At 41.6% G+C, this 269,724-nt stretch overlaps 6 protein-coding genes and 3 long non-coding RNA genes across 11 annotated transcripts in view; 8 read left to right on the top strand and 1 right to left on the bottom strand.

The window, feature by feature from the left end:
• Positions 1–7,279, top strand: part of insig2 (insulin induced gene 2) — a 12,561-nt gene extending 5,282 nt beyond the window's left edge. Inside the window, exons 3-6 of the mRNA XM_079880621.1 lie at positions 1–65; positions 4,889–5,055; positions 5,649–5,748; positions 6,969–7,279. The exon at positions 1–65 is cut by the window's left edge and continues 60 nt beyond it. Of these exons, the coding sequence (XP_079736747.1) occupies positions 1–65; positions 4,889–5,055; positions 5,649–5,748; positions 6,969–7,010 (374 nt within the window). The 3' untranslated portion in view covers positions 7,011–7,279. The remainder of the gene's footprint in view (positions 66–4,888; positions 5,056–5,648; positions 5,749–6,968) is intronic.
• Positions 7,280–38,658: 31,379 nt separating this feature from the next.
• Positions 38,659–57,895, top strand: LOC307164155 (E3 ubiquitin/ISG15 ligase TRIM25-like). Its single transcript, XM_079880616.1, has 4 exons — positions 38,659–39,320; positions 56,496–56,652; positions 56,803–56,850; positions 57,090–57,895. The coding sequence occupies exons 1-4, from the start codon at positions 38,748–38,750 to the stop codon at positions 57,665–57,667; spliced, it is 1,356 nt and encodes a 451-aa protein (XP_079736742.1). The 5' UTR covers positions 38,659–38,747; the 3' UTR covers positions 57,668–57,895.
• A 42,357-nt stretch (positions 57,896–100,252) lies between these two features.
• LOC307164149 (tripartite motif-containing protein 16-like) lies at positions 100,253–110,445 on the top strand. 3 transcript variants are annotated; one of them, XM_079880608.1, is made up of 7 exons: positions 100,268–100,908; positions 101,164–101,259; positions 101,347–101,580; positions 108,933–109,092; positions 109,240–109,287; positions 109,527–109,949; positions 110,086–110,445. In XM_079880608.1, the coding sequence occupies exons 1-7, from the start codon at positions 100,336–100,338 to the stop codon at positions 110,124–110,126; spliced, it is 1,575 nt and encodes a 524-aa protein (XP_079736734.1). In that variant the 5' UTR covers positions 100,268–100,335; the 3' UTR covers positions 110,127–110,445. The 3 variants fall into 3 exon arrangements, with proteins under 3 accessions (XP_079736732.1, XP_079736734.1, XP_079736733.1); XM_079880607.1 differs by having other exon boundaries at positions 100,284–100,908; positions 109,527–110,003; XM_079880606.1 differs by having other exon boundaries at positions 100,253–100,908; positions 109,527–110,445.
• Positions 110,446–133,351: 22,906 nt separating this feature from the next.
• Positions 133,352–245,984, bottom strand: LOC307164168. The gene is made up of 3 exons (XR_013822230.1): positions 245,940–245,984; positions 243,926–243,973; positions 133,352–133,420 (listed from the first exon to the last, which is right to left on the bottom strand). It is a non-coding gene; the product is annotated as an uncharacterized lncRNA (long non-coding RNA).
• LOC307164156 (tripartite motif-containing protein 16-like) lies at positions 135,946–158,655 on the top strand. The gene is made up of 6 exons (XM_079880617.1): positions 135,946–136,521; positions 136,824–136,919; positions 137,007–137,240; positions 157,344–157,503; positions 157,654–157,701; positions 157,941–158,655. Exons 1-6 carry the CDS (start codon positions 135,949–135,951, stop codon positions 158,543–158,545), a joined length of 1,716 nt encoding a protein of 571 aa, XP_079736743.1. The 5' UTR covers positions 135,946–135,948; the 3' UTR covers positions 158,546–158,655.
• LOC307164166 lies at positions 170,615–171,186 on the top strand. Its single transcript, XR_013822228.1, has 3 exons — positions 170,615–170,695; positions 170,784–170,905; positions 171,026–171,186. It is a non-coding gene; the product is annotated as an uncharacterized lncRNA (long non-coding RNA).
• Positions 175,320–176,787, top strand: LOC307164164. The gene is made up of 6 exons (XR_013822226.1): positions 175,320–175,382; positions 175,490–175,578; positions 175,884–175,992; positions 176,178–176,294; positions 176,384–176,468; positions 176,542–176,787. It is a non-coding gene; the product is annotated as an uncharacterized lncRNA (long non-coding RNA).
• LOC307164150 (tripartite motif-containing protein 16-like) lies at positions 203,675–218,175 on the top strand. The gene is made up of 6 exons (XM_079880609.1): positions 203,675–204,316; positions 204,609–204,704; positions 204,792–205,025; positions 216,745–216,904; positions 217,055–217,102; positions 217,344–218,175. Exons 1-6 carry the CDS (start codon positions 203,744–203,746, stop codon positions 217,946–217,948), a joined length of 1,716 nt encoding a protein of 571 aa, XP_079736735.1. The 5' UTR covers positions 203,675–203,743; the 3' UTR covers positions 217,949–218,175.
• A 17,870-nt stretch (positions 245,985–263,854) lies between the features above and the next one.
• Positions 263,855–269,457, top strand: LOC307164153 (E3 ubiquitin/ISG15 ligase TRIM25-like). The gene is made up of 6 exons (XM_079880614.1): positions 263,855–264,490; positions 264,750–264,845; positions 264,933–265,166; positions 268,109–268,268; positions 268,419–268,466; positions 268,706–269,457. The coding sequence occupies exons 1-6, from the start codon at positions 263,918–263,920 to the stop codon at positions 269,227–269,229; spliced, it is 1,635 nt and encodes a 544-aa protein (XP_079736740.1). The 5' UTR covers positions 263,855–263,917; the 3' UTR covers positions 269,230–269,457.
• Positions 269,458–269,724: the final 267 nt, after the last annotated feature.

The following is a 269,724-nucleotide window of genomic DNA, read 5'->3' as shown; positions in this document are numbered from 1 at the left end:
AGAGGGAGTGGTCGAACGTCATGCGCTGTGTGGCCGTGTTCGTGGGCATCAATCATGCCAGTGCTGTATCCTTCTCTCACAACATCTCACTCTTCTCATGCCTGACCTCCTGTAACAGTCGTTCTGGCCAGCTGTTCAACTGTTATCCAGTCTGTCTTAGGCAAAATGTTACGCAAGTAGCGACAGATCGTTTCTTCCATATTGTGACGTACATCCGAGTGAAACGGATTATCGGACCAATCAGAGCAGAGTAGACCAATCACAGCAGACTGGGTCATCTGACCAATCAGAGCAGAGTAGACCAATCACAACACACTGGGTCATCTGACCAATCAGAGCAGAGTAGACCAATCACAACAGACTGGGTCATCTGACCAATCAGAGCAGAGTAGACCAATCACAGCAGACTGGGTCATCTGACCAATCAGAGCAGAGTAGACCAATCACAACACACTGGGTCATCTGACCAATCAGAGCAGAGTAGACCAATCACAACAGACTGGGTCATCTGACCAATCAGCAGAGTAGACCAATCACAACAGACTGGGTCATCTGACCAATCAGAGCAGAGTAGACCAATCACAACACACTGGGTCATCTGACCAATCAGAGCAGAGTAGACCAATCACAACAGACTGGGTCATCTGACCAATCAGAGCAGAGTAGACCAATCACAACAGACTGGGTCATCTGACCAATCAGAGCAGAGTAGACCAATCACAACACACTGGGTCATCTGACCAATCAGAGCAGAGTAGACCAATCACAACAGACTGGGTCATGTGACCAATCAGAGCAGAGTAGACCAATCACAACAGACTGGGTCATCTGACCAATCAGAGCAGAGTAGACCAATCACAACAGACTGGGCCATCAGACTAATCAGAGCAGAGTAGACCAATCACAACAGACTGGGTCATCTGACCAATCAGAGCAGAGTAGACCAATCACAACAGACTGGGTCATCTGACCAATCAGAGCAGAGTAGACCAATCACAACACACTGGGTCATCTGACCAATCAGAGCAGAGTAGACCAATCACAACAGACTGGGTCATCTGACCAATCAGAGCAGAGTAGACCAATCACAACAGACTGGGCCATCAGACCAATCAGAGCAGAGTAGACCAATCACAACAGACTGGGTCATCTGACCAATCAGAGCAGAGTAGACCAATCACAACAGACTGGGCCATCAGACTAATCAGAGCAGAGTAGACCAATCACAACAGACTGGGTCATCTGACCAATCAGAGCAGAGTAGACCAATCACAACAGACTGGGTCATCTGACCAGTCAGAGCAGAGTAGACCAATCACAACAGACTGGGTCATCTGACCAATCAGAGCAGAGTAGACCAATCACAACAGACTGGGTCATCTGACCAATCAGAGCAGAGTAGACCAATCACAACAGACTGGGTCATCTGACCAGTCAGAGCAGAGTAGACCAATCACAACAGACTGGGTCATCTGACCAATCAGAGCAGAGCAGACCAATCACAGCAGACTGGGTCATCTGACCAATCAGAGCAGAGTAGACCAATCACAACACACTGGGTCATCTGACCAATCAGAGCAGAGTAGACCAATCACAACAGACTGGGTCATCTGACCAATCAGCAGAGTAGACCAATCACAACAGACTGGGTCATCTGACCAATCAGAGCAGAGTAGACCAATCACAACAGACTGGGTCATCTGACCAATCAGAGCAGAGTAGACCAATCACAACAGACTGGGTCATCTGACCAATCAGAGCAGAGTAGACCAATCACAACAGACTGGGTCATCTGACCAATCAGAGCAGAGTAGACCAATCACAACAGACTGGGTCATCTGACCAATCAGAGCAGAGTAGACCAATCACAACACACTGGGTCATCTGACCAATCAGAGCAGAGTAGACCAATCACAACAGACTGGGTCATCTGACCAATCAGAGCAGAGTAGACCAATCACAACAGACTGGGCCATCAGACTAATCAGAGCAGAGTAGACCAATCACAACAGACTGGGTCATCTGACCAATCAGAGCAGAGTAGACCAATCACAACAGACTGGGCCGTCAGACTAATCAGAGCAGAGTAGACCAATCACAACAGACTGGGTCATCTGACCAATCAGAGCAGAGTAGACCAATCACAACAGACTGGGTCATCTGACCAATCAGAGCAGAGTAGACCAATCACAACAGACTGGGCCATCAGACTAATCAGAGCAGAGTAGACCAATCACAACAGACTGGGTCATCTGACCAATCAGAGCAGAGTAGACCAATCACAACAGACTGGGCCATCAGACTAATCAGAGCAGAGTAGACCAATCACAACAGACTGGGTCATCTGACCAGTCAGAGCAGAGTAGACCAATCACAACAGACTGGGTCATCTGACCAATCAGAGCAGAGTAGACCAATCACAACAGACTGGGTCATCTGACCAATCAGAGCAGAGTAGACCAATCACAACAGACTGGGTCATCTGACCAGTCAGAGCAGAGTAGACCAATCACAACAGACTGGGTCATCTGACCAATCAGAGCAGAGCAGACCAATCACAGCAGACTGGGTCATCTGACCAATCAGAGCAGAGTAGACCAATCACAACACACTGGGTCATCTGACCAATCAGAGCAGAGTAGACCAATCACAACAGACTGGGTCATCTGACCAATCAGCAGAGTAGACCAATCACAACAGACTGGGTCATCTGACCAATCAGAGCAGAGTAGACCAATCACAACAGACTGGGTCATCTGACCAATCAGAGCAGAGTAGACCAATCACAACAGACTGGGTCATCTGACCAATCAGAGCAGAGTAGACCAATCACAACAGACTGGGTCATCTGACCAATCAGAGCAGAGTAGACCAATCACAACAGACTGGGCCATCAGACTAATCAGAGCAGAGTAGACCAATCACAACAGACTGGGCCATCTGACCAATCAGAGCAGAGCAGACCAATCACAACAGACTGGGCCATCAGACTAATCAGAGCAGAGTAGACCAATCACAACAGACTGGGTCATCTGACCAATCAGAGCAGAGTAGACCAATCACAACAGACTGGGTCATGTGACCAATCAGAGCAGAGTAGACCAATCACAACAGACTGGGTCATCTGACCAATCAGAGCAGAGTAGACCAATCACAACAGACTGGGCCATCAGACTAATCAGAGCAGAGTAGACCAATCACAACAGACTGGGTCATCTGACCAATCAGAGCAGAGTAGACCAATCACAACACACTGGGTCATCTGACCAATCAGAGCAGAGTAGACCAATCACAACAGACTGGGTCATCTGACCAATCAGAGCAGAGTAGACCAATCACAACAGACTGGGCCATCAGACTAATCAGAGCAGAGTAGACCAATCACAACAGACTGGGTCATCTGACCAATCAGAGCAGAGTAGACCAATCACAACAGACTGGGCCATCAGACTAATCAGAGCAGAGTAGACCAATCACAACAGACTGGGTCATCTGACCAATCAGAGCAGAGTAGACCAATCACAACAGACTGGGCCATCAGACTAATCAGAGCAGAGTAGACCAATCACAACAGACTGGGTCATCTGACCAATCAGAGCAGAGTAGACCAATCACAACAGACTGGGTCATCTGACCAGTCAGAGCAGAGTAGACCAATCACAACAGACTGGGTCATCTGACCAATCAGAGCAGAGTAGACCAATCACAACAGACTGGGTCATCTGACCAGTCAGAGCAGAGTAGACCAATCACAACAGACTGGGTCATCTGACCAATCAGAGCAGAGCAGACCAATCACAACAAACTGGGTCATCTGACCAATCAGAGCAGAGCAGACCAATCACAACAGACTGGGTCATCTGACCAATCAGAGCAGAGTAGACCAATCACAACAGACTGGGTCATCTGACCAATCAGAGCAGAGTAGACCAATCACAACACACTGGGTCATCTGACCAATCAGAGCAGAGTAGACCAATCACAACAGACTGGGTCATCTGACCAATCAGAGCAGAGTAGACCAATCACAACAGACTGGGTCATCAGACTAATCAGAGCAGAGTAGACCAATCACAACAGACTGGGTCATCTGACCAATCAGAGCAGAGTAGACCAATCACAACAGACTGGGTCATCTGACCAATCAGAGCAGAGTAGACCAATCACAACAGACTGGGTCATCTGACCAATCAGAGCAGAGTAGACCAATCACAACACACTGGGTCATCTGACCAATCAGAGCAGAGTAGACCAATCACAACAGACTGGGTCATCTGACCAATCAGAGCAGAGTAGACCAATCACAACAGACTGGGTCATCTGACCAATCAGAGCTGAGTAGACCAATCACAACAGACTGGGCCATCTGACCAATCAGAGCAGAGTAGACCAATCACAACAGACTGGGTCATCTGACCAATCAGAGCAGAGTAAGCTCCCAGAAAGGAGGGGTTTAGAGACTGAATCCGCAATCAAACTGTTTCAGACACTGAGGAAAGAGCTGATGCTGCAGTGGATCTAAACCTGCTAAACAAAATTAGGAGACTTTAAAATATCAGGGAACTTTAGGCTTCAACAAGTCTTTCTTTAAAAAAAAACATTTTCTCTAAAAGTTTTAGTTGGAATAAATAATACACAATGATGTGAAAGTGGAGTAGTAGCGAGTAGATGAGTTTACATGTTTCGACAGTTGTTAGCAAACGCCTGAAGTGAAAGCTTTTACTGTTGTGTCGTTTATTTCTTAGAATAAAGTGTGAAAATATCTTGATATGGTTCATATTTAACCAAAATCCCATTCAAAAGCCAGTTGACTTCAGGCGTTTGATCGCTGCAGCTGTGATGACAGCGTTGTTGTGCGAACCGTTCTCTTTAACTCAGTGTCCGACAGAAGGTGGACTTCGTGAATAACGTGCAGCTGTCGCTGACTCTGGCTGCGCTGTCCGTGGGCCTGTGGTGGACCTTCGACCGCTCTCGCAGCGGGTTCGGCCTCGGTGTCGTCATCGCCACACTCGCCACTCTCGCCACTCAGCTGCTGGTTTACAACGGCGTCTTTCAGTGAGTGCCACCCTCATACAGCCAATCACAGAAGGCAGAACTAGCTCACTTCAGAATTAACATTTCCTGATCATTTACTCTCACCCACGCCATCCAAGATGTTCATGACTGTCTTTCTTCAGTCGAAAAGAAATGAAGGTTTTTGAGGAAAACGTTCCAGGATTTTCTCCATATAGTGTCTTCAATGGGGTCCAACGGGTCGACGGCCCAAAAGTGAGTTCAGTGCAGCTTCAAAGTCTCGACACGATCCAGCCGAGGAATAAGAGTCTTATCTAGACAAACCAGCGGACATTTTAGAAAAAAATATATAAATTTATATACTTTTAACCACAAATGCTAGTCATGCTAGTCATGAACATCTTGGATGCCGTGGGGGAGAGTAAATTATCAGGACATTTTATTTCTGAAGTGAACTACTTCCACACCAACAGACACAACGCTCTGTTTATTATGAGAGCGCACATCTATGGTTTTATCATTCATCAGGACTAGATTATTATCAGGTTTCAGCTTTTGTAATTCTGTATTGTGATTGTACTTTGAATAAGCGTGCAGCCTTTACACACAGACCTGTATGTTGTGTGTGTGTTTAGATACACCTCTCCTGACTTCCTCTACATCCGGTCCTGGCTGCCCTGTATCTTCTTCGCAGGAGTGATAACTGTGGGGAATATCGGACGACAGCTCGCTCTGGTAAACTCTCGTAATCTGCTCTAAACCACAGTCAACCGAACACTGTGTGTGTGTGTGTGTGTGTGTGTGTGTGTGTGTGTGTGTGAGTGTGAGTGTGAGTGTGTGTGTGTGTGATCAGCAAGATTTCACACTGCTGTCAGAAAGACTGGACGCATTACATTGATCAAAAGAGACAGTAAAGGCACACATCATAATATTACAAGAGATTTTTGAAGTAAATTTCTTTGTATTCATCAAAAAAAAATTGGTTTTCACAGAAATATGGATCAGCACAACTGTTTTCAACATTGATAATAATGAGAAATGTTTCTTGAGCATCAAATCATCATATTAGAGTGATTTCTGAAGGATCATGTGACACTGAAGACTGGAGTAATGATGCTGAACATTCAGCTTTGATCACAGGAATAAACTACACTTTACTATATATTCACATAGAAAACAGCTGATTTACATTGGAATAATATTTCACAATATTACTGTATTTTTGATCAAATAACTGCAGCATTGGTGAGCAGAAGAGCACACTGTGTTGGGGAAAGTTAGTTAGTCCAGTTTCACAGACAGGGCTTAGATTAAGCCAGAATTAGGCCTTTGTTCAGTCAGGACATTTAAGTAGCTTTAATAATCGTGCCTTAGAGAATAACATTACTGATGTCTGTCTTGAGACTAAACAATAACTGACATATGTTACCATATATCCCTCTCAGTTAAAACAGCTCAAACATGCATTTTAGTCTGAGACTGAGTGTGAAACCGGCGGTCCGAATATTAATATAATAATTCCTGACTTCTAGAGCGATGTGTGTCAAACAAAAGCTCTTCTAACATCACTGACTGTACAGTGCGTGTGTGTCGGCGACTGCGTTACGGAGAAGAGGGAGAATTTGAACTCACTAGTTTCAAAATGTTTACTCAAATTAATTAAACTCAAAAGAAATGTGCATTTCTTTTATTTTTTTAAAAGTGACTCAAATATTAATATGGACATTTGATTTCATAATGCATGTTACTTGTAATGCGTTTTGAGTATATAAGGGAAGGTTAATAAGTCTTCATTATTTTTTTATTTTTTTACAAAAGAATGTATCAAATGCAAATGATTAGATGCATTACTCAATTTTGGAAGCTCTTAAAATTGTGAAATGGCCTGTTTTTTCCCCGTCTGCTGCTTTTGAAACTAAGCATTGCATTGATTTGTGTCTCTGTATGTCCTGCAGTACGAGTACAAAGTCAGTCAGGAAAAGACTCATCAGGACTGAGGAGAATCCTCTGCACACACAGCAAAGCCAGGAGAAGCAGCGAGGCGTCGACGGGACAGAGCGACCCGGCACTGAGGAGCCACAGTGTTATGATGATCCACCGTTCACCTCCTCAGACGTCAGCTTCTCCACGTGTGTGTGTGTGTGTGTGAGACAGTCTCGAACACACCGGCTGCACCAGCGCTGAGATGTGCCAAACGGACTGTGATTGGTCAAACCGCAGGACTGTCCTCATGACTGCAGGTGTGAGACGGACAATATGTTGACTGAATATTTAGACACGTTACACACACTCAATCAGAGAATATGATTTTCCTACTGTTGATCCTCTGTGACGAGACATCTGGACACAACACCACCATCGCATCTCATTCATCAGATCTCAAATGAGTAACATGAATGATTCTGAGGGGGAATCTCTCATCTGTCACACATCACAGGACCTCCGCTGGCTCGTATCCAGCACTAGTGGGCGTCAGAGCATCACCATATTCAGCTGGGGAGGGAATTAATGTTCAAAAAGGTGTTTATTACAACTTCAGTACTTTAATGTGATGCATTCCTCGTAATAGCCTGATCATTCCCTGCTAGACCCAAACATCTCCTCAGTTTGGACTGAAAGACACATCCTTACACACAGAAATCACTTACTGTATATAAACGCCCGTTTCGGCTTCAGAATAAAAACAAAATTATTTTTAATGACATTACATTGATTATTACCTAAGCCTTAAAATTAGTGCTGGCCAACAATTAATCACATCCAAAATAAAAGTTTGTGTTTACATAATATATGTGTGTGTACTGTGTATAATTATTTTGTATATGATACACACACATGCATGAATATATTTAAGTATATATAATATAAATGTATATACATGCAAGTATTTCTTAAATATATACATGCATATGTGTGTATTTAAATACAAAATAATTATACACAGTACACACACATATACTGTACATTATGTAAGCACAAACATTTATTTTGGATGTGATTAATGGTTGGCCAGCACTCATTAAAACGAGATGAGCTGGAGCTGGAGGTGAACGGCTGGGACAGGCACTAATTAAGGGAGTTTTTTTGTATTATCTTTCCTCTTTTTATTTGCGAGGACATTTTATGAAATATTGAGTAGGATGCAGAGTAAGTGGGATCAACATATTTTAATAAGTGTTTGTTTACAATGATCTTTTACAGCTGAAATAATTGTATAGAACAAGAGTAATTGCGGTTCATCCGTGGCCGTCAGAAACTGCATGTTTTCTCATGCTTTGGCGATCACTTGATCCATGATTTGTATTTTACCACATTTACTGTTTTTTGAAGTTGAAGTCACATGTTTGTTATCTGCATTATTAAAAGAGACTTTCTTTGAAATTAATTTGTGTGTTTAATATTATAATAATGTTTCTTTTGTATCGCAAAAGAAAATAAAGTTTTGCAAAACAAAAATAAAGTTTTGAGCAAAGAAAAAATGTTTTGCTCAAAAAAATAAAGAATGGCAACGGGGGAAAAAAGTATATATATAAAAAAAAAGATTTGCAAAATAAAATAAAGTACTGCAAATAGAAAGATATAATTAATTGCAAAAATCAATGACAGCTGCAATCCTATTTTATCTCTGCAACATATTTTCCATACTCACACCTACTAAGTTATTTGCAACGCTGCTTTTATTCTGCGTTTCAGTCAAGCGTGTTAAGGTATTTACCTTACTTGTGGAAAACAAAAACTAAACTAAACAAAAAAACCTCTTTGAGCGATGAAGTGGAGTGCCATCGTTCAGCCTCAACTTGGTCAAGTAAGCTCGGGCTTCAGTCATAAAACCTAACGTGTCTTCCCAGTTGCGGAAACCTAGTGGAGCCTTGAAGCCTCCCGCACGTGGGTTTTTGCTGTTCATAATGTCAAACAATCTGTCAATCACCTTTAACACAAATATTCCTCATTACAGCTGGTTATGATTTACAGTTCAAAGATCTATAGAAGGTAGACCTGTTAGGATAGAGCAGATGTTAGCAGTTGGTTGCTTGTTCAGGAGAATGACAGGATATAACAACTCTGCATTGGGGAAAACACACACTCGACCATACCTAACAGGGTCTTCGTTTTTCCGTCTCTGTAGCATGTCTAACAGCGATGTGTTTAACCCAGGCTCAGCATCTGTTACAAAGCAATAAACAGAACACATATTGACATCAGTTTCATCTATTTCTGACAAATGTGAAGTTGTAGAAAATATTATATTTACTTTAGAAGAGTGTGAGGATGTGGGAGTGGTATCTTCATGGTTTCCCTCAAGTAAGTGTATGCTTTAGGTCCATGCAAATGCAGCGTTAAAGCAAATTCCCTTTGAGCAGGAGTGAAGGCTAGCCTGGGTTTCCCCATACTGCCTTGAGCAGCGCGATTTTATTCACGCTGCAAGGTAGTCTGGACACCATGGACTAATTTTTCCCCTGAAATAGGGAACCAATCACAGAACGGGGAGGGAGCAGGAAGACGATGACGAAGTATATGCGACACACCGAAGCAGTTTGTTTATCTATGGATCCAACATGACAGACGTAAAAATATATGCATATTTTTAGGAACACATCTACAAAAATATGCCTGTATTTCAAGTTGATAAAATAATTTAAAATCCACATCAGTTTATTTGTGCCGACGCGCCACGCCCTCCCAGGATCTATAACGTTACCAAGGCTACTTCCACTTTTAAAAATGCATCACAACCGCGCGCGCGCGTTCTGCTTGCAGTCGTCGAGATAGATGCTGAGGAGTTGAAGAAAAGAATAGCTAGTGGAGATTGTAAAGTTGTCGACAATACGTCATCAAAAATCAAGTCTAGTGTGTGGGAGAAATTTGGAGTTATCTGAAGAAAATATTGTGAAAGGCTTTGCTGCAAACATTTTCGTGTTGGATAGCCGCAAATGTGGAACTTCATCCCTGAGGAAGCACGCAGATAACAAAGCCGTTCTATCGAACGGTATTTTTCATATTTAACACTGTTAAGTATGTGTGGTGTGCAGGGTGTGTTTGAACCCAAAATTGTCAGATGTAGGCTAGACGAAATTGTGTGGCATATAACGTTAGTGGTGTAGCCGCGTCTGTTCGATTTGTGTGGTAACGTTAGCCATGTTCTTCATGTATCGGCCTTTTGACAGCTTCGGCTGAAGTTGTCCTTAATGGTCATGTAATAACTTCTGTATGACCTGGCAATAAAAATGTTTGTAAGTGTGTCTATAATGTGATAGTCTAAACTGATTTTATTTCGGGTGCGGGTCGGGTGTCGGTTCTATTTTAAGCGGGTCGGTGCAGATTTTTATTAGTGCTGCTGTTGGAAAACGGGTCGGGTGCGGATTTACAAAATCGGACCCGTGCAGGACTCTCTGGTGTACACATAAATCTCTGACCCATCGTCGTCTTCTTCGTTGAATATCTGTCGCTCTACATACGTCATCTGGTATAATTTGAAATGATTGGCTATGAGCTACGTACAGGCGCATTTGATAGACATTCGTAGCGCCCAATAAACGGCTCTGGGCATTCGTAAACCACGCCTCAAATACGAGAAAATGAACATGTAGTTTCCAGACCACGTCTCAAAGAGAAAGTGGTCTGACGTTAGCCAGGCTAAGTGAAGGCATGGTCGTGCTTGAACAGTTCAACTAGAAGGTCTGGAAGGTTCAGGGAAATAATAATTTAATAATAATAAAATTATAGTTTCACAGAGACATATTTCAGATTGATTTAGGCCTAGTCCACACGGACACGGGTATTTTTATAACCGGAGTTTTTCCTCCTGCGTTTTAAAAAAAAATCCCGTCCACACATGCTCGGTTTAAAAGAAATCTCCGCCTACATGAAAATGCAAAAAACACGCTATCATGCGTTGTCAAGAGCATGCCACACCAGCAGGCGGCGATCGTTAAGCCACATTGGCCAATCAGAAGCCTGAATCAGAAGCAAAAACCCCGGTTTTACTGTCTACACGACAACACTGCAACCGGCGTTTCTGAAAATCCTCACCCTGGCAGGGGTTTTCAAAAATGTGCGGTTTCAGCAGAGAATGTCTAATATGGCGAGAAGTTTCACTCTCACTACACTTCCGGCTTCTGAACTGGTTGCAGTTCCTCTCTGATTCCATATGAGGGCGCTCACAGGACGAGTGCAGAATGAATGGAGGTCAATGGCGCTATACCAATAAAAATCCACTTTTCTCAGGATATAATTTTTGTCTAGTAATTTGAATGTTGTATTCGAAAGGAGATGCAAATAAATTACACATTGCTGGGTGTTAGATTTTTTAGAGTCACTTATTTGCTTTTAAAAAGTCTTTTAAAGTGTCAATGACGTCATATACATGTACGACCAGAGATACTGCTTCACGGCAATCCTTCAGTCACTTTGGTGCTTTCGCGCTCTGCACTTTCTTTTCTCTCGAGGCATCGACAACACAGCTGACACAGGTAAACACACGTGCTAGAAGAGTTTTTGTTTTGTTTGTTTCTGGTCCCGCTGCGGATGACACGATGCCATCAAGCGGTATCTCTGGTCGTAATCAGTCCTTCACTGACCAATCAGCGTTCATTAGCAGAATGCTAGCGTGTTATGGGCAACAACAACTCAACCTGTAAGAAATCGAAAGGACATAAGTACTCGTTCATTCAACTTTCGACTTAAAACCCATGTTGAACTTGCAAAATCTACAATCAGATTTGAGATTTATCAACGGCAATCGGGTGAAAGAGACACATTTAGCCGTCTAGCCCCATTGACTCCCATTCATTTTGCACTCATGGCGATCGCCCCCAGTGGAACTCTGGTGGTACTACAACCAAAATTCGGTACAATAGGAGTTAATAGGGAGTGGCCAGGCTCTCCGTAGACGGGCTCTGGTTTCAGTGACCTGAGACTGCGTTTCCGTGTGGACGAACGGCCGAACCGCGTAAAAAAAGTCACGGTTATAAAAATACCCGTGTCCGTGTGGACAAGGCCTTAGAGACAACTTGATCATATGCATTGTTTTTTTCTATGATCAACAGAAAAACATTTCACAGGTAACAATATTGAGACAGCAATCAAACTGTGTGAGATGAGACATACTACTACAACAGGGCTCCAGACTAACTTTTTTGTATTGGTTGCACTGGTGTGCCAAACTTGTTTTATTTAGATGCACCAGCACAAAATTTAGGTGCACCCAAATTTGATGTAAAAGTTTGTAATCAGTTGTGTAGCTTATTTCTGAACAGTAAGCCTAAATGAACTAAATTCCATAGCCTAGGCAGGTTAGCAACACAAACTTGAGAGGTGCAATACAGCAAATCAACTTAACTTGTTGCTGCAAGGCACGCAGCTGCAGGTTAAAAATTGTAGTTGTACCGATAAAATTGGTCGCACTCTAGAGCCCTGTACACAATTATAAATGCTACACATGCAAAAGAGAGAGGGAGAATCGAGTCAGCCAACCAGAGTAGAAATTCAGCTTTTGCTCCAGTTCCTCCATCAGCATCTTGTTATTTTTCAAATCCTCCAACAAGGAGCCCAGTCTTCTTTTTTCTTCTTTCCCTGTCCTTCGCATTTCTCAAGTCCCGTTGTAACTTCTTCACGTTCTCCTGAGACACAGCCAACTTCTCTTTTGCTTTAACTGGGTCAAAGGCATACTGATGATCCTGAAAAATATTTACAAACTCAGTAACTTCAAACATGTATCCTAACTTCTGAAAATGTCACTCACTGTTACATCCACCAAACATCCAAAGGTGTTAAAATAATTTTACCTACTAAGATTGACTGATCAAAGAGGTCTGGGCCCGTATCCCTAAAGAATTTTTGTGCAAAAAGTGGCTCCTAGCGGCCAAATTCTAAGAAAATTCTCAGAGTCATGACGTTTTCTTAGAATTTCCCCTAAAAGTGACACGAAAATCCCAGTTAATATAAAAGCTATTCCTCAAGATTCCTAGCGCTTAAAAGGGCTCCTAAGGCGAGATCTGCTAAGAGCAGGGAAGAGGACTTTTAGTGGCTTAGGAGTTCCCCTAAGCAGCTGCACAAAATGGCCAACAGAGGAGGCAGGAGAGATGTCCTGCAAACACTGGATGACAGGGAATTATTGAGACGCTACAGATTGGATCGTGCAGGAATCATGTTTGTTATTTTATTTGTTAACAAGCCTTCATAAATAGACCAGCCAGCAATCACAGACATTGATAAAAGCTGAGCCGTGTTACCCTCGTTAAGACCACACTGAGTTGTAACGTTGCAATTTCTACTTCATTAAGGACAGCCCTTTGATGTAGGCCATCTTGTTTTCAATGGGGTCCATATGGGAGTGAAAGTACAAAATATGCCAGCTAGGATATTAATATGAGCAAATAAGACACGAATCATTATTTGAACAGGGTGTAATGAGCTTAAGTTTTCACATATTTTAGATTCTAATGTTAGGCTATAACCCCTACAGCTTACTATTCATTTTCAAGATATTTTCTTGAATGTGAAATATTAATTACAAGTACAGTCTGCATAAGATTAGAGTGTATAATTATGTTTATTGATTTGAGGGTACATCCTTTGCTCATTATCACCAAAAGTTAATTTTCATCAAACTTGTAGGATCAACCAATCACAGCTTTTGAAATGATGACTCATACCTAGCAACGGGGTCAACCACACCTCCCCACTAAGATAGGATTTTCCATCCATTCCTTGCTCAGAGTTCACTGAAAATGTTCTGGAATCACTTCTAAGCTAAAACTCCTGGCAAGGAATTTTTAGGTTAAGTTAGGAGCTCTCTGAGAGGATTCTCAGAATCTTTAGGGATACGGGCCCTGGTCTTTCAACCCCCCTGACAGGTGTTTTGGACCATGGGTGTGGAGATTCTTCAGTTGCTTTGTTTGACGTTCTGCTTGACCTGGATGAACTAGGCTGTTGGGGAAAACAGCCTAGTTTTCTAGCAAAACGTAAATGGTCCCACTCATCGTCTTAATCATACGCTAGATTTAATTATATCACATGGAGCCGATCCAACCGATATAGATATTATACCGCAAAGTGATGAAGTCACTGACCATTACATGGTCACTTGCATACTACGTACCGCTGAAATTTGTCATGTTGCGCCGCGTTATCGACCAGGCAGAACAATCCTTCCAACAACTATTGATCATTTTTCAAATAGCTTACCTGATCTATCTCAGCTGCTCAGTGAACCCAAACAAACAGATGAACTAGAGGAAATGACTAGCACTATGAGCACCATTTTCTCTAGTACATTAGACATCGTTGCACCAATTAGATTAAAAAAGGTTAGAGAGAAAACTAAAGCACCATGGTACAACAGTGTTACGCATGTTCTAAAGAGAGAAACTCGTAATTTAGAGCGTAAATGGAAACAAACTAATCTAGAGGTCTTTAGAATCGCGTGGAAAGACAGTATGTCACGTTATAAAAAGGCCCTTAAAAGCAGCCAGGGCTGAGCATCTCCGCAAACTAATAGAAAACAACCAAAATAATCCTAGGTTTTTATTTAACACCGTCGCTAGACTAACAAATAAACAGACGTTACCGGAGCAAAATATTCCGTTACAGTGTAGTAGTAATGATTTTATGAATTTCTTCACTGAGAAAATAGAAAGCATCAGAAACACAATTGTAAATGTACAATCTTTAATGGTGTCTTATGATTCAGCCTCAATTATCACCCCGCAAGAACAATTACAGTGCTTTACAACTATAGGACAGGAAGAGCTAAATAAACTTATCATTGCATCTAAACCAACAACGTGTTTATTAGATCCAATACCAACTAAACTACTGAAACAAGTGTTACCTGTAGTGAAAGAGCCTCTTCTCAATATTATTAACTCGTCTTTATCTTTAGGTCATGTTCCAAGAATATTCAAGTTGGCAGTTATAAAACCTCTCATTAAGAAACCACAATTAGATCATAATAACCTAGCAAATTACAGACCCATTTCAAATCTTCCATTTATGTCAAAAATACTAGAAAAAGTTGTGTCCGCTCAACTGTGCTCTTTCTTGCAAGAAAATGATATCTATGAAAAGTTTCAGTCTGGATTCAGGCCGCATCATAGCACTGAAACTGCGCTCGTTAAAATCACAAATGATTTACTTTTAGCTTCTGACCAAGGCTGTATCTCAATATTAGTTTTACTCGATCTTAGTGCTGCGTTCGATACTATAGATCACACAATACTCTTAGACCGACTACAAAACTACACTGGTGTTCAAGGACAAGCATTAAGCTGGTTCAGATCATACTTATCAGACCGTTACCATTTTGTCTGCGTAAATGGGGAAAAATCGAAGATAATGTCAGTAAACTACGGTGTACCGCAAGGATCTGTGTTAGGCCCTCTGCTATTCTCAATATATATGCTGCCACTTGGAAATATTATAAGGAAACATGGAATTAATTTCCACTGTTATGCTGATGACACTCAATTATATATTTCATCACGACCAGATGAAAACGCTAAATTATCTAAATTAACAGAGTGTGTTAAAGATATAAAATACTGGATGACATGTAATTTTCTGCTATTAAATTCAGATAAAACGGAGGTATTACTTATTAGTCCAAAAAACTGCCCACAAAACCTCTTACAATACAACTTTAATTTAGAAGGGTGTCCTGTTACTTTATCCACTACAGTAAAAGACCTGGGTGTTATATTAGACCGCAACTTGTCTTTTGAAAATCATATTTCATATGTTACAAGAACAGCCTTTTTCCACCTTAGAAACATTGCTAAGCTACGTAATATGCTATCTGTTTCTGATGCAGAAAAGCTAGTTCATGCATTCATGACCTCGAGACTAGATTACTGTAATGCTTTATTAGCTGGTTGTCCTGCATCCTCAATAAACAAGCTACAGTTAGTCCAAAATGCCGCCGCTAGAGTTCTTACTAGATCAAGAAAATACGATCATATAACACCAATTTTATCATCACTACATTGGTTACCTATAAAGTTCCGTATCAATTACAAAGTATTGCTACTGACCTATAAAGCCCTAAATGGTTTAGCTCCCGTGTATTTAACGGAACTTCTATCGCCCTACAATCCATCGCGCTCTTTAAGATCACTAAATTCGAGGCTTCTGGTCATTCCTAGGATATCTAAGTCCACTAAAGGAGGGAGAGCGTTTTCACATTTAGCTCCTAAACTGTGGAATGGCCTTCCTGATATTGTTCGAGGCTCAGACTCGCTGTCCCAGTTTAAAACTAGATTAAATACGCATCTCTTCAGCCAGGCATTCACATAATACTTACATTTTATACTACAGTTGAATCAGATTGAATGCATTAATATTATGAACAGCAGCTACGCTAATTATTTCCCATATGCTTTTCTGTTGTTATCTCGGGACGCTAGTCCCGAGGTAAATACAGATCGTCAGCTCCAGTTTGTATCCAGCCTCTCATGGAAACTACAGATTCTCCAACACCCGTGCAGAGACGACTCGGCGCCTGTGAAGAGACGACTCGACGCTGGCTATGTTTATGCCCTAAATCAATACATGATTAACTAACTGTATTTCTCTATGTACATTTCTGAAATGCACTTTCTGTAAAGCTGCTTTGAAACAATATGTATTGTGAAAAGCGCTATACAAATAAATTTGAATTGAATTGAAAAAAAGGGAAATTGTTTGAGCTTATATGAACACGTAATCAATTACAAAATGTTGTGTTAAAAAAACTGCTGTGACAAACTTTTGAAAGATGATCAGGAAAATTATAAATGGATGGGGTCGCTCCTTGCCGTAAACGGATGGTCTGTCCAGTCCTGTCAAAATCTTCAGGCCGAAAATGACAGCTGCACAGTAAGGTGCGGTCTTTTGGCTCGAAGCCCTCTCTCCTGAGTGCTATTGTCCATAACTGACGTCTCTGTTTATCACTTGGGAATCTACAAACAAAACAAATCCATAAGCGTAGTAGAGCGCTAGCTCGAAATAGACGGAGACTGAACTCGGCCACACAGCGCCAGTCGGAGAAACTATTGAGTAGAGACCAAAACAACTGTCCACATTTCCAACATCTTACGATCATATTACATTGATATAAATACATTCTGTTCATTGTCGGGTTTCCTAACTGTCAAAAACGAATGGGTAACTAGCTAGCTAACTAGCATGGATTAGCTGCGGTCGTTAACCAAGGACTGAAACAAACCAACGTAAGTTAACCAGAAATATAATTTCGTATCATTCAATATCATAAAACACATTCTTTTTAGATTTCTTTCGTGTGAACATCCATACGCAGCACAAAAGTCCGGCATCATTCATATCGATTCAAAGTACAGGCGGAGATAGCATCGTTTGAGTGTTACCTAGCTACTTCCTATGACAAGACCCCTGTTCCAAGATGGCGGCGGTTTTGACGCATGCTTAGAACCCCAATGGGACATCTAGTGTATATATCTATGCAAATACAGAACGGAAAGAACCCGGATGTGCGTCAGTATATTCGGTCCGTGCATTCGGTCTTAAAGTGACAGCAGCCTAATATTCCTGCTATTGTCTGTGTCATTAGTGATGATAAAATAAAAATCATCATCATCATCATCATCATCTACCATGTTGGAGAGAAAAGAAGACAGTGAGGGGAGCAGTCAGAAGGAAAGTAGGATAAGTGTGTGTGAAGTGTGAGTCCAAGCAGATCTCCTCCTGCGAGAGCCAGACCAAAGGTTATGAGCACCCCTGACAATAATGCAATCAATGCATCAGATGTATAGGACTATATACATCTATATTTCAGACGATAGACGTGCACGTGATTGAGGTGCGTCTGTGTGCTTCAGTGAAAACAGAGCGCTGATTAATTAAACTGATGGTTTTATTGCACACCTTCCAGCCAATCAGAATCCAGTATTCAGGGTATAATGAACTTCAATCAGGGTGGGTCATGCTCATGATAGAGCGCCACCTGATTTAACAAATATTATTATAGTTTTATTATATTAAAAGCACAATACAGGGAAATAGTTGACCTTCAGAGAGCAGATGTATGATTATGATTATAAACTGTAGTTAATAATACATTAATAGACTATATAGTGAGTTCTTAAATCATTGTCACTGTAATAAACAAAGTGTTATTGTTTAATTAGCTCATACATAAATAGTTCAATAATGCATTGTTAACATCTTATTAACTGTAAATAGTTCTCTCTTTAGATTAGGTCATGGAATATTGGAAAATGTCATTAATTGAGTGCTTTAAACCAACCTTTATTAGACATTAATTGTATTATTTTTAAGTGTTCATTTACAAATACAGTAAGCATATCCCCAAAGCTAAACATATCTACTTAAAAATAAATAAATGAATCCATGAAATAGCCTAATGCTGTCAAGATGAATTACATACAAATACAGTTTGTACAGTATAAAACTCAAGATTTCAATGGAAAGTCCCTAAAACATGGAAACCCAATCAATGTGTGTGTGTGTGTGTGTGTGTGTGTGTGTGTGTGTGTGTGTGTGTGTGTGCCTTTCTGTGGTGTGTGTGTGTGTGTGTGTGTGTGTATATATATCTCTCTGTGTGTGTTGATTTAATGGGTGATGTTCAGCATCACTGGTTCCTCCATATCTCAGTAACACTGCTGTAATCCCAGTTTAATGGATTTAACCGTGTGTGTGTGTGTGTGTGTGTGTGTGTCAGTCAGTCTGTGTGTGGTCCCATGCAACTGCTCACAGCCTGAACAACCACTCTCCACGGACAGTTATCTGGCAGAAATATGACTGCTGCCTCACACACACACACACACACACACACACACACACACACACACACACACACACACACACACCCTGGCTCGCTCTGTAAAGGTTAATGCAGAAGACCTGCTTTGCGCTCGAGTTAATCCATTCTTCTCAGTTTAAGAGTGTGTGAAGCACGTGTGAACCAGTGCATTTACTCACACAGCTGTTTGCCGTTTATCTCTCCTCGTGACTTCTGAATTCATTCAAACTAGATTTTCATCTTTAGTTTTTTACCAGTTTGAACACTGAATGATAAATGGATGAATTATTTTGTGCAACAACAATGCATTTGCCAATATGTTTGGACAGTTGCTTTTTGCGACCCCTTTTTTTTCTTTCTCAGGGTGGGTTTAATTTTAAATATCTTAAAGCATCAGTTCAGCCAAATATTCTGTCATCAATCACTCAAGCTCATGTCCTTCCAAACCCTTAAGATTCCGTTTGTCCTTAAAACACAAATAAAGATATTTTTAATATTCTGGTAGGATTTAAAATAGTCCATGAAACCAAAGACTTTGAGGCCTCAAAAAGTGCATAAAGACGTTGTAAAAGTATCCTGTATGAATGCAGCGGTTTAAAGGGGTGGTATAATGCCCCCTTTTACAATATAAGTGTAAAATAAGTCTCTGTTGTCCCAGTGTGGGACAGGTGTGTATGAGTGTGTATGTGAAGTTTTAGCTCAAAATACCCCACAGATATTTTTGTACAGCATGGGAGTGCACCTGAGACCCGCAGTGACGGATTAATTGACGGCTGCTGTCAGACTCTAAAATGGAGAGTGACTGGAGTGACGCAAGTAGCTTTGCAACAGAGCTGTCATTTGAAGTCGAGGATTTTTCTCTCCCACCTTCACCTGAAGTGGAGGAGGGTGAATTGTCTGTGGACACAGGGCAAGAGCCATATCAATTCGAGTCGCTGGTTCAAACTGCGGTCTCCCACATCGCGATCGGCATCCGACGATGTTAGCAAAGCAGCCGCGCAAGTGAGAATGGCCATTGCCTGAGTGGTAAAACATTAGCATTATGGCTAAATTAGGCTAATGTGTAACAAGTTAGCTCAAAGGGGAAATATTAATAATAACTCATAACTTTTTATGATTAATGATTAAAATTTGGGTCAGTTATTTGAATTAACTTGCTGTAGCTAAATTAACATTTCAATCAATTAATCAGTTCGTCCAACAAACTCTTTTGTTGACAATCAACCTGTAGAAGCAGCAGTAGAGGCCAGAAGAAGAGAGAGGGTCACTGTGGATTTGTCTCTAATAAAGCCTGAGAAATGCCCCACCTCTCCGGGTTTGCTTGACCAATGAGAAGGGTGGAATTTCCAAGCGGGAACTTTCCTCTGTGGTTGATTTATGAATCTTTGTTCTAAGCGTGCTCATTTGCATGTGCAGCTGGATTGGTTTCTGATGATGAAACTAAGAAAGATTCTTGTAATACTAATATGTTGTGCAGCTATCAGCATATCATGTACACAATCATTTCTTCAAAGTACCAATTTAAAGAGACCAAACATGGTATCGGTGAGGTTACATTGACCTTTGTTTCTATAATAAAATACATAGTATCAAAGAGATAATAGTTTTAAAAGATAATAGTACTAAAAGACACAACACAAGACAGTAAATAATTCACAAAATGTTCTGGGATGCATGTTAATTTCATGTTAATCAGTTCATCGATACATGAATGCAGGAGAGTCTGTTCTAATATCTGTTAGGTCTTGTGGCAGAAGCCCTGTTCACATTGCTAAGAGTCATAAAACCAACTTATCTGATCGTGGTCATGGTAACTAAGACCTTCTTGCCTTGTTTGGGGGTATGGGGCCACAGATCCCAGAGTGAGTTTTAAATATAATTTGTTAAACTATACAAATACTTGTGTTTGACTTGTCAGTCGTTACAAATGCTCATAGCAAATACTAACGAACTATCAAAAATTTAAAACCCATGCATTTAGGTTAATTTTGGTATGATTTAGTGTTAATAATTAAGTGAAAAACAGAGATTTCAATTCTCCTTATTATTACAAATTACAAATTATTCTGTCTCAACAGGCGCACCTGTGGGCACTGCAGCTCACAGTCCCTGGTAGAGAATGTTTGTTGTAGGGAGATATACCCAAGGTATAGCTATGAAATATGACAAGACCAGAGTGTTAAAGGACAATTCTGGCGCAACATGAACCTAGGGGTTAATAACACATGGGTACCGAGTTGACCGTTCTCTGGGATGTGTTTTCATGCTAATCGAATGTACCCAGTTTTAGCCACTGATTAGCTTATAACGCAAGTATATAGGGCAGAGAGTAAGTAAAAAGAAATCGCTAGTTAATACCACTAACGAGACTCAAAATAGCCCCACACTAACACAGTAGCATAATGAGGGTCCCTACGTGCAAACCGAAGCATTGAGAACTTTGTAAGTGTAAAGACAGTTTAATAAGAAGATACTTTATAAAGACAGTACACTTCACGTATACAGGCAGGCACAATCTTTGGAAAACAGTCTCGACCAGTCGAACCACGAACGCCGTGCTAAGTGAGCTGGTCGATAGGAATTACGTTTGTGAAATCTCATGTGCTCTGTGCTTTCTTCCGTAAACAACGGACCATATGAGATTCCAAGTCACAGTTAAGCTCACTTAGCACCGCGTTCGTGGTTCGACTGGTCGAGACTGTTTTCCAAAGATTGTGCCTGCCTGTATACGCAAAGTGTACTGTCTTTATAAAGTATCTTCTTATTAAACTGTCTGTGGTCGCAGACCAATAAAGGTGATTGACCACACTCTTTCTCCACAGCCCCACGTGTTGCAGTCCCTTACCTTTACTAAGGGCATCCATTTTTTTACCAAGCCCTGAACACATAAAGAATAATAAAAATAATTACTGTAATCAGTGTTTCCCGCAGAACTCTATAGACCAAGGTGGTGGACTAACATTCAGTATAGGCTATGTGATAAAAAAAGAAATTTATGTGATAAATTAACCTTTTTGGGGCATCTTAAAAAGTCTTCCCGGATAATTGTCTACTACTTTAACTGAAAAAAAAAATCTGTTTGAAATACTGGTACTGTTTTCGTTCTATTCAAAATACTAAACTTTTCCCATATGCCAAGGGTCGAAGAAGTGTCTAATGTCCTTTTTTTGCTCCCTCATAAATTTCTGTACCCCTGTGTGACGGTCAGTCACCAAAGACTGGACCACAACACCTCTTTCCTCAAGAAGAGACAGGCTTCTTTCAAATCCCTCCTTCTCCATCCGTTGGCTGTTTCCAACTTCATTGCTCTGCAAACACAAACAAATACTTTAGATCAATGCACAGTATCTAGTAATTCACATAACAAAATATTTTCATTGTGTAGTTGTTTACCTGGACTAGTTGGATGTCTATGACCCTATTGGCTTTGAGGTCCATCATGGTGTAGCCATATTTTGCTGAATGTCCTACAACTGTGTTATTTGCACTTTAGTCAACAAAGCCTGACAGCAGGCTATATATATATAATTAATGAGTTATTTATTACCAGGTGAATCAGCTCTCATGTCCCCACCAAGAGTCACAGCCCCATCAGCAATGGCATTTTCAATAACGTCATCCTGCTCAATCTTCCACTGACAGTTTATGGTTGGGATAAGGAGCTTGGCCTGATGTTGTGGAAGCACGGCTCAGAGATCCCCTGGATTTTGAAGGCATCCAAGAACTAAAGAAAAAAAATACATCTTCATATAATGACCTGAGGGGTCACGTGCAAATATGACAGCGCTATGTTATTATCTCTCACCTTCAATATCTGGCAAAATGATGAGCCAGTAAACAGAAGAGCTGCACAGAGCTGTAGGTTTCCCGCTGGTATATTGTTTACCATTGGCTGGCTCGACCAATCACTGGAGTACTCGCAGTAAGCACAGTGCTGTTTGACATGGAGAAGTGGCCTGGGTGGCTGCACAAATTAATAATAGATTTGTTATCAATAAGCAGCGAAAGTACAAAACAAAATTATATAATCTTGACTATATGATGAAACATTCAAAAGCTCCATAATATTCAAAATCACCTTTGCTTCTCCTCATGGGCTTCATGTTAGCCTGCACACCTGCAGATCTGGAGCTGACTGGTTCAGTCTGGCACCCAATTTCTCTGGTCATCACAAAAATTGTGTTATGGTTTACAATTAAAATCTTATATTCAGTCATTTCTAGAGATTTTAAAATGTTTATAAATACTATTGGTTAATTAACTAACTCACAAACTTCTGAGGTAATTTTCTCCAGGATTATTATTAGGCCTACTATTATGCTATTATTATTCCTCACAGCGTCGCTGTAAAGACGATGTAAAGTATATGAATCTGATGAGTTTTATCGAGTTGATGTCAATAGCGCGCGCTCTCTGTAGGCATATTCATATTTTGTCGCTATGGGAAAAAATCCAGCAAAATGCGTCAGTGCGTTTGTCGACCCCAGAGGATTAACTTTAGCCTAACCATAAATTGTGATTATATATATGCTCACTCACATCAAGACGCTGCTGCGGTGGTGGAGTCCATGCAGGAGGAGCAGCGTTTGGCACTGCGTCGCTTTTCAGCGTGAGCTGTGTGGAGAAGCCCATGTCCACCTCTATTGTGTTGGTGAAGCAATCCCGCGTAAAATGCAGGTTGCACACTTGAGCTCTAGGCGGGAATTCACGGTCTTCCAGGCCAAGTGCATGCAACCACTGGCGCCTAATTTCCAAGTCTGCTGGAAAGCTATGCAGTTCAGAAGTGCTGTTGCAACCAGCAACACTACACCTACATACCCTCCTGACCACTGTACTAAATACAGATAAATCTACGCTAACTTAAAGCTATAATAACTGATGCAATACTATGCTACTAACTAACTATGCTTCTAACAATACTACACTAACAACTATGCTAATTAACTACCTAGGCTACAAGAAATCATCTAAATGCTATGCTAAATAGATGCTAAAATACGCTATCCTGATCATTTTCGATACTCACAATTCCAACTCCTGACTCGCTACAGTGTTTTTGACGAAACAATGTTTTTATACTGCCAAGGGCGTGGTGAGCTCGTACTGCTTACATAACGCAGTACCGCAACATCCAATAGGAAAATTCAACTGCAGTAGCCACCATTCAACCTGAGGAGGGCAGCAGTCAGACATTTTTACACCATATAATGTAGAATTAAAACACTTTATACCCAAATGTCAAATTTCAAGTTACTTGAATCAATAAACAGCACTAATAAAGCCCCAGTCTTACAGATCATTAACTAAAAAAAGTTGGTTTAGGGTTTAGTTACCCTTTAAAGTTGTCCCTTTTTGAGGGTCAGTAAAAACGCGTTGTGTCGTGTGTGTCCCTTTAAATGCAAATAAACTGCAAGCACAGAGGGCGGAGCTTCAACAGCTCCTGTGTGAGTGGGTGTTAGCAGCTCCGATTACCTCATGCAGACAAGCACTAAAATGTCAGAAACGGTTCTGCCTTTTATGTTTAAATGAATCGGACAAAGATGGACAGACTCAAGAAGAAGTGACAACATGTAGAAGCAACAGGACGTTTCTGAATGGTTACCCTGCAAACAAGCCTGCACTGGCCCTTTACGGGCCCACTTAGGGCTAGCCTAAGGGCCCCCAGCGGGCTGCCAGCGCAGGGCCCATGAGAATTTGCTCATTGGCAAAACGTTGGCCCCTTAGCGCTGGCCCTGCATGGGCAGCCCTCACTTAGCCCCCAGGAAGCCCTCACTAAGCCCACACAGGGCCCGCACTATTAATCTACAACAATAAATCTGTATCACTATAAATACTTTTTAGTAGTTGATAAATTTATGTTGCTGATGTGGAGTTAACTATCTTCAAGTCTTTGATTAGCATATTCCGTCATGATAATCTATAAAATCGCTCGTGTGTGAACTGTTGTAATAGGGCTGCACAATTAATCAAATTTCTAATTGCGATTACGATTACGGATGCCACGATTACAAAAGAAAATCCACTCTGCTTGTGTGTGTTTAGAGCATGTTAAGTTATGAGAGGCAAATCACAACTACTTAAGAAAACCCAGCACAATTGGAACTACCAGGCAGTGACGTAAGTGTACGCTGAAATAAGAAGTCTTTCACCTCAGAAAAACAGACATTCCTTTCCTGTCAAATGTTATAGGCTACTGTGCTCGTAGCGCACACTCTTCATTTGCACGTGCAAATGCGGCGGCGCGCACTGTGTATTGCTTCACTGTATATAAAGTGCAAAGGAAACTATGAGCATGCAACTTCGTTACGTTGTAAATTAGTAAGTCATGAAATAAGAGTAAAATACCAATAAATCACGTTAATGGTACGTCGTGTGTTAGCTGTCGTGTATTTTCATTCTATTCGCTTAGGAGCAGTTTCCATGTTTCATTAACTGTTCTTGTTAGTATTGTGTATTCACCATGGTAACTGTCATTTCCATATTAACCCCAAAATGCTACTTTATTTTCACTTTGTGTTATTTTTTATATTTATAAATGACTGTGGTGGCTCATACTAACATTGTATTAACAAAAACTAGTTTGGGACTGCTATTTAATAGCTTTAGCATAGGCCTAATGTTAACTTATTAGTAGTTTTTATTAGTTTATTCTCATAATTTATGTGTATGTTAAGTAAAGGGGGACAGTACAGTGTGTGTGTGTGTGTGTGTGTGTGTGTGTGTGTGTGTGTGTGTTGTAGTGGATTTTTCCCTAAACCCTGACTATCTAGCGCAGTAGCGGTTTTTGGCACGGGCGGAAAAAAAAAAAGAATAATTTGCGCCGCAAACCAGTTTTCTATTATCTATCATTTCACTGTGTGGGGAATTGGCAAATTTGCACCCCCTGCAGCTGCAGGCGCCCCTGCTTGCTGAGATGATGCCGTGCACAGAAGCTGTTTGTTTGAGAAGGGGAAAGGAGGGGGGCGCGGAGGCGCGATCGCGGATGACAGTTCACCTCTGGGTCTCTTCCAAATGGAACGGACAAGAGGGGGGAACGGGGGATCCATATAGTTATCTAAGTAAGTGACACCTCGACTTTCTTTCAAATAACGCACATTTTATTCATAATATTATAAATACAGGCCTCTATATTTCCTGCACATTTTTGTTTTTCTGAATTGTCTGAATGGCTAATAAAAATAGGTAATACAAAACGATTACTTGGTCACCACCACCAAGGTGAATTGGTTTAGTCTTGACTTCTGGTCGTGACTCGTCGTGAGTGACAGTTGTTATGGGGGGGATCAGGGGAAATCTGTTGATTCATTGTCGATGTCGATGTCGAGTGCCAAATAAGAGATGGACAAGAAAGGTCAAAGCCATCAGGTGCCCAATTTAGAAACGAGCGAAAGATAAAGTATGCAACTATGTTTTCTCTGTATGATTACGGTATCCATGTCATGAATGAAGGGGCAATATTAATTGGTGGGTATAACTCTTATTTGTTAGCCTTTTTGCTATGATTCTAGCTATGCTTAACAATAATTCGGTTTTAACTCAAACATGAGATCTAATTTCACCATAATATTGTGCTTTGCAACAAAACTGTTACAAGTTCAGTTATTACACTGCAAAAAATGCTTTTCTTACTTAGTATTTTTTTCTTGTTTCCAGTCCAAATATCAAACATTTCTTACATAAAGATGCATAACGTTATTTTACTAAAGTAGGAAAATGACATAAGATATTAAGTCTTGTTTTCTAGGGAAATAAATAATAATTGGGGGGGGGGGGGGGGGGGGGGGGGCTCGAAAGGGGGTCTCGCCCAGGGTGTAATTCAATGTAGAACCGCCACTGATCTAGCGTCTACAAATCGACACTTAATAAATAAATCTGTTGCGTCTACTGATCGACACAGAGCGTCTACAAATCTACACTTAAATTATACTCTAGCTCAGTGGTCTCAAACTCAATTCCTGGAGGGCCACAGCTCTGCACAGTTTAGCTCCAACCAGCTCCAACTCACACCTGCAAGGAAGTTTCTAGTAATCCTGAAGACCTTGATTAGCTGGATCAGGTGTGTTTGATTAGGGTTGGAGCAAAACTGTGCAGAGCTGTGGCCCTCCAGGAATTGAGTTTGAGATCACTGCATACCAGAAACGTACATTATCTGTCCTTGAATTGTTACAGTGAATAAAAAAGTATTTCATCCAAAAATTTCTAAAACTGGCTCATAGTTTATTTCTGTGAGTTGTTCTGTAAAGGAATATGTCATTCATTAGGTTCTCAGATATTTTTTTCTTTATTAAAAACACTTTTGAAAATTACAAATCCTGTCAATGTCCTTGTCCTCAGCCAAATTGGAGCTACAGTTTTCATAGTTTTAATATGCTACAAACTGTTATTTAGAAAAAAAACTCCATCAATAACAAGTTTAAGCTGTTATCATTCACATCAACTGATCAAAAACATGAAATTATATATAAATTCTACAAATAAATTCTATTTTACAACTGTCCCCATGTTTTGGTCAGTCCTGTCACGTTTACATAAAACTCTACATAAAATGTGTGAAATACGCCTTTAGGGTATCACTCAGAGGAAGTGACGTCATTTGACCCAGGTGAAGCTTACATTGATCAAGGCTGAATTCTGTAATTGAACTGTATGATTTTAAGCTTGTTTTTGTATGTTTTTTTTAGGAAGACGAGCTAAAGGGTCAGGCCCTGTCACGGTAAAATATTCCAGATTATATTCCATTTAAACATGTCTAAAAAGGTTACTGAAATTCCTTGCTTGCATGTTAACAGTTTTTATGCTAGCATGCTAGCAGGCTGAGTAATGGCAGTTTAAAATGGACAACCGTCAGGCCCTGTCACATCAGGCCCTGTCACATTCCTTACAAATTAATGTTATTGTTCTTTTTTATTACATTTATTGCATATATTATGTATTTAATGCATGCAATAGTAAAATGAAGGCCCAGGTGCTTGATTTTTATACAACTGTGGCCATGGAAGTGGTTTAAACACCTGAATTCAATTATTTGGAGGGCTGTCCCAATACTTTTGCCAATATTGTGTATGTCCTTGGCTGAATTTTACCATAGTCTAATATTACATTAACATTAAAATTATAATAATAATTTAAAAATGAAATGCCAATCAAAGCTTAAATAAAGAACACAAAACATAACTTTTTATGCATCATCAAAATCCATAAAGTCAGTCCTGTCACGCCATGGTCAGTCCTGTCACACAGGAAATTATGACAAACGTGTACTATTTGAGGAAATATTAATTAATTAATCTCTTTAACTGTGTAGATGAAGGTGGGGGTATATATCCACTACAATGTTTTTGTAAAAATCTCCTATGTAAAGGTAGTTATTTTACAACTTTATGAGTGCCTGTGCGGGTATTCTGTGATTTTGTGTACTACAGTTGACCGAAAAGTTACTTATATTTCTTAAAGGAATTATAATACCATGTTAGATACAATCAGGGACATGTGATCAATAAGAAAATGCTATTTGTATCAAAGAAATTCATTAGGAAACCATTCTAACATATACAAATTTGTCTGTGACAGGGCCTGACATTTTAGGGGTGAAATGCGTATAAAAATGTATTTTATTCAATCATAAAAACATGCTGAGATGGCATGATATGTGTTTCTCATAGTTTAACATGTCCTCCATATGACTCAACGTTCAGATTTAAGAAAAATATATTTTCCCCCCAAGATTTTTTATAAGTGGAAATGTACGTTTCTGGTAGAATGTCCCCTTTGCGTCTTCCGTCGACAACTGGCTGAGTCTCTTACTCTAACTTCTTGCTTCCCTAAACTGACCTGCTGCGCAGCAGTAATAACAGACAGACATCAGCAAATGTCTTCTAAATGCTTTAATAATGGCCGGGAGAGTCTTCGAGCAGTTCTCAGAGAAACTCTCCCAAGAAGAATCAAGGTCGGAGGATCTCAGACAAATTCCTAAGTTTGGTCTTTTAATACCACTGTCTCAATTAAACGTGTTGCGTTCATATTCTGTGCTCATCTGCCTTTTTGTAGTATGCATTATTAGCATTGTGTTTACTGAGTTTGATAATATCGTTTATTTCTTTTAATATCAGTCAGAGAATGTCTAATATAAATATCCGTAGACGGGCTCTGTATCAGTCTAATGCATTGCATTAAGCCATGTTAGCGTTTCAGTGCACGCGGGTTTCGTGACATCATCGAAGTCCCATTTCATTGGCTAGGTGCCAACCAATAAAACGGCTCCTTTGACCCCCCCCCCCCCCGCTCCTCCCGCCCCCCTTTCTCTCTCACCGCCTCTGAGTTTCAAGTGCACAAGTTAGTTTTGCACCTGATATATCGCGAAAAGAGTAGCAAAAGTCAAGGCGCGAAATTTGAAATTGTAGTGACAGATTTGAGAAGATGCAAGTGCCAATTTGAGGTTGTACTGCGAATTTGAATGTTAGAAGAAGTGCAAATTTGTATTACAAGTTTGTGTCGGTCGTTGTATCTTTGTCAATGGCATTTTACACATTTGTGACTACTTGTCTGCAGCTTCAAATTCAGAATACAGGTTTGTGACTATTGTCTGCGAGTGCAAATCTCAGCGTTCAAGTTCAGATTTTTATTTTACAGGTTTTCACATCGGAGCTGTGAGTGTAAATGTTCATGTACAAGTACGAATATTTATTGTACAAGTTCTCAAATTCACATCTACGTGCTCTCGAGTTTTGCTACTGATTTACCTTCATAAATAAATAGCAAAAAGTCATAGCTGAGACAATGTGATCAATAAGAAAATGCTATTTGTATCAAAGAAATTCATTAGGAAACCATTCTAACATATAAAAATTTGTCTGTGACAGGGCCTGACATTTTAGGGGTGAAATGCGTATAAAAATGTATTTTATTCAATCATAAAAACATGCTGAGATGGCATGATATGTGTTTCTCATAGTTTAACATGTCCTCCATATGACTCAACGTTCAGATTTAAGAAAAATATATTTTCCCCCCAAGATTTTTTATAAGTGGAAATGTACGTTTCTGGTAGAATGTCCCCTTTGCGTCTTCCGTCGACAACTGGCTGAGTCTCTTACTCTAACTTCTTGCTTCCCTAAACTGACCTGCTGCGCAGCAGTAATAACAGACAGACATCAGCAAATGTCTTCTAAATGCTTTAATAATGGCCGGGAGAGTCTTCGAGCAGTTCTCAGAGAAACTCTCCCAAGAAGAATCAAGGTCGGAGGATCTCAGACAAATTCCATTGAGAAATCCCACAATGCACAAGAATACCACAGTTTTTATAGTATAGAGGTATGGCATAAATGTCAGGCTGCATTACATAATTTCCCCACTATTTGATTGGTTCTTCATATGCAAACCCCTCTGTTACTAGGTAAAGCAAACTTTGTTTTAATGATGACTTCATTTGTTAATCACAAGATTCTAACAGACTGTCTAGTTTAATTTCCCAAACTTTGTTATTTTTACACACACATACTCACTCACAAAAAGTTTTCCATTGGTTGTGTACAGTACATCCTGTTCCATTAAGGTTAGATGTTAGAAATATGGTTAGTTTAATATACAGTCTAAAATTTCTACGACAGTGTTAACAATTTTTGTGTAAACATGTATTATAATATATATATATATATATATATATATATATATATATATATATATATATATTCAGTGTAAATTGTGATAATCGTAATTAATAATCGCAATTACAATTTCAAGGGAATAATCGGCAATTATGATTTTTGTCATAATCGTGCAGCCCTATGTTGTAAGATGCATACAGAGTGACATGATATTGCATTTGTGTTAATGACTGTATTGCATGTGAAAAGACGGATGCGACAGCTTGAGCAGACTCACAAATGTGCTCGACTATAACAACTCTTCCTCTTCTCAACATGGACTTTACCCCCGGGAGCCTGAGAACTTTACAATATGTAAAGTTCCCGGGTGCGGGGTTTATGTAAATTTTAGGGTTGGTGATGTCACTAACCCAGGAGGAATGTTGTGTTGTCCCTACCAGCCATTTGTTGTAGTCCTTAAAAAATGATTTCTTTAAAAGCAAATATCTTCCTTTGCTTTGAACTTTGAGCGTTGTAACTTTGCAGATGTTGTTTATGCTCAAACAGCAACATTACACACTAATCACCCCTTTAAAATACTATTGAAGTAGCTCCTTTTTAGGTACTAAATCATCATCGGAGGCTGACATGCTGCTCTTACTCTCAGACAGGTGTTGTTGTTGTGCGCGCTTGGTAACATAAATACGGCATGCGTTATCACGTCGCTATGTCATTGATATCGCGATATTACACTTTTTTTTATCATGTAAAAATTTATACCGGTGTTATCGTGGATGGTATGATATGGCACACCCCAGTAAGCAGATATAGCCGCCACATACACCTTTAAGATGGAAGGAGATAATCCAGCAGAGAAACGTTCTTGCAAATAATCAAGTATTGAACCAACGGGGCAGTTGACTGGATCCAATTGACATTCTCTACACCAAGAAGAGAATAGTCTCCACTTCAGTGTAAACAGTCTTCTCGTGGAGGGAGCTCTGGACTGGAGTATGGTCTCCACAACCTCAGTCTAGAGACCAAGTTCTATGAGCTGGGCCCCCTCAGGGGTCAGGCCCACAGTTTCCACAACTATGGGCGAGGGTGATCAATCGTGCCCCCTGCTTGGGACAATAAGTCCCTCCTGATCGGAATCTCCATCGGAGAGCCATCTAGAAGGGACACCAGGTCTGAGAACCAAACTCGGGCCGGCCAGTACAGGGCTACTAATAGTAGACGGGCCCTGTACCGGCGAACCCTCTCCAGAACTCCCGGGAGCAGAGATATCGGAGGAAAAGCATACAAGTGTAGCCTGGGCCACACCTGAACCATCTCCCCAGGGGAGCTGGATGTGTGAGGGAGAACCACATGGGATAGTGAGTTGTCTCTGAAGATGCAAATGGGTCTACTTGTGCTTGACCAAATTTCTCCCATAGGAGCTTCACCGCCTCGGGGTGAAGTCTCCATTCCCCGGGCCTCAGCCTCAACTTTATATATACTGCCCTGAGAGACATTAATTTCCTTTGGGCCCACAGGAGGATCTGGTGAGCCAGTTTGCATAAGTGACTTGACCTCAGACCCCCCTGATGGTTAATGTAAGAGACCACCGATGTGTTGTCCATGCAGACAAGCACATGATGGCTCCTCAGGTCTGGGAGGAAGTGTTTGAGAGCTTGAAACACCGCCATCATTTTTAGCCGATTTATGTGCCAAGAAAGTAGAAGGTCCAGCCACAGTCCTTGCACCAAGCGACCACTTATGATCGCCCCCAACCTGTGAGGGAAGCATCTGTCGTTAGCGTTACACTGCAACAAGAAGCCCCCAACACTGGGCCTTGGGCAAGGAAACAATGTTTTTCTTCCTCATGACTAAGGCACGTAGGCATTGCCGTGTGACCTTGATCATGCGAAACGGATTTCCCCTCGGAGCAAACCCCTTGGTTCTGAGCCACCACTGCAGGGGTCTCATGTACAGGAGGCCAAAAGTTATTACGTTGGACGCAGCTGTCATTAGACCCAACAGTCTCTGAAACTGTTTCACAGTGAGTGACTGGCCTAGTTTTACCCCATTTATGGCTGAGACAGAGCATCAATGCTATACGAACAGGGGAAAGTTGTGCCTGCCTCTTTGAATCCCAAACCATGCCTAGAAACGTGGTTGTTTGAGCTGGAAGGAGCACACTCTGCTTGGTGTTGAGCCTCAGTCCAAACTTTCTCATGTGAGACAGAACGACATCTCGATGCCGAACAGCCATCTGCTCGGATTGAGCTAAAATCAACCAGTCGTCGATATAAGTCAACATGCGAATGCCCTGGAGTCTCAGTGGAGCCAGAGCTGCATCCACGCATTTTTTGAAAGTGCAAGGTGATAAACCTAGGCCGAAGAACCCGAAATGGTAGGCATCGCCCCCGAAAGCGAACCTAAAGAACTTCCTGTGATGAGGATGGATGGCTACATGGAAGTACCCATCCTTCAAATTTATCGTAACAAACCAGTCCTTGGACTGAATCTGTGACACAATCTGTTTGAGTGTAAGCATTTTGAACTTAAGTTTCTGAACCCTGTGGTTTAGTTGACGCAGGTCTAGAATAGGACGCAGCCCTTCTTTGGAACAGTGAAGTAACGGCTGTAAAACCCTGACTCCCTGCTGGGAGGATGAACCCTTTCTATAGCCTCCTTTCACAGAAGATTCTATACTTCTTGCTCCATAACCAAAGCCTGCTCGGGGTCCACCACCGTAGGGAGGACCCCTAGAAATCTGTGCGGACGAGAACCAAACTGAATTCTGTAACTTTTTTCTATTGTGAGCAGGACCCAATGAGATATATTTAGCAGTTTTTTCCATGCTTCCAGAAAATCTGCTAATGGGACCAGCCTCTCGAGACTGGCCTCTGGTATTGGTCGAACAGCCACCTCTGCGCCCTGAAACGGCGAACCGGCAGGGAACAACTGAACTGGCAGCACTGCGGCCCTAGAGGGTGCCGAAGAGAAACGGGCACCGTGTAATGAAGTGGAATCTGTTTCAGGACTTCTTCTTAGTCGAAGCCTTCTTTGAGATGTGGACAGTCCCCAGATCTTGTCTATCTTTCGAAAGTTTCGACTGCGACCGCCACCCAGACCCCCCTGATTGTTGAGGAGCCCAAGTGGTGACTCTTTGCTTTTGTTGCACTCTATGGGACCATCAGCAAGGAAGAATTTTTTTAAATGCCGCTGCTTGTTTCTCCGCCCCCTGAAACCTCTCAACAACATTATTTACTGAATCGCCGAAGAGGGCAGAAGGCGAGAGCGGAGCGTTCCATAACTGTACGTACACACCGCCGCCGACTTGAGCTGCAAAGAAGCTCTGGCCGCCCTGTCAAGGACGCTTGTCAAATAGTATGGGGAAGCTTGTTGGTGCTTTGGCCTCTCTGACGTAGCAGCATTCTATGTTCGATCATGGGAGAAGAGAAGTGTCACACCATGAAATGTAAACAGAAAAAACAAGCAATACATTGACACTAGAAACCTTTTATAACGAAAGCATTTTTATAACCGTTTGGTCGGGAAAAAAAGAATAATTAGCTATTATTATTATCATTATTATTTGCATTAGTTCGCGAATCGGACGTGTAGCCTATGGCATGCGTTGTGCAATTATCTCGGCAGTTTAGGATATCGCACAAGATTTGTCAACACAGAAAACATTTCATCACTGGAGAGTTTTTTTTCAACACCATCGTATCAATTGATTTTGATTATTATGCATGAGGGAGAAAGAGCAAGACAGCGCTCGTGTTGTTTGAAGACGGTGAAGGTGAGTGTGCGCATGGCCAGGGCTCTTTCTCTCTGCTCGTTCTATATATGCCCTGTCAAGCGCGCCCTGTTAAACTGACAGGACTTAAAAACACATGCAAATGATAAACTTTCACTCTATGATGGTTAAACTGTGCAATTAATCCGCTTAAATGATACATCGTGCAACCCTACTGGCAAGACAGAGACAAATTTGAGTATCTATCAGTACTAGTTAAAAATATTATAAATCATCAGCATGCACTTCAACAACTCACCGGAGACATCAACTATCCCAGCTATTTTATCCCATGCCTCGTTCTTTTGTAACTGGTCCCTATATGCAAACAATGTCATATTATAAATGATAGGAAACCCAGCAACAGCAAATTGGCTTCTCCTCCAATTTCTCGGAGCTAATGTTTTGGTAGGAACGAAAGTTTACATCGCATGTTTCTCCGGAATCAGCCAGCGCGAAGGACTTCTATATTCCGATTGGTTGCTGGCATTTTGCCGCTGCTTGCCGCTGAACATTAACTGCTCAAGTCGGCGGCGGTGTGTACGTACAGTAAGAGACAAATCTGTAGCACACAATTCTTGAATTGCATCAGCGCTTACTTCCTCACTTTCATCTAGGTCCCTTAGCATGTCAGCCTGATATGCTTGTGTCACAGGTCGGGATGGGCCGAACCAGGCTACACCCACCCCTAGACCAAGAACACTTTGAGGAGCGTGCCAGAGACGAGACCAGAGACAGAGGATAAAGAGTAACAATTTTATTGAGAATAAAATAATTGATAATCCTAATCTAAAAGTCTTCTTCTCTCCCTCGTCCAGGGAGGATCCAAGGCGGGGCAAAGCAGACACGACCTTCCCCACAGGCGGCGATTCCCAGTGAGGAGTACTGGACAGGTAAGTAGTGGACAGGTGAGTTCCTCACAGGTAGGTAGATGATCCAAGCTTCCTTTCCTCTTTCACGTGAGGGGGACAGTTCCCAGCAGTCAATAATGGGCAGGTAAGTATCTTACAGTAAATACGTTGTCAACGTTCCTTCTCTCAAGCTGGTATCAGGTGCACAGTGGGAGGTAATGGACGGGTGAGTTCTCCGATGAGCGGATGGTCAAAGCTTCCTCTCCTCTTTCACGTGGGGGACAATTCACAGCAGTCGATAATGGGCAGGTAAGTATCTTACGGTAAGTAGGTTGACCGAGCTCCTTCTTCCACGCTGGTATCAGGTTCACAATGGGAGGTGGTGAACAGGTGAGTTCTCCGATGAGCGGATGGTCAAAGCTTCCTCTCCTCTTTCACGTGGGGGACAGTTCACAGCAGTCGATAACGTGTAGGTAGGTATCTTACGGTACGTAGGTTGACCGAGCTCCTGCTTCCAAGCTGGTATCCGGTTCACAATGGGAGGTGGTGAACAGGTGAGTTCTCCGATGAGCAGATGGTCAAAGCTTCCTCTCCTCTTTCACGTGGGGGACAGTTCACAGCAGTCGATAATGTGCAGGTAGGTATCTTACGGTAAGTAGGTTGACCGAGCTCCTTCTTCCAAGCTGGTATCAGGTTCACAATGGGAGGTGGTGAACAGGTGAGTTCTCCGATGAGCGGATGGTCAAAGCTTCCTCTCCTCTTTCACGTGGGGGAAAGTTCACAGCAGTCGATAATGTGCAGGTAGGTATCTTACGGTAAGTAGGTTGACCGAGCTCCTTCTTCCAAGCTGGTATCAGGTTCACAATGGGAGGTGGTGAACAGGTGAGTTCTCCGATGAGCGGATGGTCAAGCTTCTTCTCCTCTTCTACACCAAGGGCGATTACCACGGTAAGAAGTGGACAGGTAGAACTGCAACAGGTCCTCCGTAAACACCGTACGAGACTTCCCCTAGGGCAGAAGGGGGCAAGCTCAGGAGCGGTGTACAACTCCCACGGATGTCTTGGGAGGGCGAGTACTTCGCACCCTACAGGTGGACTTCAGGGCTGTAGCGGACTCACGGTCACAGGTAGAACGGCTCACGTGTGTCGTAGGAAAGACGGGGACTTCACACCATACAGGTGGCTTCAGGGCTGTAGCGAACTCACAGTCACAGACTGAGCTGGGCTTTCTCTAGGGCAGACAGAATCATAACTTCACACAGCAGTATAGTGTTTCTCACATGTGTCGTGGGGAAGACAGGAACTTCACACCGTCCAGGTGGGCTTCAAAGCTGTAGCGGACTCACAGTCACAGACTGAACTGGGCTTTCTATGTGTCGTGGGGAAGACAGGAACTTCACACCGTACAGGTGGGCTTCAAGGCTGTAGCGGACTCACAGTCACAGACTGACCTGGGCTTTCTATGTGTCGTGGGGAAGACAGGAACTTCACACCGTACAGGTGGGCTTCAGGGCTGTAGCGGACTCACAGTCACAGACTGAACTGGGCTTTCTCCTGGGTCTCGATCTAAAGAGCGAAGGATCGGCGGTGTGAGGAAGGAAGTTCTAAACACTTCTTCATAGGCATGAACTGGATTCGCTTCACCATCCGAACGGAAGGAGGAGATAAGAACGGCAGAGAATCAGTTTAATTCACTCAGTGTTATTCATACAGCGCACTCCAAGCACTTCAACCCACATCTATCTCAGTATCAAGCGTGCAATAGGAGATTCAATAATCAATTACTTATCTTCACTCTCCCATCCAGACGATGTACTTTCCTCTTTCCCTCTCTCTCTCCGTCTTCAATTCCTCATACACACGATATTCCTTTTTCCTCGCAACAAGCCCTCAACGACACACTTCAGAGAACACTTCCCAACAGGAACAAGTCACATCCAAGCGGGGGAAAAAAACACCACAAGCAGGGGAAGAACAACGCTCACTTTCTCTTCCTCTGACTTTTTATACTCTCATGAGCTAGCGTGGCCCCATCCAAACGCTCAGCGCACATTACCCACACCTGCTGTCAATCCGCCACTAGGTTACCATAGCGACAGGCACTCACTCAGGCTTTGGGACGGTGTTTCGCTTCCCAAATCTCAGCGGGGACATTTCTCTAGCAGGGATAGTCCCGGGCTTATTTGTCACCCCGTGACACTTGCAATATATACACATTGTATGCAAACATGCTGCAGCCTGACCTGCTGCCGAACTCACTTTACCCACCAGCGTCAATGTAGCTTTGAGAGGCTTGGTGGGTAATGTCTGGGACTTTAGTGATGATACAGACTCAGGAGAGAGATAGCTCGCAAGCGTCTCTTCAGCTCGAGGCACATAAACATGTTGTTTTGTTTCAGCCCTGTGATATTACTATAGCTTGACGTTTGAGGGCTGAAAACACAATATGAGACCGGTTTCTTCCACATTTCAACACCTCAGTGTGGAGATAGGGAAAAAAACAGCAGTCCCCGACGAGGAGGCTGTGATCTGGATGGTAAACGTTTATCCAGCAGGCATTCTTTTGTACTTCCTTCTTTTTCGGCTGGCCAATCGATATTTAATTTAGCTACAGCACGAGTCACAACCTCCATAATCTCCTCATAAGCTGGGGTATGAGGTGGTGAATCCTCAATATCCCCTGCATCAATGCTTACAACATCCAGATCCTCAGAACTGGATAACTGTAGCACTGGTGCCTCACCCCGAGGAGATAAAACTGCAGCGGGTGCTTCTTCCTGAGATAAAGCACTGGATCTGGCAGGTGAAGGCTGAGATATATCGGTCTCAAACCCCTCTGTCAGAACCATTTGCGAACCCCATGATGAGCATGGTTTGAGATCCGAACCATGAGGAACGAGAGCCGAACCGTCCTCCTCAAAGAATGATCGGCGGGAGTGGAGTGTCCTCACAGACAGCTTCTCACAATGCTCACAGTCAGCCCCCTCGAGAACTGACTGGGCATGATCCATTTCCAAACAATCAACACAAAGATCGTGTGTATCCTCACCCATAAGGAAACAAGGGCAGGGAAAAGCACACTTCTTAAACCGCTGCTTGTTCACCATAATATATATATATATATATATATATATAAATATGTGTGTGTGTGTGTGTGTGTAACTGCAGTGCCAATCCAACACTAAATAGACAGAAACAGTATCACAGACAGCGCTTGCTGAGGACACAGAAGCTAGTGTGGTCTGTTTCTGGGTATGCTTTATAGTTTCCTGGTCCGTGATGTCACCCACCTATGATATCTCATCACACCATTGGCCTAATTTCACACGGGCTTCATGATGCAATCACGCAGGGGCGTTCCCACAGAGTCTCGACGCAGCAATATTTGAGGTAATCGGTTACATAAACCCGTAAATTCAAAGAAACAAATTCATAAAACTCGAAACAATTAAACAATTCAGATAACTAATTTGTTTAATTGAAATTTACCCTTCTCAAACCAATTCATTATTTTGAGCATTAGGGTTTACAGTGAATGTTTTTGTATTTATTGTTGTAGAATCTGAACTCAGCAGGAATGAGGCTTTGTGAGGGTTTATAGACTTGATAAACCATCAAGTGCATTTTGCACACGTCACTCAAACACAGAAACAGGAAGCAGGAAGAGTTTGTGAAAGAGAAACTAAAGTGTAGTTGAGCTGTTGTGTGTTTGTGTCTCAGTATTCGTGCAGTAAAATGGCAGAAGCCAGATTTTCTCAGGATGAGTTCATATGTCCAGTGTGTCTGGATCTCCTGAAGGATCCAGTGACCACTTCATGTGGACACAGTTACTGTAAGATCTGTATTACAGGCTGCTGGGATCAGGAGGATCAGAAGAGAGTCTACAGCTGCCCTCAGTGCAGACAGACCTTCAGGCCAAGACCTGCTTTAGCTAAAAACACCATGCTGGCTGAAGTGGTGGAGAAACTGGAGAAGACTAAACTTCCTGCGGACTGTTATGCTGGAGCTGGAGATGTGCAGTGTGACGTCTGTACTGGAAGAAAACACAAAGCCGTCAAGTCCTGTCTGGTGTGTCTGATCTCTTACTGTCAAAGCCACCTTGAACAACATGAGAGTTTGTTTAAAGGAAAGAGACACAATTTGACTGATGCCACTGGACGACTGCAGGAGATGATCTGCCAAACACATGATAAACTCCTTGAGGTTTTCTGTCGCACTGACCAGAAGTTTATATGCTTGCTGTGTTTGATGGACGGTCATAAAAACCACGACACTGTATCGGCTGCAGCACAGAGGACAGAGAAACAGGTATGAAACTACACACCGATTAAATAATGCTGACACTATTTATATTGGCACCATATGATCAGAAAACATAATTTACACTGCAGACGTCACAGAAGTGAAAAGCAACTGCAAGTGAACTTTCATATTTTCACATTATCTTAACAGAGAATATGGTGAAAATCGTATACACCTATCAACGCAAACTTTTTTGAAAAAAAAAAAAAAACTCTTCACATGATGATATAGTGACATTATAAAGTGCCATCTGTGTTATTGGTTTGTGCTGCAGAAGCAGCTGAAGGAGACGCAGAGGTCGTTCCAGCAGAGAGAGAAAGATTGCCCCATTGAAGTCAACAGGGTGCAAATTTTAAAAAGAGGATAACACGGTGTAGGCAACACCGATTTTTGTCGTTGTTCTCTGTACTGACGGCACTCCAAATTGACAAAAAAATTAGCTCAATGTTAAAATTGACCGGAGTTCTCCTTTAAAGGGAATGGGAGATGAGACTCTGATTGGTTTATTGCACGTTACGCCCAAAACACACCCATTACTCATTAAGAGAATAGGGACGACCCTTTTAGACCATGCACCGGGAGCGCCGACCATTTTTCCCGTCGTTAAACTAGCAAAAGTGGATTCGGACACGCTCTAAGTGCACTTGCGCCATGCGCTTTAGACCATGAGCTTAGATCGTTAAAATAGGGCCCATAATGTATTGGAGTTAAATGATGACAGAGTTGATCAAACGATAAAAGCTTGATCATCAAGGTATTCTTTTTGTAACAGACCTTTAAGAAATTGAATAGCTTCTCCCACTCTACAAATCAATGCTCTAACTGCAGAAATGAAAGTAATAACTCATTTTTTGATGACGGTAAAAAGTAGCAGTGCACCGGTGATGACTTGAGCTCATCAGTCCACAGTAACCAGGGTCTAAAATAGCACTATTGTGGCATTGACCACACAAAACATACAGTAGTGGCCAGAAGTAATATGTGGAGGGGATTTCTTTTTAAATGACCCTACAAGTTTGCTTAAACTATCAAATTATGAGAATTTTTTAAAAATATATTTATATTTTTTAAATAGTTTAAAATATGAGGGAAGAAACACTAAACTTAGTGAAGGTATTTATCTGACAAAATAATTTCAAGTCAAGTCATCTTTATTTGTTATAGTGCTTTTTACAATACAGATTGTTTCAAAGCGGCTTTATATTGATTACAGGAAAATAATGCAACAAAGTTAGTTTTGGCTGTACAGCAGATCTAGAAGAAAAGAGTGTCATTGTCCAGCTTAAGTGAATTCAGTGTTGATTCATTTCCACTGTAAAAATCATTAGTTATCTATTTAGTTCATTTATCTATACAGCCGCTCTGGAGAAAACAGTGATGTCATCGTCCAGCTCAGTTCAGTTCTCAGACAACGGTGTCAATGCAGGCAGATCAATAATATTGATGAATATTAAGTGACAAAAAAGGCAAACTACAGCTACAGGTTTTAGAAAAACTAACATGCTCACAGAAAATAAATGCATCATACATTGAGTGCAACATAGTCAGTTGTTAATATTTCATCGTCCTCTCTTGTTTTTCCATGTTGTGGCAGGGCGGGGTTAGATCCCGCCCTAGTAAGTGTTGTCATCTAAGTGATGGGCGTGAGCGCCCATTGGCGGCCGTCCCTGGCCTATTTAAGGTGGAGTTCAGGCCACCTGGGTATGCGTCATTGTTACGATCGCCTCTGTTTGTGTGCGCGTGCAGCTCTGCGGGAGGTATGTACCTAGCTGTTTGGCTAATGTTGCTGCTAGCGCACATGCACTAGTAAAGTGGTTATGTATCTGTTTTAGCTAGGTTATGGCTGGGACTGGTGTGACCTTGCTTTTTGGTGCAGGCTGTCTTTCACCACAGCTCATGTGTATGATCGGATGGAGCAGCTGTACATTTGTGAGTTTCCTATCATGAACGAAGCTGTGAGTAACTGAGTTATCTGTGGGTCTAGCGATCGACTTCTGGGTATGTATATCTAACCACTTGAGCATTATGAGATTGGGTGTTTTTAATTCATAAACTTTTTATCTTTAGTGCATCAATCCGCTCGTGAGCAGTTCGTCTCGGTGGACTGTGAAGCAAATGCTTCCCAGACAACGCTGTTAGGCTGCACTGTTTGTTCTGCTGCCATTTATTCTACGGTGTGACCGTTTTTTAAAATATTTTTTTCTGATACGTCCTTGTGATTTGGTTGTCTTCTGTATTGTTATAGCTTATGCTAATGCTGGTGGTAGAGGTCATAGATATCATATAAAGGCTAGATGTCTTAAGGCGGAGTCACTTCCGGCATCACCGGCGGCCATCTTAGGACAGGGCTCTGTGAATTAAGGTGAGTGAGCAGCACGCACACAAATCCTCTTATCTCGCTGAAATCTGGACAGATTTACAAACGGTTTGGTTTCTTACAAACGTTATTAACGTGGCTATAATTCTGAATGCTTAAACATTTTGAACATAATTATTCATATGTATGCAGTATAATAGCTACATCTCTGACGTTTATAACAAACCAAACCGTTTGAAAATCGGTAGAAAATTGAGCAAGTTATGGTTATTTAAAAGTACATGCACCATGTTATGAGTGAGCGAGCACCCTGTCGTAAGATGGCCGCCGTGTGCGGATGTCGAGCTCCATTGGCCAGCAGCGCGGACGAGACATCTAGCCTTTATATGATATCTATGGTAGAGGTGTAGAGTGGCTAACTATGGTCTCGGTGTTGTCACTTAAACGCGAGCCAGTTAATGGATATGATTAGCCCCACCTGTTGTTATATCACCACCAGCAGTTTGTGTGTTTCTTTTGGTCCAGGTTTTTCCTGGCGACTAGGGAAAAGTGAGTAATATCCTGCACCTGAGAAAACCAACTGTTTTGTTTAATGTTTTGATTTTTCTATTTTTATTTACTAATTACTTTTGGATGTGTTTTGTGTTTTAATTAGGTGGAAGCCCGAATAATTGGGTGTTCATTTGTATTATTTGATTTATTTTGTTGTTCTGTCTGTTATAAAAAGAACTGCTTCATCATTTGGCCAATAATTTGCCAATAGGGCTTGGGCGTCGTGACGTCATACTTGGCGTGGCGGCCATGTTGATGGCCTCGCGAATGTAAACATACAGCAAGTCGAACGAGGAGAAGCAGAGTTGGGAGAAAGAAAAAAGATGTTAAAATCCCGAAAAGGATGTGGAATTTACGGGGATACGTTAAATAGAGAAGCCAGGGACCAGTATGTGGACAAAATCGGCAAAAAAAAGTGTAGTTAGTAGCTGTCAAACCTCCCGTTTTTTCCGGGTTTCACACGTATTTGAGCTCTTTTCCCGCTGTCTTCCCGTTTTAGTATTTTCCTATAAAATATCCCGAAAAAGGACAATTTCAACATTCATCTTTCTGTTGCTATCCCTCTGCAAAACTGCAGCATTAACTAAGCGAGTTGTGAAGCTAGGTCTAACGTGACTTTGCTTACAGATTGGCGTGAAATCGTGCTCTCACAACAACCACGCTGTTATCTTAAAAAGGCCAATATCACGCTAAGGTTGCCTTCAAGTAAGCAAAACGATGCTTTGAAAACATCTGTTTTTCTGGAAGGGCAAGGGGGTAGCAACAGGACAACAGTACAGAGACTGACAGGTCCGATGGAAGGGCTAACATTAATGTTATGATAGTAAGTTATTAAAATACGGGATATTTTACAGGAAAATTTGTCCACATAACTTACTGGTCCCTGGTTTCCCTATTTAACGTATCCCCGTAAATTCCACATCCTTTTCGGGATTTTAACATCTTTTTTCTTTCTCCCAACTCTGCTTCTCCTCGTTCGACTTGCTGTATGTTTACATTCGCAAGGCCATCAACATGTCCGCCACGCCAAGTATGACGTCACGACGCCCAAGCCCTATTGTTGATCCTCGTAGGTTGAACTTACTTTACTATGTTTTGTTAGAATGTGTGCGTGTCTGTTGGTCAATTGTGATTTTATATATTGTGTTTTCTTGTCCCTTTCTGAAGCTGAAGGCCTCCGGTGTGGGGAGGCTAGCTGCCTTTGTCCTTTTGGTGGTGGTGTCTCCTTCACTAAGTGTTTTTGCCCTTGGCACCTGCGTTTCCATCACTTAGCGAGTGTGAGCGTGTTTGTGTGGAGTAGAGTTTGGAGAGTGGTGTGGTTTTAGGATACTCACTGCCCAGCTAGCCACCCTACCGGTAAGCCTCAGCTTGAACGTTTTTTTGTTTTCTTTATTTCGTTTGGTACACACCATAGTGGTGTAAACTCTTGCCCTGAGTCAATTTTTTACATTTTAAATTATTGTTGTGAAAATAAAGTATTTTTGTATTCAGATCCACGTCTCTTGTCCTCTGTGGTAGCGAACCTGTGTGTTCTTGTGAAATTTCCCCGTTCAGTGAAACTTGGTGGCGTAGTCTGCTCTTTATTCTGCTATACTTTTCTCATAAGTGTAACTTTTGCCCTTCCACCACCTCGCCACAATGTGTTCATAATTTCTTTGTATGACAGCCTGGCTAAAAATTACGTCTGTACAATTTGGCATGTTTCATTGTGTTATCACAAATAAACAGCTGACTTTAAGCACAATATGCTTACAAAATCTTTAACACGTTTTAATACTATTTGAATAAAGGGTCAATCTGTCAGTTTTCTTTTGACTTTTGGCCACTACTGCAGTTCATTGACTTTCCAAATGATCTTCAAATCTTGCAGCAAAATCAAGCCACTTTTATGAGGATTTCGGGCTTTTGATGTAACTCATGTTCGCATAATTGATCCAACTGTAACAGGAACCAGGGTATCCGGGTACTTTCTCAAAGTTCAGGAACTTTCAGGGCTGGGACTTTGGCGCTGAACATGCTGATTGGTGGAGTTCATGACGCATTTTGATTGGTTGACTCCATGCAGCATTTTTATTTCAACCACCATTTTTTAAAACAAACAGTTTGCTATTCGAATCAACAATGTAGATTAAAAAATATGACCGGTGGACCACCGAGGTTCAGGCTTTATTGAGCTTAAAATTCAGAGGATGAAATCCAGCGGGAACAGTAAGTAGTGCGCAGTCCTACATCACTGGACTATTTGCCTAATCTTCACGGTACTTTAGACCGCGGTGGAAACATAGACAGCAACAGGTCTGGGGGAAAAAGTTCCAGGGAAAAATTGTTCCGGGTAATTTCGGTGGAAACACGGCTTTATATAAATAAGTTGTTTCTTAAAGGGATACTTCAGGATTTAGCATTAAGCTTTGTATTAGTAGAAAACCTGTAGTATTTTCAAATTACCGTGCTTTCCACCCTCATATCCCCCTGAGACGAGAGATTTGTATTTTTTTTGTATGGAAAAAATCTTCCGATGACGTCAAAATCGTCATTTCATCAGAGGATTTTTTGGCCAGAGGCTAAAGACTACAGCCTGTAGAAGGCGTTAGATCCGCATGTTGTCAACCCGCCCATAGAGGGATCTCACTCACAGAATGTACACATAGTTCAGCCGTCTTTCTTTGGAAGCTAAGGTAGAAGGCTCTTGTTCTGTGGAGAAAGCTGAGTAGTAGGGGTTAACATCCTCTTTTTTCCGGACATGTCCGGCCGTCGAGATCGTCCAAAATGTCCGGGATTCGGCTTTTGCTTTCTACAGTTGCCATTCATTGATTACATGCACACCTTTTTGTTTCAATCTAACTGAATTCATTCCGATTGGTGAATCTGAATGTAGTGTTTACATGAACGCTAAACAAGTGATCGGTTGATGTTTGTTTTAACATTGCTAAGAAAATTCCCGCTCCTCCGTGAGAGATACGAGACCGGTGCGTCATCAGTAATCGGTCATCAGTAATCACGCCACCGGCCTCGCGCCGTTCTCCCGCGCCCCTCAGCCTCGTCCTGCTCGCTCGCCACAGTAAACATAATGAATGAATGCCGACTGTAGAACGCAAAAGCCGAATCCCGGACATTTTGGGCGATCTCGAAATCTCGGGCAGAGCAGACTCACTAGTAGCCTAGCCTTGTTTTAAACTGAGCTCTCTTACCGGTAGGCGTGGCTTGGGAGTGGCCTCCTAGGGCAGCGAAGGAGGCCACGATCTCCTCATCATTCGCTGCCCGATCACTGATAGAAAACCTCGCTCTGTATTCAATTTCACTCCATGTCAAAATGAATTCAGTGTGCTTTTAAATAAAGCTAATCTCTAGACACACGATGTGTTCAACGAAAAATAAATGGACGATGTTTAGAATAAAATGAGAAATGTTATATTATTGCATTTAATAATACAATTATTGTTTCTTCACTTTTAATAATGCAACAGTAGCCTATTATTTTTTCAATGAAACTTAAAGTGCTTTATTAAAAGTTATATTACCCTAAATCCAAGCATTTATTAAAGTATTGTTCACGTTTCATAGTAAATTAAATTAACAAAGTAAAAAATATCACATATTAATGCCTTTCCATCACACAAATATGAATTTAGCAAAGTTTGCCCTTTAATTCTGTGAATAAAACAAAGGCTTTAATGACATTCCCATTAAAGAATGTAATTTAACTTTTTAGAGTTCAATTTACATTAATCATATTAATCATATTAACATGATAATTCTATATTGATTATGATTATGATATGATTATGATTAGAGAGATGTTGGTATATTACTGACCTCTCGATTTTATTTCCACATTTAAATGAATCACTTTTGTGTTTTCTGGATTTTTATTTTTTATTATTTGGTTTATTCTGCCAATTTATTTTTTAAATATATAATTTCAAAACACACTAAATTTGTATTTCTAATTAAAATCATGTATTGACTTCCTGTGACGTTATGGTAGTGGCGGCAGCCTGATTTTTAAGCTCCAGGGGGAGAATTCGAAAAAACTAGCCAAACCTTAAGTAGCCTATACCTCTTATTTTCGGTAAAAATCACTCACAATAATTAACCGAAATGACCAGCAGTCGAAAAGACACAGAGAAGAAGGGCAAACCATCGAAAAAAGACGAACAACAGAATCCAAAGGACGAGGGAGAAGAGAACATAGCGGCAGTGCTAGCCGAGTTGCGCATACTAAGAAAGGAGCACGCTGAAGCCTCTAAAGACACCAACGATTCCTTAGCAAGAGTAGAATTTTTTTCTTTCCCTTTTTTTTTTCTCTCTCTCTTTTTTCTATTCCTTTGGCGTTGGCAATAGACCCTTTTACAGTTGGTAAACATGGTGACGTATTTGTGTGGGCGGGGCTTAGCTGGAGGCAGAAAGATCCCTCTGGCCGCTTCATTAACGCTAGTTTGCAAGTTTTGTTAGCTTGTTTTTTAACAATGACTGTAGAAAATCCGATTTTGTCTTAATGTGCAAGGTCACTGACTGTCCAGGACCGCGATTGTTATTTGCTAAAGTTAATTTTAACGGATGGAACCAGGCCGTACACGCTCAGTCAATGGACGATCTGACAGGATTAACGTTAACACTACCTCCGGTTGAGTGGCCTGACTTCTACACCTACCCGATAGAGAAACCGAGGGTAAAGAGAAACTGAGGGCATATATATATTTAGATGCCTATAACTATGTGCTGAATTGTCATGTAAAGACTTGTGTGGTACGATCCGCAGTTCTGCCTAGCCAGCGCCAAGAAGACGACAATGTAAAGAGTGACACTACGGTGCAATTTTAATGATATGAATATTTTCTAGAAATAAAAATTTCAGATACAGCATACTCATTTTTCATCGATTCTTGCACCCAACAACACAACAAGATGACATTTAATAATAAAATTAATAATTTAAGCTCCTTATTATGTAGCCGAATCTGTGCTGGTTTGTATTGGCCGCCTCCAGTTTTCCGTTTGTTTTGCCTCCAGCTAGCGCCGTGACGTAACTGTGACGTTGGCGCAAAAGGGGTCTATAGGCCATATTACAGGCGACTTATCAGCGTAGGCTATAGAGCTGGTAAGTCCCGCCCATCCGTAAAACCCCAAGTGGACCTCTAGGTTGAAAAATCGTCAATGCAAGTGAATGGGAGAAAATAATTATTTTCTGGTCCCGTTTGAATTGTGCCATGAATGTGAACATATGTTGTCTGTGAATTTTTTTATATAATTTTTCATGTTACGAGTTTGACAGTATATGGTATGATTCTTCGGCTAGCAGTTGTGGAAAAGACATAACGAGAAAGACTACATGTCGCCTATGTGACGTCACCCCATAAAGTTGACTTACCCGTGGTTTTCGCCAACCTCAACGATTTTGTCCTCTCCCTGAAAGAAGGCGGTGAAGTGCACCAAAGACACAGTCATGTTTAGCGGGATCCGTGAGCTAGTGTCCATGTGCGAGTGGTGGTGACGTTGCAAACGCATCGAAAGCAGCGAAGAGTTGTAGTCCACAAAGTGCTCTCACACAAAGTCTAACCGTATCAAACTTCTACCCGCTAAATTGTAGCATTCTTTACACGAAAAATTATATAAAAAATTCACAGACAACATATGTTCACATTCATGGCACAATTCAAACGGGACCAGAAAATAATTATTTTCTCCCATTCACTTGCATTGACGATTTTTCAACCTAGAGGTCCAGTGGGGTTAGCGGAAGGGGCGGGACTTACCAGCTCTATAGTTGCAACAGCACTGTGTGCACATCCTCGGAGAGACCGGTCACAACTCTCCATTCTTGTTGAGACTGAGTTTATGCTTGTTAGAACAGTCGGGTTTTTGGAAGTTTTTTTTTTTCTTGTTCTAGTTGTGTGTTCTTGTTCTCCACAATGGTGGATGTTATATGTAATTCTAATGGTGTTCACACCAAACACGAAGTGTATATTCGTATCGCGTTACTCGCTCTAGATTACTCGCGGGATGTTTTTCGCGTCACACGCGAATTTTCCGCTCGAGTTGAAATTTTTCAACTTGCGCGGAAGACGCGATTGAGGCGATTATCGAGCTTTCGCGGCAAACGCGTCGCCCAATTCCGGTCATTCGCGCCGCCCGAAGATTTCAGTTTCTTCTCAAATGTGCACAATAGCTATTCAAGGATTGATTTCTTCTGTCTCCCTCAACAATACATGTATAAAGTAACAGACTGTTTCATCGAACCTATAACTCTGAGTGATCATGCACCTATTGTGCTGAAAATAGATCTAGGCATGCACTCTTTTTTTTCAGATATTGGAGGCTAAACGTATCACTGCTAAATAAGTCAGAAATAGTAGAAGATTTAAATAAAACCCTAAAAGAATATTTTGAGATCAATGATAATGGCGAAAGCAGTTATAAGATGGAAAATCATACAAATATGCGACAATTAAACCTGGAAAATAAAATAAAGCTTTTAGAGACCCAACACAAATCTACAAGAACGAGCAACATTGCTACAGAATTTAGGGAGACAAGAAAAGCTTTGAACAAACTCCTGTCATATAAAGCGGAAGGGGCTTTAAGATTTTCCAAACAGAGGTAATACGAGATGGGGAATAAAGCTAGTCGCCTTCTAGCATTTCAACTTCGCAAAGCTCAAGCTAATCATACTGTCTCTAAGATCTGTCACCCTACATTGAGTAGAACAGTATCTCAACCCAAAGAAGTAGCAGATGCCTTTGCATCATTCTACCAAAACTTATACAAAGAACCCAGATTACAAACATCAGGAAAGGATGCTGATACCTTCCTGACTGCTTTAAATCTCCCCACACTATCAGAGGAAGCATCAATACAAATGATAACACCAATTACAGAAACAGAAATAAGAGATGCTATAAAAAGATTAAAAAGCAACAAATATCCAGGAGTCGATGGGCTTCCTGGAGAATTTTACAAATGCTTCATAAATGACCTAGTGCCCATACTAACCAAGGTGTTTAGATACTCCCTATAGAACAACCCTCCGGAGACATGGTCACAGGCCACTATATCTGTGATTCATAAAGAAGGGAAGGACCCAACGCTCTGTGAGGGATACAGACCAGTGATGCGCGGGTTGATCCAAAATGAGCGGGTGCCTGCGGTCACCCGCGGTTACCCGCGGTTAAGAGTCATCCACAAATATTTTTAATGATATTCAGGTCGCGGTCGGTCGGGTCGTTTGAAATAAAGATGCCAATTAAACCTTTGTAATTTATATAGTACTAAACACAATTTTCTATGAACTATAGGCCTACACTTTTATGACGCACGAGCTCAGTCTGCAGGTAGAGATGGAGGCAAGTGAAAAGGTGAAGACTAGGGAGTGGAAGCTCCGCAAATACACAAATGTTGTGCTTGTGAGAGCTTCAATTGGGCATCCACGTGGCGAAATAGCCTAAGCCTACTAATACAAGTGGGAAATCCTTATTTACCTTTTGAATGTTGAGCGTTAACTTTTGAATAAATCCTGACGCGGGACAAAATGCCCGATTTCCCAACACGTTGAACTGAGCAATGCCATTGTACCATTTTAATAGGCTACTTTTAAACGAGTATAGCTCAGTAATGTCAGTTTTATGTATTTTCTGAGAGGGGGCGGGATTTTTGTTGGAAAAGTCGGGGGAGAGACGCACACTTCGATTAGACTGGATAAACACATGCAGCATCTTAATTGTTACGAAAATGAAACGAAATAAATGAATAATTCAAGCCTTTATTACATAACACTAGGCTATATCATACAGCACCCCTAGTTCCTATATGTCTATGGCCCAATGACGCTACGATGAGCATTTACTACTTTTAAAAAATGCAGGTCAGGAAGCGGGTCGGGTACAATATTTTCTTTTCTTTTTTGCGGTCCGAGTTGCGGGCGGGTTAGTTGAAAACGTCGGTCGGGTACGGGTTGTTTATACATTGACCCGCGCATCACTGATACAGACCTATCAGCTTGATATGCAACGATCAGAAAATACTGTCAAGTATTCTAGCACAGAGAGTTCAAAGACATATTACTACTCTGATTAAGCCAGATCAAACAGGATTTATTCCTAACAGACAGGGTGCTAACAATATAAGAAGAACCCTAAACATCATTACTTGCACTAAAAGAGACAAGCAAACATCAATGTTAATAAGCTTTGATGCACAGAAAGCATTTGACACTGTAAATTGGGACTTTCTGTACAAAACACTATCTGTAATGGGATTCCATCCAAAATTTGTAAATTGGGTCAGAGTTATTTACAGAAATCTCGTGTCTCGTGTCAGAGTAAACGGATGCTGTTCTGAGTTCTTTGACCTACAGAGGGGGGTGAGGCAAGGTGTAACGGTCACCAGCTGGAGTGCCTTTGAAAGCCACCAGAGGGCACTCCACACCAGACTAATGGTGTTCACACCAAACACGAAGTGTATATTCCCATCGCGTTACTGGATTTCTCCCTGTCTGCTGCCTGCCTGTGTTACCACTGCCTTGATCTCTGTCTCTGATTGTTTGCTGCCTGCCTTGACCTTTTGCCTGGTATTACTACGATTTAGCCCTGTCTTCACTAGGGATGGGTACCGAAACCCAGTATTAAACGGGCCCCGGTGCTGAATTTTGAAATACCGCTGGATCGATAAGCTCGGACGTTATCGGTTCTGCTGTCGGTACTGGAGAAATTAAGAAAGTGCTATTGCTATTAAGAAATTATTATCTTGCAAATTTAATCTCGCCAGCCACTTCTATATATAATAATATTGAACTATTTGACTGTGATGCATTTTTGCTAGAGAGAGAGAGAGAGAGAGAGAGAGAGAGAGAGAGAGAGAGAGAGCGATCTTTCACGTGGAGCGACGGCGCGCACAACACAACAGCCCTGCTTAATGACTGACGATGAGGACAGAACTAAACATTCAAACGGTTAGGCTACACTTTAGATCTTTGATATTAAACTAATTTTATTTTAGATTTAGATTTTGGCTTCCAATGATTATAAAAAAGATATTTGATGTATAACCATTAAAAACTAAAGCCGCATTCTCTCCAGCGCAGCTTCCTTCCCTTCACAGCGGTGCGCTGTCATTTCTCCCTAAAACCCAAACGTAACTTCAGAATCTGCATGATCGGTGATTGTTGTAAAATGTAGTCTATACTGTTGCTAAACTGCGGGACGCGTTTGATAATAAAAGGCTATTAAAAGTACAAAAATTGAGCAAGAGACGCTGTTCCAAATGCGGCGCGCGCTCCGAAACACACCGCAACGAGACAAGCAACGTATATTTTGGGCTTCGTGTGCGCATCTAAACGATCAAATATACACAAAAATATGTCAAAATGGCCGTCTTGGAGATTCACTTAAACAGTTTATTCACTTAAATACAGTTTATGTCTTAAATGAGCGTAAATAGTTGGGAGAAAATATTGGCTTAATGATTAGATCTGCATTTGGTCTTAAAGAGGCAGCAGTCTAATAAGCCTGCTGACGATTGCTCCATTAATGTGTATCAAACAACAAAAGGCAAAGAGAAAATCAGTCGCAGCTCTTGAATGAATAATTTTGGCTTTTATAAGCTTTAATCTATCTATGATAAACTATGCAGTGTTATTTTACATCTGACTTTATTAGATGTCTTTTTAGCCCATATTACTCCTGAACAGTAATGTCAGTAGACATTACTGAAATTAAAGCACTGGGTATATAATTTGTATATTTGTTTTATTATATACTTTTTTTTTTGTTTGACCAAGTTTGTTTTTGGTGTCCTATGTCTTCTGTATATAAAGCACAAAAGCCTGCACCCTTCTGCATAACATGCATGTTTTATTTGTTTTGTTAAAGCATTGCTTTTTCTTTTGCTATAGATATTTATTTTACATTTCAAAATTTAAAGCAATATTAATTATGTTCTAAATTATTTTTTTCCTTTTTTTTCATATAACAAAAAGAACCGATAAGAATACCGTTAAAGTACCGGATCGATAAGGAGTATCGGTAAGAGTAGTAATACCGTTAAAACCTTAACGATACCCATCCCTAGTCTTCACTGCTGTATCTGCTGGTTCCGACCATTGCCTGTTTGATTACTCTGATCAATAAATCACACTGCATATGGATCTCTCTGACTCGGATGCTTCATAACAGAAGACTTCGCCACACACCAATATCCAGCAGCGATGACCACCATGAATCCAGCAGCACAGATTATGTGTCTCCGTCAGGGAGACCGGCCCATAGAGGAGTACGTGAGAGACTTTATTGAGCTGGCACCTTTGGCATTTTTCGATGAAGTATGCCTAATGATATTTTTTCCGTGGAGGACTATCCGAGCCGTTCAGCTCCCTTATGCCACTTCATCACCCTGGCTGGAATCTTCAACAGTATATAATCCATGCTCTTTTGCTGGCCGGTTCACTTCACGTCAGCCCTGCCGAGCCCGAGCCTCTTCTTGTCGGCCCTGCCGAGCCTGAGCTTCTCCTCGTCAGTCCTGCCGAGTCTGCGCTCCACGTCACTTCTGCCGATCCAGAGACTGTTCACGTCACTTCTGCCGATCCAGAGACTGTTCACATCACATCTGCTGATCTAGAGACGGTTCACGTCATGTCTGCCGATCCAGAGACTGTTCACGTCACGTCTGCCGATCCAGAGACTGTTCACGTCACGCCCGCCGAGCCAGTGCCTCCGGACAAGATGGCCGCCGCCGAACCAGTGTTTCAGGACAAGATGGTCTCCGCCGAGCCAGTGTCTCCGGACAAGATGGCCGCCGCCGAGCCAGTGTCTCAGGACAAGATGTTCTCCGCCGAGCCAGTGTCTCAGGACAAGATTGTCGCCGCCGAGCCAGTGTCTCCGGACGAGATGGCCGCTGCCACGTCGCCTAAGCCCTCAGCAGAGATGGCCGCCGACACGCCTGATCCTGAGCCCTCAGCAGAGATAGCCGCTGCCACGGTGTCTGTTCCTGAGCTGGTGTCTGTTCTAGAGATGCGCGGATGGGCTATTATTTCATCCGCAACCGCATCACAAAACTCATCATCCGTCCGCCATCCATCCGCACCACGTTTTTGACCATTTTTCAAAACCGCACCCGCCCGCCATCCGCTGAATGTATACATATATTTTTCATTTGATTGGTTCATTTGATTGGTTCAACCGCCCGCCACCCGTCCGAATTTAATTAAAATATTATTTTTCGTCACGTCATCCGCCCAATCCGCGGTTTATCCGCGGAATCCGCGGCTGTAACCGCCAACCGCGCATCTCTAGTCTGTTCCTGTTCCTGAGCTGGTGTCTGTTTCTGTTCCTGAGTCGGTGTCTGTTCCTGTCCCTGAGCCGGTGTCTGTCCCCGTTCCTGAGCCGGTGTCTGTCCCCGTTCCTGAGCCGGTGTCTGTCCCCGTTCCTGAGCCGGTGTCTGTCCCCGTTCCTGAGCCGGTGTCTGTCCCCGTTCCTGAGCCGGTGTCTGTCCCCGTTCCTGAGCCGGTGTCTGTCCCCGTTCCTGAGCCGGTGTCTGTCCCCGTTCCTGAGCCGGTGTCTGTCCCCGTTCCTGAGCCGGTGTCTGTCCCCGTTCCTGAGCCGGTGTCTGTCCCCGTTCCTGAGCCGGTGTCTGTCCCCATTCCTGAACCGGTGTCTGTTCCTGAGCCATGGTCACCTGCAGGGTCGTCTCCTCCCTGGCCGCCTGAAGGGTCGTCTCCTCCCTGGCCGCCTGAAGGGTCGTCTCCTCCCTGGCCGCCCGAAGGGTCGTCTCCTCCCTGGCCGCCCGAAGGGTCGTGTCCGCCTTGGCCGCCCGAAGGGTCGTCTCCGCCCTGGCCGCCCGAAGGGTCGTCTCCGCCCTGGCCGCCCGAAGGGTCGTCTCCGCCCTGGCCGCCCGAAGGGTCGTCTACGCCCTGGCCGCCCGAAGGGTCGTCTACGCCCTGGCCGCCCGAAGGGTCGTCTCCGCCCTGGCCGCCCGAAGGGTCGTCTCCACCCTGGTCGCCTGCACAGCCTTATCCGCCCTGGTCGCCTGCACAGCCTGATCCGCCCTGGCCTCCCGTCTTGCCGCAGTCTCCAGGTCCTCTTCCGCTCCATGGGCCTGGCCCTCCATCCTGCCCCCGGGTCCACCTCCCTCCTGGACAATTATTATTATTATTATTATTTTTTTAAGAGCGTCTGTAAGCCGCTCCTTTGAGGGGGGGCTATGTAACGGTCACCAGCTGGAGTGCCTTTGAAAGCCACCAGAGGGCAATCCACACCAGACTATCATATTCACTCATCAGACTACATTTCCCATCCTGCATCTACCTGGACTGATTACTCCATACACTTGCACTGCATTACACACCTGCACCTAATGATCAAACACCCATTTAAGCCACACTCACACAACACTCGGGGCGAAGTCTTGTTTTACTGTTGTGAACTTTACTGAGCATTTATTCCCGTGGACTGTCTGTTTGTTTTTGACTTTGCCCGTTTCTGGATTTCTCCCTGTCTGCTGCCTGCCTGCGTTACCACTGCCTTGATCTCTGTCTCTGATTGTTTGCTGCCTGCATTGACCTTTTGCCTGGTATTACTACGATTTAGCCCTGTCTTCACTGCTGTATCTGCTGGTTCTGACCATTGCCTGTTTGATTACTCTGATCAATAAATCACACTGCTATAAATATTGAACCCCTGGCAGCATCTATAAGACAGAATGAGGAAATAAAAGGCATAAAAGACATGGGAAATAAGGAGCACAAGGTATCTCTTTATGCAGACGATATCCTGACCTATATAAGGGATCCAGTTCTTTCTGTCCCTGCACTGCTAGACACCTTAAAGAAATATGGAGAACTCTCTGGTTATCAAATCAATCAATCAAAGTCAGAGGCAATGATGTTAGTTGGACATTGGCCAATCCAATTATCAGAAAGGCTTGATTTCCACTGGTCTCAGGGATTCAGATATTTGAGAATTATTATAACGACAGACCTATCAAAACTGTTTAAAGCCAACAACGGGAAATTGACGGGCCACATAAAAGCGGACCTTACAAGATGGGAAATTTTGCCACTCTCCCTGATAGGACGAATATAAACTATAAGAATGAACATTTTACCTAGGTTGCTTTTTCTCTTCCAATCCCTACCTATCTATGTTCCTGCCTCCACCTCTACTATATTAGATAAATGGTTATCCAAGTTTATTTGGCAAGGCAAATTTAAATTTGCCCAGACTTAAATTTAAAAGACTACTCTGCCCAAAGGAAAATGGAGGCCTGGACTTGACTAGTCTGAAAACATATTATTGGGCAGCCCAACTCAGATCAATGGTTGCTTGGATGTCCCAAGACACTGACACTGTATGGGTTGGAATGGAGCAGAGTGAATGCCAAAATTTGCCATTAGATTAAATCCCATTCCTAAACCAAGACATATGGGTGAAAAAGAAGATTGCTAATGTATGGAGTAAAAACACCCTAAAAATATGGTCAATTGTGAGGAAAAAATTACAACTACCCAAGACTATTTCCAGAGCTATAATGATAGCAAACAACTGTGAGCTCTCCCCAGCTAGGCTGGACAAAGGATTCCTGAAGTGGAAAGAAAGGGGTCTAGTTGTATTGGACCAGCTGTTTGACGGAGCAGTCCTGAAATCATTTGATCAGCTAAAAGAGAAATATGATTTACCAAACCAAGACTTCTTTAGGTACTTACAAATTAGACATTACTTGCAAAACCATCAAGAATGGGAAAAGCTGAATTGTAATATGCAGAATTGTATTTTTTTTTTTTTTTTTTTCATAGGGATTTGTGCATGCACATTTGTGCACACTTTTATGTTGTGTATTCTCATTTTCTTTTCTTCTCTGAATATCATATATTTTCCTTACTTTTATTATTATTTTATTTATTTATTTATCTTAATACATTGGCCATTTGCAAATGTGTTATGGTTAGGATGAGAGATGTCTGTGGACTGCTGTTCTGTTTGTGGACTTGCCCGTGGCACCTTGCTGTACAATCAAAAAGTTCATTTGTGACACTGTATGACTGCACTTCATAAAATAAAAAAAATAAAATAAAAATCATGTATTTATCAAGCTAATATTGAGCTTAAATTGATTTCCTAGGAAGTTCACATATAGTGTAAATGGCAAACACTAGAACTTGTGTCTCTAATGTCACATAATGAATATGAGAAGAATGAAGCTGATGCTGTGAAAGTGCTGGATTGAGGAGAGTTACTAAAGATCAGCAAGAGCCGCACAAATCTGACAGTAGAGCAGGTTATTGATTAAGTGTGGAGGTGATGAGCTTTGATTTCTGTTTTCTCTAGAGTTTCCAGTCTCTCTCAGCTCCTCCTGAATCTACAGACGTAAACGACAATCCCTTCAGTTCTCTCTCCTCTTTTGATGGCGTGAGAGAATCTGCCCATCAGCTGAGAGACAAACTGGAGGATTTCTGCAAAGAGGAGATGAAGATCTCTGACAGAGGTAAAGTCCTGGAGATTCTGCTCTCAGAAATGATCCTCCATCATCTCGGATCATGTAGAAGATCATATTAGAAACGTCTTAGGAACGGATGCAGGGATCATTTTCTCTTGACATGATAATCACACTCTTCATGTCTGTTGATTTCCACAGTCACTTTCTCCAACATTGTTCCCAGGACCAGGAACGACTTCCTACAATGTAAGTCACTGAGAAAACAAGCAGAAAAACTCACCGAGTGTGTTCATGTTCTTCCTGGAGAAGTGAAAGAAAACATGACAGAAGAGTTTCAGAGTTGATCATGTAAATGATGATTTGCTCAGGATATCTGGTAAACTGTACTGAGACACTGATGATATATTGAACATGAAGAGTTCAGATACATTAAAAGATCAGACAGATTCATAATTCCTGATTCTGATGTGTTTTATCTCCATCAGATTCCCATCAGCTCAATCTGGATCTGAACACAGTGAATAAACATCTCTGTCTGTCTGACAGGAACAGAGTGATTACTTGCACTTACCCAAAGCTTCAGTCATATCCTGATCATCCAGACAGATTTGATAATGTGTGGCAGGTGTTGTGTAGAGAGAGTGTGTGTGGATGCTGTTACTGGGAGATTGAGTGGAGTGAGATTAATGTGTGTATATCAGTGTCATATAAGAGCATCAGCAGGAAGGGACGGGGTATAGAGTGTGGGTTTGGACGTAATGATCAGTCCTGGAGTTTGTTATGCTCTTCCTCCAGGTATTATTTCATACACAATAACATAGAGACTAAACTCCCTGTGAAGCCCATCAGCAGTAGAACAGGAGTGTGTGTGGATCACAGTAGAACAGAAGTGTGTGTGGATCACAGTAGAATAGGAGTGTATGTGGATCACAGTGCAGGAACTCTGTCCTTCTTCAGCGTCTCTGACACGATGAGCCTCATCCACACAGTCCAGACCACATTCACTAAACTGCTCTATCCTGGGTTTGGGGTTTATAGTGGATCATCAGTGAAACTGTGTTGATGAATCAGGATAGATTGTAGAGAGATTCTACCCATAACACTTTGAGCTGCATGATAAATCATAAATGCTGAGATGTTATAGAGTCTCTTACTTTCTCTTTATTACATTAATACTACAGCTGAGCTTCTGTCAGTGAAATAACATGTTCAGATTATGGTTGAGTAAGTGCTGAGCTTGAAGATGATATAATATTCTCTGCTAAACTCAATAAAAACATTTTGTCTCATTATTTCTTATGTGTGCCTTGTGTATATGTGTGTGTATATGTATATGCGCATATGTATTGTTTTATGGTGCACAATTTTTGAACACCTTTTACCTAATTTTGATTATTATCAGGTTAGTAAGGTTAAAGTCAAATCTGTCCTAAATCATAAGCATCTGAATGTTCATACTTACAGTAAATAGGTCACAGAAGACTTCTCCATGTTCAGTTCAGCTCAATCTTGGAGACTTTTGGCAGGTGAACTTTTTAGTTTCAGTGAAATATATTTGTATTAACTACAGATTAAAAAGTTTACATACATTTTACATTTAGTCATTTAGCAGACGCTTTTGTCCAAAGCGACTTACAAATTAGGACTACTAGGGGTGTCGCAATATACCGGTGTTGACGGTAATCGTGATATTCAAAGCATGAAATATCGACATTGTGTTAATTTAAAGTGTGACAATATACCGGTATTGGCGATAACCACAATGTTTAAAATGAATAGGACTCTTATGATAACATGACACGTAAATACTCCAGGGCCAGTACCTGGTTGACCTCTCAGGTGTCTGTATTGCACCCGCGGACACCTATCAAATAAGAAGACGACACAGCGCTCGCCCGCGCCCGCACAGCTAGAGTGAAACACGAGTCCGAAAAAAGTAAGCTCGCCAGTATTCTTCAGAGTTCTTCAGCTTCAAAGAAAACGGCATCTTAAAGGGGGTCGCACACCGGATGAGAAGCGCAGTGCGGTTCTATTCGGCGTCTGTCCGCGGCGCCCAGCAACGGCTCAGGACCTTGTTCAAAATCCTGTCGCAACACAGAGCGCCATTTACATCGTTTTATATTAAATTTACATTATAGTTGTCTCAAATAATCGTAAATGACCTCACCCTGTGCTGCAATATACATTTAATTTTACATTCATTTACAGAAATCAGCTGCTTGAATGAAAATTGCTGATGTTATTATCGGATTTTCAGGTGATATTCTCAATTCATTCAGTTAACGGATGCTCTGAGGTAAAGTGTTCAGATCACAGACTCAGCAACTATTGTATTTAATTGTACAGTACAATCATAACATTGTACAGACATTATCTTAATTTCATAATGTCCTTAAACATACGAATATTGCTGGCCATAAACTGACAAAGTGCCCGTCCGGTGTGCGATACCTCGAATTGTCCTACACGCGACATGGCAGAATGTGTAGCCATCAACCTTTTTACCCATCTCCGTGTCCATCATCCTGCAGATTACGCCATTTTACAGAGAGTAAATTGCTATTATTTTACTAGTCATGGAATGGGAAACGTGACATTAACTGTTAACAGGTGGTGTGTTCATATATTTAATAAAGGGTGATTATTAAGAACCCCGTTTTCTTTACTCATCTTATTTTTGTATTTGCACTTGATTTTTTTTTGTTCAAATCTGCTATCTGCATGACTTTATTGGCGCCGGCGCAACAATAGGTTTAAGAGCTTTTCAGTTCTTCAGGAAACCTTCAGACAGTGTTTCGCTTCAGTTTGAAACCAGATAAACTTCACATGCTTGTCTTCCTTCAAAAAAATGTTCCATAGATTGAGTACGCAAAAAGTAAAAATGCATGTGCCTTGTGTTTATAAGTATCCTTATGCTTGTTGGGTAAAAAAAGAAAAACTATATAAACAAAGTAAAAATTAATTTGACTGATAACTTCCACTGATTTTGTGGCTCTCTGTGATGGAACCACGAGACGTCGCTCGTTGGCCGATCGTAGGCTTCTGGTAGGGATGTAGGCTTGTAGGAGCGAGTGGAAGTAGGAGGGAGCGAGTGGAAGTAGGAGGGAGCTGAGCCTGTGATAGATCTGTAAGCAAGCGTCAATGCCTTGAACTTGATGCGAGCAGCGAGAGGTAGCCAGTGCAGTGAGATGAACAGAGGAGTGACGTGGACCCTCTTGGGCTCATTGAAGACAAGACGAGCTGCAGCATTCTGAATCATTTGTAGAGGTTTAGTTGCACATGATGGAAGTCCAGCCAGAAGAGCATTGCAGTAGTCAAGCCTAGAGATGACCAGGGCCTGGACGAGAAGTTGTGTTGCATGCTCAGTTAGGAAAGGCCTGATCTTCCTGATGTTGTGCAGTGCACACCTGCATGATCGAGCTGTCTTTAAGATGTGATCTGTGAAGGTCAGCTGGTCATCAAATGTTACTCCAAGATTTCTGACCGACCTTGATGGGGTGATTGATGATGAATCTAGCTGGATAGTGAAGTCGTGCTGTAGAGATGGATTGGCAGGGGTGACGAGAAGCTCAGTCTTTGCCAGGTTGAGCTGCAGGTGATGTTCCTTCATCCATGCCGAGATGTCCGCCAGACAGCCTGAGATCCGTGCAGCTACTGTGGGATCATCTGGATGAAATGAGAGGAAGAGCTGTGTGTCATCAGCATAGCAGTGGTAGGAGAAACCATGTACCTGTATGATGTGTCCCAGTGATGTGGTGTAGATGGAGAAGAGGAGGGGACCAAGAACTGAACCCTGAGGAACCCCTGTGGTCAGTTGATGTGCTCTGGATACCTCGCCTCTCCATGCGACCCTGAAGGACCTACCTGTGAGATAGGACTCAAACCAGAGGAGTGAAGTTCCTGTGATGCCCAGTGATGAGAGGCTGGACATAAGGATCTGATGATTCACAGTGTCGAAGGCAGCAGATAGATCCAGGAGAATGAGAACTGAGGATTTGGAAGCAGCTTTTGCGATCCGTAGGGCTTCTGTGACCGACAGTAGTGCAGTCTCAGTTGAGTGCCCTTTCTTGAAGCTGGATTGGTTGACATCCAGCTGGTTGTTCAGAGACACGAAAGATGTTACTTGGTTGAAAACAGCTTTTTCAAGTGTTTTCGCAATGAATGGTAGGAGAGAGATAGGTCTGTAATTCTCTGCAAATTATGTGTTTAGTGTTGTTTTTTTAAGCAGTGGAGTTACCCGAGCCTGCTTTAATGCAGTAGGGAAAATGCCAGTCTGAAGGGATGAGTTGATGATGTGTGTGAGTGCTGGTAGAAGTGTGGAAGAGATGGCTTGTAGAAGGTGTGAGGGGATGGGGTCTAGAGGGCAGGTGGTAGGATGACTGGAGAGGAGAAGTGTAGATACTTCTTCCTCGGTTAGCAGAGAGGAGGAGGAGAGAGGGTTATTGGCTGTGGAAGGGGTCGGTCTGGGTTCCTGTGTGTGTGGAGCTGAGAACTGACTGCTGATAGTTGTTGTTTTGTTGGTGAAGAAGTTAGCAAAATCGTCAGCAGTTAAAGAGGAGGTGGGTGGTGGTGGAGGTGGACAGAGGAGAGAGTTGAATGTCTTGAAGAGTGATTGTGTGTTAGAGGAGCTGTTGATCTTGTTGTGGAAGTAGGAAGATTTTGCAGCATGAACATCAACAGAAAAGGAAGAGAGGAGAGATTTATACATACTCAGGTCAGATGTGTATTTTGATTTGCGCCATTTCCTCTCCGCTGCCCTGAGTTCGGTCCGGTGTTCACGAAGGACCTCAGATAACCAGGGGTTAGAGGGAGTAGCGCGTGCAGGCCTGGAGGAGAGAGGGCAGATATTGTCTAGAGAAGAGGTTAGAGTGGAGCATAAGGTATCCGTTGCGGTATTCACATTCAGAGATGAGAATTGTGAGGGTGAGGGAAGAGAAGATGACACGGAAGAGGAAAGATGGGCGGGAAAAAGTGAGCGCAGGTTTCGTCTGAAAGTGACTGGTGGGGTGTTGGTGGTGCAGGGGTAGTGAGTTGTAGACTGAAAGTTATGAGGAAATGATCTGGAGAGGTCCCACCAAGATGTTGTCAGTGATGCAGTTGTGTGTGTAAACCAGGTCCAGTTGGTTGCCTGATTTGTGAGTACCTGTGGTGATGAGTCGTTTGAGATCGAAGGAGGCTAGGAGAGAGATGAAGTCTGTTGCATGCGGCTTTTCAAGATGAATGTTGAAGTCACCAAAGACTACAAGTGGGGTGCCGTCTTCAGGAAAAGAGGACAGCAGCACATCCAGCTCCTCTACGAAGTTACCCAGCTGACCTGGGGGGCGATAAATGACTACAATATGGATCTTATTGGGAGTTGTAAGTGTAATAGCATGATATTCAAATGAGTTGTTGTTGCATAGAGAAGAGAGCGCTGAGTATTTCCAATTGTTAGAAATGAGAAACCCTGTACCCCCACCCCTCCCAGACTGGCGAGGGGAGTGAGAGAAAGAGAAATTGCTAGAGAGAGCAGCGGGGGTTGCTGAGTCATCTGGACGAATCCAGGTCTCAGTCAAGCCCAAGATACTAAGAGTAGAATGAGATGCAAAGGCTGGAATAAAGTCAGCTTTACTGACTGCTGACTGACAATTCCATAGACCCACAGAAAGAGAGAGAGGTGTGTGTGAGGATGAGAGAATGGGACGCAGATTGTATTGTATTGACATACAAAGTACTAATATATAAAAAGAAAAGAAAGTCAAAGACAAATCGTTTACAAGCTTTGTCTGCAGGAAATGCTAATAGCAAGAGCATCTAACACCGGAGAGGCCGTTCCTGAGAATCAGCGTCTGCCTTGATCTTCTCATGTCAGCCTTGTGTTCACAATCTGAGTTCTTGAGGTCTTCATCTTTGTAAATCCCCTCATAATTCATTAGTCTTTTTATGGACAAATCCGAAGTCTTGAACAGTCATAAATTACGGAAATCCCCTTAAAACCCGTTTATATAATCCTCTATAAGAACCTGCCAGTTCAGGGTGCATTATCGGCTTCTGCTTCTTCTTCTTCTTCTTCTTCTGCTTCTGCTTCTTCTTCTGCTTCTTCTTCTGCTTCTTTTTCTGCTTCTTCATCATCTTCTTCTTCATCATCATCTTCTTCTTCTTCTTCTTCTTCTGCTTCTTCTTCTTCTTCTTCTTCTTCTTCTTCTGCTGCTTCTTCTTCTGCTGCTGCTTCTTCTTCTGCTTCTTCTTCTTCCTCTGCTGCTGCTTCTTCTTTTTCTGCTTCTTCTTCTTCTTCTGCTTCTTCACCATCTTCTTCTTCTTCTTCTTCTGCTTCTTCACCATCTTCTTCTTCTTCTTCTTCTGCTTCTTCTTCATCTTCTTCTTCTTCTTCTGCAAAAGCAAGTTAACTGGTTCTTTAATGTGGAAACAGAAACCAGACTCAAAACAGGCGCTCCCAGGAGAACCTACCTGTTTATTGTAATCATCAATAAGGGACTGATCCAGTATGTCCCTAGCAGGAACCCAACTTCTCTCCTCCGGACCGTAACCTTCCCAGTCCAACAGATACTGCAATCCGCGTCCCCTCCGTCTCAAGTCCAGAATATGATTTACCAAATACTTTGGTTCCCCATCTACAAGTCGCGGCGGTGGAGGAACCGGGGCCAGCGGATTAATGGGAGAATAAAATACGGGTTTTAATTTGGACACACGGGATGAATTCTCCTGTACGCAGGATGAAGTTTGAGTCGGACTGTCACCGGACTAATGACTTTGGTGACAGGAAACGGGCCAATGAATTTAGGAGCTAATTTGTTAGAAACGGAGCGGAGCGGAATATTCTTGGTGAAAAGCCATACTTTGGAACCGACGAGGTATACGGGAGGTCTTGACCGGTGGCGATTGGCCTTAACCTTGGTGCGCGCCCCCACCTGGAGCAGAATCAGGGCTCTGGTCCATGTGCGGTGGCACCTCTGGACGAAGGCGTGAGCAGAGGGGACCGCGACTTTGGATTCCAGGCTAGGAAAAATTGGTGGCTGGTACCCGAAACTACACTCAAACGGAGATAGGCCCGTAGATGACACTGGTAACGAGTTGTGTGCGTACTCCACCATAGAAATAGTATAGTAATAGTAATAGTAATAGTAATAGCATAGTTGCGGGCTCCAGGAGGAAGGATTCTTAGACATCACGCATCGCAACATTCTCTCCAAATCTTGGTTGGCTCTCTCGGTTTGGCCATTGCTCTGGGGGTGGTAACCCGGGGACAGACTGACAGTGGCCCCCAGTAATTTACAAAACTTGGACACAAATTGGGGCCCCCTGTCAGAGACCACGTCCATCGGGAGGCCATGTAAGCGAAAGACGTGATCAATGACAGTCACCGCTGTCTCCTTGGCAAAGGGTAATTTAGGCAAGGGAATAAAGTGAGCCGCCTTCGAGAACCGGTCCACTACGGTCAAAACAACTGTCTTGCCTTGGGGGGGCGGTAATAAAATCTAGCGCTTTGTGGGACCAGGGTCTCGAAGGGACAGACAGCGGTTGGAGTAACCCAACTGGGGGTCGATTGGAAGTCTTACCAGTGGTGCAAATCGAGCAAGCCAAAACAAAATCTCGAATGTCGCGAGCCATCAAAGGCCACCAGAATCATTGCTTGACCAAAAAGTTGGTACGGTTTACTCCTGGGTGACACGCCACGTTAGAACAATGACCCCATCGAATAATGTTGGACCGTAATCCCTCCGGCACAAACAACCGATTCGGTGGGCAACCGGGCGGAGGCGTTACCCCTTCTAAGGCCGTCTTGACCTTCGATTCGACCTCCCATGTGAGTGTGGAGATGAATCGAGTCTCGGGTAAAATGCACTCGGGAGTAGACGGCCGTTCGGATTGATCAAAAATACGAGATAAAGAATCGGGTTTGATGTTTATGGAACCCGGGCGGTACGAGAGAGAAAAAAAAAAAAAAAAGTGCCCACCGAGCCTGCCTGGAGTTGAGTCTTTTAGCAGATTGAATGTATTCCAGGTTCTTGTGGTCAGTCCAGACGATAAAAGGTACTCCCGACCCTTCTAACCAATGTCGCCATTCTTCCAACGCTAACTTGACCGCCAACAACTCTGTTACCAATGTCATAGTTACGTTCGGTTGGCGATAAACAGTGAGAGAAAAACGCAAAAGGGTGCATCTTATCATCTATGGAAGAGCGTTGGGAGAGCACTGCACCTACTCCCACCTCTGACGCATCGACCTCCACCACGAACTGACGTGATGGATCAGGGGCTATCAGAATGGGAGCTGAAACGAAGAGGCTCTTCAGGTTAGTGAATACAGCCTCGGCTGTATCGGACCATCTGAACGTCGTTCTGGGGGAGGTCAAGGCCGTCAGAGGAGCGGCTAGTTGGCTGAAATTATGAATGAAACGTCGGTAAAAATTGGCAAACCCCAGAAACCTCTGTAGGGCCTTACGGGAATCTGGACTTGGCCAATCCACCACAGCCTTAACCTTGTCAGGATCCATACACACTCCCTCAGACGAGATGATGTAACCTAGGAAAGGGACCGACTGTGCATGAAAAGCGCATTTCTCCGCCTTGACAAAAAGCCCATTCTCTAGCAACCTCTGAAGCACTCGTCTGACGTGCTGAACGTGTTCCTGGAGAGACGAAGAAAAAAATCAATATGTCATCCAGGTAGACATATATGAACTGGTCTACCATGTCTCTCAGCACGTCATTGACGAGTGCCAGGAAAACCGCTGGGGAGTTGGAAAGACCGAATGGCATGACCAAATATTCAAAGTGCCCCCTGAGGGTGTTAAACGCGGTTTTCCATTTATCCCCCTTCCTGATGCGGACCAAATGATAAGCATTACGTATATCAAATTTTGTGAAGACCAAGGCTCCCTGCAACCGCTCGAAGGCTGAAAACATCAACGGGAAAGGATAGGTATTCTTTACCGTGATGTTGTTCAGCCCTCGGTAATCCATACACGGTCGCAGGGAACCGTCCTTCTTCCCCACAAAAAAGAACCCCGCCCCCGCTGGTGAAGAGGAAGGACGGATGAACTTGGATGCCAGAGAATCAGAAATGTATTTCTCCATGGCCTCCCTCTCAGGAACAGACAGAGAGTATAACTTGCCCTTAGGCGGAAACGTACCTGGCAGAAGATCTATAGCACAGTCATAGGGACGATGCAGAGGAAGAGAAGCAGCTCTGGACTTACTGAACACTTCCTTCAGGTCGAGGTACTCTGTGGGCACGTTTGACAAATTCACCGGCTCCTCCTGCAACACAGAACGGGACAAAGACGAACCAGCAGACATTAAACAAGATGCATGACACTGAGTGCTCCAGGCAGAAACGGAATTATGTCCCCAGTCAACCCTGGGATTATGCTGCATGAGCCAGGGATGACCGAGGACAATGGGAATGTGAGGGGAGTTCAGTAGAAGAAAAGAAAGTTCCTCAGAATGGTTGCCAGAAGTGATAAGTGTCAGTTGAGTGGTGGTGAATGATATGGTGGGCAGCTCTTGACCATTGAGTGCGTTGACTGAAATCTTGTTGGTGAGTGGTATGGTGGGTACAAGCACTAGATCCACCCTTTCAAACCCGCCCATAGGGGGTTGGACCTAATGCGCTAACAGACCTATCACAGATCAGTGCGAGTGCGTTTGATTTCAACGGCAGAAACCTGCAGAAAACAGGGACGAAGAAAGCTGAGTAGTAGGGGTTACCATACTCTATTTCCCGGACATGTCCGGCCGTCGAGATCGACAAAAATGTCCGGGATTCAGCTTTTGCTTTCTGCGGTCGCCATCCATTGTTTACATGCTCACCTTTTGTTTCAATCTAACTGAATTCACCCCGATTGGTGAATCTGAATGTAATGTTTACATGAATGCTAAACAAGTGATCGGTTGATTTGCGTTTTAACATTGCTAAGAAAATACCCGCACCTCCGTGAGAGATAGCCCATGAGACCGGTGCATCTCACAGGCGCGCTCATCAGTAATCACAGTAATACAGGGAGCAGGACGAGGCTAGCGCCGCGGGAGAAAGACGCGAGGCCGGTGGCGTGATCGGTTGAAAGATGCGAGGCCGGTGGCGTGATCGGTTGAAAGACGCGAGACCGGTGGCGTGATCGGTTGATGTGTGTTTTACCATTGCTAAGAAAATACCTGCTCCTCCGTGCGAGATACGAGAACAGTGCCTCACAGGTGTCGGTCGTCAGTAATCACGCCACCGGCCTCGCGCCGTTCTCCCGCGCCCCTCAGCCTCGTCCTGCTCGCCACAGTAAACATGATGAATGGCGACTGTAGAACGCAAAAGCCGAATCCCGGACATTATGGGCAAACTCGTCACGGAGACTCACTCGTAGCCTAGCCTTGATGTTTTTGTTTTCAACTGCGCTGCCTTACCGGTAGGCGTGGCTTGAGAGTGGCCTTGTAGGGCAGCGAAGCAAGTGCATTCTGGGAGTTGTTGTCTTTCATCCACATAAGCCAAAAATACATTTTCTGGCTTTTCTCAGTCTAGAAAGCTCCAAATTCAAAAATAATTTCAAATTTCTTCTACATAAATGACCCACTTTCAATACACATTCATGTCTCCACGGGTGAAATGACCCTTTAAGGGTTTCATCTCATGTAGATCTGTGGTCTTTGTGTTTTATGTTTTACCCTGTTCACCACTGTGTCCAGGACGCTTAGACGAGGAGAGACAGCTGATAGTTTCTGGGCTGTTCTCTCTGTCTCGTTTCATTCCCCGTCCGAGGTGACGCTGCTTCATGTTTTCTGACAAAAGATGTTTGACCTTTTCATATAGTTTGTTCATGGGTTTCAAAAGGAATTCCAAATGATGTCAATTGAGAAACATTACTTCTGTATTGTTCATAAAAATGTTTATTTGATGTGCTGTAATTGATTAATGATCAGAAAATTGTATATGTTATAGTGAATGAGAAAAAAAACAGAGTTAAAAGATTGTTTATTGAAAGTATTTTAATACACTTTATACAAACGGATATTATACAAACTTAATGCCTTAATTAAAAAAATTGGAAAAATCCAACCTTTAAGGACACCAATTTTCTTTGTGAATGAATAATGTATCATAAATAAATAAATGTTCTTCCTTAAAATACAGGGTGCATAAGTCTGGACACCTCTATGTTAAATTCCCATAGAGGCAGGCAGATTTTTATTTTTAAAGGCCAGTTACTTCATGGATCCAGGATACTATGCATCCTGATAAAGTTCCCTTGGCCTTTGGAATTAAAATAGCCCCACATCAGCACATAGCCCTCACCATACCTAGAGATTGGCATGGTTTTATTTCAGTTAGCCTAATAGCTGGTTTGATTTGCATTGAGAGATGATCTTATGGAAAGTACTCCATGCCAATCTCTAGGTATGGTGAAGGCTATGTGATGATGTGGGGCTATTTTAATGATCAAATGATTTAATGATTTAAATGATTATTGCAGTAAGCTCCACTAGGAGGCGCTACTGGCTTTGGTATTGTTTAGCTCTGCTTGTTTACGGCAGATGACCTGCTCTTCAGCAGTTGTAATATTGTTGATAAATACTTGATTGCCACTGTTCTCTGCTCTTGGCAAATCCTGTTAATAAACTGTTCAAGACTACTTCCAGGAATCCGTGAATTCATGACATGGTGTCAGAAGTGGGATATTTCGCCCTGTGAACAAGATTGAAGCAACGAGATGGCTAAGTTTCAGTCTCCTGAATCGTTTGACTTCACCCAGCCTTCAGTGTGGCCGACCTGGAGACAGCGTTTTTCCCGCTTTCGGATAGCAACTAAGCTAAACCAAGAAGACGACGATATACAAGTGAATACGCTGTTATACGCAATGGGGAAAGAGTTGGAACCTATCTTTAGCACCTTTACATTTCCGGATGATGTGCAGCACTATTATGAAGAGGTTTTGAAAAAGTTTGATGAACATTTTGTGCCAAAGCAGAATACGATACATGAACGTGCCTGTTTCCATAGACGCTCACAGCTCCATGGGGTGAGCGTGGAGGCGTTTGTCAGAGAGCTTTATAAGCTTGCAGAGCACTGCGATTTTGGAGCAACTAAAGACGAACAGATAAGGGATCGCATTGTAATCGGCATCGCAGATGGAGAAGTGTCGCAAAAGTTACAACTCGAACCGGACTTGACAGTCGGAGCTTATTAAAGCACAAAACGCCAGTGCCAGAGCAACAAATGTTGAGGTGGGTGCCGTTAATGCATGCAAGTACAAGCAGCCTAGGCAGTACGACAAAAGGTATGCCAAAAACAAAGATGAACAATTCAAAAACGTGACACATCAAGCAAGGAAAATGTGCACAAGATGTGGGAGACAACATGATTACGGTGCATGTCCAGCTACAGGTAAACGCTGCCGCAAATGCAATAAAACGGGACATTTTGAAGCACTGTGCAAACTTAAGAATGTGAATGCAATTAAAACTACTGACGGTGACAGTGATGAGGGCAGTGCATGGTTTCTCGGGGCTGTTGCTGATGGCAGTGAATGTGATGAGGACAAATGGTATGAAGACCTACAAATCAATGGCACAACTGTTACATTCCCGATTGATACAGGTGGGACTAGTGCGCCGAGTAAATGGACTCGAGTCATACGATGATGTATTTGGGAACATTGGACTGTTAAATTGTGAGCCAGTCAAAATAGAGCTTAGGCCGGATGCCAAGCCATACAGCATTGTAAATGGTTAAGAATGGCATTAAACCGAACACTGAGAAAGTCAGAGCCATTACGGAACTTCCCAGCCCAACGAACATAACGGAACTGCGTCAAAGGATTGGAACGATAAACTACTTGGGAAAATTCCTTCCTGATCTCTCCACTGTCATGTACCCTATAAACTGCCTATTGAAGAGCGACACAGTGTGGACATGGGGAGAAGCACAAGAGGAAGCCTTCAAAAAGGTAAAAGGCATGCTAACCTCAGCACCTGTACTGGAATATTATGACACAACAAAGCCAACAGTGGTAAGCACAGATGCAAGTAGTTATGGCCTAGGGGGCGCACTCTACCAAGAACACAGTGACGGACTCCGGCCAGTCGCCTTTTGTTCAAGGACACTGACAGAGACTGAGCGTAGGTACTCCCAGATAGAGAAGGAATGTCTTGCCAGTGTGTGGGCATGTGAGCACTTCGGGAGGTACTTACAAGGTATGGACAGGTTCGTGCTTGAGACCGACCACAAACCTCTGGTTCCATTTATCAACAGCTACAACCTGGATAAAGCGCCTGTTAGGTGTCAGAGGTTATTGATGCATCTAATGAAGTTTAACGCAGAAGCTGTTCACGTACCAGGAAAACAGCTCGTTGTTGCTGACACCCTGTCTCACAACCCCCTGCAGTACTGTGTCAGACACAGAGCATGATGTCAAAGCTTATGTTCAGGCAGTGATTGGAACTAGACCAATCACCAAAGACAGACTTAATGCAATGAGAGAAGCTACAAGCAACGACAACATTCTTCAAACGGTGATTCGTTACACAAGTAATGGCTGGCCTCAGATTTGTCCCGCCTGCCACACAACCTGCTCAATATCACGCCGCTAGAGCTCACCTGTCTGAAGTCAATGGTCTATTGCTGCACGATGACCGCATTGTTGTTCCTCTTTCAATGCAAAAGACTGTGATGTCACAAATACATGCGGGTCATCAGGGACTCACGAAGTGCCGGAAAAGGGCTAACATTTCAGTGTGGTGGCCAGGTGTCGGGAGAGACATTGCTGAGCTTGTAAAAGCATGTGAGTTTTGCATCAAGAATAAACCAACTCAAAGAAAAGAACCACTGATCACCACACCACTGCCAATAGGAGCTTGGTAGAAGATAGAACCACTGATCACCACACCACTGCCAATAGGAGCTTGGTAGAAGATAGCCGCTGATTTATTTGAGCTTGAAGGTAAACAGTATTTGGTAGCAACAGACTATTACTCACGCTACATCGAGATTTCTCATTTACCTTCCACAAGCAGCAACCAAGTCATCACTCGCCTGAAGTGCATGTTCGCCAGGTGGGGGATCCCGTTTGAGCTAGTTACAGATAATGGCCCTCAGTTCGCTTCAGCGGAGTTTCGCCAGTTCAGTGAGGAGTACAACTTTGAGCACACGACGTCAAGCCCTCACTACCCTCAAGCGAATGGAGCTGCTGAGAAGAGTGTAGCCATTGCAAAGAGAATCCTTCGACAACCGGATCCACAACTAGCCTTGTTAAGTTACAGAGCCACAACTATCACCGCAACAGGCCAGAGCCCAGCTCAACTGATGATCGGATGAGAAATCAGAACCACAGTTCCTGTGTTGCCACAGCAGCTGAGCCCGACTGAAGCTGACCATCAGGTGGTAAGATTTAAGGACCAACAATCCAAAGCCGCCTACCGCTTCTTCTACAACAAGCGTCACTCAACCCGACCTCTGCCTACACTGCAGCTAGATGTGCTGTGTTTGACAGAAACCTGGCTAAAACCAAATGATTACATTACTTTAAATGAATCAACCCCGCAAGATTACTGTTATAAACATGAGCCTCATCTGAAACGCAAAGGGGGTGGTGTTGCAGTAATTTATAGTAATAGTTTCAAAACCACTAAGAAATCAAGTTTTCAATATAATTCTTTTGAAGCATTGGTGCTTAATGTAAAAATATATAGTGTAAACGATAAATCACGTTTGAGATTTGTGCTGGCTACTGTATACAGGCCACCAGGGCACCATACAGACTTTATCAGAGAATTTGCGGACTTTCTATCAGAATTAATATTGACTGCAGATAAAGTACTAATTGTTGGTGATTTTAATATACACATCGATAATGAAAAAGATGCATTGGGATTGGCATTTAAAGACATTGTAAATTCAATTGGAGTTAGACAACACGTGTCAGGACCTACTCATCGTCGTAATCATACTCTAGATCTAATATTATCACACGGAATAGATGTTGATGCCGTTGAAATTCTGCAGCAGAGCGATGACATCTCAGATCATTACCTAGTCTCGTGTAATTTGCATTTAGCCAAGGCTGCAAAGCCAACTCCGTGTTTCAAATATGTGAGACCTATCACTTCTGCCACTAAAGATTGCTTTATTAATAATCTTCCTGATCAGTTTCATCATCTCAGCATCCCGGATAGCTTAGAAGAACTAGATATTACAACAGAAACGTTTAACTCTCTCTTTTCCAGCACTTTAGACACAGTTGCTCTGTGCGCTTAAAGAAGATTAAAGAAAATAGTCCAACGCCGTGGTACAACGCGCACACTCAGGCCCTTAAGAGAGCAGCCAGAAAAATGGAGCTCAACTGGAAGAAAACAAAACTAGAGGTATTTCGCATTTCATGGAAGGAGAGCTCAATTACTTACAGAGAGGCTTTAAAAGCTGCTAGATCTGCTTATTTTTCAACCCTATTAGAAGAAAATAAACATAATCCTAGGTATTTATTTGAAACGGTGGCTAAACTAACGAAAAAGAAAGCTTCAAGCCCAGAAGTTTCCAAGCAACACAGCAGTAATGATTTTATGAACTTCTTCACTTATAAGATTGATAATATCAGGGACAAAATTATAACTATGCAACCGTCTACTACAGTATCGCATCAGGCAGTGCATTGTAGTCTCCCTGAGGAAAAATTTGATTCATTCGTTGCTATAGGAGAGGAAGAATTTACTAAACTCATTAAATCATCTAAATCGACAACATGTATGTTAGACCCTATACCAACTAAGCTACTGAAAGAGATGCTTCCAGAGGTCATAGATCCTCTTCTTAATATCATTAATTCATCTTTGTCTCTAGGATACGTACCAAAAAAACTTTAAGCTGGCTATGATTAAACCGCTTGTTAAAAAAACGCAACTTGATCCTACAGAATTAGTCAATTACAGGCCGATCTCGAATCTACCTTTTCTGTCAAAGATATTAGAAAAGGCAGTATCCTCACAACTGTGTTCCTTTCTTGAAAGAAATTATATCTGCGAGGATTTCCAGTCCGGATTTAGACCGTACCATAGTACAGAGACAGCTCTCATTAGAGTCACAAATGATTTGCTCTTATCATCCGATCGTGGTTGTATCTCGCTATTAGTGTTACTCGATCTTAGTGCTGCATTTGACACCATTGACCACAACGTTCTTTTAAATAGATTAGAACATTATGTTGGCATTACGGGAAATGCACTAGCATGGTTTAAATCATACTTATCTGACCGTTATCAGTTTGTAGCAGTAAATGATGAGATGTCTCATCGATCACAAGTTCAGTATGGCGTACCACAAGGCTCAGTACTAGGACCGCTGCTGTTCACTCTGTACATGCTACCATTAGGAGATATCATTAGGAAACATGGAATTAGCTTTCACTGTTATGCTGACGATACTCAGCTGTATATTTCTTCAAAACCTAACGAAATTTATCAATTCACAAAATTAACGGAATGCATAGCGGATATAAAAAATTGGATGACTCGTAATTTCCTACTTCTAAATTCTGAAAAAACAGAGTTTCTAATTATTGGACAAAAAACGTCCTCACGTAATAACCTAGAATACTGTCTAACACTTGATGGCTGCTCTGTTAAGTCTTCGTCGTCGGTTAGGAACCTGGGTGTGCTCTTTGATACCAATCTTTCATTTGAAAGTCACGTGTCTAGTATCTGTAAAACTGCATTTTTCCATCTTAAAAATATATCTAAATTACGCCATATGCTCTCATTGACAAATGCGGAACAATTAGTTCATGCGTTCATGACCTCAAGGCTAGATTATTGTAATGCTCTACTGGGTGGTTGCCCTGCACGCTTAATAAACAAACTACAGCTGGTTCAAAACGCAGCAGCTCGAGTTCTTACCAGAACCAGGAAGTATGACCATATTAGCCCAGTTCTGTCAAAACTGCATTGGCTCCCTATTAAACATCGCATACATTTTTAAATATTGCTGATTACTTACAAAGCACTAAATGGTTTAGCTCCGCAGTACTTGAGCGAGCTCTTAACGCATTATAGTCCGTCACGTCTATTGCGATCTCAAAATTCCGGCCAGTTACTAATACCTAGAATATCAAAATCGACTGCTGGCGGTAGATCCTTTTCTTATTTAGCACCAAAACTCTGGAACAGTCTTCCTACCATTGTCCGGGAAGCAGACACACTCTGTCAGTTCAAAGCCAGATTAAAGACACATCTCTTTGACCTAGCATTCACATAATACATTATAGACTTCTATAATTTAATGTTAGGCTGCATAGATTAGGTCAGCCGGAACCGGGAACACTTCCCATAAATCCTGATGTACTCGTTACATCATGAGAAGAATGGCATCTACGCTAATTTTAGTGTCTGTGTTTATCCCGAGGTTTTCCTGCAGCCTGCCTGATCCAGGCCGTATCCAGATCTGACGAAGGACCTTCGCCTGGACCGATGACAATGCAGTGCTGAAGTGCCAACTAGTCTCTCCCTATGGAGGGTCCCTCTACCACTATACAGATAAGGCGTTGTCGGGAAAATTCGTTTCGCGTTCCTACCCCAAAGCAACAAAATAAAATAAAATTCTTTATCAAAATTTATAAGGAAAGACAAGTACTTTGTTTAGGCTTGGCTTGTAGGGAACCTGCGTATATTCAAACGCACATAACTATAGAACCCATTCTAAATGCGCATGTGAATGCCATCAGTGTTTCTCACAGGTTCGCGTTTAAAGTCTGTGTAGAGGGAATGGTGTCGTCTTAGCGGCCCCTAATTTAATAACAAATGATCGTTGCGACGGAAGCAAATCAATCAAAACTAACTTTAGATGGAAAATAACTTAACTCTGCTATAAAGCCAAAACAATCTCTGTTACCTTAAATTATACGCTTATCTCTGTAAAGCTGCTTTGAAACAATCTACATTGTTAAAAGCGCTATATAAATGAAGATGACTTGACTTGACTTGACTTGACTTGACTTGCAGCCTGGCCAGAGGGTTAATGTCAAACTGGATGGGGAGAAGGGCTGGAAAACCCCAGCAAAAGTTATCGCGAAAGCTCAAGAGCCCAGGTCCTATCTAATTCAAAACGACCAAGGGACTGTTGCCCGCAGGAACAGGAGGCATTTGCAAGAAGTGCCTGAGCCAGTATCTGAAAGTGCTGGACATGAGACTAATAATGACTGTGACTTTGCCACCCAAGGTGACACAGATATCCCTCTCACTGCTACTAGTTCACCTGTGTCCTGTGTTCCAACTATTTCCCCGAGTTCGGGCGCCTCTCCAAGGAGAACGCCAGGTTTAAGATGAAAATGTCCTTTACTGGTCGTGTATTGCGTTACGGTACTGACTTCTTGTTCTGATATTATTATGGAAGTTACAGTGACAGTTAAATTGCTAAAGAAAAAAAAAGTATCTCCATACATCTCCGCTGTAAAGTAGATGCACCTTAAGAGAGAAATGCACATTTCATACGGACATGATTACCTAATCATATGGTACCGTATTTGCTTTCGATTCGATTTTTGTCGTTGGTGAACATTTCAAGCTTTATATAGATATATTTCTCATGTCAGTGATGCCGGTAACGCGTTACTCTAATCTGACCACTTTTTTCAGTAATGAGTAATCTAACGCGTTACTATTTCCAAACCAGTAATCATATTAAAGTTACTTATCCAAGTCACTGTGCGTTACTATTCTTGTCATCTTCCTTAGTAAAAATATATTTATTTCTTCTTGCGTCTCGGGGAGTGAAGTCACGTATGCGACAAGTCACGTTTTCAGCATGAGGTTCACCTCACGTGTAATGCGTACCACGCAGGGAGACAAACGTAAACAATAATGGAGGGAGGAGAGAGATGCACCTTTTTTAGCTGGAAATACAGTCACTATTTTGAGTTTGTGTCAGCTAAAGATGGCAACATTAAGGTTCGTTATACACTCTGTGCTGGTGACAAAGTGCTATCTAGCTACAAATTTAAGAAACACTACGTCGAATTTGAAAAAACATTTGGAGTCAAAGCACTGCACAGTCAAACTTACAGAGCAAGTCCCACCAGGTGATGCGAAGCAGAGAGCAGGAGGTCCCCCACCACCCAAACAACAAAAGCTGGACTTCGGTGCAAAACCAGTAAGTGGGGGAGAGCTGAAGAAGTTGGTTGGGCAGTTTGTTGTAGAGGAAATGCTGCCATTAAACACGGTTGACTCGCCCTCGTTTCGTGCCATAATAAACAAGATCCCTACTACTGTCAATGCCGCGCTGCCTCACAGAACAGCTTTTTCTTCTTACATGGAGGAGTATGCAGTGATGGAGAGAAATCTGAAGGCCGCGCTGAATGAGGTCGACTTTGTGTCAACTACCGCGGATATTTGGACTGCTAACAACAGAAGTTATATGGGAGTAACGCCCCACTGGATCAGTAGATCCACATTAGAGCGCAACAAGGCTGCATTGGCATGTGGGAGAATTCGTGATAGACACACGTATGATGTAATTGGTGCAGAAATTGAAAACATTCACTCTTCATATGGACTACTCAACAAAGTATTTGCACTAGTGACTGATAATGGATCCAACTTTGTCAAGGCGTTTGTTGTTTATCAGCCTGTCACCGAGTCCGATGATGAGACGGAGGAGGGAGAGTCCACCCCCACAGATGAGGATGTCACTTTTTTAGATCTGTCAGAAATCCTCTCAGCTGAGGATGAAAGTGATTGCCAGCTGTCTCTTCCCCCGCACCACACGTGTGCTTCACACACCATCAACCTCATTTGCACAAATGATGTGTAGAAATATTTAACTTCCAATGCAGAGAGCAAGGCTGTGTACAGGAGCAGCACAACAAAATGCACAGCTCTTTGGACCAAATCAAGTAGATCTACCCTTGCATCAGAAACAGTGGAGGAAGTCAGCAAAAGAAAGCTCCTGGTACCAACATCCACAAGGTGGAATTCATTTTTTGATGCTGTAAAGAGAATTGCAGAAATCCCCATGCATAGGCTGAATACTCTGTGGACCAAGCTGGGAGTTAAGTGCTTCAAAGACAAAGAGTAGCAGTTCCTGCATGAGTACTGCACCGCCATGAAGCCTCTGACTGCAGCACTGGACATTTTACAAGGTGACTGTCCTTATGGGACTTTACTACCCACACTTGAAGTTCTGATGCAGAAGACCCTGGATGTGAAAGATGCCCTCTCCAGGATGACTGCAGGCCTTCCAGATGCCATAGTGCAGGTATGTCCCATCTTTTAAGCTAGTTAAAATTTCTTGCATCACACTATTCATGAACATGGAACATAATAGTCATTATCATTGCAAAAGAAGATAAAAAATACATGTCAGTAATTAACCTAAAACAAAATAATATCCATAAATATTGATCCCAAATTAAGCATGGTTTGTAAGTAATTCAATGACATAATAAATAGTAGGCCTTGTAGGCATAAACATATAAATTAGCATGGTTTAAGGGTAACATATCAATTACTGGTTTGTAAGTAATTCAATGACATAATAAATAGTAGGCCTTGTAGGCATAAACATATCAATTAGCTAAGCAGTGCTGAGCCTGGTTAGTACCTGGATGGGAGACCTCTTGAGAAAAAACAGGTTGCTGCTGGAAGAGGTGTTAGTGAGGCCAGCAGGGGGTGCTCACCCTGTGGTCTGTGTGGGTCCTAATGCCCCAGTGTAGTGACGGGGACACTATACTGCCAAAAGAGCACCGTACTTCGGATGAGACGTTAAACCGAGGTCCTGACTCTCTGTGGTCATTAAAAATCCCAGGATGTCCTTCGAAAAAGAGTAGGGGTGTAACCCTGGCATCCTGGCCAAATTTGCCCCTTGGCCCCTGTCCATCATGGCCTCCTAATCATCCCCATATACTGATTGGCTTCATCACTGTCTCCTCTCCACCAGTAAGCTGGTGTGTGGTGGGCGTTCTGGCGCAATATGGCTGCCGTCGCATCATCCAAGTGGATGCTGCACATTGGTGGTGGTTGAGGAGATTCCCCCATCTATGTAAAGCGCTTTGAGGTCTCAGAAAAAGCGCTATATAAATGTAACGAATTATTATTATTATTATTAATTATATTTTTCAGGCTATCCAGACTCGTTTTGCCGGTGTGCTGGACCACAAAGATGCTCTTCTCGCAGCTGTCAGTTGTCCAAAATTCCAACTCAGATGGCTGAGAGATGCAGGTAGGAGGGAGCGAGTAAAAGAGCACAGAGCCCTGCCAGTGTGCCCACCACATCTGCCAGCCAAGGTGAGATGGACTTTTTCACATTTGAGGCAGAGCCAGAGGAGACCTATTCTGCAGAAAATTAAGTCATGGACTACCTGAGGTCAGCCTATGACCTTCAGATTCTGCATCAGTTTTCAAACATAAAGAACATTTTCTTGAAGTATAACACTCCAACCCCATCAAGTGCTCCTGTGGAGCGGCTTTTCAGTCTGGGAGGTTTGGTGCTCACTCCTAGAAGAAATAGACTTTCTGACAAAAGGTTTGAGAAGCTTCTGTTAAAGGGTTACTTCAGGATTTAGCATTAAGCTTTGTATTAGTAGAAAACCTGTAGTATTTTCGAATTACCATGCTTTCCACCCTCATATCCCCCTGAGACAAGAGATTTATGTATTTTTTGTCTGGAAAAAATCCTCCGATGACGCAAAAATCGTCATTTTGCGTCATCGGAGGATTTTCTGGACAGAGGCTAAAGACTACAGCCAGTAGATGGCGTTGTTCCGCATGTTTTCAGCCCGCCCATACAGGGTGGGATCTCACTCACAGAATGTACACAGTATCAGCCGTCTTTCTTTGGAAGCTAAGCTAGCAGGCTCTTGTTCTGTGGAGAAAGCTGAATAGTAGGAGAAAGCTGAGTAAGTAACCATCCTCCTTTTCCCGGACTTGTCCGGCGGGCGAGATCGTTCAAAATGTCCGGGATTCAGCTTTTGCTTTCTGCGGTCGCCATTCATTGTTTACATGCACACCTTTCAATCTAACTGAATTCATTCCGATTGGTGAATGTGAATGTAGTGTTTACATGAACGCTAAACAAGTGATGGGTTGATGTGCGTTTTACCATTGCTAAGAAAAATTCCCGCTCCTCCGTGAGAGATGCGAGACCCGGCGCGTCTCAGTAATGACGCCTCCGCCCTCGCGCTGTTCTCCCGCGGCCGTCAGCCTCGTCCTGCTCGCCACAGTAAGCATGATGAATGGCCACTGTAGAACGCAAAAGCCGAATCCCGGACATTTTGTACGATCTCTAAATCCCTCGCAAACTCATCACGTAGGCTAGCTTTGTTGTTTACAACTGCGCACTCTTACCGGTAGGCGTGGCCTCCTAAGGCAGCGAAGCAAGTGCATTCTGGGAGTTGTTGTCTTTCATCCACATAAGCCAAAAATACATTTTCTGGCTTTTCTCAGTCTAGAAAGCTCCAAATTCAAAAATTTCTTCACATTTCTTCTACTTAAATGACCTATTTTAAATACACATTCATCTTCCCAGAGGTGAAGTATCCCTTTAATGAGGTACAACCACTGGTTTACTCACCCCACTCCATTGCTTCACTCATAACATGGGATTACAACATAAGATTAAGCCAAAGTAACAAAAGTAGACATGATATCAGCCTACATGTGGTGTTATACACTTGTTTTGTTTTGTAAAACCACTCCTTGCTGCTCTAATGCTGTGAACAACAGGTTCAATGTCCATAAAACATGTTAAAAATAATTTAAAAGTTACATTTATAAACAATGTAGATTATAAATAATAAGTTTTGCCATTTCAGTGTTAACAGTTAAATATGTCAGGTCAAGAAAGACTGTCTTTATTTTATATTTTTAGAAAAACAAGTATTTATGTTAAGTTAAGTCAAGAAAGACTGTCTTTATTTTATTTTTTGTAAAAACATGTATTTTTTCAGGAAATAGTTTTTAAGATAAACTTAATGTCAGGAGATACATTGTTGATGTAACTGTTAAAAATGCACTTCCAATAAAGTGAGTGTTGGCAAAACCGGTTGACATTTTTATGTTGAGGCGGCGAGGGTGTTGTCGTCAGCTGATGAATGTAACTATTAAAGTGACTTATAATCTAACTTAGTTACTTTTAAAATCAAGTAATCTGTAAAGTAACTAAGTTACTTTTTAAAGGAGTAATCAGTAATCAGATTACTTTTTCAAAGTAACAGTGGCAACACTGGAGGCTAGTCTATACGCTGTTTTTCAGTTCATTTTTGAGATGCACTCCAATTCACGGAGACCATGAATGCACGTCCTGTTAGTTTTCTTTTCTTTTACAAAAGCACAGCGTTTTCTTGTTATTGTGAGTTTACACAAATAAAAGTAGTCAAATGATGTATTCTTTTCTGTATGACCAGAAATGGAGTATTTTAAGTTTTTCCACTGTTGATAGGAAAATGCAAGTGACCGCATCGACGCCTCCGTGTCAGGCAGTGCACTCCACACTCCGCACAAACACTTGGATATGCACCAAATAATAGCAAACATTTATCTAGGTTAACGTTAGAGCGAGCGGCCATGCCAGATGGATAAGTCCTCTTCATGTTTAACTAATCAAATCATGCATTTTCTACAGCGAATAAGCATTGCGCCAGTTTGAAAAGGGCGGCTGAAACACAACACTTAGCCTATACAGATAAATGCCCAACAAGTTTTGCTTTAATTAAATCTGTTCAGGCTTTAAAATAAATATTGTTTGTGGACTAATTAATGACACAATCATTTGTTTATTTTATAGGTGTAACGATATAGACTCAGAGCATACCGGGAGAACAGTAAACATCAGTTTATTGAAATTGCAAGAGAATGACCATACATGGATAGCAGGAGGAAACAGCGTGATGAGGGATGATGAGATGTCAGCTCAGTTGTCGATTACCAGAAGGAAACCACGGTGACAGGGAAATGCACGGTGACGAAGGAGAACGACTATGGAGATGGTGACAGAGTGGAGATCGTGGAACGCTGGAGAAGGTATAGGAATATTTCGTAGAGACATTGTCAATAAGTAAGTAGCATTTAGAGTGTCAGTCTAGTATCCACTTGGGAGAACAGACAATGTGTGTGACTGAGGTGTGTGCTTAAATAGTCCATGGTTGATAAACAAAGCGTCCTCGCGCCGTAGATGGTGCAACCAAGGAGGGGAGGCGGGCGTCCTGAAGTTTTTATCCAGAGGGTGAGCAGGGTATGCAGACTCCAGCGCGGTGCCGGCAGCGCGTAGCCAGACCTTCAGGCGGCAATGGCAGAGCTTGCAGTTCGGGAGGCCAGGGCAGATCGGCTTACGTGGCCTTTCCGTGAGAGCCACTATGGCCGGGGACCTATAGCCTCAGGACCTCAGGCTCAGGAAAAGACTCAGGGACAGGTCTTGGAGTAGGAACAGGTCTTGGGACAGGTATAGGCTCTGCCATGATGGCAGCCATCCTGGTCGGAGACAGGGGCTCAGGCGTGGTGGTGGCCATCTTGGCCAAAGGCTCTGGCTCAGATGTAGCGGCGGTCTCAACGGAACAAGATTCTGGAACGGCGGCGACCCTCTTGTTCGAGGGCCCACGGGAACGGAACCGATGTGTATGCTGCCCACACACACAAAACAGCCGTGGCTACCATGATGAGCGCTGCATCCTCCGTAGCCGACTCAGGCGTGGCGGCCATCTTGTTTGAAGACACAGGTGCGGCTGACATGGCGTTAAGAAGCTCAAGCTCGGCAGGCATGACATGAAGAAGCTCACTAATTTGCCAGACGTGCTTGCTCAATGATCATGAATCCAAAGACTTGCGTTTTGTAGATTTATTTGCGTGAGAAACAAGCAAGGTTGTGTATCCAATACATTCCATAATTGTTTCACTGACATAAGATATGGTGTCCAAACAGCATTAGAAATGCATTCTACAGCGATCTACAGCAGTCAACAAAAATAGGACTTCCCCCGTCACCCCCTCTCTCCACTCACAAACCACACAGGTGAACAGATGATATGCTCTTACTTCCTCCGCCACCACCATGTGCCTTAATTACCGTAAGTGACCAAACAAGGTGTATAAAACCATTCCTGGCTCTTACACAATGTATTCCCTCAAGGAACATGTGGTGGCAGTAGCTGGGAATTGCCTAAAGAGTGGATCGTCCAGACCTATCCAGAAGATGTGCTTGAGGGCTGCCTCTTTCCAGGACACCTGGTGGGTGAGGGGGAGAAATTCCTCGATGTAGGTCTCAGTGGGGTGGTGGTCCTGGGAGATGGCCAGAAGCAGAACGACAGGGTCTAGGGGACTGAGCAGGATGCCCATATTGTTACCTTTCTGTAATGGTCTGTTCTTCTGTAACAATATAGATTCAGAACACACCGTTTAAAAACAGTATTACTGAAATTGCAAGAGAATGACCATACGTGGATAGCAGGAGGAAACAGCGTGATGAGGGATGATGAGATGTCAGCTCAGTTGTCGATTACCAGAAGGAAACCACAGTGACGAAGGAGAACGACTATGGAGATGGTGACAGAGTGGAGATCGTGGAATGCTGGAGGAGGAGGAATATTTCGTAGAGACGTTTTCAACAGGTAAGTAGCATTTAGAGCAGGGGTGTCAAACTCAGTTCCCAGAGGGCCACTTTCCTGCAGAGTTTAGCTCCAACCAGCTCCAAAAACACCTGTCTGGAAGTTTATAGTAATCCTGAAGATCTTGATTAGCTGGATCAGGTGTGTTTAATTTGGGTTGAAGCTAAAATCTGCAGGGTTGTGGCCCTCCAGGAACTGAGTTTGACACCCCTGATTTAGAGTGTCTGTCTAGTATCCACTTGGGAGAACAGACAATGTATGTGACTGAGGTGTGTGTTTAAATAGTCCATGGTTGATAAACAACAGGTGCAGGTGATTAGTATTCTCTGTAATTGGGAAGTGCATGCAGGTGAGAGCCAGGGAGGATGATGGTAAATGTAGTGAGGAGATGGTGACTAGCTGGTGACCATGACAATAGGCTACTTATATTTTTTATTTTGCATTGAATACCATTTAAAAGATTTGTTGTGCACCGCAATGCCATCCTCCCATAGAAAGCCACGTTAAGAGTTTTCTTTATAATAAAGGGTTTCTATGGTAGGAAAACGCTTAACGTGTAATTAAATGCGTTGTGTTCATATTCTGGGCCCATCTGCTTTTCTGTAGCATAGTATGGTTTAATAATAAGGTATGTACAACATTTGATCTTTATCACTGTCTTAGTACCCTATTAAGCCACATTAAGCTTTTTCTTTATAATAAGGGTTTTCTATGGGAGGAAAACGTTGTTTTATTGACATAAAATCTCGTTATACGACATAACTGAGTGGAAAATTGGTAACACTTTATATTACGACCCGCAAACAACTGCGTAAGTAAACCGAAATTACGGTGTACGTTTCTGTAATTATAGTGTAGGTATAAGGAAACAATATGTTAAGTTTTGGGTAATAAAGTGGTAACAAGCAGATACAACCTGCAAAGAACTTCTTAAGTAAACCGAAATTACGGTGTACGTTTCTGTAATTATAGTGTACCTCCGTGTAGGTATAAGGGAACAATATGTTAAGTTTTGGGTAATAAAGTGGTAACAAGCAGATATACAACCTGCAAAGAACTTCTTAAGTAAACCGAAATTACGGTGTACGTTTCTGTAATTATAGTGTACCTCCGTGTAGGTATAAGGGAACAATATGTTAAGTTTTGGGTAATAAAGGGGTACAACCAGATATACAAGCAAATTATTTATAATGTAATTATTTTAAAACTAACAGATATCTATTCTGGTAATATATTCCAGGCAAAAATTGTACGTCTGTTGTATATAAAAGTTTTTATCACATTTCTGGCAAAATATGTTCTTGTGCAATGTAGTTACAGGGTAATTTTGACATCTGTGGGTTGTAAATTAAACTAATAGCCTATATATATATATATATATATATATATATATATATATATATATATATATATATGGCTGTATGTAAGCACAGTATGATAAAAATTTAATCTGAAACAATTTTATAAACAGCTGATTTCGAAAAACATTGGCAATGCTATTTATTGGCTTTTCTTACTAAACTACTTAACGTTAAGCCAAAAAAATTAGTTTCTGCTATGATTTTAATCTAGAACGTACGATGTAGTACTTAGTACTTACCTTATCACATTGTATTGCAATGACACTTAAATGTCAGGGCAAATATACTGTGTAATTAAAAGTTTTTTTGTTTTGTTTTTTTAATAAGAGTACCTTTCTCTGTAATTACTGTGCAAATAGTGTTGTTTCGTATTGTTACATAGTAAGTAGATAAAAACTATATACAACAGACGTACAATTTTTGCCTGGAATATATTAACAGAAAAGGTACCTGTTAGTTTTAAAATAATTACATTATAAATAATTTGCTTGTATATCTGGTTGTACCCCTTTATTACCCAAAACTTAACATATTGTTCCCTTATACCTACACAGAGGTACACTATAATTACAGAAACGTACACCGTAATTTCGGTTTACTTACGAAGTTCTTTGCAGGTTGTATATCTGCTTGTTACCCCTTTATTACCCAAAACTTATCATATTGTTCCCTTATACCTACATGGAAGTACACTATAATTACAGAAACGTACACCGTAATTTCGTTTTACTTACGCAGCTGTTTGCGGGTCGTAATATAAAGTGTTACCGGAAAATTAATATGTATATGGCAGCAATGTGTCACCATAGATTCACACTATTTGGCCCAAAGTTTATTTTTATCCTCCAAAGAGTCAAACCTAGCCCTATACTTATACATATTCATAGAGTGATATAACACTTATGGTGTTATATTGACAACTGTTACAGTGTTATATTTGAGCACTTGTGTCACTAACCTTGGAGGTTGTATTTCCTAAGGTTCTAATAAACTCTGTTCACGTTACCTCTGAGTTTGAGTCCTCTGTTCAGATCCCCTGACATATAAAGCCTTTCGCCTCTTCGGACACTTCTTCTTTGTTTTCTTCTGTGCCTCGTCTGCAAAACATCTGACGGTAATACTTGCATTTTTCTTCTTTCTCCAGCAAAGCTCTTTCTACTACATTTTTCTTCATGCTATTTAATAAATGCTTAAATGGGTGGTATAATGGCCCCTTTTTACAAGATGTAAAATAAGTCTCTGATGTCCCCAGAGTGTGTATGTGAAGTTTTGGCTCAAAATACCCCACAGATAATTTTTTATAGCATGTTAAAAATCTCCCTTTTTGAGGATGAGCAAAAACGTCTTGTTTTGTGTGTGTCCCTTTAAATGCAAGTGAGCTGCTGCTCCCAGCCCCCTTCCAAGAAGAGGGCGGAGCTTCAAGAGCTTGTCTGTGTGTGTGTTAGCAGCTCCGATTACCTCACGCAGACACACACTGAAAATGTCAGAAACTGTTTTATCCTTTTATGTTTATACTGGAGTCAGACAAAGATGGAGAGACTCAAGAAGAAGTGACAACATGTAGAATGCAAAAGGACATTTCTGAATGGTTTGTTGATGCATTTATGTAGCTGATGTGGAGTTAACTATCTTCAAGTCATTGACTAGCATATTCTGTCATGATAATCTATAATCTATATGTGCTCTACTATAACAACACTTCCTCTTCTCAACATGGACTGACCCCCTTTGTTTCATATTCCCAGGGGCAGGGTTTATGTAAAAAAAAATTATTTAGATGGGTTCAACTTCACTCCTCCTAAAATTACGTTGTGAACTTCACTTAAAACATTAAATGTGGTAAGTTTTTCTGTATAAACCACTTTCTTAATCCTTTAGAACCTGAAGCTAAAATAGGTGTTTTTCACATAATTAGATTTTTTTACTGTAAAATTCTAAAACAATGTGCTATCATCATGTGCAAGGTGTCATCTCTTTTTTTAGAAAAAGATAAGCTTTCAACAAATTACAGTTATTGACCATTATTGTGTGTGGTGAGATTGTAAATAGAATTGAAATAGACAAAAATAAAAAAAAACGAGAATAAATTTACTGATTTTTATTTAGAAAAAAAACAGAAAAAATCATGAACGAAAGAAACTAACACTTTAAAGTTGAAAAATGAACTATAATACATATGTACAAGTCTTTTTGTGACATTGGGATGCACAGTTTTCATTTACTTTTTTTTCATTCACGCACACATACAAATGCACGCATTCATAGGCACGTGCACATACACATGCACTCACTACATGCTTAGATACGTGAAAGAGTAACGGCCATCCGCCTCCCAAATTTCATTAAAAATCATCCCAATCCCCTCTTCTGCTGTCTAACACAGTAAATCAGTTACAATAACAATTGTGGTGTTTTTCTTTATAAACCACTTTCTTATCAAATCAGTTACAAGTGTGGTTGATTACAATACAGAAGTATTCTACACACAAAGGCATACTTGTAACAGGACAATTGCATATTTTCTACAACAGTACATATGAGACAAAGTGTGTCTATTTCTTTGCTCTTTTGTTCGTGAATAGCAAACTAATACTAGTTTTCACACTATTCCTGTGTCAACTTAAATGTCATTGCTGTATGCAGCATTTCTAAATACACATTTTATGTAATGTGTCTGAGAAGAAAAACTGATTACGTTTTAAATTCTAAGTAGCCACAGTCAGACAATTAATAATCATATTAGTTTAAACTATAAAAATAAATGTTTTCACATAGCAAATATCTGGTCCAAACAACCATCAACTACTAGCTGCTCTATATTTCTAAAGTCAATCTGAAATGATTAAAAACAGTTTGTATATGTCATTTTAAAAGGCTTTTATTTTGAAATTCAACATCAGAACTGACATTGAGTGGTTGACCATCCACATCCATTCAACCACACACCCTCTCTCTGAAACTCTGCTCTCTAAAGACTATCAACAAATTTAAACATGCAAAATGATCCATATGAAAGACTAAGATGGAGAAGGACTGCAGGTGCTCTTCATGTGTGCCTAAACACAAGTCGTTTCAAAAACACCTGTGAATTGGAGTTCTTCTATGGCGAGCAGAGTGGCGCAGCGGAAGCGTGCTGGGCCCATAACCCAGAGGTCGATGGATCGAAATCATCCTCTGCTAAGACTGCTTTACTTATGTACATGCTCTGTTCCTACTTGGAGAAAAGTTGCCTCAGCTGTGTGCTAAAACCCTCTGTAGTTTTCACATGTTCTAATAGATGACAGAAGAGCACTTCAAATGTGCCTAAACGCAAGTCCTTTTGAAAAGTTGTGGGTATGGCAATTTTGTTATCAGGATCAGAGTGGCGCAGCGGAAGCGTGCTGGGCCCATAACCCAGAGGTCGATGAATTGAAACCATCCTCTGCTAAGACTGCTTCACTTATAAACATGCTCTGTTCTACTTGAAGAAAAGCTCACACATGTGCTCTTCATGTGTGCCTAAACACAAGTCCTTTTGAAAACACCTGTGAATTGGAGTTCTTCTATGGCGCATAACCCAGAGGTCGATGGATCGAAACCATCCTCTGCTAAGGCTTCTTCACTTATATACATGTTTTATCCCAAATAATGAGCAACTTCCACATCCCGCTTGTTCGTTCAGAAAATCTGTGTGTATGCCCTATTCAAACGCCTCATTGACTAAGCCATCTGAATGAGATGGAGAATTTGTAGGGCAAGCGAGTCATGCCCCAGTGGCCTGTCGAAGTAGTCGTTCATCCGGATTACTTTGTGTGCTGGCCTTGTTTAAATGCCGATGCTGTTGTTGTCACTGAAGACAAAGTAATGGGGGCACATGAGCACAGGTTTTTATCATCCCCAGTGGCCTAATGGATAAGGTACTGGCCTCCTAAGCCAGGGATTGTGGGTTCGAGTCCCATCTGGGGTGGTTTACAGCAGAGTGGTGCAGCGGAAGCGCTACTCTGTACATGCTCTGTTCCTACTTGGAGAAAAGTTGCCTCAGCTGTGCGCTAAAACCACATAAAGAAAAAGAAAAAAACATTCGCCTGTAACTTGCAATGTCCCTGAAAAGATGTTTTGGTAAATTAACCCTCTGGGGTCTGAGGTGTTTTCTGGCCCTTGAGGTGTTCTGACATGCTCTGACATTTGTGCTTATTTCTGTTACTTGTGACATTTTCATGGCTTAAGTCTGATTACACTGTATTCAGCACCAACTCTGCTACAATAATATGTCAGCAGCATGTATGTAAAAGTTTGTAGTTTTGAGATAATGACATTTATTGTGGTTCGTGGTCACTGAAATAAGGCCATGAAACCCATACTGATTATTTCTTCACAAGACTTTTGAAAATTGTATGACGTAGCCTAGAATATTTGCTCCAAAACTATGTGAAAATCATCCTGACTGCTCATTCAGATAAGACAATATATTGATTTAAAATTTGTAAGACGTGTTTTGTGTAAAGCTTTATGCGAGTAGGCGTAAACACATCCTGAATATTGATGGCTTTTCACACCTGAGAAAGACAAAGACCCTCCCCTAATGGCCCTATTAGGAGCTATCAGGACCTATCATTCTGAGCAACCTTGCACAAAGAATGAGGAGATTTAAAAAAGAATGGCTTTTTGATTGTTTGGATTTATTTACAACACAACTTAATCCAAAGATACACATCAAATGACAAAAAAGCACATTATTGAAAACAATGATCCAAAGACAGAGACCTTTGTGCCATTCCTAAAAACATTGTACATACCTTTCATTTCCAAGGTGTTTGATTTTCACTTTACCATGTTCATATACCGAGACTAATGTGAATGTTGAAGTCAGCAGGGCTCATCAGTGGGGCATCTGGTCCCTGTTAAAAAAAAAAAAGTGCACATGCTGATATCAAGAGAAACTATAGGGCTGCATGATTTTGGGAATAGATTTTAGATTTTTCTGGCTAAAATTGCTTTTTAAAATTCACAGAATACACACACAAATGTTTCCAACAATATATAATGAACACCAGGTTTGTTGTGCCTTGTAGGCATAGGCTACGCGCAGTGCTGCATAAAATAATAATAACAATAACCTATAGCAGCCTATAAATCTTCCAAAAGATTTCAGTAACAACTACGCTAGAGAAAAATATATTGATTATCATATGTTACTTCAAATGTTTCCATTCGTTATGATGATATGAAATGAGATTAGAGTAAAAACATGAAGCCTATTGTTTGGTGCGTTTTGCTTTTCAAACGCACAGCGCGCTCCAAAATATGATACATTCAAACGCACAGCACATTCCAAAATATGAAACATTCAAACGCACAGCGCGCTCCAAAATATGAAACATGGTTACCATATTATACATAGGTCTAAATATTATAATATTCACCATATATCTAGCAACAATTCAACTGCAATGTGAAGTTTATGCAACAATAAAATTAACTAATAATTAAGAATTTCTTACCTTACATCTTTCTTGTCTTCAAATCGCGTACTTCTTCTTCTGAGGTAAATCCAATTGTAATAATATTAGCTCAAAGGGGAAATATTAATAATAGTCCATAATTACCAATTATGATTCATTATTAATGTTTGGGTCAGTTAATTAGATTAACTTTGAGGTAAGCCAAATTAATATTACAATCAATTAATCAGTTCCAACAAACTCTTTGATTATTCATTTATTCTAAGGAAAATGTATCTTTCATGGTCACTGAAAAATAATTATTCCTTATCATGTACAGCAATTAGAGCATGTAAAAAGATCAAGATCGTAAAAGGGACTTTGTATGCAAACAGAGAATCAGAAACCAAATGCATAATTGTGCACAAATTTTATTAACTAAATCACAAACATGACTAAACTAAACAAACACACAAACATACATACATTCATCCATACATGCATAGGTAAAGGGGTGAGTGATGTGGAACCGGAAGCAGGAAATAGAAATATGGAAAAGATCTATTTAACATTGAAAAGAACCATAAGCTTATCTTCAGAGCACCTCATTAAAGTATACTTGCATGGCAGTTGCAATCGTGGACAATTCTTGAAGTGGTTGAAGATTGAATTCGTTGATGGGTCTGTGGCATTGAAGAAGAGCATGATGGCTTCGAGCACATGGCTGTTGTGAGTCGAAGCCTGCTGCCCTGGCCTGCTGAGGGCACGCTGGACGGCGCGGCGTCCCCAAGTGCCGAGAAGACCAGGAGTGGATTGTTGCGTCAGTAATGGTAAAGTTGCAGTTGTTTTCTGGATTGAAGAAAAGTCTGACTCCCTTTTGGGAGTATGAAAGCATGGCAGGCATTGCTCAGGCCTGTTGGGCCCAGGGAGCTGGGCCCCAGTGGGGGGGAAGGGGTCCCCCTCCCCCAGTAACAGCAGAAACTGCGTTGTTGTCGGATGAGAAGCGCTGAGAAGAAGGAAGGGCTAGCGGAGAGGCCTTTTAAAGCCTGGTAAAGGTAACACCTTGAAGGCTGGCACAACCAATGAGAAGGGTGGAATTTCTGGCGGGAGTTTCCTCTGTGGGGAAGATTTATGACGCTATGTTCTAAGCATGCTCATTTGCAATGGCACGCTGGGTTGGTTCTTGAAGATGAAACTAAGAAAGATTCTTGTAATACTAATATGTTGCACAGCTATCAGCATATCATGTACATAATCATTTGGATCTTTGAAGTACCAATTTATAGAGACCAAACATGTGGGTTATATAATAAGATATATAGTATCAAAGAGATAATAGTATTAACAGATAATAGTATTAAAAGACACCACACAAGACAATAAACTCACGAAATGTTCTGGAATGCATGTTAATTTCAGGTTAATCAGTTCATCGATAAATGAATGCAGGAGAGTCTGTATTAAGGATTGATTCTGTCTTTCCATTGTCTCTCTTTTAAGCATGGGACACATTCTTTAACACTCATAAAACCTATATGATCGTGGTCATGACAACTAGGACCGTCTTGCCCTGTTTGGGGGAAGATGGGATTCCAGAGTGGAGTGTAAAGATTTTTTATGGTACATATGCCAAATAAATGTGTCTGATTTGGTCTCAGTTGTTACACAATGTAAGCTCACGGCGTGTCTTCCAAACTCGATGAAAAGCAGAGACTGATGAAGTTTGGTGCTTTGTTTTTGAGGTAATGAGCGCATTCGCATTCCATGTGGAGATTTGCATGTCAATCTCATTTGCGCGAGTGGGCGTGTTCAAATTAAAAAATAATGAGCGAGGGGTTGAGAAGCTGGACATCTTGTTGGTTTTATACAAATTACTTAAACAGAGAATATTTGTTTTCAGTTTGAATCCGATCATTTAAAAGTACACACTTAAATGTTTATAAAGATATATGGCTCATAAATGTGTGACAAGTATTCGCTGAGTTTTGTTTCAGTTTATAGACGTGCTCAAGAAAAAAAGTTCACCGCGACGGAGAGGCAGAAAGCACACCCTGTTTATTTTCTTTATTTTACAAAAGCACAATGTTTTGATTTGATTGTAGGTGGACACATATAAAAGTAGACATATCACAGATTCTTTTTTCATATTTCTTTTTTCTGTGTGACCACAAATGACGGAGCAATTTAAGTTTATCATGCTACAATGTGAAGAAAATCCAGCAAAACGCGCCGGCGTGTTTGCCGACCTCAGAGGGTTAAGCTGGTCTTTAGGCTAACGCACGACGACCACACAACACTGAAAGAAGTTAATTGGTTGATTTTCCACAGCAGGAGGGTAAGGTCATCAGGAAGAGGAATGAATTATGATTACTTGTAGTGTATATGTAATATGATTACATTTTGATTATTTCCTATCACCATAGTATGAGAAAGGAAATGAAAAGGATGTATCAGTATCGTCCTCAGTAACATGACAAGACTGTATTTATAGTTACAGAAGGTATAATTGGTCATGTAGTTGTATAATAATGTAAGGACCTCCTTACAAAGTGGTGACCCCGACGTGATCTCTAGTCAGGGTTGGGTTTACCATTTTGTGGACCCCAAGCAAAGTCAGGATCTCAGGCCCCCCACACCCCAACATTGCGTAACATTTTACTCGGAATTGCAGAGCATTAATATTAAATAGAATTAAGTGAGACATTTAAAAAATATATTTATTTTACTTGCCCTACTTGCTCCCCTGAGCTTTAAGATATAAAACTTCTTGATTTTGGATTCATCAAGAATCTCAATTTTGTCCTTTGTCTTCAATATTTAAAACTGCAGAGTCTATTTTGTTATGAGAAAATAAACCTCTTGGTTTTAGCTTGAACAATTGTCTTCTTATTGTGAAATCTGGTATTCTGATTCTCAAATATGAGTTAGTGATTTGTCTTTTAACCCTCTGGGGTCTAAGGTGTTTTTGGGGTCCTTGAGATGTTCTGACATGCCCTGACATTTGTGCTTTTTTCAGTTGCTTATAAACATATTAATGGCAAAAAAAATTACACACTATTTAGCACAAACAGGGCTACCAGAATATGTGAGCCACAAGAATGTACATGTCTGCATTTTTGAGAGAATAATGTTTATGCATGGTTATTGAAAAAACTAAAAACTAAAGTTTCTGAAATAAGGCCATAAAACACATTCTAAATATGTGCCAATAAGACTTTTGTCTAATGGATGTCATCACCTAGTGTTTTTTCTTCAAAATGATGTGAAAATCACCCTGCCTTATCATTCACATAACACAATACATTGATTTGAATTTTGCAAAGCACTTTCTGTTTGGAAAGGCAATATGCGGAGTGGGCGTCAACGATCATGCATATTTAGTGGTTCGCACCTGGAGACAATGGGGCCCGCATACTTAATTAGCCATTCATTCAGGTGAGTCACTGAGCCACAAGAATGCAAGAGCAACAGTTGGAAGCATCTCAATTCTTTTTTATTTTTCCACATATTGTGCTTGCAATTTGGCCTATAATATCCAAGGAAAACATGTCTAGTAATTGTGCAGTTAATTCTCATACTGTATTTTCAGTTTTGGAATATTTATCCTCTCCCCAAATTTGTAACTAATAAAACACAATAAAAATTATTTAAAGAAAATGCTTATATTTACCTTTTAATAGTTTGTTTACATCTACCTTGTAAATATATTTTTTTATTAAAAAGGTTACAATTACAACAACAATTCAAGTGTAATCTTTCTTTGTAAAAACTAAAGTATACATTTTATCATACATATTTCAAAGTTAAGGATTTGATTGATTATTTGATAACTTTATTCTTGACAAAACATACTATATTTAACATGAGCAAATATTGGCAAACAAAAGCTTATTTGAGGTGGCAGATATTTTACAGTAAAAATGTATAATCTATCCAAAACTAATCAACGAAATGTTGTCTTTCATATGTCTGTAACATAGGTCTTTCATTTTTATTATAAGAAATATAAATGTTAATTTGCAGTTTAATACGTTGCTTATACAAATACATTTTATTTCAACATATTTCAGTCGATTTTTACTCAGTATAGCAATACAGTTTGCTAAAACCGAAACATTCATTCACAAACAGAAACGCCTGACTGTAACGTTGTTTTTATGAAATATTAGGGCATATAAATGTTAATTTTCAGTTTAATACGTTGCTTACAAATAGCCTACATTTTATTTCAACATATTTCAGTCGATTTTTACTCAACTCAGTATAGCAATACAGTTTGCTAAAACATCATCATTCATTCACACAGAGACGCAATTTAAATTTAAACTGTCTTTTTGCGAGCTGTGGTAAACAGCGCGCATCTCTGCGGCTGCCGTTCATTCATTCACAGAAACGCGATTAACTTGAGAAGGAAAAAAAAACGTACTACATATTCGGATCCTCTCTCCTGCAATACCCGCACTCTGAGGTAGATTTTCCATTATTATTATTCCTCACAGCGCTGCCAGATGGTGTAAACACGCTACAATGATATGATTAAACTTGTGTTTTCTCGAGCTGATATGGGGGCGTTCACAGGTTTGCTTGGATTGCCTCAGTAATTTGCGTTTGAATAGCGCGCGCTCTCCGTGGGCGGAGTCACATTACATTTGAATTAGCTCTAATGAGCTCGACTGGAATCGCTCTCTTTTAATACAGATTTCACAAGATGAGAATATTTGTTTTTTATATAAATTACCTCATTTAAAAGAAGAGAATTCAATCTTCATGCCTGTGTGTCTGTATGCCTGTTTGACTGAGTATTCGCTGAGTTACAGTTCATTTTCGGACGCGTTTCAGAATGGTCTTCACTGACAGAGAGAAGGCAGAACTCGCATCACGTTTATTTTTCTTTATTTGGCAAAAAGCACAACACTTTGTTTTTATTGTGAGTATACACAAAAATAATACACATTTAACAAAATCGATTGATGTATGAAACTTGCTTCTACCGTAAATCCTCAAATATAGGCCCGGGCCTTTATTTTACTCAAGCGCATCGCGGCCCAGGCCTTTATTGGAAGGAGGCCATAATTAGAGACAGGCCTTTATTTGTATTTGAGCAAAACGGACTACCAGTAGAATGAATAAAAACAAGATTTTGTGTCTATTTTAACCTATAAAATACTAGGTTAATTTATTGAAAACGTACAGTTAGTTACCATATAACATTATGGTATGCATACAGAACATTAACAACAAATAAATATAATATAAATAATATTTTTTGTGAAAAGCAATGATTCATTTTGAAACAGTATTTGTTCCAGCAGTAGTAACGTTAGCTCCACAACAGTACGCATCTGTGCATTCATTGATTTCATTCATTCATTCACACACTAGAAACGCGTGTCTTTTTGCGTGTAACTTACAGACACTATTGCGATTAGAACAAAGCAAATAGAACTGACCTATTTCTCAGCTGGATCCGTTGGTCCTCGAAATAATACTTCCAAGCACTTCTGAGGTAAATTTTCCAGGATTATTATTACTTAGATAGATGTGTGTTATCCAGCTGATTGTGGGTGTTCAGGTTTGCGTGGATCGCCTCAGATTATTTGCGTTTGAATAACGCGCGCTCTCCGTAATTAAGAGATCAAAGTCAACAGAGTATTTTGAAACTCTTTTGCACTTAAGAAAAAAAGCGAGCCTATCGCGCCAGTGCGATTGTCGATCCCAGGGGGTTAAAAAATAGATTTTCGCCAAAAATCCTCTTTGGCTCCGCAGCTGCCATGGTAAACAACATTAGCCTACCGGTGACTGAATTCTCACGTGCGAGTCAAGAGCGAAGTGATTGACATGACCAGGCTACCATAGCTATGGCTTGGATTCATTAGCAAACATTGCCCCCCTGTGGTATTTGCATGTTACTATCACAAGCATAATGTTGTGGCCTGCCCAGAAAAACGTTGGTTCTAATAATAGCCCCGGCCACTATTAGAGACCGGCCTTTATTTACCTCCGCCAACAGCGAGACCGGCCAATGTTAGAGACCCGGCCACTAATGGAATACAGGCCACTATTAGAGGATTTACGGTAATATCAAAGTCAACAGAGCAAAATTAATTTCTTTTGAACTGATCTGAAAAAAAGCGAGCCTATCGCGCCGGCGCGATTATCGACCTCAGGGGGTTAAACACTTTTAATAATGATCATGTTAGATGATAACGGGTGATTGGCGCCACCATAATAGATTGCTAATCAGCGCAGAGAATCAGAATTGTCGGATTTACAACGAGCACATTCATCCACTTCTCCCGAAAGACATGAAAGTAAGTGGCCGGTGAACTGGGAGAAGAATAAAAAGTGAAAATAAAATTAAACTATTTAGTTACCTACACAATGTATTTCTGACGTGAATAAAACACTGTGTCAAATTAGAAGTTTAAAATGCCGCTTCCATAGACATCAGTGTGTATTTTGCAAACTAAATATGATTTTTTATTCTAGAATTATGTGTATTTAAATGAAATCTAAATTACACGTTGTTGTTAGAAAAAAAAAAGCCCAGTTATATATAATACATGACAATCACTGGGAGCGTCCGTCTCTGACTCAGGGCCAAACTGCGCTCGCCAATTTGTTAGTGTTAGTTCACCCAAAGATGAAAATGCCATAATTTACTCAACTTCATGTCGTTCCAAACCCATATGACTTCTGTGCATCCTCGGGACACATGTGAAGATAGATATTTTAATAAAATCTGGGGGATTTCTGTCCCTCCATTGAAACTCTGACGCTTTCAAATGTTCATTAAGTATCATGAATCGAGCAGTTTAATCCAAGAACAGACACAATTGCTTTAAATGATGAGCAGATTTAATTTAGACTTTTCACATATAAACATTGATCAACGAACAATGTTTGCAGAATTCTAAATTTGGTAACAGAACCAATGTTTAAATGTAATAAATAAGGTCAACTCATCAACTGATTTATTTACTTGGTCAGCAGGGGGTCCCTCAAACCTGCGGGGCCTGACACAATTGCGTGGGTTGCGTGGTGGTTAACAACGCTACTGTCTCCATTTGTCGAGTGTCTTTTCAGGGAAATATTGGGACTTGAAACAATCAAGAGGTTTGATCTTCTCTTTCTTCAGCTGTTGTGGTAAATCAATTCTTATTTGCCTTTTAGAAACGTTGAGGGAGAGACAAGCCGCATTTTTCCACCGAAATTACCCGGAACAATTTGTCCCAGGAACTATATTTTCCCCCAAACCTGTTGCTGTCTGCGTTTCCACCGCAGTCTAAAGTACTGTGAAGATTAGGCAAATAGACCGGTGACGTAGGACTGCGCGCTACTTTATAGTTCCCGCTGGATTTCATCATCTGAATTGAAGCTTAATAAAGCCTGAACCTCGTCGTCGGTCCATCGGTCGTATTTTTTAAACTACATTGTTGATTCGAATAGCAAACAACAGTTACTGCACGCACTGCAACAGATTAAAAAAAATGGTGGTTGAAATAAAATGCTGTGTGGAGTCAACCAATCAAAATGCGGCATGAACTCAACCAATCAGCATGTTCAGTGCCCAAGTCCCAGCCCTGAAAGTTCCTGAACTTTGAGAAAGTACTACCTCACAAGCAGGGATGTTCGGAGGGGGAACTATTTACCCGGAACTTCATTTAGACCCTGGTTGGAAACACACCGAGTACCAGCCCAAAGTCCCTAGTTCCTGGGGAAAGTTCCTGCGGTGGAAACGCAGCTACAGATGCATCCCACATAGACACATTTGTAAACAGGATTCACGAGCGTGGAATTTGGCCCGAAACCAGAGTACTCCCCCGGGTGTGTTTGGAATAGTTAGAGCTAGAAGTGAGGAGACGGGGTGGTGGAGGGATGCTAATAAACTCTCAATGAACTCTGCTGTGTATATAATGTAAGTCTGCTGTATACTGTATATATACCTCTTATCTTGTTAATTGAGTTGATTAACTAAATGTGCTCCTCGTGTTAATTAGTTTAATTATCTGAATGTGCTCCTACTGAACTTTCTTAATAAAACATTAAGTTAAAGAGATTTCCCCAACAGACGTGTGTGTTATAATGCTCAAAACACAGCAAACTGTGTGATTTCAATTGCAACAGCAGTCAGATCTGACCATTATCACTCAGTTTAACTGACCTTTTTTCTTTGCAGAAATATGATGATAATGATCCATGTCTTTGTTAACTAAAATAAATGTTCAGCTAGTGGCATAAAATAAGTGTGCAATTATTGCATGGTCATTCAGAAGTCATTCAAGCTGTCGCACGCAATGGAGCATCATCATTGAAATGATTCTTTCCCCTGTGGAGATCTGACCTGCCGGCAAACCAAACCTTCTGCTTGAAGGTGACTGAGGACTTCTCAAAGGGTCAGTTAAAGATCCTGGGGAGGACACAGATGTTTACGAAAAATGTAATGACATGTTCCACTGACACTTTCTACTAATGCTGACCAACACAACAGACTTGGTACAACAAGTCATTCAACAGACTTAACACCGCAAACAAGTGCAGGTGGAAGCAAACCCGACCAACAGGATCACGCACATCCCATCCCGCCGCTCCATTATCCACTCAGCACAGTACGCCTACACTTAAAGGTGCATTTTGCAGTTTTTAATCTTATTGTTCAACTTGGCTAGCTTTAACTAGGTAATTCAGTAAATGGTAACACAATGATTTGATAGCATTAGCATAGCATAACAATTGCTGAATGACTATGACAACATTGAACATAAAACATATATCTGTTCTCAAACCAAACTCATGCTCCACTCATCACCATGATGGAAACCCCCTAAAAACATAGCTATATCTACCTCTTAACATTAATCTTGTACAAACAATATTATATAACACTTAATTTTAGCATTTACAAAGCATGCTGAGAAATAGAAATCCCAGCCCAGTTTCAGTTAAATATAAGTTTGTCTAAATTTCAAGAAACAATTTCATAAAACTGAAAACAATTAAACAATTCAGATTACTTACAATGTGTCAGTTTTGTGAACTTTAGAAGAAAAAGTTCTACCAGAAAGACTCTGGAGAATAAATACTGTAACAATTATACATTTATTCCCAGCCCAGCAAGCAATATGCTATAAAGTTCTTTGGCGTAGGCCCCGTCTGTAGCTTGCAACCCGAGGGTACGGACTCTGCATTTCCTGCCTGAAGACGAAGGCGGAGCGCAGCCGACCCCCTGGAGGTATGGGAAGGGACCATCCTGGTGGTGGTGGGAAGGATGGAGGTGAATGAAAGCATCAGAATCTGCAAACTCAGACATGTAAGTACCGATCTTTTATACTACAAGTATTAGAACATGATTGCATATGTGGCGAACAGTAGGTTTATTATAGAAAGAGGTTTAAAGAAGAGAAGACTACGCCACCCTGGTCACTAAACCAGAGAAGTATCCTAATGAGGACACACAGGTTCGGTGTTTCCCTTAAACAGAGAATTGGAGACGTGGGTATAAGAAAATACAAAAATATTCTTTATTGGACAAATGTAAAATATTAAAATATGCGGCAATTGGGATCAATCATCACTCCACCCACACACACACACACACACAATAACAATACAGACTTATCAGGGCTTGTGATTACCAGAAGCAGGATGAGCTAGCGCCAAACTTCTCCACATCAGCAATGGTCGAGAAGCACAAACACGTGCACTACACTGCACCCTCACACCAACCAAGATCAATCACTATAGGTTACAGACCACACACACACGGTGCATCAGGCCCCACCACCAAAATAGAGCAACTAGCTCTCCTGCTCCGGACTCACAGTGCCTGAAAGACAAGAAAAGCGAATTACAACAAAAGAAATAGTTTACATGAATTCTAATTTACAAGGCACAACCACAATACCCAATATCACAAAACAAAATATATGACGCACTCAAACCTGCAGTTATGGGCTTCAGTAAGGTTTTCAGTGCATTGGTTTACAGTCACCAGCCTGTCCAAGCTTCACAGGCCGGCTAACACCCACAACCCTCTTTCCTCTGACAGGCTGAGGATCACTCACAAAATTATTAAGTAATGCAAATATTATTCACAAAAGGAATACAGGGCGAACCCATGAGAAATCAAAAACAAACAAAATAAATGAAGTTGAATTATCCCAATAATAAAGCAAACTAACTAAAAAATATATTGAATGCTGGGCGTGCTCACATGAGAGCCACTACAGGCCAGCAGATTATTGAAATAAAACAATAAACAAAAGTAAAAGATATTGGGAACAAAACAGCAGCAATGAAAGTCCCAATCCGAGCAGCAGTCTTCACATACTTTTATAACAGCAGATTCATTCACCTGCAAAAGCCCGGATGTGAACTAAAATATACACCGTACTGGCTCATCATTATAATACAGTGATCACACATACCAACATGCGGCGATCGCGTCATTCATCCGGCAGCAACAGAGTGAGAACCAAATAATACCAAGGCGAGCTGAAATACACAGATAACCCCATGACTAAAGATTACTCAAAATAAATATGAGCACAAGAGCCACAAAGACACTTACCAAAAAGCCAAACAGCAATACACCAGCGATGATTATTGTAGTAGTATGACGTGCGTTTGTATGCGGCAAACGGCGCGCGTTCACCAACCACTGTAAACACTCGGCTTGAACACGCGCTTCTCCACAAGCCGCACAGCACCTGACAAGAGTTACGTTGTTAACCGTTTAGCGTCCGGTAGATTCGAGCAATAATAACCAGCTGCCGTCACACTCACCTCCAGCCAGAATGAAAACACAACGACTGCAAACACTCAGCACCACATGTGCTTATCCACAAACCGCACGGCAACTCCAGCCAGGATGAACGCAGAGAAATGACGCGCCAGCGAAACAGTCACACATCAACGCAATGTCCGGTGGCCCAACAGCCACCTTGATATACCCGTATGAATGAGACGCTGATTACCTGCGGGCCTCTAGGGCGGAGTCAACACATGAGGTGCTACCCAACAGCAGCACTTCACTACACATAGATGAGAAGGTAATAAGTGACGTAACAATTAAGTCTTCCCAGCAGAACTTGCGCTAAAGCTTTCTTTTCTAAATAACCATAAAAGATAACTAATTTGTTTAATTTAAATTTACTCTTCTCAAACCAATTAATTATTTTGAGCATTAGGGTTTACAGTGAATGTTTTTGCATTTACTGTTGTAGAATCTGAACTCATCAGGAATGAGGCTTTATGATGGTTTATAGACTTGATAAACATGTTTTGCACACGTCACTCAAACACAGAACCAGGAAACAGGAAGAGTTCGGGAAAGAGACTAAAGTGCAGTTGAGCTGTTGTGTGTTTGTGTCTCAGTATTCGTGCAGTAAAATGGCAGAAGCCAGATTTTCTCAGGATGAGTTAATGTGTCCAGTGTGTCTGGATCTCCTTAAGGATCCAGTGACCACTTCCTGTGGACACAGTTACTGTAAGATCTGTATTACAGGCTGCTGGGATCAGGAGGATCAGATGAGAGTCTACAGCTGCCCTCAGTGCAGACAGACCTTCAGGACAAGACCTGCTTTAGCTAAAAACACCATGCTGGCTGAAGTGGTGGAGAAACTGAAGAAGACTAAACTTCTTGCTGACTGTTACGCTGGAGCTGGAGATGTGCAGTGTGACGTCTGTACTGGAAGAAAACACAAAGCTGTCAAGTCCTGTCTGGTGTGTCTGGAGTCTTACTGTCAAACTCATTTTGACCGTCATGAGGAATTTCACTCCCGTAAGCCACATAAAGTGACTGATGCCACTGGACGACTGCAGGAGATGATCTGCCAAACACATGATAAACTCCTTGAGGTTTTCTGTCGCACTGACCAGAAGTTTATATGTGTGCTGTGTACGATGGACGAACATAAAAACCACGACACTGTATCAGCTGCAGCACAGAGGACAGAGAAACAGGTATGAAACTAGACAACGATTAAATAATGCTGACACTATTTATATTGGCACCATATGATCAGGAAACATCATTCACACTGCAGACGTCACAGAAGTGAACAGAAGCTGCAAGTGGACTTTCATATTTTCATATTATCTTAACAGAAAATATGGTAAAAATCATAAACATTTATCAACACAAACTTTTTTAAACTCTTCACATGATAATATAGTGACAGTATAAAGTGCCATCTGTGTTATTGGTTTGTGCTGCAGAAGCAGCTGAAGGGGACGCAGAGGTCGTTCCAGCAGAGGATCCAGCAGAGAGAGAAAGATCTTCAGAAGCTGAGAGAGGCTGTAGAGGCTCATAAGGTGAGTCTGGAGAAGAAGAGAAGTTTGAGAAGTCTCAGTCAGGACTCACTGAAGCTCACTGTGTGATTGTGATGTGTGTCCTAACAGCGCTCTGCACACACAGCAGTGGAGGACAGTGAGAGGATCTTCACTGAGCTCATCCGCTCCATTGAGAGAAGCCGTTCTGAGGCGACACAGCGGATCAGAGATCAGGAAAAGACTGCAGTGAGTCGAGCTGAAGAACGACTGGAGCGACTGGAGCAGGAGATCAATGTTCTGAGGAGGAGAGACGCTGAGCTGGAGCAGCTTTCACACACACAGGATCACATACATTTCCTGCAGGTAACAGAGATTGAGAAGAACAGGACAATATATTTTTTTGTTATTTAAAGAGTGCGTTACTAATATGCGCCTATAGGCGGGTCCACAATGCAAGAACACTTTGTCCCATAGATGGTTTGCTTGTGCGTTTTAACCTCGCGCACGAGCAGATCCGTTTCCTCGCTAGAGAAGCGTTCAGTTTTTCCGCTTGCAAATTCCTCCATGTAAATACAAGCTAAATATCTTGGCTATAAATTACATCTGTACAATTTGGCATGTTTTAATGTGTTATCACAAATAAACAGTTGACTTCAAGCACAATATGTTTACAAAATCTTTAAAGGTCCCATTGCATGAAAATTTCACTTTATGAGGTTTTTTAACCTTAATATGAGTTCCCCACGCCTGCCTATGGTCCCCCAGTGGCTAGACGTTTTGATGGGTGTAAACCAAGCCCTGGGTATTTTTGAGAAAATGAAAGTTCAGACGGGCGAATCTAGAAATCTTCCCCTTATGTTGTCATAAGGGGAAAGGTTACCTCCCCTTTCTCTTATTTGCCCGCAAAAAGAATTTGGCCATGAGAAAATGAGTGAGGATGTCATGTTTCATCTTAGTAGGATGGAAATAATCTTACTTAAACTGTGATTAATATACAGAAAGCAATCAAAGAACAATCCCTTTCCAATCGCCCAAGCTGTCAATCACACAGCGCGAGTTTATCTGGACACTTGCCAAAACTCGTTATGAAATCAATGACGCTGTTACACTGCACAACGAAGCTCTTACTGTAATTACATCATGTTTGCATTGGTGAAAGCATTAGTGAGAGTGCAGAAACTGCGTTGCAATGATAAGATCTTCATTCACGCGATCAACAGACTGTCATCTGCTCAATGCTCATCACTGCAACCTTTTATGTGATGGGAATAGATCTAAATACTTAAAAAACTTCTCACGATTCGTTAATCCCGATAGCTGTAATAGTAAAAATGTATAATGCCAATCACAGCAGAGGGCGTTTACACTGAAGTCTCACAGCAATGAATGCCCCTTCAAACAGAGCGTTCAAATCAGAGGCTAAAATCAGGCTAGGAAATATGCCTTTTATTTCTAAATTATAACAACTTTTGATCTAAAAAACATACTAACATTATAAGGGCACCACAGGAAACATTCTAAAATAATAAAATAATCCATGCAATGGGACCTTTAACACATTTTAATACTATTTGAATAAATGGTGAATCTGTCAGTTTTCCTTTGCCGGACATCACTTTTGGCCACTACTGTATGGCAGTTCATTGACTTTCCAACTGATCTTCAAATCTTGCAGAAAAATCAAGCCACTTTTATGAGGATTTCGGGTTTCCTTGGAGTTGTTGAAGCCGTTGATGGAACTCATGTTCACATAATTGATCCAACTATAAATGAGGACACATATATCAAAAGAAAGGATTCCACAGCATCAATACTAATTTGTGATAATTTTGCACAATGCAAAAAAATTATTATTATTTTTTTAAATTATTAACATTTCCCTGTCTTAATTAAATTATTTTATTATAATTACATTAAATGATTGGTGTCATGCTGCAGTGACCTCACCCTTGCAGGCTCACTATTGGCTGATTCAGGGGTTGAGGGTGGCCATTTTGGGTTGACATCATTGTAGTCCTTAGTTTGCAGCACTTAAGTGCCACTTCAGAAAGCACATAAGAATCAGTCTTAGAAATTTCTGACTCAGTGTGCAACGACCTTTAGACTTTGCTGAAAGTTGCTTTTAGCTACATTATAGAAGTCTCCAACTCTAAGAGAAGTCCTTCTTTTTTCTAAGAATTTTGTGACACTTAAGTCAAAGCTTGAGACTATTCTTAAGAGCCTTTCTGAGAAGTTTTATATATACGGGCCCAGGATCATAGTGGACAAGAGCAAGAGACTCACAGAGAAACATTTCATGAGAGCAGAATGAGCCGCTGACTGAAGTGTTGATCTGTGTGTTCGGTTATTATATAATCATCAGTCAGACTCGCATCTGATCATCCTCACTCACATTTCAGCTTTTTTACCTCATTTTTCCTTCTGATTTCTTATATAATGGTGAAATCCGTGAACTTGATGGGAGCAATTTGAGTAATATTCATCAAAGTTGCATCAGATGATTTTAAAACTTGACAGAATTGACAGTATTTTCATAATTGTTTGCCTTTAACATGTTGATGAATTTGACCATGAAGACCCCAAACATGAAGTCTGTATATTAGCAATGCTTCAACATACTGAAACCACACAAAACCTGACCTTGGGATTGTGTCCTAATAGTCCTTGTGGATTTCAGTGTCATTAACTGCTCAAAAGTTATAAATAATGTTCAATTTGCTCGTAGATTTTGAACTGCTTTTCCTGAGCGAATATATTTAAGTCTACAATGAGACCAGGGCCGTTTCTGAACATTTTGCCCCTTCCCAAAACTTACACACTCAAAACCTAAATAGCAACGTTTCTAAGCATTGATATGGTTCTTTTTTTCTTTTTCTTTTTTTTTACAAATTAAGCCGCGTTTCCACCGCAGGAACTAGGGTCTTTGGGCTGGTACTCTTTGTGTTTCCACCGCAGGAACCAGGGTATCCGGGAGGTAGTACTTTCTCAAAGTTCAGGGCCCTCATTTATCAACAGTGCGTAGAAAAGGTTCTATATTTTGTCCAACGAATGAAATTTAGAATGTGCCTAAGTACAAGAAAATCCGCATTTATCAAACGTGCGCACGCAGTTCTTACGCACATGAGTAAGCAATCATTGTTGATAAATACCACATGTGCGTAAGTACCATGCTCGTTCACATTCATGGTCATTAGCATTCGGAAACGCCTCCAATTAACCATATATGGTGACAACACTTCCCTTTAAAAATTACGTGATTGTGTTTTTTCCTCACTGCAATAATGGCAAAGAGAGCAAAGAAGAGGAACTTCACAAACACAGAATTAGAGATACTTGTAAATGAAGTTGAATCCAACCAACAGATATTGTTTAGTTCATTCACTGCAGGAGGAATTACAAATAAAAGAAAAAATGCTGCATGGGAGAATGTCACCAATGCAGTTAATTCCGTTGGGTCTGAGGAGAGAACTGTCCCAGAAAAAAAAAAAAAATGGTTTGATATTAAAGTATTGGCTAAAAAACGTGTCACAGCACACAGACGAGAAATGTCCGCAACTGGAGGAGGACAGACAACAACGGAACTTTCCCCATTGGACAACCGCATAGCCTGCATCATCGGAGACACGGCTCTGTCCGGGATTACTAAGGACGGTGACACTGATGCTCTTGCGACAGAACAAACCGGGCCATCTAACAACCAAAGTGAAGGTAAAATAAACCAACTGGAATAGGATATTGTGTTTGCATACATTTTATTTCAATTTGTAAACTTTTAATGAAATCATTCATAGGATAAACTCAATTAAATTAATGTGAACATGTGTTTCCTTAATAGCGACACCTGTTGTGCCTGAGGAGCTTGAGGAGCCGGGCCCATCCATTGCCCCTTCCATGCGCCGTGCGCCAAGAGTGCTGAGTGAGGCGGTGCTACAAAATCAAGAGGAAACAACAAAATCCATTAATGACCTAAAGGATCAACTGAGCAACATAACGAATGTATTGATTCAAATCAACGAGTCTCTGAAACAGATTGCCTCTTGCGCAAATACAATTGCTAATAAACCATAAACCGCTGACTAATGTGATTTCAGTTATTTGTTTCCACAAAGCTGCAAAACACAAAATGAAATCGCTGTAATGTTTCTGCACTCGACCAATGGCCAGACTTACCTAAAATGTCTGTATGATCCTCTGTCTTGTCTGAATGCCAGCGGCATTAGGAGGTGGCAGGGGCACTGCATCGGGCATAGGGCCGTCTGGTCTTGGGGGTTCCTGCAGAGGGATGCCCTGTCTGATGGCCAAGTTGTGTAGCACACTGCAAGCCATGATGATTTTGCATGCTTTTTCTGGCTGATACTGCAGTGTCCCTCCCGTGCTTGACAGACACAGCCATCGTCCTTTCAGCAGGCCTATTGCACGCTCAACTGTGCTCCTTGAGCGCGCATGGGCACGGTTGTACGCCTGTTCCTGCTCGGTCCTCGGGTTGGTTAGGGGGGTCATTAGCCATGGCTTTAGCTGGTAACCTTGATCACCTAATGATGAAATAGTTTTAAGTAATTGTACATAGCCCTACAATAGCATTTTAAACATGTTGTAGCCTTAAATTCACCAATGAGCCAGCCATCCTCAACAGCGCCTTCTTGGAGACGCACACCCACAGAGCTATTCTGCAGAACGAACGAATCGTGTGTTCCTCCAGGCCACCGCGCAACGACGTTTAATAACAACAAATTTGCATCACAAATTATTTGCACGTTAACAGAATGAAACCCTTTTCTATTTACATAATTAAATTCGTTGGTTGATGGTGCTTTTATGGCGATGTGGGTGCAGTCTATAGCTCCAATTATGTTTGGTAATCTAGCAATGGAATGAAAGTCCCGTTTTATTGCGGATTGTTGAGGATTTTGATAAGGGAACTGGATGTAGGTTGGGGCCAAGGAAATAATTGCATCCAACACTGCCGGCATGATCCTACTCACTGATGGCTGGGATATACCACATATGTCTCCAACCTCACGCTGAAATGTGCCAGTAGCTAAAAATCCAAGGGTGGACAGGAGTTGTATGTGCACGGGAATGGCTTTCGTGCGATTTGTTTCTCTCTCCAACACTGGTCCTAAATCACGACACAAATCCAGCAGTACATTTTTGGGAAAGCGGTACCTACTTAGAAGCCACTCTGTGCTCTCGCCAAGCAGATCAGTGCGATCTTGGAAAACGCATTGTTTGCCAAGTCTTCCAATAACGCAAGATAAGCCATTGCACTGAGACAAATATATTTCACATCTGTCTTTTATAGTGTTTGACACCAATTAAGCATCGTGTTTAAAACTAGACAAATTTTAAATTGAGTATTTTAAAGGAAACACAGGACATATGTGGATTGCCTAATGCTTACTGTGACACTCTTAAATGCTTTTTATGTGTAGTGTCGCTATTCTACCACTAGATTATCTGCGTAAGCATGCTCAGAGGTGTGCTTATATTTACACACATTTCTAAGTACAACTTGGTGAATCCCACACTTTGCGTGAAATTGTTCTTACGCACTCACTACGCACAAATCTGTCCGTACGCACCATTGATAAATGAGGGCCCAGGAACTTTCAGGGCTGGGACTTGGGCGCTGAACATGCTGATTGGTTGAGTTCATGCCGCATTTTGATTGGTTGACTCCATGCAGCATTTTTATTTCAACCACCATTTTTTAAAACAAACAGTTGCACAAACAGTTGTTTGCTATTCGAATCAACAATGTAGCTTAAAAAATACGACCGGTGGACCGACGACGAGGTTCAGGCTTTATTGAGCTTAAAATTCAGAGGATGAAATCCAGCGGGAACTGTAAAGTAGTGCGCAGTTCTACGTCACCGGACTATTTGCCTAATCTTCATGGTACTTTAGACCGCGGTGGAAACGCAGACAGCAACAGGTTTGGTGGAAAAAAGTTCCTGGGAAAAATTGTTCCGGGTAATTTCGGTAGAAACTCTGCTTTATATAAATAAGTTGTTTCTTAACATTGAAATGATTCCCAACTGATGTACATTCATTCCTTTTTTTTTTTTTTTTGCTCTCATATTGGTTGTAGGAACAACATTAGCGTTCAGTGCTTCAGCGTAGTTTGTTAGCAATGAAAGTTTGACAGGTTCCAGTTCACAGTATCCAAATCTAAACTCATTTATAGTAAATTGATTGTTCAGTTTATTTTCTATTGAGATTTCTAGTTGATCATTTCTCTCTCCTCATCACTCGCTGCCCGATCACTAATAAAAAACCTTGCTCTGTATTCACTCCATGTCAAAATTAATTCAGTGCGTTTCTAAATAAAGCCAATCTCTAGACACACCATGTATTCAAAGAAAAATAAATGGACAATGTTTAGAATAAAATGAGAAATGTTATATTATTTAATTTAATAATACAACAGTATTGTTTCTTCACTTTCAATAATGCAACAGTAGCCTATTATTTTTTTCAATAAAAATATTAACAAACACAAAAATATCACATTAATGCCTTTTCATCACACAAATATGAATTTTAGCAAAGTTTGCTCTAATTCTGTGAATAAAACAAAGGCTTTAATGACATTCCCATTAAATAATGTAATTTCACTTTTTAGAGTCCAGTTTACATGATATAATACAGCTAAGATGGAGATTGATGTGTTTGATCAAGATAATAATATGATTATTTAAAATATTTAATATGAGAGAGATGTTGGTATATTATTGACCTCTCGATTTTATTTCCACATCTAAATGAATCACTTTCATGTTTTCTGGATTTTGTTTAAAGTATTTTGTTTATTCTGCTGATTTATTTTTTAAATATATAATTCCAAAACACACACTAAATTTGGATTTATGATTGCAGTATTTCTAATAAAATCATGTATTTCTCAAGCTAATAGGCTTTATGCCCAGCTCCACTACTTCCTGAACTTCAGCCAGCTCCTTTGTTTCCTGTCTGCCATTATTGGACAAACTGATTAATCCAGGTGTGCCTGACCTCAGTAGTCACAACAACAATAATCAGACACACCTGGATTAATCAGTTTGCTCAATAATGGCAGACAGGAAACAAAGGAGCTGGCTGAAGTTCAGGAAGTAGTGGAGCTGGGCATAAAGCCTATTGTCACAGTTCTGTTCTGTCTGAGTGTTGTTGTCATTGATCACATGTCTTCCTTTGTTCTGTTTTCCCGCCACTTCTTGGTTTCCACAGTAACTGTCATTTAGTTCATCTGTCACACCTGTTTCCTCGTTAGTCTTGTCAGCTGTGTCTTGTTTCCCTGATCAGTTCTCCCATGTATATAAGCCCAGTGTTTTCAGTCTGTTAGTTGTCTGTCGTTGTTGCTACATGCGTGGTTGTTCTGTTCTTGTTTCCTGAGAAACCTGTCCATGTAATATCTTGTTTGTTTAAATAAACACTGCTGCAATTGAGATCCCGCTTCTGATCCTGCTTCAACCAGCCCGTGACACTAATATTGAGCTTAAATTGATTTCCTAGGAAGTTCACATATAGTGTAAATGGCAGACGCTAGAACTTGTGTCTCTGTCACATAATGAATATGAGAAGAATGAAGCTGATGCTGTGAAAGTGCTGGATTGAGGAGAGTTACTAAAGATCAACAAGAGCCGCACAAATCTGACAGTAGAGCAGGTTATTGATGAAGTGTGGAGGTGATGAGCTTTGATTTCTGTTTTCTCTAGAGTTTCCAGTCTCTCTCAGCTCCTCCTGAATCTACAGACGTAAACGACAATCCCTTCAGTTCTCTCTCCTCTTTTGATGGCGTGAGAGAATCTGTCCGTCAGCTGAGAGACAAACTGGAGGATTTCTGCAAAGAGGAGCTGAAGAAGATCTCTGACAGAGGTAAAGTCCTGGAGATTCTGCTCTCAGAAATGATCCTCCATCTCAGATCATGTAGAAGATCATATTAGAAATGTCTTAGGAACGGATGCAGGGATCATTTTCTCTTGACATGATAATCACACTCTTCATGTCTGTTGATTTCCACAGTCACTTTCTCCAACATTGTTCTCAGGACCAGGAACGACTTCCTACAATGTAAGTCACTGAGAAAACAAGCAGAAAAACTCACTGAGTGTGTTCATGTTCTTCCTGGAGAAGTGAAAGAAAACATGACAGAAGAGTTTTAGAGTTGATCATGTAAATGATGATTTGCTCAGGATATCTGGTAAACTGCACTGAGACACTGATGATATATTGAACATGAAGAGTTCAGATACATTAAAAGATCAGACAGATTCATAATTCCTGATTCTGATGTGTTTTATCTCCATCAGATTCCCATCAGCTCAATCTGGATCTGAACACAGTGTATAAATACCTCCGTCTGTCTGAGAGGAACAGAGTGATTACTGGCACTTACCCAAAGCTTCAGTCGTATCCTGATCATCCAGACAGATTTGATGTTTATGCTCAGGTGTTGTGTAGAGAGAGTGTGTGTGGACGCTGTTACTGGGAGATTGAGTGGAGTGGAGAATATGGTGTGTGTATATCAGTGTCATATAAGAGCATCAGCAGGAAGGGACGGGGTGATGAGTGTGGGTTTGGACGTAATGATCAGTCCTGGAGTTTGATCTGCTCTCCCTCCAGTTACTCATTCAGACACAATAACATAGAGACTAAACTCCCTGTAAAGCCCATCAGCCGTAGAACAGGAGTGTGTGTGGATCACAGTAGAACAGGAGTGTGTGTGGATCACAGTAGAACAGGAGTGTGTGTGGATCACAGTAGAATAGGAGTGTGTGTGGATCACAGTAGAACAGGAGTGTGTGTGGATCACAGTAGAACAGGAGTGTGTGTGGATCACAGTAGAACAGGAGTGTGTGTGGATCACAGTGCAGGAACTCTGTCCTTCTACAGCGTCTCTGACACGATGAGCCTCATCCACACAGTCCAGACCACATTCACTCAACCGCTCTATCCTGGGTTTGGGGTTGGTATCCGATCATCAGTGAAACTGTGTTGATGAATCAGGATAGATTGTAGAGAGATTCTACCCATAATGCTTTGAACTGCATGATAAATCATAAACACTGAGATCGATGTTATAGAGTCTCTTACTTTCTCTTTATTACATTAATACTACAGCTGAGCTTCTGTCAGTGAAATAACATGTTCAGATTATGGTTGAGTAAGTGCTGAGCTTGAAGATGATATAATATTCCCTGCTAAACTCAATAAAAATATGTTCTCATTATTTCTTATGTGTGCCTTGTGTATATGTGTGTATATGTATGTATATGTATATGTATAGTGTGTATATGTATATGTATTGTTTTATGGTGCATAATTTTTAAACAGCTTTTCCTAATTTTGATTATTATCAGGTTAGTAAGGTTAAAGTCAAATCTGTCCTAAATCATAAGCATTTGAATTATCATACTTACAGTAAATAGGTCACAGAAGACTTCTCCGTTTTCAGTTCAGCTCAATCTCTGAGACTTTTGACAGGTGAACTTTTTAGTTTCAATTAAATATATTTTTATTAACTACAGGTTAAATAGTTTACATACAAAGTACTAATATACAAAAAGAAAAGAAAGTCAAAGACAAATCGTTTACAAGCTTTGTCTGCAGGAAATGCTAATAGCAAGAGCATCTAACACCGGAGAGGCCGTTCCTGAGACTCAGCGTCTGCCTTGATCTTCTCATGTCAGCCTTGTGTCACAATCTGAGTTCTTGAGGTCTTCATCTTTGTAAATCCCCTCATAATTCATTAGTCTTTTAAAATTCCGTAAGTTCCGGAAATCTCCTTAAAACCTGTTTAAATAATCCCCTAAAAGAACCTGCCAGTTCAGGGTGTATTATCTGCTTCTTCTTCTTCGAGAGGCGGTATTAACATTAACTATGTGCATTGGCACATCCGGTGGCACATCCGGTCTTCATTAGCATGTGCAATTGGATAGTGACGTGCCACTGACACTGTGAACAGGTTTCCGTGTTGTGACACCTAGTGACTGACAGATGAGCTGAGCAGCTATACTGACGTAATTGTGAAACAAAAGCCTATATAAATAGCATATTTTAGTGATTTTTAAAAATAAATAAATGTCAATTAAACGTTTTAAAGTCAGTAATTTTTTTCGCAAATAAGTCGGTTTGTGACTGACACATCAGTAGCCTATCTGAGTGGAATATAAGCCACTGAATGTATGTAATGCCAATGTTGTTGATCACGCAAACTGCCCATCCTAGGAAACACAAGGAATAATTCAGAAGTAACTAATAGAGCATTAACAGTCGCATCCATTACTGTAACCTTTATTTTTGCATAATGCTCCATGCACACCAGTAGGTGTCAGTAAGTCCACACTGGCTAGCGCAAAATAACCTATTTGCGACAGTTGAGGAACATCTGGTGGAGGTGGTGTATTTGTCATTTGTCATCGAGTAAGACGGTAGCAAAAAACTATAATCATAATCAGAGTCTGATATCGATATAAATAACCTACAGATAATGATACTGTCGGTATCATTATACCACAATACTTTTGGTCAAACATGAACGGTAAGTCAAGCGGTTTCTTCGTCGTAACTGAGGATGAGTAACTTTAGTCAATGTAATGTAAGCCATCGTGATAAAAATTCCCAAAAATGAAATACCCTTAAATATAAATAACTTAGAATGATGTAGATTCCATTGATTATTATATTAATATGCATGCCATGCAGTGGTATAGCCTGCTATAGCTTAGTGTTAGTATATGAACGTAGGCCTACTACAGTCGTATCGTAAAATGTTATATTCGCATATACCACTATAATTTATAAGCTATAGTTTAGAATTGTAGTTATATAGTATTATATAATAAAATATATGATTATATAAACGCAATTGTATATTAGGTGCAGTATTGTATTGTTTTGTCCCTTAGGTCTTCAAACGTTCCAAGACCTTATTAGTTTAATTAAGGCAAATGAAGGAAAAAACTGCCAGCTATGCAGACAGGCTGTGGATGGGTCAGAAGAGCACCTGGAAGAAAAGCATTTCAAATATGCTGTGCACTTTAAAGATGGTGATTTTGGTGAGCATATGTTGGTTTTGTAACATATTATATTCACTAAATTATTAGTTTTATTATACACTATTCTCTTTATGTGCTTTTTAACAGTTCTGTTCACTGTACCATGCTTTTGTGACAAAATTGACAAATTAAAAAGAAGTCACTGGCATTGCTTTATGTGTGACAGGATTTTACAAAGGCGAAATGCATTTGAAGATCATCTGCAGAAACATGGTAGGAATTAATTATGCTATTACATGATTATTAATCATGCTATTGCCAATCACATAACCTATTAAAAGTGCTGTTTTCACTGACTTAATATACTTGTTTTGCAGGTTGCATGGTAACACCATTCAAAGACCTGGCAAATAAAAGTATGCATTTGTTAATTTTATATTTGCATAGATATAATTTTCTGTTGATATTTCAAGCCTACGACACTTAGCCTAATGTTTTCGGTCATTTCATAATATCTAAATTGGAAACTGATTGTTGTAACAGATGACATTTAGTCTTGGTCTACAGTATGTGTACATAACATGGTCCATAGCTACTAATTAAGCCTGGTACATAACAACATATGACATACTAATCAAACTCACTCGCTAATTCTGAAACTGCTACTGTAATTTATTTACATTTTTAGGTGAGCCAAAGAAAAATGAAAATGCAGCGAGTGCTCTTGTTGGTGAGCAGAGCTTTCTGTGTAGCCACTGCTTATCCTCTTTTACTACAGCAGGGAGTCTTCGTAGAATTGAAAACGAGTTTCATGCAAAATCAGATCCTGTTTACTGTGTTGATGTACACTACAGCAAGGCGTCTTCATCACAGCCAAAAATAGTAGAGGCCAAAGAGTCCCGATACATATGCAGAAAAGCACCACCTCTCAAGTCATTGCCTGTGAAGTAGCAGAGTGCCGGGAGTTCATGACTCTGGCCAAACTTAGTGGAAAGCCTGGTGCAGAGTGTGAGCATTTAATCAGAGTTTCTTCTGCTCCACCATATTCCTCCTGAGCCTGTGAGAGAAGAATCTTTGAAGACGATGCAGGAAAAAGGACTGATTTCCACCACCAGACTGACGGAGTGCACTGAACTTAACAGTTCAGCGTCATTAGAGGGAATCTGCTCTGTTTTTCCTATTTTCTTTGAGGAACATGGATATTCTGGCAGATTTGTTTACTTTTCCATTTATTCTGGAAAGAAAGAAATATGGTGCCTCTTTGGGCAGACAAGAGTGTCCTTTGACAAATTGTTGGGGGACTGGTATTGCCTTTGTAAAAGCACAAAAAAACAGTATCGATGTGTCCATATCTATATGGCAATGTGGTGGCTCTTCCAAGAAAGAAAAGATTTATTAATTGAGTCTTTCAGAGCAGACAGTGACTTGTCAGGGGACCCCTCTGAAAATGAAGAGATTGAACTTGGTGTTGTAGGGGAAGGACTAAAGAAGCACCAACTCGTTGCAATGACCAACTATCTCTGGCAAAACAAAAGAATACCAGAAATTTTGCCACAGCAATTAAGGACTCAGGCAAGTCAGGTCCCGATAAGGTTTGAGCCCACAGAGGCAACATGTCCTTATTGCCCTGGGCCAACCCCACCAGGTCTTACAGAACCAGTGGTTGCCACAAAGACTGTGTCAGTCTACGATATAGATTCACTGAAGAAAGTGAACTATCGGAAGTGAGAGGACGCTGGCACGTTTTGGCTGCTGCTTCTCACTCCGGACGAAAAAGTTTGTTTGCAACTAAACGGTTTTACCTACTGACTTTGTCTGGTACCGGTGGTATCTGTTCCTGCCTCAAGATCTGGACTGTGTCTTTGCCTGGTCGCCGCATCTGCTGCCTGTCACGGTGTGACTCTGCTGTGACCACCAACAAGCTAGCTCCTGGGGTTGCCTTCGGCCCATCCCCGCTGTGTTCTGCTTGAACAGTGCACTCCGGAGCAGCCTGTCAGCTATGCGGCTACTGTTTATGACCTTCCTGTTGGCCTCTTTGCGGCTCATGTCATCTACGGCTCCGACCATGGCGCTTTGATACACGTCCTTGCAGCTTCTCAGATTCAACCATCGCGCACCTCCTTCACTTGACATCACCTCTACTCTGCAACAACACTGTCTTCTCCATCGTCACCCTTATATCCACCGAGGCTCCCGTCGCAATCTTCTCTACTACTTCAGTGCCGAAAACAGTATTCCATCTTTCTGGTCCGGCCGTAGTTCACTCCAGCCTGGACCCCGGTGCAACAACAACATCCACATACGTCATCCGCACACTCTTCACGTGGCTTCATCTAACCTCCTGCCCATCTCAACTTCCGCCACTTGGATTTCACAACAAAAGCCTCTTAAGACAGCGCTATTCAATACAAGATCACTTAACAATAAAAGCCTGCTCCTCTGTGAATTCATTATTGACAATAAACTGGATTTTCTCTGTCTTACTGAAACCTGGCACAAACCCATGGACTACATTGCATTAAATCAGACCACCCTACCTGGATACTCCTTCATCGACAATCCCCGTCTGGACCGGCGAGGAGGTGGCATCGCAGTCATCCACCGTAGCGATATCTCCATCCGCTCCATCCCCATCCCGGTTGTATCCTCATTTGAACACTTGGCTTTCAGACTTCCTGGTTCCCAATCACTCACTGCTGCAGTCATCTACCGCCCTCCCAAAACCTGCCCATCATTTCTTTCTGATTTCACTGACTTCGTAACTCAGCTGTGCTCCATTTCTCCGTCCGTTCTCCTCATTGGTGACTTCAACATTCATATCGACTCTCCGGCAGTAAAATTCACATCTGACTTTTTGGACATTTTAAACTGCCTCAACCTCACCCAGCATGTCACTTCACCCACACATAATCATGGACATATCCTGGACCTGGTCTGTTCCACACACTCCCTCACCATACATAACCTTTCATTGACCGACCTCACAATTTCTGATCATCTGGACATCACCTTGGATATCATTACCCCCTCTCCTACCGTCAAACACACAAGAACAATTACATTTCGAAACCTGAAATCCATTAGTCCCATCTCTCTCATTTCCTCCATATCCCATGCCATCTATACTTCTTCGCTTCCCTCTGATCCAATTGCCTCTGATCTAGTCAACTTCTACAACCACACACTCTCCACCTGCCTCAACCAAATAGCCCCCCTTAACCCCCTGAGGTCGGCGGTATCGCCGGCGATACCAGCTCGCTTTTTTTTTATCAGTGTAAAAGAAACTCATAAATACTCTGTTGACTTGATTTTCCATAGGAGTTTCATACATCAATCGATTCTGTTAAATGTGTATTATTTTTGTGTATACTCACAATAAAAACAAAGTGTTGTGCTTTTTGCCAAATAAAGAAAAATAAACGTGATGCGAGTTCTGCCTTCTCTCAGTCAGTGTAGTCCATTCTGAAACGTGTCCGAAAATGAACAATAACTCAGCGAATACTCAGTCAAACAGACATACAGACACACAGGCATGAAGCTTGAATTCTCTTCTTTTAAATGAAGTAATTTATATAAAAAACAAATATTCTCATCTTGTGAAATCTGTATTAAAAGAGAGCGATTCCAGTCAAGCTCATTACAGCTGATTCAAATGTAATGTGACATGCCCATGGAGAGCGCACGCTATTCAAACGCAAATGGCTGAGGCAATCCACGGCGCAATCCTGTGAACGCCCCCATATCAGCTCGAGAAAACACAAGTTTATTCAGATCATTACTTGTTTACACCGTCTCGCAGCGCTGTGAGGAATAATAATAATGGAAAATACCTCAGAAGTGCGGGTATTTCGAGGAGCAAGGATCAGACTGAGCTGAGGAATACAGTAGTAAGTTTTTTTCCCTTCTCACGTGAATCGGGTTTCTGTTTATGAATAAATGAACGGCAGAGATGCGCGCTGTTTGCCACAGCTCACAAAAGACAGTTTAAATTTAAATCGCGTTTGTGAATGAATGATGATGTTTTAGCAAACTGTATTGCTATACTGAGATGAGTAAAAATCGACTGAAATATGTCGAAATAAAATGTAGGCTATTTGTATAAGCAACGTATTAAACTGCAAATTAACATTTATATGCCCTAATATTTCATAAAGACAACATTACAGTCAGGCGAAATATGAAAGACAACATTTTGTTGACTAGATTTGGGTACAGTTTTTACTGTAGAATATACTGTAAGATTACACTTGAATTGTTGTTGTAATTGTAACCTTTTTAATAAAAAAATATATTTACAAGGTAGATGTAAACAAACTATTAAAAGGTAAATATAATTTTTTTCTTTAAATAATTTGTATTGTGTTTTGTTAGTAACAAATTTGGGGAGAGGATAAATATTCCAAAACTGAAAATACAGTATGAGAATTAACTGCACAATTACTAGACATGTTTACCTTGGATATTATACAATTTGCAAGCACAATGTGTGAAAAAAAAAAAAAAAAATGTATATAAAATATTTGTGTATAAATATATACACGCATATATATATATATATATATATATATATATATATATATATATATATATGTGTGTGTGTGTGTGTATGCATATATATATATATATATATATATATATATATATATATATATGTGTGTATGCATACATATAGACACATCTGAATGAATGGCTCATTAAGTATGCAGGGGCATTGTCTCATCAGGTGTGAACTGCTAAATATGCATGATCGTTTACGCCCCATCCGCATATTGCCTTTCCAAACTAAAAGTGTTTTGCAAAACTTAAATCAATGTATCGTTTTATGTGAATGATAAGGCAGGATGATTTTCACATCATTTTGAAGAAAAAACTCTAGGCGACGACATCAAAAGTCTTATTAACATATATTTAGTATGTGTTTTGTGGCCTTATTTCAGAAACTTTCATTTTTAGTTTTTTCAATAACCATGCATAAACATTATTCTCTCAAAAATGAAAACATGTACATACATGTGGCTCACATATCATGGTAGTCCTGTTTGTGCTAAATAGAGTGTAATTTTTTTTTGCCATTGATATGTTTATAAGCAACTGAAAAAAGCACAAATGTCAGGGCATGTCAGAACATCTCAAGGACCCCAAAAACACCCCAGACCCCAGAGGGTTAAAACTGCCTCAGTCTCCTTCTCCACCTCTGCCCCTTGGTACACCCCAGATCTTCACATTTTCAAAAGACAAAAAAGACAACTTAAAAGGATCCATAAAAAATCCGGTCTCACTGTCCATAACCAAGCCTACAAACATGCCATAACCACATACAATTCTGCTCTCAAAACTGCCCGGCCCAACTTCTACTCACAACTCATTCACTCAAATTCCTCCGACCCCCACACACTATTCTCCACATTTGAAAAACTGACCAAACCCAAGGACAATATAACCTCCACATTCACTACAGACAAATGCAATAACTTCCTCTCATCCTACCATACCAAAATCCATACCATACACTGTTCACTAGCATCCACTTCCTCCGCTTCTCCTCCTTCTGAACATCAACTCACTCTGCTCACACACCACAGCTTTTCATCCTTCTCTCCTCTGTCTCCCTCCGACACCTCCTACACCAACAAACTCCTCTCAACCATGAAATTCTTCAACTGCCAGCTTGACCCGATCCCTTCTCCCCTCCTCAAAACCTGTCAACAAATCCTCATCCCTCTCATCACCATCATCATCAACACTTCCCTTACGTCTGGATCTGTTCCATCCCCGCTAAAACTTGCGTCCATCACACCCCTCCTGAAAAAACCTGGCCTCAGCCCTGACAATCTGGACAACTTCAGACCTATCTCCAATCTCCCGTTACTTTAAAAAATTCTGGAACGCGCCGTCATCACACAACTCCACCAACATCTCCACTCCTCTCAACTCTTCGAAACATTTCAATCCGGATTCCGTCCACAGCACAGAAACAGCACTTCTTAAAGTCACAAATGATCTCCTCATTGCTGCCGACTCTGGTTCCATATCCATCCTCCTCCTCGACCTCTCCGCTGCATTTGACACAATAGATCATATCGTCCTCCTCCATCGTCTTCAATCTATTGGCATCTCAGACACAGCACTTCTCTGGTTCACCTCCTACCTCTCTGACCGTCACCACTTTGTCTCTGTTAACAATTGCAACTCCCACACCTCCCCTGTCACCCATGGTGTCCCCTAAGGCTCCGTGCTCGGCCCCCTCCTCTTCACCATCTACATGCTTCCCCTCGGTCAGATCATCCGCCACCATGGACTCCATTTTCACTGCTACGCTGATGATACCCAACTCTACATGTCTACCAAATCCATCACCCCGGCTATCCTCTCCACCATCACCAATTGCATTTCCAACATTAAAACCTGGATGGAAAATAACTTTCTTAAACTCAACGGCAATAAAACAGAACTTCTCATCACCGGCCCAAAATCTCTCCTCCCTTCTATTCAAAACTTTACTCTCCTTATCGACGGACATAATGTCACCCCCTCCCTCTCTGTCCGCAACCTTGGTATCATAATGGACTCCACCCTCTCATACCGAACACACATCAACCATGTCACTAAACTATCCTTCTTCCACCTCCGCAACATTGTCCGCTTTCGCCCCTCCCTTACCCTGTCAACAGCTGAAATCCTCATTCACACATTCATAATTTCAAGACTTGACTACTGCAATAGCCTTCTCTACAGACTTCCTACCAATCAACTACAAAAACTGCAATACATCCAGAACTCAGCTTCCCGCCTCCTCACCCACACCCGGTCCAGAGAACACATCACCCCCGTCCTCCAGCAGATCCATTGGCTACCTGTTCATTATCGCATTCAATATAAGCTCCTCCTCCTCACCTACAAGTCCCTCCATAACCTGGCCCCGCCCTACCTCACTGAGCTCCTGGAACAGCACCAACCCACCTGCCACCTCCGCTCTGTTGGCACCAATCGCCTCACTCCAATCGTCCGCACGAACCGCCGGACCTTGGGGGACCGAGCCTTCGCTATCACCGCCCCCACCCTCTGGAACTCACTCCCTACATCCATTAGAAACTCCGACTCACTACCAAACTTCAAATCAGTACTCAAAACCCACCTGTTCAAACTAGCTTTTCCTTAAAACACCATTGGTTATGTTTTGTTTTATTCCCCATGTAAAGCGTCTTTGAGCGTCCAAAAAAGCGCCATACAAGTGTGATGTATTATTATTATTATTAAGAAAGGTTTGTACATTAAATAAAAAAATTCAAACATTTGTAATGTGTGATAATGCCACAGTAAAGTATGTTTTTTTTGTTCTCTCTCCTAATAAAGGTGTTACAGTGTGTGTTAAATACTGCCTGATCTGCAAGACACCAGTCAGATTTCAGGAATACACTTCAGGTTTTCATAATTTCAATAATAGAATCATTTTGACTACTCGTCTATGTGCTATGATGACATCTGCCCTAATTTAAGAAAAAGGTATTTGTAATACATATGAACAGCATGTCAATTGATTTTAAAGTATGTATTTTTTTTTAATTACCACACTTTAAAGACAAACACGGCTCTAAGCTCGCGCTCGATCGGCCCAAAGTCCGGCATCCGACCAGCGCGGAAGGTCTTAACGTGTTACCGTGAGGCAAAGTATTTTTTGATTAAATGCAATACGTTTGAATATGTATTCTCTCGTTATTTCATCTGACTCCATAAATGAAAAGGTTTTAATGATATCTGTGGATCATTAATTGTAAGTGAATGTTTGACTATTCCTTTTAACTCTTTAATGAAAATAATGTCAAAGTCAGTTAGAATAATCAAATGTAACAATTTATTATGTCAGGTAAATGTATCATGCCAATTTCATAATCAATTCAAAGATAATCGATACAAAACATCAAATGCTCTGGAATAGAGAGAAGAGATGCAACCCAACATTAAGAAATACATGAGGCTGAGAGGTCTCACTCTCAGCCTCACGGGCCAATCTGAGGTACAGAAAAGGCCCCGAATTTCCGGCTGCATTTCATTATATAGGCAAACCTTTCACTTGTAAACATGTACTAACAAAAGAAATTTGCATTCAGAGGTTGCACCTTTTGGGGGTGTGTGACCATTTGTCAGGACCTTCCTTCTATGTTAGTTATCCATAATCTCTTAAAACCCTTATTACCTTTTGTTTTACTTATTTGGGAATGAGACATTTGTACCAGTCGCACTGTGACATTTTAAATGATACCAAACATGAAAGATACTCTGTGGTAGTCATTCACATTAAACAATACATTTTCTCGGATGAATTCAGATGATCATCTGAGCCTGAAAGAGAGGGGGTGAGGGAAGAGGGAATGAAATGTAGATTAGGATGACTCGGAGGTGAGACTTTCGTCTCGATGGTGCACAAGGGCTAGTTCAAATGTTAATTTCCATAGATGTCCTTTGTCCTCTCAGGGTCTGGTCGCTCTTCAAACAGACCGGCATTTCCTAATTTTTCAATTCTTACACGGCCATTGGGCGATTTCTGTCAATGATGGAGGACCTTCTTCAAGTGACAATTCACCACAACACCCAGAGGAAAGCAATTTTTCATTTCTGGGCAATGACCAGATATAGCTATGACTTTTCTTGTATTCGCTGTGGCCATGAACCACCTATCCTAAGTGCTGATGCTAATTGGAAGGTGGCCTTTGATTTACCTGGTAAGATATTTATAGAAATTACAGTGTATATAAATAACAGTAATTTATGACTGGTGTAGTGAATTTATGACATAATGTTTTCCACTAGTCAATCTCCTGAAGAGACCATGTACTGAGAATGTACAACCAAGTGACCTTACAGTTGATGCTGATGAGGGATGGTCATCATTGGAAAATGAGTTAATTTGTGTTGGTTTCAGTTATGGTAAGAACTATACTCACAAACATTAATTTATGTGATCATATGGATTGTCATTTAAATACTACATAAATGCTAAGACATATAATTTGTCCTTTCCCCCTTCATCACCTATAGAAACAATAGAGAGAAACCCTTTCTCCAGTGAACTGTCCTACTCATCTTTTGCCCCTTGGCTTGGATCCTCCTGCAGAGCCGGAAAAGTTTTAACAAAAACAGAGATCCTCAAAGGGTTTTCAGATCGTCTAAGTGACAAGTCGTCATCTGTGTACTCGCATGCTTTATTACTTATAAACACACATTTTATTTTGAATCAAAAAGCTAAATAGTTACATTTCTTTTTCAAGCCTTCCAAAAGTGCACAACTTGGAGTATCTGTTGCTGGCTCTGCCTCAGAAATCATTAATCGCTTGGAGGAGCTACTTCGATACAAAGACATTTACCCCAAAATGTTCATCAAACTACAGATGACTGGAGGTATGGCAACCATGTACAATTTTTCAATTGAGTTTGTTAGAAGAAATGTTTTAGCTTTTGTCAATTCTTTTTTTTTCAGGTGGTGTTCTCCATGTTGGCTGCCCACATGCCATTGTTTACGTTTGTTCACCTCTTTGGTGGCAAGGGTCAGTGAGGGACCACGTTGACGCGCTTTTGAATTTAAAAACTCCACCAACTATCTACATTTCAGGTGTAGCTGAACGTGTTGCACGACATGCTAACAACAGAACTCGACAGGCATTTTTCAGACCTTTTAATGGCAGATTGTGTGAGGCCACAGCTGAAAATGTGGCCAAGGCCTCAACCAAGGAGCTTGTCGTTCATTTACCCTGGGTTAAAACCATGATAGAAGGTGGACGTGTCCAGAGTCAAGGTAATGAAACCACTGAAGCACTTGACAAACCTCACCCTATCACAGGAACTTCAGATAGACTTTCACTGTATGACCGCTTTCATCAACGTAACCAAAAACAGGAAAAAGAGAAACTGAGAAGCTTTGATCTTGTCCCAGATCTCCTTGGTCTCATTAACTCTTCAATGGCAGAGCAACTCAACCGGGAACTTGCTAACTCTCGATACTTTCTTTGTCAGCTGAAAGATGTTTATTTTATGTTTGCACTTCGTTTGGTGTTCCATTTAGTGAATAAAACAATAAAACAATTTAGTGAATAAATCATTCATGGACAAAATGATAAGACAGACACAAGGGGCAGCTGAAGTTGGCCTGGATGGCAGGCTGAGTCTCTTCACTACATGAGAGATTGATATCTTATCTTAATTTGTGCATTTAACCTTATAACTATCTTGCATAAACGTTGATCTAATCAATGTGAATTGTTACAGATAGAGGCATGTCAAGGAAAAGAAGAAAGAAGTAATCTCGGGTGAAGGACTACACTTTAGCACATCACTTTTCCCCATCTTGAAGGAAAACAAGGTATCATTGCAAATATTTAGATTTGGTTTAGCACAAATTGATTTTCAATAACAAAATCATGCCATGTTGGAAATGTTTTCATAGTGTGTTATCATTCTACATGTCATTATTTACCTGTAGGACAAGCTTTCTGAATTGCACTACACAGCAACAGTTAAAGACTTAAAGTCACTCTATCCTGCACAATCCATTTTACCTGAATCAGAAGACATCCTACCCAACCAACCATGGCTGACTGATGAAGTATGTACAGTATTTTTGTGTGCCATGGGTATTACAATGTAAACATGGTTTACGAGGACACTTCCTGTAAACCAAATGGCTTAAAAAATACTGATACTCTTCTTTTTTTGTATTCTAAAAATGCAGGAAGTTTTCTGTGATGAGTAGGTTTAGGGGTACGGTTAGTGTAGGGAGATAGAATATACATTTTGTATAGTATAAAAACAATTACGCCTATGGAGAGTCCCCTTAAACCACATATTCATGTGTGTGTGTGTGTGTGTGTGTGTGTGTGTGTTTATGAAACATTAAAGGGATAGTTCACTTTGAAATTAAATTTTGGTATGTTTTAGCTTACCTGAAGGGCATCCAAGATGTAGGTGTCTTTTTTTCCGCAGAAAAACCCGTTTTTCAAACCGTTCTTGTCTGTTAGTCATTTCATGCAGGTATATGGATACTGACTCAAAGAGCTTGCACAAAGTCCAAAATAAAACAGTTCCCCATCGTCCAAATTAAACAATTCCCCATCGTAAGTACACATTGATGGCCTAAGACACGAAACGAGCGGTTTGTGTGAGAAAACGAACAGTATTTATATAGTTTTTAGCTCTTATAACACAGCCGCGTCCAAATGATCTGAGGGCTCGGCGGGTATAGATATACTAGATGTCGCCTTGGCTACGGTTCCGTTCCAATGAACTGCAGTAGCGAAGGCGACATCTAGTGTATATATCTATACCTGCCCAAGGGCGGGTATAGATACAGATGGTGCCCAACCAGAATGAGACTTTTACCGCCGCCGTTCCCGCGGCGGCAAAATTGGGATGTGTATTTGCTGCCTTTTACCGCTGAGTGGCGCTGTAATCACAGACTTTGAAAAGTGTCAGTTTATTCTCTTTATGACGTAATCTGCCGCGGCAGTAATCTGAGCTGAGGTCACAGATAAATTCAAGATAAATATTGTGGTTAAACGAATTCAAATTCATTAAATTTAAACAAAGTAGACACACGGTAACATTGTGTGCCCAGTTTTTCTATAATTTAGAAAGGTTATGTCAATAAGTTACTTGTCATTTACTTTGTGTTATTTTAATGTGTTTGTAGATTTATTAACTGAAACATAACAGTGAAATAAATTAAAATAATTTACCGTAAAATTAAAACATTTTCAGGACTTGCAGTTACTAACCGATGTTAGTCGGTTTAAGCATTCTTTGTTATATTCAGAATTAAATAGGCTTACATGTTGTATCAATTGAATTCTTTAATAAATAATCAACCACAATGCCTATTACTGCCGCAGCAAAAATAAACCAGTCGAATTTCAAAGTCGTTCGCGAAATGACTAGGCTATACCGGGTGCCGCAAGTGACAGGGCAAAACAGCAGCAACTGCGGCATTTTAAAAGGTAAATTTCCTATCTGTTTATTTAAAAAAAAAAAAAAAAACATGGCGCAAGATCTTGTAAAAAAACAACAACCGTTTTTCATTATTTGAACAAAAATGAGACTGATTGAATATGTAAAAATCTAAACAAACAAAGCAGAGAATAAAACAAACTTTTAGGGAAAAAATATAGGCCTATTATGCTACAACAGAATTGGTTAACATTAACGAAAGCAAAATATGTAAAAATACATTTCAAACAAACTAAAACAAAACAAATTCGTGGCCGAGTGGTAGGCTATAACTTACGTTTCAATAATTCAGATGACACGGGTTCTAATCCCGAACAAACATGGGCTACTTTTTTATTATTAATGCAGAGAGATTTGATAGTTCTAAAATATTGCTACACCATATTGTTTTTTTCTCCTATAGCCTATATTAAATATTTTATATTTATAAAATAAAATTACCATTAATTTCCATTTTACATTAGGGACAATTTTTATCCAACAGAATGGCTGAATTAACATCTGCATAATAATAATAATAATAATAATAATAATAATAATAATAAATAAACAGCACAAGGTCTTGTAAAAACACTTTTTTTAATAATTTTTTCGACACATAATTTCGAGACAGTAAATTGCTAATGTTAAAAAACATAAGCAAATAAAAAAAGAATATAACAAACTTTTAAAACAGAGAAAATAGTAGACCTAGGCTATTCAGACGATAGCTCTGTGGTCAATGCATTAACAATAGTCTCTCGGAGCTTCAAACGATCTGAGATCGAATCTCAGTGTAGCTGACAGTGTTTGTGTTTTTCCATTCTTGATGCTTAAATATGCATCTGTTTATTAAAGTCAATCATCTTGTTTAATTATCAATTTACAACATAAATTTGCTACATTCCAGTTGAGCCGCTGCAAAGACGACACATCTGATGAGGAAGACTGTCAGCCGATTGCACCAGAAAATGAAGATGATGAAGCTCGTCTTTAATCTGCTAAAAAGAAATTTGTGTGTGAATCATTCACGAGATTGAGATGACTGACAGTGATACCCGGCCATAGCAACGGAAGACATTTTTCAAAACAGATCGAACAAATCAGAAAAATACTTTCAATACAGTATTGCTTTCAATTAAAAAATAAACAATGAAAATGTAAAAGAAAAAGAAAATTAATTAAGTTTGAAAACCCATCGCACATTTCAAGGTATGAATAAAGTGTCGGAACAGTTTATTTATTTAAACAGGGTTGCATCGATAGAGTTTATTCCCTTTGTGATGCAAAATAAGAAACACAATCTTATTCTTGCAACATTTTAAATTTCTATTGTCAAAGAAATTGCAGCTAAATTAAAAAATTAAAACGGTACAAAATGAAAAAAGTTCAAAGCAACATAAATTAAGAACAGGCGTTTTTCTTTGTCTCTCTCGCTCTGGATATTTTTTTAGTAAGTTTGGTCTCCCTCACTGCGCGCGGCGGGTCTTTCTCGAAATTAAGCATTTCAGCGTAAAAAAACACCATACAGCTGATAATACTGTATATGTCGCTGTGTGTCATCCACACAAATCACGAAAGAAAAAACTGTAACAAATAGCTTTTGTTCCTTCAAAGATAGCCTACAACATGCCTTGCTGAATTCACCTCACAATAAAACGAGGTGGGTCGCGAATTAAAGAGCTCTGTATCTGCTAAATTGAAATTGTGTGTGGAAAACCTTTAAATACAATCAATAAAACTACAATATATAATTTAATAAGATATAGGGCCTACTGTACATAGGCTATGGACTTTTGGAGATTTTGAGATTAATCCTTAAAAGAATTTTGCCTTTGCCTGCTCATCAGGCTGGCTCCGACACTCTCCATATGAAAGACGGAACATTAACACCTCTGTCCTGCACCCCCACGATAAAGCAACTATTGCCTTCTCCAAACCCCCCACAGGCTAGCTGAGTTTGCAAAACAAAACAAAGAGTTTGCCACTCGTCGTGGTGTGCCAAAACACTTCATTATAAACTTCAATATTTCATTCAAAACAATCTCAAAACGCTTTGTGACATTTTGAAAAGCCGTGGATGCATTACTACTGCCACTGGAACCATGAACGCAAATACTGGTTCTGATTTTATTGTTTGTTGTTTAAAAGTCATATATATATATATATATATATATATATATATATATATTAACAGAACTGCTTTTGAAATTACGATTGGAATCATTATAGGTTACAGAAGTAAAGTCATTGTATAATAGGCTATTTGTTGCTTATTGTAAAATGGAAATGCATGGTGATTTTATTTTGTAAATAGGCTATAAGCAAAAAACTATGTTTTAGAACTAGACAAATCTCTCTGCATCAACAATAGACTATAAAATGCATTAATAGGCTAATATAAAAATATCAGTAGTCCAAGTTAGTTCGGGATTCGAAACCGTGTCATCTAAATGATCGTAACGTAAGTTCAACCACTCGGCCACGATTCACTCGTTGCGACATGGCCTAACGTTCCAGTGTGTCTTCATTCAAATGAACGCGCCGCCGCATTTGTCGAACACTAATTCAACATGCCAGAAAAAAACCTGGCTTTGGAACAATGCATAGCGCCACTCGTCGTCGTGTGCCAAAAAAATTACAATAGTTTAGTTTAATTTATTTCAGTGTTAATGTTTGAGTTAAAAAAATCCTCTACAAATTAAATTAACACAAATTCGGCTACAAGAGTCCTTTATAGGCTAAGTAAAAAGCAAAGGGCTTACAGTCTTAATATTTAGGCTACTTTGCTTAAATTCGATACATTTATTTTCAGTAGGGCCTAATAAATTTGTAGGGATGTAATTTCAGTATGCTTCACCAACGCTATGTATTCAATTAAAGTTCCAAGAGGTCTGGTATATATTTCCTTCCCAGCTGACACAAAAAAATCACAACTTGTGCTTGCTGCGAACGCAAGTTATTTAAGGTGTCTCAACTGTACACAGTCTACCATACAGTGTGAATTCGTTACAAGGTTTTATTTAATTAAATTAATGTGCAGCAATTTGTACAAATAGAGTCTATAGGCCTACTATACTGTTGTAGCCATTAAATAATCTCATTTAGTATCATTTGTGTTAAAATATTATAATGTTATTTTTTTCCATCTATGTTGAATATGAAAAGTGAACAGCACGAGTAAGATAGGATGCATTATATCGAGAGATGGATATGGAGTGGGTCAGACATGATTTTGACCACTTCATTAAGTTTTGTTTAGTAGAAAACCTTTATTTAAAGTGAATTTCGTTTTCTATAAATTGTATCTTAATTTGAATAAATTTTTCATCAACCAATTGCCTGTATTTAATAAGTAAGAGAAGCAAATATAACAGACACTAATCATGGAGGCGGTCACTTGCGTTGCACGTCAGCTGGAGCGCATCTCATCCTCCTAACTTAACGAAACTCAGCGTATGCCTCACACAGACATGATAAATACATCAAATACACAAAGCTTGAAATGTCTTCAAACGAAATAATTCAAAACGAAAAGAAAAAGGCTACTCTCTGATTATGTCTTTATGTGCATTTCTCTCTAGGTGCGTTCACTACAAATATGGCGATCGTCAACTTCATCTTTGCAGTCGACACTGTCAGAAAACACTAGTTTATTGATAAAAATCAATGTACGCATCACCGGATTTACAAATACACATCTTGCTTGTTGCACGCACACATATTATGTCGAAAAAACGAAATATTATGTTGAAATAACATTATTATTAATAATACATCTTTTAGAATATTTGATTAAATGCTAATTGTTGCGCTTGTTCAATTTAATAAAATTAAAACTTTAATTGTGATAATTAAAATAATTGAAAATTAAATATTTAGTGGCCAAGTTTTGCTAATTTAGGCTATTATATAGGCTAGTATATGCCTATTGCCTATATTAAGTAGGTCATATTAAGACAAGGCATATATTAAGTTATTTTAGCTGTTATGAGAAAAATAAATCTAACGAAATCTAAAATCTAAATCTAATAAATCTAAAAAAAATTCTAACGCCAATTCAACATGTCAGAATAAAACTTGATTTTTGAACAATGCGTAATGCCACTCGGCCTGGTGTGCCAAAACACTACATTTTAAACTTCAATGTTTAATTCAAAACAATCTCAAAACGCGTTGTGACATTTTTTTAAAGCAGTAGCCTATATACATTAAGGGCATTGAAACCATGATCTTAACTAAAACCCGTTCCGCGTAATCTCTGAAAAATTATACCACACTACTCCATGTATTTTTTTTTTAAGGACTGCTTTTGAAATCACTATAAATTACTATGCAATTGTATCGCTCACGAGAGCTCTTCATTTATCTAATTCCTCAATAGAATAGTAAAAATATTCAGCGTCATTGCTCCTAATATCGTCTCTATTTTTAACTTTTGATTCTATTTTTTCAGTTCTAAAATTGATTCTATCTTTGGTTCTATTCTGTTGTAGCCTAATAGGCCTATTTATATATATGAAAAATATGCCTATCAGGCTTAGGGTTTTATATTTAACCCACTTACATTTTAAAATACGGCTATTGCTGCTGTTTTGCACAATGTCCCTTTGCGCCACCTGGCGGTCATTTCGGGAACGACTTTGAAATGCGGCTGGTTTATTTTCGCCGCGGTGATTTCGCCGCGGCGGCTGGCGCGGCGGTAATAGGCATTCTGGTTGGGTACCATCTGTATGTTCCGGGGTGTTAGAGTAGTGATTTTGACCTATGATAGTTTTAATACCCTTCCATGCGTATGGCAGGTGAGTTATTTTCCTTAAGTTGTTGTTCAACTTTGTCTTTATATTGTCTCTTGCCCTGTTTGATTTTCGTCTGTATTTTCTTCTGAATCAGCTTCCCTCCATACCTGTCATTTGCTTTAAACGCTCTTTCTTTATCCACTAACAGTTTTTTAATTTCGGTTGTAATCCAAGGTTTTGAATTAGCAAACTGTTTCACACGTTTTGTCGGGATCACATTATCCACACAAAAGTTAATATATGACGTGACAACATCCGTATGCTCGTCGAGATCTACACAGTCAAAAATGCTCCACACTGTGCAGTCAAAACAGCCCTGCAGAGCTGTCCCACTGTCATCGTCCCACACACGCACTGATGCGATTTTTGATTTTTCCCTTTTCAGTTTTTGTCGATAAGAGGGCAATAAAAAGACTGTGTTATGATCTGACCCGCCTATCGCTGGTTTGTTGACTGCTTTGTAAGCGTTTTTTATGTTGCCATAACATAGATCAATTATTTTTGATCCACGCCTGGCGCAATTCACATATTGCTGATAGTGAGGTAATGCAGATGGCAAAGAGCAGCCATTAAAGTCACCCAGAATAAATTTGGGAGTGTCTGGGGACACTGCCTCAAGTTCTTGTATGTGGTGATATATCGCATCTGCAGCCGCTTTGTAGTTTGCGTCAGGGGGAATATACATTAGACATACAAATAGTTGCCCAAACTCTCGTGGTAAATATATAGGTCTTAGGGAAACTGATAAGAGTTCTAGATTTGGGGAATTGATGGTGTGTCTAATGATATGGTGTCTACACCACTTGGTGTTAATATACATGCATAGTCTTCCACCAATCGATTTCCCCGTAGCTTGTTGTTCTCTATCAAGGCATTTAGTTCATCTAATTTGTTCCTTAGCGATCTCACATTAGATCCTCTTGCACGAATGCAGCGTTTAATTCCTCCTCTCAAGCCACGCTTCCTCTTTGTCCTGACAAGTCGCTGTTCAGTTGGACGTAGGGATTCCAAGGGAATATCCATTGGAGGTGTCCACTGTAGCTGTGTTGTTAGGCCCAGCTGAAGTAGTTGATGTCTGCCGTAGGTTATTCTGAATGGCTCGGCGTTTGACAGGAGTAGAGAGAGTAGAGTGATCGCCAGAAAGAGTTCCAAGTAAGCCATGTTACCGTCACTGTGTGTTACTATTCTTGTCATTTTCCTTAGTAAAATATATATTTATTTCTTCTTGTGTCTCGGGGAGTGAAGTCACGTATGCGACAAGTCATGTTTTCAGCATGAGGTTCACCTCACGTAATGCGTACCACGCAGCGAGACAAACGTAACAATAATGGAGGGAGGAGAGAGATGTGCGTTTTTTAGCTGGAAATACAGTCACTATTTCGAGTTTGTGTCAGCTAAAGATGGCTACATTAAGGTTCGTTGTACACTCTGTGCTGGCGACAAAATGCTTTCTAGCTACAGAAACACTACGTCAAATTTGAAAAAAACATTTGGAGTCGCAGCACTGCACAGTCAAACAAATTGGTACAGAAATCGAAAACATTCACTCTTCATATGGACTACTCAACAAAGTAGTTGCAACAGTGACTGATAATGGATCCAACTTTGTCAAGGCGTTTAATGCTTATCAGCCTGTCACAGAGTCCGATGATGAGACGGAGGAGGGAGAGACCACCCCCATAGATGAGGATGTCACTTTTTTTAGATCTGTCAGAAATCCTCTCAGCTGAGGATGAAAGTGATTGCCAGCTGTCTCTTCCCCCGCACCACACGTGTGCTTCACACACCATCAACCTCATTTCCACAAATGATGTGGAGAAATATTTAATTTCCAATGCAGAGAGCAAGGCTGTGTACAGGAGCAGCACAGCAAAATGCACAGCTCTTTGGACAAAATCAAGTAGATCTACCCTTGCATCAGAAACAGTGGAGGAAGTCAGCAAAAGAAAGCTCCTGGTACCAACATCCACAAGATGGAATTAATTTTTTGATGCTGTAAAGAGAATTGCAGAAATCTAGCCTGGTTAAAACCAGACCATTCACAGTAGTAACTGAGTTATGGTCTGGCAAAGCTCCATAGACAAATCATTTCCAAAGGGGCGTCACAAACGGACGTCGCTCAAATGCCTCTGTCTGGGCGCAGTTGGATAGACCTAAAACCAATCAGAGCGATCGTCATCGTGTAAAGCCATATGCAGCTGCGTCCCAATTCGCCTAAGTTACACTACGCCATAAAAGTATGTACTCTTTTTGTGAAGAAAAGGTATTTACTTTTGAATGTGTAGCAAAAAAGTAGGCAAGCTTTGGGACATACTACTTCGTCATCTTTATCGGACGGATCTGTCGCGTGCATCCTGTCACTTAAACTGACTATCAGGGGATATTTGGGAATATTTAATTTAATTAATCAATCAACGATACTATTGATCAGCATTACCAAACGTGGACGTTCCACTAGAAACAAACATTGATGTATTGTTTTAATTTATTACTGTGAAGCTGCTTTGATACAACCTATGTTGTGAAAAGCGCTATATAAATAAACTTGACTTGACTTGACTTGACTTAAACTGCCCTGTCAATCATCGTGTCACAGTTAAAATCCTCTATTAAATCTAATTTAATTTCCTACCGTTTCGGAGAGAAATGTAGTAGCACGTTCATCTGCCAGTGGGTCTTTCATGGAGACTGTCCTCATGTGTTTGCAATTTGAATATAATAATGCATTTAAAAGTTGAACGGACGTCGCTCAAATGCCTCTGGGCGTGGATAGACCTAAAACCAATCAGAGCGATCGTCATCGTGTAAAGCCCGCCTTAACGTTTCTGATTGGTGCCGCGATTTATAGGCCATGGAAATGGGCTTGAATGAGCTCTTTGCCAGACTACTTCTCGAGCAAATCTGAATTTGCCGGAAGTTGTCTGGATTTTCCCAGGCTAGCAGAAATCCCCATGAGTGAGCTGAATACTCTGTGCACCAAGCTGGGAGTTAAGTGCTTCAAAGACAAAGAGGAGCAGTTCCTGCATGAGTACTGCACCGCCATGAAGCCTCTGACTGCAGCACTGGACATTTTACAAGGTGACTGTCCTTATGGGACTTTACTACCCACACTTGAAGTTCTGATGCAGAAGACCCTGGATGTGAAACATGGCCTCTCCAGGATGACTGCAGGCCTTCCAGATGCCATAGTGCAGGTATGCTCCATCTTTTAAGCTTGTTAAAATTTCTTGCATCACACTATTGATGAACATGGAACAGAATAGTCATTATCATTGCAAAAGAGGATTAAAAAAACACAAATGTCAGTAAGTAACCTAAAACAAAATAATATCCATAAAATTGATCCCACATTAGGCATGGTTTGTAAGTAATTCAATGACCTAATAAATAGTAGGCCTTGTAGGCATAAACATATCAATTATATTTTTCAGGCTATCCCGACTCGTTTTGCCGGTGTGCTGGACGACAAAGATGCCCTTCTTGCAGCTGTCAGTTGTCCAAAATTCAAACTCAGATGGCTGAGAGATGCAGGTAGGAGGGAGTGAGTAAAAGAGCTTCTGACAGCTGAGTGCCGCCGTACAACTGCTCCTGCAGCACAGAGCCCTGCCAGTGTGCCCACCACATCTGCCAGCCAAGGTGAGATGGACTTTTTCACTTTTGAGGCAGAGCCAGAGGAGACCTATTCTGCAGAAAATGAAGTCATGGACTACCTGAGGTCAGCCTATGACCTTCAGATTCTGCATCAGTTTTCAAACATAAAGAACATTTTCTGTATAACACTCCAGCCCCATCAAGTGCTCCTGTGGAGCGGCTTTTCAGTCTGGGAGGTTTGGTGCTCACTCCTAGAAGAAATAGACTTTCTGACAAAAGGTTTGAGAAGCTTCTGTTAATGAGGTACAACCACTGGTTTACTCGCCCCACTCCACTGTTTCACTCATAACATGGGATTACAATGTAAGATTAGGCCAAAGTAACAAAAGTAGACATGATATCAGCCTACATGTGGTGTTATACACTTGTTTTGTTTTGTAAAACCACTCCTTGCTGCTCTAATGCTGTGAACAACAGGTTGAATGTTCATAAAACATGTTAAAAAGAATTTAATAGTTACATTTATAAACAATGTAGATGATAAATAGTAAGTTTTGCCATTACAGTGTTAACAGTTAAATATTTCAGGTCAAGAAAGACTGTCTTTATTTTATATTTTGTAAAAACATGTATTTTTTCAGGAAATAGTTTTTAAGTTCAACTTAAAATGTCAGGAGATACATTGTTGACGTTACTGTTAAAAATGCACTTCCAATAAAGTGAGTGTTGGCAAAACCGGTTGTCATTTTTATGTTGAGGCGGCGGGGGTGTTGTCGGCAACTGCTGAATGTAACTAATAAAGTAACTTGTAATCTGACTTAGTTACTTTTAAAATCAAGTAATCTGTAAAGTAACTAAGTTACTTTTTAAAGGAGTAATCAGTAATCAGATTACTTTTTCAAAGTAACTGTGGCAACACTGGAGGCTAGTCTATACGCTGTTTTTCGGCGTGGCAGAGAGCGGCGGCCTCGACGGAACAAGATTCTGGAACGGTGGCTGACATGGTGTGAAGAAGCTCAGGCTCGGCAGACATGGTGTGAAGAAGCTCAGGCTCGGCAGACATGATGTGAAGAAGCTCAGGCTCGGCAGACATGACGTGACAAAACTCTGGAAGGGTGGAGGCCATGACAGGACAAGATTCTGGAAGGGCAGTGGGGACGGAAAGAGAATTCGAAACTGCTTCGAAACCCACAGGATGTTGTCAATGTGTGGGTGACAATCTGAAAGCCAAATTTTTTTAAAAGGATGTATCAGTATCGTCCTCAGTAACATGACAAGACATACTGTATTTATAGTTACAGAAGGTGTTATTGGTCATGCAGTTGTATGATAATGTAAAGACCTCCTTACAAAGTAGTGACCCAGACATGATCTCCAGTCAGGGTTGGGTTTACCATTTTGTGGGCCCCAAGCAAAGTCAAGATCTCAGGCCCCCCACACCCCAACATTGCGTAACATTTTACTCGGAATTGGACTATGACAATATTGAACATATAACATATACTGTTCTCAAACCAAACTCACGCTCTACTCATCACCATGATGGAAACCCCCTAAAACATAGCTATATCTCCCACTTAACATTAATCTTGTACAAACAATATTATATAACACTAAATTTTAGCATTTACAAAGCATGCTGAGAAATAGAAATCCCAGCCCAGTTTCAGTTAAATATAAGTTTGTCTAAATTTCAAGAAACAATTTCATAAAACTGAAAACAATTAAACAATTCAGATTACTTTCAATGTGTCAGTTTTGTGAACTTTAGAAGAAAAAGTTCTACCAGGAAGACTCTGGAGAATAAATACTGTAACAATTATACATTTACTACCAGCCCAGCAAGCAATATACAGTACCAGTCAAAAGTTTGGAAACATTACTATTTTTAATGTTTTTGAAAGAAGTCTCTTATGCTCATCAAGCCTGCAGTTAAAAAAAAAAAAAAAAAAAAAAAAAAAAAAAAAGTAATATTATGAAATATTATTACAATTTAAAATAATGGTTCTCTTTTTTAATATATTTTAAAATGTAATTTATTTTTGTGATGCAAAGCTGAATTTTCATCAGCAAGTACTCCAGTCTTTGGTGTCTTATGATCCTTCAGAAATCATTCTAATATGATGATTTGATACTCAGTTATTATCAATGATGGAAACAGTTGTGCTGTTTAATATATTTTTTGGGAATACTTTTTTCAGGATTCATTGATGAGTAAAACGTTAACAGCATTTATTCATAAAAACAGCATTTATTCAAAATAAAAACATTTCTAACAATATAAATCGTTACCATCACCTTTTATCAATTTAACGCATCCTTGTTGAATTAAAGTACTAATTTCTTTAAAAAAAAATAGTTATTGTTCCCAAACTTTTGAACGGTAGTGTATATTGTTACAACAGATTTCTATTCTAAATAAATACAGTTCTTTTTAACTTTTTATTCATCAAATAATCCTGAAAAAAGTATCTCAGGTTATAAAAAAAATATTAAGCAGCACAACTGTTTCCAACATTGATCATAAATCATCATATTAGAATGATTTCTGAAGGATCATAAGACACCAAAGACTGGAGTACTTTCTGATGAAAATTCAGCTTTGCATCACAAAAATAAATTACATTTTAAAGTATATTAAAAAAGAGAACCATTATTTTAAATTGTAATAATATTTAATAATATTACTGTTTTTTTTTTTTTTTGTTTTTTTTTTTAACTGCAGGCTTGATGAGCATAAGAGACTTCTTTCAAAAACATTAAAAATAGTAATGTTTCCAAACTTTTGACTGGTACTGTATGCTATAAAGTTCTTTGGCGTAGGCCCCGTCTGTAGCTTGCAACCCGAGGGTACGGACTCTGCATTTCCTGAAGACGAAGGCAGAGCGCAGCCGACCCCCTGGAGTTATGGGAAGGGACCATCCTGGTGGTGGTGGGAAGGATGGAGGGGAATGAAAGCATCAGCATCTGCGAACTCAGACATGTGTAAGTAATGATCTTTTATACTACAAGTGTTAGAACATGATTGGTTAGATGAGAAAGTAATAAGTGACGTAACAATTGAGTCTTCCCAGCAGAACTTACGCTAAAGCGTTCTTTTCTAAATAATCATAAAAGATAACTAATTTGTTTAATTTAAATTTACCCTTCTCAAACCAGTTCATTATTTTGAGCATTAGGGTTTATAGTGAATGTTTTTGCATTTACTGTTGTAGAATCTGAACTCAGATTTTATGACTTTATGATGGTTTATAGACTTGATAAACATGTTTTGCACACGTCACTCTAACACACAACCAGAAAACAGGAAGAGTTCGAGAAAGAGACCAAAGTGCAGTTGAGCGTTTGTGTCTCAATATTCGTGCAGTAAAATGGCAGAAGCCAGATTTTCTCAGGATGAGTTCATGTGTCCAGTGTGTCTGGATCTCCTGAAGGATCCAGTAACCACTTCCTGTGGACACAGTTACTGTAAGATCTGTATTACAGGCTGCTGGGATCAGGAGGATGAGAAGAGAGTCTACAGCTGCCCTCAGTGCAGACAGACCTTCAGTCCAAGACCTGCTTTAGCTAAAAACACCATGCTGGCTGAAGTGGTGGAGAAACTGAAGAAGACTAAACTTCCTGCTGACTGTTATGCTGGAGCTGGAGATGTGCAGTGTGACGTCTGTACTGGAAGAAAACACAAAGCCGTCAAGTCCTGTTTGGTGTGTCTGATCTCTTACTGTCAAAGTCACCTTGAACAACATGAGAGTTTGTTTAAAGGAAAGAGACACAATTTGACGGATGCCACTGGACGACTGCAGGAGATGATCTGCCAAACACATGATAAACTCCTTGAGGTTTTCTGTCGCACTGACCAGAAGTTTATATGTGTGCTGTGTACGATGGACAAACATAAAAACCACGACACTGTATCGGCTGCAGCACAGAGGACAGAGAAACAGGTATGAAACTACAAACAGGTATGAAATAATGTTGACACTATTTATATTGGCACCATATGATCAGGAAACATCATTCACACTGCAGACGTCACAGAAGTGAACAGAAACTGTAAGTGGACTTTCATATTTTCATATTATTTATTTCTCTGCTGAGCGTATTTGTCCTTCACATTGAACTTAACAGAAAATATGGTGAAAATACACTGTAAACATTTATCAACACAAACTTTTTTTTTTTACTCTTCACATGATGATATAGTGACAGTATAAAGTGCCATCTGTGTTATTGGTTTGTGCTGCAGAAGCAGCTGAAGGAGACGCAGAGGTCGTTCCAGCAGAGGATCCAGCAGAGAGAGAAAGATCTTCAGAAGCTGAGAGAGGCTGTAGAGGCTCATAAGGTGAGTCTGGAGAAGCAGAGAAGTTTGAGAAGTCTCAGTCAGGACTCACTGAAGCTCACTGTGTGATTGTGATGTGTGTCCTAACAGCGCTCTGCACACACAGCAGTGGAGGACAGTGAGAGGATCTTCACTGAGCTCATCCGCTCCATTGAGAGAAGCCGCTCTGAGGCGACACAGCGGATCAGAGATCAGGAAAAGACTGCAGTGAGTCGAGCTGAAGAACGACTGGAGCGACTGGAGCAGGAGATCAATGTTCTGAGGAGGAGAGAAGCTGAGCTGGAGCAGCTTTCACACACACAGGATCACATACATTTCCTGCAGGTAACAGAGATCCAGAAGAACAGGACAATATATTTTTTTGTTATTTAAAGAGCACGTTACTAATATTCGCCTATAGGCGGGTCCACAACGCGTGAATACTTTGTCCCGTAGATGGTTTGCTTGCACGCTTTAACCTCGCACACGAGCAGATCCGTTTCCTCGCTAGAGAAGCGTTCAGTTTTTCCACTTGCAAATTCCTCCATGAATCCGCTAGCGAATCCGCCATGGCGCGAACGCAACTGGCTTTTAAAGGGAATGAGAGATGAGACTCTGATTGGTTTATTGCACGTTATGCCCAAAACACACCCTTTACTCATTAAGAGAATAGGGACGACCCTTTTAGACCAAGCGCCGGGAGCGCCGACCATTTTTCCCGTCGTTAAACTAGCAATGGTGGATTCAGACAAGCTGTAAGTGCACTTGCGCCGTCCGCTTTAGACCTTGAGCTTAGATCGTTAAAATAGGGCCCATAATGTATTGCAGTTAAATGATGACAGAGTTGATCAAACGATAAAATCTTGATCATCAAGGTATTCTTTTTGTAACCGACCTTTAAGAAATTGAATAGCTTCTCCCACTCTACAAATCAATGCTCTAACTGCAGAAATGAAAGTAGTAACTAATTTTTAGCAAAAGTAGCAGTGCACTGGTGATGACTTGAGCTCATCAGTCCACAGTAACCAGGGTCTGAAATAGCACTATTGTGACACTGACCACACAAAACATACAGTAGTGGCCAAAAGTGATGTGCGGAGTTTCTTTTTTTAAACGACCCTACAAGTTTGCTTAAACCATCAAATTATGAGGATTTTTTTTTATATTTATATTTTTAAAATATTTTAAAATATGAGGGAAGATCAAAACACTAAACTTAGTGAAGGTATTTATCTGACAAAATTACTTCGTCAAGTCAACTTTATTTGTTATAGTGCTTTTTACAATACAGATTGTTTCAAAGCTTTAATAGCTTTATATTGATTACAGGAAAACAATGCAACAAAGTAAGGGAAACTAAGCTGTTCGTGGAAATCTTCCCATTCATTTAAGTTGCCATTGGACGCGTAAGCAATCGGAGCGATCTCTGCTCCTATGGTGTCCCCTAACAGCCTATATGTGCTGAAGTCGTCCACAAAGTGCCTATGGTGTCCCCCGTAACCCTGAGTAACTTATTTGACAGGGCCCCTGTAGGATGTCTGTGGACAGTATGATTTTATGCAAATTTTGCACAATTAATGGGTGAAATGTACATCAGTGTGTTGTGTTGTGTCCCCTGAGTGGTGTACAGTAGGTTTGACCACAAATAACCACTTTATTTATGAAATATGACCTTTTAATGCAATGTCCACGGACAGCGTACAGGGGCTCCGTCGAGTAAGTTACAGGTGGGCTCCGAACTTTGAACGGCTATAACTCTGGGACCCGGCCGCCTAGCGACACCAAACTCGGGTCAAAGTAGGGTCTCAAGGGGCCCTCTCCAACGGGCCCTAGCCCGAGGCTCTAGCGCCCCCACGGTCCGAGATACGGGGCCCAACAGGAAAGGGTGCACTTCGGAAGAAAGGGTCCCAGAACCTCGGGACTCTGGGGTCTGAGAGGGCCCCTAGGGGCCCCTCACCACCCCAAAGGAAGATCCGCTGGGACTGGTCCTTTCCGAGATATAGACCGTTTTGTCCAAAAGTCCCTTATGTATAACCGGGTGTATCTTGGGAGTTAAGCCGAGTTGGAACTCCAAACTCCGGGCATGAGGAGGGCCCTTAGGGCCCCTTCTGACCCTACCGTCCCCAGCTCCTGGGACCTTCCAGTTCCGAGATACGGCCACTTCCGGTCCAGCTTTGACCGGATGTATCTCCAGAAAGCACGCCAACTTGGAGCTCCAATCTCTGGGTGTGGGGAGGTACCCATGGGCCCCCCACAAGCCGGGAGTATGGAGCCCCAAGTCGGCTTGGTTTTGGAGTTATGCCCGGTCAAAAATGGGACTTTGACCGGGTGTATCTTGGGAACCAAGCCGAATTAGAGCTCCATAATCTGGGCATAGGGAGGTACCAGTGGGACCCCCATGACCCCAGAGTATGGAGCCCCAAGTCAGCTCCGTTCCAAAGATATGGCAACTTCCTGTGGAAATTTGACCGGGTGTATCTCAGAAAGCAAGCCGACTTGGAGCTCCAATCTTCGGGTGTGGGGAGGTACCCATGGGCCCCCCTTGACCCCAGAGTATGGAGCCCCAAGTCGGCTTGTTTCTGGAGATACATCCGGTCAAAAACAGCATCCCGCCTGCAACTTAATTGACAGGGCCCCTGTTTCACCACATAAAAGCACTGTAGTTAGTTACAGGTGGACACTTACCCGAAAACTCACCCGTATCTTCCCTAAAACTCACCCACTGAAAATGTCTATGTCAAAAACAGCATCCCACCTGTAACCTATTTGACAGGGCCCCTGTGAGCTGTCCGTGGACAGTTGAATTTTATGCTAATTTTGCACAATTAATGGGTGAAATGTACATCAGTGTGTTGTATTGTGTCCCCTGAGTGGTGTACAGTAAGATTGACCACAAAAATATTCAAAGGGATGAAGAATAGGCTGTCAGGGGACACCATTGGCACTTTGTGGACAAACCGATGAAGAATAGGCGGTCAGGGGACACCATAGGCACTTTGTGGACGAAGGGATGAAGAATAGGCTGTTAGGGGACACCATAGGCACTTCGTGGACAAAGGGATGAAGAATAGGCTGTCAGGGGACATCATAGGCACTTTGTGGACAAAGGGATGAAGAATAGGCTGTCAGGGGACACCATAGGCACTTTGTGGACAAAGGGATGAAGAATAGGCTGTTAGGGGACACCATAGGCACTTCGTGGACAAAGGGATGAAGAATAGGCTGTCAGGGGACACCATAGGCACTTCGTGGACAAAGGGATGAAGAATAGGCTGTCAGGGAACACCATAGGCACTTCGTGGACAAACCGATGAAGAATAGGCTGTCAGGGGACACAATAGGCACTTCGTGGACAAAGGGATGAAGAATAGGCTGTCAGGGGACACCATAGGCACTTCGTGGACAAAGGGATGAAGAGTAGGCTGTCAGGGGAAACCATAGGCACTTCGTGGACAAAGGGATGAAGAATAGGCTGTCAGGGGACACCATAGGCACTTAACCCCCTGAGGTCGGCAATCACGCCGGCGTGATCTGCTCGTTTTTTTTTATATCAGTGCAAATTACTCTGTTGATTTTGATTTTACATACTTGTATTGTACATCATTCAAAACTGTTAAATGTCTTCTTTTATTTGTGTACACTCATAATAAAAACAAAATGTTGTGTTTTTCGTAAAACAAAGAAAATAAACATGATGCGCGTTCTGCCGTCTGTCTCAATGTGAAACTCATTCTGAAACGCGACAGAAAATGACCTGTAACTCAGCGAATGTTTGTCACACAGACTTGAAACGCATGTTTATACAACGCTTGGAATCTCTATTTTTAAAGTATGTAAATTATATAAAAAACAAATATTCTATTTTTAAGTAATCCATACGAAAGCAGCGGCATGTACAGTTTCTCAAACGCGTCCTCATTAACTATAATGTGACCACACCCACGCGCGCACGAGCGATTGACATGCAAATGATCCATGCGGAGAAACACAGACCTGTAAACGCCCTCATCACCTCAAAACAAAGAAGGAAAGGAAAGAAAGGAAAGAAAACTTTCATCGGTTTTGGACAACTGTGAGCTGTGCTGTGCTGTGCTGTTTACCTTGAATTTACCTCGGATTTACCTCAGAAGAACGCGATTTGAAAATGAGAAGATTTTTAAGGTAAGACATGTTAAACTGGTCGTGCCAGATTAAAATGTATGTTATGAAATGAGTTTGGAGTAAAAACATGAACTAAGCCTAATGTCATATATGTACATGTAGACAGAAACATGAAATGTGAACTAGAATGATAGGCAACCTTTCAGTGCTTGTATAGCCTACGTGTTCAACACGAGGATGTTTTTATATTCTAATAAAACACAGCATGGTAAAAGTAGGCTAATATATATATATGTGTGTGTGTATTCTGTACATTTTAAAAAGCTATTTTAACCTGAAAAATCTAAAATATATTCCCCAAATTGTGCAGCATTTCTCTTGATATCAGCATGTTCACAGCTGTTTTGTTGTTGTTGTTGTTTTTAGAGGAACAAGATGCCACTGATAAGTCCTGCTGACTTCAACATTCACATAAGTATCCATACATGAACATGCTAAAGTGAAAAATCAAACACCATGGAAATGAAAGGTATGTAGCCTACTATGTTTCAGGAATGGCACAAAGGTGTGTGACAGTTCAAGTCTCTGTCTTTAGTTCAGTGTGTTAAATAATGTGTTTTTTTTTTTGTCATTATGTTGTGTTGTAAATACATTAAAAACAATCAAAAAGCCATTCTTTTTTAAATCTCCTCATTCTTTGTGCAAGGTTGCTCAGAATGGCAGGGCCTGATAGCTCCTAATAGGGCCATTAGGGAGTGTCTTTTGTCTTTCTCAGGTGAGAAAAGCTTACATAATAATGAGATGTCCACGCCTCTTGCATAGAGCTTTCTCACACAAAACACGTCGTAAAATTTTTAAATCAATATATTGTCTTCTCTGAATGAGCAGTCAGGATGATTTTCACATAGTTTTGAAGCAAATATTCTGGGCTACGTGATACAATTTTCAAAAGTCTTATGAAGAAATAATCAGTATGGGTTTCATGAGCTTATTTCAGTGACAATTTTTTTTTGTTTTTTCACAAACCACGCATAAATGTTATTATCTCAAAACTACAAACTTTTATATACATGCTGCTGATATATTATTGTAGCAGAGTTTGTGCTGAATACAGTGTAATCAGACTTTAGCCATGAAAATGTCACAAGTAACAGAAATAAGCACAAATGTCAGAGCATGTCAGAACACCTCCAGGGCCAGAAAACAGCTCAGACCTCAGAGGGTTAATGGACAAACCGATGAAGAATAGGCTGTCAGGGGACACCATAGGCACTTTGTGGACAAACCGATGAAGAATAGGCTGTCAGGGGACACCATAGGCACTTCGTGGACAAAGGGATGAAGAATAGGCTGTCAGGGGACACCATAGGCACTTCGTGGACAAACCGATGAGGAATAGGCTGTCAGGGAACACCATAGGCACTTAATGGACAAACCGATGAAGAATAGGCTGTCAGGGGACACCATAGGCACTTTGTGGACAAAGGGATGATGAATAATAGGCTGTCAGGGGACACCATAGGCACTTTGTGGACCTAGGGATGAAGAATAGGCTGTCAGGGGACATCATAGGCACTTTGTGGACAAACCGATGAAGAATAGGCTGTCAGGGGACACCATAGGCACTTCATGGACAAACCGATGAAGAATAGGCTGTCAGGGGACACCATAGGCACTTCGTGGACAAAGGGATGAAGAATAGGCTGTTAGGGGACACCATATGCACTTTGTGGACAAAGGGGTGAAGAATAGGCTGTCAGGGGACACCATAGGCACTTCGTGGACAAACCGATGAAGAATAGGCTGTCAGGGGACACCATAGGCACTTCGTGGACAAACCGATGAAGAATAGGCTGTCAGGGGACACCATAGGCACTTCGTGGACAAAGGGATGGAGAATAGGCTGTCAGGGGACACCATAGGCACTTTGTGGACGTAGGGATGAAGAATAGGCTGTTAGGGGACACAATAGGCACTTTGTGGACATAGGGATGAAGAATAGGCTGTCAGAGGACATCATAGGCACTTTGTGGACAAACCGATGAAGAATAGGCTGTCAGGGGACACCATAGGCACTTCATGGACAAACCGATTAAGAATAGGCTGTCAGGGGACACCATAGGCACTTCGTGGACAAAGGGATGGAGAATAGGCTGTCAGGGGACACCATAGGCACTTTGTGGGCGTAGGGATGAAGAATAGGCTGTTAGGGAACATCATAGGCACTTTGTGGACAAACCAATGAAGAATAGGCTGTCAGGGGACACCATAGGAACTTCGTGGACAAACCGATGAAGAATAGGCTGTTAGGGGACACAATAGGCACTTTGTGGACAAAAGGAATGAATTATAGGCTGGAAGGGGACAAATAGGCTCTCCGTGGACGGCCCCGCCCACCCCGCGACTTCGGCCAAGGGCGTGGGGTGGGGAGGCGGGAAATAGGCTGTAAGGGGGACGTTTAGGCTGTCCGTGGACAGAGGGCGTTTCCGGGATCGATCCCCGCCCCCTGGCTTCATTTAGGCTGTAAGGGGACAAATAGGCTCTCCGTGGACGGTCCCGCCCACCCCGTGACTTCGGCCAATGGCGCGGAGCCTGTAAAGGTGAATAGGCTGTAAGGGGGACGTTTAGGCACTCCGTGGACGCCCACCCCCAACTTATTCGACGCCCGTCGAATAGGTTGCGGGTGGGACGTCGGTGAGCCACCTGGTGGCGGATGCCCGAACTGCGGTTTTGGGGAGGTAACTTCTGGCCCCTCCCATATGGCCCCTGGGGGGTCTAGAGTCTTGGGACCGCCTCTCAGGGGACCTTGGGGACGGCCCCTTTCGGGAAGGGGCGTCACGGGGCCCCCCCAAAAATCGTCTAGGGGGCGCTGCGCAGCATCCACGAAGTGCGTCCCACTTCGCGTCATTTGAGTGGCGCCGTGGACTCTGTTCAAAATGACTTCCCTAAAGGGCGTTAGTTTTGGCTGTACAGCAGATCTAGAAGAAAATAGTGTCATTGTCCAGCTTAAGTGAGTTCAGTGTTGATTCATTTCCACTGTAAAAATCATTAGTTATCTATTAATTATCTATTAATTATCTATTAATTTATCGATACAGCCACTCTGGAGAAAACAGTGATGTCCTCGTCCAGCTCAGTTCAGTTCTCAGACAACGGTGTCAGTGCAGGCAGATCAATAATATTGATGAATATTAAGTGACAAAAAAGGCAAACTACAGATACAGGTTTTAGAAAAACTAAGATGCTCACAGGAGAAAAAAAATCATACATTGACTGCAACATAGTCAGTTGATAATATATCATCGTCCTCTCTTGTTTTTTCATGTGTTCATAATTTCTTTGTATGACAGCCTGGCTAAAAATTACGTCTGTACAATTTGGCATGTTTCATTGTGTTATCACAAATAAACAGTTGACTTCAAGCACAATATGCTTACAAAATCTTTAACACGTTTTAATACTATTTGAATAAAGGGTGAATCTGTCAGTTTTCTTTGCCAGACATCACTTTTGGCCACTACTGTATGACAGTTCATTGAGTTTCCAACTGATCTTCAAATCTTGCAGCAAAATCAAGCCACTTTTATGAGGATTTCGGGCTTTCCTGGAGTTGTATTATTATTTAAATATTAACGTTTCTGTGTCTTAATTAAATGATTGTATTATAATTACATTAAATGACTGGTGTCATGCTGCAGTGACCTCACCCTTGCAGGCTCACTATTGGCTGATTCAGGGGTTGAGGGCGGCCATTTTGGGTTGACATCATTGTAGTCCTTAGTTTGCAGCACTTTAGTGCCACTTCAGAAAGCACTTAAGAATCAGTCTTAGAATTTGCTGAAAGTTGCTTTTAGCTTCATTATAAAACTCTTAGAGAAGTCCTACTTTTTACTAAGAATTTTGTGACACTTAAGTCAAAGCTTAAGACTATTCTTAAAGCTACACTGTGTGATATTTTCCCCCATCTAGCGGTGAAATTATATATGACTACCCAGTGAATATTAGTTTCTGTTCCTTTCAATTCCGAGGGCGTTTTAACTCCTACGGTGGCCGTATTATTCCAAGATTAACATGGCTTCCAGTTCGACTTCGTCCAATTGCGCCTTTAAAACTATTCATCACCTGTGATCCGTCACAGCACAGATTTATGTTACAAGGTAAACAATACTTTTTCACTATTGACGCGAAGAAAAGTAACGCAAGTTATACTAGAGGTCGTTCTGGCATTATGCACAACCATGCTATGGTTAGACAAGCAACTATAAAACTTCGAATTTACACAAATAGGCTGAATTACCTGTCGAGAAGAAAGCAGGCAACTTCGGCGTCCGTTTTAAAATCTTTGCTCCTCATGAGCTCTTTCCATCTGGGAAAAGTTACTCCAATATTGACTTTGGTCTTGCTGATTTGCCTGTCGCATTGACGTTTTAATTCTCTCTTTCGCTTCCTTGGCGACTCTGCTACATGTCCTCGAAAATAGGCATGATCCTCCATTTTCAGCAATCTTTCAAATCTGCCGGCAGTCGCGAGTAATCTCCCCCTCGCATTCGTCACGGTGTCACTGAGTGTAAAATGCGAAAGGCGAAGCTTGAATTTCCAGGTATGTCCCTCTTTGGCGAATGTACTTTCAAGATGGAGGCGCAACATGGCTGCTGCCATTCGAGCGACTCACTCATATGTATTTTAAATGGCAGATTTAAAATGGCAGATTTTACTAAAAAATACTTTTTTAGTTGGTGGAAGTAATTACACATGAATGAGCTCATATACTTTTGATAGAAGAAAGTGTTTTTTGCTAAGAATCAACTTAAAAAGTTACACAGTGTAGCTTTAAGAGCATTTCTGAGAAGTTTTATATATACGGGCCCAGGATCATAGTGGACTTGAGCAAGAGACTCACAGAGAAACATTTCATGAGAGCAGAATGAGCCGCTGACTGAAGTGTTGATCTGTGTGTTCGGTTATTATATAATCATCAGTCAGGCTCTCATCTGATCATCCTCACTCACATTTTATCACATCCTCAACTTTTATTTTACCTTTTTTTTCCTTCTGATTTCTCATATTATGGTGAAATCCATGAACTTGATGGTAGCAATTTGAATAATATTCATCAAAGTTGCTGTGAAAAACAAAGTCTATGTAACCCTTATTACGAGGTAGTAGTGTACATAGGTGTAGAGGTTATCATTAATAAGAATTTGGACCAGAATCAGAAGACGCTAAATTGTTAAGAGCCTGAGAATTGAATGCCAATAAAAGAAATGTCACACCAGAATGACAGTTTGCATAACCTGTATTAAATACACAGGGATGGTACATACATGTAAGAACACATTTATGAAAAATAACAAACTAAAATAATAAAGTGCGCACGTTTCTTTGAGCTCAGTTCGTCCTCGGTTCCACTTGCCTTTATTGACAAGAGTTCAGTTTTCACCGTTGGGGCCCTTTTTTAGTTTGTGTTAGTGTCTGTCCTACCACCATGAAGATGAAGATGATGATCCTGGCAATCCGTCTAAAGTCAAGAATCACAAACACGGTTGGCTCGCCACCCAGCCACCCGGACTGGGAATCTATGAATCTCTGGGAGAACATCTGGAACGTGTGGATCTGTATCACTCCATGGAAAGGATCTCTGCATGATGTCTCCAACTCTTTACCAAAACCTGACCTATAAATAAGGCCAAATCATTTCTCTCAATTACCATTCAGTGAATAAATGGACTGCTACATACTATAAAATAAAATGAGATAATATTTCAGTACACCTATAATGCAATATAAAAATCTCTTTCTCGTTGTACAACAGCTCTTATGTTTCTTCTCAGGTATCAAACTATATGAATTTCTCTCTAGTATCAAAAGTAAATTTACATCAGAAATTGCATCCTTCATAAAAACGTCTCTGGTTACTTGCGTAACCTATGTTCTCTGAATAGGGAACGAGACGCTGCGGATAGCGCAGTGGGATATTCTCTGAATGTGCCGATTGTCTGAAGCCCTATAGAATCACGCCAATTCATTGGCTGATGGCGCTCGCGCAGTCTGGCTCCGCCCCGACGCTCTTACGTCGCATCATTACATATTCGCGCGCGCGCCATCTGTCCTCAGATTTCTCTGCCGAAAAGAAAACTGTCAGCAGCGCGAGGAGCTTGGCAGCTAACGCAGCGTCTCGTTCCCTATTCAGAGAACATAGGTTACGCAAGTAACCAGAGACGTTCTCTTTCATAGGTTCACTCAACGCTGCGGATAGCGCAGTGGGAACGGACTACCAAACTCGCCAAGCTAGAGCGCTTTCCATGACTGGTACAAAAATAGACAACGACCAAGAGGAGTTCAAACAGAAAGAACCTGGGAACCCGGGGTCATGTCAAGATCCAAATTATAGAACCTTACAAAAGTGTGCGGAGAGGACCAGCCTGCCGCAACACAAATGTCCTCCAAAAGTGCTCCTCTAAAAAGAGCTTGAGAAGATGCCACACTTCTGGTGGAATGTGCTCTAATGCTAAGAGGTGAAGGAAAGCCACGCACCTCGTAAGCCAACGAGATAGCTTCTGTAACCCAGTGAGAAATCCTCTGCTTTGATGCAGCAAGCCCACGGCGGCCAGCACCGAAGCAAACCAGAAGCTGGTTAGATTTCCTCCAACCGCCTGAGCGGTCTACATATATCTTAAGAGAACGAACTGGGCAGAGCAAGTTAAGCTTCCTATCTTCCTCAGAAGAAAATGGAGGAGGGTGGAAAGCGTTAAGGTTAACCACCTGCGAGCGGAAAGTTGTGGAAAGAACTTTGGGAACATACCCTGGTCTCGGCCTCAAGGAAACCTTGACCAAGCCAGGAGCAAAGTCCAAGCAAGACTCGCTAACAGAAAGAGCTTGTAAGTCTCCTACACGCTTTAATGATGACAAAGCCAACAAAAGAGAAACCTTGAGAGTCAGAATCCGCTCCGGAGCTGACTCTAAGGGCTCAAAGGGAGCCTTCGTCAAACCCTCTAGGACAACAGAAAGGTCCCATGAGGGAACTCTAGGGGAGCGAGCCGGTTTCAGGCGCTTAACCCCACGCATGAAGGCCGAAACTAACCTTAGTTTCCCCAGGGGAATCTCGTCCGATTCCCTATGCGCTGCAATAGCTGCGACATAAACTCTGAGAGTGGTAGCAGCTGCTCCAGAAGCAAACTTCTCCTGCAGGAATTCCAATACTGAACCAACAGGGCAGTTAACTGGACTCCTATCATGTGCTAAGCACCATGTCTCAAACACCTTCCATTTGGAAGAATATAGCCTCCTTGTAGAAGGGGCTCTAGCACTCGCAATGGTCTCCTGAACGTCAGATGGGAGATCAGAACTTAATGCTAACAGCCTCTGATCGGCCAAACATACAGTTTCCACATGTCCGGGCGAGGATGCCATATCCTGCCCTGCAGTTGGGACAGCAGGTCCTCCCTGACCGGGATCTTCCAGGGGGAAGATTCCAGCAGAGGAATTAGCTCCGAAAACCATGGCTGGGACGGCCAGAACGGAGCTACCAGGAGGAGGCGGACTCCGCTCTCTCTCACTCTGGCCAAGACCGCCTGGATCAGTTTGATGGGCGGAAAGGCATAGAGTTTCCGCGTTGGCCAAGGGTGAGCGAACGCATCTATCCCTAATGGAGCCGGGGGACTCAGGGAGAACCAAAGCGGGCATTGGGACGACTCTTGAGATGCAAAGAGGTCCACTTCCGCTTCTCCGAAAACCTCCCAGATCAGGGCCACTGCCTGGCGGTTCAACATCCATTCTCCCGATCTGAGTTTCTGCCTCGACAGAAAGTCTTCTGCGAGGTTCAGAATCCCTGGGACATGAACTGCTCTCAGAGAAAGGAATCTGCTCTGAGACCACAGGAGAAGGTGACGCGCATGCCTGTTCAGGGTGCGTGACCGAGAACCCCCCTGTCGGTTTACATGAGACACCACTGCCATGTTGTCTGTCCTGACAATTACATGGTGTCCCTCCAGAAGAGGGAGAAAATGATGCAGAGCCAGAAAAAAGGCTCTTAACTCCAGGCAGTTGATGTGCCAAGAGAGAGTCTCGCCAGTCCAGACGCCACATGCTGGTCTGCCCTCGAAAACTGCTCCCCAGCCGGTGAGAGAGGCATCCGTCGTAATCATCTGGCGACAAAATACCGCACCCATGCTGACCCCTTTTTGAAGAAAAAGAGGGTCCCGCCAAACTGACAGGGCTCGAAAGCAACTGCGCGATACCTTCAGTAGGCGAAGGGTTGGCCCGGAGGGCCGAACCCCTGAGAGCTTCATCCACCACATGAAAGGTCTCATGTGGAGCAGGCCCAGCGGTAGCACGGAGGAGGCCGCGGCCATAAGGCCCAGCATCCTGCGGCAAGTGCCCACAGACACATGGTGGCCTAGCGAAAAACGGGCCACGCATGTCGTCAGACTGGAAATCCGTGCAGGAGCCAATCGGGCCTGCCTGAGAACGGAATCCATGTTCACTCCCAAGAAAACGGTGCTCTGAGCCGGAGCAAGAACACTCTTCTCCGAGTTCAACCTCAAACCGAGAGACTGGATATGACTCAGGACGATGTCTCTGTGGTGGGTCACTAACTCCCTGGATTGGGCTAAAATGAGCCAATCGTCCAGGTAATTTAGAATACGGATGCCCTGGAGCCGCAATGGGGCCAGAGCTGCATCCATACACTTCGTGAATGTCCTCGGGGCCAGAGCGAGGCCGAATGGAAGGACCCTGTACTGGAACGCTCTTTCTCCAAAGGCGAACCGGAGGAACTGCCTGTGTCGCCGTACAACCTGGATGTGAAAGTAAGCATCCTTTAGGTCTACTGTCACGAACCAATCCCCTGGCCGAATCTGAGATATGATAGCTTTCAGCGTCAACATCTTGAATTTCCCTTTGTAAAGGGCGAAGTTCAGTCGGCGGAGGTCCAGTATGGGACGCAAACCGCCGCCCTTCTTCGGGACCAGGAAATAGCGGCTGTAAAAGCCCCGTTCGGTTTCCCCTGAAGGAACCTCTTCTATCGCTCCTTTGAGAAGGAGGGATGAAATTTCCTGCTGAAGTACAGAAGCCTGAGTGGCGCTGTCTACTACGGTAGGAAAGACCCCGTTGAAACAAGGGGGATTGCGGCAAAACTGAAGAGTGTAGCCGAACCGAACTGTGCGAAGAACCCAAGACGATACCCCTGGTAAGCGCTCCCACTCTTGAAAGAAATGTGAAAGAGGAAGAGGGATGTTGTAATGCAGACGACATACCTGAGTGAGGGTGCCGTGTTGACGTTCGTGGGGTAGAGAAGTTGACCGTGCAGGAGAGCCAATGGCGTCCTGGCACGTGATGGGAGGCATCGATGCTGGGGTCATGGTGACCAGGTCCGCCTGTTCCGGAGGAAAGCGAAAAGTGCCTCCGAGGATGCGACCGGCAGTTATAGAGAGTGTCGGGGGTGAGGGGAGAAAGCAAAAAGCGTCTCCTTCCTCCCGCGCCGGGCTGAGTCGAGATGGTGAAAAATGGCCTGCACTTCGAGACACTCTGAGTGGCGAAGGTGACAGGGCAAGGAAAGGAGAGCTGGGAGGTGGGCAGAAACGCTTGCGCGGTCTGTCCCAACCTTGAGGAAGCAGAGGAGCTCTCCTTTTTCCAACCGGAGGGTCAGGAACGGCTCTGGGCCGCCGGAGCGGTCGGTTTGTCGGACCGCTTCATCTGGAGGCGCTTGTGAGGCCGTTGACGGGGAAACGGGCGACCGCGGGCTCCCCAAACCGTGGTAGGTGGGGGATGCACCGGTTCGCTCCTCCTGGAAGAGAACTCCGGTCTAAAAGAGGGACGTTCTCTGGGTCGAACAGGGGAGGGAGCAGAAGGTTCCCTAGCCCTCCTGGGCATGAACTGTCTGAACGCGGCCGATTGGGATTTGGAGGAGCGGAATTTCTCAACCACTGTGTTGACCGCCTCACCAAACAAACCTGTTTGAGAAATGGGGGCGTCCAGGAGGAAAACCTTCTCCTTGTCACGGATCTCCGTGAGATTAAGCCACAAGTGGCGCTCCACCGCAACGGAACCAGCCATAGAGCGACCTATAGCACGTGCTGTATGTTTGGTGGCTCTTAAGGCTAAATCCGTAGCCTTACGAAGCTCCTTGACTGCTTCAGGGGTCATGCCATCGCCCTCGTCCATTTCCTTCAGGACGTCTGCTTGGTAGGCCTGAAGAATGGCCATAGTGTGCAGGGACATGCCTGCCTGCCCAGCCGCCATGTAGGATTTCCCAATTAGAGAGGAGGTAGTCCTACATGCTTTAGAGGGGAGGAGGGGGCGCGACTTCCAGGACGGCGCAGAGGACGGAGCAAGATGGTCGGCTAAAGTCTCCTCAATCGCCGGAACGGCGGAATAGCCCTGTTCCACAGAACCTACTAGGTTGGTGAAATCAGCAGCTGCCGCATTAGTGAGGCGCGCAGAGAAAGGCTGCTTCCAGGATCTGGAAATCTCGTGATGCAGATCACTGAAAAATGGCAGCTTTCTCCGTTGAGGCCTAGAATTAGGGCCACTGAGAAGTCTCTCGTCGAGTTTCGACGACTGAGATTCGCGTAGCTCGTCGGGCCAATCAATAGCGAGCTTCTCCGTAGCGCGCGAAAGTACATCAACGAGCTCCGCGTAGGCCGCAGTAGGCCGCGCTTCCTGGCCGCTAGGCGAGATAACCTTGTCGGCGAGAGTAGGCCCGAAATCCTCGGAGTCGGAAGCCTCGGTAAAAAGTACATCCTCCAGCCCGAAAGAAACCGCGTCGCGTGCTCCCGGGCTGGGGCGCAAATAATCATATGAAAATTCGACTGGCATGCCTCGCGCGTGCCGAGGGGAGGGAGGGAGAGAAAGAGCGGGGCTCGTCTGCTCGAACTCCACATCCTCAAGCTCTACATCCGAACCCCAAGTCGCGGATCCTCGAGAGGCCTCGGGAGCGCGACAGGGGGGGACGAATGATTCCCTCTCAAAAACCGCGAGCCGCGATTTGAGGGTTTTGAGCAACAAATTTTCACAGAATTTGCATTTAGACGATCCTATGACTGCCTCGCGCGCATGTGAAAAACCCAAACATTTAACACACTTACTGTGCGGGTCGTCGTTAGCGATGTAACGAGCACATGGCGGAGAACAGCGTCGGTATTCCATGGCAACTTCACCGTAAGGAGAAACAGAGTTCCACTTGAACAGTCGCAGAAGCGCCGAGAATAATCCAGAAGTCGTATGAGCTTAGAAAAATCAAGAGCGAAGGGCAACGTGACCACTTCGTTCTGAAGGCAGAGAAATCTGAGGACAGATGGCGCGCGCGCGAATATGTAATGATGCGACGTAAGAGCGTCGGGGCGGAGCCAGACTGCGCGAGCGCCATCAGCCAATGAATTGGCGTGATTCTATAGGGCTTCAGACAATCGGCACATTCAGAGAATATCCCACTGCGCTATCCGCAGCGTTGAGTGAACCTATGAAAGAGAACACACATTTCTAATTCAAGTTTTATGAAACCTTAGTAACATTAACAGTATGCAGAATAAAACTGCATGAATTGCATGCAAATATTGATCAACTTGTATTACTTTAAATTAGAGGCATTAAGGCGTTAGTGTGCTTATTTATCCCCCTCTGCACCGGTAACAGTGGAAAGACTGCACTAAAAATGTACCTCTTTAACCTCCAGTTAACACAAATAAATCCACAATTTTTAACATCATTATTTAACAAACTAACCATTTAGCAACAGTATGGAAAGGTAACATTTCTCTTTATAACACACAAACAATAATTAATTTGTTGGTTTCACAGGCATTAACCAGTATTCTGCTAGCCTATGGTGACTAATTAACATACTAACATATGAATACAGCAGGCTCACCACCTTAGCTTTACACAAATCAGCACCTTTGCATTTATTTACCCATTAGCGCAGATTAACATAAATGCTAGTGAACTTATAGTAAACTCAGCAGACTAGGTTAAATACAATACAATACCTGTTAGCATGAATGCTAGCGAACTCAGTGGCCTAACGCCATATAAACAACTCACCATTTTAGCGGAATTCACTGCCTTTAGCTCTGTGACAACAGTGGATTCAGGCACAGCTCTCTATAACACTCTATATTACAACAAGGTATAGTCAGCATTTAACAATAATGATTACAGAACTTGTTTAATTCACTCCACATATGCTCAAATGCAGGCGCCAAAAGAACGAGCAGAGACGCGAAACTAGAGGCGTAACTGTAACGGAGCCTAGCTGGCAGCTGATTGGTCAGCTCACTGCCTCATAGAGTTCACCCATTTGCTCACTTACTAGTCCATCAAAGATACGAAAATAAAAGTTAACCCTTTTGTGACTTGGTTAGACAGCAAAATAGTGTTTCTCATTATTAAGCCTGGCTACATCTACAATGAGACCAGGGCCGTTTCTGAACATTTTGCCCCTTCCCAAAACGTACACACTCAAAACCTAAATAGCAACGTTTCTAAGCATTGATATGGTACTTGTTTTTTTTTTTTTTTTTACAAATTAAGCCACGTTTCCACCGCAGGAACTTTCCACAGGAGCTAGGGACTTTGGGCTGGTACTCCGTGTGTTTCCACCGCAGAAACCAGCTAGGGTATCCGGGAGGTAGTATTTTCTCAAAGTTCAGGAACTTTCAGGGCTGGGACTTGGGTGCTGAACATGCTGATTGGTTGAGTTGATGCCGTATTTTGATTGGTTGACTCTATGCAGCATTTTTATTTCAACCACAATTTTTTAAAACAAACAGTTGTACAAACAGTTGTTTGCTATTCAAATCAACAATGTAGTTTAAAAAATACGACCAATGGACCGACGACGAGGTTCAGGCTTTATTAACCCCCTGCTCTTAGCCACTTTATTAACCTTTATTAGCTCGCTTTTTTTCAGTTCAGTTCAAAAGAAATTAATTTTGCTCTGTGGACTTTGATATTACAAGCAAGTTTCATACATCAATCGATTCTGTTAAATGTGTATTATTTTTGTGTATACTCACAATAAAAACAAAGTGTTGTGCTTTTTGCCAAATAAAGAAAAATAAACGTGATGCGAGTTCTGCCTTCTCTCTGTCAGTGAAGACCATTCTGAAACGCGTCCGAAAATGAACTGTAACTCAGCGAATACTCAGTCAAACAGGCATACAGACACACAGGCATGAAGCTTGAATTCTATTCTTTTAAATTAGGTAATTTATATAAAAAACAAATATTCTCATCCTGTGAAATCTGTATTAAAAGAGAGCGATTCCAGTCGAGCTCATTAGAGCTAATTCAAATGTAATGTGACTCCGCCCACGGAGAGCGCGCGCTATTCAAACGCAAATTACTGAGGCAATCCAAGCAAACCTGTGAACGCCCCCATATCAGCTCGAGAAAACACAAGTTTAATCATATCATTGTAGCCTACTGTTTACACCATCTGGCAGCACTGTGAGGAATAATAATAATGGAAAATCTACCTCAGAGTGCGGGTATTGCAGGAGAGAGGATCCGAATATGTAGTAAGTTTTTTTTCCTTCTCAAGTTAATCGCGTTTCTGTGAATGAATGAACGGCAGCCGCAGAGATGCGCGCTGTTTATCACAGCTCGCAAAAAGACAGTTTAAATTTAAATTGCGTCTCTGTGTGAATGAATGATGATGTTGTAGCAAACTGTATTGCTATACTGAGTTGAGTAAAAATCGACAGAAATATGTTGAAATAAAATGTAGGCTATTTGTATAAGCAACGTATTAAACTGAAAATTAACATTTATATGCCCTAATATTTCATAAAAACAACGTTACAGTCAGGCGTTTCTGTTTGTGAATGAATGTTTCGGTTTTAGCAAACTGTATTGCTATACTGAGTAAAAATCGACTGAAATATGTTGAAATAAAATGTATTTGTATAAGCAACGTATTAAACTGCAAATTAACATTTATATTTCTTATAATAAAAATGAAAGACCTATGTTACAGACATATGAAAGACAACATTTCGTTGATTAGTTTTGGATAGATTATACATTTTTACTGTAAAATATCTGCCACCTCAAATAAGCTTTTGTTTGCCAATATTTGCTCATGTTAAATATAGTATGTTTTGTCAAAAATAAAGTAATCAAATAATCAATCAAATCCTTAACTTTGAAATATGTATGATAAAATGTATACTTTAGTTTTTACAAAGAAAGATTACACTTGAATTGTTGTTGTAATTGTAACCTTTTTAATAAAAAAAATATATTTACAAGGTAGATGTAAACAAACTATTAAAAGGTAAATATAAGCCTTTTCTTTAAATAATTTTTATTGTGTTTTATTAGTGACAAATTTGGGGAGAGGATAAATATTCCAAAACTGAAAATACAGTATGAGAATTAACTGCACAATTACTAGACATGTTTTCCTTGGATATTATAGGCCAAATTGCAAGCACAATATGTGGAAAAATAAAAAAGAATTGAGATGCTTCCAACTGTTGCTCTTGCATTCTTGTGGCTCAGTGACTCACCTGAATGAATGGCTAATTAAGTATGCAGGCCCCATTGTCTCCTCAGGTGTGAACCACTAAATATGCATGATCGTTGACGCCCACTCCGCATATTGCCTTTCCAAACAGAAAGTGCTTTGCAAAATTCAAATCAATGTATTGTGTTATGTGAATGATAAGGCAGGGTGATTTTCACATCATTTTGAAGAAAAAACACTAGGTGATGACATCCATTAGACAAAAGTCTTATTGGCACATATTTAGAATGTGTTTTATGGCCTTATTTCAGAAACTTTAGTTTTTAGTTTTTTTCAATAACCATGCATAAACATTATTCTCTCAAAAATGCAGACATGTACATTCTTGTTGCTCACATATTATGGTAGCCCTGTTTGTGCTAAATAGTGTGTAATTTTATTTTTGCCATTAATATGTTTATAAAAAACTGAAAAAAGCACAAATGTCAGGGCATGTCAGAACATCTCAAGGACCACAAAAACACCTTAGACCCCAGAGGGTTAAGCTTAAAATTCAGAGGATAGTAGCGCACAGTCATACGTCACCGGACTATTTGCCTAATCTTCACGGTACTTTAGACCGCGGTGGAAACGCAGACAACAACAGGTCTGAGAAAAGAGTTCCTGGGAAAAATTGTTCCGGGTAATTTCAGTGGAAACGCAGCTTTATATAAATAAGTTGTTTCTTAACATTGAAATGATTCCCAACTGATGTACATTCATTATTTTTTTCTGCTCTCATATTGGTTGTAGGAACAACATTAGCATTCGGTGGTTCAGCGTAGTTTGTTAGCAATGAAAGTTTGACAGGTTCCAGTGCACAGTATCCAAATCTAAACTCATTTATAGTAAATTGATTGTCCAGTTTATTTTCTATTGAGATTTCTAGTTGATCATTTCTCTCTCCTCATCACTCGCTGCCCGATCACTAATAAAAAACCTCGCTCTGTATTCACTCCATGTCAAAATTAATTCAGTGTGCTTTTAAATAAAGCCAATCTCTAGACACATGATGTATTCAATGAAAAATAAATGGACAATGTTTAGAATAAAATGAGATCTGTTATATTATTGCATTTAATAATACAACAGTATTGTTTCTTCACTTTTAATAATGCAACAGTAGCCTATTATTTTTTTCAATAAAACTTAAAGTGCTTTATTAAAAGTTATAAAGTATTGTTTAGTACTTCACGTTTCATAGTAAATTAAATTAACAAAGACAAAAATATCACATATTAATGCCTTTTCATCACACAAATATGAATTTAGCAAAGTTTGCTCTTTAATTCTGTGAATAAAACAAAGGCTTTAATGACATTCCCACTAAAACAAATTAATTTAACTTTTTAGAGTCCAATTTACATGATATAATACAGCTAAGATAGAGATTGATGCATTTGATCAGGATAATAATATGATTATTTAAAGTATTTAATATGAGATAGATGTTGGTTTATTACTGACCTCTCGATTTTATTTCCACATCTAAATGAATCACTTTCGTGTATTCTGCCAATTTATTTTTTAAATATATAATTTCAAAATACACTAAATTTGGATTTATGATCGCAGTATTTCTAATTAAAATCATGAATTTCTCAAGCTAATATTGAGCTTATATTGATTTCCCAGGAAGTTCACATATAGTGTAAATGGCAAACGCTAGAACTTGTGTCTCTAATGTCACATAATGAATATGAGAAGAATGAAGCTGATGCTGTGAAAGTGTTGGATTGAGGAGAGTTACTAAAGATCAACAAGAGCCGCACAAATCTGACAGTAGAGCAGGTTATTGATGAAGTGTGGAGGTGATGAGCTTTGATTTCTGTTTTCTCTAGAGTTTCCAGTCTCTCTCAGCTCCTCCTGAATCTACAGACGTAAATGACAATCCCTTCAGTTCTCTCTCCTCTTTTGATGGCGTGAGAGAATTTGTCCGTCAGCTGAGAGACAAACTGGAGAATTTCTGCAAAGAGGAGCTGAAGAAGATCTCTGACAGAGGTAAAGTCCTGGAGATTCTGCTCTCAGAAATGATCCTCCATCATCTCAGATCATGTAGAAGATCATATTAGAAATGTCTTAGGAACGGATGCAGGGATCATTTTCTCTTGACATGATAATCACACTCTTCATGTCTGTTGATTTCCACAGTCACTTTCTCCAACATTGTTCCCAGGACCAGGAACGACTTCCTACAATGTAAGTCACTGAGAAAACAAGCAGAAAAACTCACTGAGTGTGTTCATGTTCTTCCTGGAGAAGTGAAAGAAAACATGACAGAAGAGTTTTAGAGTTGATCATGTAAATGATGATTTGCTCAGGATATCTGGTAAACTGCACTGAGACACTGATAATATATTGAACATGAAGTGTTAAGATACATTAAAATATCAGACAGATTCATAATTCCTGATTCTGATGTGTTTTATCTCCATCAGATTCCCATCAGCTCAATCTGGATCTGAACACAGTGAATAAACACCTCTGTCTGTCTAAGAGGAACAGAGTAATTACTAACACTTTCCCAGAGATTCAGTCGTATCCTGATCATCCAGACAGATTTGATGTGTTTCCTCAGGTGTTGTGTAGAGAGAGTGTGTGTGGACGCTGTTACTGGGAAATTGAGTGCAGTGGTGAACGTGTGTTTATATCAGTGTTATATAAGAGCATCAGCAGGAAGGGACGGGGTGATGAGTGTGGGTTTGGACGTAATGATCAGTCCTGGAGTTTGTTCTGCTCTTCTGACAGTTACTCATTCAGACACAATAACATAGAGACTAAACTCCATGTAAAGCCCATCAGCAGTAGAACAGGAGTGTGTGTGGATCACAGTAGAACAGGAGTGTGTGTGGATCACAGTAGAATAGGAGTGTGTGTGGATCACAGTAGAATAGGAGTGTATGTGGATCACAGTGCAGGAACTCTGTCCTTCTACAGCGTCTCTGACACGATGAGCCTCATCCACACAGTCCAGACCACATTCACTCAACCGCTCTATCCTGGGTTTTTGGTTGGTATCCGATCATCAGTGAAACTGTGTTGATGAATCAGGATAGGTTGTAGAGAGATTCTACCCATAATACTTTGAGCTGCATGATAAATCATAAACACTGAGATGCTATAGAGTCCCTTACTTTCTCTTTATTACATTAATACTACAGCTGAGCTTCTGTCAGTGAAATAACATGTTCAGATTATTGTTGAGTAAGTGCTGAGCTTGAAGATGATATAATATTCCCTGCTAAACTCAATAAAAATATTTTCTCATTATTTCTTATGGGTGCCTTGTGTATATGTGTGTGCATATGTATATGTGTGTGTATATGTATATATGTGTTTATATGTATATGCGCATATGTATTGTTTTATGATGCACAATTTTTTAACACCTTTTACCTAATTTTGATTATTATCAGGTTAGTAAGGTTAAAGTCAAATCTGTCCTAAATCATAAGTATTTGAATTTTCATACTTACAGTAAATAGGTCACAGAAGACTTCTCCGTGTTCAGTTCAGCTCAATCTCTGAGACTTTTGGCAGGTGAACTTTTTAGTTTCAATTAAATATATTTTTATTAACTACAGGTTAAATAGTTTACATACAAAGTACTAATATATAAAAAGAAAAGAAAGTCAAAGACAAATCGTTTACAAGCTTTGTCTGCAGGAAATGCTAATAGCAAGAGCATCTAACACCGGAGAGTCCGTTCCTGAGAATCAGCGTCTGCCTTGATCTCCTCATGTCAGCCTTGTGTCTCAATCTGAGTTCTTGAGGTCTTCATCTTTGTAAATCCTCTCATAATTCATTAGTCTTTTTATGGACAAATCTGAAGTCTTGAACAGTCATAAGTTCCGGAAATCCCCTTAAAACCTGCTTATATAATCCCCTATAAGAACCTGCCGGTTCAGGGTGCATTATCTTCTTCTTCTTCTGCTTCTGCTTCTGCTTCTTCTTCTTCTTCTTCTTCTTCGAGAGAGAGGCAGTATTAACATTAAGTGACATGGCATCTGACGCACAGAAGCCAATGGCACGTCACTATGCGCATTGGCACATCCGGTGGCACATTTGTCTTCATTGGCATGTGCCATTTGACACTGTGTCGCGGAACAGGTTTCTGTGTTGTGACACCTAGTGACTGACAGATGAGCTGAGCAGCTATACTGACGTAATTGTGAAACAAAAGCCTATATAATTACCCTGGTAATCCAGAGTTCTTGCGAGAGCACAAGTTGAATTTGCTCAGCGAGTTACTCTGGTGTTGAGTAATGATGCTCATTAAATATGCCCCTCGATCTGAGCTGCACCAATCACAGTGGGTTATCTGATATAGGCTTGACAGAGGCGAGCTAAAGATGACGACAGCGCTGTGACGTCAAAGTCATTAGTAAACATTGCTAGATGGCTATGGATGAACACCAGTTGTTTGAAACGGCTTTGGCCGCTATAATGAACGAGTTAGACTTGGCTTTTTCCCTAAAACAGGAACAGAAGACGCCACTCGAATCGTTCCTTTGCAAGAAGGACGTTTTTGCTGTTTTGCCGACCGGATACAGTAAGAGTCTAATCTACCAGTTAGCTCCGCTGATAGCTAAGCCTATGGGGCTTGTTGTGATTGGTCGTAGTGTTATCCAATTGCTTGCGTGCAGTGAGATTTTCAAATGCATGCTTGGTGCCGCCCCTCGAGCTGGCCGAGTTTCATTAGTCGACGCCAGACCATTAATCTTTTAGATTTAGGTCTGGATTTCCAGGCTATATATAAATAGCATATTTTAGTGATTTTTAAAAATAAATAAATGTGAATTAAACGTTTTAAAGTCAGTAATTTTGTTTTCGCAAACAAGTCAGTTTGTGACTGACACATCAGTAGCCTATCTGAGTGGAATATAAGCCACTGAATGTATGCAATGCCAATGTTGTTGATCACGCAAATTTAACCTTAAATATAAATAACTTAGAATGATGTAGATTCCATTGATTATTATATTATGTATAATATGCATGCCATGCAGTGGTATAGCCTGCTATAGCTTAGTGTTAGTATATGAGCGTAGGCTTACTACAGTCGTATCGTAAAATGTTATATTCGCATATACCACTATAATTTATAAGCTTTAGTTTAGAATAGTAGTTATATAGTATTATATTATAAAATATATGATTATATAAACGCAATTGTATATTAGGTGCAGTATTGTATTGTTTTGTCCCTTAGGTCTTCAAACGTTCAAAGACCGTATTAGTTTAATTAAGGCCAATGAAGGAAAAAACTGCCAGCTATGCAGACAGGCTGTGGATGGGTCAGAAGAGCACCTGGAAGAAAAGCATTTCAAATATGCTGTGCACTTTAAAGATGGTGGTTTTGGTGAGCATATGTTGGGTTTGTAACATATTTTATTCACTAAATTATTAGTTTTATTATACACTATTCTCTTTATGTGCTTTTTAACAGTTCTGTTCACTGTACCATGCTTTTGTGACAAAATTGACAGAAGAAGTCACTGGCATTGCTTTAAGTGTGACAGGATTTTACAAAGGCGAAATGCATTTGAAGATCATCAGCAGAAACATGGTAGGAATTAATTATGCTATTGCCAATCACATAACCTATTAAAAGTGCTGTTTTCACTGACTTAATATACTTGTTTTGCAGGTTGCATGGTAACACCATTCAAAGACCTGCCAAATAAAAGTATGCATTTGTTAATTTTAAATTTGCATAGTTATAATTTTCTGTTGATATTTCAAGCCTACGACACTTAATGTTTTCGGCCATTTCATAATATCTAAAACTAGTGGAAAGCCTGGTGCAGAGTGTGAGCATTTAATCAGAGTTTCTTCTGCTCCACCATATTCCTCCTGAGCCTGTGAGAGAAGAATCTTTGAAGACGATGCTTGAAAAAGGACTGATTTCCACCACCAGACTGACGGAGTGCACTGAACTTAACAGTTCAGCGTCATTAGAGGGAATCTGCTCTGTTTTTCCTATTTTCTTTGAGGAACATGGATATTCTGGCAGATTTGTTTACTTTTCCATTTATTCGGGAAAGAAAGAAAGATGGTGCCTCTTTGGGCACCCAAAAGTGTCCTTTGACAAATTGTTGGGGGATTGGTATTGCCTTTGTAAAAGCACAAAAAAAAAAACAGTATCGATGTGTCCATATCTATATGGCAATGTGGTGGCTCTTCCAAGAAAGACAATATTTATTCATTGAGTCTTTCAGAGCAGACAGTGACTTGTCAGGGGACCCCTCTAAAAATGAAGAGACTGAACTTGGTGTTGTAGGGGAAGGACTAAAGAAGCACCAACTCGTTGCAATGACCAACTATCTCTGGCAAAACAAAAGAATACCGGAAATTTTACCACAGCAATTAAGGACTCAGGCAAGTCAGGTCCCGATAAGGTTTGAGCCCACAGCGGCAACATGTCCTTATTGCCCTGGGCCAACCCCACCAGGTCTTACAGAACCAGTGGTTGCCACAAAGACTGCATCAGTCTACAATATAGATTCAGTGAAGAAAAGTTTGTACATTAAATAAAAAAATTCAAACATTTGTAAATGTGTGATAATGCCACAGTAAAGTATTTTTTTGTTCTCTCTCCTAATAAGGTGTTACAGTGTGTGTTAAATACTGCCTGATCTGCAAGACACCAGTCAGATTTCAGGAACACGCTTCAGGTTTTCATAATTTCAATAATAGAATCATTTTGACTACTTGTCTATGTGCTATGATGACATCTGCCCTAAAGGTAAGAAAATTTATTTGTAATACATATGAACAGCATGTCAAATTGATTTTAAAATATGTATTTTAAGGAATATTTTTTTAATTACCACACTTTAAAGACAAACACGGCTGTAAGCTCGCGCTCGATCGGCCCAAAGTTCGGCATCCGACCAGCGCGGATAGTCTTAACGTGTTACCGTGAGGCAAAGTATTTTTTGATTGAATGCAATACGTTTGAATATGTATTCTCTCGTTATTTCATCTGACTCCATAAATGAAAAGGTTTTAATGATAACTGCGGATCATTAATTGTAAGTGAATGTTTGACTATTCCTTTTAACTCTTTAATAAATAACGAATAATAAATAATAAATTCAAAGATAATCGATACAAAACATCAAATTATCTGGAATAAAGAAAAGAGATGCGAACCCAACATTAAGAAATCGCTCTCTCAGCCTCATGGGCCAATCTGAGGTACAGTAAAGGCCCAGAATTTCCGGCTGCATTTCATTATATAGACAAACCTTTCAAATGGAAACATGTGCTAACAAAAGAAATTTGCATTCAGAGTTCGCACCTTCATGGGGGTGTGTGACCATTTGTCAGGAGATCATCTTCCTTTGTCTGCCAGTTATCTTTAAACTCTTATAAACCTTATTACCTTTTGTTTTATTTATTTGGGAATGAGACATTTGTACCAGTCGCACTGTGACATTTTAAATGATACCAAACATGAAAGATACTCTTTGGTAGTCATTCACATTAAACTATACATTTTCTCGGGTGAATTCAGGTGATCATCTGAGCCTGAGAGAGAGGGGGTGAGGGGAGAGGAAAAGAGATGTAGATTAGGATGACTCGGAGGTGAGACTTTCGTCTAGATGGTGCACGAGGGCTAGTTCAAATGTAAATTTCCAGAGAGGTCCTTTGTCCTCTCAGGGTCTGGTCGCTCTTCAAACAGACTGTCCGGCATTTCCTAATTTCTCAATTCTTACACGGCCATTGGGCGATTTCTGTCAATGATGGAGGACCTTCTTCAAGTGACAATTCACCACAACACCCCGAGGAAAGCAATTTTTCATTTCTGGGCAATGACCAGATATAGCTATGACTTTTCTTGTATTCGCTGTGGCCATGAACCACCTATCCTAATTGCTGATGGTAATTGGAAGGTGGCCTTTGATTTACCTGTTAAGCTATTTATAGAAATGACAGTGTATATAAATAACAGTCATTTATGATTGGCGTAGTGAATTTATGACATCATTTTTTCCACTAGTCAATCTCCTGAAGAGACCATGTACTGAGAATGTACAACCAAGTGACCTTACAGTTGATGCTGATGAGGGATGGTCATCATTGGAAAAGGAATTAATTTGTGTTGGTTTCAGTTATGGTAAGAACTATACTCACAAACATTAATTTATGTGATCATATGGATTGTCATTTAAATACTACATAATTGCTAAGATAATTTGTCCTTTCCCCCTTCATCACCTATAGAAACAAAAGAGAGAAACCCTTTCTTCAGTGAACTGTCCTACTCATCTTTTGCCCCTTGGCTTGGATCCTCCTGCAGAGCCGGAAAAGTTTTAACAAAAACAGAGATCCTCAAAGGGTTTTCAGATCGTCTAAGTGACAAGTCGTCATCTGTGGACTAGCATGCTGTTGAGGACACAGTGCTAAAACTGCTAGAATCAAAAAAGGTATTACTATGCCATAATTATTACTCATAAACACACATTTTATTTTGAATCAAAAAACTAAATAGTTACATTTCTTTTTCAAGCCTTCCAAAAGTGCACAACTTGGAGTATCTGTTGCTGGCTCTGCCTCAGAAATCATTAATCGCTTGGAGGAGCTACTTCTATACAAAGACATTTACCCCAAAATGTTCATCAAACTACAGAAGACTGGAGGTATGGCAACCATGTACAATTTTTCAATTGAGTTTGTTAGAAGAAATGTTTTAGCTTTTGTCAATTCTTTTTTTTCAGGTGGTCTTCTCCATGTTGGCTGCCCACATGCCATTGTTTACGTTTGTTCACCTCTTTGGTGGCAAGGGTCAGCGAGGGACCACGTTGACGCGCTTTTGAATTTAAAAACTCCACCGACTATCTACGTTTCAGATGTAGCTGGACGTGTTGCATGACATGCTAACAACAGAACTCGACAGTCATTTTTCAGACCTTTTAATGGCAGATTGTGTGAGGCCACAGCTGAAAATGTGGCCAAGGCCTCAACCAAGGAGCTTGTCGTCCATTTACCCTGGGTTAAAACCATGATAGAAGGTGGACGTGTCCAGAGTCAAGGTAATGAAACCACTGAAGCACTTGACAAACCTCACCCTATCACAGGAACTTCAGATAGACTTTCACATTATGACCGCTTCCATCAACGTAACCAAAAACAGGAAAAAGAGAAACTGAGAAGCTTTGATCTTGTCCCAGATCTCCTTGGTCTCATTAACTCTTCAATGGCAGAGCAACTCAACCGGGAACTTGCCAACTCTCGATACTTTCTTTGTCAGCTGAAAGATGTTCATTTTATGTTTGCACTTTGTTTGGTGTTCCATTTGCATAACAGTAAAGTCAGAGCCGGCCCTAGACCTTTGGGGGCCCTATGCAAAATTTGGTTGGAGGCCCCTTTGATCATTTTAAGACCTAAAGAAAAGCAATGACTACCTAATAACTATATGGTACATATTATTATTATATCTACTATGTTTGATGTCTAAAAGAAAAAAATGATGATACCACTGACTGAGCTGAGTGGCAGTGCAAGACTGAACACACACTGAGGAACTTGCTGAATAAAAAGACTGATAAAGTGATTTTCACTGACCAAATATAATTTATTTGACAACAGAGTTTAAGAGTCACAAACTACAGCATATATATATATATATATATATATATATATATATATATATATATATAATTTAAATTAAATAGAGCAAATAGAATAACATTTAAATAAAATCTTATATAATATAATAAATAGAACATTCAAATGTTTGAATTTTTCAAATAAACAAAACAATAACATCTAAAACACCACAAACAAGATCAATAGTAACAATAATAATAATAAAAACAATAAGAAATATAGCTGCGAGCAGCGATTACGGGCCCAAGCCGGTGGCACCGCAACCCCGGGGCCTTTAGTTACCTAAAGGCACCGGGGTGGCGGTACCGCCGGCTTTGGCCCTTCATCGCTGCTCGCAGCTATATTTATATATATATATATATATATATATATATATATATATATATATATACACACACACATATACATATATACACATATACATATATAAATATATAAAAGACAGAAAATATTACTTGACTTACCTTATTCTGATTTTATGAATCACTCAAAATATTCCACAACAAATCCTTTAAATTTAATGTAAAAAAAAAACGAAAGTAAGCAGTGTTGGGCTCACGTAACCCTCTCATTAGAATCAAAATGTTTCAACATTTGCCATGTATTTGGATGCTAAACTATTCTTTATTATAGGCTTTGTACTTCACTCGTGTTCCAATATCGACGGAAAAAAGCATCCTCTTCACACGCGCAATAATGTACTTGGAAACATCACAGTGGAGCGGTGCTTACTGTGAATGTACGAATTGTACTACTGACTATTAAGAGCAGTGTAATTTTTATATGTTAGGTTGACTATTTTATTATTATATTTTATTAAGTCTACAATGAACAGGCTGCGATGTCAAGATTGCAATGCTGGAATGTGTGTGTGTGTGTTCATGTTTTTCTATCCCGGTGGGGACTTCAACCAGAATGCACACAGACTCATGGGGACTTGTGTCACAGTGGGGACCTAAATAGAGGTCCCCATGGGTAAACAAGCTTATAAATCATACAGAATGAGTTTTTTTGGAAATGTAAAAATGCAGAAAGTTTTCTGTGATGGGTAGGTTTAGGGGTAGGGTTAGTGTAAGGAGATAGAATATACAGTTTATACAGTATAAAAACCATTAAGTCTATGGAGAGTCCCCACAAAGATAGTAAACCGTGTGTGTGTGTGTGTGTGTGTGTGTGTGGCGTGGGCGCGATTGAACAGTGGACACATAAAAACATAGTCCGTCATTATACAGGACGACATTCAAACTGCAAAGTGTTAACTTATATTTGTGTACAGTCGCAATAACATTGTGCTTTTGTAAAATAATTTCAATCAATCCACCCCCTGAAAGGCGCTAATTTTAAAATGAAACTAAAATGCTCACGACTGCACGGGCATTCATAACGGTGCGCGTCCACGGCGAGGAACGAGCAGAACAGAGTAAACGTTTTTCAGTTAATTCCTACTTCCATAGGAATTCATTTGAAACGCTCGCTCAACCACTATCAATGTCAGTGCAGATGAACATATTTTACTTTCGCTTTTAAGTTGGCAATTCAAAAGCCCCCAGGCGGTGTCACACATCAATTAACCGGTGGTAAAATATTCTCACCGTCACATACCTAGTATATTTTTATATAGATACAATAGGCCTACCTGATTTTGAACACAAGAGGGCAGTATAGCCCTATGTATGACTTGATTTTATGGGACTAAATAGTACAATTACTATTTTTAAACTTATAAATAATTCTTAAATTTTAAAAAAAAGAATAAAATGGGTTTAGTTGTGATATTTGTATACTTTTATATCGAAATAAATGGTGTATAATTACATTTTTGAAGATATGAGGCTTTTAGTGTTACTTTACTTTAGTCCCTCACTATAGCAAAACCGTTTGAGATGTTTAATATCCGTTCACAATTTAGCATCTTTAATGTATCTTTATCATTTTGAAAAAGTTTGGTGTGAATAAAATAAACCAGTTAAATCCACATTCAAACCAAAATATCTGACTTCCTTTTGCTCTGAGCTAATAACTGTAAATTAGAAAGTTGTCCGGCTCGGTGAGACCAATATATATACTGATTTTTGTAACTGTTGGTAAAACTAACCCACCCACTTTTGTCAAACGCATGTTGAAAGTGACACACTTCCTGCTGCCAGTTGGTGGCGCTATAACTTTGACTCACAATAGTTACATCCATCTGATCTGCCTCTTACCACGAACATACTGCTAAAGTTTCATCAAGATCAGTTAATGTATGCAGAAGTTATAACACTTCGTCTCCTCTCTTTTCTCGCCATAAATTCGTTTCCTCGCCACGGCCAAACCGTTCGAGATATCAAAAATCCGTCTGCAATTTAGCATTCTCAATGTCTTGACTTCATGCTGACTGAGTTTGGAGGTGATTGAATGAATTCTCTAGGAGGAGTACATCACATTCCACAGCAAGCGTTTTCCAAACAACCCATAATAGCCGACTTCCTGTTGGGCTGGCGTGAAACTTGACAGAGGGAAAGTTGTTCGGCCCGATGAAATCTATATGTGTACCGAGTTTCATATTAATTCATGCAAGCGTGTTTGATATATGGACCAAGTTTTCAGACCCTGTTCAAGAGGGCGCTGTTGAGCCCCCCTGCCACGCCCGTTTCTGAAACTTTTAACATGTCTACTGGCTAATAAGTGTTATGTGTCTGTCGAGTTTCATCCAATTTCAAGCATGCTAAGAGTCTCAAACGCATCCGAAAAGAATATTAAAGTTTGATGCGTTGCCACGGCAACAGTATCTAAGATATCAATAATCCTTTCACAGGTCTACATCTGCCGTGCGTTTACATTATACACATAAAGTTTTAAGCAAATCGGGTAAAAATAAGAAAGTGATTTCAAAGCATTTTGAAAGTGACACACTTCCTGCTGCCAGTTGGTGGCGCTATAACTTTGACTCACAAAGGTCACATCCATGTGATCGGCCTCTTACAACGAATACACTGCTGAAGTTTCAGCAAGATCAGATAATGTATGCAGAAGTTATAACACACTTCCTGTGTCCCATTATTCGCCATAAATTCGTTTCCTCGCCACGGCCAAACCGTTCGAGATATCAAAAATCTGTTCGCAAGAATTCATCCTCAATGTCTTGACTTCATTCACAACGAGTTTGGCGGCGATCGGATGAATTCCCTAGGAGGAGTATTTCACATTCCATTGTATGCGTTTTCCAAACAACGTATACTAACTGACTTCCTGTTGGGCTTTTGTAAAACTTAGAGCACGAAAGTTGTGCGGCCCGATGAGATCTATATGTGTACTGAGTTTCATATTATTACATGCAAGCGTGTTTGATATATGGACCAAGATTTCGGACCCCATTCCAGGGGGCGCTGTCGAGCCCCCCTGCCACGCCCGGGTACCAGCTTCAGTCCGGCCCTGATGGCCGCGGGTTCTGACCTGTGTGCAAAGTTTCAAGAGTTTTTGAGCATGGTAAGGGCCCCAAAAGTGGCAAAAAGGCAAAAAAAAAAAAATAATGAAGAAAAAGAAAAAGAAAAAAAATAATCCTTACGAAAACAATAGGGCCTTCGCCCTTTCAGGGCTTGGGCCCTAATAAGGTAACATTTCAATAGAACTATTCAAATTCAAACTTATTTAGTACTTATGTATTTATGTGCGTCTCCTTGGGAAAAAAGTAAGTCTATTTCTAGGTTAAAATAAAACACAGAACTTACCAACATTGTTAGCTTCTTGAGTGACATGACTGTGTTGTGAACTAGGAATATATGTGGTTGATGGAGCTGCAATGACATAAAGAAATTAATTATATATAAAGGTAGAATTAATTTTTAAAATGCAGAAGGTTATCATTTTACAACCCCTTTATACTCACCAACAGCTGGTGCTTTGTTTACTGGTAGCATGTAACTTAACGTTACTTTAAAAGTGCTCCTGGACATAAGGAATAAATTAATGTTAACGTTAGCCCTTTAGTGTAGAAGCCAAACTGGGTTTATATTGCTGTTAAATGCTTTAACACCACATCGAATGATATAGGCATGATACTAAACTAATTTCATGCAGCAGCATGTTATTAGCATGTAAACACTGTAGCATAATGAAAGATAATACAAGCACGATTTTGGCTAATGTTAATAGGTTGTTTGCATATGACGTCACATTACTGCGTTGCCATGGCGCGAAATGCAGATGGAGGGCAGGAAGTGATTTGCTACATTTAGGAAGCACTATAACAAACTCAAAATGCCTATGTTTTGCGTCGTTTATGGTTGCTCAAATTGATCAAACCATGAGGAGTTTTTATCGTGTACCAAAAGTTGTTGTTCATAAGGGGGGAAAATGCAAGAAATTGACCGAAAAACGCCAGAAAAAATGGCTTGCAAACCTACGTCTGCGGTCGGGAATCGGAAAATGCCCGTGTGTGCAGTGATCACTTCATCAAAGGTCAGTTAATACAAGTTATGTGGCTATGTTTGTGTAACGTACCAGTTTCCGAACTTTGTAAAGTCAAAGTAATTGTTTCTTCTTTTCTTTGAGTTTGTAATTTAACTTACCCCTGTAACTGAAGACAAACGCGTAACGTTAGCAAAGCTAAGTTACCTACAAAGTGTTTTGAGGGTGCAGTCTTCAGTGGTTTAGTGGTGTTTCGGCGGACCTTTAAGAGTGGTTAACCTAATAACATAAAGTAAACAGCCGTAAAAGTAACGTCGAGAAGCGCCGCAGCGTTGAATGGTTGTTAGGGTTAACGTTACGGATTTATCCACAGGACAAAAAAGAATGACAGCCTCGATGACAGGCAAATCTTTCAATTCAGTTGAAAAATCACTCCTCTTCATAACGCAAGGATCACATCCAACATATGTTTAGATTTTTTGTCTATATCTTTCTCTTGTAATAGCGTCTAAAGTAGTACAGTACAGACTTTCCTCCATCTCGTCCATTCCGCTCTTCACTTCCTGCCCTCCATTTGAATTTCGCGCGTCATCACAATCACGCGACTGCAAACCACCTATATGAAGCAATTCCTAACGACTTTTGTTAGTGCAGATAGGTTAACGTTATCCATACAGGTATCGGAAAATTAGGCTTACATACCTTTATCTTCTTGTTTATTCTCTTCTTCCAGTCTCTTCTTTTGACGTTTTTCATGGCCAGAAAGATGTTTTCTTTTCTTGTCAGACATCGTCAACGTCGGAGTCACTGTCTGACTGACCGACCAAGCGACAACGAGTGACATCATCAAGACTCACGGTCGCGGGAAAATTGACAATCGCCATAATAAATAAATAAATAACTACTATGCTTATGATGCCAGATAAAGAGCGCTGTAGGCCCATTTCTTTTTATTTATTTATTTTATGTTACTTTTGATGTGTGATTTTTTTTTTCACCCACTAGCTAGCAGTGACTCTAGGGGGACTTCTAGCTGGTCACGGGGCCCTTTGCAATTGCAAAGGTCGCTTAGTGGCTGGGCCGGCTCTGAGTAAAGTGAATAAATCATTCATGGACAAAATGATGAGGCCGACACAAGGGGCAGCTGAAGTTGGCCTGGATGGCAGGCTGAGTCTCTTCACTACATGTGAGATTGATATCTTATCTTAATTTGTGCATTTAACCTTATAACTATCTTGCATAAACTTTGATCTAATCAATGTGAATTGTTACAGATAGAGGCACTGACTCAAGATTTCAAATTCCTGAGCATGTCAAGGAAAAGAAGAAAGAAGTAATCTCGGGTGAAGGACTAGACTTTAGCACATCACTTTTCCCCATCTTGAAGGAAAACAAGGTATCATTGCAAATATTTAGATTTGGTTTAGCACAAATTGATTGTCAATAACAAAATCATGCCATGTTGGAAATGTTATCATAGTGTGTTATCATTCTACATGTCATTATTTACCTGTAGGACAAGCTTTCTGAATTGTACTACACTGTACAAAATCATACTTCAGTCCTTGTGCAAGTTGACAACTGTACAGCAACAGTTAAAGACTTAAAGTCACTCTATCCTGCACAATCCATTTTACCTGAATCAGAAGACATCCTACCCAACCAACCATGGCTGACTGATGAAGTATGTACAGTATTTTTGTGTGCCATGGGTATCACAATGTAAACATGGTTTACGAGGACACTTCCTGTAAACCAAATGGCTTAAAACATATATATACTCTTCTTTTTTTGTATTCTAAAAATGCAGGACGTTTTCTGTGATGAGTAGGTTTAGGGGTACGGTTAGTGTAGGGAGATAGAATATACATTTTGTATAGTATAAAAACAATTACGCCTATGGAGAGTCCCCTTATATATATATATATATATATATTAAATTATTTATATCAACTTTCTGCAAGGTTGTGATGCTCCCAACATTTACATTTATTTGCTGGTAGAGAGACTGGATCACTCAAACAAAAATATCCCCTCGAAATGTATCATGCTTGAAGATATACTGTTCATGTACACGCAATCACACATATATATGTGTAGGTGTGTGTGTTTATAGATTGTTATGGAAATAGCAATTATTACACAGAATTGTTTTGTTTTTTTTGAGAAGAACCTCAAAGGAAGCGACACTGTGGTTCTCTTACGAGAGGTCTCTCGTATTGCGTAAGGTTAGCTTACGCATCGGGAAAGTCTTCTTTCTTCGAGATCTGAAGCCAAAAAATTATCCTTAATTTTGTATACATTGTCAACGCAGTGCAGCAGCCGACAGACCTAGGCAGGCTGTATAAGCGTGCTCATTGGCTGCTCGGCGGCAACTGCTTAAGCCTATCGGTGAGCGCTCTGAACGCGGCAACCAATGAGGGCGCTTCGCGCCCTCCACACCCTTCTAACCGTCAGAATGGGTGTGGCCAGCGTGTATATATTCAGCGCTCATAGGCTAAAATTCTGATTTTCTTGTCTTCAGCGACGCTCTTCGCATCGCTGGATCTTGAGAGCCGCCGCCGTTGAAACCAGCGACCAGCAAGCTTAGGACAGCGCCTGAGGAAGCCGGCCGTCTTCGCCGCCTTCAGCCATCCGTGCCTGCTACGCTATCCGGCGACATATCCTTTACATTATTACTGTTTCTGTGTGTATTCTAAAAGAGCACGAGGCGTTTTTGTAAAAACGCCTCGTTTTTGCGGCTCGTGCCGCGCCCCGCTCAGCAACGGAGACCGCCACCTCTCTGCGCTCTCCGCCTGGGCCGCGGGCACGCCGCCACCGCACTCTCCGAGTGTGAAGAGCTTTCAATGTCGACCCTGCGGGCTCGACTTGAAGCTTTCGACCAAGCTGTCGCTCCGCCTGTCCCTGCCGGGCCGCGCAATAAGAAGCGCCGCTCGCAGCGACCACCGGAGACTGTTGTGACTGAGGAGCTCGTCGGAACCTCTCCCTCGAGCTCTCTCTCGCCCTCTCCCTCCCGGCCGCTCAACCGCCGGCTCTCGCCCGCGCCACCGCCGCGTCAGGAGATGAGGCGAATGTGATAGATACCCGTACTCTCCCTCTGTTCGAGCCGTGCAACTACGCCGCTCACAAGGGATGGCAGAAGCGGACGGTCTCGGAGCGAGTTTCCTCTCCCTCTGTTCGAGCCGCGCAAACAGTGCCGCTCACAAGGGATGGCAGGAGCGGACGGTCTTGGAGCTCTCTTTACGTTACAAGAAAGCTACTCCGTCCTCGCGCGTCACTCACCGGTGAAAGGGGAACAGAGTGTTTTCGTCCCGCCGTGGCCTGGACTATAACCTCCATTTCTCAGTCCCCTCTTAAGTTCAGGCGACTGGAATTGTTACTATTGCAGTGTACGAGCCTGTTATAAATACACGCTCGCCTGCAAGCAAACGCCGTCACAAGACATGATGACGCTAACCGAGTACTAATGTATTCTCCCCTGTGGCTCAGTGGCGGAATCCTAGACTGTCAAGCTAGAGACCGGGGTTCGGTCCCCGCTCTCGCGGCAGTTAAAGTTTATGCTGTTCGCTTCTCCGAGCTCGCGGCCAGTTTTTCTTACATACAGAAAACAAGCCTGCTCTCTCCCTCGTTGGGCCGCGCAGATTGCGCCGTTCAAGGGATGACAAAGCGGACGGTCACGAGCAGCGTTCAGCGTGCGCGCCTCACTCACCGGCGAAAAGAGAAGAGAGTGTGTTAGTCTCGCTACGGCTGGACAACCGCCAATCCTCACACATTTCTCAGTCCCCTCTTAAGTTCAGGCGACTGGAAATATTACTATTGCAGTAAAGCTGCATGCATGGGTGATCAACGGATACCCGTTGACCTGTCAGAAGGGGTCGTGAACACGATCACACAGTCGAGAGCCCCCTCCACGAGACGGCTCTACGCGTCTAAATGGTCGGTGTTTTCTAAATGGTGCGCTACTAAAAACTTGGATCCGCGCGCATGCGGGGTCCCGCGGGTGCTCTCCTTCTTACAAGAGCTGTTGGAAAAGGGCAGATCCCCTTCCACGCTCAAAGTATATGTGGCCGCTATTGCAGCGTTCGCTGAGACGACGCGCGGCCGGGCATTGGGAAGGAATGAGCTCATTATCCGCTTCCTCAGAGGAGCTAGACGGATGAATCCCCCGCGGCCCCCCTCGGTTCCCTCGTGGGATCTGTCCTTGGTCCTAGCGGCCCTAGAGGCTTTTCCCTTTGAACCGCTTGAATCCGCGGATCTAAAGTATCTGTCGCTTAAAACCGTTTTTCTGATAGCTCTGTCTTCAGTCAAACGAGTGGGTGATTTGCACGCGCTATCTGTTAGCCCTGCATGTCTTGAGTTCGGGCCGAATGACTCGAAAGTCATTCTCAGACCGAGACACGGTTACATCCCCAAAGCGATTGGAACCCCGTTTAGGGCACAAGTTATGTCCCTCTCGGCTCTGCCAGCATCCGACAGTGGGGACAGTGATAACCTCCTATGCCCTGTCCGGGCGCTGAGAGTTTACATCACGCGCTCCGCCGCTTTCAGGCGTTCAGAGCAGCTCTTTGTTTCCTTCGGCGGACGCACCAAGGGTCTTGCCGCCTCGAAACAGAGCTTGTCCAGGTGGATAGTGGACGCGATAGCAGCAGCTTATGCCTCCAGACACCTGCAGTGCCCTCTGGGCATCAGAGCCCACTCCACTAGAGGCATGGCCTCGTCGTGGGCCTGGTCCAGCGGAATTTCTAATCACGGTATTTGTATGGCGGCGGGCTGGGCCTCCCCGTCAACATTCGTGAGGTTTTATAACCTGGAAGTTCCTGCCCTACAGGCAAAAATACTGTCAGCATAAGTGACATGTATGCTCTGCCCATTTCTCGTGTGCAGACTACGTTCATATGCTGGCGCTATTCTGGTACTATACTCAGGGTGAAGTGTTTGACTCAGACCGGCTGATCCGCTCTGTTTCCTATTTCCCGTTACGCGCTGTTGTCGGTGCTGGCCCGCGCTGCTGGCCGCCCGTATTATTCTCTGTCGTGCGGGAATTTTTCCCTTCATGTGAGACCGACTATGTCGTTTTTCTCCTACCCTTATGAGTGCTTATGTACTGTATGGGCTCGCTCTGCCGGCCCTACTGTTTGTACTGTTATATGTTTATAGACCGGCCGCGCCGCTCTATTTCATATGCTGCATGAAGTGCCTGTACTGCGCTGGCCCGTCTCTCCGACCGGCCACATTTCCCAGCAGAGTGTTTTCCCCGGTTTCCCTGGGATTCATGGGCTGGATGCTCGGCGCACACGGCGTTGACAAAGGGTTCCCGATGCGTAAGCTAACCTTACGCAATACGAGAGACCTCTCGTAAGAGAACGTACTCGGTTACTAATGTAACCTCGGTTCTCTCTAGAAGAGGGAACGAGTATTGCGTAACCTGCCGTGTCGCGCCACGAGCTTTTGCGCTTCAGACTGCGAAAACCAGAATTTTAGCCTATGAGCGCTGAATATATACACGCTGGCCACACCCATTCTGACGGTTAGAAGGGTGTGGAGGGCGCGAAGCGCCCTCATTGGTTGCCGCGTTCAGAGCGCTCACCGATAGGCTTAAGCAGTTGCCGCCGAGCAGCCAATGAGCACGCTTATACAGCCTGCCTAGGTCTGTCGGCTGCTGCACTGCGTTGACAATGTATACAAAATTAAGGATAATTTTTTGGCTTCAGATCTCGAAGAAAGAAGACTTTCCCGATGCGTAAGCTAACCTTACGCAATACTCGTTCCCTCTTCTAGAGAGAACCGAGGTTACATTAGTAACCGAGTACGTTTTTCCTCGATGTGTCAGTAAGAGTGTGAACCCTGAGATTGGGAACCACTTCATTTTGTGGGTTAGTTGAAATAATTAGATCCTACAAATTTCCTTTAACATTAACTATTTTTTTTTTCAGTCTATTTTTATGTACATCTTTTCTTTTTGATATCTTCAAACTCAAAGGTGTTCTGTGGTCAAAGTCATGAGATCCGGGTGTTTGATTCCATGGAGCTTTACAAAGATATACCAAAGCGTCATATGGAAACACTTTGGTAATGTATTTGTACCCTTTTTAAAATTTCTGTGCTGCAGCACACTAGGTAGATATAAAGCACATTGACCATTCAGTCAAACTGTATTAAAGATGTATTTTTGTCTACTGTAAAGTAACCATGTGTAATCTCTTAGTCATAAATGACTATTACATATGGTTTATTTCACATTAATATAAAGGCAGGATAATCTGAATTAACTTTTAATATAAATGTACAGTCTAAATGCACTTTATTACGTTCAGATCAGCAGTGTCTAATATTGTTCTTGTCTGTGACTGTCTATGCATCTTTTTCTTCATCAGTGATGCCTTCAGTAACACATGGGAACTTGCTGATTGGATTATCTCTTATCCACCACAGTGGCTTCAGAGCCAGGGTGATGCAAACAACTGTGGAGTGTTTGTGTGCACTGTAAGACTTAAAGACTATAATAAATATATTTTTTATATTTGTAGTTCCAAATTTTTCAGCTAGCTTTTAAGAACATTGTTTTTATTTCATCAGAAAAAGATAAGAAAGGTAAAATGTTATGGTCTGTCTGATTTAAAAAATACACAACTAATGTTTCATCTTTAATTTTTGTTCACCTTGAACAGATGGCAGAGATGGAGCTGAAGGGCTTCAGGTTGGGCAAAGAGACCATTGGTCTGTCACAAACACAATATCTATGAGAATATCATGCAACAGGCTTAGTAAAAGATGTTGTTGTAGAGGTTGGTTGTCTTATTATTGTTTTAACTTGAAAAATGTTTCAGACTAGTAATTTACAGGAACAGAACATTATTATTATTTTTCATCATAGGACTCAATGAAAAAAAAACAGAAAAACCGATGGAGTGTATGGCAGGTGACTTGCGTGTGTGCTGTTTTCAGAAAGTGGGCAAAGGGTAGGCCATGTTTGTTTTTATTGTATATTTTTAGGTGAATGCACTCATTATACCATGTGTATCTTATTCACAGGCCATTGTATCCCAGTGTTGTGAAGACCTTGTGGGTACAGTGTGACATGTGTTTGGGCTGGCTACACACAGATTGTGCTGGAGTGAAAGAAGCTGATGTTAAAAAAGGCACTTTCAAATGTGGATGTGATTTGACACAACCATACACTTTTGATGAGTAAGTTTAAATAGAAAGCTTTTACTGTCATTAAGAAACGTGGAGTTGGATCATAGTCTAACCCAGAATTACATTTTTATTTTCACTAAAAAGTTTATGCTAGAAAAAAATAGGAACAAAAGATACTCAACATTAATAATATGGTACTTCTATTCATGTTACATAATCAGTATAAAGCTACATAAACTTTGATTTAGCTAACCACTTATTAACCACTTTTGTGGTGCCACTGGCTCATTGTCATTGTAACAATTGTGGTGTTTTTCTTTATAAACCATTTTTCTTAACAAATCAGTTACAAGTGTGGTTGATTACAATACAGAAGTATTCTACACACAAAAGGCATACTTGTAACAGGACAATTGCATATTTTCCACAACAGTACATATGAGACAATGTGTGTCTATTTATTTGCTCTTTTGTTCATGAATAGCAAACTCCCTGTTTTCACACTATTCCTGTGTCAATTTAAATGTCATTGCTGTATGCAACATTTCTAAATACACATTTTATGTAATGTGTCTGAGAAGAAAAACTGATTATGTTTTAAATTCTAAGTAGCCACAGTCGGACAATTAATAATCACATTAGTTTAAACTATAAAAATAAATGGTTTCACAAAGCACATATCTGGTCCAAACAACCATCAACTACTAGCTGCTCTATATTTCTAAAGTCAATCTGAAATGATTAAAAACAGTTTGTATATGACACTTTAAAAGGCTTTTATTTTGAAATTCAACATCAGAACTGACATTGAGTTGGTTGACCATCCACATCCATTCAACCACACACCCTCTTTCTGAAACTGCTCTCTAAAGACTATCAACAAATTTAAACATGCAAAATTATCCATATGAAAGATCAGATCAGGGCAGGGCTGCACGTGTCGCCCACGTCCCATACCTACTTTGATTGGCTCCATCATCTTTCATAGACCTACATGATAGAAAATGTGTTCATAGTTGGTCTAGGAAGGAGTATATTATTTAAAAAACTGGAAAAGCTGTGCAGTTTCACAAAGCCTTCATTATATCCTTATATTATCATACAACTGCATGACCAATAACACCTTCTGCAACTATAAATACAGTATGTCTTGTCATGTTACTGAGGACGATACTGATACATCCTTTTCATTTCCTTTCTCATACTATGGTGATAGGAAATAATCAAAATGTAATCATATTACATATACATTACAAGTAATCATAATTCATTCCTCTTCCTGAAGACCTTACCCTCCTGCTGTGGAAAATCAATTAACTTCTATAAATGTTGTGTGGTCGTCGTGCGTTAGCCTAAAGACCAGCTTAATTTACCAAAACATATTTTCAGGGACATTGCGAGTTACAGGCTAATGTTTTTTTCTTCTTCTTTCTGTGCATTACCTCCTTACAAAGTGGTGATCCCGACGTGATCTCCAGTCAGGGTTGGGTCTACCATTTTGTGAACCCCAAGCAAAGTCAAAGAGGAATGTGAGGAGATTGCCACAGAAGAGGAAAATGTGAACAGTGAATGGAATCCTCGTAATACAGCCACTAGTTCAAATGCCACCAGAGATGCATTGTGTTCATATTTCTCAAATTTGTAGAGAGATAGTGTATATTTCAGGAGGATGGTTTTCATTACATACTTCTGTGTCATGCCGCTACTACATTCAGTGCATGTATATTTATTGTACTTATTGGTTTACTATGACTTATTTTTGTGCTGTTGTCAATAAAGTCATATTGTTCATTTCAAGAACAGTGCAGGAGTTATTTGCGAATAACACACAAAACATAAGATGATGCCGAAAAAAGTTTTAATCATAAACTCAGGAGCACTTCTCACAGGAAAAAAAAAAAACAGTACTTCACAGAACACGACCATGTGCAGTGGTGAAACAAAATAAGAAAATAAATCAAATACAAAGTGCTATGTATCAAGGCACTGCTGGGAAAGAAGTTTTCTCAAAAATGACAATTTGCTTGCAGTATACCTTACTTCAATTTGCAGACATACCTGAGTGTCATTATTCAATACAGCATAGAAGAAGGTATATAAACATGAAATTCAAAAAGTTTGTGTGAAGTCCAGTGAGTGTATATGGAAAGGTTTGAGAGAACTATAGGCTACCTAGTGTGTGTGGTGTATAATTTATGGAAGTGTGTGGTATATATTGTAGAGGTTCGAGGTAGAATTATAAAGTGTAGAGGTTTGAGGTAGTGCATAGTGTTAGGGTAAAGTGCATAGTAAATATATGCTACAGGAAATTAAACAACTTTTGGTCATATTTACCTATTACAAACATGTTATTAATTAAAAAAACAAGATACAACTAAAATAACCCTTATAATGAAAGGCAACGTCCAAATACAATAACAACATAAAAACATGGACGTGAACAACTGTGCCTTTACAGGTTGCGATAAACATGTGTAGAGTTATCAAGCTCAGAGTAGGATGATGATGTCTCAGCATGGTAGGGATACTGCAGATGAGGAGGAAGAGTAGGAGGAGAAGTAGCAGCAGGAGGAGGTGTAGGAGGAGGAGCATGAGGAGAGGGATGGTGAGGAGAGGGCTGGTGATGAGAGTGTGAGGGAATCATGGCATCAAACAGTCTGTTCATGGTTTGCAGGAACATCATGCTTGTTTCTTGGCGTTCCTCCCTCTGCTGTTGCAGTCGACGCTCCTCCATCTGTACTTGAGCCTTCATCCAGTTATCAAGCATTTCTTTTTCTTGCTGGTAACGCAAGTGCTCCCCTTGCATGAATTCTTCATGCTGTTTTTTCTGCATATCTAGAAAGGCAGTCATCATGTCACTCACTTCTACCTTTCTCTTTCTCTTTTTGCCTTGTTCTGAAGGTATTGTCTCAGTGTTATCTGATGTGCCCTGTGTCTCATCACCAGTGTTTGAAGCGATTGTTGAGTCTGAATTGACAGATGTAACTACAGAAATAAAAGCAAAATAAACACAAAAGGTAATCATTTTAATAATAACATTAAACAAACATCCCTTATGTAAACTAATTTTTTTCTTTTTGTAGTAAAACCCAGTTTTAACAGCATACCCATGGTCAGTTTGTGGAAACCAAGATTTTACTACAGTAACCATGGTTTCTTGGTTGGATTCGTAGTAAAACCTTGCGTAATTTACTTTAGGGACATTGTTGTGTTTTCTGTGGAGTTTGTCATATGTGAAGTTTTGCCATTTAAATGTTTGATTAAATGTTAATGTAAAATAATTTGCTTTAAATTAGAGCTACCAATGTTGCAAGTTACACTTTAGCAGCCAAATAGTGTAGTGCCTCTTTAAGAGAGGAGTGCGCTGTGAGCTCATGTGACCGGTGTTTACTACGTGAAAAGGAAGCGTGAGATTCATTCAGTTTGTAATGACTTTCAACCCGGTGTGCAGCCACTTGGTTTATTACCTGGTTATCCTTTGTGAACCAAAAAATAAATAAACAAACAAATGTGGAATACCGAGTAATATCCTCTTTGTACACTGGGTTGCCCTTTCCGTGGGAATAAAACGGAACAGTAATAAACCAATGGCCCAAGCACGTTAAGCCAAGTCTGCCACTGCCCTATCAGCATTGACCAGTGAAGGAGCACCAAGGGAAGAGGAATAGGCCGAATAGACCCCTCTGTCAACAGCGCCTTGGTCAGTGCAGAGAAAGGAAGATGGATTTGGCAGAATTAGTGGCCCTAAAAGGAAAGCGCTCGACAGCACAGAGCTCTTTCAGCAAGAGAGCCAAAAAGCTGTTCCTCACTGTAGACCTCCTAGAAAAAAAGGTGCTCATCGACGAGATCAGAGCACTTGGTGTGGACTTTGGAAAGCTGCACGACACTGGACTCGAATATGTTGATGCTCTAGGAGAAGTGGAAAGTGAGGAAGAAAAAGCAGAAAAAGAAGCGGCTCATGTAGAGGAGAAAATGGCGACGTGCCTTGCGACCTATACAGAAACGCTCCGGCTCGCTAAAGAGACGTTATGGTCCAAATTCGCCTATGTTGACCTTAAATTGTACGCCGACGGTGCAGAGGAGAAATGTGCTGAAGTGGAGAACACTGATCTGAAGGAGTTGGCAGATGAAGACTTTCAAGTCCTGAGAGAGGGCCTGGTGGAGAGAATCAAAATGCTTGAGCAGAAGGTGCTTGAATGGGAAGGTCTTGTCCCTGGAGCCAAGCCAACAGTGTATAAGCAGCAGCTATACAAGCTGGTCAACAGACTGCATGACTGGGTGCGGAGCTGGAAAAAGTTGAAGCGGACAGAAGAGGTTGACGGAGGAGAAGAGGTTGAAGAAGCAGGTGCTAACGAAGAGCATAGCGAGTCCGACGAGGGGCCTACTAGAGCTGGCACGCAGCCGCAAATCTCCAGTGTAACACCTGCATCCAGTACTGGAGCAGTTGCGTTTCCATATGCACCACCACAAAGCATCCCTGGCCTGCATCCCGGAGCGTATGGCTTCAGACCACAGATCAGTCTGGAAAGAACACGCCTGCCCACGTTCTCGGGTGACATGACCGACTACTATCGGTGGAAGGCTGAGTGGGAAGAGCTGGAACAGCTGGGAAACCCACAGAGAACGGCTGGTGTTACAAGGTTCCACCTCCTGGCAAGTCTCGGCGATAGGGTTAAGAAAGACTTGGTTCTGTCTAGCTGTGCGTCTGCGGATGAAATGTTCAGGCGCCTCGATAACCGTTTCGGGAACAAGGCGAAAATCGTCCTGAAGATATCCGAGGAGGTTCAGGGCCTACCCCCCGTAAAGGGTGACAACCCTAGGAAAGCAATTGAGCTGATCCAAGCAGTGGAGCGGGCCCTTAGTAACCTTGTGATTCTGGGAGAAGAAGATGTTATAAAGAACCGTTGGGTAGCGCAGTCCCTTGAAAGCAAGCTACCAAGCTCTCTGAAGGAGAAATGGATTGCACACAAGACTGAGGCTGTGAATGGTTTTGCTCCACATAATCATTTTGACTGCTTACTGCACTTCCTGAAGAAGCAGGAGGCAATCCTGGAGGAGCTGGATCAGCTGGAGGTAAGCCCTAGAGAGGGAAGCTCCTCAGTGAAAGGCCTGGCAGACAAACCAGAAAGAGGAGTCAAGAAAGCATTCTCCAAAGCTACCTCAGGCCGTAGAGAGACTCAGTCGAAGCTACGCTTGGGCTCGTGCACTGCCTGTGCTGATGAGACTCACGCTGGCAGGCTATTTGCTTGCAAAGCCTTCAGGGAGATGGATCTCCAGAGGAGAAAGACCCATCTAAATACCCATGGGATTTGCAATCGTTGTCTGTGTCTCCACCTAAAGGATGGCCGTTGCAACCCGAAATTCCTCTGCAGTAAAATGGACTGCCGCAAAGAAGAGCCTCACCACTATCTGCTCTGCCCCAAGTCCATCGCTCAAGAGAAAGACGCTGGCAGAGAGGTGCAAGGTACCAAAAGGGTGGAGAGGAAAGGCCTCGGACTGACCAGCAAGCAAGAAGAGCTCCTGGCGAAAGTCACTCCGGAATTAAGAGCAGAATTTAGGAAGGCATTTTCCAACAAAGCCTCAACCACGATCTGCACTTCTGGAGGTGGACTGAAAGAGTACCCAGTTATAATGATGTTACTGGAAGTGACAACTAACTCAGGCCAGCTGATAGGCACTCTTATTGATCTTGCCTCTGACACCAACTATATAACAAACAACGCTGCCCAGCGCCTTGGACTGATTGGTGAGTGCATCAAGTTAATTGTCCATGGAATAGGAGGGATGAGAACAACAGTCACAACCAAGAGGTACTCCCTGCGACTAAGAGTGAAGACCACCAAGGGGACGGTAATGGAACACAAACTGCTCTGCTACGGCCTGGAGAGTATTGCGGAGATAAGTCAGCTTGTCACTCCGCAACAACTGCAAAAGATCTTTCCTGACGTCGCTATTGAAGAGTTGGTCCGCCCTGAGAACATCGATCTTCTGATCAGCCACAGGGAAGGTCGTCTAGTTCCACAGCCGTTCAAGTTGGAGGGAGATCTAGTCCTCTGGGACGGCCCATTGGGCAAAACTGTTGGTGGTACTCATCCTGACCTCTTCGAGGTAGTTGACCTAACGCTGCACCAGTCTGAAACTCATTTTGCAAGGTCTATGAGAACATCCTCAAGGGTGTATAAGGAGGTTGTTGTAGACACCAAAGACCTGAGTGAGAACCCAACGAGGATGGAAGAAGTGACCCTCAGCAGCACCACTGCTACAAATAAGGAGGTGTTTGAGTGGTTCAAGTGGGATAGTATTGGGGCAGCGTGTGATCCGAAATGCGGGAGCTGCAAGTGCAGCAAGTGCCCTCCGGGAGGCAAAGAGATGACTCTTGGAGAAGAAAGGGACTTAGAAAAGATAAAGGACTGCCTCTTTTATGTGCTAGCGGACAAACACAGCGACGCCCCACACTGGGATGCGGCTTACCCATGGAAAGTAAGCCCAGCGGTTCTACCAGATAACCGCAGAGCAGTGGAAGCAACCTTCCTGAATACCGAGGCTCGGCTGGCTAGAGAACCTGTGTGGAAAGCGGCATATGGAGAGCAGATCCGCGAGATGGTATCAAGAGGAGCAGCCATCGAGTTCACGGAGGAAAAGATCAAGGGCTGGAACGGCCCAATCTGGTACATCAGCCATTTGGTTGCACCAAATCCTCATTCTAGCTCAACGCCAGTGAGGATAGTCTGGAACAGTAGCCAGGAGTTTAAAGGGTTGAGCCTGAACAACCTTCTGCACAAAGGCCCTGATGTCCTCAACCCAATCCGAGGTGTTTTGCTGAGATTCAGAAGCAGATTGTATGCAGCCCTTGGCGATGTTAAAAAAATGTATAACTCAGTATGGCTGAAGGACGAGGAGGTTCACCTCCATCGATTTCTTTGGAGGGATAACCCCGAAGATGAAATCAGTGTGTTTGCTGTCGTCAGGGTCAACATCGGCGATAAGCCTGCCGGATGCATCGCTCAGGTTGCCATGAGAGAGACGGCAAACCTGCCTCAGTTTACATCCATGGTTGAAGAGCGCCGGATCCTGACAGAGGATTGCTATGTGGACGACATCTTGACATCGCATGATGATCTCCAAACTCTGATCAGGATGACCGAAGGAGTAGAAGAGATCCTAAAAGCAGGTGGCTTCTCTCTCAAGCCCTGGATCCTGACAGGCCAAAGTGGGAGGAGTGGAAAACCCACTGACCCCAGCAACGTCAGGTCAACAGAACCCAAGACCCTGATACTCCCCAACCAGATGCGGGACGAGGAGAATAAGGCATTGGGATTGGGATATGAACCCGAATCTGACAAACTCCGTGTGCTGACGTCGGTGAACTTCTCAAGGAGGCGAGGAAAGATGAGGACAGGTTTGGATCTACGAGAGGATGAGATCAGAGGCAGCACTCCCGACCCTCTCACCCGACGCATGCTGCTGAGTCAGATCGCAGGGTTCTATGACCCCATTGGCCTGGCCTCACCTGCCAAGCAACGAGGAGCAATGCTCATAAGAGAGTCCTTTCAGGAAGCAGGAAGGGATCATTCCTCCAAGGACACCTGGGACGATCCTCTTTCACCGCGTCTTCGAGAGGCTGCAATAAAACTCTTTGAGCAATATGTGAGGCTTGGCCAACTCAGATTTGACAGGAGTCTCACACCCCTTAGAGCCATAGGTCACCCGATGGGAATTACGTTTTCTGATGGCAGTGAAGCTTCCTACGGAGCCGTTCTTTACCTACGGTGGGAGACAGAAGATGGAGTAGTATTGAAGCTGGTTGAATCAAAGGCCAAGCTCACCCCTCTAGACCAGAAAGGTGATGTCATTAAAGCTGAGTTGTGCGGGGCTGTCTTTGCATCCCGCCTAAAGACATACTTTGAGAAGCACTGCTATATCAAGATCAGTCGGTGGACTCATTTTGTCGATAGTCAGACAATCCTAGGAGCCATCCAGAAGGATAGCTATGGCTATCAGACATTTTTTGCAAACCGGATTGGCGAAATCCAAAAGGCCGGATCAGTGGATAGCTGGAGGTGGGTCGAAGGAAGACACAACGTCGCCGATCTCATCACAAGGGGAGCATCACCTGAGATGCTTGCTGAAGGATCAGTCTGGCAGGAAGGCCCAGAATTTTTGAAGTTGCCTGAATCGGATTGGCCTGTGAAAACTGCCAGAGAGATCAACCCCTCTGTTGCTGAAGAGATCGGGGGACTTCACAGGAAGGCATTCACGGCACTGGTCACAGCAGGAGCCCAGCCCAGAAAATGGTCTGGCCCAACCAGTATTGCACTTGTGCACCTTGTAGAACCCCGAAGGTTTAGTTCACTGGCACGGTTATGCGGGACCATCGCGTGGATGAGACAAGCAGTAGAAATCTGGTTGGGGAACAGCCAGGCCCCAGTTCGGTCAAAGTGGGAGGTAAGACCATACCTGTCTGTGGAAGAGAGAGCAACAGCTTTCAAAGATCTAGCTCTCACAGCTCAAGATGGTGTCGAGTTCCGGGACACAACCCTGGATCGCTTGGTTGTTCAGAAAGAGGAAAAGACAGGGCTTTTGCTCTGCGGAGGGAGAATCCAACGCTGGAATGAGGATAGAGTGGCTGTGCCGCTAATCCCATGCCAGTCGTGGCTCGCAACTTTATTGGCCAGGGAGGCACATGAAGAAAACCATGAAGGTGTTGCCTCTACCCTTCTACGGACAAGAAGGAAAGCCTGGATCATACAGGGACGAAGAACCGTTAAAAAGGTGCTGAACAACTGTATCACCTGTAGAAAGCAAAGAGCCAAAATGTGCCAGCAAGTAATGAGTGATCTCCCTCAAGAGCGTACCAAAAGAGCAAGCCCATTCGAGTATACAACCCTCGACCTTTTTGGCCCATTTGAGGTGAAGGACGCTGTTAAAAGAAGGACAAGTAAGAAGGTCTGGGGCATTGTTTTCAGTTGTATGTCCTCGAGAGCTGTCCATGCAGACCTCACCGATGACCAGTCTGCAGAAAGCTTCCTTCAAGCATACTCCCGTTTTGTTGCTCTGAGGGGGCATCCAAGGAAACTATGGTCCGATAGAGGCACCAACTTTGTTGGTGCTAAGTCGGCTCTGTATGAGCTGCATAAACATCTGGCTTACCTGCAGGCTGCATCCATAGAAGATGTAGCCGCTAAGAACGGGACTGAGTGGAAGTGGGGTTTTCACCCAGCAGATGCACCCCACAGAAATGGAGCTGCGGAGGTTGCTGTGAAGCTTTTGAAGAGGGCGCTCATGAGCCTCGGAGGAGCTACAGGTTCTCTCACATGGGGGGAGCTCCAAACTCTGTTCTATCAGGCAGCCAACCTGACAAACGAACGCCCAATCGATGCCAGAGCTCAAGAACAGGAGGATTCGGTCGAGTACTTAACACCCAACTCCCTCATACTGGGTCGAGCATCGCTTGGAGGAGACACCAGCGGGCTTAACCTAGAGACACATCCCTGGCGTCGTCTAAGGGCTATTCAAATCGGGGTTGACCGGTTTTGGGCAAAGTGGAGGGAACTAGCTGGCCCAAATCTATTCATTCGACATAAGTGGCACCGGACAGAGAGGAACGTCAAAGTCGGTGACCTCGTCTGGATTGCTGACCCAAATGCTTTGAGAGGTCAGTTTCGTCTGGGCCGAATTCTGACAGTGTATCCTGACAGTAAAGGAATTGTTAGGGATGCTGATATCACAACATGTGCTGGCCTTCCTGTTTCCTTGGTGGGTGGTCGGAAGAAGAGGAGTTCTTCACTGCCTATGACAGTTATTAGAAGAGACGTAAGAAGACTAGTGGTCCTTCTCCCGGTGGATGAAACTCATCCACTCCAGCCACCTTGACACCCGCCTCTTCCTGAACCCCTCTCATTCTGCACACCGCCCTACCCCCTGGCTTAAACTCATCTCATTTACTGTCCAAACCTCTTTCACCTTGTCACCGCCCTTACCCTTGTTGGTTGGTTGGTGCAAGCCTAGCGCTGCCACCATGCCCATCACATTGCACATACATGAAGAAGTTAGAGCATGCACATCCCATACCTCGCTAACCCGGGCAGTACATCACACATCTGCCATAGGGATGTGATTGACTTGGACATTGGACTAAGCTGCTGCTCTTCCATTGGTCGTGCCTTCATCAGACACTTATACATAGACATTGTGCAAAGCTAAAGGTTAAAAAAAAAAAAAAAAAAAAAAAAAAAAAAAAAAATTGTATATATATATGTATTATTTGTGGAAAGGGAAAAATGAGGAGGGTGTCATTAAGAGGGGTTCTTTGAGTGATTTTGGTAAGTTCCCTGGATTATAAGATCAGGAACTTAAGTGGGAGGTGTTGTGTTTTCTGTGGAGTTTGTCATATGTGAAGTTTTGCCATTTAAATGTTTGATTAAATGTTAATGTAAAATAATTTGCTTTAAATTAGAGCTACCAATGTTGCAAGTTACACTTTAGCAGCCAAATAGTGTAGTGCCTCTTTAAGAGAGGAGTGCGCTGTGAGCTCATGTGACCGGTGTTTACTACGTGAAAAGGAAGCGTGAGATTCATTCAGTTTGTAATGACTTTCAACCCGGTGTGCAGCCACTTGGTTTATTACCTGGTTATCCTTTGTGAACCAAAAAATAAATAAACAAACAAATGTGGAATACCGAGTAATATCCTCTTTGTACACTGGGTTGCCCTTTCCGTGGGAATAAAACGGAACAGACATGCACATACTGATTTAACAGAATAGCTATCAAATGGAACTGGTATGTATGTTAACGTTACTCACAGCTCTGTGATCTCTCCAGTCCTGTGTTCTCCGTATAAGATGACGTAGAATCCAGCGATCTTCGTGGATGGGACTCCAGCACATTCGGTTGGCTAGAAGGTTTGCTGCCAATTATACTGTCGACAGCGTCATACCATTGAAATTTTTCCTTTTCTTCTGCAGAGCTGCCCGATTTACGGAGTGCATCCCGTACCCTTAAATACTGTGCCCGCAGTTTTTTTACCTTGTCTCTACACTGCTCGGTAGTTCTTTGATATCCATGACGAAGAAGATAGTCACGGATTTTTCTAAATATATCTGAGTTTTTATGTGTTTTGTCCAGCTGTTCTTGTATGCTCTCATCTGCCCAAATTTCCAACAAGCATTGCACCTCTGCCGTAGACCAAAGCGACCATTTCCCCGCCATGTTGGTTTTGGAGCGTCGCAAAACCGTGACGTCACGCGTCCTGTTCCGTGCTCCAGCACGGTTAGCGCTCACACTGCATGCGAACCGCGCTCGAGTCCAACCGAACCGTGCTCTGGCCCACCTCTTCCAAGCGGGCCAGGGCCGGCTAATCGAGCCACGCCCGGGCACGGTTCGGAGCACTCACACTAGTCAAACGAACCGCGCTTTGGTGGTCAAACGCACTCGGGCATGGTTCAAACTGGCTAGTGTGAGTACACCCTAAGTGGCCGGTGAACTGGGAGAAGAATAAAAAGTCAAAAATAAAATTAAACTATTTAGTTACCTACACAATGTATTTCTGACGTGAATAAAACACTGTCAAATTAGAAGTTTTAAATGCTGCTTCCATAGACATCAGTGTGTATTTTACAAACTAAATATTTTTTTTCTAGTATTATGTGTATTTAAATGAAACCTAAATTAAACGTTGTTGTTGAAAAAAAAAAAAACTGCCCAGTTATATATGATATATGACAATCACTGGGAGCGTCCGTCTTGATTTGTTAGTGTTAGTTCACCCAAAGATGAAAATGCCATAATTTACTCAACCTCATGTTATTCCAAACCTATATGACTTTCGTGCATCCTCGGGACACATGTGAAGATAGCCTATTTTAATCAAATCTGGGGGATTTCTGTCTCTCCATTGAAACTGACGCTTTCAAACGTTCATTAAGTATCATGAATCGAGCAGTTTAATCCAAGAACAGACACGATTGCTTTAAATCAGGGTTCACCAATCTCGGTCCTGGAGGGCCGCTGTCCTGCAGAGTTTAGCTCCAACCCCAATTAAACACACCTGAACCAGCTAATCAAGGTCTCACTAGGCATACTAGAAACTTTCAAACAGGTGTGTTGGAGCTGGTTGGAGCTAAACTCTGCAGGGACAGCGGCCCTCCAGGACCGAGATTGGTGAACCCTGCTTTAAATGATGAGCAGATTTAATTTAGACTTTGCACATATAAACATTGATCAACGAACAATGTTTGCAGAATTCTAAATTTGGTCACAGAAGCAATGTTTAAATGTAATAAATAAGGTCAACTCATCAACTGATTTATTTACTTGGTCAGCAGGGGGTCCATCAAACCTGCGGGGCCCGACACAATTGCGTGGGTTGCGTGGTGGTTAACAACGCTACTGTCTCCAGTTGTCGAGTGTCTTTTCAGCGAAAAATTGGGACTTGAAACAATCAAGAGGTTTGATCTTCTCTTTCTTCAGCTGTTGTGGTAAGTCAATTCTTATTTGCCTTTTAGAAACATTGAGGGAAAGACAAGCCACGTTTTTCCACCGAAATTACCCGGAACAATTTGTCCCAGGAACTATATTTTCCCCCAAACCTGTTGCTGTCTGCGTTTCCACCGCGGTCTAAAGTACTGTGAAGATTAGGCAAATAGTCCGGTGACGTAGGACTGTGCACTACTTTACAATTCCCGCTGAATTTCATCCTCTGATTTCAAGCTTAATAAAGCCTGAACCTCGTCATCGGTCCATCTGTCGTATTTTTTAAACTACATTGTTGATTCGAATAGCAAACAACAGTTACTGCACGTACTGCAACAGATAAAAAAAAATGGTGGTTGAAATAAAATGCTACGTGGAGTCAACCAATCAAAATGCGGCATGAACTCAATCAATCAGCATGTTCAGCGCCCAAGTCCCAGCCCTGAAAGTTCCTGAACTTTGAGAAAGTACTACCTCGCAAGCAGGGATGTTCAGAGGGGGAAATATTTACCCGGAACTTCATTTAGACCCTGGTTGGAAACACACCGAGTACCAGCCCAAAGTCCCTAGTTCCTGGGGAAAGTTCCTGCGGTGGAAACGCAGCTACAGATGCATCCCACATAGACACATTTGTAAACAGGATTCACGAGCGTGGAATTTGGCCCGAACCCAGAGTACTCCCCCCGGGTGTGTTTGGAATAGTTAGAGATAGAAGTGAGGAGATGGGGTGGTGGAGGGATGCTAATAAACTCTCAATGAACTCAGCTGTATATAAAATGTAAGTGTGCTGTATATATACTTCTTATCTTATTACTTGAGTTGATTAACTGAATGCGCTCCTCTTGTTAATTAGGCTAATTATCTGAATGTGCTCCTACTGAACTTTGTTAATAAAACATCAAGTTAAAGAGATTTCCCCAACAGACTTGTGTGTTATAATGCTCAAAACACAGCAGACTGTGTGAGTTCAACTGCAACAGCACTCAGATCTGACCATTATCACTCAGTTTAATTGACCTTTTTTCTTTGCAGAAATATGATGATAATGATCCATGTCTCTGTTAACTAAAATAAATGTTCACCTAGTGGCATAAAATAAGTGGAGATCTGACCTGCCGGCAAACCCAACCTTCTGCTTGAAGGTGACCGAGGACTTCTCAAAGGGTCAGTTAAAGATCCTGGGGAGGACACAGATGTTTCCGCAAAGTGTAATGACACGTTCCACTGACACTTTCTACTAATGCTGACCAACACAACAGACTTGGTACAACAAGTCATTCAACAGACTTAACACCACAAACAAGTGCAGGTGGAAGCAAACCCGACCAACAGGATCACGCACATCCCATCCCGCCGCTCCATTATCCACTCAGCACAGTATGCCTACACCTAAAGGGACTGTCACAGAGGTGCATTTTGCAGTTTTTAATCATATTGTTCAACTTGGCTAGCTTTAACTAGCTAATTCAGTAAATGCTAATTGGTAACACAATGCTTTGATAGCATTAGCATAGCATAACAATTGCTGAATGACTATGACAATGTTGAACATATAACATATATCTGTTCTCAAACCAAACTCATGCTCTACTCATCACCATGATGGAAACCCCCTAAAACAGGGCTATTCAATTAGTTTCATTCGAGGGCCGCATTATCAAATCGAAAAGTTGAGGTGGGCCGGTGGGTTGGTTTGGGGGTTTAACTTATTTATTGAAACATAACAGTTTCAATAAATAAGTTAAAGTAACCCTAAAAAAGTGTGGTATTTACTTGGAAATGTGGTACCCAACAGTATGCAAATATATAAAACCATAATAAATAAAAACTTGATAATTTACAGCTGTGTACAACTATTTTCCTTGGAACAAATACATTATTTATACAAACTTATAGCTGTTGTTGAGAAATAATAATTATTTTATTTATAATAGTTATGCTTAAATGAAAATATTCTGACAGTGAGACTTGTTAAACACAGGCTACTCGCTCCCACTGTATAAAAAATGCCTAAACACAAGTTAAAACTATATGCACCTTTACAAAGAAACTGACAATTTCATAACAAACATTAATTATATATTACTCTACTGTAGGATATTTGTAATGTGTAGTGATTACAATTTAGCTCAAAGGATTTATTAATTAATTTATAGGGAATTCAAAAGAGTCACTTATTACAACCGAGCAAATGACTCGTTCGCGGTTCATTTGAACTGGCTGTAACTATCAACTCTGCAACGGATATAAATATCCGAACTATAGTGAAACACTATATAGTTAGCAAGGTAACTTAGATCAGAAGTTTAAGACATTAAATTTGTAAGCACAATAACACAAGTAATATTTCTCTTTAGAATACAAACAAGACTTTATTGATTATTCTAACACATAAAACTAATATCTAACACAAACACACACATACATACGCGTTGCAGAAAGAAAAGAGTAAGGAAAGATTAAGTTTTAAGAGTGAGTTTAAGAGTGAGATGATGTAATCCCAAGTTTCTATGCCCTTATAAGACACAACCTGAATGAACCATCAATCATTAGTTTAACCCTTTTATCGTTTCCTAGGTTATTAAATCTGTATCAAATACACCAGTTCAGTTTAAGAGTCTGGAGGCAGTACTTGCTTGTCTTTGCTTTTGGGGATTCCCTTTTTGTTGCGTGAAAGGGGTTTTCCTGGTCCGTTCGTTGGCTGGTCTCCGAGTGCCTGATGTCTGGGTCACGTGGTCAGTCACGTGGCGTGCTGGCGGAATGAAAGTCTTTGTTTGAAGCTGGCTTTGCAGAAGAAACGTGGCTCGAAATCTTGTCGCAAAACTTAACTTAGAACCGAGACTCACAACGGAAAAGAAAGGAAACTAAGAAAAGAAAGGAAATTGAGAGGAGTAGATGATGGCTTGAATGAAGCTGTTTAACCCATGTTCTCCAGATCTTGATTTGGGTTGTTTCGTCTGCGCGTTTACATGGTTCCTAGTCGGTCTTAGATCTTCATCTCCCGCTGCATTTTTGGTTCTGCACTGAAACTCTAAACTTTGTTCTGGTGTTAAGATTTTAAACTCAAATGTCCGCCCAGCCTCCTGGATCAGTTCTAACCAATTAGACACTGTCTTTGTTTAGGAGGTGGCGTTCTCTTCACTTCTTATCATAAATCAAGCTTATCTGTGCTCTCCTTAGTCTCTAAGCTCTAGCAAAGAGTACAGAGGCCACAGCTAAGACATTATTACTATTATAAGAATCCGAAACATTTTCCACAGATTTCAATCAAGCCATCCTTTGAATTAAGAACATATGATCACATCGATATGAAACACAACACATTTTCATTCAAAAATCTAACAATTATAACAATTACATGAATTGTATGGCATCTAAGCATATCAGATACACCCATCTATTGTAGGAACAATATAGAATCATGTCGTTGCATGATGCTTGTCCAAGTCCATTGAAAATTGTTCTTGAATGATTTTATTTATGTTATAGGTAAAATCTCAGCTCTGTGGTTTGAAACGATTTTACACCCTGAGGTCTATCAGAGGTCCTTACGGAGGGGGGAGTCTGGAATGTTGTGGGCTCGAGCAGCTTCTGCTGTTATCTTGATCGGGCTGAATTGTGCTATCTCTGAGCCAATCATTCTTTTCCAAGCTATCTTACATTGACCAGTTCTTTTTTTTTTAGTTGGGCTCATCTTCTTTGAAGCTTGCATGGCCATAAAGTTCTTAGCTGGGGGTTTTCGTTGGTCAGCGGAGACTGGCTGGCTGGAGCCTTCTTTTATGGCTCTGGGGTTGGTGATTTGGTGTCTGGAATGTTCAGTTCTGTGAGAAATTATGTTTGAACAATTCACCTGGAAGATTCATTTGTGTTTGTTTCGCACTCAATCCTACATATCCCCTCTTCGTACGGCGATGTGTTAAGATGAAGACATCGGTGAACGCTGGAGAAACACGGGTAGAAGAAACAGACACATACAAAGCAAACAACAAGACAACACCTCCATGACTGGTCACTGTACTGGTGCAGGGCATTAGATTACTTAAGTATTAAAATTTCAAGTTCATTCTCTCAATATGGTCTATTATATTGAATAGAGTTTAAATTTTGGGATTGTTATTCTAATTTGTTTCGGTACGGTGATTCTTTGATCAAATTCTGTGATTACGTTTGTTTGTTATCTTCTCTTCTAAGTTGTTTTACGTTAAGACGTTTTACCTTTTATTTTCTGGTGACATAATTTGTGGTAACAATTATGTGACCCATCATGCATGGAGCTCTCTGGCTCACATTCGTTTTAAGGCGGCTTACAAGTGTCAGGCGTGGTGCGTCAATCCTACTACCATGACCTTGACCCTTAGGGGGGTAGACATGCATTTTACCTAATAAAAGAAGAAGGAAAGTTAAGGAAGAGGTATAACAAAACAATTGAGTGTTCCTAGTATGGCTTATAACTACTGTTGTGCAGCTAAGGTGTCAGGTATCACAGGGTAATGAGAGGTGTTCTACTTGTTGGATGGATAGCTAGTATGTTTCCTATGGTAAGTGTAGCTAAGTCGTTAAGCTAGTTTCTGAAGTTAGTTTTCTACCTGTGGGGAAAACATGTTTGTTGAATGTTTTCCATGGTAGATGTGGTTAACCTCTACGTGTTAGTGAGCATGTTAGTGGTGTAGTGTAGTGCATGTATGTATGTATGTATGCATGCATGTATGTATGTATGTATGTATGGTCAGATCTGTCTCAGTCTGTTTTGCTCCCCCCTTTTCTTGAAGGCTTGCCCACGTGCTTCTTGGCTTAGCTTTGATGAGCTTAGATGAAGATTGGCTGGTTGCATCTTTGCCTTAGGAAAGGGATCTTCTATGATCTGCTGGGGGTCAGTCCAGTAAGGCAGGAAGTTCTCTGGCAGACATTGGGAGGCAGTTTGGCATGGATGCGTGAAGCTGTGGTGCAAAACTTTGTCTCCGTTGTTGCATTCCTCTTCTGATGCCTTCTGGTTGTGACAGACTTTCTGACCTTCTGTGCTTACTGTGGTTACTGTAGCACACACGTGGTTCTTGAGTTTGGAGCTTGTGTGATGGTTTCTTTGTGAGTGATGGGAAGCCAGTGTGGTGTTTTCTGGTACCTCTGGGTGTTTGTCAGTGGTTGGCTTTGAGAGACCCCTCTGTTCTGTGTTGTTGTAGAACAGGTGGTCGTCATCTTCATTATGAAGGTGTACCAGATGATCATTGGTCTTCCGTTCCATCGCTAGTCATAGCGAATTTGACTCATCTTGTTGGTCATTCGTGTTCAGCTTGTTTTCTATGAACACTTTCATTTGCCTCATTAGTTGCTCCATGTCTTCTGAGGGTAAACTGTCTTGTTCTTGGGCACACTCCGTGTTGTGTTTGACTGAGTGGTGCCGAGGTGAGTTTCGTCGTCGATTACTCACATTGAATGCTTTTGGATGCGTTGGGTGACAGCCTTTGGATGTCCAGTTAGGATTCCAGTTGTTTCCTTCTTGTGGGTTCATTGAGAAGCGTGGCTGGTCCCATGGCTTTTCCATGCGGTTGGTGTGGTAGCCGTCATTGGCCTGGGGGTCACGTTCTCTGTGCACCTTGCGAAGGACTGTGGTGTTGTCATGCCACTGGGTGTCTTCCAGTGCATAGCTTGTGTCTTGGCTGAAGGAGTTTGACACTGTGGATGTTTTCAAACCTTTCTTTGAGGACATCTTCTGTTTGATGTTGGCCTTGTGTGTCAGGTCACGTAGCTGCTGAATTGTCATTGTGTCTGCACAGGCCTCGAGACCAAGATGATGACTTAATCCAGGGTGCAGGTTTCTCAGAAAGAGGTTTTTGAAGTGCACATCCTCTTCTTGTTCAGGTGAGTTATGTGCACCAAAGAAGGCTTGTCGAAAACGGTGGTAGTAGGCTTGAGGAGTCTCTTGTCGACCTTGTTTGGTTTCCAAAGCGATTAACACACCGTGTTCCAACTCTGGGCCTGTGAATTCTTTTATCAGTATCTCACATAGTAGCTGGTAATTTGACTTGACATGAGCAGGTTGTCGGTCTAGGAAGCTTCGTACCTCTGAACTGGATGTCGATCTGAGGAGGTAGAACCTGTCTCTGTCAGTCACATGTGGTCTCACCTCTAGGTGGAAGTTGATATCTCGGATGTGGGACTGGATGTCTGGGCATTCCGTGGAGTTCGGGTTGAACTGAGTGATATTCTTAACCAGCTGGTTGAGATCTTTAAAGGCCATCCCCTGTGCAGCTTTGGAGTCTGCCTGGATGAGTTCTCGTTGCTTGTTGGCAGTGAACGGTTCTGTGGTGAAGGCCTGTGACGTTTTGGGTTGTGGCCATTCACTTCTTTCCCTGTATGCCAGTTCTTGGATGGAGGACTCTGTTCTGCTCAGCAGTGGTGATGCTGAGGGAGGTCTCTCCCTTCTTGGCTCTGGTTTCTGTTGGAAAATGTGCTGGAGTTCATCTCTGACCGCGTAGAGCTCGTCGTTGACGTCATCTCGCTGTTGGGTCAAATGGTCAATTTCAGCACTGCACCTTTCCAGGTGGTCTTTCAGAGCATTAATTTTAGAGTTCTTATCTTTAATGTCAGCTTTGGCTTTCTCTAGCTGATGTTCAGCAGCCTGGAGTTGGTTTACCAGGTGCATCTGGACAGTCTTTAATTCTTGCTTGTCACGTTCAGTGACTGCAAGGGCTTCTTGGAGCTTGTCAACTTGTTCCTTTGTTTCTTGCTCCACTACATCAGGCATGAGTTTGTCTTGAGCTTTCGTTTTGAGCTGGTCTGCGCAGCGTTGAGTGTGCATCAGCTCTCTCAGGAACTCAGTGGTCTGACGCTTGAAGTCGTCCTGGACTTTCACTTCCAGCTTGTCCATGCGGCTCTGGGCACGTGTCAGCTCCTCCTGAAGGTGGGTGATGTGCTTGTCGCTTAGTGTCAGCTGGGCTGTGAAGGCATTGCTTAGGGAACAGATGATCTTGGTTAATTCCACGTGGTTGTGGTTTTGGCTTGAATCATTTGTCAGGAATCTTCTCAGCGTTATCATTATTATTAAAAATAATAACAGTTCAATTGTCTTTGGTGTGAGGCAGTCTGTAATGCCTCTTAGCCAGGCGTCCACGTCAGTGGGGTTTGTTGTCCGCGACATGTTGGCACGCTGGGGTGAAGAGACTGACACAGATCTGTGTGGGGTGTAAGCCTATGTGGTTGAACAGCTAAGTGTCGTTTAAGTGACTGTACAACAAATAGTGAAGTGTTGTAATGTCTAAGTGTTGGTCTCAGTGTAGACAGGTAGGTTAGTGATGTGGAAACTTCGTCACTCAACTGAGTGAGGGAAAAAGAGGGAAAAAGAGAGAAAAAGGTTCAAACAAATCTCAATTGAAAGGAAAAGTTTTTTTTTTTTTCAATGGGAGAAATATTTCTATAAATATTTTCTATCAATGAAAAGCTGATTTAAACTCGTGATGTGTCACTCAACTGAGTAAGGGGAAAAGAGAGAGAGGTTAAAACCAATTTCAATAAAACAAGAAAGAAAATTCTTAAGTAGGAGAAATATTATTTTTCTCGTAAATGCTTCCTATCGGTGAGAATCCGTTTCCAGAAAGGTAAACAATATTATTGTTTATGTTTACAAGGAAAAATAATACAATAATAATGCTGATACCTTTTTTCTAAGTTTGACGGGATTGACACACCTTCAGTTTGGACCGCTTACAGCTCTGCTGGGATGCTTTGAAGGCGACGGTTGCTCAACACTTGTCTCTGTTAATTGATCTTGGATAAGATGTCAAATTGTAAATTGCGTTTACAGATGCAGGGAGAGTATGGAGAACAGAGAGGGTTTGATTGAAAATCAAATACCTAATGACTGTTTTCTTTGGGAAGATTATCTTTCTTTCTTTAGACTCGATTTATGGTTCTTCCAGGTGTGTTCCCTACAAATGTGAAGAATGGGAAAGCAGGACAGAACAGGAAGGATGTAAGAAGGAAAGGAGGGAAGGAGATTGGATCCACAAATGGCTCTGGAGCCTTTGTCGAACTACGAGTATAGAATTGATAGTTGCCAACAACTAAACATTCAAAAATAAAACTTTGTAAGAGAGGGTTCTCTCTGATTTATTTGAAACTTGTAGTGAGATGCCAATGTCTCCTATTGAGGCTCAGGTGTTTCACTCCCAAGCTAGGAATCAAAAGAAAGGAAAAGGTAATAAAGATGAAAGAAAGTAATAATGTGATGGACAAAATAAGAAAAAGGGGAATTAAATACAGAGGTAAATAAGTAAAATAGAATGGTTAAGGTTATAACCACAACTGGAAAAGGAGGATATACCGCAATAATAAATGAGCAAGCATGAGTCTAACAATATTTGTAATAGGGAAATGTTGGTTGAATAAGTTTACTTAACTTTCAAAGTTTAAGACTTATTCACCTGAAGTGATTAAATCTAAAAGAGAAATTTAGAAATTATGAGAATTATGAAATTAGATTTATTAAAAATAAATCTAGAAATCGTTAGAAATTACCTGTTTAGAAAAATAAAACTTCAATCTTGATTTAATATTTCCCTTTTTTAGATCAAATTAGAATTTGACAATTAATAATCATAAACCAGTATTTTCTTTTCAAGTAAAATGCAGGTAAATTAAATTAATAATTGTGAACCGAAATTTCCTTTTCACAGAAAAATATGGGTAAAGTATGAGACAGGTAAAATAGGAAAGAAGAAAAGACCAACAGGTGTAACTTAACAGTCGAGGTGTTTAAATGGTTAAATCACTTTAACGTTGTTCAAACAGACACGGTATTTAACCACTGATGTTAATATTAATGATAACCGTAAATAATGCTTAAGGCTTTAGCATAGGTTAGGCCTCAATGGTAAACAACTACTTAGCTTAGCTTTAGCTTAGCTAGCCTAGCCACCAAAGGGTTCGTTGGGGTCAGAGTTCTCCCGGAAGCGTTGGTTAAGACTTCCGTGTCACGATTGTAACTATGGCGACAAAACAAACGCTAGTGGGCGAACTGTGAATTGCAGTTTGTAAACAAATAAGCAGTTACATGAAATGTCGGCACATTTCAGCAATGTTTGGAGAATATGCACGTACAGTCGTATTACGTGAAATGACGGCGCATTTCAAACTGTGCACTAAAGGACACCACTCGTAGCTGTTTTACGACGTGGGGCTTCACTCAGTTGTTTAAGAGTGATTAACTTTAAAGGACAGCTTTGTGCTGTACTATAGCGATCTCGGCGGATCGACGTCTCTGTGCAATGTTATCCGAGCACACAAAAACAACAGGGTTTTTAACTGTTGGTTGAGTTTCAACATCAAGCTTTACTTGAACACAACTTTAAATAATTCCTATTTAACTACACTCGGACATACGCAGTGTTTACACGAATTAATTGAACAGACACAGATAAGCTTATAGTTTATCACGGGATTGCCGTGGGACACGCACAGACAACCTGAGAAACAAAGACTAATCTGTGAGGAGAATATTCGTCCCAGTGGAACACGCACTGAGTGACGATCAGATAAATAAGGACGTTCACGAGGGACACGCTCGTCCGTCCTTTACATGGTTATTTTAATTACTGCAGTTTTAATTTCATTCAGCTCTCTGACTGATACAAACACACATAACGTTATAGCTATTTGAAAGACTCTGGAACACGCAGATGTCTTAAGCTATAATTAAAGTATTTCAGAATCGAGGGACACGCTCAATTGTTACCTTATCGTTGCGTGGGATCTTATATCTTGGGTTATTTTACTGCAGTTTGAATAAAATAACAAATAAAAAGAATAAAATGGGGAGGCAGACTAGACTAGAGTAACAGCTCAAGCACAGACATTCATTCAAACAGAGCGCGCGGCGCGCGCTGCATACGTCATACACACAGACTCGGAGGTTCGGATCTCTCCTCCGCATAGGCTACTATGAAAATATAATTACTTCGTATATGCTTACAATTTTAGGTTAAACTTCCCGCATTAATTCTCCACCAATATAATGTAGGATATTTGTAATGTGTAGTGATTACAATTTAGCTCAAAGGATTTATTAATTAATTTATAGGGAATTCAAAAGAGTCACTTATTACAACCGAGCAAATGACTCGTTCGCGGTTCATTTGAACTGGCTGTAACTATCAACTCTGCAACGGATATAAATATCCGAACTATAGTGAAACACTATATAGTTAGCAAGGTAACTTAGATCAGAAGTTTAAGACATTAAATTTGTAAGCACAATAACACAAGTAATATTTCTCTTTAGAATACAAACAAGACTTTATTGATTATTCTAACACATAAAACTAATATCTAACACAAACACACACATACATACGCGTTGCAGAAAGAAAAGAGTAAGGAAAGATTAAGTTTTAAGAGTGAGTTTAAGAGTGAGATGATGTAATCCCAAGTTTCTATGCCCTTATAAGACACAACCTGAATGAACCATCAATCATTAGTTTAACCCTTTTATCGTTTCCTAGGTTATTAAATCTGTATCAAATACACCAGTTCAGTTTAAGAGTCTGGAGGCAGTACTTGCTTGTCTTTGCTTTTGGGGATTCCCTTTTTGTTGCGTGAAAGGGGTTTTCCTGGTCCGTTCGTTGGCTGGTCTCCGAGTGCCTGATGTCTGGGTCACGTGGTCAGTCACGTGGCGTGCTGGCGGAATGAAAGTCTTTGTTTGAAGCTGGCTTTGCAGAAGAAACGTGGCTCGAAATCTTGTCGCAAAACTTAACTTAGAACCGAGACTCACAACGGAAAAGAAAGGAAACTAAGAAAAGAAAGGAAATTGAGAGGAGTAGATGATGGCTTGAATGAAGCTGTTTAACCCATGTTCTCAAGATCTTGATTTGGGTTGTTTCGTCTGCGCGTTTACATGGTTCCTAGTCGGTCTTAGATCTTCATCTCCCGCTGCATTTTTGGTTCTGCACTAAAAACTCTAAACTTTGTTCTGGTGTTAAGATTTTAAACTCAAATGTCCGCCCAGCCTCCTGGATCAGTTCTAACCAATTAGACACTGTCTTTGTTTAGGAGGTGGCGTTCTCTTCACTTCTTATCATAAATCAAGCTTATCTGTGCTCTCCTTAGTCTCTAAGCTCTAGCAAAGAGTACAGAGGCCACAGCTAAGACATTATTACTATTATAAGAATCCGAAACATTTTCCACAGATTTCAATCAAGCCATCCTTTGAATTAAGAACATATGATCACATCGATATGAAACACAACACATTTTCATTCAAAAATCTAACAATTATTACAATTACATGAATTGTATGGCATCTAAGCATATCAGATACACCCATCTATTGTAGGAACAATATAGAATCATGTCGTTGCATGATGCTTGTCCAAGTCCATTGAAAATTGTTCTTGAATGATTTTATTTATGTTATAGGTAAAATCTCAGCTCTGTGGTTTGAAACGATTTTACACCCTGAGGTCTATCAGAGGTCCTTACGGAGGGGGGAGTCTGGAATGTTGTGGGCTCGAGCAGCTTCTGCTGTTATCTTGATCGGGCTGAATTGTGCTATCTCTGAGCCAATCATTCTTTTCCAAGCTATCTTACATTGACCAGTTCTTTTTTTTTTAGTTGGGCTCATCTTCTTTGAAGCTTGCATGGCCATAAAGTTCTTAGCTGGGGGTTTTCGTTGGTCAGCGGAGACTGGCTGGCTGGAGCCTTCTTTTATGGCTCTGGGGTTGGTGATTTGGTGTCTGGAATGTTCAGTTCTGTGAGAAATTATGTTTGAACAATTCACCTGGAAGATTCATTTGTGTTTGTTTCGCACTCAATCCTACACTACCCACCAGTAGTTGATAAGACACACCAACGTCTTATCAACTACTCCCACCTAATAAATCTAATGCAATATAAATCACTATATTTACTATTATACTACATAATATTATAGTATATATATTTACAATATTTATTTATTACTACATAGTATTCAATATAAATATTGCACATTTCTGCCCAACCCATGGTAAATTACTACAGTACATTCATAGTAAATGTAAGGGTGATTAGGGGATTTAAAGTCTTCTAATTTCGTTCATACCAGAATGTTTCTCCTGCTTTCCTCATCAGTCTTGTTGGGAATGTTGAGGCTGTTTCATCCGATTTAATACTAGTTAAATCATCGAGTGATTTGCGGTTTGTAACAGAGAGGTTTCTGTCGAAACGCATCCCACTGGTTGTCGCAACGCTGTTTAATATAGTGTCCGGGACCGGGAGTAAACGCAACTCCGTGCTGGGCCGTGTTGAAACAACTAGTGAAACACCTGAAAACAGCGCTATTTGTTGTTACTGTACAGACCGAGAAACCGCTTCAGATGATTCAGTGACGGAGCGGTCCGAATGAATCCGAATAGTTTTAGACCGTTATGCAAGCACGTTTAGAATCGAACCAAAATAATAATTCATTCACGAATGATTGGTAGCCTATCGCTGGTTCAGTCGACATAAATTCGGGACACATATAATAACTGCTGAGATATTCGCACATAAAACGTTTCTCAGGTCAATCGGAGCGAGTATCAAACTGAATTCGCCTTTGGCTAAGCCACACCCTAGAATGTAGATTGACCAATCACAGCGCAGCCAAGAACAAGCTCCGACAGAGGTCCGACACTTTTTCAGAGCGCTCCATTGACTTTAACGCAGGCGTCTCATATTTTTGGTCTCGGCAGGCTATTACCGTCGTAGTTTTATCAGAAATATGGTTAAACGTTGTGCCTGGGGCATTTGTAACACAGATACACGTTTCCCAGAGAGGTTGGAGGGGGTGTCCGTTTTTTTCCCTTCCCAAAACCGAAGTCAAATCCTGACAAGTGTCGTCTTTGGATTAAACTGTGTGTGTGGACGTCCTCACAGTCAGCTAAACCCCTCAATGATCAACAAGCACACTTTTGTGTGCTCTAAGGTCAATTTTGCTTTTAACCTTACTGTGAAGTTATACTAGTTAGACAGTGTTATGCTGTTTGTTTTAGCTAACTTTGTTATTCAAGATACTTTGATATTGAAGATACAAACACCTAACGTTAACGTTAGGTGTTTGTATCTTGAATAACAAAGTTAGCTAACATCCAGCCGCTAGTCAAAACATACAATCCTGCCTTACGTGGTAACTAAACTATCGCTAAGCTTGCTTGCTAGCACCTTGATTCTTCATTAATTAGGGTAGAGAACCGAAATCATAACCTAAAACAGCATAAAACTGTCTAACTAGTATAACTTCACAGTAAGGTTAAAAGCAAAATTTACCTTAGAGCACACAAAAGTGTGCTTGTTGATCATTGAGGGGTTTAGCTGACTGTGAGGATGTCCACACACACAGTTTAATCCAAAGACGACACTTGTCAGGATTTGACTTCGGTTTTGGGAAGGGAAAAAAACGGACACCCCCTCCAATCTCTCTGGGAAACGCGTATCTGTGTTACAAATGCCCCAGGCACAACGTTTAACCATATTTCTGATAAAACTACGACGGTAATAGCCTGCCGAGACCAAAAATATGAGACGCCTGCGTTAAAGTCAATGGAGCGCTCTGAAAAAGTGTCGGACCTCTGTCGGAGCTCGTTCTTGGCTGTGCTGTGATTGGTCAATCTACATTCTAGGGTGTGGCTTAGCCAAAGGCGAATTAGCCGCACCGCCAGGAAAAGAGGAGGAGATTGGTGCCGTCGGGCCGCATGGAGATGATTGGCGGGCCGCATTTGGCCTGCGGGCCGCCAATTGAATAGCCCTGCCCTAAAACCATAGCTATATCTCCCACTTAACATTAATCTTGTACAAACAATATTATATAACACTTAATTTTAGCATTTACAAAGCATGCTGAGAAATAGAAATCCCAGCCCAGTTTCAGTTAAATATAAGTTTGTCTAAATTTCAAGAAACAATTTCATAAAACTGAAAACAATTAAACAATTCAGATTACTTACAATGTATCGGTTTTGTGAACTTTAGAAGAAAAAGAAGAATAAATTCTGTAACAATTATATATTTATCACCAGCCCAGCAAGCAATATATGCAATAAAGTTCTTTGGCGTAGGCCCCGTCTGTAGCTTGCAACCCGAGGGTACAGACTCTGCATTTCCTGCCTGAAGACGAAGGCGGAGCGCAGCCGACCCCCTGGAGTTATGGGGAGGGACCATCCTGGTGGTGGTGGGAAGGATGGAGATGAATGAAAGCGTCAGCATCTGTGAACTCAGACATGTGTAAGTACCGATCTTTTATACTACAAGTATTAGAACATGATTGGTTAGATGTGAAGGTAATAAGTGACGTAACAATTGAGTCTTCCCAGCAGAACTTATGCTAAAGCTTTCTTTTCTAAATAATCATAAAAGATAACTAATTTGTTTAATTTAAATTTACCCTTCTCAAACCAGTTCATTATTTTGAGCATTAGGGTTTACAGTGAATGTTTTTGCATTTACTGTTGTAGAATCTGAACTCAGCAGAATGAGGCTTTATGATGGTTTATAGACTTGATAAACCTGTTTTGCACACGTCACTCAAACACAGAACCAGGAAGCAGGAAGAGTTTGGGAAAGAGACTAAAGTGTAGTTGAGCTGTTGTGTGTTTGTGTCTCAGTATTCATGCAGTAAAATGGCAGAAGCCAGATTTTCTCAGGATGAGTTCATGTGTTCAGTGTGTCTGGATCTCCTGAAGGATCCAGTGACCACTTCCTGTGGACACAGTTACTGTAAGATCTGTATTACAGGCTGCTGGGATCAGGAGGATCAGATGAGAGTCTACAGCTGCCCTCAGTGCAGACAGACCTTCAGTCCAAGACCTGCTTTAGCTAAAAACACCATGCTGGCTGAAGTGGTGGAGAAACTGAAGAAGACTAAACTTCCTGCTGACTGTTACGCTGGAGCTGGAGATGTGCAGTGTGACGTCTGTACTGGAAGAAAATACAAAGCCGTCAAGTCCTGTCTGGTGTGTCTGATCTCTTACTGTCAAACTCACCTTGAACAACATGAGAGTTGGTTTAAAGGAAAGAGACACAATTTGACTGATGCCACTGGACGACTGCAGGAGATGATCTGCCAAACACATGATAAACTCCTTGAGGTTTTCTGTCGCACTGACCAGAAGTTTATATGTGTGCTGTGTACGATGGACCAACATAAAAACCACGACACTGTATCAGCTGCAGCACAGAGGACAGAGAAACAGGTATGAAACTAGACAAGGATGAAATAATGTTGGCACTGTTTATATTGGCACCATATGATCAGGAAACATCATTCACACTGCAGACGTCACAGAAGTGAACAGAAGCTGCAAGTGGACTTTCACTGCTTAATGTATTTGTGCTTTGCATTTAACTTTTATAATGAACTTAACAGAAAATGTGGTGAAAATACACCGTAAACATTTATCAACACAAACTCTTTTTTTTTTTACTCTTCACATGATGATATAGTGCCAGTATAAAGTGCATCTGTGTTATTGGTTTGTGCTGCAGAAGCAGCTGAAGGAGACGCAGAGGTCGTTCCAGCAGAGGATCCAGCAGAGAGAGAAAGATCTTCAGCAGCTGAGAGAGGCTGTAGAGGCTCATAAGGTGAGTCTGGAGAAGAAGAGAAGTTTGAGAAGTCTCAGTCAGGACTCACTGAAGCTCACTGTGTGATTGTGATGTGTGTCCTAACAGCGCTCTGCACACTCAGCAGTGGAGGACAGTGAGAGGATCTTCACTGAGCTCATCCGCTCCATTGAGAGAAGCCGCTCTGAGGCGACACAGCGGATCAGAGATCAGGAAAAGACTGCAGTGAGTCGAGCTGAAGAACGACTGGAGCGACTGGAGCAGGAGATCAATGATCTGAGGAGGAGAGACGCTGAGCTGGAGCAGCTTTCACACACACAGGAACACATACATTTCCTGCAGGTAACAGAGATCGAGAAGAACGGACAATATTTTTTTGTTATTTAAAGAGCGCGTTACTAATATGCACCTATAGGCAGGTCCACAACACGCGAACACTTTGTCTCATTGATGGTTTGCTTGCGCCCTTTTACTTCGTGCACGAGCAGATCCGTTTCCTCGCTAGAGAAGCGTTCAGTTTTTCCGCTTGCAAATTCCTCCATGTAAATACCGAATCCGCCATGGCGCGAACGCAACTGGCTTTTAAAGGGAATGAGAGATGAGACTCTGATTGATTTATTACACGTTATGCCCAAAACACACCCATTACTCATTAACCCTCTGAGGTCGAGAAACGTGCCGGCGCGTTTTGCTGGATTTTCTTCACATAGTAGACGGATTATATCCAAGACGTAAGCCATAAATTAGTATTAATATTGATAGCATCACTGGTGGCATCGTTGCTAAATTTCGATAAAGCATTAATTGTTGGAGACTTTAATATCCACATAGATAATTCAAATGATGCACTAAGGGCTGCGTTTACAGATTTATTAAACTCCTTTGGGGTCAAGCACAACGTTACCGGACCAACTCATCGTTTTAATCATACACTCGATTTAATTATATCACATGGAACCGATCCAACCGATATAGATATCATTCCACAAAGTGACGATGTCACTGACCATTACATGGTAACTTGCATATTACGTACCCCTGTAATATATCATGCTGCGCCGCGTTATCGATTAGGCAGAACAATCCTTCCATCCACCATAGATAATTTTTCAAATAGCTTATCTGATCTGTCTCAGCTGCTGCCTGAACCCAAACAAACAGATGAACTTGAGGAATTAACTAGCATTATGAGCACCATTCTCTCTGGAAAATTGGATATTGTTGCACCCATTAGACTAAAAAAGGTCAGAGAGAAAAGTAAAGCACCATGGTACAACAATACTACGCATGTTCTAAAGAGAGAAACCCGTAATTTAGAGCGTAAATGGAAAAAAACTAACTTAGAGGTCTTTAGAATCGCGTGGAAAGACAGTATGTCATGTTATAAAAAGGCCCTAAAAGAGGCCAGAGCTGAGCATCTCCGCAAACTAATAGAAAACAACCATAACAATCCTAGGTTCTTATTTAACACCGTGGCTAGACTAACAAATAAACAGATGTCTCCTGAACAAAATATTCTGTTACAGTTTAGTAGTAATGATTTCATGAAGTTCTTCACTGAGAAAATAGAAAACATCAGAACCACAATTGTAAACGTTCAATCCTCAATCGCGCCTTATAACTCAGCCTCAACTATCACCCCGCAAGAACAATTACAGTGCTTTACAACTATAGAACAAAAAGAGTTAAATAAACTTATCACTTCATCTAAAACAACAACATGTTTACTAGATCCTATACCAACTAAACTATTGAAAGTAGTGTTACCTGTAGTGGAAGAGCCTCTCCTCAATATTATTAACTCGTCTTTATCATTAGGTTATGTTCCAAGAACATTTAAACTGGCAGTTATAAAACCTCTCATTAAGAAACCACAATTAGATCCACATAATCTAGCAAATTATAGACCCATTTCAAATCTACCTTTTATGTCTAAACTACTAGAAAAAGTTGTGTCCGCTCAACTGGGCTCTTTCTTGCAAGAAAATGACACCTATGAAAAGTTTCAGTCTGGGTTCAGGCCGCATCATAGCACTGAAACTGCGCTCGTTAAAATCACAAATGATTTACTTTTAGCTTCTGACCAAGGCTGTATCTCAATATTAGTTTTACTTGATCTTAGTGCTGCGTTCGATACTATAGATCATACAATACTCTTAGATCGACTACAAAATTATACTGGTGTTCAAGGACAAGCATTAAGCTGGTTTAGATCGTATTTATCTGACCGCTACCATTTTGTTTATTTAAATGGAGAAAAATCTATCATAACTCCAGTAAACTATGGAGTGCCGCAGGGATCTGTGTTAGGCCCTCTATTATTCTCAATATATATGCTGCCACTTGGAAATATTATAAGGAAACATGGAATTAGTTTCCATTGTTATGCTGATGACACTCAAATCTATATTTCATCACGGCCAGATGAAAACGCTAAATTATCCAAATTGACAGAGTGTGTTAAAGATATAAAAGATTGGATGACGCGCAATTTTCTTTTATTAAATCCAGACAAGACAGAGGTAATACTTATCGGTTCAAAAAACCACCCACAAAACCTCTCACAATACAACTTTAACATAGTAGGATGTCCTGTTACTTCATCCTCTACAGTAAAAGACCTGGGTGTTATACTTGACTGCAACCTGTCTTTTGAAAATCATATTTCATATGTTACAAAAACAGCCTTTTTCCACCTTAGAAACATTGCTAAGCTACGTAATATGCTATCAGTTTCTGACGCAGAAAAGTTAGTTCATGCATTCATGACCTCGAGACTAGATTACTGTAATGCTTTATTAGCTGGTTGTCCTGCATCCTCAATAAACAAGCTACAGTTAGTCCAAAATGCTGCCGCTAGAGTTCTAACTAGATCAAGAAAATATGATCATATAACACCAATTTTATCATCACTACATTGGTTACCTATAAAGTCCCGTATTAATTACAAGGTATTGCTACTGACTTATAAAGCCCTAAACGGCTTAGCTCCAGTCTATTTAACCGATCTTCTATCGCCCTATAATCCATCGCGCTCTTTAAGGTCACTAAATTCTAGGCTTTTGGTCATACCTAGGATATCCAGATCCACCAAAGGAGGGAGAGCATTTTCACATTTAGCTCCAAAACTCTGGAATAGTCTTCTGGATACTGTTCGTTGCTCAGACTCGCTCTCCCAGTTTAAAACTAGATTAAAGACGCATCTCTTCAGCCAGGCATTCATATAATACTTTTAATCTTACAGTTAAATCCGGTCTCTAGTTCATAAACGCCAGAGGAGAACTGGCCCCCGACTGAGCCTGGGTTCTCCCAAGGTTTTTTTTTTTCTCCATTAGGTCACCTGATGGAGTTTTTCGGTTCCTTGCCACTGTTGCCTTTGGCTTGCTCAGTTGGGGATATTTGGATATTTAATTTAACTAATCAATCAACGATACTATTGATCAGCATTACCAAACATGGACGTTCCATTAGAAACAAACATTGATGTATTGTTTTAATTTATTACTGTGAAGCTGCTTTGATACAACCTATGTTGTGAAAAGCGCTATATAAATAAACTTGACTTGACTTGACTTGACTTGACATAGTAGCACAATAAACTTAAATTACTCCGTCATTTGTGGTCATAAAGAAAAAAGAAATATGAAAAAAGAATCTGTGATATTTCTACTTTTGTACGTGTCCACTTACAATCGAATCAAAACATTGTGCTTTTGTAAAATAAAGAAAATAAACAGGGTGTGCGTTCTGCCTCTCCGTCGCGGTGAACTTTTTTTTCTTGAGCATGTCTATAAACTGAAACAAAACTCAGCGAGTACTTGTCACACATTTATGAGCCATATATCTTTATAAACATTTAACTGTGTACTTAAATGATCGGATTCAAACTGAAAACAAATATTCTCTGTTTAAATAATTTGTATAAAACCAACAAGATGTTCAGCTTCTCACGCGCTTGCTCATTATTTTTAATTTGACCACGCCCACTCGCGCAAAAGAGATTCACATGCAAATCTCCACATGGAACGCGCTCGCGCTCATTAGCCTACCTCAAAAAAACAAAACAACACACTTCATCAGTCTCTGCTTTTCGTCGAGTTTGAAAGACGTGCCGTGAGCTTACATTGGATTAAATTGTCTCTGATTTACCTCAGAAGAAGAAGAACGCGATTTGAAGACAAGAAAGATGTAAGGTAAGAAATTCTTAATTATTAGTTCATGTTATTGTTGCATAAACTTCACATTGCAGTTGAACTGTTGCTAGATATATGGTGAATATTATAATATTTGGACCCGTGTTTACTGTTACTGTGTTTGTGGATATCTGCTCAAACGTAGATATGTATAATATAGTAACCATAATGTTTCATGTTTTGGAGCGAGCTCTGGTTTTGAATGTATCGTGATCGCGTTTGAAAAGCAAAACGCACCAAACAAAGGCTTCATGTTTTTACTATTATCTCATTTCATATCATCATAACGAATGGAAACATTTGAAGTAACATATGATAATCAATATATTTTTCTCTAGCGTAGTTGTTACTGAAATCTTTTGCAAGATTTATAGGCTGCTATAGGTTATTGTTATTATTATTTTATGCAGCACTGCGCATAGCCTATGCCTACAAGGCACAACAAACCTGGTGTTCATTATATTATACATTGTTGGAAACATTTGTGTGTGTGTGTATTCTGTGAATTTTAAAAAGCAATTTTAACCAGAAAAATCTAAAATTTATTCCCAATAAATTTTAGAACTATATTCCCTATAGTTTCTCTTCATATAAGTATGTTCACTTTTTTTTTCTTTCAGGGCCCAGATGCCACTGAGTCCTGCTGACTTAAACATTCACATGAGTCTCTGTAACATGGTAAAGTGAAAATCAAACACCTTGGAAATGAAAGGTATGTACAATGTTTTTAGGAATGGCACAAAGGTCTCTGTCTTTGGATTATTGTTTTCAATAGTGTGATTTTTTTGTCATTTGTTTTGTATTTTTGGATTATGTTGTGTTGTAAATAAATCCAAACAATAAAAAAGCCATTCTTTTTTAAATCTCCTCATTCTTTGTGCAAGGTTGCTCAGAATGACAGGGCCTGATAGCTCCTAATAGGGCCATTAGGGAGTGTCTTTGTCTTTCTCAGGTGTGAAAAGCTTACATATTAAAGCTTTTTCACACAAAACACGTCTTAGAAATTTAAAATCAATATATTGTCTTCTCTGAATGAGCAGTCAGGGTGATTTTCACATAGTTTTGGAGCAAATATTCTAGGCTACGTGATACAATTTTCAAAAGTCTTGTGAAAAAATAATCAGTATGGGTTTCATGACCTTATTTCAGTGACAATTTTTTTTTGTATTTTCACAAACCACGCATAAATGTCATTATCTCAAAACTACAAACTTTTACATCCATGCTGCTGATATATTATTGTAGCAGAGTTTGTGCTGAATACAGTGTAATCAGACTTTAGCCATGAAAATGTCACAAGTAACAGAAATAAGCACAAATGTCAGAGCATGTCAGAACACCTCCAGGACCCAGAAAGCACCTCAGACCCCAGAGGGTTAAGAGAAAAGGGGCGACCCTTTTGGACCATGCGCCGGGAGCGCCGACCATTTTTCCCGTCGTTAAACTAGCAAAAGTGGATTCGGACACGCTCTATATGCACTTCCACCGTGCGCTTTAGACCATGAGCTTAGATCGTTAAATAGGGCCCATAATGTATTGGAGTTAAATGATGACAGAGTTGATCAAACGATAAAAGCTTGATCATCAAGGTATTCTTTTTGTAACAGACCTTTAAAGGACAACTCCAGTGAAAAATGAACCTTGGGGTAATTAACACATGGTTACCGAGTCGATCGTTCATTACACATTTACAGGCAGGAGCCATCTTGGAAAACAGTCTCGACTACAGTCCCTGATACATTAGATTTCACAAACGTAATTCCTGCTACATTAGATTTCACAAACGTAATTCCAATCGACCAGCTCACGTAGCAGGGCGTTCGTGGCTCGACTAGTCGAGACTGTTTTCCAAGATGGCTCCTGCCTGTAAATGCGTAATGTACTGGCTTTATAAAGTATCTTCTTATTAAACTGTCTGTACACTTACAAAGTTCTCCATGCTTCGTTTTGTATGTAGGGACCCTCATTATGCTACCGTGTTAGTGTGAGGCTATTTTGAGCCTTGTTAGTGGTATTAACTAGAGATTTGTTTTTACTGACAATATGCCCCATATACTAGTGTTATGAGCTAATCTGTTTTTATAAATAAAACTCTTTACATTCGATTATCATGAAAACGCACCCCAGGGAACGATCGACTCGGTAACCATGTGTTAATTACCCCAAGGTTAATTTTTCACTGGAGTTGTCCTTTAAGAAATGTAATAGATTCTCCCACTCTACAAATCAATGCTCTAACTGCAGAAATGAAAGTGATAATTCTTTTTTGAGGATGGTAAAAAGTAGCAGTGCACCGGTGATGACTTGAGCTCATCAGTCCACAGTAACCAGGGTCTGAAATAGCACTATTGTGGCACTGACCACACAAAACATACAGTAGTGGCCAAAAGTGATGCGTGGAGTTTTTTTTTTAAATGACCCTACAAGTTTGATTAAACCATCAAATTATGAGGATTTTTTTTAATATATTTATATTTTTTAAATAGTTTAAAATATGAGGGAAGAACAAAACACTAAACTTAGTGAAGGTGTTTATCTGACAAAATTATTTCAAGTCAAGTCATCTTTATTTGTTATAGTGCTTTTTACAATACAGATTGTTTCAAAGCAGCTTTATATTGATTACAGGAAAATAATGCAACAAAGTTAGTTTTGGCTGTACAGCAGATCTAGAAGAAAATAGTGTCATTGTCCAGCTTAAGTGAGTTCAGTGTTGATTCATTTCCATTGTAAAAATCATTAGTTATCTATTTAGTTAATTTATCTATACAGCCGCTCTGGAGAAAACAGTGATGTCATCGTCCAGCTCAGTTCAGTTCTCAGACAACGGTGTCAATGCAGGCAGATCAATAATATTGATGAATATTAAGTGACAAAAAAAGGCAAACTACAGCTACAGGTTTTAGAAAAACTAAAAAGCTCACAGGAGAAAAAAAAATCATACATTGATTGCAACATAGTCAGTTGTTAATATTTCATCATCCTCTCTTGTTTTTTCATGTGTTCATAATTTCTTTGTATGACAGCCTGGCTAAAAATTACATCTTTAGAATTTGGCATGTTTCATTGTGTTATCACAAATAAACAGTAGACTTCAAGCACAATATGCTTACAAAATCTTTAACACATTTTAATACTATTTGAATAAAGAGTGAATCTGTCTGTATGGCAGTTCATTGGCTTTCCAACTGATCTTCAAATCTTGAAGAAAAATCAAGCCACTTTTATGAGGATTTCGGGCTTCCCTGGAGTTGTTGAAGCCATTGATGGAACTCATGTTCACATAATTGATCCAACTATAAATGAGGAGACATATATCAATAGAAAAGGATTCCACAACATCAATACTAATTTGTGATAATTTTGCAGAATGCAAATAATAATAATTATTATTATTATTTAAATATTAACGTTTCCGTGTCTTAATTAAATTATTTTGTTATAATTACATTAAATGATTGGTGTCATGCTGCAGTGACCTCACCATTGCAGGCAGTAGGGGTTCAGCGAAAAAATTGGCAGCTGGCAGCAGGAAGTACCTGCCGTTGATAGCCAGAAGGCCTGCCATATTAGGATGGACCTGCCATTTCGTGGCAGCCAATCAGTATCGTCCAACGTAGTACCAACCAATCACATGTAACTGGAAGTCAAGCGACAGCGGCCAATGGTCAATGGTGGCGCCGGCGATAACCATAAAACATGGTAAATCATGTTAAACCATACTAGAACATTTTAAAACTTTTTCAAACTTTCTGGCTAGGCTTTTTCAAGCCAATTTAAAGTTTGTCTACGAACTTTACCATCTAGTTCAGGATTGTGGTCTATCATTCTGATTTCAGAACAACAAATACAAAGCCTGTGTAGCTGTCGTCAAAGGCAACTCATATATTTCACTTAAATATGGTTCACAGTTAAAATATAAATATAAATATGTAAGGTTAAAAATCATATGATTAAAATAAATGATGTCTCATGGCCAATAAATAATAATTTCATGTTTATTTCTTTTTGTTTAAAAACTTTGTGTAAAAAGGAGGGAACTTATTTTTTGTTCCGTGTGGAAAATATAGATTGTTGTTATGGGGACGCTGCATGGGTGCACTCGCTAAGATCATAAAGAGAGATATGTGCTGCGGCTTGCGAAGCCTGCTGTCTGAAGAAGATTTTAAAGTTATCCATAAGTTTTGTTGGTGCAGTGTGAAGATGAACCTTTTCTTCATCAAATAATATAAAATAATTACTAATAGAAGTTAAATAAGTAATAACATTTTATATTGATATAATAACTTAATTGCCTGGCTAAAAGCGGCATCCACATCAGACTTCCGGTTATTAGCGTCAGCTGACGTCAGCTGCCAGTGGCAGCTACTTCCTGCTGCCAGCTGCCGATTTTTCGCTGAACCCGCTCTCCTTGCAGGCTCACTATTGGCTGATTCAGGAGTTGTGGGCGGCCATTTTGGGTTGACATCATTGTAGTCCTTAGTTTGCAGCACTTAAGAATCAGTCTTAGACTTTGCTGAAAGTTGCTTTTAGCTTCATTATAAAAGTCTCCAACTCTTAGAGAAGTCCTACTTTTTACTAAGAATTTTGGGACACTTAAGTCAAAGTTTAAGACTATTCTTAAGAGCATTTCTGAGAAGTTTTATATATACAGGCCCAGGATCATAGTGGACAAGAGCAAGAGACTCACAGAGAAACATTTCATGAGGGCAGAATGAGCCGCTGACTGAAGTGTTGATCTGTGTGTTCGGTTATTATATAATCATCAGTCAGACTCTCATCTGATCATCCTCACTCACATTGTAACTTATTTTTACCTAATTTTTCCTTCTGATTTCTTATATAATGGTGAAATCCATGAACTTTGATGGGAGCAATTTTTTCTTTTCCTTTTTTTTTTTTTTTTTTTTTACAAATTAAGCTGTGTTTCCACCACAGGAACTTTTCCCCAGGAACTAGGGAATTTGGGCTGGTACTCCGTGTGTTTCCACCGCAGGAATCAGGGTATCAGGGAGGTAGTACTTTCTCAAAGTTCAGGGGTGGGACTTGGGTGCTGAACATGCTGATTGGTTGAGTTCATGCCACATTTTGATTGGTTGACTCCACGCAGCATTTTATTTCAACCACCATTTTTTTAAACAAACAGTTGTACAAACAGTTGTTTGCTATTCGAATCAATGTAGAAACAATGTAGTTTAAAAAATATGACCGGTGGACCGACGACGAGATTCAGGCTTTATTAAGCTTAAAATACAGAGGATGAAATCCAGCGGGAACTGTAAAGTAGCGCACAGTCCTACGTCACCGGACTATTTGCCTAATCTTCACAGTACTTGATATAATACAGCTAAGTTAGAGACTGATGCATTTGATCAGGATAATAATATGATTATTTCAAATATTTAACCCTCTGAGGTCTGAGCTGTTTTCTGGGCCCTGGAGGTGTTCTGACATGCTCTGACATTTCTGGTTATTTCTGTTTCTTGTGACATTTTCATGGCTAAAGTCTAATTACACTGTATTCAGCACAAACTCTGCTACAATAATATATCAACAGCATGTATGTAAAAGTTTGTAGTTTTGAGATAATGACATTTATGCGTGGTTTGTGAAAATACAAAAAAAAATTCTCACTGAAATAAGGCCATGAAACCCCTACTGATTATTTCTTCACAAGACTTTTGAAAATTGTATGACGTAGCCTAGAATATTTGCTGCAAAACTATGTGAAAATCACCCTGACTGCTCATTCAGAGAAGACAATATATTGATTTAAAATTTTTACGACGTGTTTTGTGTGAATAAGCCTTATGCGAAGGGGCGGATCACCTCATTAATATGTAAGGCTTTTCTCACCTGAGAAAGACAAAGAACCTCCCTAATGGCCCTATTAGGAGCTTATCAGGGCCCATCATTCTGAGCAACCTTGCACAATACTGTAAATGAGGAGATTTAAAAAAGAATGGCTTTTAAATTGTTTGGATTTATTTACACAACATAATCCAGATAGACACAACAAATGGCAAAAAAGCACTTATTGAAAGACAGAGACCTTTGTGCCATTCCTAAAAACATTGTACATACCTTCAATTTCCAAGGTGTTTGATTTTCACTTTACCATGTTCATGTTCCAGAGACTCATGTGAATGTTGAAGTCGGCAGGACTCATCTGGGCCCTGAAAAAAAAGTTAACATACTGATATCAAGAGAAAGGTCTGCACGATTTTGGAAATAAATATTAGATTTTTCTGGTTAAAATTGCTTTTTTAAGTTCACAAAACACACACACACACACACACACACACACACACACAAATGTTTCCAACAATATATAGTAAATGAACACCAGGTTTGTTGTGCCTTGTAGGCATAGGCTATGCGCAGTGCTGGGTAAAATAATAATAAAAATATTTCAGTAACAACCAAGCTAGAGAAAAATATATTGATTATCATGTTACTTCAAATGTTTCCATTCGTTATGATGATATGAAATGAGATAATAGTAAAAACATGAAGCCGTTTGGTGTGTTTTGCTTTTCAAATTTTCAAATGATACATTCAAACGCGATCGCGCTGCAAAATCTGATACATTCAAACGCGATCGCGCTCAAATATAAAACATTATGGTTACCATATACATATCTACGTTTGACCAGATATCCACAAACACAGTAGGCCTAACAGTAAACACGGGTCTAAATATTATAATATTCCCCATATATCTAGCAACAGTTCAACTGCAACGTGACATTTATGCAACAATAACAAACATGTAAGAATTTCTTACCTTAAATCTTTCTTGTCTTCAAATTGCGTTCTTCTTCTTCTGAGGTAGCCTAAATCCAATGTAAGCTCAGGCGCGTCTTTCAAACTCGACGAAAAGTGAAGTGAAGTGTTTTGGTGTTTTGTTGTTGAGGTAACGAGCGCGTTCGCGTTCCATGTGGACATTTGCATGTGAATATCTTTTGCGCGAGTGGGCGTGGCCAAATTAACTGTAATGAGCAAGCGTTTGAGAAGCTGGACATCTTGTTGGTTTTATACAAATTACTTAAACAGAAAATATTTTTTTTCGTTTTGAACCCGATCATTTAAAAGTACACACTTAAATGTTTATAAAGGTGTATGGCTCATAAATGTGTGACAAGTATTCGCTGAGTTTTGTTTCAGTTTATAGACGTGCTCAAGAAAAAAAAGTTCACCGCGACGGAGAGGCAGAACGCACACCCTGTTTATATTCTTTATTTTACAAAAGCACAATGTTTTGATTTGATTGTAAGTGGACACATACAAAAGTAGAAATATCACAGATTCTTTTTTTATATTTCTTTTTTCTGAATGACCATAAATGACGGAGTAATTTAAGTTTATAGTGCTACAATGTGGAGAAAATCCAGCAAAACGCGCCGGCGCGTTTGCCGACCTCAGAGGGTTAATATGAGAGAGATGTTGGTTTATTACTGACCTCTCGATTTTATTTCCACATCTAAATGAATCACTTTCTTGTTTTCTGAATTTTTTTTTAAATTATTTGGTTTATTCTGCCAATTTATTTTTTAAATATATAATTTCAAAACACACTAAATTTGGATTTATGATCGCAGTATTTCTAATTAAAATTATGTATTTCTCAAGCTAATATTGAGCTTAAATTGATTTTCCCAGAAAGTTCACATATAGTGTAAATGGCAAACGCTAGAACTTGTGTCTCTAATGTCACATAATGAATATGAGAAGAATGAAGCTGATGCTGTGAAAGTGCTGGACTGAGGAGAGTTACTAAAGATCAACAAGAGCCGCACAAATCTGACAGTAGAGCAGGTTATTGATGAAGTGTGGAGGTGATGAGCTTTGATTTCTGTTTTCTCTAGAGTTTCCAGTCTCTCTCAGCTCCTCCTGAATCTACAGACGTAAATGAAAATCTCTTCAGTTCTCTCTCCTCTTTTGATGGCTTGAGAGAATCTGTCCGTCAGCTGAGAGACAAACTGGAGGATTTCTGCAAAGAGGAGCTGAAGAAGATCTCTGACAGAGGTAAAGTCCTGGAGATTCTGCTCTCAGAAATGATCCTCCATCATCTCGGATCATGTAGAAGATCATATTAGAAATGTCTTAGGAACGGATGCAGGGATCATTTTCTCTTGACGTGATAATCACACTCTTCATGTCTGTTGATTTCCACAGTCACTTTCTCCAACATTGTTCCCAGGACCAGGAACGACTTCCTACAATGTAAGTCACTGAGAGAACAAGCAGAAAAACTCACTGAGTGTGTTCATGTTCTTCCTGGAGAAGTGAAAGAAAACATGACAGAAGAGTTTTAGAGTTGATCATGTAAATAATGATTTGCTCAGGATATCTGGTAAACTGTACTGAGACACTGATGATATATTGAACATGAAGAGCTCAGATACATCAAAAGATCAGACGGATTCATAATTCCTGATTCTGATGTGTTTTATCTTTTATCTAGATTCCCATCAGCTCAATCTGGATCTGAACACAGTGTATAAATACCTCCGTCTGTCTGAGAGAAACAGAGTGATTACTTACACTTGCCCACAGATTCAGTCGTATCCTGATCATCCAGACAGATTTGATGTTTATGCTCAGGTGTTGTGTAGAGAGAGTGTGTGTGGACGCTGTTACTGGGAGATTGAGTGGAGTGGTGAACGTGTGTGTATATCAGTGTCATATAAGAGCATCAGCAGGAAGGGACGGGATGATGAGTGTGCGTTTGGACGTAATGATCAGTCCTGGAGTTTGTCCTGCTCTTCTTCCAGTTACTCATTCTGGCACAATAACATAGAGACTAAACTCCCTGTAGAGTCCATCAGCCGTAGAACAGGAGTGTGTGTGGATCACAGTAGAACAGGAGTGTGTGAGGATCACAGTAGAACAGGAGTGTGTGTGGATCACAGGAGAATAGGAGTGTATGTGGATCACAGTGCAGGAACTCTGTCCTTCTACAGCGTCTCTGACACGATGAGCCTCATCCACACAGTCCAGACCACATTCACTCAACCGCTCTATCCTGGGTTTTGGGTTTATTATGGATCATCAGTGAAACTGTGTTGATGAATCAGGATAGACTGTAGAGAGATTCTACCCATAATACTTTGAGCTGCATGATAAATCATAAACACTAAGAAGTTATAGAGTCTTTTACTTTCTCTTTATTACATTAATACTACAGCTGAGCTTCTGTCAGTGAAATAACATGTTCAGATTATGGTTGAGTAAGTGCTGAGCTTGAAGATGACATAATATTCCCTGCTAAACTCAATAAAAATATTTTCTCATTATTTCTTATGTGTGCCTTGTGTGTATATGTGTGTGTGTATATGTATATGTGTATGTATATGTATGTGTGTGTATATGTATATGTGCATATGTATCGTTTGATGGTGCACAATTTTTAAACACCTTTTACCTAATTTTGATTATTATCAGGTTAGTAAGGTTAAAGTCAAATCTGTCCTAAATCATAAGCATTTGAATTTTCATACTTACAGTAAATAGGTCACAGAAGACTTCTCCGTGTTCAGTTCAGCTCAATCTTGGAGACTTTTGGCAGGTGAACTTTTTAGTTCTAGCGCGAACTCTAGGCACGATTTGTCGACCGAAAATGCCTGCAGGTCCCCTACCCTCTTGATGGAAGCCAAAGCGAGCAGGAGAGCTGTCTTCATTGATAAGATATTTAATTCGACTGCGTGCAAGGGCTCAAATGGGGGATTCTGGAGTGCTCTGAGTACTAAAGTTAGATCCCAAGAGGGTACGGGGTGCGGATTACGAGGAGGATTCAATCTCCTAGCACCCCTGAGGAACCTGATGACCAGGTTATGCTTTCCCAAAAACTTACCTTCTACTGCATCGTGATGTGCGGCTATGATGTGTGAGAAGGCTCACTGGGGGAAACGCATATTTGCGAAGGCCCTGGGGCCAGCTGTGTGCCAGTGCATCCGTGCCGAGGGTTCGTTCGGTCAGGGAATAGAACCACTGGCAATGGGTCGTGTCCGGAGAGGCAAACAGATCTATCTGAGCGGCTCCGGAGATTTCCCATATCATCTGGACGGCCTGGGGATGAGGTCGCCATTCTCCCGGAAGAGGCGACTGCCGTGAGAGCTCGTCAGCTGCACGGTTGAGCACACCAGGAACGTGAATGGCTCGAAGCGACCTCAGATGCTTCTGACTCCAAAGGAGGAGATGGCAGGCGAGTCGTGACATACGACGGGAGCGTAGACCACCTTGGCGGTTGATGTACGCAACGGTTGCAGTGCTGTCTGTACGGACCAGTACATGCGTGTGTCGAAGGTGGCCTCTGAGGCGGCACAAAGCTAAGCGTACTGCTTGCAACTCTAGGCAGTTGATGTGCCAATGCAGTTGGGGCCCCGTCCACAGACCCGAAACTGCATGCCCATTGTACATGGCCCCCCAGCCGTTGGCAGAAGCATCTGTGAAAACCACAACATGCCTGGACAACTGGACTAAGGGCACTCCGGCCCATAGAAAAGCAGGGTCTGACCAAGGACTGAAGGTTTGGCAACAGTGCGGGGTGATGTTCACCCGGAACGTGCCACTCTGCCACGCCCATCTCGGGACTCGATCGTGAAGCCAGCGCTGAAGCGGTCTCATATGCAGCAGACCGAGCGGCGTTACTGCGGCTGCCATATGCCCCAGGAGCCTCTGAAACTGTTTCAGTGGGACCGCTGACCTGCCTTGAAAGGACTTGAGGCAGTTGAGCACTGACTGGACGCACTCCTCTGTGAGGCGTGCAGTCTGAGCGACCGAGTCCAACTCCATACCGAGATAAGAGATCCTCTACGTGGGGCAGAGTTTGCTCTTGTCCCAGTTGACCTGAGACCTGACTGGCTTGATCGCATCCTTCGCCAGCAGGACTTCGATCTCTTTCCTCAGAACAGGGGCATCGCAGCTCCACACATGGGTGAAGCGGATGCCCCTGAACTTGGGAGGCCGGCGGGCAAACTGAATTGCATAGCCGAGCCGGATGGTACGGGTGAGCCACCGGGATGGCCTGGGAAGCGCTAGCCAGGCTTCAAAGAACCGTACCAGTGAGCCCACCGGGACGTCCGGTGTACCCGGGGTGGGGCAACGAGGTGGAAGGCAGGGACTCGACTCCGGAGGCACTGAAGTGGCTGGAAGTAGAGTCTGGGTGTGCAGTGCAACACCAACCTGCTTCCACGAGGGGGCAGACGACAGGGAAGGCACGGAGGCGTTCGGCTGCTCGTCGCCCCGAGGCGAAGGAAGGAGGGGAAACGAGGAGCGAGGCCCGGGGGCGTCGAGTCCAGGTTTCTAAACCTTTTTGCCCAGCGAGAGTTGAGAGTGACGAGGCCGGGGCGGCGTCACTGTCATCTGAGCGCTGGGGCGAGGGGAATGAGAGTAGCGAGGCAACGTGGCGGCACACACTGTCATTCTGGCCCTCTTGGACAGGGGAGACTGGGAGCGGCGAGGCAATTGAGTGTTGTCCTGAACTACCAGTTGTGTGACCCAGGGGAAATAGAAACTGCTCTTTTATTGTTTTGGGTACCGCTGACTGGCTGGCCAGCGGCGGAACAGAAACAAAACGAAACAAAAGATTCTCCACCCGGCCCTCCTCTGGGGGAAGGAGTGGTGCAGACACGCACTCCTGAAGAGCAGCAGGCATGTCCCCTGGGTTGCCCGTCTAAGGGTCTCTTTCCTCTCCTCTTGCCGGGGGGTTTAGAGGAACTCCGAGCGGGCTGGGCAACTCTCTTGTGGCCGGCACCCTGCTGCCTAGGTGGAGGCTGCTGCTTAGGCTGAGCAGGGGTGGGGGCCTGTCTCCGGGGCATGATGTGTTTAATCACCTCCGACTGCTTCTGGGCGGCGGAGAACTGTTGGGCATAGTCCTCCACCGCGTCGCCGAAGAGGCCACCCAGCAGCAACCTGTCTCCGGGGCATGATGTGTTTAATCACCTCCGACTGCTTCTGGGCGGCGGAGAACTGTTGGGTGTAGTCCTCCACCGTGTCGCCGAAGAGGCCACCCTGGGATATGGGGGAGTTCAGGAACTTACTCTTGTCCGACTCCATATCAGCCAGGGTGAGCCACAGGTGTCGCTCCTGGACCACGAGAGTGGACATCGCCGAACCAGGGAACATGCGGTGAGGTCCGTCGCCGTACACAGCACTTGCAGCACCCCTGGGTCGGTACCATCCTCCTGCATGTCACTGAGCGCTTTGGCCTGGTGAACCTGGAGAAGCACCATGGCATGCAGGGCAGAAGCAGCTTCTCCACACGCACTGTAAGCCTTTCCAGTCAGACTGGAAGATAACCTACAGGCGCGGGAGGGGAGCGTGTGGTTACCCCGCCAGGTGGACGCGGTCTTGAGACACAGTTGCATCTCCACCGACCGTTCCACTGGGGGGATGCCCTCATATCCCTTCACTGCCCCGCCATCGAGAGTGGTGAGGGAGGAGGAGGAGGGAGTCGACCTGTGTAGGGCCGCCAGAGGGGCCGTCCACGATCTCGTCACCTCGTCATGCACTTCCAGAAAGAATGGCACTGGGGCGCGCGCGCTGAGAAACAGCACGGCCCGCCCCGAGATATCAATCGTCGAGCCGCGAGGGTTCGGGACACGGTGAAGGATTCCACACGAGCCCAACACTCGCGGCCGCCCGGGCAAGCATAGCGGCCATTTCCAGGACTGGCTCGGACAACGCTACCACACCCGAAGAGGGCAACGCAGCCGAGTCGTCATCCCCAGAAGATGACCGTTCTCCCTCCGATGCAGCAATCGATATATGGTCCTCCGGTGGAGCTCCGAAAGAAACAACCAGAGCCACACGAGATGGCCCGGCAGTCTCCATCGAAAACTTTGATGGCAGCAACGCGGAGGAGTGAGGAGCCCGTGGGGGTCTTTCACCCGGTGGGTTATTCCTCACTGTAATCCTCAGACCACCCATGGGATTAGCCAAAGTAGCCTTCTTCTGAACTGAACCAGAAGAAGAACTAGATCGGGGAATCTCCAAAAGGACTTCCCGTCGTCTGAGGGTTCTCAGTCTTGATCTCAACGTCGCGATGGTCATGTTCCCGCAGTGGGAACATGACTATCAACCGGTGGCAGATATTGACCACATCCAGAAACACACATGTGAAACGTCTTTCAGAAAACGCTCTCTTTATTGTGCTGAAGCACGCAAGGATCAACGCGGCAACACAGCGGGGAAACTGCAAGCCCACTGTGTGCACTCAACCAGATACCAGCTGTGACAACAGCTCTTTGAAAGAAGCAGATCACGTGAAGTGACAGATGATATCTGGGAGCTCGCGAAGATCACTGCCACGCCGTAACACCAACACAGAGAGGTTTCGAAACAGCAGACTCATTGAGCTTAGGGAAAACACTATCCAAACGCTCATTCACTCAGAGGGCACAACCGGTCGGCTCCGAAGCAGAAAGCGATTTGTGTATGCTCTCGCTTCCACCTTTATACCCGCACTGGCAGGTGGGCCACGGAATGCAAATCTTGCATGCCAATGTTCATTGGCTCATTTTAGTTTCACTCGAAGGCAATTGGTCTCCCTAGCGTGATCCCAATTCGTTGGTAACTCCTACCGACGTGACGTAGGAGTGACCGAATGAAAAGGGAACTGCACATCAATATCATATCTATGGATCCTAAACCAATTTTGAAAGAGTTCTATGATAAGATCATCTCTATCCCTTTTCCTCGACTGGATGCTTCCCAAAACAGCGATTGAATCAGAGCAAATTACCACCCTATCCGGTTTAACCTCTTCAACCCATTGTAACCCTATTATAACTGCCACTAATTCTGCTGTGTAAACTGATAAAAAATCAGAAAGTCTTTTAGCAATGGATATTTTAAACTCAGGAATGAATACACCGGTTCCCACACTCCCTTGCTTATTCTTTGACCCATCTGTGTAAATTTTAAGGTAGTTGAAACACTTATTTCTTACATATAGACTAGCTTTGTTACCCACTTCATTCGTTTGCCATTCTCTTTTTTTTTCTATTATATTAATATCTACTTCTGTTGCTGGATAAAGCCATGGTGGAATATTACTAATTGGGGAAGTCCTAGTGAACTCTATAGACTCCAAGCCATATTTTCTAGCTCTTTCTTTCAATGTCCATCCAAATCCACTTCTCTTAAATCTGTCATATTCCCAGCAGTTCTGAATTTATATTTTTGTGGTGTTTTCCTCTCCACATCCTTTTAACCTAATCCAGTATGAAAGAGTTATTTTTTCTCTTCTGAGCTCCAGTAGTATTTCACCTGCTTCTATAGACCAATTTTGAGCCGACGTCACAGTTACGTCACAGCGTTAGCTGGTGGCAAAACAAAGGGAAAACTGGAGGCAGCCAACACAAACCAGCACGGCTACATAATAAGGATCTTAAATTATTATTGTTATTAAAAGTCATCTTGTTGTGTTGTTGGGTGCAAGAATCGACAGAGTACAGGCTCCAATTTGAAATTTTATCGCATAATGTTTTCTAAATGATTGTGATTATTTGTGAATCATTATGATTTTATACATTGTTTTGATTGATTGTGACTAGACTTTTTGAAGAACATGGTAAGAAAGGGTAATCAAATACATAGTTAAAAAAATGAATATGCTGTATCTGAAGAAAATATTCACATCATTAAAATTGCACCGTAATGTCACTCTTTCATTGTCGTCTTCTGTCTGGTCTTGGCACTGACTAGGCAGAACTGAGGATCATAGGCTACCACACAAGTCTTGTACATGACCATTTAGTACAATTATAGACATCTAAAGATTTATATGCCCTCAGTTTCTCTATCAGGTAGGTGTAGAAGTCAGGCCACTCAACCGGAGGTAGCGCTAACGTTAACGTCCATCCATTGACTGAGTGTGTACGGGTCAGCCAATCTGGGATGTCCGTTAAAATTAACTTTTGCAAATAACAATCGCGGTCCTGGACAGTGAGTGACCTTGCACATTAAGATAAAATCGGATTTTCTCCAGTCATTATTAAAAAACAAGCTAACAAAACTTGCAAACTAACGTTAGTGAAGCGGCCAGAGGGATCGTTCTGCCTCCACCTAAGCTCCACCCACAAAGAAACGTCACCATGTTTACCAACTGAAAAGGGGTCTATTAGAACAGCATTAATGGGGGTTGACTTTATGTCTCCAATACACAGCCATAGAGCTCTATACTGTAATCTGTCTATGTTTTATTGTCTTAGCTGCTGCTCCATAGACTATACATACATAATCAATTGTTGATCTCATAATATCTCTGTATATATCATTTAGTGACTGCTTATCAGCCCCCCAATCATATCCAGCCACTGCTCTTAGTAAATGCATTATTTTCTTTCTCCCTGTTGTCTGTGTTTGTCCTGTCATTTTCTGCAGCTCGTGACCTAGGCAATCAGTGCTGATTCAGTGCAGCTGTGCACAGATCACGAGCTGATTTCCCACACCTGTCTCCTATTCCTACTCCTTTATATTCTCTGCTGTGTCTGCCCCTGTTCTTCAGTTTATCATTTAAGGATTTCATCTCATGTAGATCTGTGGTCTTTGTGTTTTATGTTTTACCCTGTTCACCACTGTGCCCAGGACGCTTAGACGAGGAGTGACAGCTGATAGTTTCCGGGCTGTTCTCTCGTTTCATTCCCCATCTGAGGTGACGCTGCTTCATGTTTTCTGACAAAAGATGTTTGAACTTTTCAGATAAAATTGTTCATGGGTTTCAAAAGGATTTACAATTGATGTCGATTGAGAAACATTACTTCTGTATTGTTCATAAAAATGTTTAGTTGATGTGCTTTAACTGATTAATGATCAGAAAATTGTATAGGCTATATAGTAGAGGTCCTGGGTAAGATTTGTATGCACTTCATTTAGCGGAGAATATCTCAACTGTTATAGACTAATATGACCCCATAGAACAACGTGGGATGTGTGCCAAAATCTCTACCCGGGACGAAAGTCCTGAAAATGACCACAACCTGTGACACTATTATCACACTACAGGTGAATGGGACTTTTTTTTTTTCCTTAATAGATATCCTCATACATTTCTACCAGTTTAATCTTCATATTAAGAGAAATAATTTTTGTATTACACTTTGTCTTAAAAATAAAATAAAATATGCAAATTAGGCAATATCTCATTAAAAATGCGTAACATTACATATTAACTTTTGAAGCTACAGATTTTCTGAGGTGATCACAATGACCATAATTATAAGGTCATAGAAGAGTGTAAGCATTCTGGTTTGATATAAAGCAAATGGCTAAAAAACTGTCAACCTATTACAAACAACTAGCAACATACAGGAATAGCCAGTTATGTATTAACCTAAACTTTAAAGCTTACATTTCCTACCTGTTCTAAATATTGCTGTCATCACCTCCAACTTTTTTTTTTTTTCACCAAGTTTACTTGGCAGCCATAGTGACCTGAGGTCACATTTGTTTTGTCACAGGTGTTTTTGTGTTTTGTTGTTGTTGTTGTTGTTGTTTTTTTTGCAAAATGGGGAAAATGCCATCACAAGTACATCACAACTTGTGCTCACATAGTCTCAGACAAGTTGAAGTTACAGTGTCTTCATGTCATGAAGTCATTCCTCACAAAGAACAGATAAGTTGGTACATACCAATTACTCATATTTGAAACCTTATTTTACAAAATTCCAAAAGATCTGGAGAGAGTGAGAGAACAACTTATCCATCCAGTGTCACATACAGTGGGGAGAACAAGTATTTGATACACTGCTGATTTTGCAGGTTTTCCCACTTACAAAGCATGTAGAAGTCTGTCATTTTTATCCTGTAGGTACTCTTCAACTGTGAGTGACGGAATCTAAAACAAAAATCCAGAAAATCACTTTGCATGATTTTTAAGTAATTAATTTGCATTTTATTGCATGACATAAGTATTTGATACATCAGAAAAGCAGAACTTAATATTTGGTACAGAAACCTTTGTTTGCGATTACAGAGATCATACGTTTCCTGTAGTTCTTGACCAGGTTTGCACACACTGCAGGGATTCTGGCCCACTCCTCCATACAGACCTTCTCCAGATCCTTCAGGTTTTGGGGCTGTTGCTGGGCAATACGGACTTTCAGCTCCCTCCAAAGATGTTCTATTGGGTTCAGGTCTGGAGACTGGCTAGGCCACTCCAGGACCTTGAGATGCTTCTTACAGAGCCACTCCTTAGTTGCCCTGGCTGTGTGTTTCGGGTCGTTGTCATGCTGGAAGACCCAGCCACTACCCATCTTCAATGCTCTAACTGAGGGAAGGAGGTTGTTGGCCAAGATCTCGCGATACATGGCCCCATCCATCCTCCCCTCAATAGGGTGCAGTCGTCCTGTCCCCTTTGCAGAAAAGCATCCCCAAAGAATGATGTTTCCACCTCCATGGTTCATGGTTGGGATGGTGTTCTTGGGGTTGTACTACTCCTCCTTCTTCCTCCAAACACGGCGAGTGGAGTTTAGACCAAAAAGCTCTATTTTTGTCTCATCAGACCAGATGACCTTCTCCCATTCCTCCTCGGGATCATCCAGATGGTCATTGGCAAACTTCAGACGGGCCTGGACATGCGCTGGCTTGAGCAGGGGGACCTTGCGTGCGCTGCAGGATTTTAATCCATGATGGCGTAGTGTGTTAATGGTTTTCTTTGAGACTGTGGTCCCAGCTCTCTTCAGGTCATTGACCAGGTCCTGCTGTGTAGTTCTGGGCTGATTCCTCACCTTCCTCATGATCATTGATGCCCCACGAGGTGAGATCTTGCATGGTGCCCCAGACCGAGGGAGATTGACCGTCATCTTGAACTTCTTCCATTTTCTAATAATTGATTGAAGATTCTCACCAAGCTGCTTGCCTATTGTCTTATAGCCCATCCCAGCCTTGTGCAGGTCTACAATTTATCCCTGATGTCCTTACACAGCTCTCTGGTTTTGGCCATTGTGGAGAGGTTGGAGACTGTTTGATTGAGTGTGTGGACAGGTGTCTTTTATACAGGTAACGAGTTCAAACAGGTGCAGTTAATACAGGTAATGAGTGGAGAACAGGAGGGCTTCTTAAAGAAAAACTAGCAGGTCTGTGAGAGCCGGAATAATTACTGGTTGGTAGGTGATCAAATACTTATGTCATGCAATAAAATGCAAATTATTTATTTAAAAATCATACAATGCTATTTTCTGGATTTTTGTTTTAGATTCCGTCTCTCACAATTGAAGTGTACCTATGATAAAAATTACAGACCTCTACATGCTTTGTAAGTAGGAAAACCTGCAAAATCAGCAGTGTATCAAATACTTGTTCTCCCCACTGTAGATAATACTTCATTGGACTGGGCTACAGCGGGAAACATGGTGAGATAAGATTTAATTAAATAATTTCAATTTTTCTGTGGATTATGGGGGTTAAAAAATAGAAAAGTGACATGCCATCCTTAAGGCAACTTTTGTTTGCAACTTTTGTCTCTGTCTAACAGAGAGTGCAATACAAATGGCAGAAACATTCTTGTCAAATATCTCAAACCATCAACGGACATGGAGACATTTGACGACCTGCGCATTGCTGCGTTCGATAGTAATGCCTTTAAGATGGACTTTGAGAGGACCGCTTACACCTCAACTAATGCAAGAAAACATATACAAAGAGCCTATTATCAACAGCAGCTTTGGGTCCAAGCACCATTTACAGACACCACCTCGATCTTAATTGCAGATTTTTATGGTTTTGTAAGAAAGGGCAGTATGTTAGTCCCTGAGATTGTAATCTCAAAACCTGAAGGTTTGCCAGATCCCTGCTCGTGTGGCAAGTGTGCACACAAGAATGGGTGTCCCTGTCGGGTAGCTGGTATCCGTTGTTGCAAGTACTGCTATTGCAAGGGAGGCAATAGTTGTAAAAATCCTATCACTGAATGCCTGGACTCTCTGGTGAAAGTTTTACCTAGCAACACAGGGAATAAACCTGTTATTTTGTATTTCTCACTTTAAGTTAACGTTCCAATGATAATAGCAAGGTTGTATATAAAATGTCTGTATATTAATCAAATGCTTGTTTTCTTTCTTTTAAAAAAGTCCCTTGTTTGTATACAATTTATAATTTTCCATTCAATACAGCACAAAACAGGACATCGCCCCCTCCCCCTCCCCCCCCCACACGACATCCACACTGAACATCTACAGAAACGCAATTAAAAATATCAAACCAGAATTCTTACACTACACGGTCATTGTAAACATTGTGATCACCTCAGAAAATCTGTAGCTTCAAAAGTTTATATGTAACGTTACGCATATTTAATGAGATATTGCCTAATTTGCATATTTTATTTTATTTTTAAGACAAAGTGTAATACAAAAATTATTTCTCTTAATATGAAGATTAAACTGGTAGAAATGTATGAGGATATCTATTAAGGGAAAAAAAAGTCCCATTCACCTGTAGTGTGATAATAGTGTCACAGGTTGAGGTCATTTTCAGGACTTTCGTCCCGGGTAGAGATTTTGGCACACATCCCACGTTGTTCTATGGGGTCATATTAGTCTATAACAGTTGAGATATTTTCCGCTAAATGAATCGCACACAAATCTTACCCAGGACCTAGACTAATATATGATATAGTGAATGAGAGAAAAAAAAAAAAAGTTAAAAGATTGTATTTTAATACACGTTATACAAACGGAGATTGGGGAAACTGATAGATGTAATTCTTGATAAATTTATTTTATTATGTTCCCTGCAGGGCAAAAAAATATGTATATATGAAGGTGAGTGTTTTTGAAATGCAGATGATTAATCTGTGTGTTTAACAGAGATTTATTTGTGCGTATTTAGTATGATGCTTTTGTGATTTAATTTACTTGTGAGGAGTTTATTGTATGACAAGCATATGTGAATCTTGAGAGATGAACTGTTTGTGTTTTGTGAAGATTTTATTTTTTGTTGTTGCCTGATTCTATCCTGTGACATAATCAACTGTGAGCTTATGTGAGCTATGGCGAGCCAGACTGTGATTTGGTGAAGGGCCAACAGCGCATTACTGACGTTCAACCCGGACCTGTTTGCATCGTGATATTCTTTCAGCTAAGCTGTTACTTTACATACACACTACCTGGGTAGTATAAAAAATGCCTTACATATACATTAATTCTACACTACACACACAGGACTTTTGGACACTTTATTAATTTTTCCTTTTTTTTTGGTTTCTTGGACCGGTCATGCACAACCTGGACTAAATATTGCTTTTCACCATTTCAGATAGTGTTGTGTTGGAACGAGACATCATCAATACATTAACTTGCTCTTGTAGTATTTGGTTATTAAATGTTTCGTGTACAATAAATGTACTGGCTGTCAGCTGATTCATATGGTGACGCATTGCTGCCGCATTCATATTATTTTTCCACTCAATTATGTTGTAGCCTAATAACGAGATGTAATGTTCTTAAAACAATATAAAAAACGACATATGTCGTATTAACGAGATGTTATGTCGTAAAAACGACATAATTATGTCACTTCTGTGGTAGATTGTTTTCTTCTTTCTGCACCACAGACCTAAGTCTACCTGGGTCTCGTCTACAGTCGACATCCCCGAACGTCTACAGTCGACGTTAGTTTATCTGGGTCTCGTCTACAGTCGACATCCCCGTTCAATAATATTTATATTCTAGCGCGTCTCCTCAGCAATAATAACCGACAGACTTCAGACAATGCCTTCGAATATGCTTTAATCACAGAGGATCTCAGACAGATTTCAGAGAGAATCCCACCAGCAAAAGGAATTCAACAGTTTTTATAGAATAGGAGCATGGCAAAAATGACATGAAACATTACATAATTTCCCTACAATTTGATTGATTCTTCATATGCAAACCCTTCTGTTACTACAGTAGGTAGGAGCAAACTTAGATCTCAAATCAATAGAAATAGAAAAGGGTTTAGAATAGAAAAGTTCAGTTGATTACTCAATATGTCATGTGACAATTCTAGGCAGTATATTTTTGATATTGTCATGGTCAGCACTTCAGAATTTTCCTTGGACACAATATTCAAAGAACAGAACATTTTAGTACATTTTGTTCAAAGTGTTAGAGTGTTAGGCCTAAAAAGGGAAGTAATGTTAGATGTTAGAGTTATGATTAGTTTGATATAGTTTACTATTTTATTCATTAAAAAATCCATCACACCACCTATTATGCCATTAAAACAACATTTTTCTTATAATAACGAGATCTTATGTCATTAAAACAACATATTTTTCTTGTAATAATGAGATGCTATGTCGTTAAAACAACATTTTCATGGCCTTATAAGGACATGTGTAGTCATGCACAAAATATGCCTTTATCCACATACAATTTATATAGTCTATCACGCCTTTATCATACTTCTACGTTCAAAAAGCTGCAGCAAATAGTATTAGCCCCCAATCAGAGGCGAACCTACACTGACTGGGGGCCCCAGGCAAAATTAATCAGAGGCCCTTTTTTTATATATATTTTATATAGGCCTATACTTTTTTTTTATATACTATATTAATATATAAGATTTATTTTTGTCATTAGGCTATATCTTCATTACCTAGAGATATAATTAAACAAAAAGTAGACAAAACACATCTAACAGAACATTGTCATGGTGAATCAAGACGACAGAAGCAGAATGCAAGTAACTCAGGTTTATTGAAGATATAACAAGTGCAAGTCCGATGATGTAACAGGTGAAAGTCCGATGATGAGTGAGATGCTGGTGACACAGGGACTGGATGGTCAGCGAGGTCCGTGGTGAAGTGCCGTAACCGTGAAACCCAAGTGAAGACGATATCCGAAGAACAGAGAACAGGAACTGGAACAGGAAACAGGAACGCCGACAACACTGGGATCACAAACGGGAGACATCAACCAACGATCTGACAATGAGAGAAGAATGCGGTGAGGTTTTATAGGAGACTGAATGAGCTGCAGCTGGGGTGATGAATGAGATCAGCTGGATCGCTGATCATCCGGAATGAGTGCCACGCCCACTCACACACACACACACACAGAACAACAGTTACACGAGACACGAAGGAAACAATGAATTTATGAACCGTGACAGTACCCCCTCCCCTAAGAACGCCTCCTGGCGTCCCTAGGCTCCCTTACCTGTCGATTGTAATCATCAATAAGGGAGTGATCCAGAATGTCTCTGGCAGGTACCCAACTTCTCGCCTCCGGACCGTAACCTTCCCAGTCCACCAAGTACTGGAATCCGCGTCCCCTCCGCCTCTTGTCCAGAATACGATCTACCGAATAGGTTGGTTCCCCGTCTACGAGACGCGGCGGTGGGGGAACCGGGGCTGGCGGATTAATACGGGAATAAAACACGGGTTTAATTTTGGATACATGAAACACGGGGTGAATCCTCCTGTACACTGGAGGGAGGTTGAGGCGGACTGCCACCGGACTAATGATCTTGGTGACAGTAAACGGGCCGATAAATTTAGGAGCAAGTTTATTAGAAACGGAGCGGAGCGGAATATTTTTAGTAGAAAGCCACACTTTTTGACCAACGACGTATACGGGGGGCCTAGACCGGTGGCGATCGGCTTTGGCCTTGGTGCGCGCTCCCGCCTGGAGTAGAGTCTCACGGGCTCTAGTCCAGGTGCGACGACACCTCTGGACAAATGCGTGGGCAGAGGGAACCGCGACTTCGGATTCCAGACTAGGAAATATAGGTGGCTGGTAACCTACACTACACTCAAACGGAGATAGGCCCGTAGATGACACTGGTAACGTATTGTGTGCGTACTCCACCATAGACAATTGCTGACTCCACGAGGAAGGATTCTTGGAAACCAAACATCGCAACGTTCTCTCCAAATCTTGATTGGCTCTCTCAGTTTGTCCATTGCTCTGGGGGTGAAACCCTGAGGACAGACTTACAGTCGCCCCTAACAATCTACAAAATTCTCGCCAAAATTTGGACACAAATTGGGGTCCCCTGTCGGAAACCACGTCTGTCGGGAGGCCATGTAAGCGAAAGACGTGATTAACGACGACCAACGCTGTCTCCTTGGCTGTGGGTAATTTGGGCAAGGGGATGAAATGGGTCGCCTTCGAGAACCGGTCCACCACGGTCAAAACTACCGTGTTACCCCGAGAGGGTGGGAGGGCGGTGATAAAATCTAGCGAAATATGGGACCAGGGTCTCGAAGGGACAGGCAGTGGTTGGAGTAACCCATCTGGGGAGCGATTGGAAGTCTTACCAGTGGCACAAACTGAGCAAGCCAAAACAAAACTGTGAACATCACGAGCCATGAGAGGCCACCAGAATCGTTGCTTGACCAAAAACTTGGTTCGATTAACTCCTGGATGACAAGCCACATTGGAACAATGCCCCCACTGAATAACGTCGGACCGTAATCCCTCCGGCACAAATAAGCGGTTCGGTGGGCAACCGACCGGGGGCGTTACCCCTTCTAAGGCTCTCTTGACCTTCGATTCGACCTCCCATACGAGTGTGGAGACAAATAGATTCTCGGGTAAAATGCACTCGGGAGTAGACGGGCGTTCGGAACGATCAAAAATACGCGATAAAGAATCGGGTTTGATGTTTTTGGAACCCGGGCGGTACGAGAGTGTAAAGTCAAAACGTCCGAAAAAAAGTGCCCACCGAGCCTGCCTGGAGTTCAATCTTTTGGCAGTTCTAATGTATTCCAAATTCTTATGGTCTGTCCAGACGATAAAAGGTACCCCCGACCCTTCTAACCAGTGACGCCATTCTTCCAATGCTAACTTGACCGCCAACAATTCTCTGTTACCAATGTCATAATTGCATTCGGCAGGAGACAAACGATGGGACAAAAACGCGCACGGGTGCATTCTATCGTCTGAGGGAGAACGCTGAGAGATCACTGCACCTACCCCCACCTCTGACGCATCAACCTCCACCACGAACTGACGTGATGGATCAGGGGTAATCAAGATGGGAGCCGAAACAAAGCGACTTTTGAGTTTGGCAAACGCAGCCTTAGCTGCGTCTGACCACCTGAACGTAGTTCTGGGGGAGGTCAAGGCAGTCAGAGGCGAGGCTAGTTGGCTGAAATTGCGAATGAACCGCCGGTAGAAATTGGCAAACCCCAGAAACCGCTGTAGGGCCTTACGGGAATCTGGAGTTGGCCATTCCACCACAGCCTTAACCTTCTCCGGATCCATCCGAATTCCCTCAGCCGACACAATGTACCCTAGAAAAGAAACAGACTGTGCATGAAAATCGCATTTCTCCGCCTTGACAAAAAGCCCATTCTCTAACAACCTCTGGAGCACTCGTCGGACGTGCTGCACGTGTTCCTGGAGAGAAGACGAAAAAATCAATATGTCATCCAGGTAGACATATAGAAACTGGTCGACCATATCTCGCAGCACGTCATTGACGAGTGCTTGGAAGACTGCTGGGGAGTTGGACAGCCCGAAGGGCATGACCAAGTATTCAAAGTGCCCCCTGGGGGTGTTAAAAGCAGTCTTCCACTCATCCCCCTTCCTGATGCGGACCAAATGATAAGCATTACGTAAGTCCAATTTAGTGAAGACGGACGCTCCCTGCAACCTCTCGAAGGCTGAAGACATCAACGGCAAAGGATAAGTATTCTTTACCGTGATGTTGTTCAGCCCTCGGTAATCAATACAAGGTCGCAGAGAACCGTCCTTCTTCCCCACAAAAAAGAACCCCGCCCCCGCTGGAGATGAGGAAGGCTGGATGAACCCGGATGCCAGAGAATCAGAAATATATTTCTCCATGGCCCCCCTCTCTGGAACAGAAAGCGAATATAACTTGCCCTTAGGCGGAGATTTACCTGGCAGTAAGTCTATTGCACAGTCATAGGGACGATGCGGAGGAAGAGAAGCAGCCCGAGACTTACTGAACACTTCCTTCAGGTCCAGGTACTCCGTGGGCACGTTAGATAAATCCCCTGCCTCCTCCTGAAACACAGAGACAGAAACAGACGGACAAGCAGAGACAAGACAAGACTCATGACACTTAGTACTCCATTCCAACACCGTGCGCTGCTGCCAGTCTATCTTGGGATTATGTTTGATGAGCCAGGGATGTCCTAAAACTATGGGTGCAAGAGGGGAGTCCAGAATGTAAAATGACAGGGTCTCAATGTGGTTGCCAGATGTGATGAGCGTGACGGGTCCGGTGGTGTGTGAAATGTTGGGTAGATCTTGACCATTGAGTGCGCGGACTTCTATCTTGCGGGTGAGTGGTAATAAGGGGACTTGAAACTTGTGTGCAAACGTGCAGTCCATAAAATTACCTTCTGCCCCTGAATCCACCAGTGCTTGCCCGTCGTGCTCGTGAGCTGACCACCTCAGTCTTACTGGGAGGAGCGTAGATGTTGGTGAGGTCTTCTCGGCGGAGATCCCACCCGACAGTAGCCTCAGAATTACTGCCGGGCTTGCCCTTTTACCGGACAACCGAACGCAAAGTGACCAGCTGCTCCACAGTAAAGACAAAGTCCTTGGGACCTCCAACCTCTCCTTCTCCTCCCGAGTAAGCCGAGCCCGCCCAACCTGCATGGGCTCGTGATCGTAGACGGGGCTGACCGCATCCCCGCCGCTGGACCGTGGAAGCTCTACTCCTTCCGCCATTCGACCAGGCAATCTTCTCCGCTCCACACGGGATAAACGAGCGTCTACTCGAAGTGCCAGTTCTATAAGTCCGTTTAGAGACGTGGGCAGGTCCAGGGCGTAGATCTCCCTTTGGATGCGGTCAGCCAGCCCATGCAGGAACATGTCCCACTGCGCCTCCTCGTTCCAATGACACTCTACCGCCAATGTACGAAACTCAATAGAATAGTCAGAAACTGACCTCTCTCCTTGTCTTAGCTCAGCTAGGATGCGAGCCGCCTCTCTCCCGGTGCTGGCGCGGTCGAAGACCCTCTTCATTTCGGCGGAGAGTGTCTGGAACGAGGTGCAGCATGGGTCTTGATTCTCCCACACCGCCGTTCCCCAGAGTGCTGCCTTCCCAGTCAGGAGAGTCAAAACGAAAGCCACCTTGGCTGACTCGTTGGCGAAGGTTCTCGGCTGCAGGGAAAAATGCATCGAACAGCGAGTCAAAAACGCTCTGCAAAAGCTTGGCTCACCTGCATAGGACTCAGGTATAGGAAGGCGCGGCTCCGACTGGGAAGTGTTCTCCGGTGGTGTGGGGGGAACGGGCGGTGTGGGTGGCGCAGTGGGATTACGCAAGATCTGAAGTTGCTGGGTGAGCTCGGACACCTGTGTCACCAGCGCTTGAACTGCCCGAGCTGTGTCGTTGAGGTTTTTCTCTTGGTGATCCATGCGTTGTATACTGGTGCTGACAAAGGTTTCCAGAGATGAAGGATCACTTGCTGCTTCCATAGCGTGGTCAGATCGTTCTGTCATGGTGAATCAAGACGACAGAAGCAGAATGCAAGTAACTCAGGTTTATTGAAGATATAACAAGTGCAAGTCCGATGATGTAACAGGTGAAAGTCCGATGATGAGTGAGATGCTGGTGACACAGGGACTGGATGGTCAGCGAGGTCCGTGGTGAAGTGCCGTAACCGTGAAACCCAAGTGAAGACGATATCCGAAGAACAGAGAACAGGAACTGGAACAGGAAACAGGAACGCCGACAACACTGGGATCACAAACGGGAGACATCAACCAACGATCTGACAATGAGAGAAGAATGCGGTGAGGTTTTATAGGAGACTGAATGAGCTGCAGCTGGGGTGATGAATGAGATCAGCTGGATCGCTGATCATCCGGAATGAGTGCCACGCCCACTCACACACACACACACACAGAACAACAGTTACACGAGACACGAAGGAAACAATGAATTTATGAACCGTGACAAACATAGCCTAAGTTGTTTAATTTTTACAACATTGTGTTCTTTTTTTTTTTTTTTTAATTAACGGAATGTCAATCTTCGTCTTTATAACAGAAGATACAATACAATACAAAAATCTTCAAGATACAGCCCACAGTCTTCACATGTATAACGGATTGTCACCTTAAAAACAGTCCTTGCGGTGGAATAAGCAATGCTATATAGAAATATATGGTTAGCATCTTAATTTAAACTTTATTTTATTAGTTCATTAGCTAATTATGCTAACTCAACTAATTTAATTTAAAGAGCTGGATACTAATTACTAATTAAATAATGTCAACTATTAAATGTAGGCTATTGATTAGAGTTGCCATAGACTAAAGATTGTTTGGTAACACTTTACAATACGGGTGCACTAATCTGCATTAATTCATGCTTAACTAATGCACAGATAATCATGTGTTAATGTATGACTCATGACGAGCTAAACCATTAATTAATGATTACTGCATCAGCAACTAATAAAGATTCTAAATGATTAATAGATTAAGTAATAAATGAATTGTTATTAATTAAATGTGTCATAATGTATTAATTCCTTAATAACTTATTTTATTAACTAAAAGTGTAAATTAATGTGTTAATTACCACTTTTAGTTAATAAAATAAGTTATTAAGGAATTAATACATTATGACACATTTAATTAATAACAATTCATATATTACTTAATCTATTAATCATTTAGAATCTTTATTAGTTACTGATGCAGTAATCATTAATTAATGGTTTAGTTCTTCATTAGTCATACATTAACACATGATTATCTGTGCATTAGTTAAGCATGAATTAATGCAGATTAGTGCACCCGTATTGTAAAGTGTTACCGATTGTTTCTAGACTAGTAGTCATTAAAGCAATTAGGACTAATCGCAAGTTTATATTCAGTCCTGGGTGCATATATAGCCTATTCTGCGCTCAAGCGCATACATAAATCTTGCCGCAAAGCACCAGCAAAAGTAGGCTAATGATGATAAATGTGTCTGAAAAAATAACAAAGCATTTTAATTGTTTATTAATAAACTGCTGTTTTCTAAATCAGTGTAGGCTGCAAACATATCTCCATACATCTCCGCTGTAAAGTAGATGCGCCTTAAGAGAGAAATGCACCTTTCATACGGACATGATTACATAATCATATGGTACCGTATTTGCTTTCGATACGATTTTTTTCATTGGTGGACATTTCAAGCTTTATATAGATATATTTCTCATGTCTGTGAGGCTAGCAGTGATGCCGGTAACGAGTAATCTAACGCGTTACTATTTCCAAACCAGTAATCAGATTAAAGTTACTTATACAAGTCACTGTGCGTTATTATTCTTGTCATTTTCCTTAGTAAAAATCTATTTATTTCTTCTTGCGTCTCGCGGAGTGAAGTCACGTATGCGACAAGTCACGTTTTCAGCATGAGGTTCACCTCACGTGTAATGCGTACCACACAGCGAGAAAAACGTAAACAATAATGGAGGGAGGAGAGAGATGCACGTTTTTTAGCTGGAAATACAGTCACTGTTTTGAGTTTGTGTCAGCTAAAGATGGCAATTGTTGAAAACTTTTTCTTCGTCGAAGCGAGAAACCAGGAGACGTTGGGGATCACGTTCAAACAAAGTTATTCTTTATTGAGGACTTCGCGTTGACGCGGCTGCAGTTCTTCCCAAATCAGTCTGGCTAACATACTTTACATGGTTTCTTTATAGGTCTTTCAGTGGGCTGTCCTTAAAGGTGCTAAACATACACACAGCCTTAGAGGTAACCACTAAATCTAATCATCTAAAGACAATAGAGGCAATTGCCCCCAACTGACTTCCCCAAATGGTATAAACACAAATGGTCCCGAGAACTAAGACTATGTAACAGTCACACACAGTTCAGCTCTTAGTTGGAAGATCAAAGATGGTATAAACAACAAATGGTCACGAGACCTTAGACTAGGTAACATTCACACCCAGTCCAACTCTTAGTTGGAAGATCAAAGACTAACAAAACCCCTGACTATTACAATGTTTAGACAGCTGACTTAAAGCTGACTTCTGATCAGTAAATTGATGCCATCATGTTCACCTTGAATGCCCAATACAGTGTAATTCACTTTAGTTTTTCATGTGATGTTATGTAAGGAAGTAAGATCAGCAGATCTTAAACATATTCTTAAATTTGGATCCTTCAGTCCCCCGTTTGAGAGTTCTTAAAAACTCTCACAAAATACAAATTTAAACACATAAAGTTAATTCTTGTAACTGGTGTAAGTTACAGGCACATCGCATATGTTCATTCTTGTAACTTGTGTAAGTTACAGGCACATATAACTTGCTCTGTGTTGTTCATCTGTAATTGCATGTTGACACAGAAACAAACATGCACTTAGGGTCCGTGAAATCTTACGGGTGTGCTGGACGTGAGTCATTTGTTGGTTGACACACTTGATACTAACAGGTTTCAGAACCATGAAAAGTTATCTTCAGTCATATTAACCAGGTGCAGCACTCAGATAATGGTGCAGGCTTGTAGTCTTGATCATATCGATGGATGACTGAAGATTTTGTATCTCTGCGTTGTGTATTTTTTCTTCTTTTTCTTTTGTGATTGGCACGTTCAGCAGTGGGTGTAGTTGTCTTCTTGAGGTTGTGGCTTCATATGCCGGTGAGACGTCGTTGCATATGGATTTTTGGAACAGCCATCAAGTGTTTATCTGCACAGAGGAAGAAAGAAAACAAAAGACGACAGAGCAGTATTTGTCCAAACACTAGGGTTGTAGCAGTATTTGTTTAAACACTAGGGTTGTAGCGTCTGCTGCGGTTGTTTCATTCTTTCCCTATTTCTTAATTGATTTGACACCTATGGACCAGTGAGGTGGGGATAAGAGGGGGGGGATGAGGAAATCTTCACCACATGGCTGACCCCCGAGGCCTGTTGCACATTGGGTCTTCCATTGGCTCCGCCCTGGTCTGTGTGTCCTATTCTGTCCCTGTTGTGTGCACACTGTACAGTGTGTGAGAAAAATTGGCACATTTCCATTCTCCAGTGAAACATCAGTCCTAATAAACATCATTAACAGAGGATGGTTGTCTAACTGCAATATTCTGTGGTATAACATTTTAAGGCTGTGAGTGTACTGAATGTCCCCCAAACAAAGGCTGTGACAGTCAATAAGTCTTTCATCTTTGTTGTGAGTTACTGGGGAGATTAAGCAATCACAGCCTAAATGGTTAACACCGTATCAAGTTGCCCCACGAGTTTAACGAGGAGGGGAGGGGCTGCTTCAGAATATCAAGCAGGCTAAGCAGAAGCTGAGTAACCTCATTTACATCTTTAAAATTCTTTTTGCTTTTCCTACACTCATTTCCAAAATGTCCGTGCTTGCCACAGTAAGAACAACTGGCTTCTCTAGGGCTTTTGCGTTTCTTTTGCTTCTCTGAGTTAACCTTAAAGGATGCTGCTGCAATTTTTACTCTTGCCTTGACATCAGAGTCTCTTTCCCAAATAGCTAAACTGTCCAAGTTGTCTCGCAGGGTTCTATTTGACCATGTAAGATCTAAGAAAGGCAATGCATTTCTATGTTCTGACAAAAGACCATCGGACCATGCGCGAACTAGAGGACCATTATGACCTAACACCTTCTCTGGAGTGTCGGCAATTCCGCTGTAAACGGCAGCGGTCTGACAGAATCGTTCTGTGTACTCACAAACAGTTTCTTTTTTCTCTTGTACACAATTGGTAATTTTTGACCAGTCCACGTTCGGTCCAACAATGTTCTTTAAAATTTTCAAAACACCTTCTCTCAAATCGCCTTTACTGACATGTTGCAGTTCGGAAGTAACAGCAGACTCAAAATTGTTGAATTCAGATTCAGTTAGAATTTGTGACATCAGCTGTGTGACTTCCGGCAACGACATGTCGTAAAGATGCATTTTACTGAACAATGCTCTCCTAAACTCAGAAAAATTTCTTTGCACTGATGGCAAACTTTCAGCAATTCTCTCAATATCTTTAGGACCTAAAGATGTTTTGACTGCTTGTGGCTGCAATATGGGGGTTGCAAATGAAACTGTATCAACACCTTTTCCCTGAGGCTTTTGTCTAGCTACGCACACTTCAACTGCATTTACATCTGCATTGACATTGTCCTCTATACTATCAAAAGACTGTAAATCAGGATAGCTTTCATCTGACTGTTGGTCTTCTAAATCACATTTGGTTGAGGCTTTGTTATGACCCACCTTTGTCTTGAGACAGGACATGTGAGTCTGCAATTGTTTGTTCTGATCGTTTAAAGTAGCAATACACCGAGCTTGTTCTTGTGCAATGGATAAGCTAAATTCTCGGTGACAACAGATGATGCCTTTCAGATTTTTCTTCCTGATACATGCACTCAACACTTTCTTGCAATCTTCAATTGACCACACTTTCTCTGGATCAATGCCAAATTTCTTTGTTAAATTCAATCTGACTTTCTCAGTCACGATGGAGTCCATGTGCTCTGATAACAAAGACTTGAATTCACTATCTGTCCAAAAAGGTGTAATCTGTCTAGTACTTTTCCTAAACATTTTGTGAATTTCTGTTACCACAAACAAACACTAAAAAAACAACAACAAAAAACTTCTCTCTACTGTCTTGCAAACAGAGGGTACAATCTTATTAGCACATGAGGCTAAATCTTCTCTAGCTTACAAAGGTACAAACAATATTAACATGTAACTGTTAATCTTCCCTGCCAACAACAGAGGATCAATTTCATCTCTAAAAGAAAAACTTTTTAGAGGCTTATCTTTAGTTAACCAAACTCTACAGCTGTTTATTAACTACTTCTCTGAACGGCACAGAGGAAAACATTTGTTCTGGTCTGCATTGGTTCTTTGAAATGGAGTGAAACTCACCGAATCGTTGGTTGTACAGAAAACATTCGTCTGGAACTCAGTCAGCTTTGTTGAGATCTTTGAGCTTGAAGTTTCAAGATTCAGTCTGGGACTCAGTCAGCTTTGTTGAAATCTTTGAGCTTGAAGTTTTCAATCTGGAGGAAGCTGGAAAGCTTGAAGTTTCAAGATTCAGTTCTTTGAGTTTCCTTTTTCTCCATCCGGGTCGCGGCAGCAAATTGTTGAAAACTTTTTCTTCGTCGAAGCAAGAAACCAGGAGACGTTGGGGATCACGTTCAAACAAAGTTATTCTTTATTGAGGACTTCGCGTTGACGCGGCTGCAGTTCTTCCCAAATCAGTCTGGCTAACATACTTTACATGGTTTCTTTTATAGGCCTTTCAGTGGGCTGTCCTTAAAGGTGCTAAACATACACACAGCCTTAGAGGTAACCACTAAATCTAATCATCTAAAGACAATAGAGGCAATTGCCCCCAACTGAGATAATGGTACCCCCCCCCCCCCCCCCATGGTATACACAACAAATGGTCACGAGACCTTAGACTAGGTAACATTCACACCCAGTCCAACTCTTAGTTGGAAGATCAAAGACTAACAAAACCCCTGACTATTACAATGTTTAGACAGCTGACTTAAAGCTGACTTCTGATCAGTAAATTGATGCCATCATGTTCACCTTGAATGCCCAATACAGTGTAATTCACCTTAGTTTTTCATGTGATGTTATGTAAGGAAGTAAGATCAGCAGATCTTAAACATATTCTTAAATTTGGATCCTTCAATGGCAACATTAAGGTTCGTTGTACACTCTGTGCTGGCGACAAAGTGCTATCTAGCTACAGAAACACTACGTCGAATTTGAAAAAAACATTTGGAGTCGCAGCACTGCACAGTCAAACTTACAGAACAAGTCCCACCAGGTGATGCGAAGCACAGAGAGGGAGGTCCCCCACCACCCAAACAACAAAAGCTGGACTTCGGTGCAAAACCAGTAAGTGGGGGAGAGTTGAAGAAGTTGGTTGGGCAGTTTGTTGTAGAGGAAATGCTGCCATTAAACATGGTTGATTCGCCCTCATTTCGTGCCATAATAAACAAGATCCCTACTACTGTCAATGCCGTGCTGCCTCACAGAACAGCTTTTTCTTCTTACATGGAGGAGTATGCAGTGATGGAGAGAAATCTGAAGGCCGCACTGAATGAGGTCGCTTTGTGTCAACTACCGCGGATATTTGGACTGCTAACAACAGAAGTTATATGGGAGTAACGCTCCACTGAATCAGTAGATCTACATTAGAGCGCAACAAGGCTGCATTGGCATGTAGGAGAATTGGCGGTAGACACACGTATGATGTTATTGGTGTAGAAATCGAAAACATTCACTCTTCATATGGACTACTCAACAAAGTAGTTGCAACAGTGACTGATAATGGATCCAACTTTGTCAAGGCGTTTAATGTTTATCAGCCTGTCACAGAGTCCGATGATGAGAGGGAGGAGGGAGAGTCCACCCCCACAGATGATGATGTCACTTTTTTAGATCTGTCAGAAATCCTCTCAGCTGAGGATGAAAGTGATTGCCAGCTGTCTCTACCCCCGCTCCACAGGTGTGCTTCACACACCATCAACCTCATTTCCACAAATGATGTGGAGAGATATTTAACTTCCAATGCAGAGAGCAAGGCTGTGTATAGGAGCAGCACAGCAAAATGCACAGCTCTTTAGACCAAATCAAGTAGATATACCCTTGCATCAGTGGAGGAAGTCAGCAAAAGAAAGCTCCTGGTACCAACATCCACAAGGTGGAATTCATTTTTTGATGCTGTAAAGAGAATTGCAGAAATCCCCATGAGTGAGCTGAATACTCTGTGCACCAAGCTGGGAGTTAAGTGCTTCAAAGACAAAGAGTAGCAGTTCCTGCATGAGTACTGCACCGCCATGAAGCCTGACTGCAGCACTGGACATTTTACAAGGTGACTGTCCTTATGGGACTTTACTACCCACACTTGAAGTTCTGATGCAGAAGACCCTGGATGTGAAAGATGCCCTCTCCAGGATGACTGCAGGCCCTCCAGATGCCATAATGCAGGTATGCTCCATCTTTTAAGCTAGTTAAAATTTCTTGCATCACACTATTTATGAACATGGAACAGAATAGTCATTATCATTGCAAAAGAAGATAAAAAAAAATACAAATGTCAGTAAGTAACCTAAAACAAAATATTATCCATAATATTGATCCCACATTAGGTATGGTTTGTAAGTAATTCAATGACATAATAAATAGGAGGCTTTGTAGGCATAAACGTATCAATTATATTTTTCAGGCTATCCAGACTCGTTTTGCCGGTGTGCTGGACGACAAAGATGCCATTCTCGCAGCTGTCAGTTGTCCACAATTCAAACTCAGATGGCTGAGAGATGCAGGTAGGAGGGAGCGAGTAAAAGAGCTTCTGACAGCAGAGTGTCGCCGTACAACTGCTCCTGCAGCACAGAGCCCTGCCAGTGTGCCCACCACATCTGCCAGCCAAGGTGAGATGGACTTTTTCACTTTTGAGGCAGAGCCAGAGGAGACCTATTCTGCAGAAAATGAAGTCATGGACTACCTGAGGTCAGCCTATGACCTTCAGATTCTGCATCAGTTTCCAAACATAAAGAACATTTTCTTGAAGTATAACACTCCAACCCCATCGGCTTTTCAGTCTGGGAGGTTTGGTGCTCACTTCTAGAAGAAATAGACTTTCTGACAAAAGGTTTGAGAAGCTTCTGTTAATGAGGTACAACCACTGGTTTACTCGCCCCACTCCACTGTTTCACTCATAACATGGGATTACAACATAAGATTAGGCCAAAGTAACAAAAGTAGACATGATATCAGCCTACATGTGGTGTCATACACTTGTTTTGTTTTGTAAAACCACTCCTTGCTGCTCTAATGCTGTGAACAACAGGTTCAATGTTCATAAAACATGTTAAAGAATTTAATAGTTACATTTATAAACAATGTAGATTATAAATAGTAAGTTTTGCCATTACAGTGTTAATAGTTAAATATGTCAGGTCAAGAAAGACTGTCTTTATTTCATTTTTTTGTAAAAACATGTATTTTTTCAGGAAACAGTTTTTAAGTTCAGCTTAAAATGTCAGGAGATACATTGTTGACATTACTGTTAAAAATGCACTTCCAATAAAGTGAGTGTTGGCAAAACCGGTTGTCACTTTTATGTTGAGGTGGCGGGGGTGTTGTCGGCAGCTGCTGAATGTAACTTGTAATCTAACTTAGTTACTTTTAAAATCAAGTAATCTGTAAAGTAACTAAATTACATTTTAACCCTCTGGGGACCAAAAACGCGCCCTCGCGTTTTGCTCGTTTTTTTTTTTTAGCAATGAAAATAAACACTAAATGCTCTGTTAATTTTGATCTTTCATTTTCGTGTAATACATCAATCGATCCTGTTCAGTGTCTATTTTTTTTCTGTATACTCACAATAAAAATAAAGTGTTTTGCTTTTTGACAAATAAAGAAAAATTAACATGATGCGATTTCTGCCTTCTCTCTGTCAGTAAACTCCCATTTGAAACGCGTTCGAAAATGATCTATAACTCCGCGAAAATTCAGTCAAACAGGCAAACAGACCCACGGGCATAAAGCTTGAGATCGCATCTTTTAAATGAAGTCATTTATATAAAAAACAAATATTCTCAGCTTCTGTAATCTGTATAAAAAGAGAGCGACTCCAGTCGACCTCATTACGAGATGATTCACAGTAATGTGACCACGCCCCGGAGAGCGCGTGCTATTCAAACGCAAATTCTGAGAACCATTTCAGAGCTGTGAAATGCCCACATCAGCTGTAAACAAAGCGCGTCGCGACTCCTCGCGAGTGAGACATTATAGCCTACCTTATGGAGAAACGATTCCTCAGAACAGTGCTGATGAGGAGCAATATCTCCTGAAATGAGGAGCAGATTCCGCTGAGGAGTGAGGTAGGCTGTTTTCTTTTCTCACGTGTGGAATAACGTTATGGAATAATGTTAGTGTAGGCCTATGTAAACCGCAAAAAGATGAATCCCATTTCTATAATATGACTCGCCTTTCTGTGAGATGAATGAAGGGGACATATTTGTAAAGACTGTTTAGCCTAAATATGAATCGCGCGTCTGTGTGTAAAATAATAAACTGCTTTGCTATAGCCTACTGAGATGAGTAAAAATCGACTGGAATATGTTGAAATAAAATGTATTTGTATAAGCAACGTATTAAACTGCAAATTAGCATTTATATGCCCTAATATTTCATAAAAACAACATTACAGTCAGGCGAAGTATGAAAGACAACATTTTGTTGACTAGACTAGGGTACAGTTTTTAGGCTACTGTAGAATATACCGCCACATCAAAAAAGCTTTTGTTTAGCAATTTCTGCTCATATCTAACGTTATATATATATATATATATATATATATATATATATACTATTTTTGTCAAAAATAAAGTCATAGACTAAGATGTTAGATGTTCCAATGTTGGCTATATTCAAACTAATGAATACATATGATAAAATGTAGGCCTATAATCTTTTTTTTTTTTTTTTTTTTACAAAGAAAGAGTACACTTGAAATATTGTTGAAATTGTAATTATTGTTGTAATTGTAACATTTTTAATAAAATAGCAAAACATATTTACAAGAGAGATGTAAGCGAAATCTTAAATGGTCAATATAAGTCTTCTTCTAAATACATCTTTTGTCCTTGCATTGTGGCTCAGTCAGTGTCACACCTGATTGAATGGGCATTAGGCAGAGTCATTATGCAGAGTGGGTGGGACAAACTACTCCTCCTCCACGCCCCCCTCGCATAATGGCTTTCCAAGCAAAACCTGTTTTACACCATTTAAATCAATATATTTTTTTGTGAACGATAAAGCAAAACTATTTTCACATAATTTTGAAGCTAGAACTCAAAGGGACAACATCCATTAGTCAAAAGTCTTGTGGACACATATTTAATATGTGTTTTGTGGTCTTAATTCAGCAACTTTCATTTTAATTTTTTCCAATAACCACGCATAAACATTATTCTCTTAAAAATACAAACATCTACATACACGTTGCTCGCATATTATGGTAGCCCTGTTTGTGCTATATAGAGTGAATTTACACCTTAGCCATTAACATGTTTATAAATAACTGAAAAAACCACAAATGTCAAGGCATGTCAGAACATCTCAAGGGCCCCAAAAACACCTTGGTCCCCAGAGGGTTAAAGGAGTAATCAGTACTCAGATTACTTTTTCAAAGTAACTGTGGCAACACTGGAGGCTAGTCTATACGTTGTTTTTCAGTTCATTTTTGAGATGCTCTCCAATTCACGGAGACCATGACCATTTGTTTTCTTTTCATTTACAAAAGCACAACGTTTTCTTGTTATTGCGAGTTAACACAAATAAAAGTAGTCAAATGATGTATTCTTTTCTGTATGACCAGAAATGGAGTATTTTAAGTTTTTCCACTGTTGATAGGAAAATGCAAGTGACTGCGTCGGCGCCTCCATGTCAGGCAGTGCACACTCCACACTCCGCACAAACACTTGAATGTGTGCCAAATAAAGGGAATGTTTATCTAGGTTAACGTTAGAGCGAGCAGCCATGCCAGAAGGATAAGTCCTCTTTGTTTAACTAATCAAATCATGCATTTTCTACAGCGAATAAGCGTTGCGCCAGTATGAAAAGGGCGGTTGAAACACAACACTTAGCCTATACAGATAAATGCCCAACAAGTTTTGCTTTAAATAAATTTGTTCATGCTTTAAAATTGTTTGTGGGCTAATTAATGCCACAATAATTTGTTTATTTTATAGGTGTAACGATATAGACTCAGAGCATACCGGGAGAACAGTAAACATCAGTTTATTAGCAGGAGGAAACAGCGTGATGAGGGATGATGAGATGTCAGCTCAGTTGTCGATTACCAGAAGGAAACCACGGTGACAGGAAAATCACGGCAATGAAGGAGAACGACTATGGAGATGGTGACAGAGTGGAGATCGTGGAGCGCTGGAGAAGGTATAGGAATATTTCGTAGAAGTTTTTGGGCAAACTGTCTCCGAACTGTTCGTTCATGATCAACTTTATAACATCCGTCAAGGAAATTCCTCAGTGAGTTCTTATGCCCTCCAGATCCGCACTCTAGCCGCGTCTAGCGGCTGGAATGAAACCGCTCTGATCACAGCTTTTCGACATGGATTGAATCTCAACGTCCGCCACCTGGTGGTTGTGTATGAAGACAGCATGGGGTTAGAGAATCTGATCCAGAAGACAATCTGGATTTCCCAGCGCCTCACCGCTTGTGATCTGTTTGCACCCACTGTAAGTTCTCCGCCCTCGGCTCCATCAGTCACTCCTCCAGCACCAGTTCCTATGGAAATAGACTCTACCCATCTTTCCGCTTCTGAACGCCAGCGCAGAATTCAACATCACCTCTGTTTATACTGTGCTTCAGACAAACATCTCCTCAGTTCCTGCCCTGTTCGAACTCCGCGCCCGGCGATAAGTTCCATTCAACTCTCCCCGAAAACTGAGATTCTAACTCGTACCAGTGTACATATCTTGACCTCCCGTGTATGTCTCCCAGCGCAAGCCCTCGTCGACTCTGGGTCTGCGGGGAACTTCATATCCACCCAGTGTCTCCAGAAGCTGAATATTCGTCGACGCCGTTTTTCCCGAGATCTTCCCATCCAAACCATACAAGGCAAGCCACTGGGTCGAGGTCGAATTCGCCATTATACACCCACTCTGACTCTTCGCATCGGCTGTTTACACTCTGAGGAAATCTCTCTTATGGTACTGGAGGAGTCCACCGCGGATATCATCCTGGGACGCCCCTGGTTAGTACAACATCAGCCAATACTCCACTGGAAAACTGGGGAAATACTCTGTTGGGGTGAAGATTGCCATGTATCCTGCCTCAGTTCCATCAAGAAAATTCCTTCATCTCGCTCCAAGTCCTCTACGGGTGAATCCAGAGTTCCTGTCTGCTCCACTTCGGTGGAGAGCCCTGAAGTCCAGGTTCAAGTTGAAATTCCAGTGGAGTACCGGGCGTTCTAGGATGTATTCAGTAAGTTACTGGCAACTAAATTACCACCACACCGGCCATGGGACTGCGCCATCGACTTGCTACCCGGACCCACCCTTCCTAAAAGGTCGCATTTACCCTCTGTCCATCCCGGAACAGAAGGCCATGGAGGAGTATGTGGAAGAAGCTTTACATCAGCAGTTTATTCAACCATCTACCTCCTCTGCCGCTTCGAGCTTCTTTTTTTGTGGCCAACAAAAGCTACATAACTGACCAGTTTTGGAAATGTTGTTTTGAATTTATTGCACCAGTGTGTTAGACTATGTTGTAGTGTGTGTGATTTTGAGGGCTTGTGTTTCCTGTCTGAGGGCAAAGTTTGGTTTTTCAGCAAGAGTGAATGGTTTTGAGTGTAGAGCTTCATTTTGACCTGAAAATAGGATGTTTGGGGAATTGGGTGAGACGTTATGGATTTGTGTTTATAGTTTTGAGAATACGAGGCATAGTTTCAAGAAATGTGTTTAAGCAATTGAGAAAAACTGTAAACACCATTTGCTTATTATATAACTCCAAGTCCATACATCTAAATTATTAAGCACCATTAACTATGATCATCTTCATCAAACATGTTTTTTTTTTTCTTGCAGACTTATCAGTAAATTGAAAAAAGTAACAAACAACTCAAATTACATTAAAATGTTCAGTGTATAAAGGCTATGCAAAGATGCATTTAAATGATAATAAATAAATAATTAAATAATTATAGTTTACTTTACTTCTCAAAAATATTATAATTATTAAAATAGTAAATATTATGTCTTAAACTATAATATTATAGACTAATATTATAGTTTAAGACAATTAATTCATAAATTAACTAGTTAGTTTAAAACTGATTAAAGAAATACAACATTATGTGTTTGTGACTTGTAGTGTTTACTTTTTAAGATCTTTAATTCATTGACTACACTGTCTCAAGTAACCAGTTATGCTTTATGGTACATTTAGTACCAATTATCAAAAGACCAAAATAACTATTTACAATATGTATTTTAATACAAAACATTGACATATTGTCAATTATCAAAAATGATCTTTCTTAATTAAAAGGTAACACATGATACGATTTTTGTTTTTTCCTTTTTTATATTCCTTGACATTCATTAAATTTATATACATTAACATATACTGCATGATATAAAAAAACAAACAATTCAAGAACGGTCTTCTCATAAGAGCTTTGTTCAAATATCTCAGATCTAAAATTGGTCTGAGAGCTCAGTCCTTCTTGGGCACGAGGGAGTAATGGCTGTAAAAGCCTGACTCGCTCAGAGAAGGGGGTACCGGTTCTATGGCCCCTTTGCACAGAAGTTTTGCTATTTCCGCACGAAGTAGGTGTGCTACTTCCCCATTCACTCTCGTCTCGACTCGCGCTTGAAAGCGCGGGGGACGGCGAGCGAACTGCAATGAATAGCCCTGTTTTACTGTGCTCAGCACCCATTCTGACACGCCTGGAATAGCCTCCCATGCTTTCGCATGCATGGCTAGGGGCAGAATGACCTCCGGGCTTCAATTGCTGCATTCCGCGAGCTCGAGAACCTGATTCGGAGGCGCGGGCGCAGTGCGCGCGCTCTTGGTGCTTGAATACGGCGGCTCGCATACAGCGATGGCTGGCCGTTATACACACGATGTCCCGGTGGCATAGGACGGGGAACATATCGTGCGAGGAATGGTGTGCGAGAGCGGCGCCGGGGGTAAAATGTCTGTCAGTATGTGTGAGCGGGCACCGGATTTACATTTGAGACATGAACGGTGGGGAGTGGCCGTGTAACAGAGCGGGCAGTGAGTAGGTGTGGGCACAGGGTTGTGGACACGTGACCTACATTCAACACTCGAGCGGCTTTTGTCCGCTTTATGAGAGTGGGCTCTGTGAGAGACACGGGGGGTATAGTGCTTGAGTGCAGGAGTGAACACTGAAACGTGGGCACATTTTCTACACTTAAAACACATGCGGCGTGAGCCGGACAACCAGACATTATACTCTTTGAGATTTCTCTGGGGTGCCATAAAACGGTGTTTAGGTGCAGGCGAGCGGGTTTTACAACGCGCTCATTGGCTGCAAAATACCATCTGCGGTCGCCTTTTTAAGGGGACTGACAGAGCGAGATGCTTTGAAGGCTCATATGTTTAGACGCTCATAAATACTCGACCACCATGAGTAGGTGTGGGCACTGTTTGTGGGCACATTCCTACATTTAACACTCGAGCGGCATATGCCAGCTCTAGAGTGGGCACTGCATGAGTGAATGACACAGGGGGAACCGTGCTTGTGTGTAGGGGTGAACACTGGGAGGCGGGTACATTTTCTACACACCATCGGCGTCGTAAAAACAGTGTTTTAGTGCAGGCGAGCGGGTTGTACAACATGCTTGTGGCTGCGGAATACACATCTGCAGTCGCCTTTTTAAGGGGACTAACAGAGCGAAATGCTTGAAAGCTCATATATTTATACGCTCAGCAAATACTCGAGCACCATCATGTGAGGGTGCGAGAGGCGGGTTCGCTTTCTGTATGTAAGAAAAGCTGGCCGCGAGCTCGGAGAAGCCAACAGCATAATTTTTATCTGCCACGAGAGCCGGGATCGAACACGGGTCTCTGGCGCGAAAGCCTAAGATTTTGCCACTGAGCCACAGGGGGAAAACACATTAGCTTTCAGTTAGCGCGTGTCGTGTCGGCGTTTGTTTGCAGGCGTGCGTGTATTATAACAGGCTCGTTTACTGCAATAGTAATATTTCCAGCCACCTGAACTTAAGAGGGGACTGAGAAATGTGTGAGAATTGGAGGTTGGTCCGGCCTCGGCGGGACTAAAAACACTCTCTCCTCTTTTCGCCGGTGAGTGAGGCGCGCGCTGAACATTGCTCGTGACCGTCCGCTCTGTCATCCCTTGTGAATGGTGCAATCTGCGCGGCTCAACAAAGGGAGAGAGCGGGAAGAGTAATAGGCGAAAAACCAGAGCTTGTGACAGCGTTTGTTTGCAGGCGTGCATGTATTATAACAGGCTCGTTTACTGCAATATTGATATTTCCAGTCGCCTGAACTTAAGAGGGGACTGAGAAATGTGTGAGAAATGGAGGTTAGTCCGGCCACGGCGGGACTAAAACACTCTCTGTTCTCTTTTCGCCGGTGAGTGACGCACGCAAACGGGGCGCGAGGACGGGGTAGCTTTCTTGTAACGTAAAGAGAGCTCCAAGACCGTCCGCTTCTGCCATCCCTTGTGAGCCGCGCAGTTTGCACGGCTCGAACAGAGGGAGAGAGAGCGAGGAAGCTCGCTCCGAAACCGTCCGCTTCTGGCATCCCTTGTGAACGGCGCAGTTTGCACGGCTCGAACAGAGGGAGAGAGAGCGGGAAGTTGTGCGAGGCATTTGAAACAACGCCTCGTAGAAATTACTCTTTTAGAAGAGGAGAGAGAGTGTTTGTCGCAGCGGCGAACACACACAGCAGAAAAGGATATGTCGCCGGATGGCGTAGCAGGCACGGATGGCTGAAGGCGGCGAAGGCGGCCGGCTTCCTCAGATACTTCCTAGGCTTGCTGGTCGCTAGATTCGACGGCGGCAGCTCTCTCAAGATCCAGCGATGCGTAGAGCTTCGCTGAAGACAAGAAAATCAGAATTCCAGCCTGTGAGCCCTTCCTTTATACACGCTAGCCACACCCATTCTGGCGGGCTGTGGCGCGTGGAGGGCCACAGGTCGCAGGTCCGCAGGTCAGCCAATGAGCACGCTTATTCAGCCTGCTTTGGTCTGCTGGCTGCCGGCTGCCGCACTGCGTTGACAATAAATACAAAATTAAGGATAATTTTTGGCATCAGATCTCGAGAAAAGACAACTTTACCCGTAGCGTAAGCAACTTACGCAATACGAGAGAACCTCTCGTAAGAGAACATGCCGTATGTACCCTGAGTAGGGTTGCCAACCGTTCCGTATAATACGGAATCGTCCCGTATTTGACACATAAAAGTCTTGTTCCGTATTGAACTGATACGGAACGCACTTTGTTCCGTATTTTTGAGAATCAATTCAGTGCAAATCCATGACAGACACATAGCTTCTAATATATGTCAGACTATGAACGAAGACATAGTAGGCTATGATAAGAAAAAAAAGCCGACGGTGCGGTAGATATTAATTTCTCCCCGTTTGTCTATGATCAGCGTAGCGTTTTTAACATCTTGGAACATCATCAGAGAATGCCCTTTTAATTGGTCATTTCAGTCATTGTGAGTCACGTATCGCAGCAACGATGATGACAAGTGACAACAGCGGGAAATGTAAAAATGACTACCTCCGAGCAGCCGGCGAAAAAGAAAAGAGCACAAAAATATACATACGGTGTTGTATTGCTTGAATGCAGTATTTGAGTGCAATATTTTATATTTTCTTTATTAGCTGTTTTGTTATGTATTGTTGTGCACTGGAAAGAAAGTTAACTATAATGGAAGTATAATTATATAAAGATATTTGCACTACACTTCCTTAAAATGTTGTCTAATTAAATTAAAAATATTATTTTTTGCACTGGAAAGAACATTCTAGAAGTCTAATTCTATTGAATAAGTTCGCACAAGGCTACAGAAAACTGTTGTGTTTATTTTTCTTCAAATGCAGTCTAAGCCGATGAGTTTTGAATGTTATATGTTGTATTAGTTTAAGTTAAAAATAAAACGTATTATAAACTAAACAAATCCATGGTTCATTGTTGGCAAAATGATCATGATAGCCTTTATATTTCACATCTATGTGGTTCAGTCGTGTATATTGATTAGGCCTACTTTGCTATTCTATAACTATATAGGCCTAATAAGTTGTATTATAATATGCTATAATCTATGAAATATATTTATCTAAATGTATCAATTAGTTTCCACAATATTCACCAGAAGTCATCATTTCAGGTGTTATTTCTTCCGTGGGGGCATGTCACCGGACACGTCACCGTGTGACGTCACTAGGTCGAACGGCTTGATTTTAGAGAGGGGAAAACATATAAGGAGATTAAAAAAAAAATCCACTGGATGGATTTTTAGCATTTTATGATGGTTGTGTACAGGCACTGCCAACACACATTTCAGTACAATCAACTTGTAAAAGTGTATGTACCATTATATGACCCCTTTAAGACAAAAGTAAAAAAAATCTTTGGTTCCAGCTTGTTAAATGTGAATATGTTCTAGTGTCTTCTCTCCTCTGTGACAGTAAACTGAATATCTTTGATTTGTGGACAAAACGAGACATTTGAGGACGTCATCCTGGGCTTTTGGGAAACACTGATCCACATTTTTCTGACATATTATAGACCAAACAACTAATCGATTAATCGAGAAAATATTCAACAGATAAATCGACTATGAAAATGATTAGAGATTTGGGATTATTATGTTCAAGTGCATTGATTTGGAAGCCCTGGATATAAGCCTCCCTCTGTCACATGCCTGTCCTGTCTTGTGCTGCACATGGGTGTTTTGTTATTTTGGGCCATGTGCTCATGTCATTGTCTGATCCCTCCCACTTGTTATCTGATTATTGTTTGAGTTCTTCCACCTGTTCCCTCTTGATTAGTTCCCTTTATAAGTCCCCTCTTGTTTGCAGTCTGTGTCGGTTCGTTGTTTAATGTTTCCTGTTCCCTGTCATTTCCCAGTAAGTTCATGTTCTGTTTTGGTTTTGTATTTACTAGTTGTTTTCCCCCCCGTGGGTTTTGTTTTGTATTTGTATTTGTTTTTGTTTTATAATAAACTATATTTCTCCTGCACTTGAGTCCTCGCACCTTTTTGCATTTACCCCACCGTGACAGAACGAACCGACCAAATGAGGACTCAGCGGAGAAGAGAGGCGCAACCAGTCTCCTGTCCGCAATGGGAGCGGATTCTTCAATTTAATGAGCTACTCTCCCTCCGTCAGCAGGGGACGGAGGTAAGAGAGTTCAGCCAGAGGTTCTGTAGTGCAGCTGAGGGGCTGAACCTTGGCGAGGAGGCACTTAAGGATTTATTCAATCATGCACTTGACGAACCGATGGACTGGCTGATCCGAAGAGCATTTGATCGGGTCAGTTTTGTGGCGATGGTAGAGGGTCTTATTCGCCATCGGGGGAGAATTGCCAGGGGTGTGGTCCCGAGTCCGGCGGTCCCGAGTCCGGCGGTCCCAGTTCCGGTGGTCCCAGTTCCGGTGGTCCCAGTTCCGGTGGTCCCAAGACGCAGGAGGAGGAGAAAGGCTCCCTCCATCCCTGTTCCGGTGGTCCCTGTTCCGGTGGTCCCTGTTCCGGTGGTCCCGAGTCCGGTGATCCCGAGTCCGGTGGCTCCTAACATGGAGACCATCCCGGTGGTGACTGCCATCCTTGATGCACCGCCCAGGCGTCTTGCTCTGCCCGCACCACCCAGGCGTCTTGCTCTGCCCGTGCCGCCCAGGTGTCTTGCTCTGCCCACACCGCCCCGGTGTCCTGCTCTACCCGCGCCGCCCAGGCGTCCTGCTCTGCCGGCCCCGCCCGAGCTGCTCGCACTGCCTGCGCCACCCCAGCGATCCGTCACGTCTGCCCAGCCAGAGACGGTTCACGTCACGTCTGCCCAGCCAGAGACGGTTCACGTCACGTCTGCCCAGCCAGAGACGGTTCACGTCACGTCTGCCCAGCCAGAGACGGTTCACGTCACGTCTGCCCAGCCAGAGACTGTTCCTGAGCCTGTGTCTTCGGACAAGATGGCCGACGCCGAACCTGTGTCTTCGGACAAGATGGCCACCGCCGAGACTGTTCACGTCACGCCTGCCGAGCCTGTGTCTTCGGAAAAGATGGCCGCCGCCGAGCCTGTTCACGTCACGCCTGCCGAGCCTGTGTCTTCGGAAAAGATGGCCGCCGCCGAGCCTGTTCACGTCACGCCTGCCGAGCCTGTGTCTTCGAACAAGATGGCCACTGCCGAGCCTGTTCACGTCACGTCTGCCGAGCCTGTGTCCCCTGACAAGATGGCCGCCGTCGAGCCTGTTCACGTCACGTCTGCCGAGCCTGTGTCCCCTGACAAGATGGCCGCCGTCGAGCCTGTGTCTGTTCCTGAGCCTGAGCCGGTGGTGTCTGTTCCTGAGCCGGTGATGTCTGTTCCTGTTCCTGAGCCGGTGGTGCTAGTTCCAGTCCCAGTGTCTGAGCCGGTGGTGCCAGTTCCAGTGCCTGAGCCAGTGGTGCCAGTTCCAGTGCCTGAGCCGTTGATGCCAGTTCCAGTGCCAGTTCCGGTGGTGCCAGTTCCAGTGCTGTTTCCGGTGGTGCCAGTTCCTGTTTCTGAGTCGGTGGTTCCAGTGCCTGAGCCGTTGGTGCCAGTTCCAGTGCCTGAGCCGGTGGTGCCAGTTCCAGTTCCTGAGCCGGTGCTGTCTGTTCCGCTGTGCTCTGGCCGCCCGAGGGAAAGTCTCCGCCCTGGCCGCCCGAGGGAAAGTCTCCGCCCTGGCCGCCCGAGGGAAAGTCTCCGCCCTGGCCACCCGAGGGAAAGTCTGCTCCGCCCTGGCCGCCCGAGGGAGAGTCTCCACCCTGGTCTGTCCCGCCCTGGTCTGTCCCTCCCGTCCCGCCCTGGTCTGTCCCTCCCGTCCCGCCCCGCCCTGATCTGTCCCTCCCGTCCCGCCCCGCCCCGCCCCGCCCCGCCCTGCCCTGGTCTGTTCCTCCCGTCCCGCCCTGGTCTGATGGAGCGTCTGGTAGCCGCTCCGTAGGGAGGGGGTAATGTCACATGCCTGTCCTGTCTTGTGCTGCACATGGGTGTTTTGTTATTTTGGGCCATGTGCTCATGTCATTGTCTGATCCCTCCCACTTGTTATCTGATTATTGTTTGAGTTCTTCCACCTGTTCCCTCTTGATTAGTTCCCTTTATAAGTCCCTTCTTGTTTGCAGTCTGTGTCGGTTCGTTGTTTAATGTTTCCTGTTCCCTGTCATTTCCCAGTAAGTTCATGTTCTGTTTTGGTTTTGTATTTGCTAGTTGTTTTCCCCCCCGTGGGTTTTGTTTTGTATTTGTATTTGTTTTTGTTTTATAATAAACTATATTTCTCCTGCACTTGAGTCCTCGCACCTTTTTGCATTTACCCCACCGTGACACCCTCTCTATCTCTATTAAATATTTTTGTTCTCTGTTTTGTCATTTAGTAAACTTTATAGATTTCAACCATATTATTCCTTCTTGAGTCTCTTTAACAAGAACTTAGATTAATGTATGAATTGAATAGTGATTGTGTGACCTATGATGAGGGAACAACCAGTGATACCCTTGGTAGTACCATCAAATGATAGCCTATAGCGATGTCATCAGGATACACATACACCGGTAGGCAGTGGCCCACCTTACCGGGTGACCACATTGTGGTCCACCAGAATTTATAGTTTACCCACCTCTTTTTTTACCACTACACCTCTTGTAGAGACGTTGTCAATAGGTAAGTAGCATTTGGAGTGTCAGTCTAGTATCCACTTGTGAGAACAGACAATGTGTGTGACTGAGGTGTGTGCTTAAATAGTCCATGGTTGAGAAACAACAGGTGCAGGTGATTAGTATTCTCTGTGATTGGGAAGTGCATGCAGATGAGGGCCAGGCTAGACTAGCTGGTGACCGTGACAATAGGCTACTTATTTCTTTTATTTTTGTTTTGCATTGAATACCATTTAAGTCAGTTTCAAAGCAGCTTTACATAGATAAGCGTATAATTTAAGGTAACAGAGATTGTTTTGGCTTTATAGCGGTTCTTTAATAAAGTTATTTTCCAGCTAAAGTTAGTTTTGATTGATTTGCTTCCGTCGCAACGATCATTTCTTATTAAATTAGGGGCCGCTAAGACGACACCATTCTCTCTACACAGACTTTAAACGCGAACCTGTGAGAAACGCTGATGGGCATTGCACATTTAGAATGGGTTCTACTGTATAGTTATGTGCGTTTGAATATATGTGCGCAAGTTTGGAATTCCCTACAAGCCAAGCCTAAACAAAGTACTTGTCTTTCCTTATAAATTTTGATAAAGAATTTTATTTTATTTTGTCGCTTCGGGGTAGGAACGCGAAACGAATTTTCCCGACAACGCCTTATCTGTAGTGTGGTAAAGGGATCCTGAATCTGGCTTTGAACTGACAGAGTGTGTCTGCTTCCCGGACAATGGGAAAAATAGGGCTAAATAGGAAAAGGATCTACCGCCAGCAGTCGATTTTGATATTCTAGGTATTATTAACTGGCCGGAATTTTGAGATCGCAATAGACGTGAAGGACTATAATGCGTTAAGAGCTCGCTCAAGTACTGCGGAGCTAGACCATTTAGTGCTTTGTAAGTAATCAGCAATATTTTAAAATTGATGCAGTGTTTAATAGGGAGCCAATGCAGTTTTGACAGAACTGGGCTAATATGGTCATACTTCCTGGTTCTGGTAAGAACTCGAGCTGCTGCGTTTTGAACCAGCTGTAGTTTGTTTATTAAGCGTGCAGGGCAACCACCCAGTAGAGCATTACAATAATCTAGCCTTGAGGTCATGAACGCATGAACTAACTGTTCCGCATTTGTCAATGAGAGCATATGTCGTAATTTAGATATATTTTTAAGATGGAAAAATGCAGTTTTACAGATACTAGACACGTGACTTTCAAATGAAAGATTGGTATCAAAGAGCACATCCAGGTTCCTAACCGACGACGAAGACTTAACAGAGCAGCCATCAAGTGTTAGACAGTATTCTAGGTTATTACGTGAGGAAGTTTTTTGTCCAATAATTAGAAACTCTGTTTTTTCAGAATTTAGAAGTAGGAAATTACGAGTCATCCAATGTTTTATATCAGCTATGCATTCCGTTAATTTTGTGAATTGATAAGTTTCGTAATATATACAGCTGAGTATCGTCAGCATAACAGTGGAAGCTAATTCCATGTTTCCTAATGATATCTCCTAATGGTAGCATGTACAGAGTGAACAGCAGCGGTCCTAGTACTGAGCCTTGAGGTACGCCATACTGAACTTGTGATCGATGAGACATCTCTTCATTTACTGCTACAAACTGATAACGGTCAGATAAGTATGATTTAAACCATGCTAGTGCATTTCCACTAATGCCAACATAATGTTCGAGTCTATTTAAAAGAACATTGTGGTCAATAGTGTCAAATGCAGCACTAAGATCGAGTAACACTAATAGAGAGATACAACCACGATCGGATGATAAGAGCAAATCATTTGTGACTCTAACGAGAGCCGTCTCGGTACTATGATACGGTCTAAATCCGGACTGGAAATCCTCGCAGATATCATTTCTTTCAAGAAAGGAACACAGTTGTGAGGATACTGCCTTTTCTAATATCTTTGACAGAAAAGGTAGATTCGAGATCGGCCTGTAATTGACTAATTCTGTAGGATCAAGTTGCGTTTTTTTAACAAGCGGTTTAATCATAGCCAGCTTAAAGTTTTTTGGTACGTATCCTAGAGACAAAGATGAATTAATGATATTAAGAAGAGGATCTATGACCTCTGGAAGTATTTCTTTCAGTAGCTTAGTCGGTATAGGGTCTAACATACATGTTGTCGATTTAGATGATTTAATGAGTTTAGTAAATTCTTCCTCTCCTATAGCAACGAATGAATCAAATTTTTTCTCAGGGAGACTACAATGCACTCCCTGATGCGATACTGTAGTAGACGGTTGCATAGTTATAATTTTGTCCCTGATATTATCAATCTTATAAGTGAAGAAGTTCATAAAATCATTACTGCTGTGCTGCTTGGAAACTTCGGTGCTTGAAGCTTTCTTTTTCGTTAGTTTAGCCACCGTTTCAAATAAATACCTAGGATTATGTTTATTTTCTTCTAATAGGGTTGAAAAATAAGCAGATCTAGCAGCTTTTAAAGCCTCTCTGTAAGTAATCAAGCTCTCCTTCCATGAAATGCGAAATACCTCTAGTTTTGTTTTCTTCCAGTTGCGTTCCATTTTTCTGGCTGCTCTCTTAAGGGCCCGAGTGTGCTCGTTGTACCACAGCGTTGGACTATTTTCTTTAATCTTCTTTAAGCGCAACGGAGCAACTGTGTCTAAAGTGCTAGAAAAGAGAGAGTTAAAAGTTTCTGTTGCAATATCTAGTTCTTCTAAGCTATCTGGGATGCTGAGATGATGAAACTGATCAGGAAGATTATTAATAAAGCAGTCTTTAGTGACAGAAGTGATAGTTCTAACATATTTGAAACACGGAGTCGGCTTTGCAGCCTTGGCTAAATGTAATTTACACGAGACTAGGTAATGATCTGAGATGTCATCGCTCTGCTGCAGAATTTCAACGGCATCAACATCTATTCCGTGTGATAATATTAGATCTAGAGTATGATTACGACGATGAGTAGGTCCTGACACGTGTTGTCTAACTCCAATTGAGTTTACAATGTCTTTAAATGCCAATCCCAATGCATCTTTTTCGTTATCTACGTGTATATTAAAATCACCAACAATTAGTACTTTATCTGCAGTCAATATTAATTCTGATAGAAAGTCAGCAAATTCTTTGATAAAGTCTGTATGGTGCCCTGGTGACCTGCATACAGTAGCCAGCACAAAATTCAAACGTGATTTATCGTTTATACTATATATTTTTACATTAAGCACCAATGCTTCAAAAGAATTATATTTAAAACTTGATTTCTTAGTTTTGAAAATATTACTATAAATTACAGCAACACCACCTCCTTTGCGTTTCAGACCAGGCTCATGTTTATAACAGTAATCTTGGGTGGTGGACTCATTTATAGTAATGTAATCGTTTGGTTTTAGCCAGGTTTCTGTCAAACGCAGCACATCTAGGTTATTATCTGAAATCATATCATTAACATTGAGTGATTTTGAAGTAAGCGATCGAATATTCAGCAACCCAAGCTTTAGCATTTGCTCATCTGTATTATATCTGTTTTTTATTTGTTGAACATCAATTAAATTTTTAACCTTAGATGGGTTTAAACGTTTTTTGGATTTCCAAGTTCGGGGAACAGACACAGACTCTATATGATGATAGCTAGGTGAAAGAGGCTCTATGTGATGGGATTTATCTGACCTTGGTGACGCGAGGCCGCTAGCAGACGGTCGGTTAAGCCAGTCTGTCTGCTTCCTGACCTGAGCCCCAGATTGTCATGTTTGAGCTCTAAGACTATGTGCCATATTACTAGAGAGAAGAGTAGCACCATCCCAGGAGGGATGAATACCATCTCTTTTCAACAGGTCAGGTTTGCCCCAAAAACTTTTCCAATTGTCTATGAATTCTATATTATTTTGCGGACACCACTTAGACAGCCAACCGTTAAGCGAACACAATCTACTAACTATCTCATCACTCCTGTGAACAGGAAGGGGGCCAGAGCAAATTACAGTCCTTGACATCGTACTTGCGAGTTCACACACCTCTTTAATATTAATTTTGGTGATCTCTGACTGGCGGAGTCGAACATCATTAGTGCCGACATGAATAATGATCTTAGAGAATTTACGATTAGCATTAGCCAGCACTTTTAAATTTGCTTTGATGTCAGGCGCTCTGGCTCCCGGCAAACATGTGACTATGGTGGCTGGTGTCTCTATTTTCACGTTCCGTGTAATAGAATCGCCAATAACTAGGGCACAATCATTCTCAGTGGGTGTTTCACTGAGTGGGGCAAATCGATTTGTTATGGTAATCAGAATGGAAGAGTGGTTTTTAGATCCGCGACTAGAGCGATCCCTCACTGTCACCCATTTGCCTGGCTGCGCAGGCTCTACTTCAGCCAGAACCGACTCATGTAAAGAGTTCACTATGCTAGGCGCATCCAAAGCAGTATTTAAATCTCTTGCACTCTTACTATCCTCAATTAATGTTTGGATGCGTGTCTCTAATTCTGAAATCTTCTCCGTCAACCTAACTGTCTCCTTACATTTATCACATATAAATCCTATATTGCCGACAGAGAGAGGCTATGCTAAACATGTGACATGAAGTGCAGGTGACAATAACAGGACAAGACATTACTCACCATGTTTGTTGACTGATTCTTACTCACCTGAGCTTTTTATGAACTCAAAGGCGCGGGCGTGCGCGAGAAAAATAAATAAATAAAAATAGCTGAGCGCACGGGTGGTGCGTTAACAGGCTAGCGAATTACTAGCGTGTTGTGCTAGTAGTAACGGAAGCTAGCGATGTCAGGTTAATCTGAGATGTTGGGTAAGATGTATTTTAGTAGTATAAACAACTACAAATTGTAGTAAATGATGGTTCAAAACAAAGAAATACGAGGCTTAAACGGAGCTTACAGCACCGAAGCAAAAACACTCACAGCAGGCAGCGAGGCAGACAAATATTTAAAAGATTTGTTGTGCACCGCAATGCCTAAAATTCGTTTAGGCTTTAAAATGGAGGAAGGTTAGCGTGAGGGCCAGGGAGGATGATGGGAAATGTAGTGAGGAGCTGGTGACCGTGACAGTACTCTCCCCTCCCGGTAGGCGTGTCCTCGCCTCAACCAAGGAGGGGAGGCGGGCGTCCTGAAGTCTTTATCCAGAGGATGAGCAGGGTATGCAGAATCCAGGGCGATGCTGGCAGCTTGGGGGACTAGGGCCAAAGGCTCTGGCTCAGATATAGCGGCGGCCTCGATGGAACAAGACTCTGGAACGGCGGCGACCCTCTTAGTCGAGGGCCCACGGGAACAGGTTCGGCAGACATGATGTGAAGAAGCTCAGGCTCGGCAGACATGACGTGAAGAAGCTCAGGCTCGGCAGACATGACGTGACGAGACTCTGGAAGGGTGGTCTCGGCGGGACGAGACTCTGGAAGGGTGGTGGGGACGGAAAGAGAATCCGAAACTGCTTCTATTGTGTAGGATGATCTACTCACCCACAGGATGTTGTCAATGTGTGGACGGTAATACTTGTATTTTTCTTCTTTCTCCAGCAAAGCTCTTTCTAATACATTTTTCTTCCTTTCTATTCTACCTTCATGCTTTTTAATAAATGCTTAAATGGGTGGTATAATGGCCCTTTTTACAAGATGTAAAATAAGTCTCTGATGTCCCCAAAGTGTGTATGTGAAGTTTTGGCTAAAAAATACCCCACAGATAATTTTTTATAGCATGTTAAAAATGTCCCTTTTTGAGGATGAGCAAAAATGTGTTGTTTTGTGTGTGTCCCTTTAAATGCAAGTGAGCTGTTGCTCCCAGACCCCTTCCAAGAAGAGGGCAGAGCTTCAAGAGCTTGTGTGTGTGTGTGTGTTAGCAGCCTCGATTACCTCACGCAGACGCACACTGAAAATGTCAGAAACTTTTCAGCCTTTTATGTTCAAACCGGAGTCAGACAAAGATGGAGAGACTCAAGAAGTGACAACATGTAGAATGCAAAAGGATGTTTCTGAATGGTTTGTTGATGCATTTATGTAGCTGATGTGGATGTAGTGGCGGCCTCGACGGAACAAGATTCTGGAACGGCGGCAACCCTCTTGGTCAAGGGCCCACGGGAACGGAAACGTTGTGTACGCTGCCCACACACACAAAACAGCCGTGGCTACCATGATGAGCACTGCATCCTCCGTAGCCGACTCAGGCGCGGCGGCCATCTCGTCTGAAGACACAGGCGTGGCTGACATGGCGTGAAGAAGTTTAGGCTCGGCAGACATGACGTGAAGAAGCTCAGGCTCGGCAGACATGACGTGAAGAAGCTCAGGCTCGGCAGACATGATGTGAAGCAGCTCAGATTCGGCAGACATGATGTGAAGAAGCTCAGGCTCGGCAGACATGACGTGACGAAACTCTGGAAGGGTGTTCTCGGCGGGACGAGAATCTGGAAGGGTGGTCTCGATGGGACGAGACTCTGGAAGGGTGGCGGCCATGACGGGACAAGATTCTGGAAGGGCAGTGGGGACGGAAAGAGAATCTGAAACTGCTTCTGTTGTGTAGGCTGATCCGCTCACCCACAGGATGTTTTCAATGTGTGGGCGACAATCTGAAAGCCAAAATATTTGAAAAGGATGTATCAGTATCGTCCTCAGTAACATGACAAGACATACCGTATTTATAGTTACAGAAGGTGTTATTGGTCATGCAGTTGTATGATAATGTAAAGACCTCCTTACAAAGTGGTGACCCCGACGTGATCTCCAGTCAGGGTTGGGTTTACCATTTTGTGGGCCCCAAGCAAAGTTAGGATCTCAGGCCCCCACACCCCGACATTGCGTGACATTTTACTCGGAACTGGACTTTGACAATGTTGAACATATAACATATATCTGTTCTCAAACCAAACTCATGCTCTACTCATCACCATGATGGAAACCCCCTAAAAACATAGCTATATCTCCCACATAACATTAATCTTGTACAAACAATATTATATAACACTTAATTTTAGCATTTACAAAGCATGCTGAGAAATAGAAATCCCAGCCCAGTTTCAGTTAAATATAAGTTTGTCTAAATTTCAAGAAACAATTTCATAAAACTGAAAACAATTAAACAATTCAGATTACTTACAATGTGTCAGTTTTGTGAACTTTAGAAGAAAACGTTCTACCAGAAAGAAGAATAAATACTGTAACAATTATACATTTATTACCAGCCCAGCAATCAATATATGCTAAAAAGTTCTTTGGCGTAGGCCCCGTCTGTAGCTTGCAACCCGAGGGTACGGACTCTGCATTTCCTGCCTGAAGACGAAGGCGGAGTGCAGCCGACCCCCTGGAGGTATGGGGAGGGACCATCCTGGTGGTGATGGAAAGATGGAGGTGAATGAAAGCGTCAGCATCTGTGAACTCAGACATGTGTAAGTACCGATCTTTTATACTACAAGTATTAGAACATGATTGGTTAGATGTGAAGGTAATAAGTGACGTAACAATTGAGTCTTCCCAGCAGAACTTACGCTAAAGCTTTCTTTTCTAAATAATCATACAATATAACTAATTTGTTTAATTTAAATGTACCTTTCTCTAACCAATTAATTATTTTGAGCATTAGGGTTTACAGTGAATGTTTTTGCATTTACTGTTGTAGAATCTGAACTCAGCAGGAATGAGGCTTTATGATGGTTTATAGACTTGATAAACCTATTTTTGCACACGTCACTCAAACACAGAAACAGGAAACAGGAAGAGTTCGAGAAAGAGAAACTAAAGTGCAGTTGAGCTGTTGTGTGTTTGTGTCTCAGTATTCGTGCAGTAAAATGGCAGAAGCCAGATTTTCTCAGGATGAGTTCATGTGTTCAATGTGTCTGGATCTCCTGAAGGATCCAGTGACCACTTCCTGTGGACACAGTTACTGTAAGATCTGTATTACAGGCTTCTGGGATCAGGAGGATCAGAAGAGAGTCTACAGCTGCCCTCAGTGCAGACAGACCTTCAGGCCAAGACCTGCTTTAGCTAAAAACACCATGCTGGCTGAAGTGGTGGAGAAACTGAAGAAGACTAAACTTCCTGCTGACTGTTACGCTGGAGCTGGAGATGTGCAGTGTGACGTCTGTACTGGAAGAAAATACAAAGCCGTCAAGTCCTGTCTGGTGTGTCTGGAGTCTTACTGTCAAACTCATTTTGACCGTCATGAGGAATTTCACTCCCGTAAGCCACATAAAGTGACTGATGCCACTGGACGACTGCAGGAGATGATCTGCCAAACACATGATAAACTCCTTGAGGTTTTCTGTCGCACTGACCAGAAGTTTATATGTGTGCTGTGTACGATGGACGAACATAAAAACCACGACACTGTATCGGCTGCAGCACAGAGGACAGAGAAACAGGTATGAAACTAGACAACGATTAAATAATGCTGACACTATTTATATTGGCACCATATGATCAGGAAACATCATTCACACTGCAGACGTCACAGAAGTGAACAGCAGCTGCAAGTGAACTTTCATATTTTCACATTATCTTAACAGAATATGGTGAAAATCGTAAACATTTATCAGCGCAAACTTTTTTGCAAAAAAACTCTTCACATGATGATATAGTGAGAGTATAAAATGCCATCTGTGTTATTGGTTTGTGCTGCAGAAGAAGCTGAAGGAGACGCAGAGGTCGTTCCAGCAGAGGATCCAGCAGAGAGAGAAAGATCTTCAGCAGCTGAGAGAGGCTGTAGAGTCTCATAAGGTGAGTCTGGAGAAGAAGAGAAGTTTGAGAAGTCTCAGTCAGGACTCACTGAAGCTCACTGTGTGATTGTGATGTGTGTCCTAACAGCACTCTGCACACACAGCAGTGGAGGACAGTGAGAGGATCTTCACTGAGCTCATCCGCTCCATTGAGAGAAGCCGCTCTGAGGCGACACAGCAGATCAGAGATCAGGAAAAGACTGCAGTGAGTCGAGCTGAAGAACGACTGGAGCGACTGGAGCAGGAGATCAATGATCTGAGGAGGAGAGACGCTGAGCTGGAGCAGCTTTCACACACACCTGATCACATACATTTCCTGCAGGTAACAGAGATCGAGAAGAACAGGACAATATATTTTTGTTATTTAAAGATGCGTTACTAATATGCGCCTATAGGCGGGTCCACAACACGCAAACACTTTGTCCCGTAGATGGTTTGCTTGCACGCTTTAACCTCGCGCATGAGCAGATCCGTTTCCTCGCTAGAGAAGCGTTCAGTTTTTCCGCTTGCAAATTCCTCCATGTAAATAGCGAATCCGCCATGGCGCGAACGCAACTGGCTTTTAAAGGGAATGAGAGATGAGACTCTGATTGGTTTATTGCACGTTACGCCCAAAACACACCCATTACTCATTAAGAGAACAGGGATGACCCTTTTAGACCATGCACCGGGAGCGCTGACCATTTTTCCCGCCGTTAAACTAGCAAAAGTGGATTCGGACACGCTCTAAGTGCACTTGCGCCTTGCGCTTTTAGACCATGAGCTTAGATCGTTAAAATAGGGCCCATAATGTATTGGAGTAAAATGATGACAGAGTTGATCAAACGATAAAAGCTTGATCATCAAGGGATTCTTTTTGTAACAGACCTTTAAGAAATTTAGAGCTTCTCCCACTCAACAAATCAATGCTCTAACTGCAGAAATGAAAGTGATCATTAATTTTTGACTTTGGTAAAAAGTAGCAGTGCACCGGTGATGACTTGAGCTGATCAGTCCACAGCAACCAGGGTCTGAAATAGCACTATTGTGGCACTGACCACACAAAACATACAGTAGTGGCCAAAAGTGATATGTGGAGTTTTTTTTTTTTTTTTATGACCCTACAAGTTTGCTTAAACCATCAAATTATGAGGATTTTTTTGTTATATTTATATTTATATTTTTTTAAATATTTTAAAATATGAGGGAAGATCAAAACACTAAACTTAGTGAAGGTATTTATCTGACAAAATTATTTCAAGTCAAATGAATCTTTATTTGTTATAGTGCTTTTTACAATACAGATTGTTTCAAAGCAGCTTTATATTGATTACAGGAAAATAATGCAACAAAGTTAGTTTTGGCTGTACAGCAGATCTAGAAGAAAATAGTGTCATTGTCCAGCTTAAGTGAGTTCAGTGTTGATTCATTTCCATTGTAAAAATCATTAGTTATCTATTTAGTTAATTTATCTATACAGCCGCTCTGGAGAAAACAGTGATGTCATCGTCCAGCTCAGTTCAGTTCTCAGACAACGGTGTCAATGCAGGCAGATCAATAATATTGATGAATATTAAGTGACAAAAAAGGCAAACTACAGCTACAGGTTTTAGAAAAACTAAAAAGCTCACAGGAGAAAAAATTCAAACACAATATGCTTACAAAATCTTTAACACGTTTTAATACTATTTACTTAAAGTGCTTTATTAAAAGTTATATTACCCTAAATCCAAGCATTTATTGAAGTATTGTTTAGTACTTCACGTTTCATAGTAAATTAATTTAACAAAGACAAAAATATCACATATTAATGCCTTTTCATCAAACAAATATGAATTTAGCAAAGTTTGCCCTTTAATTCTGTGAATAAAACAAAGGCTTTAATGACATTCCCATTAAAGATTGTAATTTAAAGGGTACATAACATGCACAGTTTCACCTAATCTCATGTTAATCTTGAGTACCTATAGAGTAGTAGTGCATCCTTAATATCTCAAAAAAGTGTTTCGTTTTATTATATTTATAAATAAAAAATTCAGCTTTCCGATTCTCTCCGGAAAAAGCCGAGATCCTGGAGGCGGAGCTATAGAGTCAAGCGGTAGTGCTTGATTTCCAGCAAAAGACAGAAATCTGATCCAGTTGTACTTACATGAATGGGGTCTTTTATCACTGGGATCGCTCCACGTTTTAATAGCAAACGATTTGCAAATCCAGCGTCGACCTGAGCCTTGTTAATAAAACATTCGTCACTGAAATGGCCAGAACACATAACCGCACTTCCTACACTCCGTTGCTGCCCCGGAAAAACAAACGGCATCCACTGTTCCTGTAACACTGGGTTCTTTGGAAAGCTGGTGGACACGGTAAGCTTTCCCTCACATCCAAAAACACACTATTTTGGAGACATTCTTGAACAAATCCTATGCAGCGCTGGCTGCCGATGATTTCCTGTTGAAGCGCGTTGATGTGCGCGGTCTCGCTCTCCTCTGGTCGACGTGCGCGCGGGCGAGCTTTTCCGAGAGAAATGCTCATATAAGGAGTTCCACTCTGATCTACGTCATTAGATCCACGTTCGAAAAGAACCCAGCCGAAACTTGTACCAACCCGGAAGTAAGATTTTAGGCACAGAAATTCTCCGTTATTCGTCCAAAATATTTTTTTAAAACTTTGCCCATGTTTAACATGAGAATCCATCTCTTTAACACTGTAAACAACTCTGAATACATGAAACACCATGGTACCCCCCCTTTAACTTTTTAGAGTCCAATTTACATGATATAATACAGCTAAGATAGAGATTGATGCATTTGAGCAGGATAATAATATGATTATTTAAAATATTTAATATGAGAGAGATGTTGGTAAATTACTGACCTCTCGATTTTATTTCCACATCTAAATGAATCACTTTCGTGTTTTCTGGATTTTTTTTTTTTTAATTATTTGGTTTATTCTGCCAATTTATTTTTTAAATATAGAATTTCAAAACACACTAAATTTGGATTTATGATCAGTATTTCTAATTAAAATCATGTATTTCTCAAGCTAATAATGATCTTAAATTGATTTCCTAGGAAGTTCACATATACAGTAGTGTAAATGGCAAACGCTAGAACTTGTGTCTCTAATGTCACATAATGAATATGAGAAGAATGAAGCTGATGCTGTGAAAGTGCTGGATTGAGGAGAGTTACTAAAGATCAAAAAGAGCCGCACAAATCTGACAGTAGAGCAGGTTATTGATGAAGTGTGGAGGTGATGAGCTTTGATTTCTGTTTTCTCTAGAGTTTCCAGTCTTTCTCAGCTCCTCCTGAATCTACAGACGTAAATGACAATCCCTTCAGTTCTCTCTCCTCTTTTGATGGTGTGAGAGAATCTGTCCGTCAGCTGAGAGACAAACTGGAGGATTTCTGCAAAGAGGAGCTGAAGAAGATCTCTGACAGAGGTAAAGTCCTGGAGATTCTGCTCTCAGAAATGATCCTCCATCATCTCAGATCATGTAGAAGATCATATTAGAAACGTCTTAGGGACGGATGCAGGGATCATTTTCTCTTGACATGATAATCACACTCCTCATGTCTGTTGATTTCCACAGTCACTTTCTCCAACATTGTTCCCAGGACCAGGATCGACTTCCTACAATGTAAGTCACTGAGAAAACAAGCAGAAAAACTCACTGAGTGTGTTCATGTTCTTCCTGGAGAAGTGAAAGAAAACATGACAGAAGAGTTTTCGAGTTGATCATGTAAATGATGATTTGCTCAGGATATCTGGTAAACTGCACTGAGACACTGATGATATATTGAACATGAAGAGTTCAGATACATTGAAAGATCAGACAGATTCATAATTCCTGATTCTGATGTGTTTTATCTCCATCAGATTCCCATCAGCTCAATCTGGATCTGAACACAGTGAATGAACTCATCTGTCTGTCTGACAGGAACAGAGTGATTACTTGCACTTACCCAAAGCTTCAGTCGTATCCTGATCATCCAGACAGATTTGATAATGTGTGGCAGATGTTGTGTAGAGAGAGTGTATGTGGACGCTGTTACTGGGAGATTGAGTGGAGTGGGATTAATGTGTGTATATCAGTGTCATATAAGAGCATCAGCAGGAAGGGACGAGGTATAGAGTGTGGATTTGGACGTAATGATCAGTCCTGGTGTTTGTTATGCTCTTCCTCCAGGTATTATTTCATACACAATAACATAGAGACTAAAGTCCCTGTGAAGCCCATCAGCAGTAGAACAGGAGTGTATGTGGATCACAGTGCAGGAACTCTGTCCTTCTACAGCGTCTCTGACACAATGAGCCTCATCCACACAGTCCAGACCACATTCACTCAACCGCTCTATCCTGGGTTTGGGGTTTATAGTGGATCATCAATGAAACTGTGTTGATGAATCAGGATAGATTTGAGAGAGATTCTACCCATAACACTTTGAGCTGCATGATAAATCATAAACGCTGAGATGTTATAGAGTCTCTTACTTTCTCTTTATTACATTAATACTACAGCTGAGCTTCTGTCAGTGAAATAACATGTTCAGATTATGGTTGAGTAAGTGCTGAGCTTGAAGATGATATAATATTCCCTGCTAAACTCAATAAAAACATTTTGTCTCATTATTTCTTATGTGTGCCTTGTGTATATGTGTGTGCATATGTACAGTATTTGCGCATATGTATTGTTTTATGGTGCACAATTTTTGAACACCTTTTACCTAATTTTGATTATTATCAGGTTAGTAAGGTTAAAGTCAAATCTGTCCTAAATCATAAGCATCTGAATTTTCATACTTACAGTAAATAGGTCACAGAAGACTTCTCCGTGTTCAGTTCAGCTCAATCTTGGAGACTTTTGGCAGGTGAACTTTTTAGTTTTAATGAAATAT

The sequence above is a fragment of the Squalius cephalus genome, assembly GCF_949319135.1.
Source record: "Squalius cephalus genome assembly, chromosome: 9".
NCBI lineage: Eukaryota > Metazoa > Chordata > Actinopteri > Cypriniformes > Leuciscidae > Squalius > Squalius cephalus.
This window is presented reverse-complemented; position numbering and strand designations above follow the sequence as displayed.

Coding starts and splice junctions, on each gene's coding strand:
- LOC307164155 (XM_079880616.1), top strand. CDS start 38,748: ATGGCAGAAGCCAGATTTTCTCAGGATGAGTTCATATGTCCAGTGTGT. Junction 39,321..56,495: donor CACAGAGGACAGAGAAACAG/GTATGAAACTAC, acceptor TGTTTTCTCTAG/AGTTTCCAGTCTCTCTCAGC. Junction 56,653..56,802: donor GATGAAGATCTCTGACAGAG/GTAAAGTCCTGG, acceptor TGATTTCCACAG/TCACTTTCTCCAACATTGTT.
- LOC307164149 (XM_079880606.1), top strand. CDS start 100,336: ATGGCAGAAGCCAGATTTTCTCAGGATGAGTTAATGTGTCCAGTGTGT. Junction 101,581..108,932: donor ATCACATACATTTCCTGCAG/GTAACAGAGATT, acceptor TGTTTTCTCTAG/AGTTTCCAGTCTCTCTCAGC. Junction 109,288..109,526: donor CAGGAACGACTTCCTACAAT/GTAAGTCACTGA, acceptor TATCTCCATCAG/ATTCCCATCAGCTCAATCTG.
- LOC307164156 (XM_079880617.1), top strand. CDS start 135,949: ATGGCAGAAGCCAGATTTTCTCAGGATGAGTTCATGTGTCCAGTGTGT. Junction 136,522..136,823: donor CACAGAGGACAGAGAAACAG/GTATGAAACTAC, acceptor TTTGTGCTGCAG/AAGCAGCTGAAGGAGACGCA. Junction 137,241..157,343: donor ATCACATACATTTCCTGCAG/GTAACAGAGATC, acceptor TGTTTTCTCTAG/AGTTTCCAGTCTCTCTCAGC.
- LOC307164150 (XM_079880609.1), top strand. CDS start 203,744: ATGGCAGAAGCCAGATTTTCTCAGGATGAGTTCATGTGTTCAGTGTGT. Junction 205,026..216,744: donor AACACATACATTTCCTGCAG/GTAACAGAGATC, acceptor TGTTTTCTCTAG/AGTTTCCAGTCTCTCTCAGC. Junction 216,905..217,054: donor GAAGAAGATCTCTGACAGAG/GTAAAGTCCTGG, acceptor TGATTTCCACAG/TCACTTTCTCCAACATTGTT.
- LOC307164153 (XM_079880614.1), top strand. CDS start 263,918: ATGGCAGAAGCCAGATTTTCTCAGGATGAGTTCATGTGTTCAATGTGT. Junction 264,491..264,749: donor CACAGAGGACAGAGAAACAG/GTATGAAACTAG, acceptor TTTGTGCTGCAG/AAGAAGCTGAAGGAGACGCA. Junction 264,846..264,932: donor AGGCTGTAGAGTCTCATAAG/GTGAGTCTGGAG, acceptor GTGTCCTAACAG/CACTCTGCACACACAGCAGT.